Genomic DNA, 281,169 nt, shown 5'->3' with positions numbered 1-281,169 from the left:
GTTCCCAGTCCACACGCCTGTGATGACACTGTGCCCCCGGGGACCAGGCGGGGGGGGGGGGGGGGCGGCGGTGTGTGTATGATGGACCGTCTACGGGCTTACAAAGCTGTGGATGCTGCTAACGGATGGCCCTCCCGGCAGCACGCAGCATATGCTTCACACGCAGGCAGCATCCCTGCGAGCGAGCTTTCCGACAGGGAGACAGCGTCGGGCCGCTTTAATAACTTTCTCTCCCGGACGCTCCCAGCGGCTGGTGCGACTCTCGTGTGGTTCACCTGAGTCCGCCTGCTGCAGAGAGCGCCTTGGTGCTGACAGGGACCAGGGCGTGCGGCCACAAGCCTTTCCGCCACCTGCTGGGGGGCCCCCTTCCCAGGCTGAACGGTACATCTGCAGGCACACCCCCTGCATGGGGGGATAATGCCCCCTCGGGGAACCCTAACAGCGCTAGCCAGGAGACGTGGGGCGATGCCCAATCCTCAGTCCCGAGAGAACTCTGGGAGGCCTGGCGTGTCTCCCCACGTGCCCACGGCAGTGACATTCGTACTGACAACTTGCGATGTGTTGGTCTCCCCCCCCCCTCAGTCCTGCCTCCCGAGAGCACCCCCAAGTCACCACCCCAGGCTCTGCGTTGTGAGGACCTGACTTTAAGGGGGAGCTGTGACTCCTGGAATGGGACGGCCCCGGAAGCCAGCTCGCCGGTCCTGCCGCACGGACAGCTGACGGCCTGGGGACCCGCGGCGTAGTGTGGGCTTAGGGAGGTCAGAGGGCCTCCGTAATTGAAGCTGATCTTCAAGTAACTCCTTGCATTTGACCGAGAACCGTCAAGCAAGTCAATTCACACCATTTCTTCCGGAGCCAGTAAACTGCAGCAGAAAGGTCAGGCTTAGCGTTAGGGGAATCGGCATGGCATCTCCACGTGTCTTACGAAAAGTGGAAGCGAGAGCGCTGAGGCTCCAGGTTGGGAGTATCCCGTTAGACCTGGCAGGTGAAGGGGTTTTAATACATTGCGTACCGCATAGAAATCTCTAAGACATACGCCAGGGTCGAATGACCAAAATACAATGTAACTGCAATGCTTTATGGGTTCGTGCAATTATATAGTTTTTTTGTAGATTGACCTGCACGGTTTCCACCCCTGAGATCACCTCATTCGATGTGGACAAGACAGTGTGTTGACATCTAAAGTCCATAACAGACAGCTTGTGAAAAATGAGAAAACTCGTGAGCGGTCCTTAACAGATGGCGCACGAAGCACTAGAAAACCTGTGAGTGGTACACAAAGTGTTAAGGTGGAAAGACAGGGAACACAGCCCCCCTTCTTCATGCTCGGTGATCTCTTTAGGCAACCGAGTCATTTGTCGCCTTCGCCCTTTCCTGTTTCTTTGCCTTTCTCACCAGCGTTGACACTTCTGCCTCTCTTCTTTGCCCCCCGCCTCCGCCCCGCCAAGTCTGTCTCTTCCACAGACGTTTACCGAACGCCAACTAAGTGCAAGGACCTGCTCCAGGCCCTTGAGATTCTCCAATGAACAAAGCAGATCATTGACCCCATGAAGTTTATAGTCTGAGGACAGCACACACACAAAGAAGGTGGCAAATAATAGAAGTCACGTGAAGAAGGAAGAGGCACAGGGAAGACATTGCTCCGTGCTGCTTTCTCAGCGCACCCTGCACTTGACCACCTCTCGGGAAGTGCCAAGTCTCGAAGGAAGTGAGGAGCCTGGCCAGGTGGGTCGCCGGCCCAGGAAGTGGGTTTCTGGTGGACGCAGCTATCAGCAAGAGCACCTCTGGGGTGTTCGCAGAACAGTGGGGGGCCCAGGGCCAGGCGGAGAGGAAGAGGGCGGGAGGCGGCAAGATGGAGGTGCCCCAGGCCAGGCAGGGCCAGAGGCCTCATGGAGGCCGGAGTCCTCCCTGAGGTGGCCCGAAGCCCGGGGGTCGTCTGGCTGATGTTTGCGGTGACGTCTGTGACTGCCGGGGCGGGGGGCGGGGGCGGGGGCGGGGGCGGGGGGCGGGGGGCGGGGGGCGGGGGGCGGGGGCGGGGGCGGGGGCGGCCCAGAGGCTAGTGTGGCAGGCCAGCTGTGGAACCCGAGCCCCCACCTGTGCCAGGCAGCAGGGTCCCCACCGCACGCTGGGAGCGTCCCCACCCTGGGGGCCCAGAGCTGTGCAAAGCCAGGGGAAGTCAGGCCAGAGTCAGGGGACAGCGCGGCGCGTGTGCTGATGGGCGGCAGGGGGTCTCTGCCCCTTGACCCTGCGCCCTCCCCAGGAGACCGAGGAAAGCGACCCACAGTGTGACTCGGGACCATCGGCAGGGGTGGACACCCCTGCTCCTGGCTCGAGGAGCCTGACCACCAGGGAGGGTGCCCCGAAGTCGGCCTCGTGGGCCACGCAAGCCCTCTGCAGCGGCGGGTCTGGCTCCCCACCCCGGCCCCCGTCACAGACCCGGGGACCGCCTCTGGATCCGCGGTCCCGGTCTTCGACGGAGGTTTGGGCTGCAGTTGGTACCCTCAGCCTTCACGACTGTCCCATTAGACCCCTTTGGTTGCCATGAACCTGGAGGACCCCACACCTCTAAATTTGTGTCTCCCTCAGCACAGGGACAAACACCCATGGGTGTCCTCCTCAGTCACCAAGCCCCTGACCAGACACCCAGCCTGCCGCCTGGGCAGCCCCCTGTTCCTGCGGGGACGAGGCTGCGGGCTAGGCGCCGAGGGCTCAGTCTCAGGGAAGAGCCAGTGAAACGTCACGCAGCCTTCCTGCCTGAGCCATGGGGTGGGGGCCTCTTTCCAAGAGGTGTCCTGAACCCTGGGGCATTTTCCCCTCTCGGTCCTGACTACGTAAGGGGCCCCTCACCCCCGGCTCTCCCCTGAGTTGTGACTTGTCCCTGAGCCTTTCTTAGATCGGGAGCTTGAGAGGGAGTGCCGTGCAACGCCAACTTCACAACGAGCGGCTGGTGGCATCCGTTGCAAGGGAGGAGGGCCCCGTGGGCGTTACGGTGCTCCTCTTTCTCAGGGTCATTTCTTTAGGGAGGCACCTGGCCCCGGCGGGACCGCCTGTAAGAACGCCACCGCTGAGGAGTCACAGGGAGGCACCTTCGCTCAGCCCAGGCCAAGCAGAGGGGCAGGAGGCCCAGCGAGCTCCCCGGTGAGTGCTGTGGGGCACGTACGAGACAAGAAGGTCCTGAACGAAAGCAGCAAAATACCGTACAACCCCAAGCAGGGCCCGAGAACAGGAGCAGACGTCTTTGGCACGTCTTTGGCACGTCTTTGTGTTGGATAGAGCTCCACCTTTTGGAATGGGACACAGATGACTTTTTCCACGATTCCTGGAAGAAAGCCTAGGAGAATGACTGCATACTTTTACAAGAAATAAGTCATGAACGAGCAACTAACACTTTCTGAAAATAGTCTGCAGAGGAGATGAGAGGCACAGGTTAACTTGTCCGCGATCAATCCCCCACCGTCTGGCCTCCGGGAAGGAGCTGGTCCCCTGCCGCGCCTCACGGCAACCATCTGCCCCCTCTGCTCCTAGCCATCGATCCGCATCCGCGTAGAGCTGTCTCCTGTCCCCACAGAAGTCACAGAGGGCCCGAGGCAGCAGCTCGTGCTGTGAGGTCTGTGCTGTTGCCAACAACCAGGGTGGGACCCACGCCTGGTCACCTCAAGGAAAGCGCAAGGGTCCCCAGCTCACGGGTCCTTCCCAGGCAGGGGAGCCCTGGAGCCCACGTTGGTTCTGACCAGAGCAGGCGAGGGCTGGGCCTCCCCGGACACGCAGCTGAAAGCCCCCAAACCACCAGCAACAGGGGCCCTGCCAGACGGCACATGCGGCCCCAGAGCAGGGGCCGCCACCCACATCTGCACTGTCGCTGGGTTTCCCCAGGAACCGTGTTCAGAGCAGCGTCGCCGTCAGTTCTGCTTAGCGGGGGGCCCCGGTGGGACTGAAACTCGGTCATTGCCCCAGCACCCGAGGTTTTCTCAGCGTGGGTCAACGCGTTAGAGCGGGAACCGGAGACGGGGAGGAGACCCCTCACATAGGGGCACTGGAGGGTGTCCCAATCCTGGAGCCCAGAAAGAGGAGGAGCCCAGGGGACCCAGGAGGGAAGTGGTCGGGCCACGGAGGCCCAAAATGTGTCCTCTTCACTTAAAGCCTCGAGTCAGGAGAGAGTGACCCTGGCCTCCGGGAGCCACAGGACGCACACCACCATCTGCCACCAAAATGGGACGAATACATAAGTTCCTAGGTAAAGGGTTCCAAAAGGTTTTGAATAGGAAACTGTCAGGCCTTTGGAACAAAAAGTTTGGAACAAAGCCGTCACGGCCCCCCATGTGGGGGAGGCTCCGCTGGAGACAGACCCGGTCCCCAGGAGGCAGCTGGCGAGGAGCCCCTCCCCCGGAGCCCCGCCAGGCTCCCCAGCGCTTGTCCTGCACCAGCCAGCCGTTGTCCTGGCTCATCCCGCCTGCGTGTCGCCGCACTGGCACCTCCGGTAGCCCTGGCGATGGGAGTTCAGAGGGCTGAGGGCTTTGGGCCCGGGGACCCCGCCCCCCCCAGCCCTTCCACCGCCCCACGTCCTGGTCACAGCAGAGCCACATTCTGGCTGATCTGTTCGACTCAGAAGAAACAGCACTTTCAAGCTCACGGTCGCAGGGGTTGACCAGCCGCCGGGGAGGGCTGTGCCGAGGGCCCCGCTCCCCGGGCCAGCAGAGCCGATGTGTGAAGGCAAGCAGACAGAGGAGGGACAGGCTGAAGCAGCCCTGCGGCCCAGCTCCAGCCAGTGCGGCCTGAAGGCACCCGGTGGCCTGGTCTGGCCTCCGGAGCCGGCCGGTGAGAGGACTCTGGGAACCAGAGGGCCCCCAGGGGAGCCGCCCTGGGCAGCCTTTGGAGGAAGAGCACGGCAGGCCCGTCTACGCGTCACCGCGCCCCAGAGGCCCCGAGGACAGGAGCCGCGTCCTGCCTGTCCCTCGTTGCATCTCTCTCATCCTTGGCCTCCAGGGCAGGGCAGGGCAGGGCAGGGCAGGGCAGGGCAGGGAGTGAGAGGGCCGTCAGAAATTGTGACCAGTGGGAGAGTCACGGTCCCATCAAGATGAATGACAGTCTTCCCCAGATGCTGCTCTGTGCTCGTTCCTGAAGCCACGCTGTGGGGTGACAAGTGTGCAGAGACCCCAAACCCTCCCTGGGCAGCAGCGCTCTGGGCTGGACTCGACCGGAATGGGCGGGGCGGGGCGGGGCGGGGCGCCGGCCAGGTTTGGGGATAAGACGCTGATGGATGAGAGCCTTAAAGCTATGGACTGCAGGTGCAAGAGACAAAGGACTGGATTTAATAGAAACAGCCAGGAGGAAAGAGCTGAGTGTTAAGAAAAGGAAAGCAAACAACAGGAGCAAGCTGTTGTCCTCCCTGCCCTCCCCCCATACCCTGTGTCTCGGTTCGTCACCATAAAGCCCTCCTTGCGGGAGGGCCAAGGACAGAAGGACCTGGTGCCTGCCTGTGGCTCTGCCCTAGGGGCCGAGGGCAGCGGTTAAAGCAGCAGATGCCACATGGACAAAGAGCCGGCGCAGCCCTCGGGCAGTGGCCCGTGAGCGCAGGCGGGCGGCCGGGGCGGTGTGGGCCTGCACTCCCACTTGGGGTGGCTTCTTTCGGGAACTGGGAACCGGGCTTCCAGGCAGAGACCACCCCACTCCCCCCAGCAGTGCCCGCTGTGGCACAGCGGCTCCCGGGGGCTCATGTTCTGGGCAGGAGACCCGACATGGTGAGCAGGTCCACAGAGGGAGGTCCAAGGACGGTGGCCGTGGACTCCCGCATGGCAGGACCTCCCTCCACAGCCCCGCTTTCCTTGGCTCCTCTCCGGGGGCCCGTTTCACAGCCCCTCACCCGTGGTGCCGGCCCTCCGAGTGCAGCAGACCGCCTTGGGGGGCAGGCTCCTGGCCCCCCAGAGCAGCGTCTGCCCTGGTCCCGGCTGGGCCCCAAGCCGGCTGAAGGCCGTAGCCCCGGGAGGAAGGGCCCGCGGCCGTCAGAGCGCAACCGGCAGCAGAGCCTGGGCGGGAGCCCCTCCCAGGGTTTCAGATGCAACGCCAAGTGTCTAGGACACTTGCCTGGGGACCACCACCCAGGCCCCTCGGGCTTTAACTGAGTGAGCAGGAAGCACACAACGTCGTATTAGAAGCACCAGGACCAAGTGCATGTTGGAGACATACACCATGGTGGGGAGGTTGTGACTGAAGGTCCAGGGAGAACCCACACTTCTCCCCGACATCCCCCGCCCCTCGCCCTTCCTGAGCTTGGGCTGCTGGCCAAAGGCACTGGGAGTCACGCGTGCTGAGGAGCCAGGTGAACAAACCAGGGTGGGGACACAGCACAGGGACCGCGGGGACTCCTCCTGCCAGGGGTGCTCTGGAAGGACTGCTCAGTCAGCTGCCTCTGCAGGGCCCGCGGCGGGCCGGGACCTCCCCCTCCCTGGCTCCCTCCAGCCCTCAGCTTTCTCTCTCAGGCCCCCATGGTTCTGGGGGCCCAGCAGCTAATCCTGGTCACCGCCACACCCCCGGGGCCCGCGGCTCCCTGTGACAGCAGGCGGTCCCAGTTGTAAGATAGCAGGGGTCAGGGGAAGTAAAGTTACTCTTTAGTTTTATGTTGTGTCAGATACGCAACATAATGGTTACATGGTTGTGTGGTTTGCAGCGCGGTCCCCAGATAGTTCTACAACCCGTCTGGCACCCTATGTAGTATTACAATATTATTGGATCAGGGATGTATTAAACTGACTGGCCCAGGAAAGCCCCGGTCCACCCTCTCTGGACCCCATGATTCGGGGTTGTCCCAGAGACAAAGCATGTTCAGCCCTGTCTCCAGGTCCCCAAATCATTGTCACATGACAGCACCCTCTCGAGCCCAAAGCTGAGCCCTGCTTCCCACCGGCCCCTCCTGGCCTCTCTCGGGCCAGCAGCAGGTCCCCTGGCTCCCACCCACCGAGGGACGCGAGGTACGGGGCAGCCGCAGCAACGCCCCTCACGCCCACAGGAACCGCAGCCCTCGCCCAAGACGGGGTGGCCCAGACTGCCGTTCACTGTTGGGTCGCTCCCCCAAACCATCGCGCAAGGCTGGTGAGCGTAGCTGAGGCCACGAGCACACAGACACGCTGGCCAGGCCTCAAGTCAGAGTGGAACGAGGGGTGTGACTGCAGCACTTCGGGCCCTGGACTGATCTTAAGCGACAAGTCATTTGCCACTTAATGATTTGTGGGGGATTTTCACCATGAGAGTTTGAGCGCGTAGCGAATCCCCCCGCACGCCCACAGGTGTCCCGTGTAGTTAGTCCCCGCCTCGTGGTTCACGAGCCCTCGCTTCTGAGGCTAAGACCCTGCCTCCTTAACTTCTAGAGTATAACAAAGCCTTGTATTTTATGATATCACTACAAATGCAAATTTGCAGTGCTTGTAAGTGTTTTCCCTGCAACTCAGCACACACTGGCAGTGAACGTCTCTCTCAGATACACGCGGCCTACGCTGCACGTTTTTGGACCGCGACCTCCGCAGCACTGAGTAGGGACCCGAGTTCTCCAACAAGCCTGCAGCTGCGCACCGCAGGCCACTTGGTTTTCACGGCTGACTGGCTGCCACTGACGGCTGAGCCTAAGCTCCCTGGACCTCGTCACTGCAAGGCTTCGCGAAGGGCTAAGCCTGAGAAGGCTCAGTGCCCCGCCATTCACTCCTCAGCGACAACAGGTGTGACGCGGTGAGGAGACACCTGGAGCTTGTTGGTTACTGGGAGGCAGCGCCCCCCGCCTTGCGCGCACGAGGCGAGAGCACACAGTGCAGCTGAGCAGCCCTTACTGTGGTGTTTTTCCCCTTAACACCATGGTTTTCCCTCTGAAGCTACAGGTTTCACAGGGCCAGCCGGGCCAGCCCGCTTCCTCACCAAACGGGGGGAAAGGAGACCCCTCATGCCTGCCGGGACCTCCTGTTGCCCCAGCTCCCTGCCCACGTCCCTCCCCCACAGGCTTGGGCAGCCTGGTGGGGCCCCCCTGCCTCACGACACCCCCAGCCTTGGTTTCCATGGTGAGTCGAAGTCCCTGGGAACCCCATCTGTCATTCTAGGAGGTTAGCAATGAGCTCTCTGCCTTACTCTTTCAAACAAGGTGACCCCAACTTCCCCCAGGCTGTTCCCAGGGTCCTTTTACGGGAGAGAAAGGGGGACTTCAGGAGAAAGGGGGACTTCAGGAGAAAGGGGGACTTCAGGAGAAAGGAGGCTTTCTCTGCAAGGGACCAGAAGCAGGACCTGCAGACAGATGCTTCCCCCCCCCCGCCCCCAGAAGCCGCGGAGAGACCTCCACATCTGCTCCTTTGTGGTCGGAGTGACAGAAAGGAAAAGCCTTCTTGGTAGAGCGGGCTCAGGGAGGAGACAGCCAGAAAGAGCATTAGGAAGGAAGAGCAGCAACTTCGCCCTAATGGAGGCAAAACCCGGCAGGCCCACCCCAAACTGGCCGATGCCTGCAGTGCAGCGACATCCTTCCCACCCGCCCTCAAAGCGCGACCCACCGAAAGGAGAGGGCGGCCTCCTTATGTACCTCTTGCGCCTGCCCCACGCTCCAGAGCAGCAACGCCCACCCGGGCCCGAGTGCCCCAACTGCCCTTGCCGGGCCCGTGGGGTTCAGGTGGGTGTTGCCTTCAGCACGTGGCCACGTGGCCAGGAGAGCCGGGCGCGGTCTCCGCAGCTGGCGGCTCCTTACAGTAAGAACATCATTCATTTGAGAAACCTGGGGCTCGTTTATAGTGCCAATAAAGCGTGGCTCATCCCGCGAGTGTCAGCTGGGGTTAAAAGGACAAAGAATATCACCTCAATTTCACAAGGAAAGCTTGAAGCTTGACCTCATCGAGTGGATGGCATTTGATGGTATTACAGCCATGCCCCGCGCGGGTTACGTTTTCATGGGCTTCCCTAAAATGTCTATTGCCATTGGAGAAGTACCTTTAAAATAAGCTAAAATTCTTCAGAACTGTGAACAAAGTCTAACATCTGTCAACTCGCATCATGTTTACAAAGAAACATTACCCAGGGAATTTAATTTAAATCATCTCCCCCCCCCCCCCCCGAGAACTTAGTTTGGTGTTATTTGTGGTACGCGGTATAAAAGTTGAGCACAGAGTTTATCTTTTCATTCGCTTTTATGAAGGTGTGGAGGGTAACCTTGTTTGGGAAACGGCAGCGGCACTGCCGGGGCGCACGGTCCCCTCGGGTGCCGGTGGGACACCGCGTGCTTTAGAGAACTGCACGTTTATTTTTGAAAGGGGAAGGTCAGAAACCGTCACGGATGGGCAGCTGGCTGGAGGCATGGGTGTTATTTATAGCCATGCCGATTCAAGAGCCCCGAGTGTGACTGAGTGCCCTGTGGTCCTTGGACGTGGTCCATCCTGGCCCCGCCCCCGCCCGGGCTCTCGCTGGGACGGCCACCTTGCCGTGCTCCTGCCATCTGGGTCAGCCTGCCCTCTCGTTTCCTGACTCTCCGCCCCCGCGGTTCCACCCTGCGTCCCCCTGGCTCACGGTTTCTCCGTGTGGCGAGGGAGAGGTGCTTTCCTGCCAAGAGCCTCCGGAGCAATGGCACAGAGACTGGCCAAGGTTCCAATGGAGCCCACGGGGACCTCGCAGCGGAGAGAGAATTCATCGCTGTTCACTGGTGCCGTCCCTCTGATGAGGCTCTAAGTAGTGTGTCTGACGCGGCCCCGGGTGTCGTGCATAGTCCTGCTGATAGCCGAGGACGACCTTCACGGCGGTTAAAGCCAGCAGCTCCGTGGAGCCCTGTGTGGGTCCGCCCGCCCACAGCCTCCCTGGCCCGCCGACCTGGGTCCGATCCGCTGGCCGCCCCCGGCCGCAGCTCCCTCTGCGCCCACCGCGAAGGGTCCCGGTGGGAGCTTGCCCGAAACTGGCTCTTGGCCGGCTCATGCAGGGAAGGCTGCGGAGGCTTCTGAAAAAAAGCTTCATCCCTGCCAGCGGGGCAGCCTCACGTGCGGCGCACTCCCTTGTTCCCCTGGATCCTGCGTGCGGGGGCGACCCAGGAATTGCTGCAGCGGGCTTTCGGCACGGCCGAGGCTGCAGCCCTGGTGCCCACAGCAGTGTGAAGAGAGGGAACACAATGCGCTGGCCCTTGGTGGCAACGTTGCACTGAACACAGCGGCTGCGGAGTGCGCGGGAGCTGTGGGCTCTGTTGCAGGCCACGGTGCATGCCTCTCGCGCTCAGGCCCTGTTGACCCAGCAATTTGCCGACACGGCCTCAGATCGTCCCCCCGGGAAGGCCACTGTCCCCATGTCGGCCCCTGGGGCTCCTGTGAAGAACCCCAGGGCCCCCAAGAAATAAAATTGAAAGCTTCTGAGATGCTCCATATCTTCTTATGAATGTAACAAAATAATCTTTAAAACCTCTGTTACTTCTAAGAATTCATAAATTAGGTGAAGTGACCCTGTACTATCTTAAGTAAGGTTATTTAAAAAAAAAAACTGATTAACTTTCAGTTTCTCTACCCTATGATTAGCACACGTGTGACTATTCATGGAGAACTAAGTCAATTAGTGGTGAGTAGCTTTGCTTTCATTTTATATCTGGGTAGGTTGTAGGTTATTTTGTTTTTGTATTTTTACTACTGGTGTATGACTTCCTTTCATTGTGGTCAGATACTATGGGCTATAGTTTGGTTATTTCAACCTTGTTGAGATTGATTTGTGATCTAGTATCTGGTCGAAATCCCAGTGAACAGAGGGCTGGCGGAGGATGGGGAAGGTGGTGCAGGTGCGGAGGGAGGCGGCAGTAGCTTAGTGAATTACCCCCTCGCTTAGCTGGGGAGCGGCGACCAGAGCACAGGTTTCGTGAGTTGATACACCCCTGTGTCCCCCACTACCTCACCGCAGAGCCCGGGGGGTGCTGGCATCTTTGCTTTCAGGAGGGGATTGAACAAGATGGACTTTCTCTGGATCCCTTGCTCTCAGAAACCTTGTAGCCAAACAGAGTTTGCAGGCAGTTTGGAGGCAGGAGGAGCGTTAGAGAGCTTGGCCCATCTGCGGAAGGTCCCTCAGGGCCACGCCTAGGTCGTGTGCCGACCAGTTACCCCGGTGATGTGGAGGGACCCAGCTACTCAGGGCCTTGGGCCCAGAACAAGTCAGCCTCTCTGAACCTTTGTTTGCCCATCTGTGAACTGAATAAGGATGATCACACACTGCGCGGCACTATCAGCAGGCCGGCTGCTCTTATGGCCACGTGAGAACTGGAAAACACTAAAATAGTGTACGATTGTAAGCGGTTCTTTTTTGTTGCTGCTACCGGATTCTTATATCATGTTCAAGGGTGTGAACAGAAAGACTCTTACAATACCCTCACCTTGGTGACTGTATAAAACATCATCCTATAGAAAAACAAAACAAAAAAGGAAAAAGCATATGCAACAAGAAACCCAGGCGAACGAGACAGCTTGGTGTCACTTCAAACACCAGGACCCAGGCACCGACACCTCCTGGCCTACGGGGGCTGCTTCCGGCTGCTTTTACCGTCACCTGCTTCAGAAGACCCAGGGGACCGTCTCCGGTTGTCTAGACCTAAAGCAGAACCTTCTTTTATGCAGGGCTCCCCTGGAAACTTGCAGCCCCTGGCTTACCCAGTAAATGGCTTCGGGCCGTGTCCCCACATGGGGTGTAAGAGAGCCCCCCGAGTCCACAGAGCCCCACACAGCATTGTCGCCCCCTCTGTGGAGCGGTCGAGGCAAAGCAAGTCCCGCACCTTGAGAAGGGTTACTTAACTGGCCCTCCACTCGGATCCCCAGAAGCTTCCTGAATGTGGCAGAGGGCTTATCCTACCTAGTGACAGACGTCAATCAGACTGCCTGTCCTAGGACCAGCCTGCCCTAACCCCAGACTGAGTGTGTTCAGTGAATTAGGGAGCCTGTGTCCAATAGAATGTCTGGGAATTTCTCTTTTTCCGGCGCGCAGTTCTGATCAATAGCGATAGGTTTCCCCTGGCCATTCTCTGTTAATAAAGTATAATCCTTGTTTTCAGCAATTTTTAATTTCATTTAAAAGTTTGAAAATGTGTTTCTCTATGATTTAAAAATGGATACATTTTAATCTCTGAATCATTATTATCTCCTCCCTTTAGATTGTTAACTTGCCTTAATGCTTTTAACCTCTGTTATTTTCATCTGAGCCCTGGAGGTATTTCTGCATGTTTACGGTCTAAATGATGGATTTGAGTCGAGGCGGTCTTACACCTCCATTTTTTAGCCCCGCCACGTGATTCTCTAGAATCCTTTCCCATCTCATCCTTCTGGCTTTTTGTCTTAGATTTTGCTTACCTTGTGGTTTTCTGCTCCACATTGTAGACACTCTGTCTTCCTGTGTGTTTGGAAAAGCCAAGCAGATTAATTCCCATAGAAATGCAATTACATTTCATGGAGGAAGGAATGTGCTCTCGGGCCGTCACGGAAGGATGTGTTCCCACAGTCAGCGGGGGGGGGGGGGGGGGTGCGGGTGCTGTGCTCGGCCCTGCCCTCAGGTGCTGGGAAGCCCTGCTCAGGCCCGCAGACCCCGGCTCTGAGCGCGGTCCCGGGAGCTGTCTCGGGTGCTGAAGCGCTGCTTCTTTGACAGTTGCATGGCTCTCTGAATAGAGCACTTCGCCTTTGTGGTGTTTAGAAACCAAGATGTAAGGGGTCATGCATGCTAATTGCTACCCTGCTGTTACTCCCTCTCGGTGGAATAGAAGTCTGCACACCCACCCTTTTGCTTCTCGTTGTTCTTAATATCTCTGTCGGTTCATCCATCTTTACACCAAAACACGGTCTCAATACGGCAGGGTCTCCGTCCATCTGTCCCTATCCCTCCTTGTCATTAACAAGCCGGCTTCTGTTCCCAACACAGGTACTCATGTGCTCGAGTTCTTGCGTGCGGGGCCAGGCTAGGCCCCTCGCGCCCTGCCCCGTTGCCGGATCGTTGAGACTGCTGTTTCAGTCGCCGACGGAGTGGCTCAGCAGGCTGGTTTGGCTATCACCCTGTAGGCTCTTACTGCTGATTCACATTGGTCTTAAAGACTTTGGACTAAATTAACTGAGGAAGGGAAGAAGGAAAGGAGAAAGCAGGAGAGGGAGGGTTGGAGGTAGAAAAGGAGGAGAAAAAGGGAAAGTTTGTGTATTTAGGTCTGACCCAGCCTTCAAGGCTCCACTCAGGGAAACAGTCCATAGTCTTGCTGCTTTCAGTAATAGCAGGCTCACTGTGTTCCAAGGTCCCCAAATCTCCCGCCTACTCCACAAAGGTGACTATTAGTGTTGTCTACGTAGTTTATGTTTCTCCATTCACAGTACATGCACTACACTGGGACATTTTCTTCCCATCCCCACTATTCACCCTCTGCACCCTAGGTCTCTGCCCCCTGGGGCTTAGCACCCAGGGTGGAATCTACATAGCTCCTGTGGTCCTCTGGTATCGCCCCCGCCCCTGGCCTTAGCATCGCAAACTCAATGTGGGCGGGCATCTTGCCTATTTTCTCATCACCTTCTTACCACTGAAGGCCAGCACAGTGCCTGTCAGAGCACAGGCTGACGGTGACACTGTGGAATGAACCCGTCACATCCTTGCTGATTGCAGGTGCAAAGACACTGTCTTCTGCCTCTGGCCTCCTGCCGTGGTTACAATGGTTGAGTCCCTACTGCTGGAAAGCAGATAACCGCCTTCCGACGATGCCCATGCCTGGCCCACAGAGCCCACGAAGGGGTTACCTTGCATGCAAAAAGGACCTGCAGGTGAGATTCAATGAAGGATCTCCAATGGGGAGATCATCCTGAGTTATTACAGTGGGTCCAAAGGAACCACGGGGTTCTTGTACGTGAAACAGGGAGGCAGGAGGGTCAAGAAAGATGTGAAGATGCTATTCTGTGGGCCCTGAAGATGGAGGAAGGGGCCTTGAGCCTAGGGATGCAGGGGATCTTCAGAAGGAGGAAAAGGCAAGGAAATGGATTCTGCCCTGGATTCCCCAGAAGAAATATAACCCTGTCGGCACCGTGGTGTTAGCCCAGTGCAGCCCGTTTCTGACTTCTGCCCTTAAGAATTGAACGCGTCTCTCTTGAACGGTATTTACTCAAGGGCTCCTCTTTTGACCCCCCCCAAGGTCCCAACCCCACAAAGACAGGGGCCACACTTTTGGGGCCATCTTTAGAGGCGGTGCACGCTGTGTCCCAGGGGACAGACGCTTCCCGTGGTTTGACTTTGGAAGTTTCCCCCCATGTATTCCGGTGGAGGCCCGTAGACCGTGGTGAGAACTGTGGGCAAGGGGACGTGGCCTTCGCCAAGCCTCTTGAGTTCTGCTTCGTATCAAACCTCTCTACGAACACGATCAACATACTGACGAAAAAGGAATTCGGTCAAGGCCTTGCCGTCTAAACCCACCTCGTGTACTTGCTCCTCCATCCCTGCCCCATGCTAGCTCCTCGCATGACTGTCCCTTCTCGCCTCCCCTGTCACCATGGCCACCCAGGACAAGCATTGGGAATGCATGAGTCACTCGCCTCGGGCGTCAGTGCTCATCAGAGAAAGCTTCCAGGAAACCCCGAGGTTATAGTCAAGGTGACATGTAAACCATTTATCGGTGGCTTCGGGAAGTGAGCTCATCGAAGACGCTGGGGACCAGGAGACACTGGTGTACCTGCCGAGATTCCCTGTCGCTCCTATTTCCTGTCGTGAATGATTGTCTCCTAACAGGGTGGTAAAAATTATAATGGAAACATAAAATGCTTATAACTTGGAGCTAAGAAAAAATATCTGGACTCATTTAGGGTAAAGAGGGACACATTTTTCATCTCTGCTTTTCTACTCATTACATTAAGTCTTATAAATTCAATAATCTTACAGTCAGCATTTTCCATTGCTCTGAGGACCATCAATGAATTACGGCTTTGCATTATTCAAGAGTTTGTTTAATCAAGACTTTCTTGTTAAAAAAAAATAAAGGATGAAGCAGCTTTGACCTTTAAACTCTTCTGGGCGGTTTCAAATCTGGGTTTGCACTCATGAAAAGGGAAGAATGGCGTGGGAATCAATTGAAATTTGAAGTTCGTCTTGCTTAACAGTTCATCCATTTGCTTCTCCCGAAATGCCCGCGCGTCTTCCTTCTGCAGTAATAAATCCTCCTCCGCAGCGGCGGCCTGGACAAAGTGCCACATCCTCAGAGGAAAGCCAGATGGGGACGCAACAAAACAAAAACATTTCCCAGGCAGACTTTCCTGTAATCCTGCAACTCCGCCAGCTGGGACGTACTCCGGGACATGAATGCTCTTTAGGCTTTTTTAACTGTTATGAATTACGCTTCACTTATTCCACTTATGAAATGTATTTTTCATAAATGTTATTTATTCAACATCCCTGCAGAGAAATTGCTGTTTTTTTTTTTTCCTATCATTTTCAAACATGAGAGCTGGAGGTTTATAAAGACCACCCCACAGTAACTGCTGGCTAAGGTCGTGTGGGGTCAAGGTGAAAACTGCCGGTCTAATTCAAGCTCTTCATTTTCCCAACGATGCAAATTTCTGGACTTGGTCATCAGCCTATGTCCCAACACCGAGGCCAAAGAACATAGGCAGGTAGAATACGAATGGGGTCCCATCTACTTAGACAGAACCCCATCCTTACCTTTCACTGTGTACTTGAGACTGCTGAGGATCGATAGGGACACTCAGAAATTTAGATACATTCCCCATAGCTGAGCCCTAATACCAACTGTCAGCTCCAAAATTTGGTTACACTGAGCAAGTAGGAATTCTATCTACTGTCGAAAACACTCTGTCACATATCACTCCACTTTGTTCTTTCCTAATATCTTTTTGGATTTAAAACCTTTATTGTAATAATAAAACCTTAAATTATCTTTCTATCCCATATTCCCAACCCCAGCTCCCTAGCTAGGGAAAATTGCCTTTCCTAACACATTGTATATTCTTCCAGACACTGTTCCTTTAAGTTCATGAACACGCACCGAAGGAATCGGTGTTTCAAAAGACAATCAGTTGCTCTTCCCCATCATGACTGCGTCTGTCAAGCCTACATGTCCATGTCATCTTTTTCCAATATCAGGGCATGATCCAAAAGCACGTCTGTCCCAAAGTGTCTCACTTCTATGGATTTCAGGCCCACATGAAAGAACGTGTGCAGTGAATTTGCGGTGTATCTACTTCTCGCTGTATCTTGGACATACCTACTTACACTTAGGGACAAGAATGAGGATTTGTGAAGTCAGAGCCTGAGGCCTGAACCTTTCCGTACCGGCCACCCCTGTCCAACTGGAAGGCCTCTCACTGCCTTTTCTGTAAGGGGAATAGTGCTACTTAGCCCATGGCCAGTGGTTAAAGGTGTGAATGAAATATTGCACGAAAGTCCCTGGCACAAAGAGGTGCACCCTAAACCCTAAGGAACTCTGCTTCCGTCACAGGCTGGGCCTGCTGCCTCCTGTCAGACCACGGATTACAGGGGGCGAGCGTCGCCCTCTCTTCTGTGGTTGCTGAGATAGCCTGCAATGGGCCTGGGTCCATCCACGGCCACCTGCCGTCTTTCCCAATGATTCCCACCCTCAACAACCCTTCGGACCCTCACAGCTACTGGCCGTTGGTTGGACCAACTTTTCACCGTCCTGCACCCCTATGGAGTCCAGTATGTTCCACGTACCCAGATTCATTTCCATAGACAGTTATAATCACTGTGAACTTCCATTCCCCTTCATCCTTTCCTCATATCACTTGCTACGCAAAGCACCCAACTGCCGTTACATTTAAATCTCTGCTACTTGGCTCTTGTTTACGAGCAGCTGAAAGTGACGGGAGGGGGAAATGTTTGCACCTGTAACCACAGTGATTGGTTACAACTTTAATTCCCGATCGTGAACTTCAAGGGAGCCATAGAACTTTCCAAATACTATCCTTTTCCTTTTTCCCCGCTACCATTTGCATAGACGTTACATGTGACATAATTTCCTCAAGCCACGAACACCCACTGCGCCCATTGCTACCCTTCCGTCCTCTCTCATGAAAGCAAAAGCCGTCGATCAGAAGAGCAATTCGACACGGGCCTGCGGTGGCACCTGTCTCTCTGGCGGAGTCTGTAGCCACATACCCTATGTCTCACTCGTCACCACGTGTCTTCTCTGTTCCTGCGTGACCCACCCATCCTTCCGACTCAAGGGCGCTTCTCTGGCATTTCGGCTCCTTTGGTCTTCCACCATTGCTTTTTATTTCGCTAGAGTACCGTCATCAGTGTATACAAACATGCTCTTACTTTTCACATCTTAAAACGCATTATTGAGACCACTTTTCCCTCCAGCTGCCCTGCTACTTTTTTTCCCCCAGACGTGGAACGATGCTTAAAAGAAGTGTCTCTCCGCTCCTTGTCCCCAGGTTGTCGCGGCCTGTCCTTTCAGCCCAACGGAACAAGGTTTTCACTCTCACTCCACCGAATTCTCGCTGTCAACGCCACCCAGGGTGGCCCTGCTGTGGTAACGGAGGATCAAGGCCCAATCCACCCCTCGTGCACCTTTTTGAAGTGTCCGAGCAGCAGTTTTGCCTTCTCGAACACCTCCTGTTCCTAGCTCCAGGTCGCCACGGGGCCCTGTCTTTGTCCTCACCGCTGCTGCCTACTCCGCTCCTCTGTGCCCGCCTCATTCCTCCGCTCACCAACGCCCGGGAGGCCTTCCGTCTCCCGCTCCCTCCACACCCACCCCCTGTGTGACCTTCCCCAGTCCCAGGGTCCAAACCCTGCGCGACACTGGCAGCTCTCAGATTATTTTATTTCCAGCCAGATCTCTGCCTCGCGTGTCGGGCTTCTCCAGGCAGCGACCCCCTCAAACTTCCAGTCGCCCGTTGCCTGCTTTGCACGTACACCTCACGCCCGATGCGGACGCCGGCTTTCTGCGTGTGCCCCGTCTGGGCTAAGGCCACCTCCAGCTCTCTGGTTGCTTGGACCAATAACCTCGAAGCCATTCTTAGTTATTCTCCGACCCTCACGCCCGTGTCCCGTGTGTCAGCAAATTCCGTTGGCGCTCTCTCCCAAACGCCAGCCGAACCCGACCACTTCCGACCGCACCGATGGCTGCTCGCCTGGCAGGCTCCCTGCACCGCTCCCGGGGCATGGCAGCAGCATCCTGTCTGCTCCCGTTCCCTGGTCCTCACCCCTGTTGTCTGGTCTCAGGAAAGCTGCAAGCGTAACCCTGCTAAAACACGAAACACCGTGTTATCTGTCTGTTCAAACTCGCCCGTGTTCAGAGTAAGGCCTCGGACTCCTTCAGCAGTTTATGACACCCTTGAGAAAGGGTGAGTTTTACACGTCCCGACGAGAAGAACTTCCCGAACTGGGAGCGTTGGAGGAGGGTTTACGTGCACAGCGAGGACCTGGGTTGTCTTTTCGGGCGGTGTGCTTTGGGGCGGGCGTAGGCCCTGGAAAGTAGGAGCATGCAGATGAGGGGGGATGAGCGCCCACAGCGGCCCCAAAGGGCCAGGGTGCTCATGGATGTTTACAGGGAACAACTGTAGACTGGTGGCGGTTTGCCAGGGGACAGGAACGCGAGGGCAGCTGGGGGACAGACACTGAGGGGAACGTAAAATATTCTGGACTGTTTTTGGTGGGCTGTAGCGAACCAGAGAAACTCTATTCCATACAGTGATGATGTGAGGCGCGCTGTGAAGGGCGGGAAACAGAGCCGGAGGGGACCCTGCCTCGGCGGCACAGCGGCGCTGGCGGCCTGGGCGTGGCGGGGGGCGGGACCGGGTAGGGAGCCGAGCCGCGGGGGGCGTGGGGCGGCTGAGGGGCTGCTGCGATATCCCTGGGGACAGACGTGAGCCTTCCAGGCAGAAGCAGGGGGCAGCTGGGTTGTGGAAAAGTGTTAGGTGATTAGATGAAATATCCAGGGATGTTGTCCTCTCTGTGACTCTGCACATAAGTCATCACCAAATCCTTTACATTTTTCTTGCGAGTCCCTTATTTAGAGATACCCTTCCTGGGCACGTGGGTTGGAAGTCTGTTCTTCGGATCTTACTGTCCTGAAGCCACCGTGCCTACAGAGAACAAGGCTCGGTCCCCGTGGCTGGGGGCAGAGTTGGCCCACACGGGGGCCCGGGGAGGGACCCGGCTCACCGTGACGGGGGCACCAGGGGGGACCACTGAGCGTGAGACTCTAACGTTCAAGCCCACCTTTTCAGAACATCCTTCTTTGTATTTGGCTTAGACAACTTTCATCCACAGACGACTCTCCAAAAAACATAACCAGGTATGTACCGAGCTGCTGTCACTTAGAATATCTTTTTAATATGAAACAGATGTGCCACGCAATAAAGCACCCATAGCTTTGCTCACGTCAAGATGGATCACCCCTGGCGCTGTCTTCTCTTCTCTAAGCACCGTCACTCTGTCATGGGAGATTAGATTCATCAGAACAAAACGTCCTCTCGGGAAACCTGTCAGGCTAGCAGCTCTCTGTTCTCTCCTGCGGCGCCACGCTTTTTTCCAGCAAGCCCTCTGTGGCTGTTTCAGGGGTGAGATGCTTGGCTTATAACTACTCTAGTTTCTAATCACCGATGTAAAATTAACTGGGAAATCTGGGAGTCAAAAGAGGTACCTGGTCCACAATCCAGTCGCTACACCCGGACGCCAGCCTTAAATGCCAATGTATTTTCATAAATGACCTGGTGCCTTTTCTTCCCCGTTTGGAAACTCGAGCTGCTCCCAGGGCCCCGAGTCCAGGCCGCACCTTCGAGCTCGTCTGCTGAATCCTCCCGCAATTTCTCACTTGTTCCTTTGCTGACCCGCGCTTGGTCCTTGGCCATAGCCTGTCCTCACGCTCGTTGGCAGGAGACCTGACCGCACGTTGACAATGATCCGGTCTGACCGGGGCTGTGGCAGCGAAGGAAACGCAGCCAGGAAGCGAACAAGGCGATGGCGACGCTGCCGTCTGTCCCTGGCCGGACGTGCCGCGTGATGCCCGCCCCCCGCCCCCGGGAGCCCCAGCGCTGCCCTGCACACAGCCGCCATCTTCCCAGGGTGCCCGCTTCCTTCTGAGGGACGCACTCTCGTACTCGAGGTGCCCCCCGTGGCTGTGGGAGCCAGGCCCACTGTGGCTCTGTGCGGAAGGGCGCTTCCCCCAGGCGACCCTCAGAGGCTCCCTCCCCCAGCAGGTGGCGGTTGGCCCCCAGCTCCCTCCCAGGCCCCTTCCTGGACACGGCTGGCTCAGCAGGGGGCTGCTCACTGGTGTCCAACGCCCTGTGCATGTAGATGGGCTTAAAGAACGTCACATGCATTTCAAGCAGCGCTCATTCATTCTCCAAGGCCGGCGCTAGCTGCACCAGGCCACGTTTGGAGCAGGACCTTGGAATCCTTGCCGTGTGAGTTTTCGGTCACCGCAACGTGGTTCCTTAGCCAGGAGGGGAGGTGGACCGTCGCAGTGGCGACGTCCCCTCTGAGAGTCAGAAAGACTTTCTGATAATTTGGGGAAAATACTTCTTTGATGTCACCTCAAAATTTTGAATTGGGACCAAGAGATTCAAACATTGGAAGTGATATTTCTTTTTATTTTGAAGGATTCATTTATTTATTATTTTTACTCCAGGGAATTTTAAAAATTAAGTTGGCTCCTTGGGAGGCGGTGAGCTGCCCATCCTTCTGGCGGCCGAGCAGGAACGGGACGGTCCCTGTGAACCCTCCGAGGACAGCGTTTGTCTGGGACTCACCCACCCCACTGCCGTGCAGCAGCGGTTATGTAATGTCTCAGCCACTTTAGAAACATCGCAGAAGAGGGTAAGGAAGGGTCACTGAAGTCAGACAACCCTAAATTCAGCCGCCTCTCGTATGTGCACACAGAGCAAACAGCTCATGGAAACAAACGTTCCCCAAACCCCCCTTTGCACCCGCGCCCCGGCCTGGGCTGGTCTGCTGTCTTCATTTCCCTGCTCTCCTTCCGTCACGTGGCCCCAAACACACACGCTAGGCCCTTCTGGGCTCCCTTTCCCTCCAGAGTCCTCACCCCTGGCCCCCGTGGAGAGGATGCGAGTCCACTTCAACGCTGGCGCCCCCAGTCACTGCCTCGGAACGGAGGGGCGACAGATTCACAGGGTCTCCTCCCTGGAAGGCCTGTGGTTCCACTTCTATCCCAGAAGCTCATAAAAATCTGTCTCCTAAGTAAATATAATGCTCTCTTCCGAAGAACCGCTGTGCGGGCCTTGATTCTACGAGCTGCGAGGAAAATGCCTCAGTTGCCTCTTTCCTAAAATGATTCATTATTATGACTGAATGATGTAAAATGGGGGACAGCCCTTCTCCGTGCCGCTGAGGGGGAAGACATTAACATTTAAAAAAGGATGAGGACGATTATACATTTCCGAAGACATTTCTTAATTAACGAGGATCGTTGATGAACACCGCAAGGGAATTTCCAGTTCAACCGAAGTGCTGCCGCCTGGATCGCGCTCCCGCCGCGGTTCACCCGGTGAAGCCCTCATGTGAGGTATCCGGCCCGGGGCCTTTGGGCCGCGAGTGGTCCCGGCAGCCAGAGCCAACCGATGCGTTCTGGGTTCAGAGCCCGCACGCCGGGCCGCCAAGCAACACCGCCCTCAGCTCGGGCGGGCCACGGGCCTCGCCTGCCGGTTACGCTCCGTCTACCCTTCACTGCCATCGCTGTGCCCTGCGAGGCCGAACCCTATCGAGTTCTATCCGCCAGTCCCTGGCCCTCTCGCGTGGCTGGGTTGGCCCTCGGGCATCGCTGGCGGAGGACAGGAGAGCGGCATGAAGGACCGGCTGGGCCGTGGGCCGGCGGGGCCACCGCCCTCCCTGAGCTTAGCCCCGCCTGGCGGCCCCTCCGGCAAGCCCCAGCTCCGTCAGAGATCTGAGCTCGCTGCCACCCCCCACCCCCTGCCCCGGCCCCCCGCCCCGCCGGAGGGCAGCGGCATCCCAGGGGGCTCCTCTCAGGGCGCCACCCCGACCCTTCGGGGCCCGCGGTCCCCTGCCCCCGCCAGCGCCTCGGCCTTTGCAGGCTTTCCCTCGAATCCTCTCTGTGTGTCAGTCTCTAAGGAGACTGCGGGCGCGGCCCGATACCTTGCCGAGAGCACAGGAAGGAGCGATCAGGGCACTCCGCAGACGCTAACATGCAACATGGTGGCGCCTCGGCGCCGGGGAAATCGGTCGTAAGTAAGAGCTGCTTTAGCCTGAGATCCAAGGAGCCCAGTTAGAAAGATATGGAGGATGTCCCTGTGTCCGGTTTTCCCCTCAGCTTCTTAGATCACTGTTAACATATTTTGCATCATCTAGTGGAAACGGACTTGTCTATGGCATCAGGGAGCTCTTGGTTCAAGATGTAGCCCCCGTACTCACCTCCTGATCTCGGGGAAGCTCTCAGGCCCTTCTTGGTCTCAGCTTGATGGACTTGTGAGTTAGTGTAATACATGCAGTTTCAAATTCCGTATCCAAAACCTCTGGGCCAAGCAGTGTGTCAGAAGCCAGAATGTTTTCAGATTTCAGAAGTTTAATATAATGCCATGCGTGCGTGTTTCTAACATTGTGAAATGTCCAGAAAGGATTGAGGCGTGGACTCTAATAAAACTCATTACAGGTTTTTGCAAGGAGTCATGAATATTCATGAAAGAAAGTAAATGAAAACTATAAATAATGTCGTGCCGTTTCCAGCCAGGTTTTTCTACCAAATGATTTACAAAATCTCTGGGTTTTTAACCACTTCCCAGAGTTATTTTGAGATCGTATTAAGTAACACATTTCAAGCCAGTCGCACAACGTCTGGAATGCAGCATGCACTCAATGAACGTCCTGGCTGTCGGTGTCAGGTACAGAGGACTTCCTGTAAACTCGCCTCCGCTGAGGAAGGGGCTTGCCGTGCATCGCCCAGTCCCCACAGGCGCCGGGTGGGGGAAGGAGTCCTTGGTCCCAGAGGGCCTTGTTTTCAAGTTTAGATAGTTGTGAGTGGAGTTAGAAGCTGAGTTCGGACCCTCCATCTCAGACCCTCGGCTCTCTCCCTAAACTGACCCATGCATTCGAAACAATATGCATAGTATCACCCCCTGAGTCCAGAGGGAAAAGCACAGCTCAGGGAAAGTCCAGAGAAAACAGATGGTGCTGCGTGTGTTGGGTGGGGTGGCTCAGGTCAGCCACCGTCGGTGCAGCAGACAGTGGCCACCAGGGGCCTGAAGGGGCCAGCAGGGGCCTGAACGGGCCACCAGCCCTGCCGCGTGGGGGCATCTGCCTGCATGGGGGCATTTCCTTGCTGGGGGAGACACCTTCATGTCTGTCACACTTCCCATAACACAGAGCGGGGCACAGACCCACAGGCATGTCTGCAAATGGGACCTGGTCTGACCCGCCAGGATACGCTTTTTTGACATAGACTCAGCTGTGACGGTTGCAGCTGCTCCAGGGTCGGACGATCAGATTGGTTCCTTAGCCCAAGGCGATATCCCAGGCGTCAAAGGCTGGGCTGGCAGCTGATCAGGGACTGGGTCCTGCCGGGTGCTTACGTGGGTTGGAGAGAGAGCCAGTCACAGCTGGTTGTTGTGCGTTAGATCAGGAACCAGAGGAGGGAGGGAAGGTGCCCCATGCACAAGAGCCTAGAGGAGGACATCAGCCGCACGGGACCTCTGGAGGGTCCTGTTCGGTGCCGGCCAGAGCTGCCGTTAAAGGCAGGAGCCTCAGAATGCTTGGTGTCCAAGAGCCCTTTGAGGAAGTCAAGGAGCTTCCCAACACCAGTCACGTGGTGCACTTGTTTGAAAATATGTGTCCCAGGCCCTGCCCCTGCAAAGTCCGGGTCAGCAGCCTTGGGTTCGAGCCAGGAGTGAGGGTGGGGATCTGCATTTTGAACAGCCTCCTGGCTGACGCCGCGGTACCTACAGTTCAGTGGCCGCGGACCTCGTTCAGTGCTGATGTTCTGAGAGTGGGAAGTTGAAAGGAGGAGACGTGCTGGAGGCCACGGCGATCGCCGCTCCCACGTAGGTTGTGCCTCCGTTCCCCATCCTGCGGTGGTGGCTGCGTTCGTCCAGTTTGACAGGTGAGGGTCCCCGCACGCGGGCCAGCTCAGACCAGCCCTGCCCGGTCTCTGAGCTCCTCCCGAAACTCTCCGCTTCCCTGGCGAGGCCCCGACTCACAGGCCTTCCATTTCCTGCTCGAACTGTGCAGAGCTCTTCTGATCTCAAGGCCTTTTTGCACATACCGTTCCGATTGTCTAGCCAGTTATCTATCCTCCCGGTTCCTCCACGATTAGCCTCTGTCAGCCGCGGAAGAGGCAGAACAATTTGTGTGCCTGGGCGCGCGTGCACGCACACACGGTGCTCGAGGGATAGCAAAAGTCCTTAACATGACCTGGAAGCTTCCGTGCTGCCGGCCCCCACTTGCTGCAGCCTTACCTCGCATCCGGCTTTCCCTCACGCTCTGGGCTTGCAGCCCCTCGGCTTTTCTGCCCTGAAAGCCCCCGGGGGCTGCCGGCGGGACCTTGGCGCACCTCCGCACTGTGGTTTTGCCATGCTCGGGGTCCTGCGGTGCTATCAGAACCCTCATTCGCCCCATCGATTGCTGCCCAGCTGTGACTGTCACCTCCTCAGGGAAGCCTGCCCTGGCCTCTCCCTCTGCACGGAACGCCCCTCCCCGGACTCTCAACGCATCGTGTCCGTCACTGCCATGGCCCTGGCCGTTTCGATGGCCTCTGTCCTCAACACTGTCAGGTATCACCCATCGGGAAGGCGCAGCACGCAGCCCCGTGGCCCGCAGCAAGGCCACGTGAGCGGGGGCCTGAATGACGAGCCGGTGGGGTGTGCGCGTAAAGCTGACCTGTGCTCTGAGCCCTTCCCCCCGCCGTTTCCCTGTTACAATTGTGCTAACTTGTCTCATTCACCATAATGATGACAAGTCACAATTATTTGGTTAATTGTGACTTCCTGTTTTCCCCCAAGCAAAGGAAGCCACGTGAGGGTGGGAAGGACGCCCACCTCGCTCAGGCCTGGAACAGGGCGTGGCGCAGCTGCGCTGCTTGGTGCTCGCCGTGGCGGGAATCGGAAGAAACCAGAGTGGGAGTTCAGTTCCCAAGCTTCCCCTTTTGTGCAGCCTCAGCCCCCCGCGGGGGGACGCGCAGAGCCACGCACACCATCATGCCAGAAGGTGACCCCCGCTCTGTGCGCCTATGTTTCCCACATAAAGGAAGAAGGGGTGAGATCAGGTGAGCGTGGAGCAGCTTTCCAGGGAGGACATGCAGAATTTCTGGGGTCCACCACAGGGAATTTTAAGGAGACATCAAAACGCAGTGAGGTGGAATGTTATAGAGAGGGCTGTGAATCACTCTGAGTTACTTATAAAGTAATAATTTGCAGACATCAGCACTCTAACGGTGTGAGTCTCAAATGGCTGTGGTGCACCTCCCGCCCCTTGTGGTGCGCGGAAGCGCCCTTGCCGTGTGGTGCCGGAACGCCGGAGGAGGCGCCGAGAACCCCTGTAGCTGGGACATGCTCGATGCAATATTACACATTACAACTCTATGGACAGGTAAATACCACCCCAATACATGCACATACACATACGCACATGTGCATGCATCCATGCATCCCATGAACGTATAAAGAACTACCTGCAAATGTGAGTCTTAATCAAGCCAGAGTAGCTTATTTCTTAAGTCCCTGCAGCTGGGCACAAGGCCGCAGCCTGGGAGTCTCCCGCAGGGCTGAAGGTCCGTTTCCAGGAAGGCTCACTCCTGTGCCCGCTGGTCCGCGCTGCCTGCCGGCGGGGCCTCAGCTGGTCGGCAGCTCTCTGCGTGGCCCCTTCGGGGGCTGGCAGACTCCTCAGGGCCTGGCGTCTAGGTTCTGAGAGGAAGCTTCCCAAAAGCGCGTGTTCCCTGCGATGTTTGGTTCCTGAGCCAGAGAAGCGAGTCACATGGCAAGCCCTGTGCCCAGGTGTCACTGTGAGCAGAGATGGCAGAAGGGCACGTGTACCAGGAAGCACCATTCTGTGTGTGTGTGCGTGTGTGTATATTGACGGGCACAGAAAATCTACCAAGGAAGTTAGAATTGGGGGCGGAACCTCTTAGAGGAAAATAAGGACAAAATTATGTGAATCCAAAATTGGATCAGATAGTGCTTTTTTATCTGAGTATTTATATAAATACAAATGACCACGAATAGCCAGGAAAACCTTGAAGAAGCAACATAAACAGGGAAGATTGTTATTACCAGATGTTAAGACTTACATTAAGTTACATAATTAAGACAGGACAATAATAGGTGCAAAAATAAGCAAATAGAGAAATGGAATAGAATGAAATTTCTGCTCAACACACACAAGCACTCATAATGCAATAAATAAACGAATTACTCTGGCTCAATTGGATATCTGTATTTCTAAAATATGCATATTGATTACTTCTTTCATTCCAGAAAGACTACACATCTAAGTGTAAAAGGAAAACTGTTGTACATTCTAAAAGGTAACATTGGAGGATGGCATTATGCCATGGTGTAGGCGAAGATTCTTCAAACAGGAAAAATATGCACTAACCATAAAGTATTTTCTAAAAGGGATAATTTGTCTAGGATATAATTAAGCCTTTCTATTCGTCAAAACATGCTGTAAAGAGAGGAATTGTGCAAGCCACAGGTAGGAGGAGATGATTTTATATGGAGAAGAACTCATATCCAGAATAAAGAAATCTTTTAAATCAGTAAGAAAAACAAAGAAAACTCAATAGAGAAATGAGCCAGAGGTTGGTCAAGCACTTTGCAAAATTTTTATCCAAAGGCCAATATATATATATTTAACCTTTCTTTCGAATGCAAATGTGAACTACAACGAGATCCCAATCCGCGCCCCCACGGCCCCAGAAAGTGAAAACGAAAACGCCGGGCAGTCCCGAGAGCCTGTGAGGACCTGTCAACAGCAATGCGCCCTCCAAGCCGGTTCCAGCATAAACGGCTCCAAGCGTTTTGTAAAACTGGTTGGCAGGACGGACAGGAAGTGAACAAAGGGATGCTTTGTTGCCCAGAAATTCCGTTCCCCGGCACCAGCGAGCACTTGTTTGCCAAGGCCGGCCCAGGAATGTCCGCAGCAGCGCCATGTGTAACAAAGCTGGACGTGGCACAGCGTGTGGTGAACGGGCGGGCGCGCGGCGTGTTCACACCGCGGAGCAGGGACGATGAAAGAGCAGCAACTCCTGCCACACACACAGAGTCGCTCAGATCAGCCTGGGGAGGAGCCTCCCCAGCGAACAGACCGGACACGCGGTGCACGCTGCGTTGTGTGTGTGTGCCTGCATGTGTATTTCAAACACCAGAAGAATCATCTCTGGTGATAGAGCAGGGTTGTGTTTATCTTGGAAGTGGGCGTTGGGCCTGGAAGGGACCCTGTAGGAGCTTGAGGGGACGGTCACTGTTTTTAGTGTCCTCGGACCTGAGTGGTGGGCACACAGGCGATTATTACTTGGTGAGAACGCACCCAGTGGTCCCGGCTGGGTGGCTCAGTTGGTTGGAGCGTCGTCCCGTGCACCGTGCGCCAAGAAGGTTGGGGGTTTGATCCCTGGTCAGGGCGTGTGCAGGAGGAAACTGATGTCTAACACTGATGTCTCTCTCTCCTCCTTCCTCTTCCTCCAAAATCAATAAACATATCCTCAGGTGAGGATTAAGAGAAAAAGAGAAACACTCCCCCAGCTGTACATTTTTGCCCTGATGAAAGAGACCATAGAGAGCACCTTTGCTATTCACTGTCAGATCTCAAATCCCCAATATCTCCACTGTTACCTGGATGGGGGCTCGGGGTGGGGGTAGGTCCTCTCCCCGCAAACCTTCCCCTTCCCACCCCGTGCCTGGTCTGGTGAATGGCCCCGCCCCCACCTCCCCTTACACCCAGCCTCTCACCGCGTCCTGTTTATGAGACCTAAGTGTCTCCATAATCACAGCCAAGGTATTACTAATAGTGAACATTTAAAAACAGGCAAGCGTTTGGCAGACATCACACTGAGCACCTTAGGCGGGTTAATGAATTCACTTCACAACAACCCCCTGAAGTGGTACTATCATTCCTCACCCAGGAGCCTGCAGCCTGGAGGTGGGGCGCCTGCCAGCCTAGCACGGCTACCATGTGCGGTGAGAGGAGAAGACCCTCAAGGACAGCTGCCCCCTCCCCACTCCCCTCGCCAGGACCTGCGCTGCAGCCACGGAGATGAGCTTCCTGAAACACACGACAGCTAGTGCGACCCTCATCCAAGCGGCCTGGGACCCCCCATCTTCGGCAGATGCCAGGCCCGCGTCACCCTTCAGCCTCTGCACCCTGCCTACCCACCAGCCTCGGTTCCGTTCTTGCTGCAGCCCCACTAAGCGATGATTGCAACACACAGAAGCTCTTTGCTGCCCCCTGCTGGCCACTCAGTTGGATCAAAGCACTGAATCACGGGCACAAAGCCGGAGATGGGGGTTGGACTCCTAACGTTACAGAAGAGAAACAAATCGACTAAGGGTAACCTATGAAATGGGACAGTGGCAGGTCTCCAAGACACCTGCTGGAAGGGGCCGATCCCGCCCCCCACTCCGATGTCCACCACCACTCTCATCTCCCTTCTCCCCTTTACTTCCCCTCTTTTGCTTTTCCTTTTGTTTTCCTCTCCTCTCTGTCTCCTTCCTCGCTTTCCCTTCTGCCTCTTTTTAGGGAATACCAACAGGACAGATATAGAACGAGGCCACGTGAGAGCAGGTCCCTCCTGGCGAGAACCTTCCTGTCTCCTCACGTTGGAGAGACACGAAGGGAAATAGCCGTGGAAGGTCACCGCGGGTGATCACCCCTGGAGGTGGCCCAGCCACAGGGAGGCACAAACAGTCCCTTGAATGACCCCCCCCCCCGCGCCACGCTCTACATCAGACCCAGGCAGCCAGAACATAGCACCCATGCGTGTAACACAAAACTTGACGTTTTCCCCCCAAACCATTCTTTAGGTTTTAATGTAACAAGATGCCCTGGCTTATACGGGATCATAACATGTCGAAGATAGGAGACTGCCTTTTAAAAGATGGCCATGAATCCCACGCCCCGAGGGCAGACGTGATTGGCCACTCTTGGGGCAGACTAAACGTGGTCCCGGAAAGGCAGTGCACATGTAAGGAAGTTCTCACCTGTTCTGCGTTGGGGAAAGTTTTTTAACTCAGCAACGCAACCCAAATGAGTTCTCTAGGGCAAAGTGGGAAAGGATGCTCCTGCTTAGTCATCGGCGTTTGTCGGATGTAGAATTTCTGCAGACTTGGTTGCTTTTGCTGGAGACGCGCGCTTCTCTCTGCGTGGGGCTGGACGGCCCAAGGCCCTCGCTTCCTGTTCCTCGGGAGTCGCATGGCCTCCCACAGCAGCTGTTGTGAGCTGAGATCCTGAGCACCCCACCCCCGCCCCCCACCAAATCAAGCTACTTAAGACTCTGGTGCTGCTGGGGGAAGAGTGGACAAGCAACGTGACAGCTCTGGGTAGCACGCCTTCCAGCCGTAAATCAGGCATTTTAAATTAATTTTCAATCACACAGTAAGCATAACTCAGCGATCCTCACCTTAAACCTAACCCAACAGAGGACTTTAGGTCTCCGAACAGGCAACTCAGCGTTTCTAATTACCGGGCCCCAAACAAGCTTCCCAGCTTTGTTTCCCGCCTCAGCCAGAACAAGTTTCAAATTGCCCCAGCTCGGACCACGGCCCCTGGCTGTAGTACTTTCCCGTCCCCCCATTCCCATTTCCCTTGGTCATTCAGAGGTTAACATACGTGCACGCCTCTGTGAAGTTTTTCCAGACTCCCCCTGCCCCGTGGACTCACGCGCCTCCGCGCGTCTGCACATCTCCCACGCTCCTGTGCAAGCGCGGCGCAGCCTGGAGACCAGCGCGCGCCAGGCGAGCGCCGCGGTCCTGAGAGCCCCCGCCGGAGCAAAGGCGCGGGCGTTGCAATCTGGACTTCACAGCTGGCTCGCGGTGCGAGGTTGAGTCATTAATTTCACCTCTGTAAAGCTCGGCGCCCCCTTCCGGAGCGTGACGACAATCACAGCGGCCGCTCTGAGAGCTGCGAAGGTTAAATGCAGCAAAGCACGTAGCGCCCGAAGCGCAGTGCCTGGGGCAGAGCTACGCTCCATTCTTAGCCACCATGATCCCGACGTCGCCGTGACGATCGAGGCCGGTCATCGGCATCGGCGCCATCGCCGTCCCCGTCCGCACGGGTAGCGCCGCCGCCGTCACCGCCACCGCCACTGTCGGCATCGTGAGTCTCCCCGTCGTCCCCACCGCGGTCAGCGTCATCCTGCCATCTTTGTCCCCGTCACCCCTCGTCAACACCTCCACCGTCAACATCAGCATCCCTGTCAACGTCCTTATTGGCCCCGTCGCCGTCCCCTCCACTGCGAGCGCCATCACCCCGCCCCGACCCGCCGTCAGCCCGTCAACCTCGTTACCGCCCTCGTCAGCGCCCTCCTCGTCCTCGTCAGCGCCCTCACCTGCCCCGTCCTCGTCGCCTTCACGGCCGTCGCCGCCGCCACCGCCGTCCTCATTACCATCCCCGTCACCACCGTCGTCCTCTGTGTGATCGTCATCAACAAAGTCCGCAGCCGCCGCCGCGTCTCCACCGTCACCATCAAGAGCCACTTCACTGTTGTCACCATCTGTGTTGCAAGCCTGGTCCCCTCCTTAGACGGGGGACTCCTTTATGAAGCAGGCCTCCGTTGCGTTCACTTTTATGTGTAATAACAGAAAATGTCCAGGCCAGTGGACAAAAATGGGACCTGGTTTGTGGGATGCAGAGCTGCTGTGACTTGGTCCCATTTTACAGATGAAGACAGGGAGGCCCGGAAGGTAACGTGCCTTCCCCAAAGCCCACAGGTTATCTTCCGCAGCGCGGGGCGCAGCCCGAGGGTCCTTCCCATTCACGCGGTTCCCCTTCGGGCCAGGCCCAAGGAAACAGTGGGGAGAAGGCCTGAGGCCCTACAGCTTCCAGCAAGAGATTGTGTTGACCATTGGTTTTCAACATGTCAGTGATAATTAGCTGCAAGAACAAGGTTCTGTTTTCCAGCGGAGAGATGGAATATACCAACAGACAATGGCCAGACCACACGCATGATAACAGAACATGGTCCCACAACCTCTGCAGCACCCAGCTTGGAAGCCGCACCGCCCTGTCGGCAATCCGTCCACGACGGCCGGACTCGGTCAGCAGCGGCCAGCTTTGCCCCTTTCTGCCCCCCTTCTGACTCAGGACTGACCCGAAGCAGCCAAACATGCGCTTACACCAAGCGCGCGAGGCGCCTGTTTGTAGTTCACTGGGCAGCTCCCCGCGCCAGCGCGGCCATTGGGGCACAGAAGGCTTGGCCGCCCCTCTGCCGGCCTGTGGCATCCCACACGCAGCAGGGAGAGTGGCCGAGCCCCCTGCTCTAGCGCGTTCGGGCGGCGGGGGGGGGGGCCTCTGTTTGTTCTCAGCGGGGTTGTCTTCGTCTGTCTCTGCATATCTGAGACTAAGAACATGCTTCACAGGACCAGACTAACGTGAGCGCTAACGTGCCGGAAGTGCTAGGAGTTCACGGAATGAAGCCCGTTAGCAGACACAGCGAGAGCTGAGATGGGGACACCTAGGAGTTCCAGGCCTTAGCGTCAGCGGACACACGGCCGTCACGCGTGCGCTGAAGTGGGTGCTGCTCTCCGTCCCTGGCAGGCTCCCTCCCCCTTCGGCCCGGTCCCCAGGATAAAGACAGGGGTGCGACTCTCCTTCCTCAGGAAGTGGTCACCCCTTTCCAGCATTTGTCTCGTTCTGCGTATGCAGAGATCCGATTTTCAGATCTATGTCATTACTGAGCGTATTTTGTTATTCCTGTTTTTCAGGGTGGCGGGGGCAGTCTCCCAAGGTTCCCTGCGTCCCCGCGGGAGGAAGGCGACTCCAGCGTCACAGCCTTGCCTTCCCCTCTTCGCTTCTCTTGCATCCGGCAGGCATGCCCCAGTCTAACCCCTGACTCGGCCCCTCCCCACAGTCTCGGGCGCCCTTTGAGACATTTTGAAACAGAGAGTTCAGATTCGTCCTGCAGGGCTGGTCATAATGAGTGACCACGGGGAACGTGGGTTGGTGGAGCCGAACAGACTCTTAGAAGTTAGAAGTCAGTGACCAACACCTGCGGGCCCTGCCCCATAGTTCAGGGTGGGAAGGCTGGCCTACGCTCACAGTCACAGAGCCAGAACGCTGACTTACACTCCCTCGTCTCCACCCTTGAAGAGCCTGCCCCTTGGGGCCTCCGTCCCCTCCTTAGTAAAACAAGGGACTTGGGTCAGATGAACGGCCGGTCCCTCCCAACATCATGGGTCTATTCCTTCCCCTCTCCGTGCCTGCTAAGCTTCAAGGATGTCGGCCACGTGATCCGCGTGACGTCATGGGAGGCCCTTTTTATTTACGCTTAGAGGTTTGTCAGGCCACATCTAGATCATGACTCTGGGGAGAAAATGCCGTATTGTTAAAGAAGATATAAAGCCCCAAATGAAACAGTTTTGTATTTATTCTCACCAGATCCAAATGTACTCATAAAATATTTATAAGGTAGCGCCAAGTATAATAAAAGTGCTACAATTTCTTCGTTTTTCCACTTCAGCAATGACCACCATAAAGAGTTTGATATACAGGGCTCATGATTTTTATGGGCTTACGTTATACCTCTGTTTTCCCTCCTTGCACATGTCTTTACTGATCTCCGACCGCGACTGGTATACTCTGCCCTGTCCCGGGGGCAAGACAGGCACGGTCTCTCCTCCAACGGCCCCGCCTTCCAGTGGGGGAGGCGGGCCGAGGCGAAGGAGTAAGCAGGTGAAGAGTGTGCCCCAGGCCGAGAGTGGCTGGGGGAGGGTGAGAGGAGGGTGTCTTTGTAACAGAGGCCCAAGTAATACAAAAGAACCGCGCATTTTAAAGCACGAGGTAAGAGAGAGCTGGGGAGGAAAATGCAAATGCCTGGGAAGGATCAAGTTCAGTGCCGCCAGGGGGTGGGGCTGGGGTGTGCAGGGGGGACGTGGGAGAGAGGCAGTGGAGGGCTGGACCCCACATCCCGTGGAGCCGCGGCAAGTGAATGTGGATAAGGTCCAAAGGCAGTACAAAGTCACCGAAGGTTCAAGCAAAGACTTCAGAGTGTAGCCCACAATTTATTGATAAAATGTGGTTCACTATAGACATGTCTATATAACTAATGCTTATACTAAAATACCTCTGTATTCATACATATACACACATTTATATGTATGACATTCTCACTCGTCGGTTTGCAGGGTCCCCGACATTTTTCCAGCACACTGCACCATTTTTAACCATCTCTTTGAAAAGGAACGCTTGTTTAAGTGGTGACCACATTTGTATCGGTTCCCTTGGTTTCAGTTATTAATGATTCACTTATTCAATTACCCAGCAAACCTGTTGAGCCTCTGCAGTGCCGGAACCCTGGGTGTTCACGGCCCTGTGGATCAGCCAAGGGCCCTTGGGCTCAAGAAGCTGCGGCCTGGAGGAAGGCCACATGGGGCATGACCACGTCCTCGGGGAGAGAAGGCGAGCAGGGTGACAGAGGCGACGTGCGGGGAGGGATCGGCCTCAGGGCATCGGCACAGGGGCGCGTTTGCGGAGGAGGTGGCTCAGGAAGGGGCTCTGCAAGCCAAGGGCTGGACATGGCAGGGGGCGGGGGGCCCAGGGGTGGGAAGCTCAGGTGAGAGTGTAGCCCTGCGTGTGACAGATATTGTCATTAATGCTTTTTACATTTGTTTCTTTTATTGGTTCTGGAGAGAGGGGCAGGGAGGGAGAGAAACGTCGATGTGAGAGAGAAACATCTATCAGTTGCCTCTCGCATGCCCTGACTGGCCCAGGCGTGTGTCCTGATGAGGAATCGAACCAGCGACCCTTCGGTTTGCAGGCCAATGCCTAACCCACCGAGCCACACCAGCCAGGGCGACTGCCATTAATTCTTGAGGAGACTTCACAGTGAAGAGGAAAACGAGCCAGAACATCAGGGCTCCCCACTTCTGTTTCCACCAACTCTCCTTGGCACCATAGGTGAGTCCCTTCCCCTCCCTGTGTCCCGGTCGCCACATCTCAAAGGAGCCCTTTGGTTTTTACATCCTGTGGCTTTAAGAGAATACGCGGACATAAGCAACATTCTCGGGGGTGGGGGGGTGGGGGGAATCCTGCGTTGACTTCTCCTGAGCTCTGAAATGCTGCCAAGTCTTTTTCCCAGCAGACAGTATTGAAACAATTAATGTAATGAGAAATACTGATCTCAGAGAGGGTATCTTCCACAAAATAAGGGGAATGATCAAATAATCCTGTAGTTGTAGATGCAAAGTAACAGGACGGCAGTGCGGTTGGGCCAACGCCCCCGTGATAATTTGGGACTTCTCGGCAGCGCCACCTAGTGGTCATCCACCTGCGGCGTGCTGCTCTCCGAGGGAGGGCGCCCACCTTCTGAGGCGGGAAATGTCTTCTCCCCTGGGAGGGGCAAGGCACTGTATTAAAGACGATCTACTTGTTCTAGGAGCCAGCCACCTCTGAAACGTGTCCTGGGAGCTTCTCAGACTGCAGTCCCTGCCCTGGGGAGGCCGTGTTCTCCACGGCGGGGCCTCCTGCGATCTGAGTGGGGACCCATTGCCCATTAACTCTGCAGGGGATCACCCTGGGCCACTGTCTTCAGCAGCCCCACCTTCTCCGCGGGGCATACGTTCCGGGACCCCTGCTGGATGCCCGGCACCGGGGACGCTTCCGCACCCTATATTTGCTATGATTTTTTTCCTGTACACATACACCTATGGCAATGTTTAATTTCTAACTTAGGCACAGTGAGAGATAACAACAATAGTAATAAACTAGAACAGTTATAACACTATACATAACAATACGTTATGTAAATCTCTCTGTCTCTCTCAGCAAACGAGCATGAATTTCTATTTCCTCCTTTGCAATCTTATGGACCGATGGTAACAACCTCAGCATGCGATTTTTGTCTTTCCTCATGAAGAACTCCCACCATTTTGCTCAAAGACAGCACCGGGCGTCTCTCTCTGGCGTGGCAGACTCGCCAGCCTCGCCCCTCCTGCGCTTCGGGCCGCGGTGACGTGCTTTGGGGCCGTCCCCGTGAAGTAGCCGGAACCCACGCCCCGCGCGCTCCCCACGGTCGAGCAGATACACCGGGGACAGGGCTGCTCAGTGGCTAACGGGCAGGGACGCAGGACAGCGGGATGGTGCCCGTGCCCGGCGGGACCGAGCGGGGGACAATATTCCATCACACTAGCCAGGACAGGATGCAACTAAGAACGCAGGAATCAAACAACTCCTGGGATTTTCCATCGTCTGTTTTCAGGCCATGGTCGACCGTGGCTAAGGGGACCCGTGGAGGCAGGGGCAGGGGGGCCGGGGGCAGAGGCGGATGCTGTGGTTTAGCTCCCGTGCACTGAGGTTAGAGAAGAGCAGAACACGGCGGCTCTGAGGCATCGAAGGGGCTTAGAGGGATCGTTGCCTTTCCCAGAGGCCAGCGGGGGGACATGGCCTCTGCACCCGGCGAGGTGGGGGTGGGGGGAGGTCTGGCCTCCGGCCCAGGGCTGCCCCTCACTCAGGCTGAGTCTTCCAGGAGGTCACATTGCCTCTCTTGGCCTTGGCACTGTCCCCTGCAGGCTGAGAGGGACAGACTGGGCATTCTGAGGACCCCGTTGATGCCGAAGTATCTGCGGTCCAGTGTCCCTGTTGGTCAGAGACCAAGCCGGTAGCTCTCTCCCAAATATCCCTCCCTGGGTGAGGAAATGCTTGAGGGATATTTGGGGATAAATGAGTAGAGAAAAGAGCTTTAAAAAGCATTGTACTAAGTCAGAGAAGCCGGAAGAACACACAGGGCAGGGTTCCGCGGGTATGAAATGTCCAGAGAAGGAAAACCCATAGAGACAGAAAGCTGAGCAGCGGTTGCCGGAGTGACCGCGTCCAAAGCGTTTCAAAGGACGCTCACGTGGGTGGTCTAGTCGCAGCCCTGGAAGGTCGTGCACGAGACAATAATGACCTACCCCGTCTCCCCAAGGCTGGGTCAGAGCCGATGCGCATGTCAGAGGTGACGCCCACACCTCACCAGTGGCGGGAGAGGCAGAGGGGCCCTTCATTGCCCCTCCGAGCCCCTTCCCTGCACCCCCCCAAATCCATGTACCACCCAGTGCTCCAAAATGCTCGATGAATAATTATTCCTGACATAGAATCCAATTTCTGTCATTCTCCTGCCTAAAATTCCTCAGTGAATCCCATTGGCTCAAGCAGTTGCAGTGTGAATATCAGAATCATTGGGTGAAGGTTTTAGAATCTTTTCCCCCTTCCCCCTCACCCCTTTTTAACCAGAATTCCTAGATCCTGACCCAGAGTTACAGACTGAGGCTAGTGGAGGGTGAGGCTTGGGGAGCTCTCGTTACAGTATCTGGTTCACACGCAGGACAAACGCCCCTTCCACCCACTCCAAGGTGCTTGTGGGTACTTTCCGAAACTCAGATCCTGGGGATGGTACGCCTTGCCCTCTCGGAACAAGCACCAGCCCGTCACGCCAGCATCTCCCTCCGCGCCTGGCCTCACGTGCCCTTGAGGGGATGAACGCCGGGACCTTTGTTGTCCCCTGTGCTAAGCTCTCTCTTCCCGTCTCTGCCTCCGCAAGGTCTGTGCTGTGCTCCCAGGCATGCTCTCCCTCGCCTCCCACTTACTTCCATCCCCCAGGCTTCTCCTCGCCTGACCCCTTTGCTCCAGGAGTTTTTCTGGCCGCCCGTCCTCATGCTTGGCGGCCCCGCAGCGTGTCCCGCCACCAACTGCCTTGACCTTCATGTTTCCCAGGTTACTTCCTTGTAATTTGTCTGTGTGTCTGTCCCACCGAACTCTGAGCTTCTTGAGATAGAGGGCTGTTAATTGTCATTGTGCCTGGGCCAACAGGTCTAGCATTTCAGACGTGAGCAGAAGGAAGACTGACAACAGTCTTAAGCAATCTTAGCAATGTCTAAGGGGATGTAAGTAACTGCAAACAAGAGCGTGGCCATCCTAGCGGCACTGATGGCAACTTTCGGAAAAAGTGAAGGAGGCTTCTGAGCCTGGGGTTTAAGGCCCACACGTTCCTTGGGAGACAAACCACCCCAAACTCAGTGCAGTTTGACAAACACAATTATCTATTATTATTATTATTACCATGATTACTATGATTATTATTTCATGTGATCTGGGGTGGACTGGACTCAGCGGGAGGCGTTCGCTCAAGGTCTTCATTTTGCTACAACCAGAAGCAGTGCAGACCGAGCCTTCCAGAGGCTCCCGCCCTCACGTCCACCTGTCGCTGCTGGTTGCGGGCAGGGACTCTGCCTGGGACTCTGCCTGGGACCGTCAGGGACACCTACGTGGCATCCCTGTATAGCGTGGGCTTCCTCACAGCAGGGCACCCAGGTTCCCAGAGTAAGTATCTCAAGAAAGAAAGTGTCAGGAAGAAACTTTATTTCCTTTCGAGTCACGCGGGCCCCCCCTCCCACCACACCGCCTCGGCCAGGGTGGCCGCCATGAGCCAGCGGGTTTCACATGGAGGGACACACCGCTCTTGATGGGGCAGCAGCCAGTCACATCGTCAGGAGAGCGTATGGGCTGTTGATAACCTGCCCCATCAGTTGGCGACGTGACGCCTCGGAGACTCAGCGTTCCCACCTGCGAGGCGTGAACAGCAGTGCACAGGGCGCAGGAACGCGAGTGGCGAGGTGTCAATCGGGTGACACCGGACCTCTGTTCCATGAACGTTAAGCACCTGCTCAGGGAACACAGAGACGGGTAGAAAACGCCTGCCGTGCCTGACCCTCATGCGTCCCCAGCCAGTGTGGCCTCCAAGTCCCCGCAGAGGACAGCGTGCGCCCCTGAAAAGGGGCGTCTCTGGGGGAGGCCTCCGGGGGGCACACCCCCGCCGAGCACACGCACCCTCGGCCCCGCCGCCGCCCCGCCCGCTCGCTGCGCGGCTCGCAGCAGGTCTGGGCCTCCTTCCAGCGTCCAACGCCTTTCAGTGCTTTGTCCTCAGCTATTTCACTTTGGAAAAAATCCTGGTTTAATTAAGTAAACAGTCCAGTCAGTGAAGAAAAAAGCAGCCTATGCCCACTGAAACTAAAAGGTATGTATATCTCTCTTTTTAAAATCTTATTCTGCCTAGAATATTCAAAATTTTCTTCCCATAAATAATGCTGTACAACATGCAAGGTTTTAAGAAAAATATAGGATTGAATTTGTATAGTGTAATAATTTATACTTACATACCTAGACCACTGTCTGATAAAATGCCTGAATTAATGAATGTATACCTGTGTACAAACATACAAGCAATTACTATCCAGCCACGTAATATGAAGAATAGAGACATTTACTGAAGAAGACACAAGGTACAAGAAACGTTGTACACAGGACAATGACACCTCAGTCCCCTTCAAAGGAGGCTCCTTGGGACCTTACACAGTTCTCCCAGTCACCATCAGCCGCCCCATTGTATTTTCCTGAATCTCATCAATGGTCTGAAATCTCTTCCCTTTCAAAGGTGATTTTAGTTTGGGGAAAAACCAGGAGTCACAGGGCAGCAAATTAGGCTGTAGGGGGGCTGAGTCACCTGGGTGATTTGAGGTTTTGCCAAAAACTCTGCACAAAACATGATGCATGAGTGGGTGCGTTGTTGTGAAGCTGCCAATCACCAGCTGGCCACAGCGGCGGCCTCTGGGTCATCCGAACAGTTTCCTTGGCGGAAATAACTGCATGTGTGCATCCGCAACATGTACAAGAATGTTTTACGTAGCTTTACCGATAATGCCGAAACTAGAAGCAGCTCAGAGGCACACGGGGAATCACCAATATAGATTCCATCCATGTGTTTTTCTGAGACGTTGACGCCCCTCCATGGGGATGGGTGGGTTGTTTTATTTCTTCTTCTCGAACCCGGCAGGTTTGGTAGCGGCCGTGACCCGCGGAGGGCAGTGGAAGTGGTGCCGTGTGACTCCCCACTGGGAAGCGAGGCGGTACGAGGAGCCCCAACTCGGCTTTGCTCTCCTACTCTCTCAGCACCTTCAGCCTTGAAACCCAGACGCCAAATCACAAGGAGGCCCAGCCCACGCGGCGGTCCCACAGCCAGGAGCGAACGCCGCAGCGGGCGAGCGGAATCAGCCGCCAGGCCTGAGAAGGTAGGGGACCCTGGAGAACAGACCAGCCCGCCATTCTGTGCGCTGTCCAAAGTCCGAAACCCACAAACGCTCTCCGTGGTTGTGCTATGGGACTGAGCCTTGGGATGACCCCTTCTGCAGCCACAGCCGCTGGAATAATTACACACAAAAGCATGAATAGCTCTCACCAGCAGAAGTAGTTAAAAATATCAGCTAGCCTCTTGCTCCGCTCCCTCTGATTCCACAGCGTTCCGAGAGCTCAAGGTGGTTGGAAAACCTGGTGACTCAGGTTCCTCCTCACGTTCTCTGCGCCATCGTCTTTGTATCTCTAGGACCTGCCATGGCGCCCGACATACAATAGCTGCTTAATCAATGCTGAGCTCAGGAACGAAGGAGCGGGCGAAAGGCAGCCTTTGTCTGTCCGTGGCCCCACACGAGTTCTTCCTGGTGGATGGAGACAGAAGCCCTTTGCACAGCCCCTGGCGCTGCATTACTTCGTCCAGACATTTGGGGAAGGCATTCCAATCACTGGACAATGACTGTCCATGTCACAAATTACTGTCCCCTTCTCAGTTACTGTGTCTTTTTAATTTTTGTGGCTCCCCCGCTGTCTAATGGAAGCTTGGACTGCGGCTGTTTCACCCCATTAAGTCCTAATCGCCATCGACAGATGATGTTTGTACAGCCTCCCCTGAGGACAGCTCCAGGGAGACTCCCGGTGCCTCCAGAGCTCTCAGAGGACGATGGTATTTCACCCGCTCTCTTCTGCTCCCTGAAACTCTTATCTGTTCTCTAAAACTGGAATTAAATATCTTATTCTTCTTTATGTGTTTAGGCAGCATTGGGGGTCCCCATTAAAGGTTAGATGCATATAGGATGGAGTCTCATATATATGTAGTCTCTAATGGGTTCCACTATGTATGTAGATAATATATGTGTATATTCATGCACTCACACACATCGTATATGTGTGTGTATACATATATATAAAATCTTCTTGACTCTGTTAAGAGGAGGGTGAGGCATGTTAAAAGAAATATCTACTGAACACCTCTCATGCTCCAGCCTTATATAAAAATAGAAATACAATTTGCTCAAGTGTGCTTTATTCTAAGAATGAAACTTTGGCTTAATATTAAAATCATAACACTTTAATATTCACATTAACAATACAGGGGGAAAAAACTTCATCTCCATGCTATTCCCAATAGATGTGTAAAAGGCATTTGATGAAATGTGATACCTATCAATGATAAAAATAATCAACAAACTGAGTTAAAGGGGACTTCTGTAATCTGAAAAAAAGTATCAGCTAAAAACTCTTTGCTTCATACTCAACAGTAAAATGTTTAATGTATTGCCTCTGAGAATAGGAGCAGCAAAAGGGTGTCTTCTGTCATCATTTTTAATCAACTTTGTGCTGGAGACATTAACCAGTGCAATTATGCACAAAAAATAAATACAAACTATAAAGATTAGAAGTGGAATTTTAAAAGCTATCTATCTTCATAAACGGCATGATTATGAATGTAGAAATTGCTTAAATCTGCACTGAGAATTAATAAGTGAATTTATCAAGGATGCTGGAAACAAGGTAACATAAGGTCTACATGAAAGGCATTATGTTCATACATTCTAGCAGCAAAGAATAGAAAAATAAAGTTGAAAATACTACTGTTTACAACTGCATAGAAAAATTCTTAAGAACATAGAAATGGTTCCGTGGAAATATGTGCAATATTAAAAATCATCCAATAACTGGTAATTAATCTAAGGAAACACAAACACAAAACTGCTGAGAAAAATTAAGGAACACATAAACAAATGCACGATAATCCATGTTCATGGATTGAGATACTATAAAGATCTCAATTCTCTCCAAATTCATTGATAGACTCCATATAATTCCAATAAAAATCCCAGAAGATCATCCTTTTTATGTTAGCACTATAGATATTGATAAACAAACTCAAAAGTTCTATTGAAATGCTATGGACAGAGAATAATAGACAAGCGAGTATTTAAAAAGAAGCAGTTAGAGGATTTATAGATTCCAAGACTTGGAAGCTGAAATAACTAAGTCAATGTGGGTATTGACATAAAGAGAGATGAGTAGAGCAATCAGTCAAAATAGAGAGTCCAGAAATAGGCCCCTACATAGACAGCCTTTGATTTTCACTGGGAAACGGTCTTTTCAGTAAATTTTGCCCCCCATATTCCAATACACGTATGGGGAAAAATGAACTTTCCTCCCTAGTTCTCAGTGTCATTTGGGGAAAATCATAAGCATTGGTCTGAAAGTTGAAATAATTGAGCTTCAGAATAAAACAGTAGAAGCGCTTCATGATCTTGTCTTTAAGAAAAGATTTCTTAAATAACTATAAACCACTAAACATAAAAAAAAATAAGATAAACGAGAACTTATTAAAATGAGAAAATTGTGCCACCAAAAGCCAACATTCCGCACAGCGAGCAGCGGGCTCTGCCTGGGAGCCAGCACCCGCGAGCCACCCCGCACCTGCACCGCATGGCAGCGCTGTCCTTGTGCCCCCGCCCCCCGCGCAGGCGCGCTGAGGAGAGGCTTGCTTTCTCCGGGCTCCCTCCCCTCCCCCACCTGGTGGTCTCTGGCCATGTCCTTCCGGCATCAGAGTCCGTTGCACTAGCAAAGCGATCAGAGGCCTGCTGTGCCCCCCATGAAGATGTGCTGTCCCGCGACAGTGTTGCCTTTTGCGAATGTCCAGAGGAACCCCTCGAACAGCAAGGATGGCAGACGTGATCCGAGTGGCGCAGTACGCACACAGGCCGAGTGCCGTGTCCAAGCAAGATCCACTCCTCTGGGGACTGCGGACTTTGCCGCCAGGCCGCTGTGCATTCAGATTCCAGGGGTGGAATTTACTCGTTGGCTTTGGACAAATCACCATGTCCCTCTGGGGCTCATTTTTCTTTTCTGTAATGGGATAACTGCTTAGTAGTTTGTTTTTAATGATTAAAATATCAAAACCTCTTCCAGGAAACATTAATTTCCATAATGTTAATAGATATTTCAAATATAAACTATTGCATTATCAAGTATGATTCAACTGTTCTGAATAGAAATTAATTTTTTAACTTCAATGCAATGAACATTATAAATCTCCAAGGAGGAGCTAGAATATTTAGTTTCCTGCCACATCTCTGACCCACGGGGACGTTTCCCGGGCACAGTTCGCGGGCTGCGTGAGCGCGCTTGGAGCAATGGTGATGTAGAACAGGACAGACATTTCACAGTGCTCTCCGATACTAATGTTATTGTTGGTATTGCTAAGAGATATTATTGAGTTATTAATTATTACTTTGCAGCAACAATAATCACATAGGAGGCCCAAACCCGAACAAATCCAAGTTACAGTTAAAAATTCATAAAGCATCATTTTTTTTCCAAACACCATTCTGTGTGTGCATTTTGCTTGGCACATCTCTGAATTTTAGAACAGAGGGTTTGCAAATAGATAGCTCCCTTCTCCCCTTGCTAATTAGCATGATGGATTGTTGAGATGGGGCTGTTCCATCGCGGTAGAGATGATGCCCTCGCTTTTAATTAACCATACAGGGACTTGAATTGATTCAAAAAGAAAGAAGAATCCTGAACATGCCCACTTACTGGGTTAGTGATTAAAGAAGCCCAAGGAGGAACATCGTGATGGGCTCCGATTTTCTCTCCAGGACCTTGTGTGACAGCAGATTTGTACGTACCACATTGCATATTAATAATTGTCTGTGTTTTCTGGACACAGGGCTGCCTAATGAGAACATGGACAGAGAAAGTGGTGAATGCACATAATTCTTCAGTGCCAGCATTTCCTCCCTCTGCCCCCCCGCTATGATTTCCTGAGAAAGTTTGATTCATTGTAGTTGCTAGGTGATGGGCGAGTTTCCATTATTCATGAGCGCATCCTTGTAGGCAGACAGTGACTTCTCCTTGTGCCAGTGTTTGTTTTTCTCGCTGTGGTGGGGCCCCAGACCACAGTGCGCTGGCTCTTGGCCCTTCTCGTGGCCCAAGGTCTCCAGAAAGAACCCAGGTTGGGGGGCAGGCTTGCCCCGGGCCCTTAGCTGGACTTGTCCCCCTGTAGAAATGGGGACGAGACTGTCATCCTTTGTCTTGGCTGGCAGGAGGCCAAGGCGAGTTCCACGCTTTCAATTCCAAGGCAGCCGGACTCCCTGGCTTCAGTCTCATGTTAAAATAAAACCACTGGGCTGGATGGACAATGAGGAAGCGTTTGATTTGTCACTGGCCCCGACCCCTGGACATCTGTCCAGCAGGCATTTACTGAGCATCTAGCGACCCGGCTACGGCCCAAACGCTGGAGGAACTGAGATAAACACATGCCAGTGTCTAACGTGGCATGCAGCCTTCCAGGCTGACAGGAGCGTGTTACCAAAGAGATTACGGGGGCACAGTGACCGCAGCAAGCCCCACGGAAGCGCGATGCTTAAGCTGAGTTCTGGAGCTTGAATGCCAGGTTGGCAGCCGGATAAAGAGCAAGGAACCCCACAGGCACGGCCCGGGTGGTGGGCTGAATGATCGCACGCAGGGACCCGGCCGGGCTGCGTGTGGACTCAGAGCTGACCCACGGCCAGCAGCAGCAGTGCAAGAAGCCACGCTGCCGCCTTTAGCCACCAACCCGGGCGGCCAATCAGCTGCCCCTGGGACAGTCCACCCCACGCAGGGCCAGGCCTGTGCGAATATCTGGCAGCTTCCCCAAGTTTTGCCCCCACTTCTGAATTAGGACACCCTGGAGGAGGCCCGATCTTCCATCCTAACCAATCACCTAGGATGTCCTGCCTGTAGCTTGCTCACCTCCGGCTTCCCCGGGCCAGCGGCGTCCAGTCAGACGCCCCCTCAGCCTTTCCCTTCCCCTCGAAAGCGTCCCCGCCCTGCTGCCTGCCAGGCGTTGCTGCCGAATGCTAGCGCTGGTGGCCAGGTCCCTTGCTAGGAGCCAGGACAGAAGAAGAGCTGTGTTGGTTCTTACTTAGACGCCCTTCATTTATTTTCATGGCACAGAGGCGCAAAACCACGCATTTTGTGTAAAAAACAACGTGCATTCATATTGTGAACAGTAGTGTGTTTATGTGAATGTATGCAGGTGTGACTTCACAACAACTTCACACATAGGTCTTGTCGTTGCCAACTTCCAAACAAGAAGAAAACACAAACCCAAGGGGGGTTGATTCACTAGGCCAGGGTGACAGAGTTGGTGGGGACGGAGCTGAGATCAAAGGCCCGCCTTCAGACACCAGTCCTACCGGCAAGATACTCAGCAACGATTACCTGCTTTTTCCCTGCATCCCGTCCAGAGCGATGCCCAGCTTCCTCAAACCGTTCCCACCCACCTAACACAGATCAAATCCTAGGTAAGCCTCTTCCAGTGCCGCCTTACTGAGACACCCCAGTTCCCTGGAACGGAATACCCCAACCTGCCCATTACAGGGGTGTTCCTGGTGGTCACCAACGGGCCGGAGGGCACTGACCGGGGTCTCTTCAGAGACCAGAGCAACACACTGCGCCTTTGGGTGTTGCTCCTTTGTGAAGCAGCCCTGAACAGCGATGCTCATCACGTACGGCGCATCCCAGCTGGAAGCCCGCGGCCCGCCGGGAGCAGAGGGCGGCCTGCTCCCTGCCACTGGTGGGGAGCGCCAGGAAGAAGGCCCCACCCGGCAGAGGAGCGGGCTGGCTGGCTCCCGTCTCATGCCTGGTCCTGGAAACAGGGCTGAGGGGTGGGCATGCCAGGGGAATAGCATAACTGAAAGGCGGTTAAACTTCACCACGCTTTGTGCCTCGCCAGGCAAGTGACTTAAAAGTGCTAAAACATATGGTTAGGGAAAGAGGTATAAAATTAAAAAAGTTACATACACATATACATGACATACTTTCTCCTCATAGATAACAAATATTTAACATTAGTAAGCTATTAATGAATTAATTTATACTTTTAATAATAGGTGTACTATTTAGAACTACCTATGTTTATAGGACATTATAGATGCAGTGCATAGATTGCATATGAAATGTGGATGTACAAATAACATTGATTTATAATATAAAATAGATATGGATATGTGTTACGCCCATAGATACATCATACTCCATGTAAATCACTCTACGATATACGATGAAGGCACCATGGTCAAGCATTGGCCAGATTTGAGTTTGAAGTCAGACCCCTCCTAACTCTGTCACGTTGAATGAGAGGCCGAGCCACTTATCTGCCAGCTGGGGCCACCCCCAGTAACCACCTCAGGGTCTTTTAGAGCCGTATGAGAAAACAGACAAGCGACTGTACGATGGCCCGTAGCCAGCGTTCAAGAACCAGCTGTCCTTGCTGCATTTATCAAGGTCTTGACTCCTCTGTCGCCACACCTCAATCCCACTGCACAGGCGTTACCTGCCAAACCTGCCCCACCTGGTCAATGAAGGCACAAAGGAGGTGCGTGTGGGCAAGGGACCCAGAGCAGCAGGGCTGTTTGCCTGTCATTATTCTGGGTCAAAGTCACCCCAAGGACAGTAGGAGAAAGGTCCCGAAGCACCGCGGTGGCTCCCAGTTCCCTCCGCTCTGTGAGACCCACGAGGGAAAAGCCCACCAAAGCTGAGGAAGCCTGGCGTCTGGAGAACGGTGGAGCCTTTTGCCCCAGGCGGGGCTGGGCTCTGAAGGTCAGTGCCTTGATATCTGACCCTCAGTCTCCCAGCCCCGCACCGATCAATCTGCTCAGGCAGTCCCCTATTCATTCACATAGCCCATTCACCCAAACAGATACGAACACATCCATTTATCTCTTAATGCACTGAAATATCCTTTTACTTACTCAACCAGTCATTCACTATCGTATCCATTCATGTATACCTATACTAATTATTTCTATGACATAACCATTCATTTTTCCATCCACATATTCTTTCTTTGTGTATGTATTTACATGTCTTTTTAGTTTATTTGTCATTCTAATATTTACCCAACCATCCATGTACAGTAATTCATGTACTTTTTCATTGACTCATTCAATGATTCATAACTCATCCATGTACTCATTTATTCATTTCCATGACGATCTATCCAACTGTTCAGCAATTAATTCCTACATTCATTCAGATATCCTTTCATTCGTTCATCAAGTCACATCACCTCTAGTCCATCCACCTATCCATTCACTCTTCCATTTGCCCGTCTGATCTCTAATCCGCGCTCCCACGCGCCCACGCAACCATCCGCCCTTCCATCATCCCTGTTACTCATAAAGCATTCGGAGACTGTCATCTGTCAGCCCTGGTGATACAGGTATATAAAAACTCAAGGCTAAGTTTCTTCAAATGCTCCTTTTGAGGCAAAATGCTATAACAGAAAATTCAAGAGATTTTGATGCAAAGAGACCTAGTATTTGTAATTAAATGAATTATACTTAATTTTGCCATTTCCCACCAGGGCAATATTTGTCAGCCTTTTTGAGCCTAAATTTTTTCATTTTGCAGAGTGGGAGTCGTATATAAAATTACGTGCCTGAGTTTTTGGGAAAATTTTGGGACACAGTTTCATGCAAGCAATGAAGCCCCTCCTTCTCTCCCCATGGCAAATGGGACTTTGTCTCACCTCTTGGCCTGGTGTCTCTGGCACTGGTTGGTCTGCCCCTCCCTCCCTCTCTGAACCGCCAGCCTGAAAGAGAGCTGAACCCACAGAGGCCTTTCCCAAATGCTCCTTTGTTCATCTGTCCATGCGACTGCTCCCTCCTGGAACCCCTCCTCTGGTTGCCAGCTGTACAAATTGTCACAGAACGTTGACAGAAGGTCATCTTCTGACCTCTGGGTTGGCAAAGGCTGAGACATAAACACGTGATCAAAGTGAACAGTGACACTGTTCTAAATGGAAATACGGAAGAGTCCTGTTTGTGGCTGATAAAGGAACCACTCGCCCTTGGATCAGTGAGGGGAGGGGTACGCTATTCACAGGGACAACGAAATGTGAAACTCATTACTCTTGGTTGTGGTAACCAGAAGAAAGACCACCTGTGGGCCCAGGCATCAGGCTGGTTCAAAACCCACATGTTACCCACGTTGGAGGGTGCCCCTGGCAACCTGCCCAGGGCACCCCAGGTGGGGCCTGGTTCCCCTGAGCTTTGTGCCGGGAGGCATGACAACAGCTGGCTCTGAATGTTGCGTCCTCCAATGCGGGCACAGGGAGGATTCGCTCGCTGCGCTGTGCTCTCTGGACCATCATGCCCGCCTTCTTGCTCTGACGGCCTGAGCGTCCAGCAGGCCAGGAGCCGGGAGGACGGGCTGCCTCAGTAGCTTCTGGGAGAAAAATAATCACAAGTCTAATTAACATCTATTCGCCTACATAGTACAATATTTCCCCTGTGATTAAGACTTTTAAGATCTACTCCCTTAGTAACACTCAGATGTACAGCACAGTATTAACTATAGTCACTACGCTGTACATTACGCATCCATGACTTATTTATTTTACAAGTGAAAGTCTGTATCTAGTATTTCTTATAGTGCATATCTGCTGGATATGAATTCTCTCAGTTTTTACCTGTTTGAAAATGCCTTTGTTTTATCTGTACTTTTAAAGGCTATTTTTGACGAATATAGCTACCTAAACTGGCAGGTTTTAAAATCTTTCAACACTAAAAATATCATTCCGCTTCTATTTTAAAGCATGCCATACTGTAGTTTTTATTTTTTAAATCATTTTTTATTTTTCAATTACAGTTGACAACAGAATTATATTATTTCAGCTATAGGTACTATGCCATATAACAAATCTCTCTGCTCAAAACAATCACATGAACAAAAAACCAACCACCCCCACCAACACCCACGCAGGAGAGTTTGGGAAGTGACAGATGCGGTTCGTGCCTCAGTGGTGATAGTATCAAGGGTGTAGCATATATCCAATACATTAAATGTGCGTAATTGCGTTGTACATCAATAATCTCAATAAAGGTAAAAAAGCAAACCAAAAAAATGCTCTGCAGGACAAATCGGGGGCGGGGAGGGGGAAGTAGCATTCTGTTGTCTTTCGGTTTCCATTGTTTCTAACGAAAGACGTGCATTTATTGGTGTCGTTTTTCCCTTGTAGGAAATGTGTCTTTTTCCTTGGCTTGTTTTAAGCTTGTCTGTTGTCAGCACTTCGGCTCTGAGGTGCCTGGGCGTGTGTTTCCGTGTCGCTGACCCTGTGTGGCGCTATCGTGCTGTGGTGGGAGAGCCCTCAGCGGTTCTACAACCCCTGGGCCACCGTCTCTGCAAGTCGCCCTCACCCTGCGCCCTCTCTGCCGTCTTCTGCTTCCCCAGTTGCGCCCTCGGGTGACGGCTCAGTGTCGCCCTCTGCTCCCCTGGCGCCCCAGGCCTTTGCCCCACGCTGCTGTCCTGCAAGTTTGGGTGTGGTGGTCACAATCTGCCTCGGCTCCCGGTCGCTCTCCCCGTGCTCTGCTCCGCTGCTGTTAAGTCGTTCAGGGTTTTGTTTTGTTTTTTTCCTTCTGATACCGTATTTTTCATTGCTAGTATTTCTATTTTGGTCCCCCACCTTTTTTTTTTTTTTTAAGAGTTTCAATCTCTTCACAGACACTTCCCAGCTGTTCGTTCATGTTATGCCATTTTCACCCCTTTTGACTCTTTGACATAGTTTTCATGTTTGTCTTACAGTCTCTGTCTTATACTTTTAAAAGCCCAGCATCTGGGCTCTCCTGTTTCTATTGATTGTTTCCTCCCTTGGGTCACAGTGGTTTGCTGCTTTGTCTGTTTTATAACGTCTGAGTCTCTGCCGGACACTGTGTGCACACCAGCAGTAGGGATGGAACTAAGTGACATTTATCTCCCGGGAACAGCATGGCGCCCCTGACAGGCTGCGGGTGCGGGAGGAGAAGACGCCAGGCCAGCTTCATCGGCATGCAAACTGGGAGCGCTCTGCACGTTCGCTGAGGTGTGTGTGCAGCTGCCTTTGAAAGAGGTAAGAAGAGACCTCCCTGGCACGTGAACCCTGAAACCACACGGGCGATCTTTGTGCTCCCCAGTCTCGCTGCCGGCTTTTTGACTGCGGTAGGTCTCTCTCTCGCAATCCTTTTCGGGTCTCTAGGAGCCACCTGGGCATCTTGCTGGTCTACGGACCCACCCTCAACCTTCCGAGGGTCTCTGCAGTGCACTCCGGGAAGACTAGTGTGACGCAGGGGGACTTTCCTCAGCTCGCCAGACCTGCGCCGTGTGGCAGAGAAGGCACCAGGCCAGCGGGAGCGGTTGCCGCTGCGGCTCGCTGCAGACCCTGGCACAGGCCCTTCCCTCTTACGTACCCTCGCCACCGCCTCTGCACGGAAAGGCTCAGCTTCGTCCCCCCCAGGGCTGGTGCGCCCACTGGAGAAAGAGCGTATCAGGGGCATTTTGTATCACCTGACACTTCTTTTGACCAATCTCGTGACATTCTGCACATGTATGGCCCGCTTTCTTAGTGGTCTCTTTTGGACCGTAAGCTCTTTCATGACAGGGACCACATCTCTTCCTGTATGCGCCCGGAGTGCCGAGAATCGCGCCCAGCATGTGGTAGGCGTCAGTGCACGCCGCGTTCACATCGCTGGGGGCTGGAGTGACGTGAGGTCTCGGGGCCGTCAGTTTTCCGTGTCTGCGAGCAGCCGAATCGTCCTCCCAAATTTGCTTAATAAATCGGTTACCTTGAGGGTTTGAAGTCAGATTTAATGCCCATTTTTTATTGAGCAAGAAAGGAACTATTATAATAATGACCAAGGAAATTGTGATGAAGTGACATTTAAAGGGCACTGTGAGGGATCCAGGCCCCCAGGCAGAGACGCCTCATGTGACATTATCACATTTGCAGTCACCTGGCTTCAAAGGACTAAGCAGGGCCGTGCAGCTGGTTTTATCTCACATCTTCATTTTAAAGAGGAAGAAGACCACCGCTTAGTCAGGGTGGTTCCCCCGTGCGACCTAAAGAGACACAGCAAGGCAGGTCAGAGAGGACCTCGGGCTGAACCCGGAATCCCATTCCCAGCCTGCAAGACGACGATCCGAACATCTAGTGCAATGAGCACCCCTACCACGCGCCCAACCACCTGGCTGTCCTCCGACACTCACCTGGCTCCTGGAAGGAAAATGTGATCACCCCACGGGCTCGCGGGAGGAAGCAGAGCCAAGAGGGTTTAATTAACTTGCTGGGAGGGCAGGCAGAAGACTAAGATTATTGTGTCTGGATGATGATACATGTCAGCCACAAGCCAAGTATGTATTTATTTATATTATACACACACGCGCACATCTTTGAGTGTGAATATACCAAACCAGAAGTTGCTGCCGCCCTTGTGGTGGCCCCACCCAGTCCCGGTGCCCATCCTGACCAATCGGCTGTGGCTGGGGTGTTGTGGTGGAAACGCTCAGAAAAGAATGGACCGCCAATGGCCAAGGCCGCCCCGCCCCTCCTCCTACGAAAATGGCGTGTCCAGCACCAGGATAGTGTGCCCAGGCTCACGCAAAACAGAGTTGGCCGTGGGCCATCCCCCGGCCCGCCACCTGGGGGCCTGTCGCGGTCCTGAGCCCGTGCACAAGCCTCTCTTCAGCCCCAGAGCCCGGAGCCCCGAGCGGGAGGCAGCAGGGCCTCCGCCTGAGTCCCGGAGCGGGGAGACGGGTGCCCGAGCAGAGGCGGCTTTCTGGGACGAGTCCGCTCAGAGGCCCCTGCTGGGAAGACGTCTGGGTCTTCCAAATGCGGCAAGTTTACACGCTCCCTCCACCCCTGCCTCCCGCACCACAGGCCACAGTCAATCGGTTGAATGTACTTTTTCCCAGTTTCCTAATAATGCACGTGCGTTGGGGTTTCAGACACACATGCCTGGCAGTTGCTGCCAGCGCCGGCCAGGACCAGGCTGGCGCAGAGAGGGGCCATAGCCCTGGGCAGGGGCCATTACCCCCGCGGCCCACCAGAGGGCCCGCTCCTGTCGGGAATCAGCCCTGAGCCGAGTGGCTGGAGCGGCCCCTCCTCCGGCACACGCCAGTATGCAGCTGCCTCTCCGAAGGATCTTTCTCCCGCTGCCCCTCTCTCTGCCCATCTGTCCCCTCTGTACTGGCTTGGCTTCTAGTGTGAGTTGACGGGAGGAGCCCCACTCTGGGGGGCCAGACCAGGGGCCCCAAATTGGCCTCGAGGTTCCAGGGACTGGGAGTCACCTTCCTCACATCTTTTCTGGGGGCTCGTCCAGCTTTGTGGGCCACTCAGCATAGGCAGAGGCAGCGCCTTCACTTGAAAAGTAACAGGGACAGAAGCTGGCTTTTGCTGGGCACCGACCACCTCGTACCAGGCCCTTGCCTTTCAACAGCTTTAACCCTCATGGGACGCGGCCGTTGCAACGTGACCCAGGACGCATGTTCCGGGTTGATGACGGTGGATGAATGGGTGGGCCAAGAGCTTGGTCAGTGACTGCAGCCTTTGGTTTACAGACCAGGACCCGCAGCGCACAGCTGAGTGAGAGGTCGCTGGCCACATGGCCCCGGAAGCCATGGGGCCTGACGGGCACCAGCTTTCCTGGATGGGTCTGCAGTCAGACTGCAGATCCTGAGGCTTCCCAGCCTCCATAATGTTGGGGAGCCGGTTCTTCAACAGACAGATGAATCGATAGATCGATAGGCTGAGATCGGTAGATAGTCTCATTGGCCCTCTTTGTCTGGAGAACCCTGACTAACACAGCCTCAGCTTGGTTGGGGTCTGCTGTCACCGTCTGGAGATTCTCAGCATTTTACGTCCGAACCCGTGTTTCCTGAGTGACATCCGATGGCACCACGGAGCCTGTGTGTGTGCGGAAGGCACGCACTGTCTGCCGCCCCTGCCGTCCCAGGGGCACCCCGCTGTCCGATGCCCCGCGGAGACGGGCGCGCCCCGGGCTGGAGGCCGAGGAGCTCAGCGAGGCCCCAGGGTGCTTGGGAGGCATGTCCCATCTGCGCCTGCGTCAGAGGAGGCGCAGAGCTTGCCGCGGGCACGGAGGCAGGCGCTGGCTCCCTAGCCGTGGACAGATCAGTTCTTTCTTAGTCTGGCCACCTTGTGCCCTGTGTGCGCCCACCATTGATGCCCCAACGATGGCACAGCAGACAAAGACTAAATGGCTCCTTTTCCTCTCAGACCTCTTCCTTCCCCAGTGAGCAGAGGGAGGGCGCTGGGGGACCTGTGCACATCCGCACGCGAAATAAAAGCGGGCGGGGTACTTTTGTGCGGCTTTTCCTTTGTCTGGTAACAGCAAAATACACATGCAGGTAACAGGCCACAAAATACGGGTCCGGCAACGTGGGTCGTTTGGCACGCTGATTAAATTCTCCTGCGTTTGCATTGCAAACAATATAAAGCAGGCAGGTAAGGCTCACGCTAGCAAGGGAAAATCTGGATTCTTCTTTACTTAGAATGACAGACAGCCAATAAACCACAGCGATAACTCGAGAGAGCGATTGGAGAACAAAGGGAAAAACCTCACATCCCAGCACCTCCGACAGCACTTTCCCCTGCGTTGCGAACAAAAGTGTTTTGCATTTTCATTTCGTCCTAGACCTTGAAGATCATGTAGCCAGTCCTGAACAGAATATTTTGAAGTTGAAAGGGAATCTGGAGGATTTTATCTGAACTCTCTCGTTTCACAGATGCGGAAACAGGTGTGGGAGCGGGAAGTTGCATATGCCTCCCGCTCCCTCGCCCCGGGGGGCTGGCCCCACGCGGGCCGCACAGGGCCCCGGCCCAGGCTCCACAGCGCACACAGGCCCCCCCGGGCGGGGCTTCTCTTGGAAGCGGCCGTGGGCCCCGGACGCCATCCCGACTGGCATTCTCCAGGGGCCTGCTCCAAGCGCAGAGGCGGTCTGTTTAACTGGTTTCTGAGAAAGTCCCAGAAACCTCTGCCCCTGCCCCAACAAAGTGCCTTTAGTCACATGAACGCCCATGCTGTGAGGCCCGTGCCCACCAAACCCCCCTCATTATGGCCGACACAATGCAGGAATGTCCTCCTGCCTGGAATCCTGGCCTCATTCACTCAGAGAAAGAAGGGCGCCTTCAACCATGGGGAAAAGAGGGGGCCCGTCTTGCCCTGAGCATGGAAGACGGGGTCCGCCCTGTGGGTCGTGTGGCCCTCACTTTCCCACGGCTCCTCCCTTTGGATTTGGCATTGTCCTATTGGCTTCGAATCTGAAGGTCATTTCCAAGGTTGATGCGTTCGGGGCACCTTGGATCCGTGCAAAGAAAGGTGCTTCTGTTGGAGGGGACAGGGCTGTGGGCCTTGAAAACTGGGCTGGGCCGGGCTTTGGGGAGGCTTTTTGTTGCAGGGGGCCGGGGGGTGGGTCTGGGAGGCAGCAGGCCTGGGCGATATTCCAAGTGGCTGAGGTCTGCCGAAGGGCTGCTGGCTTTCCTTGAGAAAGAGCTTTCCTAGCAGCGCTTTTCCCCCCAGATTGAAGTCTTGTTTGTTCTGCCCCTAATTAAATCTGCCCGTTCGCTCCGTAAAAAGCCCCCTCCTCCTCCCCTCTCTACGTCTGACCAGCCTCCTGCTCCTGGGGGTGTCGGGACAGCGGGGAAGAGTGGTCACTGCCATGCCTGGCTCTGGCCCCAGAACTCTGCTCTCCTGACCCCTGGCCTCCATGTGCAGCTGTGATTGGGTCTTCTTTTATTTTAGATTTTATTTATTTATTTTTAGAGAGAGGGGAAGGGAGGGAAAGAAACATCGATGTGTGGTTGCCTCTTGCGCCCCCTGCTGGTCTTAATGGCTGGGTCTGTGCTGACGTCGGGCCTTCCCTTGCATGCGTGTCTCAGAGACACTTTTTTTCCCAAAGTGAAACCCCTTCCTTGGGCCTCCTGATGTGTAAGAGAGCTCAGATCCGGGTTCACACTCTGGGCCTCACTTCTCAGAGCCTCTAATTTCTCATAATTCCGAGGGTTGTGGTGAGAAGCAACTGAACCAGACTTTCCACATGGAAATTGTCAGGGCTGGAGGCTTAAATCGCCTTTGCATTTTCCAGGTGACTCTGCAGACCTAGGACTTCTGGAACCCCCCCATCAAAGAGAGCCACAGGCAACTAGCAAAGGAGCTCAAGGGAGAGTCCAGGTGGGGACAATTCCTTCCGGTTAGATCTTTGGTTTTCCGAGCCTTCTGAAAAATCATAGCGTGCAGGAAGAGAAGCCATCAGATCCTCTGTGAGCCACTAACAATGTAAGCAAAGAAGAAACCCCAGAGGGCAAATGGCCGTGAGGAAGGACAGGGAGGTGGCCTCAGGGGGGCCCCAGGGCCTGGGAGCTAAGAGAGGGGAGGAGGACCTGGAGATTCTATTTGCACACCCAGAGTCCCAGCTGCCAGTTTCTAGCTTCAGCTTCTGCATCCATTAAGGCAAAGGATAAACCGTACAAGTCCCTCCGAGTGTGGTCCAAAGACTGATGCATCAAAATCATGCAGGGACCTTGTCCAGGAGCCGATGCCTGGGCTCTCCCCCAGTCCTCTGCGCTGCCGTCTCCCTGAGACCCGCTGCAGCTGGAAAGCGAACTGCCTGAAGTTGCCAAGGCCTTTCCTCGCTCCGATGTTACAGAGCAGTGCTCTCTAAAAGACACCCGTCATGGGGAAAAGCAGAGCACAGAGCTCCATGGATGTGTCTGATTTTATAAAGTGTGCTGGCTGTGCCTCTGTTTACTAATGTATTATAAGACATGCCCACAAATAAAACTCTGAAAGCGGTTATAAAAATAAATAGATGTAAAGTTTACATAGGGAGGCAGAAGATCCAGAACAGCCAAGACAATGTCGAAGGAGCAGAACGAAGTTGGAGGACTATCCCCGACTTTGAGACTGACTGTAAGGTTACAGTGAGCAAGACAGGGTGGTGTTGGCCAAAGAACAGGCACACAGATCAGCGGGACAGAGCCAAGTGCCCAGAAATAGATGCACATAAATATACTCCATGGGTCTTTGATGAAGGCACAAAGGCCATACGTTAGAGCAAAGATAGACTTTTCAACAAATGGTGCTCCAACAGCTGGACAGCCACATGCAAGAAAGAAAGAAAGAAAGAAAGAAAGAAAGAAAGAAAGAAAGAAAGAAAGAAAGAAAGAAAGAAAGAAAGAAAGAAAGAGAAAGAAAGAAAGAAGATGAATCTAGACAAAGACCTTACTTCCTCCCTAGGAGTTAACTCCAAATGGATCACAGACCTAAATGTAAAATGTGAGCTCTTCACTGTCCTCAGACCATGGCTTGCTAAGAGGACTGTGACAGGCTTCTCTGAGCGCCCACTAAGTGCAGTACTTGGCTCATTTCATAGGAGGGATGTCATCGACTTCAGGGAACAACGTGGTCGCCACCCTCGAACTACCTCTTTGAACCCGTGTTATGGAGCTCATGACATCGGCTGGGGCGATGAGGGCATAGGGCCCTCGGTCGTGCAGCTGCGTAAGTGGCCGGACAGGGGTTCAGAGTTAGGTCACAACTTCCTGTCCCATGTCCTGTGAGCAGGCGATGCTCTGACGTCAGGGCTTTCCTCTGAGACTATGCGTGGCCCCTCCTACCCCATCGTCTCCTAGGGAGCCCGAGGTCAGTGCTAGTCCGCGGGGCGCAACCCCCGCCCCCCCTTATTTGCACTCAGAATATTCCAGGAGCCTCCCACAAGGTGGGTGAGGGTGCGGGCCGGCGGCCGGGCGTGCGAGCACAGGCATTTGTCAGCGTAATTGGTGCTGCCGCCGCAGGCCAGGGCCGCGGGCGCTCGCCGCGCGGAGGGGGAGGGCTGCCATCCCTATAATACACTCAGAGGCATGTAATTTACGAAAGTGGCTTTGTGTTTCGGGAACAGCAGGGTTGAGGAATGCCACTCCGTGTAGTCAGGACTGTCTCCGGAAAGCTCAGACACTCGTTATGACGGCCCTCTGCCCCGCCTCTCTCGCTCTTGCTCCCAGGCGCCCATCAGAGGCCGGCAGCCCCGGGCCACCCTCGTCGGCCCCAGGCCCATCCCCTCGCCCTCCACGCTGCCCGCGTGTGGACACTCGTGACCTCTGGGCCACAGCGAGCGCTCCCTGGCTGTGCAGCAAGCCTTCCCTTTTCTCATCTGCACAGTGGGGACAGCTCCACACAGTCACCCACTCACTCGCATCCAGCATGTTGGCCCACCTGGCACCTGTCCCCTGCGGGATGGCAGAGCTGCCCGTGCGCTGCGTCCAGCACCGAGGAAAGTGCCAGATGCAGTGGCTGCTCCCCACCTGTGAGTCCTTCACCTCCCGTCTCCCCTGAAACTCGTTAAAACTCAGCTCAGGTCTCCAGAGCTTCCTGTGGCTTTCGACCAGCACAGGCTAAAGTTCACATTTCTTGGTTAGGCTCTACTGTTTAAGATACCCAAGAAAAATGTATCTGTCCAAATTTAAATGGTGTACATCCTTTGACCGCAGACGGCTACTTCTAGGACTGCACTCCCCGCCCCCCGCTATTCCTAAACCCAGGCACAGAGCAGAGGGAGACAGGCACACAGAGGTATTTATTGCGGCACGTGGTAATTGAGAAAAGAAGGGGAAATAACCGCCTATCACCTGAGGAGTCAGGAAGCAGCTTGCAGCCTCACCGCACACCACGCCCCGGGGTGCTCTTCCCCGCACGCGCGGTGTCTGTGGGTGGCGGGTGGCGAGCAGCTACCAACGACGGAGTTAGAGCACCAACAAGCAGATGGAGGGCACGGGGCCCTTCGCTGCGTGGGCGGAGCTGAAGGGACTGATGGAGACAGGCGCCCGGCATACATCGTGCAGCGAGGAACCAGGCTGCGGAAGAGGCTTTTCTCGTCTCCCCGCACCGGGCACATCTGGGTCTGCGGCAGACGAAGCACCTGTGAGGGAGCAGGAGCTGTTGAGAAAGCTAGCAAGGATCTCTTCAACAGATATTTTTGGAAAGAGACATGGAGACCCTGCTTTTCTAATCCGCTTTATTGTCCTCCCCACTGAACGCGCCAGCGTGGACGGATGTACAGAGGAATACGTGTGGCCCCCCGGGGAGGGACGTGCAGACAACTGCCGGAGCTTCACGCGCCCCAGCAATGCTCATTTGAAGATCCGTGGGAGTATATCTTTGCTGATGAATAACACACTTCAGGAAGCATAATTGCTGTCATTTTCACTGATGCCAGCTCTGTTGTCTTTGATCTCTGTACCCCATTCGGCGGCTTTCCCAAGCAGGGCATGGCTCGGCCTCACGCTGCCTCTGAGACAGAACCCATGAAGCTCTAAAGCTCGCTTTCCTCACCTGGAAACGGGAAGTATGTGACCTGAGGTGCCTCTAAGAAAACAAGGACTGACAGGGAAGTTCCCTGGGGGGGCGGCAGGGTGGCAGTCACACCCCTCGGGGCGTTCAGGGTCTTGGGACAGGACTCCGCAGAGAGAAGGAGTCATTGACTTGACTTCTGAAACAGGAAGCCCAGGGCATGGGGTTCACACAGGACAAGAAAATGGCTCAGGAACTGGCTAAGTGGCTTGAACAGGGCCACACGGACCAGGAGCTAGTGACACAGTCTGTCTGCTTGAATCATTCTGATTGGACTACGGGGCAGCAAGGCAGAGGAGGAAGGGGATTCTGCGTTGCCAGGAAACCAGAATCTGATTTCTCAGCAGACAATTGCTGCTAACTTTTCAGAAATCAGAGAACCTTGGCGATGAGGAGGGAACTTTTAAAGTCATGTAGAAGAATATGCAAGCTTCTAGAAGAAGACAGCGATAGATTTGAGGTCAGGTGAGCAACTCTGGCGGGTTCCTTAACAATGCCAAGCCTCCGCTTCTGTATTCGTGGAGGGAGGGTGCTGTCACCACCGCCACGTGGAAGATGCATGGGCGCCTGGTGGTATGTCTGGCACACAGGTCCCTAACCAATGCCCTCCTGGATCCGGCTCCGGCTGGGGAGACAGAGAGTAAACACGTGAATAGAAAATGCGCAGGCAGACCGCACTAGCCCAGCAGGGAGCACGGAGATAGATGTGGGGCTGGTTTCCACGGGGTGATTTTTAACAGTTTTATTTTATTGAGGAGAACACGTAATAAGAGATCAACCCTCTTAACCAATTTTCAAGTGTGTGACTCCACACGGTTACCTGTAAGTGCGTTGTTACGCAGCAGATTGCTAGAACGAGCCCAGCCCGCATCAGGAAACATTTATTCCCATTGAACAGTGCCTCCCCACCCCCCTGCCCCCCGCCCCTCACCCAGGTCTTGGCAACACCATTCCGAGCCTCTGCTTCTGTGAGTTTGAATTTGAGATTCCTCCTGTAAGTAGAATCACACAGGACTTGTCCTTCAGTGACTGGCTTATTGCGCAATGATGTCACCATGTGCTCCAGGTTCATCCACGTTGTTGCATGCTGGGAAACGTCCTGCTTGTTGAAGGCCGAGCGATGTTGCCCTGGACGCATAGACCACGTTTTCTTTGCTCGCCTGTCAGTGGACATTTATGCCGATTCCCCTTCTTGGCTCCTGTGCCGAATGCTGCAGTGGACGCAGGCGGGGTGGCTGTGAGGCACGGGACACACCATGAGGGGCCTCTCCTCGCGGAGCCGACCACCAGAAAGCCCTGGGCCGGACGTGGGGCTCCGGGTTTGAGGAAGGGCAACGAGGCCCCTGGGGCTGCCGCGCCGGGGAGGGCCCTGTGGCAGGCCTCTGCGCGGCCTGCGGTGGAAGATGGTGGCCTGGGGGTCCGCTGCGATTCCAGGCTGGAGGAGGGGCCTCAGGAGGTGCCCAGCGGGGGTGGGGCTTGGGCGACTCCCCAGAGGACACCCTCCCTCTGGTGGCTGGCGGGAGAACAGCGGGAGGGGTCAGGACTGGCTGGAGGGAGGAGGTGGACCCGCGCCTCTGTGGGGGTCACCATTCCAGACACCACGCCCTCCTGACCACGTCGGCCTCCTCCGCTCATTTTCCCGGGACTCCCGCTTTTTTAACCTCTTCATGGGTGCGCCCCAACGTGCCAAGGAGATCCGATTTAAAACCCGCGGATGGCCACGCGCAGCCCAGGCGGGGTGGGGCTTTCTCCCACTCTCTTTCACTCTTCCCTCATTTAGTCACACAGGTCGGAGACATTACGGACACCCGCTATGTGCCAAGCACCACACTCGGGGTACCGCAGCGACCGAAGAGGTGGTGCGTATGTCCCATCCTCACAGAGATGAAAGTCAAATCGAAATGCAAGAAATAAATACTTTTTTTAAAAAGAAAAATAACGGCACATTTCAGTACGTGCAGAATTTTAAAAAACGGGGATGGGGGGGCGTGGTATGTCAGAATTACAACCCTCAGGAAAATGTCCCGCCCCGACCCCCAGGATGAACGGGAAGCCACCGCTCCCCAGCTATGTGAGGAGGCGCGGCCCCACTGACCGTCCCGGAGGGAGGCCTCCGGCCCAGCCGACTCCAGTCACAGGAGCCCAAGAGATCAGGGCACGTTCTCTGTGGCGGCCCCGGGAGGCAGGAAAAGACAGGGCAAGGCATCGACCCGCCGGCCTGGACGAGGAAGAAGCCGCCGCCGCCGGTGAGGGGGCGGTCGGGAAGCTGCGAGCCTTCTCAGATGCCAGCAGGTAGGGAGAGGACAGGGCTCCTAGGCTGCAACCACAGGAATGAACGAAGCCAGCCAAGCCCCCAGCGGAGCCGGGAGCAGGCTCTTCCCTGGGGACTTCGGAAGGAAATGCAGTCCTGCCAGGCCCTGACCTCAGCTCTGTGAAGCCCTGAGCAGACCGCCCGGGATGGAGAAGACAGACTTCATTCCCACGCGGGCTTATCCGTCAGGTTATCCCTGCGTGGACCCATGGCATCAGTTGTCGTCCGTGATAGGACGGGTGACAGGGATGGGAAGAAATGAAGTCCTAGGGGGACGTTTTTGTCTCCTTTGGTTCATGCAGAGCCATACATTTTTGGTGCATGGTGCTGTATGCCATGTTTTCTGTCTCTGTTTAATACATCTGAACAGTGTGTCATCCTGGCAGAAAAACAGTCCAGCAGGGGAAGGAAGCAAGCCAGAGAACACTCCGGAATCATCTTTGCAGAGCCCTCTGCTCCCGGCCTCATGGGCAGACAGGGAAGAACAAAGTGGCCTCTAGCGCCCCCCTGCTTTGGGGCGGAGCCTGGCCCATGTGCGAGACGGGGTCTGGTCGGGAGAAGCCGGGGCAGGGGTGTCGGGGGGCGGCCTGGAAGCACCGCGCACGCCGGCCTGTCCTAGGGGCCTGGGAGCACTCAGGTGGCAGGGGGGCCCAGGAGGGGGCCTGGGTCTGCGGGGCACGCCCACGTTCCCCTGTAGCGGGGTGGGGGGCTGGGCGACCAGAGAGCCGCAGGACGGGGCTCCAGAGGGGGCACCTGGAGCTGGAGGTGGGTCCTGTCCGCCGAGCCCGGCCTCCATGTTGGACCTCCAGGGTCATGGCAGGGGAGAGGCTGTGCGGGGACCTCTGTGCTTCCACTGCGGGCCTTTGCATGTGCGGTTTCCCTCCCAGGCTCGCCCTTTCTCAGCCTTCCTGTGTCTCCTCCCCGCATTTCCTTACTGTCTCTCACAGCACCTGGGACAACCAGCATTTCACGGTGGGCGCCTGCTCCCCTGGGTTCTGTCTCTCCCCTGCCCCGCCGCCCAGGATGCCTGGAGGCAGACCCCCGCTCGGCACCCAGCCCAGCTCCAGGACGCCCTGGCACCCCCGGGCTCCTGCCCGCCCTTGTTGGCTGAGTGAGCGAGCCGTGCAGCCTTCTCACGCACCTGTGACCCGCTCTCCTCGGCCTCGGCCCTCCCTGCGGCTCTGCTGCACCGGGGCGCCACCCCAGGCCATGGCCTGCGCGCTCAGCACCGCGCCTGCTCCGCGCAGCCGGCTCCCCATGCGTGGCCCCGATGGGCACTTGTGGAACGGGCGCGGGGGACACTGGCACAGACTGGAGAGTGAGGCAGAGAGGAAGGAACGGGTGAATTGTGGAGTTGTTGGTCCGCCGCTGGGGCCCGTGCCACCTGTTTAGGAAGGCCTGCTCCCCAGCAGCAGCCACGTGGAGGTGCCCCCCCAGCTCAGGGGCCACGTGGGCAAGGCTGTGAGGGCGGGGTGGGCGCAGGCACGAAGCCCTGTCCTCACCTAGTTCCGAACACCTCTGCCCAGGCACTTTTAGGACGAGAGGTCAGGACAGAAACGTGGAGGAGCCCCCGGGGCCAGCAGCTGCTCACCCTCTGCTCACGCGGGGCCGGGTGCGGGGCGCAGAGCGTGAGGCAGCACTTGAGGGAGGAGAGTGTGCTCCCCGCCGCCCCGCTCCCCTGAGTAACACCGAGGTGCTCTGCCCACCTTCCTCGGGGGGAGTGAGAGCCGAGAGGCCATAGGTGCTGGGCCAGGAGGGGGACTCGAAAAGCCGAGCTGTCCCTGTCCTCAAAACTGCCCAGACTCGCCCCAGTTGCTGCCTGGGATGGGGCTATTTCAGACCGGGTGGTAAAAGGGACCAAAATATCCCGGGAAGTCTATAATTGGGCAGAGTTGTCAGCCTGTGTCCTGGGCTTCCCAGGGACGCCACTGGGCTGCCTGGAACCCAACGCTGCCCCTGCCCCCCCCCGCCCCCCAGCTCCGGCCCTGCTTTCTTCTGGGGGCCTCCCCTGCCCGCTGCCTCTCCCGCCCTGAGGGAACCGAGCTCCCGCGGGAATCGCCGCCCCTCCTGCCCGCCTGGCCCTCTGCTGCCTCCGGCCCGCCCACCGCCGGCTCCTCCCTCCGCGGCTCTGGGCTGGGGAACCCACCACTCTGGCCACTTTGCCCCCTTGAGGGGATCCAACAACAGCTTTGTTCTGGGGCGGCAGCTGGGCCAGCTGCCCCTGCTGCCTCCTCCCCCAGGACGGGGGCCCCTTTCTCCATTTTTTTCTGTTTCTCCCACACTTTATTTTATTGCCTCAGTTCCTAGCCTTACCTTTTTACTGTATTTATTTAGTTGCTGTAAAACGAGCTCTGTCTCATGACCTCTGGCCTGGGGGAGACCCCCAGGCTTGTTACAAGTCTGGTCTAGAGACTGAGTTTGCCTGACGTGGGGGCAGGGCGGGGGGTGTTGCCGGCAGGCGACCCCAGAGGGGGCTGCCTGGGCTGGCATCTTCTCCAGCTCGCTGCTTCCAGAGGACCGGCCCGGACTGGGGCCCCACTGGCCCTCCCTGCCAGGTAAGGCTGGCTCTCTTCGCTGCTGCTGCTGGGGCTCAGGGTCTCCAGCTGCCGCCCTCTCCGGGGACAGGCGGGCAGAGCCGGGAGCGCACGAGGGAGGGAGGGGGCCCTTTGCAAGCTCAGCTGTTTCCGTCTGGAGCCCGAACACCCCGAGCTCATCAGGGACTGAGCCCAGCCCTGGGCTGAGGGCTCTGGGATTCGCCCAAACTTCCGAGCGAAGTGGATCGAGTCTGTGAGGACCCACCTGTCTGATGCCCGCGGGGCATCCTGGGAGGCAGGGGTGACCGCAGCGTGTGAGATGCAGGCTTCTTTCTGAGCTGCTGCTGTCAAAGTCGCTGGGGTAGCCCAGCCTCTTTCAACTTTCCAGGGAGAGATCTGGAGTAAGAGCCAGAAAAACAGGAGGCAGGGAGAGTGGGGGTGGGGACGTGGGAGAATCCCCTGTCTTTAGTTTGTATTTATTGTCAAAAGAACCTCTGTCTTTTGGGTCTAAATTTAGGTCTCTTGCCTGTCGGAGCGGCCGCGTATTCCTGCGTTCGTTTTCTCTAGCCCGGGGAAGTGTTTTGGTCCTTCTTCTGCATATCGTCCTCTGGGGCTGGATAGAGTTCATGTTCATGTCCAGGTTATAAAGCATAGCCGGGGTTAGTCATGGTATTGGAAAATGTGTCACTTCTCCCGGCTGACGCTGACTGAGACTCAGAGATGACAGGGCCACGGTGACCAGGCATCCCCTGGAAAAGATGGCCGTCCGCTGTCCCGGAGCCCCGTGCCGGGGGCCCGTGCAGAACCTCACACTGGCCCCCTCCCAGAGGCTTGGGCCAGCCGCTCTGTGTCTGCGCAGCTCAGCCCAGCCCCCAGCCTGCCTGCCCATCCCTCCTCGACTGCATGCGCCCTGCAGAACCCTGCAAAGCCAGACCGCCGCCTGGGAGAGCCACCTCTCCAGACCCCTTCTAGTGCACCCGCGGAGCTGTCCGGGGAACGCTTGAAATTCCAGGACTTGCCCGTGGCGAGAGGCTCGCCGACAGGTGCGCTGCCGGCCGTGCAGGAAGGGCGGGCGAAGGGCGGAGATTGCCGCGTTTCCTGTCCTAACTCCGTCACTCCACCCGGGTGCCCGGAGCTAGAGGTCTGTGTCCAGTGCGCCTCAGTGTCCTCCTCTGCCGAGGGGAGGCGCTAGAAACAAGGCAAAGCCAGGTAACCCGGGAGCGCCTGGTACGCGGTCAGTGCGTGACTGACCTTAGTTTGCTTCTGCTCCCCAGACCGGGGTGGGGCCGGCAGTGTTTTTTCTGTGGGAGGAAGTTGCCCCCGCCAGCCTCCCCTGCCATCCTGGGTCTCCTGGTCGCTCGGCAGCTCAGGGGCCGCCTGGGTGACTTTGGGAAGTAGTCACCTTGCTGCTGGGCCTTCCTGTGAGGCGAGGGGCGGGAAGACACGAGCGTGTCCTTTAGCGGGGATCCAGGATGGCTCCAGGGAACCCACAGGCCTTTGGAAATGTTTGGAGAAGAAATCTGTTAGTAACTCTTTTTCTGGGCGGTCTTCAAACTTTCCTCAGATTCTCAGAAGTTTTTCCACACCTGTAAAACGGTCAAGGAGGAGGCCTCAGGCTGGCCCGGCCGGCAGGCAGCTGTAAAGCTTCCGTGGGGATTGTGACTTTGTTTTAACGGCTTGCCAGCACAGAATGTGTGGGAGAGTTCCTCACAAATCTTAACTTCTGGCTTCTCAGAAAAACGGGAAGATGGGAAACTTCTGGCTTGATTTCCTGGAAGACCGTTGGAGTAGCGGCCCACTTGCGCCAGGCGTGTGCCCTCCGGTCGTCCAGGGTCGTCTGGGGGAACCACAGGGTCCCCCCGGACACGGGTGTTCGCGGGCTCAGGGCTGGGTGACCGGGTTCTCTTCCTCCCTCTGGTCCCGCTGTCAGACGGCTGCAGGCGGGGAAGCCGTGGCCCACGTGGAAAGATAAATGCCACATGACAAAGGTCCTTGGGTGTGGAGGAAGGAAGTCGTGTGGCCACGGTGGCCTGGAGGGCTTCCATGGCCAAGAGGCAGCTGATCTGCCCTCTGGTCCCCAGAGGGTGGACGTAGGCGAACCAGTGGGGGAAATGCCACCGGGCACAGGAGTCCAGTCCAGGGCCCGTGGCCCCCGCTGGCAGGGCTTGGCTGGCCGATTCCCAGGGCTGGCGGAGGGCTGATCCGAGCCCGGACCACTTGGACCAGGGGAGCAGTTAAGGCCCTTTCTCAGCGGGGGGCCCTGCCCTGGGAACTGCGTCCTCTGCAGCCCACACGCCCCACTGGCCGGCCGACTCCTTCTCCTCTGTCAGCGCCGCGGCGGCGGCCGGGGCTCAGGGAGGCCAGCCCAGGCTGGGGGCGCGGCAGGCCGGGCCGGCCAACGGTGTGCTGCTCGTATCTTGGTTTTGGAAACAAGGAAGGAAAAAGATCAGGGGTCTGAATGACTGACGGGAGGACAGGGGGAGAGAGTATAAGGAGGGAGGGTCCCGAGTCCCGCCTGGGGCATCAAAGCCCGATTGTATGTTGACAAAGACCTTCTCCCTCCAGCTGGGGGAACTTCTCCTCAAAAGGGAACATTGCACTTGAGGCCGGCCTTCCGAGGGCATCCAGGACATGAGAAAGGCACACGGGAGCTGTTTTAGGGAGGGACAGGTCCCTGAGGGTTTTTCGGCCGATCCCTGACTCAGGAATGGAAGACACGCCGGGCTGCCCAACAAATACAACTACCAAGTCAAGGGAGCCCGCGCCTGGAAGATGGAGACGGCAAGGCCCCACATCACAGAGGAGGAGCCGCATCCTTCCCCCGCCCAGCTCCCGGGGCCGAGGAGCCACCGCCCCCCCCGCCCGCCCCCCCCCAGGGCAGCGGTCGGTACCCTTCAATGTCTGGCGGACCGTCTTCCTCTTACTGAAAGCTCCCTCCCGGCCCCTCCCATCTGTCAGTCCTCCTGTCGTCTTTTCGGGAGTCCTCAGGATAAAATGAGTTAAATCCCTTTCCCCATGTCACCGTTTGAGCTGTGCAAAAACAAAACCAACGTGCCGCTGAGCCCATCTGAGACTGAGCACCGGGGCGGCCGGGCTGTGTGCTAGACCCTCTCACGTGCACCGTTCGCCCCTGTGAGCTGGCTACACTGCAACCCCTCCCCCCTCCCCCGTACAGGGGGCAAACGGAGGCTTATGGACGTGCAATCCCACAACTAGTAAGTGACGGTGACGGAACTGGGATTCGAACCCATGTCTTTAGGGCAAAGCCCTCGGCCTGAACCAAAATTCCAGACTTCCTTAAGGTAAATGCATAGAATTCACACAAAAAGGCAAATATACCATTAGGAATATCTTTTTCTTTTAAAAACTATTTCTCATTACAATGTTTTAAATTATCAAAGTAACAAAAGCATATTGCTACATGTGACAATAGGGCAACCCCCTGAGTTCTTATCCCCCAAACTCAGCCAAGAGTTACATTCTGGCAAGCATCCTTCCGCAACTTTGTATGCAAACGCACACGGCCATCAAATCCCGCGTGTGAACAATGGAGGGATGGGAACGGCGCAGACTAGACCAGGTTTGACTAGCACAGTAGCTGGCTCGTGGGAGGCGCTCCGTCAGTAGCTGCGGGGCGGACTTGCTGTGAGTGCTTGGTTTTGCTGTGAGTCCCAGGGCGGCGCTGTGATGGTCCCCACTTGTCTTCAGCAAAACCGAGGGCAGAACGTTTCCCGGCTCCCGGAGAACCCCCTCGCCCCGATCCTCAGTCCCAGGCTGCTGTGGGCAGGTCAGCGTGGGCTTTTCCTGGCATCTAGACTCTTGAGCTGCTGAGCCCCCGGCGCCCCATGCTGCTGACGGTGCCATGTGCCCACCTGCCGTCACCCGCCGTGGGCTTGCCTGTTTTTGCCATGAGGTGTTGAGTTCCTCAAGCCCTCGGGCTTTGCATCACTTTTGTGTAAACTGCCGGTGTGTACACAATGCAGGACACAGCAGGAACTCAACAAATCTTTGTGGGGCACAGTCATTTCAAAATGGTGATAATCAAGTGCTGGACACATAGATTTTGAGGGAGTGAAATGATGATTTAATTTAAATCCCAGTTCAATAAGTGACGGAAGTCCCAGAATCGGATAAGTCCTCCTGGCCTGCACCGTGCCCCGCTCAGTGTCCCCCAAGCGCCGTGTGGGCCAGGCGCCGTCCCTCCCCACCGACAGCTCCAGCGCGTCGGGGACGGCTCTGCCTGGCGACCTCGCTGAGGCCCCACCGAGCCCGGGGCCTGGACCCACGGCCTGGGCTGTGCTGGTGGGTGGAGGTCTGGGTCAGCTCTGAAGGCGGCCCTTCTGTTTCTAGCCGTGCGGGTTCTGGCACCTTCCTGCGCCTCTCTGGGCTGAGCCCTTCCGCTCAGAAAACACGAAGAGTGTCGTGTCTTGGGACCTGTGTAGGGCCGTGGGCCGTCCAGTCAGCGAGCAGGCCTGATACCCTCAGCTCCTGGTAGGTCAACTTTCTATGTCCGCGCCAAGGCCGCACGGGCCCCCGCTGCCTTTTGACTGCACTCGCGTGTTCCTGCAGCGAGAAGGGAAGTGCCTCGGCCCCTTGGGGTGCTCCCTCCTCCGTGTGACTTGGTGGACATCTGCCACATATTGCACATAGATAGAAACTTCAATAATCCCTGGTGTCTTCCATTGGCCCTTTCACGACAGCTCTTCCCAGAGGGGCCTGACCACCCACTGAACACCCTCCAAATGCCTGCCCCATGGCGGGTGCCAGGGAACAAGGGGGCGCAGCCCGACACCGAGGTGCTCGTGGTGCATCGTGGGTGAGGGCGAGGTCAGGTGCGTGCGCTATGGAGGACAGACCAGAGCACCCCCGCCCCCGACAACTGACCACTCCACCTGCGTTGGATACGTACCAGAACACAGACCCTGGCCCCGCGCGTTCCTACCCGCCCCTGTGTAACTCTGCAACAGTCTGAGGGGTTTTTAGCAATCGCTTTATGTGTGAGGAGAGACCCCGGGAGGTTAAATGACCTGACCAAGGACACGTGGCCGGGCGAGAAGAGCCTCTCTGCTCTGCGCCGCTCAGCTGTCCTCCGCTCCCCTCTCCTCGTCCGCCCTGTGTCCCGTGTCCACGTTGCCTGCTGGGGCTGACCTTCCCCGGAAGGACTCCCGCAGATGTTGGGGGGAAGAGGAGGATTCGCCTCCCTATCTGTCGCGTGTTTGTTCCTCCTCCGGACTGCCCCCCTACAATGCAGTCCCAGAGGCAGAAGCCCTTCCTTGTTCGGCTCCATCGCTGCAGCTCTGGTGCAGCCGTGGATGGGAGGCGAGCGGGCACAGTGTTGGTGGCCTGAGCACACATTCGTGCGGGGGCGTGGGTGGGTCAGTGGCGAGTGCGAGAGGTGGGAAATGCAGAAATGGGTGGCTGAGTGGGGGGACGGGCCAGCAAGCAGGCTCACGGAACAACGAATGAGGGAGCAAGTACGCGGCTGGGTGTGTGAATGCGCCAGGGAGTGAGCTCATTCACGCCGCCAGGTGCTGATCACTGCGATGGGTTTTCAGGTGGAGAGGGGAGAGGATGGGCTGTGGGTCCTTAGCTCAGACAAAACTTTTTGAGAAGCTTTTCTGCCCTTCCTGCTGAGTTCTCCCATCAATAAATGCACAGGCTGCATTTAAAAAGCCGACTTTGCTGGACACAGCGGCACACGCGGTCAGGAGCACAGTTCCCCCCCACAGGCTCCCCGGGAAGGACAAACGCCAGGACCTTCCGCTCAGCCCTGGGGCCCCTGCACAGCGGTGCCAAAGCTGCGGGCTCCCTTAGGAGATGAGCCAGGGACCCCCTGTTGTGATGGCTCAGAGCCCCCCCCGCCCTGGCCCACTGTGTTGGGCACATTTGTGAACTCACTCCCCAGGACAGATGCTCATTTTGAGGACCCTGCCTTGCTGGCCCCTCCCAGGGGCGCCCCGACCCTGCGCCCACGCCTGCAGAACCACGGGCCTGGGGGGCAATAGAGGTGATTTCTTGGAAGAAAAGAAACACCCTCGGTGACGAGGCCAAAACAGTGACTTCTGTGCTAGTCCGTAGGCTCACTCTGCTCCCAAGAGGCGGAAGTTGCAAGATGGTTTAAGAAATTTCTTTAGGAAAAATAAAAGAGAACTCCCTCTGACCATCTAAGTTAATATACAATCAGCATTAATTAGTGTTCAGACACGCGACATGTCAGTTCATTTCCCTCTGTGACGCTGACACGTGTGTGCCTGCTGCGTGCCCATCCCTGTCCCAGGCCCGGAGGAAGGGCCCTGAGACAGAGTCCCTGCGCCTCAGGAGCTCCGCGGGAAATGCGGCGCAACAAGGAGGGCGATCTTAATGCCACTTCCGGGGCGAGGGAGACCAGGGGTCTGTGGGGGCCTAGAGAGCGCAGTGGCCCACGCCCTGCTGGGCACTCAGCGGAGGCTTCACAGGGGGCAGGCACACCGGCTGGGCTCCGAGGGCTGAGCAGGAGTCGGCCTGGCAAGGAGAAGGCATCAGCCCAGAGGTGGCAGCAGAGGCAGCGCCGGAGAGTCAGGGAGAGGAAGGGCGGCGGGCGAGGGAGAGCCGTGGGACCGGACGCGCTGGGGCAGGGGAGTGAGGCCGGGGGCGGGGGGACGTGAACCTGGGCGAGGAGGCTGGGGTGAGCCTGAGGAGGGCTGTGTGCGGGAACAGACTTGTGTCACCCGGCGATACCCGTGCTTGGGGAGAGCAAGGCCCTTTGCGAACTGACAGAGGATGACAAACGGGCTTGACGAGGGACTGGACCACCCGGCGCAGATGCAGGGGGCTCACTCTGCAGAGGGAAGCCGCCCCCCACCCGGGTTGTGTGAGCGTGTGGTCTCCATCAGAGGTCTCTGAGCTGGGTTCCACCCGGGTGCAGGGCAGTTGGTATGGAAGACGTGCCGTAAAGGGCCCTCTGCTGATAACAGCCTCCTCTAACTGAGTGCTTGCAGCCTTTTTAAAAAATTTTTTATGACTGCCACTGGCGGGCAACAGGGCACTGTGCTGGGGACTGCGGTCCTTCCAGGGCCGGCGACGCAGCTGCAGTTTGGAGAGAGAGGCTGGCTGGGCCCATGCAGCGGGGGGGGCCAGGCAGACAGGAACGCAAGTGGGGCCCGTGTGGGCCCACGGGCCACGGCTCTCCCATCCCCCACACTGCTCCTGTCTCCCAGGGAACGTGGCCCCCCGGTGGCTGCCTCTTATTGTCCCCCAGGAAAGGGGGAGCCTCCTGGGATGGCGCCTCCAGAGCCAGTGTGGATGCTGCGGGCCTATTTATGCGCATTGCTTCACCAGACCAGACGCTGCTCAAAATAAGTTCAACAGAAATGTCTCTGTGTCCTCAGGACCCTGAAATCTGAGACAGTCTGTTGTGCAACTAACGGAGAGCCGTCGTCAGGAGGGGAAAAAAAGAAAGAAGAAAATCGGGGGGGATTCTGCACTGAAAGCAGGAAAGGACTGAGGATGGGTTATGACCATTCTCAGGTGTCTGACCGGACTAATAAAACGTGGAGAGCGGCTGGGTTCCTTGTGCTGCTGGGGGGCGGCGGGGCACGAGGCTGGCTGAGGGGAGGCGACCAGGGAGGATGTTAGAGGGGCGCCAGCGGGGGCTTGGAAGTCAGTCCTTGGAGGTGAGCTTGCACAGGGCCATTTGGGGAAAGCCGATCTCAACTGAGCTGCCACTCAGAGGTGCGAGGAGAGGGAGAGGGACCAGGCTCAGAGGGAGGAAGGGGTCTCAGAAGCCAGGGTCACGGCGGGGGGGCGCGGGGGGGAGGCTGGGCAAGCCCCGGGATGAGGCGCCCCGCCTGCCGGGCTGTCCGGTGGCTGGCGGGGGAAGGAGCGTGGCGCACCCGGGCTGAAGTTTAACAACTGGGCGTGGTTATCCATCCTCACCAGAGGGAATGTGTTACAGAGTCGCTGCGAATGAAGAGAAAACTTTCGTGTCTACAGCTGAAAATTTAGAGATGCTATGGCAGGAGTCAGCCTGTCCAAGACATTTCTCTGGGTTTTTTGATGTCGGTGACATCTGTCAGCTCTTTGCATTTTGTCATTTGTTGTCATTCCTTTTTTCATCCTCGGTAAATATTTACTTTGGTTTTTAAAGCAAGCAAACAAAACAAACCAACCAGCAAACACTGGGTGGGGACTGTTGGCCTTGCACAGCACAAGCGCTCTGGCCCCTGGGAGACACCTGTCCCCTCTGTGTCATGCCAGGTGGCCTTCAGCATCTCTAGCGACTCCCCTTCATGGCTTCTCTTGCTCGGGCACCGACCCAGTAGCCGCCTGCGGGGCTCACTGAACTCACGGGCCACCCACTCACCCTCGCCACGTGGCCTTCCAGGCTTGTGGCTGCCCCTCCAGGCGCGCATGGCCCGCGCCCCCTTCTCTCCTCCTTTGTTTGCACCGGGCCACCTGACCTGCGATCTAGTGACAGAGCGGAGGCTGGAGAGGTGGCGTGTACAAACCAGCCCATGAAGGTCCGCAAGGGGCTCTCTGAGCTCTCTCTGGAGTCAGGATCCCTGTGTGAGTCTCAGGGTCCTGTCTGTGCACAGGAAACCTCATTGGGTCCTTGCGAGGGTGTGCGGACGGCAGGGCAGGGGCCGGTCGGTCAGAGGGCTGGAGGCCGCCTCCGACATCGCTGGCTGTGCGAATCGAGAACCCACGGAGGCCTTTCACCCCTCGCCCCGCCCCTCCTCAGGGGCGGCCGGCTCCTGCCACTCGTCAGATCTTAGTTCTGCTGTCCCCAATCAGAGGAGACTTCCCTTTTACAACGTGTAAAAATTGTCCTACCCAAGTCACCTCTTATCACATGACACTGTTGTGCTCAAATCAGTTGTCACTCTTGGAAACCATACTGTTGTTTGTTTCCTTCTTTAGTATTTCCCTTCCCTCCCCAGGATGGAAGCTGGAGGGAGGATGTTGCTATACTCGGTGGCGAACATGATGCCCGGCACCTGGTCTGGGACTTGGGCAGTGTTTACCTAATCACTGATCAATGACTCCAAAAGATTGTGCAGAATGCTGAAGGAGTGGGTCGCGGCTTCAGGATAAGGATGCGCCTTTCAAACTCTCTGGGACTCGGTTTAAGGATCTTCATTGTTTCAAGAACAGACAGGCATGGCTTGAGTTCCAGCCACGGTTTTTAGCCAACTGGGGAACACAGTTGGCATCTGGCCTCTTCTGAGGGCAAAAATCAGTGATGGGAAATACTTTTGAATTCCACAGCACAAAGAAGGAGGGTAGGAAAACACGCGTCTCCTCCCATTTCCACCCCCTTCAATCAAATTAACCCTGCACTTTGGCCACGTAGGGCTTCAGTGGATTCCATGAAAATCCTGACGTGTCTGAGCAGAGAGGACACGGGACGGAATGGATGTTCTTGCTCATTGGCGGGACCAAAGCCCCTGAAGGCCGCCATCCTTTCCTTCCTGCATAATGATCCCCCCGAGTCCTGTCTTCTGTCCCCTCTGCACTTCCCCAACATCTCCTCTGAACTCCGGGCTCCAACGCCCGCCAGTCTCTGACTTCTCTACTTGGCTGCGTTCCGAGTGCCCCAAACCCTCTGTGTGCAGCCCACACTTGCCCTGTCTGACCCCCTCCGTGACTGGCTCCTGGATGCTTAAACTGTCGCCCTGGGCTTCCCTCAGGCCTCTCTTTCCCCTGTCCCTCTGACCTCTGCCGGTCACCTGGCGGCGTGGAATCTGCAGCTGGACCACTCGACCTGCTGCATCCTGGGAAAGGCCACCAACGTCTCCCCTTACATACTGCCCTGGTGTCTGCATCAGCCCCTGCGGTAAACCCGCCCTTCTCGGTAGCGGTTCCTGAAACAGCTGCGGGCGCGTGAGAACGGCCACGGGCACCAGGGCTGAAGCCGGACCCTCGTCTCCGGGTCGGTGCACGAGCCCCTAGGCTGCCTCTTTTAACACCCTTCCCTCAGGCTTGAATGGCTCCCTCGCCACGAACTCCTACCGCCTGCTCTGGCCTGAGCCCTCCCTGTCCCTTTCCTCCCTCCTCCAAAGCGCTGTGCCTCCGGCTCATGCCGTGAAAGACACTGGCAGGGAAGTGGCTGTTCCCGGTGCAGGCGACCTTGTCTCCCTGCCTACCCCTCACCCCTCTTTCCAGGCTCAGCTCAGGCTTCACCTCCTCCAGGAAGCCTTCCCTGACCCGCAGGCCTGCATTAGGTGCTTGCCCTTCCCTCTACCAGAGCACTGACAACAAAGAAAAACAGGCATCTACTTGCTTGTCTGTCCCCGCCACTAGGTTGCCAGCCCCCCGCACAGCACCTGGCACTCAGCATTTCACACGCATTTAGGGCGTGGCGGAACTAGAGACAGAAACAATGAAGCTCCCAGGCCCCCGATGCAGCGGACTTCTCTCAACAGCTCCGACTGGCGAGTCTCCCCTTCACACCTATTATAGCAATAATGGTCAACGTTGTACTTTGTGAAGAAGTAGCCCATCTGTTGACCTGCGTCAGCTCCTCTACAGACCTGCTACGTAGGGGATATTGTTCCCATTTTATTGGCGAGGACACAACGAATTGGGAAATGACAACGCCGTGTGCCCTGCGCGCTCCCCGTGGTCAGGCGCGGCTCTAAGCTTTCCGCCTGCAGTGGCTCACTTAGCTCTCCGGCGGCCTGTGGGGCAGGCGCTGTTCTCCTCACTGTGTGTGGGACGGGCCCAGGGCCAGAGAGGGTTGTGACTGCCGCCGGTGTGCGCACTGCTGGTGAGAGGTGGGGCTGGAGTTTGAATATGGAGATTGACAAGCTTCACCACGGTGTCGACTGTCCTGGAGACGTCAGTGCCTAGGACAGTGCCTAGGATACAGAGGGGGCCCCGCATGCATTTGGTGACCGAGGCAGGTCGCATAGAGCTGAACGTTGAGTCCAGGCCTCGAGCCTGCAGCTCTTCCCGGCAGCTGGGCTCTCGGGCAGCTCTGCGCAGAGAGCAACCACCCAGCTCCCTCGTCCCCTCCCTGACCGGCGAGTGCAGCTGCCGCACACACAGCTCCACAGACACGCACCAGAGGCCTGGCGGTTGGCCGGTAGGAGAAGGACCTGGCTCAGTGCTCTGGACACAGTCACTCTGTGCGTTCAAGCCTCATCCAGATTCCTGCCCCGAGCCTCTCCCGTCAGCCGGCAACACATCAGCGGGGCCGCACCTGCCCCCACCGCCGCCCCAGGCGGGCAGCGGCCAGGCCGTCCGAATCGGACTGCGCCCACCCCCTGCCCAGGCTGCCCTAGCAGTGTGCCAAATCTCATTTTCTCCCTCTAAATTGCTTTCTGCTCGGTATCTTTCCTTCCCCACCTCTGGGTCCCTGAAGAGGGAATGCTGGTTACTATGGTGATGGGAGGCTTGTGGAAGGCACTCAGCTTAGTAAATTAATTGCTGGACTTTTGGAGACTAATGGCAGTGCACTGCCTCCCAGGGACAGGGTGCGGCCTCCATCACACCAGCTGGGCAGCCAAGCCCCAGAAAACGCTCAGGGTCTGGTGAGGAAGCGAGAGCATCAGCATGTGTGCTGTGGCTCGCGGGGGCTGCGGCCTCCGATGGGCTGGACCGGGGGCGGGGGGTGGGGAGAGGCTGCCAAAAATCTCCCATTTCCTGTGCTTCTAGTCTGTGCCAGGATCTGTGCTGCATGCTTTACAGAAATTATTTTTTTTTCCCCCTCACTGCACCTCCTGATGGAGTAGAGACCATCCTCATTTTATGGAGAGGACATGCTCTCTGATGCCACAAAGGAGCACAAAGATTCCGTACCAGGCCTGCCACACTCTGGGGGCACTTACTATGATCACTCCGTCATCCCTGGGTTGAAGGCCACTTTCTTCTTTACAATCTTTTCTAGAATATAGAAGCACAGGGAACATTTCTGAACTCAGTCTACGAAGCCAGTGTTACCCTGATCCCCAAAGGCATTGCAAGAAAAAGAAAATGGTGGAGCAAAATCTCTCATGAACATAGATGCAGAAATCCTCAAAAAATATTAGCAAAACAAATATTATAATATATGAAAAAATTGCACACTGTGGCTAAGAGATTGTAGCCAGAGCAATTAGGCAAGAAAAAGAAGTAAAGGCATCCAACTTGGAAAGCAGGAAGTAAAATTATCTCCTGCATGACCTTATATGTAGGAAACCCTAAAGAATTCACAAAAAGCTATTAAAATAAACAGAATCAGCAAAGCTTCACGATACAAAATCAATACTGAAAAATCTGTTGCATTTCTATACACTAGCAGCAAATAGGGACATTTAAAAAATAAGTCTATTTACAATAGCCTCAAAGAATAGCATAAAATACACAGGCATAAATTTAATCAAAGAGGCACAAGACTTATACACTGAAAACTACGAACCATCAAGAGAAGTTAAAGAAGCCTAAATAAATGGAAAGATATTTCCTGGTATTGCTTAATGGTCACAGCGTTTCAGTCTGGGGTGATCACAAAGCCCTGCATGTAGGTAGCGATGATGGTTGCACAACATGTGAACAGAATGAGTGCCGCTGAATTGCACGCTTAAAATGGTTAAAATGGCGAAATGTATGTGATATGTTTGTCATCACACACAGAAAAAGACTTTCATGCCCCATCCTCTGTGAATATGTTATGTCCCATGGCAGTTAAAGGGGGAATTAAGGTTATAGGCGGAATTAAGGTCGCCGCCAATCTGACTTAAAACTGCGGCGATGAACCTGGAGTATCTGGGCTGGCGGTGGGGGGGTGGGGCGCGCGCTCTTGCAACCAGAAGGGTCCCTACAAGTCAGAGTCAGAGAGGCAGCGACCTGAGAAAGACGTGATCGGCCACTGCTGGCTTTGCAGGTGAAGAAAGGGGCCATGAACTAAGAAATGCCTTCCAAACTCGGCTTGGCTGCTGCTAGTTCAGGCAGCCAGGCCGGCCCCCGAAATGATCACGTGACACCCCTCCACCACGCGCCCTGCTCTCATAAGCCCTTGCGCGCCCCCTACCTGCGCACTCGGCTTATCTTGTCGTCCTGTGGCCCGAGGCTAACCTGTCTCCCAGCGCCGGTAGCTTTGGGGTCATTCATCTGCCTGCTCTCAGCACCTGATACATGAGAGCCACTGGTAAATATCTGTTAAGTGGATACATCAGTTGTGAAATCTATAAACTGTTTTTTTTTTCTTCCTCGGATCTTGCATTAATAATGATAACTACTTTTTGAAATGGACATGAGAATAAAATACAGAGAAAGGGAAATACACTTAACTAATAAACCTCATGAATCAAAGAGCCACCTCGAAAGCAAGCACCGACGTCTCTCCTAAGGCACCGGCAAAGCCTGAAGGAACGATGCAGCGCATGCTGCCAGGTGTGGGGCGAGAGGGGCCGCCGCGCCCACTCCTCGTGGCCAGAGGCAGCGTGACTTTCTGGTAAAGCGGTTTGACCACTAGTGTCTGGATCCTTTCAAAACTTGTGTGATATCCTAAGCATTTTCCACAAATCTGCCCTGAGACAATAACTCAATATGCACAAAGACAGGTGCAAAGATGACTTATTTATTAAACACATAAAATAGCTTATTAAATGTTCAAAAGTAGAAAATGTGACCAAAGCAATGGTGTGGGTGCCCCAGGTAGAGCCTCAGGTAGACAGTCATGATGGGGCGTGGCAGTCCTCGGTACACGTTCACCAAGGGGTGGAGGCGGGACAGATGGAGTCAGCGAAGGGTCACGCTGTTGGCTGTGAGGGGTGTCAGGTCTGAGGAGTGAAGTCCAGCCAGCCCCCGGGGTCTGGGGGAATTCCTCCCACCTGGGGTCCAGAGGTTGAATCTTGGGGCTTCTTGGCTCCAGGACCTGCTCTAAAAGAGTGTCTTTCTTCAGGCAGGAAATGCTCCAGTAGAACCTGACGCTGTTTCTTCCTGGCCAAGAAATGCGTGTCCTCAAGCACAAGAGAGCCATGGCCTGCCTCCGAGGGTACGCGGCGCCCTGCCTCCTGTGGATGCTGCTGCTGCTGCTGCTGTGGAGCGGGCCCCGCGGCTGTCAGGCCCAGAGGGCAGGTGGGGCTGCACCCAGCTGTCCGTGTGCGTGGGAGTGTGTGGCCGCCAGTGCGCCCGTGCGCGCGCCGGTGACTGTGCGCGCGCCAGCTGCCCAGCAAGGGCGCGTGTCTGTGGGAGGGAGTGAGTCTGAGCCTGTGAGTGTGCGTTTGAGAGGAGCTGTCGGAAGCCGTGATGACTCCACCCCGGAATGTGCCCTGAGCTTGTGCCCTGAGCTTGTCCCTCTCAAGCGCCCGTCGGTTTTGGGGGCAGCAGGCAGAGACTAGGGCACTGCCGTGTTGTGCCATCCTGTGTGAAGGCTCTGGGGCCATCCCAAGAGAAATGGACACACTGGGCTCAGCCAGGAAAGGTGGCCAGAGCAGGTTTGCAGGCAACGGAGGAAGCAGGGAAATCCACCCGAGAAGAGGAGGCCCGGGGCGGGTGGGGAGCCCTGACCTGACAGGGTGGCTCTGCGCACCTGTCCAAGGGCCTCCTGGAGGAAGGCGCTGCCTGTACGGAGACCCGCAAGGCCAGCAGGAGCATTGGGCACCTGTGACTCGATCGCTGTACTTAACGCCGCCCCAGGTGGAGCACCACCTCCATGGCAACCTCAACCCAACTTAAAGCTCTACCCCACGTAAAGCCCCCGTCCCACATAAAGCTCCACCCACATAAACTCCGCCCCATATAAACTTCACCCCACGTAAAGCTCCACCCCTACATGAAGCTCCTCCCCACTTAAAGCGCAAGCCCACAGGACTGACTGCCCATTTCAGCCATGGGAAGGCCAGGGACGGCTTTTCCAAGCCCTCATTTCTTAGAGAAGAAAAAGGGGCTCGAAGAAAACGGGCAACAGAGGGGGTCACATGGCCTTCACCTGTGGCCAAGCAGAGGCCAGAAGCCAGGGCACCCGCCCCAGGGCCAGGGCCCTTCCTCCGACCCCTCCCTTAGCTGTCACGTGCCTACAGTCCAGCCTGTTTCCTGGGCGCCAGGAGAAAGTGCACGCGGAGCTCCCGAGGGCCCTGTGGTGAGGCCTTTTGAACAAATGAACTTTCGGCAGCATTAAAACCAATTTGCTCAAGGATGACAGCCCAAAGCCCGGGCCCTGCCTGACCCACAGCAGCAATTGTCATGAACAGACTGGGATGGTATTGTCCCGAAGACAAAAGGATGCCCTTTTGTGTCAAGGAGAAAAACTCCCCAGGAATTATCTCTGAGTCCACACATCTGGGCAAACACACCCCAGAAGCTCTCATCCTGTTAGGGATCAACCCTGGGAAGCCAGGGATTCACCTTAGCCCCCGGCGGGCGGGCGGTGACTTGCATCGCAGAACGAGAGGGGAGGGCGGGTGTGGAAATATCCACAGTGGCACCGATTGAGGCCGGGGCAGGGCAGTGTCTGTGCGCGCGCGCGTGTGTAGCTTTAGTGTTGTTCTGGTTTTTGAACTTAATTCATTGCTTATAAATATAAAATCAGCCCTATAAAATAATGAAATCCACTCGTGGTTCTGCTTGCCAGAGATAAAGAACATCTCTTTTTGCAGGGCCTCTCAGGCGTGCAGACACAATGCCCCACGTAGACCCACACAGCTTTTCACCCCCGACAACATAGTGGGAGCGGGTGCCCACGTCGGCAATAAGGGCCCCTTTCCAGCCCTCCCTGTCGTGACCGCCGGGCCTTCCGCTGTGCGAATACGGACGACTTTGACCTAAGTAGTGCCGTGCGGGGAGCACGCAGCTCGTCCCCAGGGTCTTGCTTGGCGCAGCTGCCTTGAGCTCCTTTATACACCATTTCCCCCTTCTATTTATCTAACTATTTTCTTGGGGTAAATCACTAGATTTGGAACTGGTGGGTCAAAAGATTCAGAGGGTTTTAAGACTCTGAAAAGGAGTGCGGCAAACCCCAAAGCCACTCGTTCCCGGCACAAACGTCTTCTCCTCGCCTTCTCCTTGCTGCCTCGTCTGTGAGACTTTTGCCAATCTGATAGCTTAGCGAAATGGGCTTTTTGGGTGTGTGTTTTTATTTTGTGGCTACTGGCCCAATATTTGTGCCCAGTGTTCCCAGAGGCCCAGTCAGCTCTGCCCTTGGCACCACCAAGACGCAGATTCTGGGAGAGTGGAGACCAGGGCTTCTTGGTAGGTCCCTGGTATGTTTGCACAGCCCTTTGGAGTTGAGAAAACACTTGTCCTCATTACCTAATTGTGAAATGGGGATGAGCCAGCTCTCTGCGCTCACTGCTGTGAAGACCAGAGAGAAATTGTGTAACACTGTTTCTTGTTTAATCAAAAGCATTGTACTGCTAATATAGAATTTGTATTTGTATAGTTATTATAAAATATAAGCGTAGTTTATAAAGCATTATAGAATTCTTCAAATTTGTATTTAAAATATGGGAAAGCAATATATTTCCTATGGTTTCTAAGAGCGAAGTACAGTAAACTGTTTAATATCCAACAAGAGAGCACTGGTTAAATAAATTATGTTCATCCTTGCAGTGGACTCTCTGTAGTCATGGAAACCAGCATTATCACACTGAAAATGGGTTCCCAGCACATTGCAGGGAAAACAGCTTATCCATCAGCGTGTCTGGTACAATCCCGCTCCCATCAATAACTATGTGGAAATAAATGGAAAATGATCAACTCTACGCACCGTGGTTAACCATGGTTATCTCTGTGTAGACGGGACTATGAGCGTTTCAAACATTTTCGGGTTGCGTTCTCTGACTCTTCTGCAATGGACCTGCATTTTTTTCTTTTTGTGGCAGGTTTAAAAAATAATGAAGTCACTTGTAACCCTGTAGTTATAGAAATTGACACAGTGTCATTCCATGCGTGTCCATCACTTTCACGTAAGGTTATATAGTGTCAGCTGAACCTCGCCGCCGCCGCGGGGACACTCATCATCGTGTGACAGTTAGGAAAGGAGGGTTTGAGCTTGAAGGCAGCTGGACAAGGCCGCCAGCCAGAGGGAGCCAGCGGGGTGGGTGTTGGAGGCAAGCGGTGTGACCCGGTGACCACGCCTCCCGGTCCCCCCGGGACAGCGCTCTTTCCACTCACCCCCCTTACCCCTTCTCTCGCCCTTGCAGGCTGCAAAAGTGTCCACTACGATCTGGTGTTCCTGCTGGACACCTCCTCCAGTGTGGGCAAGGACGACTTCGAGAAGGTCCAGCAGTGGATGGCCAACCTGGTGGACACCTTTGAGGTGGGCCCCGACCACACGCGCGTGGGGGTCGTGCACTACAGCGACCAGCCCACCACCGCCTTTGAGCTGGGCCGCTTTGACTCCAGGGAGGCGGTCAAGGCGGCCACGCAGTCCCTGGCCTACCAAGGCGGCCACACCAACACGGGGGACGCCCTGCGCTACATCACGCGCCACAGCTTCTCCCCGCTGGCCGGTGGCCGCCCGGGGAACCGCGCCTTCAAGCAGGTGGCCATCCTGCTGACCGACGGCCGCAGCCAGGACCTGGTGCTGGAGGCGGCGACCGCGGCCCACCGGGCGGGCATCCGCATCTTCGCGGTGGGCGTCGGCGAGGCTCTGAAGGAGGAGCTGGAGGAGATCGCCTCGGAGCCCAAGTCCGCCCATGTCTTCCACGTGTCGGACTTCGACGCCATCGACAGGATCCGGGGCAAGCTGCGGCGTCGCCTGTGCGAGAGTGAGTCTCCGCGCTGCGGGGGGCGGGGACGGGGAGGGGACAGGGGTGTGCGCAGGGCCGGGGTCTCCAGCAGGGAGGGGCCGTATAGCCAGGTCAAGGGAGGCCTCAGCTGCACGGCCGGGGGTCACGGTGGTGGCCTGAGTCCGCCATTCCCCGGCTGTGTAACAGAAGAAACCCAGCTGTACCTCCGCACAGCACGTGCCTGTCGCCAGGGCCCTGTCCTCTCCTCTCGCTTCCAGGGCTGTAGAAGCAGCAAGGCATTACACAGGGCTGCTGGGGTCCAGCCCCACGCCCCACGCTGGGATGCGCAGAGACAGGTTAAATGTTGCCCTCGGAGCCAGGGCGCCCAGCGGGTGACGACAGGGCTCCCTGAGCTGATGAGAGGTCCTGTAAGAAGGTGGGCCCAGACAGGCTTGGGGGCTGACCTGGAGACCCCGAGTCAGCCGCTCGATGTGGTCGGGCGCGGCCGGCCCAGAGGCCTCGGCTGCTGACCTGGCGCCCTCCGGGACAGCCCCAGGTCGCCCAGCTGTCTGTCTGGAAACGACTGTGGCTGGCGGTGAGGCCAAGGGAGAGGGCCTGGAGGGCCGGCAGTGCGCCCGTGGCCCCCAGGGCTCCGGCCTCCGGTAAGGGCATCCTGAGGTCTGCCCTTCCCTAGGATAGGAAGGTTGAACTGGGTTTCTCCCAGGCCCGCCTGCCTCTGTCTCTTCGTTAGGGTGACATGTCCGCCTTGGAAGTTACCCATTGCCAGGCCCGTGCTGGGGGGCTTCCCGTCCGGGGCCAGCGGGCGGCTGGGAGCAGTCTCAGCCTCCGTCCCCCGACTTCTCCTGGGGACTGAGGCTCCCCAGGTGGGGGAAGCCCCGAGGGTGCCATCTCATCAGGGCCAGGGGGGCTGGGGGCTGGGGCAGCGGAGGAGGGGCTGGGGGAGGGAGCCGCCGGGTGTGACTCCTGGTCGCAGGGGTGGGCCTGGCTGGCAGCATGGTGGCACTCTGAGACCGGGCACCCGTGGCTTCTGGACCCCTCTGTGGCCCTTTCCCCCGTGCTGGCTCGCCCAGTCTCCGGTTATTCACACGCACTGAGGGGGGTCTGTGGGCGTGGGCCCTTGCGCTGCTTCTGGGCCTGTAGACAAAGGTAAAGCTCAGCCCCTGCCCTCACGACGTTCGCAGTCCAGATGGCAAAGGAAACAAACAGCGAGGAGGGGCGTAATACTGCCTGGGAACAGGCCCCACGGAAGGGAGGGGTGAGGTTGAGGGGGTCCTGAGGCTCCGGGGCCTGGCATGGGGGGAAGCCAGCTGAGAGAAGGGACGGAGGGTAGCTGGAGGCCCGTGGGAGCGGGGAGGGGGCGGTCCTGGAGGGAGCAGGAAGACACCCCTGCTTTCTCTCCCCTCCTCTCTGGCTGCCGGGCGCCTCCCATTGGCCTGACCCTGTCCAATAGAGGCCAGCAAAGGGGGCCACCCGCAGCCAGCCTCCCAGGACTTGGAGCAGGGCGGCGGCGGAAAGAGGAGGCACAGGTGGGCAAAGTGGGGCTGCCCACGCAAGACAGCTCTCGGCGAATCTCAGAGCTGCGTGAGCCTTCGGACCCGGGGCAGGGGACTGCGGCCAGCGGCCTGGGTTTGTCAGACATGAGTGGGCCCTGTGGCCCTGCAGGCCGTCACGGCAGCCGGGGAGTCGGGGCAGGCGCCCCATGTGGGGCCCGAAGCCCAGGGCACCGCCTAGCACTTGGGAGTTGAGTTAGATGGCACCCCCAGGCCCCCAAGGAAAGGAAAACTGGGGGGGGCGGGGAGGGGGCGTAACCAAGAGAAAGGGAAACAGGCAAGCCAGCCCAGCCCAGCCGGCACCCACTAACGCGTCGTTGGAGAAACTCACGTTTCGCTCCAGCCGGCCCTCTGCCGCTGCTGGCGGAGATGTGACATTTAAGTCGCATCCCATCGTCCGGAGGGAATCTGTTTTGGTAAATACAGCTGTAAGCTGACGAGGGCCTGCTCTATTCTGGTGACAGATGAAGCAAAAATCCCCTCACCAACGGGTCAATTAGAAACAAAGCACAACACCGTAAATAGCTGACAGTCCCGTACTGAAATGCACGCAGCAGGACTGAATCACGAAGTGTCACAAGACCCCGGGCGGCCCGGCACCCCTTGGCACGTAGAGGAGACCGGCGGGCGATGTCACGGCCCGAACAGGAGCCACTCTCGGTGGGGCCTCCTGGGCTTTGTCCGCCCGGGGCCTGTCTTCTGCTCGAGAGTGTAAGCTTCTCCAGGGCGCGGTGTCCTGGCGCCTGGAGCAGGGCTTGCTGTGCGGGAAGGGCTGCCACACGCTGTTTAAAGACGTCACGGCAGTGGCAGGCGACCAGGTCCGTGCCTGCTGTCGTCCCGGTTCTCAGAAGGACGCGCGTCACGAGCTACCTCCTCCCAGGTGCACAGACAGGGAGAGGCAGCGAGCCTGCAACCACGGCCGGCGTAGCTGAACTTCGGGACGTGCGCGTGGTGGTGCGCAGACAGGCGGTCAGGCTTGGACGGGCAGTGAGGTCTGGGAAAGGCGGGCTGGGTGCCGTAGGCTGAATCACGTGGGAGGCGTCACCCTGCTTCCTAGGGTGGGACAGATGCAGCGGCGAGGGCCCCGACCGACTCCGCTGGAAGTGTCTAGAACTGAGGGCCCGCCGGCGCTGTCACCAGGTCCAGACAGCGCTTTGCATCGCGTGGCGTCGCGTCATGTCGCGCTCTCTCCCAGCCCCTGCACTGGCACACGTGGGCGGGGAAACCAGCACTGTGAACTGGTGCTGCGAACACGCGTGACCACTGACCATACGGGGCTGGTCCAGGCTGAGACGTGCCCGGGGCAGCTTACACGCTGAATTTTGTACATTGGGTAGGAAAAAGAGTGTCAAGCATTTCATCCGTATTTTTATATTAGTTCCATATTTACATGATAATTTTTGGAAATTTAGGGTTAAATGCAACATATTCATAATTAATCTCCCCTGATGCTTTTTCCTTTTTTTAAAAATGTGGCTACTAGATAATTTAACATTTCTTGTGAAGCCCACAGAGGAGGGACCTCCTCCCCCTTTTGCTCTTCCTTCTCCTCCTCCCTCTCCTTCATGGTGCTGATGCTGGCAACGGGGACCCAGGCCCCGCTGCTCCCCGAGCCTGTGCTTCCCATCAGCTTGGCTGCAAGAAGGGGGAAAGGGCGGCTCTGAGGGACAGTGGGCTCCCGGCAAAGCTCGGGTCCAGGTCAGGGCCCAGGAAGTGAGGGGCCAGTGTCTGCGGTGGGTGCAGCGGCTCCCGGCCCTCGGCGCCCAGGTTTGGGCTGTGAGCGGCGGCTCCTCTGGCCTGGAAGCCCAGCTGAAAGCGGCGCTGTGAGCCGGGGAGGGGACGGGGCTGGGGCTGGGCAGGACTTTTTGGGGTGGCCACTGCAGGAGCCGCCCTTTGTGCCAACGCTCCTGGGCCCCCCGAGGCCGGCCCTGTCCTTCTGCCCCTCAGGACCTGGCGGCGCCGCCGTGCAGCACCCTCCTGCGGGCTTTCGTGCGAATTCCAGCTGCCTACCTGCCCCACCTCAGTCCGAGCTGCACATGGCATAGCAGTTCTACTAACGTATTGTTTCTAACACATGCACGCACTGCCCTGTGCTTCCAGCCGTCATCAGAGTTCCTGTGCGCGCCCGTATTGGAGTTTGCGCTGTGATTGTTAGCGAGTGAGCGACCAGCGAGGTGATACCGTCAGTCCCCCGCTGACTGGCGAGGAGCAGACAGGGAATGTCCCTGCCCGGTTCGCCCTTGGTCCCGAGTGAGCCCCTGTTAGTGAGTTCCGATACCTAGGAAGCGCGTTCGCTCCACCGCGTCACTGATGTCTCCCCACAGTCCCCCGATGTCGTCTGGGGCTTGCTGTTCTGTCGTCGATGGTGATGAGGCACAAGGAGCTGAACAGCTCATCCAGGGTCCCAGGGCACCAGGTGTTCAACCCTCACTCGGTCCAGAGTCCCCTTCTGGGGCGGAGTCCTTCCTGGCCGCCCTTCCGCAATCCTGTCTGAAATCGAAGCAGCGGACTTGCCGTTGCCTCCCACCAGCACTGGTGGCACTTGAAGGAATCATTATCCCCGTGTTACAAATAATAACACGTCTGCAAACTCATAAGTAGAATAACATCAGCAACAGCAGCTCGAGGCCGAGGGTATTGGAGATGGGTTTGTGGTGCCATGCGCTGGGGGCGGGGGGCCTCTCCCAGCGGCACCCCCCGCGGTCTGCTCAGGAGCGTGGCCCACTGTCCCCCTGACCTTGGACTCACCCGGGGAGGCAGCGCGGAGTCACAGCCTCAAGCCCTGCCTCTCCGTGGCCTGACCAGCTCCCCAGGGGACACAATCTCGGCCTGGTTTCCTGCAGTGTGTGGGGCGGATGCTGCAGATGGGCCCAGCCCCAGAACACTGGCTGTAATTAAGAGCTTCCTCCACCCTGGGCTCTGTCGTGGCCACAGAACAACTTTATATAGCTTATCGGCTCGCCGTGAGCAAGCCTGTGGAATGCCAGCCACCGCTGAGAGCGCCTCCGCCTATTTCTATTTTGGGGGCGCTGTGGTGGTCCTCTCTCCCCTCTCCCACGGGCAAGGACCGCTTTCCTGGACCCTGTCTTTTAGCTCTTAGACAATTGGGCTGAGATGGGAGCGTGGACTAGGGCCAAGAAGGGGCCTCTCCCATGGTCCTGGTGCTTTGCCTCATGGCATGTGGCCGCCCTCTCGGGCCCTCTTGCTGGTGTGGTCATGACCAGCTGCATCGCTGTTCTGGCGAGAGCTATGCCCACTGGATGTTACACTTACTATCATGACTGGCCGGGGCGGGGGAAGAGAGACAGACAGACAGACACGGACACAGAATGTGGAGGTAAAGACATTGTTTGCCTACAACTCTCACTGGGGAACTGGGTGTCCGCACCCCAGCTCTGCATTTGGATGAGGGCCAGCCTCAGTCCCAGCTCCGGCGGGCGCTCAGCCCCTCCTCACGGGCTCAGTCGTAAGGAGAAGGGGCACTGGTGGGGGGGGTGGGCGCGGATATCCATTGAGAGCTTCAGCCTAGTTTTGCTCTGGGGCCAGGGACTGAGCACGTCACCTTCTGAGTGAGGGGTTGTTAGGTTCACTGGGAGGTCTGTCTTATGCCTTCTTTTTGTGGAGGACAACATGTCCGGTAAATAACAGAACTTATTTAGGTGACTGGGAACGGACTACAGAGGCCTTATAGAGGTTGTCTCCCAACAGCGGGTGTTTGAAGGTTCCTGCTTTTTCAGTGATATTGTCCAGAAAGGAAGGAAGGTAGACAGTAAAAATCAATGGATTAGGTTATTTCCAATAGTGATGAGTGTCTTGAAGAAAAGAAAGCAGGGTCACGTGACGAAGTGTGCTGGGCCAGAATGCAGGAAGGCCTCTTTGAGAAGAAAAAAATTGAGTTGAGCTCAGAAGGATGTGACAAGGACGTCCATGCCGAGACATGTGGGCCCAGAGCGCCTTGTAGAGGCAACAGCAAAAGCCCAGGGCCTGGGGCAGGCCTGGGGCTGACTATAGGCGCCTGGAGGGCAGAGCTGGGGCCGAGGGGCCGCGGCTGCTGGTCCTCGGGAGAAGGCGCACTGTCCCCCATTTTGGGAGGCAGAAATCACTCCGTGGCGCAGCTTCCCCCAGTCCCCAAGCTGGCAGGAGGCCGGCCCAGGGGTTGGCCGCCGCCATCCTTGGCCAGAAGCGGAGTCCACCTCAAAGCCCTGCGCTCACCTGCCCCCGGGAGACCCAGCGGTCATGCCCAAGGGAAGGGCTGTGGGGCCAGCTGTGGGCAGGTCCGGGTGGCACCTCCAGCCTGGGCATTTCTTTGGGCCCAGAGTCCCTCTAAACCTGACTCCTGTAGTCGTCAAAGAGGGCACAGCCCTGCTGGGTCATTGTCCCCAACCCCAGTGGGCACCCTGTGTTCTTCCTGACCACACTCCTGCCTCTGTCCCCGTGTCCTTCTGCCTGGCCTGGACACTCCACAGTAAACTCAGGACACACACACACACACACACCCCTCCAAACCCATACACACACCACATGCGTACACCACACACACACAACACCCACCACACACTCATCTGGGAACATGCATGTGCCCATGAGGTGACCCGCCACCCGGCCAGAGCCCTGGGCGGGTGCCGGCCTGGAGGAGTCGGCGGCAGCTCCAGCTGTGGGTTTGGAGCCGCCACGTGGCTGTCCGTGGCCTGGCCGCCGGGCCTGTGCCGGCCTCAAGGCACAGTTCAGGCCGGGGCCCGCCCTGTCCCTGCAGGTCACTGGGAGTTCCTCCTGGCAAAGCTTGTCCCGGTCGAGGTCACCCTAGAAATAGTAATTGGGCTGCTTAATTCTGATGACGTGCTGAGCAATTTTATTAGAAAATGACTGAAACTGACGGAACACCAAAAACCACCCAAATTACTTTTAATTTGTTTACACCGCAGAAGGCCCTGACCCGCCAGGCAGGAGCTGGAGCTGACCCCAGGGAGCATGTGGGCGCGTGTCCCTGCCTCGCCCTGTCTGCACCTGACGCCACCACCCACGTATCAGAGCCTCACGGCTCCCCCCGCGGCCCCTGTTGGGCCAGGGATGGCGGCCTGGCTCACCCTTGTAACGAGCGGGTCCCACTCCGCTGTGTGAGCAGGTGCCCTTATTTCCCCAGCCCCCCCCAGACCTTGGCCCGACACCATCTGTCACTTGGCAGCTGGGACGGCGTCAGGCCAAGCGTTCCGGCTCACGGAGGTTTGATGGTGTGTTTCACATGGTGGCGTCAGTTCTGAGTCAATAAAGGGACAAAATGCAGTGGCCACCACTAAATTGGTACTTGCAAAACACATGTGTACATACACACAGTCTATGTATAACCGAAGCCTCTCCATAGATATGCTTCTGTGTAATTAAATACAAAGAGGAGCTCTGCGTGTCTGCGTGCCTCTCACGCCCTGACTGAACTTGCCTCACACTTTCCGGGGGCAAGTGGGACGCGGGGGTCACACAGTACTCGGGGGCTTTCTGAGACATGTGGCTGATTGATTATAGCGTTTCTGACGTGGAACAACACGGGCTCACCCTTCCTGGAAGGCTGCAGGAATGCAGCTGGCAAAGCAGTAGTATGTTCTAGGCGACTTGTTTAGCTATGACACGTATCAGTCTTTGTCCTCTTCGTTGGAGACTCGGGTTTCTTCAAGGGTGCACCCAAACACGGGCACCAACACACACACAGTCACACTCACACTAAGAGACGTACATACGCTCAAACACACAGCGGCACAGGCACATACACGCCCACCTGTGCGCACACTCCGATGCATGCACGCCCTCACACATGCACGCCCACACACACGCACGCACACAGGGACCGAGACGTGGGGGGCTCAGGCCCCTTCCTGCTGCCCCTTGCCCTGGGCAGCCTGCACGCAGCTGCCCAGAACGCTACGGCTTTATAAAACATCAGTGCGTTTAGAGTGCCGGTCGAACTTGTGAAATCCTTACGTGCATTTTCTGGAAACCCGACCAGCTGATTTTGGTTGCAGCTCTAACAGACGCGTAGGCGGAGTGTTTGTTTGTTTGTTTGTTTTTAATAAAGAATCTTATTTACCTCAGTTTAACGAGCAGGTGGGAGAAGGAGTGGAGGAGTGGGCACGGCGGGCGGGGGGGTGGTGGTTCTGTGCCAATAGGGTTCCGGGCGGCCCTGAGGGAGCCCGGCAGGCAGCAGACGGTGCTCCCTGGCAGGGAAGGGTCTGGAAGCCCTCAGCATCCCCTCAGCCCGAGTCCTCTCCTGCAGCCCCCTTCCGGCCCGGACCCCGGATCCCACCTGCGCTCCCGTGGGGCTGCTCGCGAGGCACTCATGGGTGGGCGGCTGGGCGGGGCTGTGCACTCATGGGTGGGCGGGTGGGCGGGCTGTGAGTGAGCCCCGGGGCTACAGCGAGGCCAGAAGGCAGAGCCCAACCCCTCCCTTGGCTGCTCCGCTCGCCTGAGCCGAGTGCACCGGGCCGGACCCTGCTCCACACTCGGGCGACCCTGACCCGCGAGAGGCCTGGGCAAGAGAGCAAGTGATGCCCGCTTTGCGTTTATGCAAAGAAACGCAAAGAAAGCCGACTGCCCGCTTTGAGTTTACAAGTGACAGGTGGAGATTAGAAGGTGACCCAGAGACGATGCTCACTATCCTCACCTGGGAGGCAGGCCCGTGCTTGGAACCCTTGGACCCTCTACATGGCGTGCAGGGATGCAGTGTCGGGGGGTCGCAGCCTGGCCCCAGCCCCAGCCCCAGCCCCCGGCCACGCTCCCTTCTTTTACACCTCCTGTGCCATTGGTCTTGCACCATGGGAGCCTTGGGGGCACGTGGGAGGACCCCCTGAGACGAGATGCAGGACTAAGCTCCATCCACGATCCCCAGACAGTTGCCCTCCCACCTTCAAAGCTGCAGGGACTACGGACGGGCTAAGCTTCTGGGCCAGAGAGGCCTCTTCTTGTCTTCCTTTCATCTTGAGCCCCGAGTCCCAGCCACTTCTATCCTGGCTCGTCGCCTGGAGGGTTGGGCTGGGGGGCCTGGGTTTGAAGTCCCGTCTTTTGCCCTCGATCGTCTCTCATTCCTTGACCCCGTGCGTGCGTTCCTCATGTGTGAATCAGGTGTGCCGGTGCCACCCGCCTCTGTGAAGTTAGAAGGTACGAAGGGAGAGATGGAGAGGCCCCAGGGCGAGGCGCGGGGTCGGGGGAGTTCCCAGAGGGTTGCGTTTGGAGGAACAGCTTGGGGGTGCAGGCCGAGGGCAGGGATTCGGAGCTCACTCCCGGGCGTGTTCGAGAGCAACACTTCGGAGTGTGGGAGCCTGAGGGACCAGTGGGTGGCAGGAGCAAGTGTGTCCTTGGTTTGAACTCAGTGTGTTTCGAGTGGTTTCAAGGTCATGCGGGTGGAAAATTCAAAGAAGACACTGGAGACCCAGAGAAGCCGGGTGGGACAAAGGTGAGGCCGTGGCGGCACCTGATGACATGAGATGTTCCCTCCTGGGGACCCGCAATGTCAAGCTGGGCACCGGGGCTGAGGACTCTTAGACGGGAGCCCTGGGCCCTCGGTGGCCGCCCCTGGTCCTGCACAGAGGGGATAGAAACGTGAAGCCTTACCCCACACAGCTGGACGGAAGCAGCCAGGAGACCACGTCAGAGAGCAGTGAGCTGGAGCGTGGCGGGGAGGGGGGTGCAAGGAAGGCGGCCGGAAGGCAGCAGATGCGGGCAGAGACTTGAACCCATAGCCAGCGCGCAAAATGCTCTCCCAAAGACACCGAGGCTGGAAAAAGCAGGTCACTGGTTCGCGGTCAGCTGAAAGAGAGGGGGTGGGAGCCGCTTGCAGCTGAGGGGGAGGCCTGGCCCCCCGCAGCGTCACTCCCCAGGTGGGGGGGCCAGCCAGTGCCCCAGAGCCGGGCTGCAGCGAGGGGCAGGCGCCGGTGACCCCTCCCTCTCAGCCCAGGCTGTCCCCTTGGCTACAGGTCCTCAGAGAAGGTGGCAGATGGCCGTTTTCAGGAGCAGGCCAGGTGGCAGGTGCTCTGGGTAGAGGCAGCTCTCCTGGGCTGCGCCCCGCACTCCAAGCGTGCGCACCCCCTCCCCCCACCCTCAGCCCTTCTCCCGTTGCAGCCCTGCCTTCACCGCTGCGTGGGTCTGAGGAGGGAGGAGGTCGAACAGCTGTTCCTCATTCACATCTGGCTGAGAGTCCCAGCAGCCCCACCAAAGTCCCCGCAGGAATGCAGCCAGGGGCCAGTGCAAGGACCCACCCCCACCATCCCGCGGGGCAGGAGAGCGCACGGGGACAGGCCTGGCCAGCTCTACCCCTGCCTGGCGCCTGGGACCCGGCTGTCAGCTCCTGCAGGGCATTAGGGGGCTGAGCCCGACCCCTGCGCGGTCCCGGGGGTCTCTGGCCGTCCTGCCCCCGGGGCCTGCCTTTGCCACTGGTGTCCTGAGTCCGGGGACGTGACCTGATCCTGGACACAGTGAGGGCTGATCCCAGGCCACATGCTAATGAGGAGAATGTGGCCGACTAGAAAAAGTAAATGGTGCCTTATCGTGTTTGTCCATCGCCCTGGGAAGGAAGCACAGACCCACGGCGGCTGCTGAGGAGGCAGGAAGGGCCCCTCAGGGAGGTGTCTGGGGCTTTTTCAGTCAGCCCTGTTTTTCTGAGCCGGAGGGGCAGGTGGTTTGGCCCGGTGGCAGTGTGACTTAGGCTGCAGAAAGCGCCGTCTCCAGAGGCCCCGGGTGGGGCGCCTCGTCAGCCTCCCCGGCCACAGGACACACCCGCACTCGCCACTCGTTGCCGCGGTGTCCGCCGTGGGGCGGGGGGGAGGGCGGTCCTGCCCCTTGCCCATGGGTCCGCCCTGCAGTCCTCTCGGCCAGGACACTGCCCCTCAGGCTGAAGCCCCTGGGGTGCCCCCGCCCCGCCGACCCTCTGAGGCTCAGGGTGTGTGGGCAACAGGCGACAGACTGGGTTCCGGCGATGTTTCACGCAGCGCCCCGGGTCCCACGGCGAGAATGCACCGGGGAGGAAGGAGGACGGCTGTGAGGTCAGGGTGGCCCTGGGCCTGGAGCTGGCCCTTCCCGCCCTTTCTCTTGGCGGACCCCTGCCTGAGGTAAGGGTGGGTCCTGGCGCAGACCTGAGCAGCCAGCCCCGGGGGGCCTGACGACACAGAGGGTGCCACCCGCCAAGAGCACAGGCTCACCCCCAGGACAGAGCGCACAGAGCAGAGGCCGAGGGCGACGCTTAAGGAGCTGTTCCTTCTCACTGCGCTGATGGAGTCACCACCCGCAGCAGCGACCTGGGGCCAGAGGGTCCGTATTGGAGGCAGAGGCCAGCTTCGGGGGGAAGGTCGGCACTGGGAGACGCGGCCCTCACCCCAGCACCGGCATGCCTGTGACAGACACACCAGACGAGGGCGCACGACAGTACCCCCAGCGGTGCTGTTTCCTGGCCCTGCCGCTGGCCGGGGACCTTCGCGGGCACAGCAGAAGCTGCAGGCGACGGGCCGGTGTGGACGTGGCCCTGGGTCTGGTGGGGATTGCGCCCTGCGGCACCTTCTCTTTGTGGGATCAGACTCCTGTCTGTGAACGAGAGGGCTGGCCTGGGGGTTGGTCAGGCTTTGCCCTGATCCTGCAGCCTGGCGTGCCGTTGTCAGAATATTAATTCCACTGAGAAGTGCCTTTCCCATTCGTTCCCTCCCAGCCTAAGTCAGCCACTAACCTTTCTGGTGGGAAGACCTGCCAGATGTTAGGGTGCACTGGGCGGGCTGTGGGGGGCTGTGTATTTCAACCAGACCGGGGTGCACGTCCTACCCCTGACACTTCCTACCAGAGGGATCGGGAATGGGCCACCCAGCCTGTGTGAGCCTCCACAGGCCTACCTCAGTATTCGTCGGCTTCAGAACGCGTCAAACTCTGCATTTGTTGCATTTTGACAAGAAAAAAAAAATGTTTCAGCACTTGGTGCTTGCTGGGGACTTAGCGCTTGCTGGGGACTCGTCGCCCTTGCTAGAGCTCGTATGCGTCATGACGCTGCCCGGCAAGAGAAAATGCTTCGTTGTCCAGGACTCGTCCGTGTCAGCACTGCTCACACGTTCCAGAACGCGTCGACGACGAGGACTGAGGTTCCACTGTCTGTGTTCATCTGTAAACTGGGAATGTAACCCCCCGCCCCGCCCCCACCCCCGAAGGCCACTGAGAGACTTCAGTGCAACCCGCTGGAATGGGGGCTCCAGGCGAGCAGGGACTTTCGCCTTTCTCTTCCCTGTGGCCTTTTTAGCATCCGGTCTGCAACCCTGTCCCAGCGGAGGGTGGACGCTCAGGACACGTCGGCTTGTGTCTTGCGCCCACACTCCTCAGTGAGGCCAGCAGCCTGAAGCCGGTACCATCTCAGCAGAACACGAGTGTCCGGCAGTCCTGAGGCACCGGACTGCCATCCTGCCCGCCCCTGGCCTCTGACGCCCCATGCTGGGTCCCCTGCCCCTCCTCCTCACAGGTTCTGCTCATTGAAGGGGCTCTGGAGGGTCCCCAGAACCCTTGTTCTACAGATGGATCATTAGCCCCACCCTGGTCTTGCCTCTCCTGCTGGCCGTCCACACAGCACGCACCGTGGGATCGGACACCGGTGCACCAGTGGATGGGAGACAGGGGCTACCAGATTCGATAAAGCTGGGCTGGGGTTCTGGATCCCCGAACATGGGTTCTGCCGCTTGGGGACCAGTCACCGAATCTTGTGAGCCTCTGTTCTCTCTCCTGAAAGTCCCACTTGGAGTTGTTGGAGGTAACAGCATGTGAACGTGCTCAGGGCAAGGGATTCAGTAACTGGTCTTGCTTTTTCCTTTCCCCTCTGAGCTCCACCTTACGCTGAAATACTTGGAGGTATTTTCGGCACTGCCGAGTCCCTTGGAATAATGAGCTTGTTGGTTTCAAGAGGAACCAGGTGACATTCAGTCCACATACCTGCTTGTGGAACCCCAACTTGGAAACAGAGTAATTAGCATCTTTCTGGAGAGGGAGACTTTTGTCGAGAGAAGAGACGTGCTTTGGAAACCTTGGGAGCAGGTGTGTTTACTGGAGAGCCCTTGTGAATCGCTGCGAGAGGCGGTGTGGATGGGTAATTACAACCTCCCCGAGCGGGAAGGCAGGCAAGGAAGCGTCTGGCTCTGGCAGCCGCTTGCCCTGCCCCGCTCCCTGTCTCTTGCACCCTCCCACTCAGGCGGCCGCCCCGCCACCCCGAGCACCCCGGGTCTGTGCCCCAGTGTTCGGTCCCATGGTGCATGCTGCCCTGTTCTTGCGACTGCGTGCCGGGCTGCCTGAGCGCCCCCTCCCTGTGACCTCCGGGCCTCTCTCCCTCTGCCCCCCACCTCACCAGCCTCCCTCCTCTGCCATTTCCTCTTCACCCCCAACATTTTAATGGTGGAGGCCGGGGACCTAGTTTGGAGACTCCTTTCTCTCTCTCTCCTCCCCCCCGCCGCCCCGCCCTTCTCCAATCTCATCCACTCCCAAGGCTTTAAACGCTGTCTGTGTACTTGTGCACTAGCAGCCCTCCAGGGAGAAGCCGGGAGCCCCTCCTACGGGAGGTCCTTGCAGTCTCTGGTGACACCTGCTGGTGCTTGGTCCATGGACGTTCTCCTGGAGAGAACGGAGGTTCAAGGGACCTGGGACGTTTGAAATCCCACAATAACGACCGCTGCCTCTACTGGTGTGCCATCTCCTCGCTGCCCTGAATTCCAGACCCTGCCTGGGGCTGAGAAGAGGCTGCCCCGACCCAGTATCCACCCCCTCGTTCCACTTGAGCTGCAGGGGAGCTTCCCTCCCAGCCCCTGGGCAAGCGGGCCCCTTCCTCCCCAGGGCTCTGCGCCGGCTGGAACCTTCTACCTGTTTGCTCTTCCCCTGGCTGGTTCACCCCGCTGTTAGCGCTGGGTTCCAGCGTTGCTCAGCAGAGATATTTGACCAGACCAGCATGTCTGGTGTACGGCCTGGCCCCCGCAACCAGGGCCCCATCACGTCGCCCGCGGATCTCACTCACTGCACCGATCGCGTGGGGACCAGCTCACAGCTCCCTCTCTGCCTCTTCGTGTGCTCTCTGTCTCTGGCACATGGATGCCAAGAGGACAGGGCCACCTTTCCTGTGTGTTTCCATGTTTGTTCCTTGCGCCAGGATGCGTGGGCTGGGCCCTTGGCAAACGTGTGTCGGCCGAACGAATGAAGGAGCTTGTATTAGATGCCAGGTGTCCTGCCAACAAATTCCCACCCGCTGTCCCATCTAACCTTCAGGATGACCTTGGAGGGGAATAAACCCCCACAGGCTTTTACACCTGTTTCTGGGCCTGGACACAGACACAGAAGGAGACACTGATGGGCTCCAGGTGAGGTCTGCAGACTCGAGACCTTCCCCACCTGCCTAGGAGACCACGCCCCCCGCGGGCCCTGCTTCAGCCGCACTTCACGCCGGGGACCGGGCGCGTGCAGGTGCTCAGACAGGGGAGATGGCCCTGGCGGGGCCTCTCTTGTCACTGTGTCCTTTGCCTCTCGAGGCTCCTAACAAGTGAGCACACTTTCCGACCCAAATCTGTGCCCGCACGCCTCACATGTGCCAGCTCCTCCTGGGACGGAGGACCTGTGGCCCTGATCTCGTGGACCCGGCGCTGGCAGCTGGCAGCTGTCAGCAGGTCCAGGGGTGTTTCTTTCTGGCAATGTGCTGTCACTTTCCATCGCTGGCTTTTATGAGAGAGAGCGGGGACCTGTGTTGGGTTGGCACCGCAGAGGGCAGGCCGGGGCGTTTGTGGTCTGCCTACCCTGGGTTCCCAGTCCCAGCTGCATGTACGTGGGCACCGGTGGGCCACCCTCAGAGCACCCCCTGTTCCCTGGGCTCGGAGCACGCGGGCCCCTTCTGCAAGTCGGGGCCAGACAGAGGCAGCGGGGCGCCTCAGGCGGGCTGGCTGTCCGTGCGGGCTTTGGAGACAGACAGACTTGGGGCCCGATGGGCTGAATGGCCTTGGGCAGGTGACCTTGGAGAGACTGCTGGGGGCAGCGGTCAAGAGCCTGTGCTGGGGCCAGCGTGCTGCCACTTACTCGTCCGTGGCCGCGGGCACTCGGTTTCCTAACTTTTCTACCCTTTCTTTCCACTTCTGTAACAGTAGCAGCTACCCGATAAGGCTGTCGCAAGGATTTGATTAAATGTGTGAATGTATTCAACACCCGGTGCAGAGCAAGCTTTTTTCTGTCTGCTGGTCACGGCGGTGACTCTGTCCCCCAGCAGGGCGGCCGCAGTCCCGCACAGGGCCTGCGCCTGCTGCACTCAGCTCCCGGGAGGGAGCCCTTAGGGTGTAATCATTATTCACAGTGTCCCTGAGCCCTGGGGCCGGCTCGGAGTCTGCTGGCTCCGCAAAGTGGGAATGTGTGGACGATTTCCCGGCGGGCCCGGGAGCCGCGGTGGAGCCGGGCCCTGCGCCTGCTGCCGGCTGACTCATCTCCCCCCTCCGCCTCCTCCCTGCCCACTTGGAATGCCATCACCTCGCCTGTGGTGAGCCGTCCTCGGCAGCGGCTGCCGGGAGGTGATGGATGGCCAGGGACTGCTTCCTCTCTCTGCTCGCTGGGCTCCACTCCCGCTGTACTCCGGTCCCGCCGAACTCCTGCGCTGGGGCCCCCACGCTTGTCGGGGCAGGGAAACAGGGTGTAAATTCAGACACTCCTATCTCATGAGCGTCTTAACCTCAGTTTTTACATCTGTGTGATGGGAACAAGTTGACCTCCTCGCCGATGGTTGTGGGTAACACCCCCACCTGGACAGTGGGCGCGTAGTAGGGGCTCAGTAGTTACCAGAACCCTCTCCTGACTGGAGATACCCGTGGCTGAGAGCCACGGGACGGCTTGGCTGTGTGTTCTCCAGACAGAACCGCAGGGTGTCCGTGCAAAGCGGAGGAACACCAGAGACCATCCTGTGCAACCCCCCTTCTCCCAGACGCGCAGATCCACTCTCCTCTTTGCCATTTGGGAAACCGAGGAGGAGCTGAAGTGTTTTTCCAGAGAAACTGCAGTGAATTCCTGCGTGTCCCCTGGGGCGGCAGCTTTGACCAGCCGGAGTCTGGCCTCCGTGGAAGGCTTCTTGGTGAAATGGAGCCCATCCTGTGGGAGGAGAGATCTTTCTTCTCTGCGGAAGTCTAGGATGTTCTACTTACCCAGAGACCGAGGGGAAGCGAGCGGCAGTGGGTGGCGAGGCATGAACTCCAGGAGAGTGGCGGGGTCTTTGTAGTCAGCCATGTTCTTTTCAGTCCCTTTCAGTGTTCTTGGGCTTTTGAGGAGGACAATCAATGAACTGGGCAGGAACTGACTGCGTGCACATTTTGGTTCCTGAGAACTTTCCCCTGTTCTTCATCCCAGAACTGCTGCTTCTGTTCATCCTGTGTGGTTGCCCAATACATCCATGTTTCTTGGGGTAGTGAAAGTAATGCAGTCTGTCAGCGGCCCCGTAACCAGAAAAGGAACGGGCCTGTTCTCACCTCCCTCGTGAATTATCCTCGGCATAATAATGAGGAGAAGCTGGCCCCCAAATCCTTCAGCCTGGCTTAACCCTGCCGCTCAGAAAAGACATGCCTGCAGGTCTGGAATACATGCAGCCACAAATAAAGAAAACCTACCTACAGTGGCTTGGACAAGCAGAAGTTCACTTTTCCTGTGCTCTTCACCTTGGCCAGGGGTTGGAGTCCTCTCCTCCATTCTCCTAGGCAGCCCCCTGCTCAGACATTGTGTGCAACATTTGAAGGAGGGAGAAGGGAAAATCAACTTGCCCAAACCATCTGCCTATCTATCCTCTTACATCGGGAAAAGCAAAAGTTTCTTAAGAAACCACCCCTCTCCCAATCAAAGCAAATCTCTGTTGTTGGTTTCCTTGTTCAGAACTGGGTCACGTGTTGCAAGGGAGGCTCCTAATTGGCTTAGACCAACCAGCCACAGCTTCTCTCCTTGGGCAGGAAACGCAGCCATTCTGAGCAAAGGTGATGCTCTTTTAGCCAGGAAGGCATGGGGAAATGATGTTTGGTTGACAACTGAAGGTGTCTATGGCCCCTCCACGGCAGGAAGCCGGGAGTTGGTGAGCTCTCCTCACTGGCTCATCAACGTGGTGGTGAGCCCATGCCTGGAAGGTCATCCAGTCCACCGTTCAGCACTTACTTCTCATTCAGGTGCCCCTGGCCATTTCTCTTCTGCATGAGCTCAAGACCTGCCCATGGCTGGGGTGTGAGGACAGTGTAGCTATAGGGTGGGACCGACATCCGGCCAGGTCTGCAGACATCCACGCACTGGGGAAACAGACGGGGCCTCAGCGTCTTCAGCGTGGCACCCTCAGCTCTATGACATGGGCGGGGAGGAGGGCCTCCCTACCCAGGGTGGGTGACTGAGAGCAAGGCCCTGGGTGGGGGGGTGGCACGAGGCTAAGAAGACTCTGAAAAGTTGCGAAAGGGAGCCGTGGAGCGAGGAGACGCGGAGATGTCCTGCAGCTCTGACCCTGTCCTGTGTTTACATGTTCCGAGTCTGCCACCACAGTCAGCCCGCCAGTGCCCTGAAGGCAGGGACAGTGACTTACCTTTTATCCCTTTTGCGTGTCCCCAGGACTCACTAGCTCAGTGCCTGGAACCTATCTGGAGGTCTATAAATATTTTTCTTTGAATAAAGGTGCTAATGCAGAAATAAATAGATCATCACCCTGACATGGACACATCTTGGCTGAAGGCTATACTTACGGGCTGAGAGGGGCTTTGGATGCTAACCTACCTCCCTGCCAAGCAGGTGCACCCAGGGCCCCCGCAGCTCTGGGGAGCTGGCTGGATAGGGTATTTTGGGAGCCACTTGTCCCGACTTAACTAAGTCAGCTATAAATTGCCCCTTAAACCTCTGTGAGCCTTAGTGATGTGCCCAAAAGGGACTGGCAGCTGGTTTGGGGAGGGATTCCTTAAAGCTGCCTGGGCAGGCTCTGACGTCTTTGAAGAGAGTCTCTATCTTTTCTGGGCCTGGGGTCTTCGGACTGCCCTTGCCCGTTGGGCTCAGGAATCAGGCAGCTCCCCCGGGATGTTGGCAGAGACCAGCCGGTGGCTCTGCCTGCCCTGAGCTCCAGCCGCCAGCCTCCCGGGGTTCGCTCACAATCAAGGCTAGAACCTCTGAGTCAACTCATTTTAAATGACGCACAATCCCCAGCCAGTCCCTCTGGCCAGCTGCCCGAGTCACAGTGATCGATGGTCACCCTGCAGCTGCTGCTGTCCCGGGAGGAGCCATCCAAATACCGCACAGTGCCTGCGCCCTCTCCAGTTGCTGGCCCTAGACAGGCAGCTCAGGGTTCCTTCCAAAATAGCCGCTTCCGTGGGCCTTGTCGGACCTCCTGGTGCCTTTCAGGATAAACATCAAAAATAGCACCTCCCACATTAGGAAGGGTCTCTTCTCACCCATTGCCCTCACGGCTGATGGCGAGGGGGCCCCACACCTGCCCCGCACTTGAACATTCACGCCCCAGGTTATCAAAAGAGGCCGTGGCACGCGGAGCTGGGGGGGCGGGTGTGCCCAGTGGCGTGCGGTTCTGGTATAATGCGGGTGGGCGGGTGCACGCTAGGTCGCCTCAGGTGTTGAGGGGCCTCCTCTCCTGTCCCAGTCCTGGCATGGGCGTGGTCTTGCCTGGTGCTCCCGGCAGCCCTGGGACCGCCCGGCGTGCGCTTCAGGAAGACGCCCACACCCAGACGCTCACCGCAGACCCGGAGATGCGGGGACTTGCTGCGCGACCCGCACGGGGCGCGGGACTTCCACGTTCAACGCGGGCGTTTGTTCTGGGGTGTTTAGGGCAACTGAGAGAGTCCTTTTTCCTGCCAACTTCTTTTTTTTTTCTTTAGAGTGAGTAATTGCCAGGCTGGTTAGGTAGATATTTATGGAATATCCTATAACGGAGCAAATATTTTTTCCGGCATGACTGACTGGTCCGCGTATGACCCGGCAGGGTGTGCGTTCTTCTGGCATTGTCCCTGATGCTCTTAGGCGGCCTAAGGGATACCTTCCTGGTGGGGCCCGTTTCGCTGATGTCCTGCTGACTTGGGACTTTCACGTATAAGTGTAGGCCTTTGTTCTGAGGCCCCCCCCGCCCCGCCGCCCCGTGTCTCTGTGTGTCTGGCTAAGCCTGACCGCTCCTTTCCACGGGGCCCCAAGCGTCACCTTTCCATGGGAGCCCCCCCCCCCACCGGCCTCCGCCAGCTGTGCCCTGAATCCCCCAGCGACCGTGCCCTCTTCTGTCACTTGTTACCCTGTTGACCACATGGGTTTGGTGTCTGGCTCCCTGTCACGGAGGACACCGAGCGCCTCCTGCTAGGGACAAGGCCTCGTTCCTATTTGCATTTGCTCTGGGCCCTGGCCACCCTACCAGCTATGAGACGGGGGGGCCCCTCTGAGGTCTTGCTCCGCAGGGTGACTGGGGGCCCCGTTGGCTCACCGGCCTCTCTCTCCCCTCTCGCTCTCCTCAGACGTGCTCTGCCCCAGCGTCCGCGTGGAAGGAGACCGCTTCAAGCACACCAACGGCGGGACCAGCGAGATCACAGGTGAGAGGGCGGCCCCCGCGGGCCTTCCGCAGCACTCGCTGGGCCGGAGCATGTCCTGCGTCCACCTTTGGGGCTCGGTGGTGACCCCGTAGGACTCACTGCAGGCTGCGCGGGCGTGAGGGAGGGGGCGAGGGGCTGGTGAACAGTAAGCGAATGATCGGCAGGACAAGCAAGAGGGTGAATCAGCAAAGGCGTCGGGAGTGAAGGAGAGAGTGAGTCAGCCATATAAATACACGGGTGAATCAACGGCTGAGCGAACAAAGGGACATGTGACTGCAGCTGCCCCTCAGAGGCTGCCTCTGTATGTGACGGGATGTACTGGGGCCACATGGGGGCGTGGCCCAGGTGGCTTCGCCATCATCAACCTGATAAGGACGAGCGTGGGTTTACTCCTCCCTGTGGCCTGGAGTCCTGCAAATCACTTCGGTGCCCGATCTCAGGGACGGTTCCTTCCACGGAATCCACGGTGTCGATCTGGATCCCTGAAGTGTCCCCTCCCCTCAGTGGGCTCTGAGTTCCCAGGATTCCTCACAGGGCCAGGTGGGAGGTGACCGGCCTGCCGGGCACCCACGCTGTGTGTGCAGCTCCGAGGCACAGAGCGCCCACGGGGCCCGACGCCTCCTGCCATCCCCCCCGGCCCGGGAAGGAGCCCTGGCCAGGAGGAGGCTGAAACAGGAGTTTCAGAGACACAGAGCCTCAGACCTGCCAACTGCAGCGCGGCCGGGTAACTGGAGAAGCTTTTCGGCTCTGGAAACACGCGGCTCCCCAAGCCTCACCTCCGGGTTTTTCCTTAAATGACTCTGGCTATTTTTAGACCTTATCTGGGCTGGAACAGCGAGGATGTGGAGAACAGATGAGGCCGTTTGGAGGCGGAGATCTTGCTTGGACTGGCCTGTGGCTCACCATCCGGGGGCCTGGGGTCAATCTCCTGACACCTCGGAGGCTCTGTTTCTCCGCCTGCGTAACTGTGGCCTGGACCCAGTGTCTCTGAAGACCGCTCTTGGCACTGATGGTGAACACGAGCCACTAAAGGTGTCCTACAGCTTTCCTGGGAAGTTAGCCATTTGGTGCTTGAAGACATGACAGGGACAGTGCGGCTCTGGAGCTTGGCCACAGGCCTCCCGGTTTCTCTCTCCCTCCACTCAGGCCGCCCTGTCCAGATAGCCCCCCGATCCCCCATAGTCAGCAGTCCCACGGCTTCTGCCCTCCCGCTCCCCGCCCAGCCCCGCCCTGCCAGGTCTTGTCCTCATGGGCTCCTGGGTCCTCCGTGCCCGGCTGCCAGAGTCACCTGCGCGGGTGGAAGCCAGGTTGCGTTTTGCCCTTGCTGTGAAGCCCTTCCACGGCTCCCCGGTGCCCACAGAAAGAAATTCAAATCCTCCCTCGTGGCTGGCAGGACCCAGCCTGACCTTCGAGCCAGTGTCCCCTCACCTAGTCAGAGCTGGCGTTCCCAGAAGGAACGTGGCCGACTCGGGTCCAGGGACCCTTGCACACGCAGCGACCGTGCAAGGCCTTTCCTCCTCCTCTGTCTTCCCGGATTTCATTTGTTCTTCAAATTCAGGCTGAGCCTTGCCTCTTCTGGGAAGCCCCCCACCCTGATTGCCCCTCGGGTTGGCAAGGAAAATATTCCCCGTGCTCCTCTGCAAGCCCAGCCGTGCCCCCTCCTTAGCGTGTAGCGCCTCTGCTCGTCCGTGTGTCTGTTTCCTGTCAGCCTCCGAACTTTGGGGGCTGGGATTTTGTCCCGTTCATTGTTGGAATGTGAGCAGCCGGGGAGCCCCGACTGTAGAGAAGGCCTCTGTGGCCTGGTCCATTCCTCCCTTCTCGCCTCGCCTCTCCACAAACAGCGCCACAGACAGGAACAGTGACAAAAGCGCCTGACTTTCTTTAGGATGGAACCCTGAACAAGACCAGGTCCCCTCCTCAAAGTGCTCACTGCCCTGTGGGGACAGCAGTTGTGTGTGCCTCGGCCGGGCCCCGCAGGGCCCTCATGCCTTAGGTGTCCGGCACAGCCTCGCCCGGTGCAGACCTCGGAGGGCGAGGAGAGAGCAGGCGCGGCTGGTGGACTCTGGGCTCACGGTGTCCCGCGACGCAGGCTGCGTCCGCTGTCTGACCTCAGGGAGCTGTGCCTCTCAAGTTTGGCACTAAACGATGGCTTTTTTATCTCACAGTGCCTTGCACCCGGTCCATTTACCTTGAGAACATTTTTCACTTTCCTTCCTGGCCTTTATTTATTTCAGGCAATTCATCTTTTCTCTCCGTGTCCTTTGCTGCCACCTAGTTAATTGCCTGTTGTTCAGAGTTTTTGATGTTTAAGTCTTTGTTTTTGTCCGTTGAAACCAATGAAAGGGGACCCAGAAAGTAGAGCGCACGTTTGCTTTTATAAAACTCCTGTTTCTGATTCTCCCACATATATAACTGCTGGAGGGAAACCCAGCTTAGGGTGGCGATTTCCGGGGACAGTTGACAAAGCTGTGAAGCGGAGGAACAGGCCTGCTGTTCTCGCCCCCGGTGAGCGCGGGGCGGCATCAGGGGAGCGTCCACCAGATGCTGAGCACAAGCCGACCCTCCGTGGGAGCCTCCGGGGACTGGGCCTCCGTGCACAAGGCTGCGACAGCCCCATGCAGCCGTTGCCTGCTCCGCACGGACTAGACACAGAGTTTGAGGGGCTGCGTCACCGCACCAGAGTCGTGGAGCTGCAGGGCCTAAGGAGAGGGACAGGACCGGGCCCCAGGCGTGTCTGGGTGACACACTCTCTCTCCTCCCTAAGTGAAATGCCCAGCTTCTCTGGAGCAGCCCTCAGGCCGCCCTCTCAGGCGGCGGCTGCTCCGAGCGTCACCCACCTGCGCCGGGCCGGTGGCGATGACAGGGCAGGCGCCTGTGAAGCACGGCTCCGCCCGTGGAGCGCGCCGCGTCCTCGAGGTGGCCAGCCTGCATGGCGCGCCCCGGTCTCTGTCATGGAGGAGCAAGGCCCGGGCGTGCCCACCGTGCCCCTCACCAGAGCCAAACGGCTCTCAGCCCCAGGACACACTGGCTCCCACACCTGCTCCCAGCAACTCCGCCGATTCCGGAACAGGATCCGAGCCCTAAGCAGCCTCTGCGCCCTTTACCGCTTGGCGTCCCTCCCGTGGAGCCTGGAACTGCGGGGCCCTGCGGGGCCCTCTCGGCCGGTCACCCCATTCCCGCCCGGGGCCACTTGCAGGTGCAGGGCCCTGGTGCACTCCGCAGCCCTCCGGTCTTCCTGCTTGCGGGTGGCCGCGTCAGCGCCCCCCGCGGGTCCTGGCTGGGGCCTTCTGTCTCCAGACGATGCTGCGAGGGCAGCCCGTGTGAGGAAAGGGTCCACTGGAGGCTCCCAGACACCCAGGCTCCCTGCCTCCATGTTGCCGCCAGGACAGCTTCCACTTGGCCAGCAGCCAGGACCTTCCCAGCGCCCACATTTCGGCGGGAAGCCCAGTGCCTGCATTTCCCAGCGCCCGTTTCCCGGGAGAGGAATTGGAAATGGAAGCTGAACCTCTCCTCACTTACTGGGGCTTAGATTTGCTCCTGAATATGCATTTGCACAGCACCGCCTGCTGACGCGCCCCCTCGGCTCCCCCAGGGCAGGTGGGGGGCCGCCTCTGCACAGAGGGGTGGGCTTCTCCTTTGTCCCCCTGCCCCCTCCCCACTCTCACTGCAGCTCTCGTCTTTGCCCAGGTTTTGACCTGATGGATCTGTTCAGCGTGCAGGAGACCTTGGGGAAGCGAGAGAACGGGGCGCAGAGCTCCTACGTCCGGATGGGCTCCTTCCCGGTGGTGCAGAGGACCGAGTGAGTGGCCGCCCCTCCTTCCAGACGTGGCCAGGACGCCTGGGGAGTCAGCCGCAGCTGCGCACTGAGCGCTCAGCAGGGCTCTCGCCTCCTCAGTGCCCGGGAAGGCCACCTGGGGATGACACCACGCAGCTGCTGACCTGGAACCTCAACCTGTTTCTTAGTAGACCTGTTACCATTGCCCTTAGTGGCTCCCTGGTCCTTCTGCAAATCTCTCCGTACGAGCTGGGCTCTAGTCCCTCATCCACGCATGCGGTTGTCTGTCGCACGTTAAATAGTGGACATTCGTGGTTATAGGTCCATAGCTGCGTTGCACCTGTGCAACGCAGGCAGGCAGAGCACCGCCCAGAGTCAGGCAGTTGCTTTGGCCAATAAGGACCTGGCTTCAACATGTGCTAGGTGCCTGGCCCTGCACGAGCTATCAGGAGGCCCGTGCCGCCGTGCTGTCACGTGGTTCGCCGGGGATGAGCGTCCCCGCCTGGCCACGCCGTTGGGAGGACCATGCTGTAGAGGCTTCTTCAGGGTCTCCAGCCAGCGGCCCATGGTGTTGCCGAAACGCGTTTGGACCGGCTCATCCTTCTCCACCTGAAACTCTTCCATTGTTTCCAGGTGTACAGGGCAGGGTAAAAGTAGGCTCACCGCAGTGCACGAAATGCAGTTTATTCTTGTATGTTAATCACTGTGTTATCTTCCAGGTTAACAATGGTGAACCTACTTTTGCCCACCCCTGCATTTAAGCGAAAGGCCTGCAAAAGCCTGTGTGTGACTAGGCCCCGTCCTACTGTTCTGGCCCCCAGCTTGTCCCCGCGCCCGCCCTTGGAGGGAGCCTGTCATGCACCCTCCTCACACCATTGTTCATGCGTGTCCCTTCACCTGGGACACCTGCTTGTCCTCCAGAGAGTGGCTCGACCCTGGTGCTTTCAGGTGCACCTTCCCCGGACCCCCGCGTCTCCTCTCCTCCCGGCCTGCTGTGTGGGCTGCGCACGCCACGCGGACCGGACCCTGTAGTCAGCGGTGCAGGTCGTCGTCCGCAGCCCGCGTCCCTGCGCGGCGAGAGGCTCCGCAGGGGGCACGGGAAGGGGGCCGAGGCGGGTCTCTGCCGTAGCCCTGCCCAGCTCTGCCCAGAGCAGGGGGCTGGTCAGCGCCGGTTGCATGGATGAGTGAATCGACCCGTCCACAGTCGGTGGAAACACTGTTAGATCCTAGCTGGGCAGAGGAGGGCTGGGAACAGCAGGCCCCAGGGCTATGCATGGTGCCGGGGTTCTGCGTGCACGCGATGGTTTTTCTGGTTCAGTGAGCAGTCTGCGTGCCGGCCGTGGACCTGGCGTGCGTCAGGCTCTGACGGGTGTCATCCAGGGCTCACGCCACCTGCACCCCCGAGAGGGATTGTGTGGAAGAGGAAATGCAACAAGCCACGTCCCCTCTCTGAATCTCCTCGGTCACCCATGGCTTGGGGACCAGGGCGCTCTCTGCCAGCTCGTGAGGGGGGTGTGCCTCCCCGATCCTGAGCATTGCTCTCGCGGTCCAGATGCTGTTGTGAGATGCTGGGACATGTCGCTCTCTGACCCCTGGTCCACGCTCACAAGGAGGAGCAGAGACTAAGCTCTGTTTCCCACTTCTCTCCCCTCTCCTCTTTGGCCTGATTCCTCCAACTCACCATCCTTCCTGCTTAGAACAGAAAATCACAGGCAGCTTCCCTTTAAAGCAAAAGTAGAGTAAGCACATGCCATGCGAGTGCGTGGAGAGGCCCCCCGCCCCACCGCCCCGTTTGCTGACGGCGTCGTCTTTCTGAGGAGGCTTTGGAGCAGGGGGCGAGGCGCGCCCCTCCGGCCGCTGCGTGCACGCGGGCTGTGTTCCGGGTGCTGGGTTTTGGCTGTTATCCTGAGTCATTCTGAGGAGGAATTTCTATGAGGTGTCAAATGTGTTTTAATGGCAAAACACCAAAAACAAAAATCAAACCAGCGAAGCCCTGACATTTCGAAAAGGAATAGTATCCCTTTAATTTCTTATGCTTTGAAATTTATGCACAGATACATACGCAGATGCAATTTTAATTTCAGGTTCATTTTGTTCATCATGAAAAGGGGTGTTGCTTTCAATATTTATGTTTTTCTCACTCATTTGACCTTTAAAGGGCGCTTTACTCCCCTGATCTAGTTTACTTCTCAGCGCAATAGAATGAGCTGAGCAAGGCAGGTGTGTGCTTCTCATTCACCTGGCGTGACATTCAAGACTCAAAATGGACAGGATCGTGTTCAGGCGTTCAGTTTGTAGGAAGCAGACGTTGGCCCCAGACTCAGGTCCTTCAATTCCAAACCCCTCACCTTTTCCACCATAGCCTCCTCATTAGCTACATTACTTGTGGGAAGGATTAGATTAGGCCATTCTGTTTCCTGTAGATGTTCTCTGTTAATGAGCTTTTTCCCCATCCTGATTGTAATAACTTTTTGTTTCCTCTTCTACACGCATACACACACACACACACACACACACACACACACACACACATATATACGCCTAAGCAAAAGTCTTAGTCCTCCTCTCTCTCTCTATAGATAAAAATATATAGATACAGACACATAGATGTAGTGTAGATACCAATAGGCATAAAAATATAGATGCAATAATATAGAGCACCTATCTTTATGTGTCTGTCTCTATATTTATACACATGTGTGTTATTTCAAGAGTATAAGAGGGAAGTGTGTTTAGAAAAAGCAATAGACTAGCTGGACTCCCGGATGAAAGCAGAGAGGAGGAAAGTGACCTGAAGCATCTGTGTGGCCACGGAGCCTGAGTCCGTGCAGACAGGAGGGCAGGTCCTGGGGTGGAAACCTAGGGCGCCGGGGGTCTGAGGCGGGCCGAGCTCCGCGCGACAGCTGTGCTGCCGGGGCAGGGTCCTGGATGAAATCCAGCCCGGACAACGACCTGGAACGAGGCAGCCAACCCCCAGCTTAGGTCTGTGAGCCGAGAACCAGAGAGGGAGGAGCAGACTTTGCCAAAGGCAGGGTCCCCGAGGGTCCGTGAGTCTGAGAATCAGGAACCCAGCCGCCCCCGCGTTTCCCTTCCTGGCGCTCTGGCCAGCCAGATGGCTGATGGAAGCCACAGCCGTGCGCATTCTGGCAGCTCCCTGCCCCCAGGTCGGCTGGGGGGAGGGGCAGAGCTGGGGGTCAGGAGCGCACTGGAGGCTAGGCCTCTCAGCGCGAGCCACGCCTGCCACTCACCGGCCCGGCTGCCTCAGCCGCAAAGAGATCAGAACCCCTCTTCACAGCTCCTTAGGAGGAACAACCTCCCTTCTGAATTTGGAGGGGAGCGGCAGGGAGCTGGGGAACTGCCCTGGGGTGGGGGGCTGGCTGCCATGCTCACGGGAACCCCGGGCTCTGTGGAGACAGAGGGAGGGTGTCCCGGTGCAGCGACAGGGGACCAGGCAGGACAGGGATGTCACAGGTGGGCCTTGCTACTGAGAAACAGCAGGGAGAGGCGAAGGCTTCACTACCTTTGACCCCGGGGAGTGGCAGTGTGGCATTTCTCATGGGTCCTGTCAGGGACAGAGATGCTGGAGAGATGGAAGCGACTGTGGGTGGATTTGCAGGGGCTGAGGGCAGGGCAAGGGGCCCCAGGGAGGTCGCCGAGGCCGCCTAGAGGCCCTGGAGGAAGGAGGGGCAGTGCAGGCAGGCGCGAAGGTGGGTTTGGGGATGCTTCAGGGGTGCTGTGGGTGGGTCTCAGGGACCCAGGTATGTGGGCTTCCATTTGCAGCTCTGCCGTCCTCACTGAGCCTGGTGTCCCCTGTCTGTCTCTGTCTCCCTCTAGGGACGTGTTCCCCCAAGGTCTGCCCGATGAGTATGCCTTCGTCACAACCTTCCGCTTACGGAAAGGCTCTCGGAAGGAAGACTGGTATATCTGGCAGGTCATCGACCAGTACGGCATCCCGCAGGTACGAGCCGGCCCCGGCCTTGTGGGCCCGCAGCTCCCTGCGTCCTCCTGGGAGGGCTGCCCGCGTCCCCCACATCCTCCCCGGGGCCTCAGGCCAGGCCCCGGAGCTCGAGAGGCAGGAGCCTGGGCCAGGGCGCCGGGGGGAGGGGGCGTCACACCGGCAGAGAGGGGTCAGGTGCTGGCGCTCTGGTGGGGCACAGACCTGTTCCTGTGTCAGGGACGCCGTGCCTGACCGGGGGTGGCAGCCCGCTGTGCTGGCTTATGGCACATGCCCTGCCGGCCGTGGGAGCGAGCTTCCTGGTGTAGTAGAAGAAGGTGCTCGAGGCCACCGAGATCAGGCGGTGTTCTCAGCTGTTAACCACAACGCAGGTTCTGCCAGGAATGGCTGGCGGAAGCACCTAGAACAGTGCCTGAGAGCCAATGGAGTTGTCACAGGTAGTGCCGCTCTTACGAGAGACCCTTCGGTCTCCCCCCACGGGGAGCCCTGAAGCCCCACCTCAGCCTGCGGAGCAGCGCGCGGCCGAGGGAGGGCCGACCTGCCTCAGCGCCAAAGCTCTTGGCGCGGGACGTTGGTTTGAGATGCTGGCGACCCCGCCTTTGTGCCGCCAAATCCCCGCGCCCCGTCTCCAGCATTCGGGGGCCAGCTATCTCTCTGTCTATGGTTTACCCTTGTTCTTCCTTGGAAAAGGAGCCACGTGAAGATGTGACTCACTGCGGCTGGGGGCGTAACTAACTCGGCAGCGCGCTCAGGCCCCTGCACGCGGCTGCTCTCGGGAGAACATGTTCTCCGGAGCTGGTTGGAGCTGGGCCCTGAGGCGGCGTGCGCGGGCTTGTGCACATGTGCGTGCACTTGCTGGGGCCTTGGTCCTGGGCGCTTCACGAATCTCAGCTCATGCAGCATCCTCACAGTCCTGTGAGCAGGCCTGGTGCTCCCCCCTCACCGAGGGGGGAGTGGAGCCACAGCGAGGTCTGGCTACAGGCCCGCGTTGTCGTAGGTGCGAAGGAGGGGCGGTGGGATCGGAACCCAGGCAGTCAAGCCCCAGTCCGGCTTCTGTCTGCCGAGGGCCGCTGGCTCCCGTCTCTGTCACTTAGTCCTGACGGACGCGTTTTCGGTCGCAGCCCTGGTCAGGACGAGTGACCTGGTTTCTGCAGTGTGGGAGGCTGCGTGGAGGACTTGCGACTCCTCCGGAGGCATTTCTGCAGAGCCGGCAGCTGGCTGTGGCCTCGCCCCCTCCGGCTGCGGGTCTGGCCGCTCTGTTTCCCAGGCCTGTAGGCCTGGGGCTGGGCGCCTGCCATGGCATTCTTGGGGGCCGGCCCGCGCCACCCCCCTCAGTCTGGCTCCTCGTCCTCCATGCTGCTGGCCGAGCTGGGCGGGCGCCCGTCCGCGGGCTGCGATGCTGCTGAGCCGCACAGAGGCTCGCTGGCCTTCGGGGACCTCGGGCTCGTTTTCAAAGAGGCACCTGGCAGGTCAACTCCATGACACAGGCCTTGGTGGCGTGCCCGTCCCTGGCGGTGAGGATGGGGCGTTAACCTCCACGCCCTGGGGACAACCTGGCCAGACGCAGGGAAAACGGAGCTGGATGGTGGTAACAGCTGTCCCATGCCCTGCGTCACGCCAGAGCTGTCCTCGGAGGGTTTCAGAGGGGTGACCTCATGTACTGTTTATGGTCACCCTTGAAAGCTGGCTTTTTCCTCGTTATCACTTGGAGAAACGAAGAGACGTTCGCTCATTCCTGACATCATTCAGGGACAGGAAGGAGGCTGGGTTGCCGGATGGCGTGCGGGGGCAGTTACAGGTGTGGCGTGCGTGTGGGAGGCCAGGTTTCAGGGCCTTGCGGCTGCGTGGAGGGACTTGTGCCTGAGAGCAGTCTCTGGGCGGGGGGCCGGCCCTGGAAGGGGGAGACCCTTACAGCCACCGAGGCCGGAGGTGACATCGCCTCCGACCAGGCAGTGCGAGCAGCTGTGGAGACGTAACGAGGTTCCAGGTGTATGTGGAACATAAAATTCCTGACTATGAATCCATTCAATCTCAGAATGACTCCGTGGTGCAGGCACTATGTCAGCTCTGTTTTTCAAAACGAGGAGCACGGACAGAGCAGTAGACAGCTTGCCCAGGCTCACACAGCCCCTCCGTACCTGGATTTTTGAAGACTGTTATCATAAAGTGGCTAGGCTTTCAGGACCTGAGGAGGTCAAGGGGCAGGGTTCAGGACAGCAACAGAGGACTTTGGGAGCAGAGGTGGCCTGGGCGGGGGGCGGGGGCAGGTGGCCGTGGAGAGGGTGATGCTGGGGTTGCGGAGGGCGGACGGGACAGGGGGAACACCGCCGTGGGGAACCACAGCCAGCCGGGCGGGTGGGGAGAAGCGGTACCCAGCCCCGTCTCAGCCCTCTCGCTCCCGGCTCTTTGATCTCCACTCCAGGGGGATTCCTGCCACATGAGCCAGAAGCCAAGGGGCAGGGGAGCCCAGGTGCGGGAGCCCTGAAGGCCAGACTCGGGGAGTCGGAGGCCAGCAGAGGAAGGTGGAGCGTGGGAATCAGGGCAAATGAAGGCTCGCCCGGGGAGACGGACCACGCACAGGCTCCTTCGTCCATTCGCCCAGGGAATCCTAACTTCCTGTGCGCTATGCCCCCGCCTTCACGTGCGGGCCGTGTTCCGATCTTACCCGCAGTTGCGTTTCTGACGCCTGGCACTCTGCTTGTGCGTCACAGGGGATGCTTGGTGAACATTGTGCGAGGAAGGAAAAATGAGCACATTGTTCCTTATAAGGACGACAAAAGTGAAGCTTGCTCCCAGAGTTTTCCAGGCGTTCTGCAAAGGGCAGGGAGCGCCAGTGAACAAAGCAGGCAAGGTCCCTGCCACTGAGGGGCTTGATTCTGCTGGACCTTCCACTTTATCCCCAAGGTGAGAGACTTGTCACTAAAGATCTGAGACTTGAGGATAAAGTCTCTCACCTGTGGGTGGATGGGTGGGTTTCAGACGTGGTCCTGGCCTCCAGCCGGAGAGGTTCTGTTTTGTCAGCGGGGGTTTTAAGCGACACTGGAACCAGTCGGGGTTTCCGGTGGGTCTTACCACCCAAGCCCCTCTGCACCAATTGTCTCATAGTCTCACGAAAATGCTTTTACCTGCCCTGGTCGGGTGGCTTTGTTGATTGGAAGCTGCGGGTTCGAATCCCGGTCTGGGTGCATACAGGAGGCATCCAATCCATTCTTCCCTCTCACAGCGATGTTTCTCCCTCTCCCTTCCTCGCTCTCTAAAAGCAATAAAGAAAATGTCCTTGAGTCAGGATTAAAAAAATTCAAAAACTAAAAAAGAAAGAAAAGAAAAGAAAGTGCTCTTACCTGCGGGTCCCCCCAGGCAGCTGGGCTGGGCTGGGAGGCCTGGGGTTGACGAGCGTGTGCAGTCTGTCCACGTAGCGCAGGGCTTGCACAGCCTGCCCGGGAGGCGTTATCAACGCGGTCGCCCGGGCGAGGAAGAGCGGCTGAGGCGCGCGAGGGGGCCTGCCCGCAGGCGGCCAGCCGGCGCGGGCCACAGCCAGGAGCCGCCCCGGTTTATCGGGTCCGACTCTGCAGCGCCCCTCCCCCTCCATGCCGCGCGGCTCAGGGGGCCCCCGGTCCTGCCCTCCCCAGGTCTCCATCCGGCTGGACGGCGAGAACAAGGCGGTCGAGTACAACGCCGTGGGGGCCGTGGAAGACGCCGTCAGGGTGGTCTTCCGCGGGGCCCGGGTCCACGACCTCTTTGACCGCGACTGGCACAAGATGGCCCTGAGCATCCAGGCCCAGAACGTGTCCCTGTACGTCGACTGTGCGCTGGTGCAGACGCTGCCCATCGAGGGGAGGGAGAACATCGACATCCAGGGCAAGACCGTGATCGGCAAGCGCCTCTACGACAGCGTGCCCATCGACGTGAGTACCACGGTCCCGGCCCCCCGGCCCCCCCCCCATATCGTTTACCGAGGCATCGCCTTGGACTGTCTTCGGAGAGAGGACCCCGACTCAGAGGACTGCCATACTGGAACCCAGAGTCACCCCCTCTCACTTACCCACCCACTCACCCCCACCCCCCCCACTCAGTTACTCAGCCATTCAGTCATCACCACACGCACAGTCATTGAGCACCTACTATGTGCCAGGCACTGTGCTCAGCCCTGGGTACACGGTACGTTCGCCTATGTATCTAGATATCTATGTCTACATCTGTATCTATATATTGATATCTATATATATCTCATTAAAAATACAGGACACTTTGTAGCCCTATTTATCTATCTATACATATAGCCCATGTGCATGCTAAGTACTTAATACTAGCAGATAGCACTGTTATCCTTTAGGCATACCGATACGGACTCAGATCATATACAGTTAACATGGCTGTTCATTTTCCTGATTCTTTGTGCACCTATGTTGGTTCAGGTACTAAAAATATAACCTAATTTGATGCTCGTAATGCCTTTGAAATTTCTAGACCATTTCTATGTTTTAAATAAGGAAGCCTTGTCTCTCTAAGGCTAAGTTAACTCACACAGTTAATACAGATTTTGTTTTTTTCTTTATCGAGGGGTAATCATAGAAGTAAAATGAACAGATTTTAAGCATATACTTTGATGAGTTGTGTCAAATGCATACACCTGTGTAAGCAAATATATATATATATATATATATATATTTATATACACACACATATATAGTTTTCAAAGTTGCCCAAAAGCACCCAGGAAGTGAGGGAGGAGAGGGGTTGCCACCCACCGCAGCGCCTCAGACCTGCACTCTCTGCATCCCCACCTGGTCCCTTGGGGGCACATCCCCAGTGTGGGGGGCTCTGTGTGGCGAGGCAGCCACTGTCGTCTGCCTCGGGAAGACAGGAGCCTGTGCTGGTGGCCGCTGTTTCTGGCTTGACCCTCACGTGGTCTGACGCATGGTAGGCTCTCCCCGACTTTAAGGTGCTTTCGGTCCCAGAGAGGAGAGGGGCCCACGCCGAGGTCATTTCAGCCTGTTGAATAAATGCCATGGCGGCAGGAAGCATCAGCCCCTGCCAGACCTGGGGGAGACGCCCGCCTTGGGTGAACAGGGCAGGTGACGGGGGGAGGGAGGAGGGGTGGGCAGGGATGGCTCCCTGGAGGAGGTGACTCCTGGGGTGAGTCTTGAAGGGTGGACAGACTGTGCCTGAGCAGAGGAGCCTGAGGCCTCGCGGCGTGGTGCGCGAGCCGGGTGAGGCGGCAGGAGCGTGGAGCGCAGCGTGCGGTGAGGCCGGGCGGACGGCAGGGGCAGGCCCACCCGCCCGCAGGCCTCGGGACGTGCATTCATTCCGCCTGGATGCTGAGGCTGTGGACATGAGCCAGGGCTCAGAGTGCTGTGTGGCCCGAGGGAGGTCAGGAGGTGGACTCCCAGCCTGGCCAGGGTGTCAGGCCATGGCTCGCAAGCCCTCTCACCCCACCTGGGAGCGCCTCTGCCCAGCCCCCGGCCCCTGCGCTCCTTGTCCTGGACCCTGAGCCTCTGCTGCTTTCTCCTCGTCCCTGCGTCCTGGAGATGGGCACAGCCACCGAGCGTGTGCGCTTGCTAACGCAGAGAGCAGGCCCTCTCTGCAGACAGGCCTTGTTCGGAAGCACGATTTTCCGTTCTGCCCTTGCTTCCGTCTGTGGGCGGGCATCTCCGCAGGGGATGAGACAGACAGCTGCTGGAATTGCTATGTGTCGGCCGAGCCGAATCAGTGGAGTTGCACCTGCAGGGGAGTCTCGTGACGCCGGAGGGATGAGCTGGGGCTGACCCCTGTCATGTCAGTTTGCCGAGCGACTCCTGAGTGCAGAGAGGGGGGAGGGGAGAGCGCAGGGCAGGGCAAGGCCAGGGCACTGCGGGTCAGCGGGCGCCGACAGAGGCTCCGGTTCCATCGCTAAACACTTGGCCGTGTGTGCGTCCATCCGTCCACCCAACCGCCGTTCCTGGGCTTGTATGGGTCCGGATGGCCCCAGTGCTGGGGACGCAGTGAGGGACAGAGCGAGGGCGAGGTAAGAGGGGTCAGCCTTGTGAAGAGCTGGCGGCGGGGAGCCTGCGGAAGCAGGGCTCAGCGCGTGGGAGGCCCGGGGGTCGGCTTGCAAGCCCCGAGGGAAGACGGACTCACGCACAGAGAATTAGCAGCATGTATAGGTGCTGGCGAGGATGCAGTGATCCCTCTTGGCAGTGGGAGGCACCTCAGTTCTCTGTCGCTGTGTCACCCGCAGCCCCTACTCCGAGAAAGAACGGATGGCCACAAGCACTTCCTGTCTCCTAGTTTCTATGGCCGGAACCTGGGAGGGGCTGTGCCTGGGGTTCCTGCTTGGCTCTCTCCTGAGGTCTCCCTCAAGCAGTTGGCTGTTTGAATGGGCAACTCTCAGCCCGAATGGGGCTGAAAGACCCAGCTCCCAGCTCACTCGGGGGCGGGGGACAGGGGGCAGCCTCCTCTGGGGCGTTGAACCGAGGGCCGCAGCTCCTGGCAGGTGGGCGCTGGAAGCAGCCCTGGCAAAGGCGTGGATGTGGGGATCTGTGTGGTCACACGTTGTGGAGTTGACAGGGCACAGTGAGGAGACCGACGCCCGGAGAGGCAGGTGGAGCCAGGTCCTACGAAGACCCGGGCCTTCCCTGTAGGCTCCGTGTGGTGTGTGTGCACGTGCGCGCATGTGTGTGTTTAACACCATGGCCCCTTTAAATAACATGAAGGGGTTGTGGTGTGAAAAGAGATGAGAGAAGCCAATTTTTATCTTAAGAAGTTCACCTAGACAACCGCAGGGGGCGCCCTGCCTTTCAGAGACTGCTGCGCGGCACAGGGCAGGGCCTTGAATCCGCGCTGCGCCCGCGCACCTCCTGCACCTGGGGGGCCCTGCAACTAGAGGGGACGTGCTCGTTCAGCTCGGTGGCCGGAGCGACGGGGCCGGACCGGGACGGCCTGAGGAGGAAGGGACCTGAGAGCGGCGCAGGGCCCGCCGGGAGCTGCGGAGGGTCCTGGGCCCCAGAGAGTCCCCCTCTGACCTGCTTCTCCCTTCAGTTCGACCTACAGCGGATTGTGATTTACTGCGACTCCCGCCACGCAGAGCTGGAGACCTGCTGTGACATCCCCACGGGTCCGGTGAGCGACGTTTCTCGCCCAGAGAGGCTGGGAGGAGACAGGTCCTTGGTCTCCAGAAGGGCAGGGGTGTCCAGGGCCCGGAGGGGCCGTGGGGCTCCGGGCATACCCGCCATCCCGAATGGCCCTGGGAGGGAGCCCGGTGATCGGTTCGGGGCCCGTTCCTGGTCCCGTAGGTGAGCAGCGACAGGCAGGTGCCCCAGGGCACACTGAGGCCACGAGCCCGTGAGGAGGCCCCGGCCCTGGGGGGCGGGAGGCAGAAGCCGGCAGCGTGTCCCCAGGAGGGGCCGACTGTCCTTGCCCTGGGTGGGAGCTCCAAGGAAGGGAGGCTGCCGTGCCCTGGGCTGGGTGGCCAGACAGGGACGGGGCAGGGCTTGGAAGTGGGGTACAGACCAGAGAGGGCCCTGGACCCCCCGGGTGGCCAGCCTCTCCCTGGGACCTGTCCCCTCCACCCCTCTTCAGGTGTCTCCCTCTCCCACCACTTTGCCAAACCGCAGCGCCAAGGCCGTGTGGAGGGTGGGAATAGGGGAGTCGGCTTCCCGGGGTCGCAGGGCCAACCCTCCGTGCCATGCTCGGATGGCCTGTCCCCAGGACGCAGCAAGTGCTGGGATTATGGTGTCCAGCACATGGCGCGAGGGCTGCCAGGCGGGGGCTGGAGCAGGCGGGCCTGAAGGTCGGGGGGAAGGGAGGAGGGGAGGGTAAGGAGTACATCTTTGGGAGCACCTACCCGGTGTGAGGCACTGAGCCATCCTGTTCAGTTCTCGTGATCGCAATGCCCTGCCCCTCCTGCAGAGGGCAGCACCAAGGCTCGGGGGGTCAGCGGTTCCTGGGTGCTGAGAGGCCAGGGAGGGGGCTGATGCCCAGGCCCCTCGGTCTCCAAGGCCTTGGAGCACCGGGACCCGCGGTCAAACATGCCTCGCCTGCCCCGCTCACGCCCAGGGCTCCTGGGGACCCCCGTTCCCCTGTGCCTGCTGGGTTCTGAGGATGCTGCCGACAGAGCCCCAGGACTGAAGGGGAGCGGTGCTGGGTGAGCTCCCGGGGCTGACCCGCTGGGCTTCCTTCCCTTCCAGTGCCAGGTGACCGTGCTGACAGAGCCCCCGTCCCCGCCGCTGCCGCCGCCCACCTCCGGCAGTGAGCACATCGGGTTCCTGAAGACCATCAACTGCTCCTGCCCAGCTGGAGAAAAGGTACCTCCGGCAGCCCACTCTCCACGCTCAGCCGGAGCCCAGAGCTGAGCGGGGCCGGCAGTGGAGGTGGGAATTTCCCATCATGCACTGCCCTTCCCCGGGACCGGATGCTCCCAGGCTCCCATGATACTCAGCTTGGGGAGGCGTTCTCGCTCCATGGACCTCTAATTTCTTGATTTTGTGGGCACTGGAAGGGGAGCTTTTCAGACCCAGCTCCAGTGTGCATCTCCCTGAGATAAGGCGGTCCTTCTGAGGTTTTTCTGGCCCCAACCTACATCCACTCCGCTCGCGTGCAAGGACCTCAAACAGGATTTGGCTTGGGAATGAGGTGCAGTGTGGCTCTGGATGGGCTTGCGCAGTGCTCTGTGGGACATGCCCCTCCTTCTTCCCAGTGCTGCCTTTAATGAGCCGTGCCCCATGACCTCAGCACAGCTGTGAGCAGATTTTTATGCATCTCGCTCTAATTTTAAGGACGAGTGTGTTTCCGCGCACAGCGCCATCGTCCATTACGCAGATGGAGTGTGGCGTCGAGTGCCCGAGCCCTCTGGCTGTTCCCTCCTCTGTGGACCAGCGGGCCTTTGATAAGGAAAACAAGTGTCCGCTGTTTGGGCAGAACAGACACAGATGAGTTCACTAGGATGAGCAAAGCAGAATTGTGCTGGAGAGGGTCTCCATGAAGGTCCCTGGACCCACAGCCCAGGGCCTTGACCTGCGTCCTGTGGTCAAGGCCACGGCTGAGCCAGCACCTCCTGGCTCCAGGCCAGCATGTGGCAGGGGCTCCGTCGCTTTGCGAGGGATGAGGGAGATGCAGGCAAAAGTATGAAATCGTGGATGAAGCTCCCTGGAGTGCACGTCCCTGATGGGTTTCAGTAACAGTCTTCTCTCCCTAAGCCCGTCCTGGCCGCAGCCCCTTCCCCCTTCTTCCCACCCAGAGAGCCAGATCCCGGGGCACAGGGAGCCCCCGGGAGCGCTGAGTCCGGCGGGGCTGATGACGGCCTGTCGGCTGCGAGCGGAGGCTTTCTCCGGGCCGCAGGTGAAGAGGAGGAGCCTGGGTCCGGGTGCCGCTGGTGCCTGGCGGGTGGGGAATGACGATGCACGGCAGGGAAGGGCGGGGGCACACGCTCCGTGCTGGGCGGTGGCCCCCAGCTCAGGGCGGCCGCAGACCACCTGGGGATCCGGCCCCACCTGCTCAGTGAACTGACAAAAGCAGCCGTGCGGACGGCCATCCTCTGGCCTCCTTGTTTGTGCCGAGAACCCGGGGCGGGGCGGCGGGGGGCAGGTGTTGTGAGGTTCAGGTCACCCGCCACTGTGTGTGCAGGCAGCCTGCGCCAAGGAGGGCGGCCAAACCCAGCTCCGCCCAGCACCGGGCTGTTCCCAGCGCCAGGCCTATGCGCTTGTGTGTCCTGCTGAGGCCCCGGTGGCCCCGGACATGGGCCCCAGGAGAGGAGTCTGGGGCCCAGCAGGCCCCCACCCTCGCTTTTCCACCCCCCCACTCCCAGCGCTCGGGCCCTCCCGGCCCCCACCCCCTCCTGGGTGTGGCTGATGGACACCCCGCTTCTCCCACCCTGCGTGGCCCGCGGTGGTCCCCAGCCGCCTTCCCAGCCTCAGCTCCTCCGCGTCCCCTCCCCGCCCCGTGCCAGGCAGGAGCTTCTCGTTCCTGGAGGGCCACGGTCCTTCTTGCCTCCTGCGCTTGCATTTGCAGCTGCTTCTGCCCGGAGCCTCTCCCCGCACGTCCCCTGCCTCCCTCCGGCTGACGCTGCTCGTCTTCCAGGAGGTCCCCAAGGCACTCCTCCCGAGCACGTGCCCTCTGTGTGGTCCCCCCGCCCTCTCCCTCCCTCCGGTCATTCACCACTCACCCGCTCAGTAACTCGTTATTAAGCACCTGCTGTTTCCAAGACCCCGTGGCCCTTTTCCCTGCCTGTGCTTCCATCTATCACGGCAATGGTCACGTCGCGTTAAAATGTCTGCTTGTCTTAACTGCCACAGAAGAGGTCCGGGCGGCGGGGATTGGATGTTGGCATGTCTGGACTTTGAGCTGGTGATAGACAGCTGGCACTAACTCATGGCTGAATGGCTGGATATGTGGACCAGAGTATGAAGGATGGATGGACGGACAGGCAGATGGACAGACGGATGGTTATGGATGGACAGACGGATGGGTGGGCGGGAAGGATAAAAGAACATACCCTCTCCTTCTCGCTGGAGGACAAGGTCTGGCTCTCCAAGATTATCGATCAGTTTACAGATCCTGAGCCTTGGCTGCTGGGAGGCCTCCCCCAACCAGCCATTCCTGTGTTCAGTTAACAGCACACTGTTTTTGACAGTACACAGCAGGCACTCACTGTGTGCCAAGTGCTGAGGTTTTAAGATACGTACGGACGTGGTCCTCAAAAGTCCTGCCGTCTCCTCTCGGCCTGGGGCACCGGCCGTGGGCGCTCTCCAGCTGGTGTGCGGCACAGCCTCCCGAGCGCAGGCCCGTGGGAAGGGGGTCTGCTCTCCCTCCCCCCGGAAGAGGCCCCGGGGAAGGGCTCCGACAGCCACCTCAGTGAATGGGTTCCCTCATCCCTGCGCCCTCATCTCCATTGAAAACCCAACGTGCGGGGAGGCAGCCTGCGCACTGTTTCCTGGGAGGCAGAGCTCCGGTCCCAGGCGGACTTGGTTTCCTATGGCGTAAATCTGCCTCTCGGTTTAGAGCAGATTTCCTTACTCACCGAGGTCCCCCTTTTTCCCATCCCCACGCCAGTCATCACGGTGAGCGTGGACCGCGTACAGGCCTTCCGGTGGGTTCCGCGTGAGGTTGAGCGCGCCACACCGCTCGGCTCCACCTGACCTGGGAATGGCGCCCGCGAGTGCGCGGCTGATGCACCCCTGAGGTAGTCGAGGGCAGGACGGTGACGAGAGTGCAGTCGTCTGTGCTGGCGGTGCGCGTGGGTCCGCGCTGCCGCGTCGCCGGGTGGCGTTTGCACACGCGCAGGGCTGTGCAGTGGGCCGCGTGCGCGGCTCGCTCACCCGCACCCACGCCCCACAGACCCCACCTGGCATCCAGCCGTGAGGCTTTCACACGCGTAGCACTTGCTTCAACAAGTGGCTAGTGCTTCCTGTTAGCAGGAGCCTCATGGAGAGGTCTGTTTTGTATTCCAGTGCATAAGTATGTGAACCTTCTGTAGGCCACGGGTTTTTGTTGAATAGAACAGGGGCACGTTTAGGCCGAAATCCCCCCGAGGGCGCCCTCTTGTCTGTCTCTGACGTGGTCCACTGACGTCTGCGATTGGAGGCCATGTTCAAGTTCCCCGGGTCACTCTGCAGTTCAAGGGCAGGGGCTGTGGCTCCAAGCAGCCTGCCCAGCCTGCTGGTCTGCAGGCTGCTCACAAAGGGGCTGGCCGATAGCGCACGGGCGGGGGAGCAGCTGGTGAAGGGAGACGGGGCGAAGGGAAACTGAGCCTCACTGGTTCCTTTGTCTTTTTTCCTTTAGGGTGAAAAGGGCGCTGGTGGCCCCGTGGGACTCCCCGGCCCGAAGGTCAGTCCTGGAGCTGGCAGGGGGGCTGGGGGAGCTGAGCAGCCCTCGGCGTCACTCCCTGTGTGAGAAAAAAAACGGGGTGGCTAGACCGCTGTCCTGTGGGACTTTGCCCCCGAGCTTGTGGGGACAGAAGGAGAAAGCCAAGCGACCAAAGTCAGCAGCTCGGGCACACTGTGCTCAGAACCTCCATCTCTCAGTCTGCAAATGTGAGCCAGGCAGGGTTAGGGACACAGCCCAGGCCTGGAGCCCATTTGGTCCACCGTCGGAGGGAAGGAGAGAGCACCGCCTCCGGGGTCCGTGGGCCCATGTGTGCAGCGCACTCATCTGAGGCGGTGGTCGGCCGACTGGCCGTCGGCTATGGTGGAGCAGGCCCAGGGGTGCGTGGGCGTAGAGCCTGACCCCTGACCCCGGGAGAGAGGGCAGGGGGGCAGGGGAGAAGGCGTTCCAAGCGGGGGCACTGCTGTAGCCCCTGCAGACATGCCTGCTCCCACAGCGCTGACCTGCAGCCCAGCCCTCTGCGTCCCCCACCAGGCCGTCCCAGCAGCTGCGGTGCAGACGCTGAGCGTGCAGCTGTGGTTCCCAGGGGCTCCGTGCACCTGGAGACGCGCGGGCCCCATCCACAGCCCTGGCCTGGTGTCTCCTGGGTGCCCAGGCCTGCTCTGGCCGTGGGAGCCTAGCAGTGAATGCGAGGGCCCTGTCCTCAGGGACAAGCCTGACAAACCTCCATGCGTACACTTTCTCACGACGTCCCCAGTATCTGCAATGACGAGGTCGGGAGACTGGTCGGACCTGTGCTCCTCGGGCGGGAAGTGTGGCCTCGCGTGCCGCTGACAGTGACAGAATCAGCGGCCCCCAGGGAGCTGGGGGAGGCGGGCGGTGGGTGGCCCACGTGGGGCACCCTGTCGGAGCACCTGCGTGATGTTCACCTCTGGCTTCAACTCCCCAGGGAGACGTGGGAGCCCCTGGGCCCTTTGGAACTCCTGGACCCAAGGGAGAGAAAGGCGACTCGGTGAGCAAAGGGCCCCTCTGCGCGGCTGGCGGGTGCTGGCCCCCAGCCCCACACCCTCACGGTGCGGGGCCGGCTCCTCTCCGGGGCCATGGGGCACATGGCCGTGGCCCCAGCCGGCTGCCTTGCCCCCGCCCTGCCGCACCGCACCCTGGCCCCCGGCATTCTGCCGTCCCAGGCCGGCCATCCCGGCTCTGTCTGCTGCGGGGCTCTCTCCTCTCCTGGGGGTGCCTGTCCTCCACCCGCCCACTGTTTCCCTCCCCGCCTGCCTCTGTCTGGCTCCTGCTTCCTCGTCGCTCCAGCCAGCCGCGTGCCATCCTCTGGGATGACTCCTGGCCCGGGGCTGGGCCGCCCCTGCCCCTGTGCTCCCGCATCGCCCCCACTTCTGTGGTCCCAGCTTCCGCTGACTCCCTGCTGCCCTGCCCCGTGGTTCGTCATCACGGCGTCCCCCCCGGCCTGGCCCAGCGCGGACTGTGTTCACCAACGCTCGGCCGACGAGTGAATGACATCAATGGTCGGGGGGAGTCACAGGGACCAGTAGGTCATGGTTCAGAGCAGGGTCTCAGGAGCCAAACGTCTGGGGGCGGGGATCCTGGCTCCACCAAGAGGCCTAGCGCCTCTGTCCTCAGTTGCCTTGTCTGTAGAGCGGGGACAGTAATGTTAGCTGTCTGGCGGCTAACTCTTGCTGCTGACGGGGGTGGTAACTGCTCGCTGTTCCATGGCTCCGCACGGGTCAAGGATGGAGGAGGGCGCGGAGGTCAAGCACAGGCTGCTGCGGCCGCTCTTCCCCGCCCGGCCCAGCTGGCACCATAGTATCAACGGCACAAGTTGGGTGTCAGAGGGACCCCGCTGTTGCCCCTGGCTCTGGCCTTACTTGCTCTGTGCTTGTCAGCAGGCCTCGTAACCTCTGAGTCATCTGTCCCCCGATGAATGACTAGGGAGAATGTGTGTTCCATGCACGCAGTGACAATTTCCTTCAATGAAGTGAAGTATCGCCGTGTGCTGCAACGCAGAAGAACCTTGAACACATTTTGCTAAGAACACACGGGTTCTGCCGCCAGCCCTAAAAGCCCACGTGTTCTGAGTCCATTGACGTGACACGTCTGGAATAGGGACGTCTGTAGAGGCAGAAAATCGATCAGCGTTTCCCTGGGGCAGGGGGATGGAATGTGACCGCTAAGCAGTGGAGAGTTCTTCTGGAGGCGGCGAGAACTTTCCGGAGTTAACTGTGGTGGTGGGGGTCGCACAACTCCGCGAATACTCCACTTGAAGTGGGTGAATTGCAGGGCATGTGGGTTATATCTGGATAAAGCTGGTAGGGAGGAAAAGACGAGTACCAGCGATTGGGCTGCTGGAAAATTTGAACCAGCTGGTGCTCACGAGAATCCGCACTCGGTGCATAATAGCGATCATGTTTTGGAGGCTCCGGGACAGAGCTGGCGAGAAGGCACCCACCCTTTCACAACCCCCCCACGCTGCCACCATGATGTCATGTCCTGGGGTGCCCTACCGCCAACCTTTGCTTCTTTCCGTTTCAGGGCCGAGGACCTTTTGTCTATGGGGAAAAGGGGGAAAAGGTAAGCCCCTCCCTTGTTGTCCTACCCTCAGGGCTGGGGAGCTGGGAGGGGCTAGAGGTCTCGGGCATGGGGGAGGTGCGCACCCTTGCCTTGCAGGTAAGTCTGAGTGAGGGGGCGGGGGCTCCTGGTCTGAGCAGGGGCCTCACTGTCCGGAAGCTGGGGACAAGGGGCGAGGCATGCCTGGAGGCAGTCAGTGTCAGGAGAGAGTGCGGAGCTGGGTCCCGAGCAGCGGGGAGGCGGAGGGCGCGCTCCCTCAGGAGGGCGCTGGGTCACGGTATCCAGGGCAGGGCCGCGAAGCGCGCTCCTGGGGTGTGGGATTCAGAGCAGCAGAGAGAGCGGGGCGGCAAGGAGGGCATTCGTCTGCGGTGGGCAGGGGCGGTGAAGGGTCGGTGCGCGGCCAGACACGCGGAGACTGCCTGACTAGCAGGCGCTGCCTAAGTGGGAGCGGGGCGGGGGAGACCGCAGGGATCTGGGGGCAGGCGGCGTTGGGGCAGAAGATTAAAAGGGAGGTGACGAGGGACAGAGCTGTGGCGGTGGCAGGGCTGGACAGGCAGAGGAGTGGAGGGGGCTCAGAGGGAGGCCTGCGAATGTTCTCCCCAGATAGGGGCGTTGTACCTTCTTTATCTTTATCATAATGCGTGCAGGCTCCACAGAGCCTGGGACGTAGGGGGTTCCTTCTGAAGAGGAAAGCTTCCTGAATGTGTTGCCTCTCAGGAGAAATGAAAAGCCATTTTCCACTCACACCAGCAATGAAAAATACACCTCTCACGTCCCTGCAGAGACAGCCGCAAAGCCTGCGATGCGTGTTTACGTTGACGGGGTCCCCGAGTCCAGGCGCCTGCCGGCCCTGGCTGCCGGGCCCTGAGGAGGTGCCGCGGCTCAGAGGGGCTCGCGTCAGCCCCTCGGAGAGGGACGCTGGTGTGAACCAGGGCCCTCCGTTACGTTACTGGGGAAGCAGCCTTTGCACGGCGGACCCATCCTCTCCCTGTAGGTTCCCTTTTATTCAGTGTGTTCACGTCCAGAGATTTCTTCTAAGGAGATAAACCAAGAGTAAGCATGAGCTCCTATCGGTGTGATTCCGTGGGCTTTGTAAGCAAGACTGGCAACAACTGTGATGCTCTGCAGAGGGCAAAGGGGAAAATAAGTTATTGTGAGCCAAACAGCACATGCCATTAGGGGACGCAAGACCACAGAAGGATCATGGAGGGCGTAGAAGATACCCACTGTGAAACGTCTATACAGCATGCCGCCAGTTGTGTGCGCGCGCGCACGTGTGTGCGAATGAGACAGAGAGAGAGAGAGAGAGAGAGAGAGAGAGAGAGAGAGACTGGAGGCAAAATCCCTTCATTAACCGCCAGTTTCCGTGGGTGGCGAAGCAGTGAGTGCATTCACGTTTTCTGTTGTTTTTCTTCCTGTCTTCGCTTACTCCACAAGAACTTCTCTTTATTCCGCCCCCGTGAAGAGCACCAGCCCCACCGCGACCACTGCACGAGAGTGCAGGGCGGTTGGAGAGAGCGGGACGCACTGCACCGTGTGGCCTTTCCTCCCGGCCAGCCTGGTCCCGTGACTCTGCCATGAGCTTGAGGGCCTGGGTCCCCGGATTCCTGGCGCAGGGCTGATGGCAGGCACCCTGGGCCTCCTGTGTGGTTCTGAAGCACAGCAGCTGGAACCTCGTGTTCACATTTGGCACCCGCCTTTATGGTGTCTGGCACCCTTGGTCCCTGGGGGCGCAGCGCCAGAGCACAGGTGTTAGCAGGGGCCCCCGAGGACCCTCGGTGTCAGGACTGGGGCAGCTGGAGCCCTTGAGGTCAGGCGCCCGGCCAGCACAGTGCTTGCTGGGCAGGGCCAGCCTGTCCTTTGATTGACAGGCTGGTGCCACCGGGCAGAAACGGACAGGCTTCTTGCCTCCTGTGAGCTACGGGCACGTCCCTGCCTCTCTGTCCCGACTCAACTTGGGCCGCGCAGCCCAGCGGCACCGCAGCCCTGCCCGTGGGGCTGAACCCGAGACCTGAAGCCACTGGGACGCGGCTGTAGCCAGGGGACCGCATGTCCAGTGCTGGCCGGGGAGGCGCAGCGGCCGGGCGGGCCCGGGTCCTCCTGCTCTGTCCTGGGTTGACATTCTCTGCAGTTGCTCATTTTTAGCCCAGTCTGAGTCTCGGTTCTGCCACACACGAGCTGTGTGATCCGGGGTGAGTCACCGCCCTCTCCGAGCCTCTGCCTTCTCATGTGTGAAAACGGGGGGAGGGACGAGGAGATGCGTCAGGGCTCAGGCTTCACCTGCCAAGGCGGGTCAGGGGGACCGGTCAGGCCCACGGAGGGGCAAAGGCCACTGGTGACGGAGGCGCATGAGTGGGGCTTAACGAGCTGGCCTCTTGGCTGGAATATTCTCTCCAAAGGGATTTGCAGAGCGGTGGGGGTGGGAGACTCAGTGACTGGAGGTCTGGCACCGAAGGGTCCGCACATCCTATGACTCCGATCCTGGCTGTGATCTTTTTTGTAATCGGTGTTGTAATTAACCATCGTGCATTGGCCCGTGCGAGGACCGGGCGCTGGGCGAGGTGTGACCTCCATCTTATGTCTCATCGCGGAGACAATGCTTTGGGGAAGGCGCTGCTACGCCCCCTTCGCCGATGAGGGGAACGTAGCTTAGGGGTCAAGTGGCCTGCCCAGGCCCTGCGGTTACTCAGATGGCTAGGAAACGCATCGCCGGTTATCACCGACATGGAGTTGTTCCTGAAATAAACTGATGGAGTCACCCTTCCCCGCAGCCGAGCAAACTGAGGCTCCGACGAGGTGACGGGGGACTTGGCCCCTGGCTCTGCCGCCCTGGGTGCTGCGCCGCCTGGGGCCGCCGCTCTCCTGCGGGGAAGATGGCCTCCGCTTGGTGCCTGCTCTGCCCCACATTCACCGCGGGGGTTGTGGGCCGCCCTCTCTCGTGCCTTCCCCTGTGTGAACTTAGGATCAGGAAGAGCTGCTCTCAGCCCTGGGACGGGGATGGGGCGAGGGGAGGGCATGGGAGGGGAGGGAGGGATGGAGGGAGGGAGGTCCCTCCTTCCAGGTGCCAGGGAGCCTCAGTTGGGCTTGTCAGATGAGCGAGGGGGTGGGTGTGCAGCCCTCCCTCACCCAGGACCGGGACTGGCTGGATTCAGTAGAGGGACCGCAGGCGTCCAGACACTGCTCCGGCTGGTTTGGAGTCATGCGAAGGGGCACGGTGTGGGGAGCGGGGAGCAGGCGGGGTGTGGGTGACCTCCGTGCCCTTCCTGCTCTTGACTATCCCATGATGAGATACTGCATGCACACAGTAAGGACATAGCTGGAGGTCTTTTGGGTGGGCGCTCGGTCGGTGATACTCCATGGACATGTGGTCTGCAGAGTCCACTGGTCTGTGAGCCCCACGGGTAGAAAAGGGTTTAGTAACAACAAAAACAAGGCCAAGGAGTGCAGCCTCCTTGTGGTGCAGCCCCAGGCTCTGTCTGCTCTGGGGGACCAGAGCCTTCCAGGGAGGAGCCGGCGGCCGCTGGACCCACAGCGCCCTCTGGTGTCGGGAAGCCAGAGTGCCGGCTCCCGTTCTCCAGGGCAGGCCCCCTGCGGGGGGCGGGGGGGGGGGGGCGGGGGGGGGGTGGGGGGTGGGGAGATCTCTGCCTATGCCCCTGGGGTCGGCCTCCTTTCCTGGCCTGGGGAGGAAGGAGGAAAATGTGGCCTTGGCTTTGTGTTCAGACGGGGCTTGGGTGATGGGGCCAGAGCAGGTTTGGGGAGTGCGGTGGACCTGGCTCGGATCACAGCTCCGCAGTGGCCAGACGAGCCTTGGTTTTGTCTCTCTGGGCCCCAGCGTCCTCTTCTGTGAAGCAGGGCCATGATGCCCACCCCTCGGGCCGTGGGGGGACAAATAGGGGGCTGATAATGCCCATGAAAGCACCTGTCCCTGCTGGCACAGGGTGGGCGCCCATAGAAACCCCTCCCTTGCCTTTGTCCCTGTCCTTTTCCTGCTAGAAGCTCTTGCCAAAATCCCTAAGAGTGACATGTGTTTCTTCGATACGTAGCATTTACAGGCCTAGTACCTGGGAGAGGGTGGCTGGCTCACAGAACTCTCTAGAACCTGAGTGGGGTCCCTCCAGGGCTCATTCACCAAGTCAGTGGAGGAGATAGGTGTGCAAATTCCGGGCATGTGGCCATCTTGTGAGAGTGTGATCCTTCTGACTGGTCCTCGAGCCACTCAGCTTGTGCTGCCTCTGTCTCCTGCGCTGTTACCCATCCAGAGGGTGACGCCTGCCAGGAGACCCTGCCTGGGCCACACGGTGTCAGGGACAGAGGAGCAGGCGGTGGTCTACCAGCAGAGCACTCGAAGGGTCCCCTAGGACCCTCGGCATTTACTGCTGGAGGCACTTAGAAAATGAGTCCCAGACATGCCAAGGGAACTGTCACAAGTCAGGTGAAGAGGAAAACGGAGGCAGAGCAACTGCAGCGGACTCCGTTCTGCGTGAGTCTCTTAGCCAATGCAGCACAGCAAGAAATGGGGCAACCCCGTGGGAGATCGCGTTGTGCCAGCCAGACAGACGCAGGTGGAAACGGGGAAGACTTTGTACCCTGGAGACGTGCACGCCGCGTCACGCGGACGGAGCAGCGGACCAGGAGCCGGGTGCGCTGGCTTGCAAAGGGATGTGTGCGCAGTGAAGACACCTGCACATCAGGCTAGTGGGATGGGGGATATTTTTGTACGCCGTTCATTGCTCCGCATGGTGCTGCTGCGTTAGTACGTCTTAATATTCCACCAGAGAACAGTTCTTAATATAATGAAAATCCTTTTAAATATAGTACACTCATAATTGTTCATGGGTGAGATCCGAAAGCAGTGTGGCTTTGGAGCGAGGAGTCCTCTCTCGCAGCGTGGGGCTTTGCCGGACGGTGTGACGGCTGGTGGGTCCCGGGACAGACCGTGGCAGTGGCTGAGGGCCGGGCTCTGGGAACCTGGCGTCGCCTGTCCTGCCACGTAACCTCGGAGAGGTCATGTCAACACCCAGGCCTCTGTTTCCTGCTGGTGCACTGAAGATAGAAATGACGAGGTGCTCTTCTTGTGAGGTTGCTGTGAGGGGCAAATGGGTGTGTCCGTGGGTGGGAATTAGCAGGGCGCCTGGTAAATAGCGACTTCAGAAAGTGCCAGCGAGTGCCCGCCTTGAGCCATCCGGGCGCTGGATTCCCTAGCACCCGGACTCAGGCCTGTTTTCTAAGTGAACTCCCGCCCGGCGACCTCGGGACCTCCGCCTGGAAGTGTGGAGCTGGAGGCTCCTTCCCCGGCCCGAGGCTGGGGGGGCCGTGCGGGGGACCCCCGCTCCACGCTGCAGGGGCTGAGACAGCTCGCGCAGGGGGACGGCGGCGCTCAGAAGTCACCCGAGACGGATCCATGTGCGTGCCGTGGGTGGGCGGGGTCGCGGCCCTCCTGGGCCCGCGTCTCCAGCGGCTCAGGTACAGGAAGCAGGTGTCTCCTGCTGTCTTGGTTTTCTTTAAGAAAGCAGCTACTCTTCCCATGGCATTAAGAACTGGGTTGGGATGTAGCAGGCTGCCCTCGGGCAGGGACTGGCCGGGACCAGGGCATGGAGACTCAGTTTCCCTGGAGTGGAAAGGAAGAGAGCACAGAGCGGGGAGGGCCCGCAGGCCCTCATGGAGCCTGGCTCACGCCCCGTAGACACCAAAGGCCCTTGAGACCCAGAGCGATGAAATGGGGGCACGGTGTCCCGTAGAGCCACGCTGGGTCAGCAGCTCATTACTCAGCGCTGGCCGGAGGGGGAGAAGCCCAAAAACAACAGCAACCCAAAAGTCCTTCCTCAAGCACTTTCACGGAAACCCATATGGCAATAAATAAAACTTCCTGTGGCTTCTGTGCTCAGATTTCACAGCAAGGTGCACCAGAAAAAGGACGCAAGCAAATAAAAGAAACTCAGCTTAACTGTACTGGGCTGTCGACGCAGTTGCAGCCAGGATTTTAGGTCACACAGACACCGGTTCCTTATGGCTTTCTTCCATTTTTACCGGGGCCGTAAACCTGACAGGGGATGCGCTGGTGATAGTGGAGTCTGAACCGGACACGTAGCCCAGGCTGTTCTGACAGCCAGGATGCTGCCTTCTGGAAACTTCCCTGGGTCTCCTGGAGAGACTGCCTGAGCCTCCGGCAGGCGCCCGAGTGTTATAAAGTCCTCGCGTAGGAGGGTCTTTGTGGTCGGCTCACCGTGGAAGTAAAGAAATAAGATGCCAGTTGAGAAACTGAGGAAAGAGAGACCAAGGCCCCCGTAATGAAAGGAAGGAGGGTGGTTAAGGAACTGGATCCCCTGGCCTGAGAAGAGAGAGGATTCTGCCCCGGTTTGTTCCAAACTTCCTGGGTGGGGGACGGGGAAACAGCGCTTCGTTTTCTGGTTTGGAGTTGGGCAGAGCGGGACCCTCGCCACCGCTGTGGGCCAGGGAGCCTCCAGCTTTTTGGGCCAGACAGCTGGCTTGAGGGATGTTGGGGACCCACCTGCCAAAAGCGACTCCCAGCGGTGGGTCAGGGGGCCTGAAATGCTTCAGCTGCAAATGTCTTCCCGTGGCTTCAACACGCCATCCCGCTTGAAACATGTGAGTTTTGTTTTATTTAAAAACGCTGCTACCGTCACGCCATTCTCTGCCAGCCACCACTCAGCCTCCTCGTGTCAGTTGGCCAATGAACTTGGGGTTGTTTGGAGTGCACTTCCCATCTGCCCTGAGGGGACCCCAAGTGACCCTGCCCTGTGTCTGTCCCCTGCCGATTCCGGATTCACCTTCCCTGGGCCCTCTGTGGACGTCCCCATGTCCCCACGTCCCCACGTCCCCGTCATTGGCTCCTCCGGCACGTCCACCATCCCGCTGCCTGTTGAAATCCTAGGGCTGCTTCCTGCCCTCCCGCCTTCCGGGCGCCACCCCGGAGCAGGCGGTTCCGTGGGTGCTTCGTCGTTCCCCCGAGGAGCGCAGGCGGGAGCACTGCCTGCTGCCCATTTAGGGCCAGGTGCCGTGCTAGAGGCCTGAGCGGGACAGCAAGGTGAGGGGCGTGGAGGACGATGCACTCAGCCACCTGCACCGAGAGTAAGGTGGGGGTGGGGGGTGAGGAAGAGTCTAGAAAAAAGTCACTCTGGCCACTGTGTAGCTCATGCGGCAGAGCGGTCGGCAGCCAGAAATGAGGATCCCACTCAACCTGCTCCTGGCGGCCCCGTCTGAGCTCACGGCAGGCCCTCCCCGTGCAGCTGCCACGGCAGCGCCTGGCTCCTACCGCAGGGGACAGGCAGACCTGCTCGCATGGTGACACCGCTCTGATGCCAGCACGGCAGGCACTCCTGTACTGCCCACCTGAGCTGGGTCCTTCAGCGTCCTCTCCGGGGGCTGTAGCTGAAACTGAGGTGAGGAGACCTCGTGGAGGGGTCAGAATGGACGGCGGAGGTGTCCGGAGTGGGGACAGGACTTGCTGCAGACCGATGGTCCTCCTGGAGCCCACTCTCCAGGGCAGTGACAGGAGAGGCCCCGGGGCCTGTGAGACGCTTCTGCCTCTCAGGCGTCTCCGGTCGATGTGAAATGCGTGTAAGCGCCCCCGTGAGGTGGAGCGGGCACACTGCATCCCGCCGATTCTCTCGGGAAGGGCCGGCTGGGAACACCAGCGATGGCCGCTGCCCGGCCCCAGTGGTCAGCCCTGGGTGATTTTCTCTAGAACAGCGGAGCGACTTTGTCTCAGGGAAGGTGGTGTGCAGAGAAAAGGACCGTGACGTCGCCTGTCACTGACCTCTAGATATGAGCCAGGCCGTTGTTCAGTTCCTGAGTATCAGCCAATCGCAGCCCCTTCCAGGAGCCTGGGGCAGGTCCAAGGTCACAGAACTGGTTGGTGAGAGGCCGTGCCTGCCTGTCTGACTCTATGTCCCCACGCTCAACAAGTGGACCCACAGTGACGCTCATAGTGGAGAACCCCGGGACCCTCAGACACCACCTCCCTGTGGGAACCAACTCACTTTATCTAAGGACTGCTTGGCGGAGCGTCTCAGCCATAAGACACACAGCGCGTGTGTGCGTGTGTGCGCGTGGAACTTCCGAGGCCTGTTCACGCCCTTTGCCTCCAGCTCCGGGTCCCCTTCCCTTCCTTCACGGCTCAGCACCCCAGCTCCTATTCTTAGCCTGTGCGTTAATGCACATTGTTCATGGTTTTCGCGTTGGATAACTGTGGTGGAGAGCCTTCTATTTTTACAATAATTAAAGGGTTTCAGATCAAATAAGTTAGCCTCCCCTGTGCCCTCAGATAGCCTTGTAGGTTGGGGGCAAAATGCTGAGAGTTGGAAGTAGTAAAGGTGCCGCAGCCCTGTTCGCGGTGCTGAAGGCCATGTTGGGCAAGTTTCAAGTTCACGGCTGGGATCGGGAAACTGCCCGTTTCCCCGGCTCGGTCGGACACGCAGGCGTCTGCCAAGTCTCACGGTCTGATCCCAGGACCGAGGGCTGTGCCCAGGAGGGTGAGAGTCTTGAAGGGGGTCGTCAATGCTGGACCCCTGGACTGGGAGGGCGCGGACCCCAGACGCAGCCTGGCTGCCCCAGACCCCGCCCCCCGGGCCGCTTCACAGCTGTGTGACCCCGCCACGCTGCTCCGCCCGCCTGACCCTTGCCTCTCTCACCTATAAAACGGCGCCTGTCACTGTGCCTGCTTCACGGGGCCGCCGCAAGGATAGAATGAGCTAATGAAAATAAATGAGTCCTATTTGTAAAAAGTGCTCCTACGTGTTAAGTATAATTGCCGTTATGGCAGCATGGGCTCCATTTTTTATTCTGCAAACGACGTTGTCTGCGTCCCCCGCATCTGCGAGGCCGCCTCCCCAGCCGCCGCCGCCAGCTCTGAGGTGCCCGGGCTCCGTGTCCCTGGGGAGGACTTTAACTCCTGAAGCCTCAGGGAGCCCGGGGAGGGGGTGTTAGAGGGCATGCTCTGGGGGGGCTCCCCTGCAGGTAGGGGGGGTCCTTCCCTCCCTTCAGTTCATCCAGAGTAGGTCACAGAGCAGCGAGGAAGAGCGGCAGCACCTGGCACCGTAAGCGCCCCGTCTGCCAGGACTCATGCTCCTGCTCTTCAGTTTGGGGGGTGAGTGTTATTGCCCTGGTTTTACAAGCTTATTCACCATGGGGCCAAGAGCAAGTGAGTTTACTCTCCAGGTGGCCAAGCCTGGGACTGGGCCCCGCTGCTGGACCTGCAGCCCGCGCTAATCAGCGCTGAGACATGGGGCTCAGACTGCGGCCCAGCGTCGGAACCACCTGGGATGCTTGCGAAACCAGCTTGCTGGCCCCGCGCCCTGCGCCCGGTTCAGCGGGGCGGGCCTCTGGTCAGCTGGCTGGAACGCGCGGCTAGGGGAACCTGCCCCCCAGCGAAGCAGAAGAGGCCAGTGCTACAGCCCCAGTCATTGGAAACCGGTTTGCGCAGCTGCCCAGGTCCTCGGGAGGCACAGAGCCAGCACCTGGGTCCCTGTGCCATTTGCAGGTGCAGACAGACTCGCAGCCTGTCCCTGCCCTGGTGAGGCCGTCCGCACGGTGCGGCGGAGGCGGGATTGGGAGCAGCAGCGTGTGGGTTCCAGGGAGCCCCGTGTCCCTGGGGCTTTGTTCCTGGGGGTTCATATCCCCAAAGCTCATGGTGCCTCGGAGGGTCTCCCCGTTGTGCCCCTGCAAGCCCACAGGGCTCAGGAAGGGATGGAGTGCTTGGGGCACGGTGGGCAGGGGACACGGGGTGGGTGAGCCCTGACTGCTCGCCTCGAGTGCTGACCGCCAGCACCTGGACGTCTGACTGCTGTGGGCAGAGGAAGGTTCCAGAACCCTCTGGGGTTCCCCCGGCATTGCCTCGGGGCTCCTGCCGGCTCCCTTTGTGAGACGGACATGGGAGGCCCAGTGCCCTGCCCCCAGACACCCCTGAGGCTGCGGGACGTCCCCAATCACAGCCACTGGAGGATAGACTGGCCTTCCAAAGACCTGCCGTCTTCACTGGGTGACCCGCACTGGGGCGAGCGCTGTGTTTCCTCTGAGCAGTCCTTGTTCTCCTGTGACAGTCCCTTGCAGGGAGCTCTCGAATCTGGCGCTAGAGGGTGGAGACGTGGCGGTAAGCAGGTGGTGCCCCTGCCATGCCACCCGCTCAGACCAGCGCAGGTGGGGCTGGGGTCGACATGGGCCTCGGACACACACAGGGCGGCGGGGAGCCTCGCCCCCCGCTCCTGAGCCTCGGTGTCCAGGCTTCATGCCCAGCCCCGCCTCCTGTGGGGCAGGAAGAGATGCTCCAGAACCTTCCCAGGGACGTGGGGCCGCTGAGCCTGCAGGAGAGGAGCCCCTGGAGAGGGTGAGCAGGGCCAGGTGCTCAGACATCTGTCACCCCAGCCTGCCTCACCGGCCACGCGGGCCACCGGGGGCCGCGAGAGAGGCCCGGCCCCTGGGCCGTGGGCTCCGCGTGACGTGGGGATGGGAATGCAGGCTGAGGGACTGCCGAGCGCCCCGTGCATGACTGCGCAGGCCCGCTGCCCCGGGCCGTGGGGGGGCAGGCTCCGGGGCCCGGGGTCCCCTCTCACGTGCAAACGCCGTGCCTCTGCGGGAACTGTAGAGTTCAGTGCGCCCACTTCCTACCCTGGGAAGGGCGGGTAACAGTTGGCCCCTTATAGAGTCGTCGTGGGGTGAGTGAAACGCACTGATTTAAGGGGGTCCACGGAGGCAGACACGCAGCGGCTGGCAGCGGCAGCTCCAGGATCGCGTCCCTGCCGTGTTTCACGGCACGAGTGCGACATTACTCTCGTCGGCCACTATTAGTGCGGATGCTGCGCTGGTTAGTGATTTGTTGGCGCGGGACCTCGGAAGTCACTCCCGTCTGTCCTGGTTACCTCTCTCACTCTCCGGATGGCCGAGCTTAGAAACAGCCAGGTGCGGGGGGTGGGGGGGGGCGGGCGGGGACGGGGCTCATCCCTATGCTGATAGGAATGGAGGCAGAGAAGTCGCCTGCCCCAGCCGCCCCCTCTCAAAAGGGCACCGATGGCGGTTTGACTCCAGGAAGCACCCACGGACTCCCACGTGTCCCAGGGACAAGCCGCCACAGAAAGCCCTGGGCCCCTAACCTGGAACAGCCCTTCCTGCTGTGGAGTGTCCCGCAGTGGACGGACCGGAACTGGCGAGACCGTCCCCGGCCAAACGCCCCGCCTGAGTGCGGTGCTGCCAGTCGGCCCTCCTTCTCCTCACTCTGCAGGCAGGGCTGGCCCTCCTCCTTGGCCCCCCGGGACCCCTGCCTACGGCAGCCTGGCCCCCCACACGCGCGTTGCTCTGCTCGGTGTTGCGTGGGAAAGCGACAGGGAGGCGGGAAGCTGGGCGGGAGGCCTGGGTGGGAGCCTCCATTGACCCAGACGGAGCGGAGCCCGGCCTGGGAACCTGGGTTGCCCCTGATCGCTCTCAGGGAAGGGCGTGTGGGCGGGGAGGCGAGCATCCGGGCACACGTCCCCTGTGCCCCCACAGCCGCCCCATGGCGTGCTTGTCTCAAGCTCTTGCGTGTGACTCATTCCAATGGAGTTTGCCTCAGCTTTAAAAAAACCTAAATGCCCCCATTGGTTCCCGACTGGGGGCGGCTTTGCCTTCTGGGGCAGTGGCAGCACCTGGACATGGTTCTGGTCACCCCAACTAGGGGTGCTGCTGGCCGCCCTGCAACCCCGGGCAGCCCCCGGCAAAGAACCGCCCAGCCCGGCGGCCACGGCGCCCGGTTCTGCCATCCGCGTGCGGCCCTGAGCTGGCAGTGCGGTGGCCCCGCTGGGTGCGGGGCAGGGACGGGGGCGGGGCCCCGCACCACGCTGCCTGCCGGGTGCTATGGAGACGGACGCTGGGGGTCTCGTTAGGACCTGGGCCCGCACAGCAGGTCTCCAGTGCGGCCTGAGAGCCTGTATTCCTCTCACACTCCCGGGCGGAGCCCGGGCACAGCTGGCCGGGCCGCCCTCTGAGCAGCAGAATCCGGGCCACAGGCGGCCTGTCTCCGGCGTCGTCCTCGTCCTGGACCAACGGCTGTTCTCGTTCTCTCACCCTAGGGTTCCCTGGGCCCGCCTGGCCTCCCCGGGAGAGACGGCAGCAAAGGCGTGCGGGTACGTGTGCTCCCTCCGCCCTTCCCACACGGCAACGCCGGGTCTCGGGGCGCGGCCAGAGCCCCAGCCCTCTGCGGGCGGGGGCGGGGGGGTCTTCGCCAGGGCCAGGCCCGACCGGGGCTCGTTTGTGCCAGCGCCTTCCCAGGTCCCTGAGGTTGGCCCCACGGTGACAACACTGCCAGCAGCCGATGCCGCTGAGCATCGCTTGCATGTCCTCGGAAGCAGTTTCTTAGTTGACACCAGTTCAGTATGGGAGGCCTCATTGTCCCCAAGGCCCAGACTTGGAACCAAGTTGCGGTCCAAGGTTAAGGAGTCACCCCCAACACCAGTGTGTTGGTGGAGGAGTTGGGGTGGGACGCGAGGGGTCCCCGTACCCTGCAGGGCCAGCCACCCCTTCTTGCTGACACCCCGCTGCCCCCTGCGTGCTCCAGAACCCAGGCCAGGCAATCTCTGCTCCAGGGAGAAGGGACTGCAATGATCAGCTCCTTTGCTCATAGAAAGGGGCTCTGAGGGCCCTCGGGGTCTGGCCGCGGGGGGTTGCTGTATTGGCGGTGCGGGCTGCCCGGGCTTTGGGCTGCCCAGGGTGCCGGGCCCGCTGGGCGGTGACCGTGTGCCGCTCTGTGTGCAGGGGGAGCCTGGGGAGCCGGGGCTGCCTGGCGAGGTGGGCCTGCGGGTAAGTGTCGCCTCCAGCTGTCTTCTCCTCGCGTCCCCGGGGCGGGGGGGGCGGGGGTGGACGCAGAGCAGGTGGCGTTCGGTGTGGGGGGCAGTGCCCCAGTGCTTCCCTCCCGAACCTCCTCTCCGCCCCACATGCCGCGTGGCTGTGTCTGTATCATTTCCCTAAATTCTCACAAGGATGAACCCTGCCCCACACTGCCGTGTACGCTTTCCATGTACAGGGAGCGAGGGACCCCTTTCCAGCCCAGCCCCGACAGACCCCGCCCCCCACTTTCCTGGGGGGCGCGTGGTGTTCCATGAGGCACTGCTTCCTGACGTACCTAGCTCTCCTGCTCAGGGCCCCGAGCTTGTGTCTGATTTCATTTGTTTTCTGCTAAAACGAGGGAAGCGGGAAGTGCATGCGCCTGTGTGTGCTTCTCCTTCGCGGCGGCTGTGTTTTCATTTCAGCAGGACAGATAACAAAAACCGTCTACCCTTGGCTGAGGAGGTGCAGGGTTTAATTTTAATAGCTTTTAATACCTGCTGCCAAATAAACCGCTTAAAAGCTGTCACGGTTCACGGTCCAGGCAATGGACGCTCTGTGGACGCCTGCCGGGCGTGGTCAGGGCCTGTGCGGGCCTGTACCCCGGCCCGGGGCAGGTGTGCGTGCTGGGCCGCAGGCACTACCTCGCTGGTCAGCAGCTGTGCAGCTGTCCCGGTCGGTCAGAGCACCAGGGGCCTGGGTCCGGGGCCCGTGGAAATGAGATCGTTGCCCTGGCCTCCTCCAAACTCAGAGCCAGCCCGCTGCTAGCCCTCGAAGTTGAGCGGGTGGGTGAGACAGGGGCGGTCCTGGCTCCGCCGGGCAGGGGAGGAGGGTGTGGGGTCTGAGCTGAGGCGGCAGTGGCGTGGGGCCTCTGGGTGCGACCTCATGGGGCAGCGTGGCAGCCCGTGGCAGGTGACAGGCAGCGGGCGTCACCCCGTGCATGGTGCTGACGCAGCGTTGCCTCTGCTCCTGCCCCTCCTTGTGCACACGGCTCTGCAGGGACCGCACGGCCTGCCTGGACTGCCCGGGCCTCCCGGCCCCGTCGGAGCTCCCGTGAGTACGGCTGCTTCCCTGGAGGGGTTCTGGGCCCTTGTCCCGGGGTGGGGCCCAGGCTCTCTGGCCAGCTCCCCTCCTGCGTCCATCCACGGAGGACCCGGCGTCTGGCACATGTCGATGTGCCAGTGGAGTGGTGGCGATGGAACCGCGGGCTCTGGCCAGCAGTGGGGACTGACTGAAGCCACCCTCCTGCCCTTGGACAAATGAGCTCAGGGGTGGGGGGTCTTCCCAGCTGGCTTGGAAGCCCGGGGTCACCCAGACCAGGGGGCCGGCCCGGAGAGCTCGCCTCCACCCTGGCAGGGCCAAGCTCGGTAGCCAGACCCCAGGGAGGAGAGCGGTCGCCGTGCGCAGGGAGGTTTCACAGGGTTGGGGGTACCCATCCCCAGCGTCCCAGGCAGCCTGTGCGTGGCCCCCAGCAGCGAGGACAGAGAAGCTGACTGAGATGTTGCGTCTGATCTTTGTTCTCCCCAGGGTCTCCAAGGAGAGCGAGGGGAGCGGGGAGCCCGAGGAGAGAAGGCAAGTACAGCCAGCTTCCTGTAGAAAAGAGGCCGCGGGGGCCTCGGCCCGGCTGCTCTGTGCTGGTTTGTGTGGGCACGTGTGTGTGTGTGTGTGTGTGTGTGTGTACGTGCCCATGCCCGCCTGTGTGTGCGGTGAGTGCAGGTGCGGCGAGCATGTGTGCTTGTGCATGTGCACCCCGGTGAGGTCCAAGAGAGGAGGCTCAGCCGGTGTCCCGTTGGCCTCCGGCCCCCCAGGCACACGGGGCGGCATCGCTGGCAGAGCGGCGCCCGCCCAGAGACCCTGGGCCCACTGCCTGCGCTCAGGCCCCAGAGCTGGGCTTTGCAGGCAGCAGGGCTGTGGGGGTGCTGCTTAGCCTCCGGGTTTCAAACTTCCGCCACACGAAGAGGGACTGTGTCTGTTACAGGGGGCCACAACGAGCATTAAATGAGTTAATATTTGTCAAGTCCTTAGAACAGTGCTGAGCAGCATATGCCATCTCTTTAGAAGGTGGGAAGACAGAGAGAGGGGCAGAGAGACAGAGAGAGGGGGAGACGGAGCGGGAAGCATGAGCCCCGGCTCTGCTAGCTCAGCTCGGGTGTGATTTCTGACTCCGGCGCTAACTTTCTGGGTGACTCCGGGCCAGCTGGTCGCTTCTCTGCACCTCCGATTTCCCATCTGTCAGAGAGAAACCTGGGCTGTATGATCCCTTAGGCTCCTTTCCAGTTCTTGTATCTGATGGCCTTAAAACAGTCTTTTATCACGAACCTGCTTTCTTCCATCAGCAAGAAGGAAGTTTCCATCGCCCCCTGAGGCGGGCCCTTCCAGCTGCCTGGCCCCGGCTGGCCGGCGGGCCGGCGTGGAGCTGGGCCAGAGCGAGCTGCCGCCGCCCTTCAGTGAGGCTGGCGCCGACCGCTGTGTGGCCGCCGGGCTTTCTCTGCTGGGGGCGGCCCTTGCTCTGGGCGTTCTCTGGCAGGTGTCCTGGGGATGCGGCGAGGTGTGCAGGCTCTGTGGGCCCAGGGACCGCCTGGTGGGGAGGGTGGTGAGACCCAAGTGGGCTGTGCAGGGGCTGCTGAACGTGGGACAGCGGTATGCTGTAGGGGTCTAGTCAGTCACGCAGAGGAGTCCCCTCATGGAGGGGCCGCAGTGGGGCGCAGTGGGCCCCGGCTCCATCCGGGAGCCGGGCTCCCCTGACACCTTGAGGGGCTGCGACAGACAAGCTCCTGCAGCCCCAGGAGGTTTTCCAGGGGTCCCGCCCTGGGCGGCCCTAACCACATGGCAAGAGCACCGGCGTCAGAATCAGGAGCAGCAGATTTTCACCCCGGCTCTGCCTCTTGCTGCCCTGGGAGCTCGCACAAGCTTCCAGCCTCTCCGACATTTAGGGTGACATTGGCTGTCCCCGGAAGTGGCTGTGAGGATCCAGCAAAGCCAGCTGTGAATGCAGACCCAGGGCCGTCTCCCTCTGTGCACGCTGTTCTAGGAGGGTGGGGGGAGGCGCCCACCAGGCCTGACTGTGTGTGGTCCAGTGCTGGTGTGGATTCCCGCCCTGTGCTGGGCGCACAGAGGCACATCGCGCCTGCACCTGGCACACCTCGGAGCACGCGGCGTGGAAGAAACACGCCACCCAGCCTCCCACGTGAAATGTGTCCACCCACGCCCAGGGCTCAGAACTGCCAAGGCATTCGCCCAGGAGACAGGCTGTAAGCGGGGTGTGCGCGCCCTCTGCTGTTGAGACGCGGGGCCGCAGCAGGGACCTAGCGCGGAGGGATTGATGCGGCGAGTACCGTGGAGGACGCCCTCGATCTCTGGGACGCGGCCCCCTTTCCTGAAACCGGGGCCCTCGGTCATAGGGCTAATGCGAAGTTTAAAGATCATGCCTCCTTCTGTGCCTGACTCTGGAAGGTGCTCTGGACAAGGAGTGTGCTTCCTTGGGTTTGCACCCACTTCCCGGCAGCGGAGGCACGTGACGGTCAGGGGAAGCCTTAGGGGTCGGCACTGCGGCCGCCTGTTTTCTCTTGTTTTTTATTATTTTCACACAACGAAGAAACGAGTACCAGAGGGGTCTTGACTCTCTCCGGGCAGCAGCCAGGGCTGACTGGGCAGGGATGCGGACTCGGGCCTCCTGACGCTGGCTCATGGCTCTGCTCTCCGGTCCCTTGTGTCCCCAGCTCACACCCCTCCGCTCCCATGATGATCTTCCCCCGCTGGCCCCTCTCAGCTGATGCGTTGCTCTCTCCTTTCCCGTGTTCCACTCAGTCACTCTTGGTTCTGCATAATCCGTTTTTAATGTATACCTTCCACATGTCAGGCACTGTCGGAGCATCGCACACGTATTAGCTACCGAGTCACAGCGGTGCCCAGACATTGGCCCAGGGTCACACAGCGTGAGGGGGCGGAGCCAGGCTTTGAGTCTGTGTTGTGGGGGTGACCAATGGTCCCTGCCCCCCGCCACCCCCGAGAGCCCCGCTGCGCCTCCGCCGGTGCCAGGAGCCTGGCTGGTGGCCTGCCAGTCGCCCAAGCTTTGTCCTCTGTCACGCTCGTGTGGTCAGTGCAGGGTGACAACACCTGACAAAGACAGACAGCAGCTGAAGAAAACGGAGCGTCAAGCCTTCAGGTGGGACACGCACTCTCTAGCCTGAGCCTGACCCATTTCTCCCTGTTCCTCCACTCACGTCCCTGCCGCGCTCCTGAAGCGGGTCAGCCAGCCACCCGGCTGTGTGGACCGCTGTCCCCCTTCTTCTGTCCCTGTCCCTGGGTCCATCTCTGTCTGACTGCTCTCTCTCTCTCTCTGTGGCCCGCCCTCTCCTGCCCATCTGCTGCTCTCTCATCCCCGCTGCTCGTGAAAAGCCACATCTGTCAGGGCCCAGCGGTGCCCCTGGCCCCGCTCTCTGTGTGCCCACCAGCCCTGCAGGCTGCTGACGCCACGCCTGCCGGGCCCTTGCCACGCGCCTGCAGCTGTGCCGCGGCAGCGGGGAGGGATCCTGGCCCTGGTCCCGCTGGCCTGGAAGTGCCAAGGCAGGAAGTGAGACGCGGGGCTCGGGTGCCCGCTGGCCCCCTGCTTCAGGCAGAATGGGGTCCGGGGCACAGGGCCAGGCTGTGACCCTGCTGAGCCCCGTGTAGGAGAGCTCAGCACCGGGGATCGGGAGCCTGACTTTGGTCCTGGCTCTGTCGCTAGGTGTCCCTGGGACTCTGGATGAGATACACCCCTGCCCGTTGTCCGTTTTCTCGCCTGTCCTGTGAGCCGGCTGGGTGCCGTGGGCTCAGAGGCAGCGCCAGCTCAGCCACTCCAGGAGCCGTGGGACGACCAGCCTGCTCCCCCAGGGCCTCTGCCCAGACCCAGGGTTGGGGAGGGGGCTTGAAATGAGGACCGAGGGTCAAGGGCTCCAGGTTTCGGTTCCGGTGCAAACACACCTCGCAGGAGGTGCGTGGCTGTACGTCCGGGCCTCAGTCTCCTCACCCGTCATTGGCCTTCAAACCCGCCAACCTCACAGCACTCAGACGAAGAGAAGGTGAAGTAACAGGCGTGGAATCAGCTGGCAGAGAACACAGGCAGCTCTCATTCACTCCAGAACTCATGGAAGGAAGAGATTTTTTAAAGCATCAAATGTAATGGTGCTTGCAAATGGAAATGTGTACATCCTGGTTCTAGGATTTGGAAATCATTCCAGGCAGATAATATGTACAATGAGGTTGGTGTAGGTGCCAGACGGAGAGGAACTGCAGACCAAACTGCTGAGCTGGGACTGGCTCTGCCAGTCCGGGAGGGGCGAGGTGGGAGCCCCTCCCACCTTGGCTTCTGCTTAAAGTGGCCAGGGGCAGCTTTACTTTTTGTCCCCAGACAGGGAGGAGACCATTCCCCCAGGGCGTCTACGCAGAGGCAGCCTGCTAGTGCCTCCCTGCTGTCTGCCTGGACGCCCCGCCTTACCCTGCGGCCCCAGGGCTGGGCCAGAGGGCCTGCCCGGCCTCCCAGGGCAGGAAGCCCACGGCCCACACTGCAAAGGAGCCGAAAGCCAGGCATCCTCCGTCATTCAAAGAACAACAACATCCCGAAAGAGACGTTGTAAAAAAAAATAGAAACAAACACAAAAATAACTTAAGCAATGAAGTCGTGGAAAAATGAAAGGAGAGTTCAGAACAATTTTCATGGGAAGTCCAGCCTTCCAGTCATTCGACGTGTGTCACGTGGGGGCCACGCTGCACACGTCTGGACCGGGCCCTGGGGACCTGCTCACGTGTCCTGTCCTCCTGCGAGGACAAGGAGAGAAACATGGGCGGTCACGGCAAACTGAATCAAGAGCTGGAGGGAGACGACCAGGAGACCGCGCCGGAGGGGAAGAGGGCTGGTAACGCGGATGAAGAGGGAGGAGAGGCGACTCTGGAGTGGGCCCTGCCGGGCGCCGTGGAGCCGGGGAGGGGGGGTGGGGGGTGAGCGAGGGCAGCGGGCGGAAATAAGAGGACGTCGCTGTGTTCCAGGAGCCTCGTGATGCAAGCCAGGGCGCTGAACCCACCCGAGCTCGAGCCCACCTGGTCGGGTCCCCTTCCTTCAGCCACGGCTCCCAGGGCCCACGGGGAGCGGGACCCAGGCGGGGACCGGGGGACACGGGAGTTGCTGTGCGTGGGACGCAGTGGCCTCCGTGGGCTTTGGCTCAGACAGCCAGTGTGGGGCTGGGAGGCATCACCCGCTGGTGTTGTAGGCAGGGTGTCCCGTCCCCCAGCCAGGTGCCTTCGAGGACAGGATCGTCATCATCCCGGGAAACCCAGCCCTTGGCCAGGACCAGCCAGGCGACGAGAGAGTCCCACGCAGCTCCGTCTGGGTGCAAGCAGACGGGTGGGCTTCGGGGGGCTGTGGGGAGGGCGGCCTAGTGTTGGCCGACAGTGAGCTCTTAGGTCTACTCCCAGCGCTGATAAGGTAGAGGGTGCTCACACCTGCTCACCAGGTGAACGGGGGGCGGGGGGTGTGTGCACAGGTGTGGGAGCTGCCTTACAGACCCATGCAGCCTTTACTTTGACCCCCCTGAAGACCAGGGACATGAGGAGGCTGTGCTTTGGGGAGGCTCCGTGGCCTTTCCTTGGTCACTGATTTGGAAAATGAGAAACAGAGCGCGGCCTCTTGTTTCTCTGACCTTTGACCTATGCTCCTTGACCCCCCAGGACACTTAACCACTAGACTGGTGTGTGTGCCCGTGTGTGTGGCTGCCCCGTACCTGAGGGAGCCGGTGGGGAGTGGAGTTGAGCGTGGCCGGGCACGGAGGGCCTTTGCTTGCCTTTCTTCTTCGTGACGTTGACCCCGGGGACGCCCCTCTGTCTCTCATGCCTTCCTTTTCCTCCTTTTGCCAGGGGGAGCGAGGCCTGGACGGGTTCCCCGGGAAGCCTGGGGAGCTGGGAGAGCAGGTAGGTGGGCGCTGGATGGGGGGAGGCACTGGGTCTTGTTGGAGGAGAGGGTGGGCGGTCCTGCCATGGGCGGGGGGCTCTGTAGGCCCGGGGGCCTCGGCCTCCGCCTCCCTCCCCACCCCCGTGGCTGCGGGAAGCCTGGCCACCGACCAGCCCCAGCTCAGGCCCACGGGCAGGCCCTTCCTCCGCCAGAGCCCAGGGCCACAGAGGCACAGCACGTCACACCCCGCCTGCCCTCGGCCATGGGACGTGTGTCCGTGGCCGGACGGTCACGAGGGAGGTGCGCCTGTGCACAGTGGCGCATCCACTGACCTCACGTCCACGAGCGCGGATCCCGAGCAGCCTGCAGGCGCGCGAGTAAGGAGCCCGCTGGACACGTGCAGGGGACCGCGGGGAGGGGCGCACGCCCCGGCACGCTGACAGGGCCGCTGTGCAGCACGGGCGTGGCGGGGACAGTAAAGGCGGGCGCGGCGTGGCGTGGGGCAGGCCTCTCCCACGTGCACGGCGTGGGCGGTCTTCACGGGAGGTCAGTCGGGAAGCTGGTAACCGGCGCTCCTGGGTGTCCTTGCAAGAGGACGCCGGTGGCTGGCCGACGGGACAGGAAGGAGATTTTTATGCATTTCCTTCTTGAACCATGGGAACATGTTCTCCCAAAAGTAACTCTATTTAAATATTTGGTTAAAACTAAATGGAACCTAATATCCTACATCGGCTTGAAGAGAATTAGGAAAACGCGCATTTGCTGAGCCGAATTTAACACATCGATACAGCAGTTAATTCATACATTTATATTATTGGCTTAGAGACGAAGTAAATACATAAGTGAATTATTGTTGATACGTAAGTTTATTTTAATAAATGTCAATTTTGATACGCTACATGAATATAAATGACAGTATAGTTAGTCTCATGGCTGGAAATGGCGTGATGACTTGCAGTTATTGCTGCTCACCAAGCAGGGGCCATGCCTCTTTACATCTTGCCCTCCCCCCTCACATTGGGTCACTAACGTGTGACCGTTTCCTAGATGTCCACTGAGGGCATGACTCACGTGGCCGCCTGGCCTTCTGCCGTGTGACTGTGCCATTGTGGGTCGCGTTTCCTGCCTAACAGCTGTCGCGGCGCCGCCTCCCAGGCCAGGCCCGGCTCTGACCATGGAAGTGCCCACGTGGTGGTGGCCACGGAGCAGGGCCACTGCCCCCGGGAGGGTGGCAGGCAGTGAAGGAACAGATGGGGCGCGATGGCACGGAGGGGCGTGTGAGGGGTCCGAGGGGCAGGGACGCCAGGGAGCGTCTGCTCCCATGGAGGGAGGCTGGGCTCTGTCCGGACCTTGCTGTTCATGGTCCAAGAGGAAGCGAGAGTGCATTTCTAATCACACAGTTCGGATGAATTCCTGCGAAGATCTCTCAGGGGGATGAGCACCGGGCGTAACTGCCTCCCAGCCCCTTCCTCCTTGCTGTGAGCGGGGGGCTCCTGGACCCCTCCTCCCTTCCTGCCCCGGGCTCCGCTGGCTGCTCTGGGAAGGTTCGTCCTGGGAACGCGGCGGAGGAGGAAGGCTCACCTTCATCACATCCTACGCGAGCCCCCCAGGACCCTGGCTTTCCCTGTCGCATTGATGAACCCGGGCGCAGAGTTCAGGTGGCCCTTTCCCTGGTCCCTGGGCCTGGAGACCCCGCCAGCCCTCAGCACCTCGGGACTCCCCCTCAGACCACCCGACTCAGCCCCCCGGCCCAGGGCCAGGACAGGCGCTACAGCGCCAGCCTGGATCCAGAGCGGCCCTGTACAGGGGGTAGCTGAAGGAGAGTTTTCTGGAAGTCTGCCTAGGGGCCTGTGCCTTGGGGGGGGAAGCAAATCACAGCCTGGGGCTGCATCGCATCCACCGGCTTCTCTGCTCACCTACGCTGACAGCCCCTTCTCTCTCTTCCCTAGGGGAGGCCTGGCCCTCCCGGCGTGGCCGGGCCCCGGGGAGAGAAGGTAAGCCCGGCCCCGAGGCGGGCAGGGGGTGGCTCTGGGCTCTGGACAGGCAGGTGTGTGACCTGCCCCCGGGACAGAGCAGGGCCCGGCGGGAGGGGGGCGGGTGGGGGGCCGGGCTGCAGCCGTGGGAACAGAGTACAGGTAGCCCTGGTGCGTCAGCGTCAGGGACTCAGCTAACAAGCAATTTGTGGTTGCTGTTTACCTTTTTTCTACTTTTAGGAATAAAAATTCACTTAATAAACAAATCCCTGTAATGCCGTATTCAGGCATAGTAAACAATTACGCTGCTTAAATTGCCCTGGACTCGGGCGGGCTGGGAATAGCACGGAAGCCCCACAGACCCTCCTCCTCTCCCCGCGCCTCCGTGTGGCCTGCAGGGTGGCTGCTTTCCACCTGAGTAACAGTTCCGAGAGCGTCCTGGGTCATGAGCAGAGGACAGAGTGTCCCTTGTCATACTGGTCCCCTGTTTCAGCACCTTTTCTGACAAGGCTTAGCTCAGGCAACGTGCTGCATGGCCCTGCTGTGTCTCAGCTGGACAAGCTCCCTGTAAGACTTCTTTGCAGGTCGCAAGGGGCTATGAAAATGACCGTGAAGATAACAGCCTTCCCAAGGGTCCGGGTCACGGGGTGGGCGGCGGGTTCTGAGCTACAGCCGGAGGGGCGGCCAGGGAGAGCACCAGGCCCTCGGACGGGCCCCCGGGAAGGACACGGGACACGGGAGGCGACCGGAGGTGGGGAGAGGGAAGGGAGCGCAGGAGGAACCAGGGACCCTCAGGTGGCCAGGGGCACATCATGTCCACTCAGTGTCCCTGAGCGCAGGAGAAGGTCACTGGCTGGCGCAGGCTCGTTCCCGGCACATGCTGATAACACAGGAAGAGGGAGCGGCTGCTCGGACTCTGGAGGCAGGCAGGGGGGATGTTCTAAATAAGCAAACAGGCCCACAGGCTGCGCGACCGCCGCGGGGCCCGGCGCTGCGCGGGTTGGTGTCTGCTGAACTCCCTGCCTCGGGCTGCCCCTCTGGCTGAGTTAACTATTCTCTCCGTCTAAGTATTTTTAGAGCTGGGATTTACATTGTTATACTGTCCTGGTGTCAGGATTTTAAAATGTTCTTGCAGTCCTTGACACAATGCTAAATCCTAAAATAAGTAAGTAGTTTATTTCATGTCCCTAGGAAGAAAGGACCATTGAAGTTCAGGCCTAGCAATGACTTCCTGCTACTGCGAGGGGGTAGGGGCGGAGAGAGGAAGCAGGGAGAAAGGGGGGGAGAGAGAGGGAGGGAGAGGACTCGATTATTATAAATTCTAACCTGCGGCCACGTGTATAGATTTCTTGGCCCCTCCTGTTTGGGAAGCAGCTGAGTTGTTATTGGCTATCATGATGAATGCCGCAGAGGTAGGGGACAAGGCGGGGTCATGGCATTATTTGGGGCAATCAGTGGAATAATCCAGAAACCCAGGGGCTCAGGCGATGGTGCTTCTCAGCTCAGTCTGGGAGGACATCATTGTCGAGAGGAATCCTGGGTGTTTACAGCTTGAGAGAGTCATGGGGGCCACAGAGCTGAGCTCTTTAGCCCCTCGCTTTACAGGTGAGCGCACAGGGGCCGGGGAGAGTTGGGCGTCTTGTCCAAAGTTAAAGCCCTTACAAAACAGTATCAACTGAGATTTTTAGAAACACATCGGATGCTATGGAAAGAGGGGTGACTTTTCCACAGGTGGGAACAGTGGAGTGGGGACCGTGTCAGTTTTGGTATCAGAGAAAACCGGTGCGGCCCATGTGATAGAACCTCTCAGGCAGCGAAGGAGGACAGATGTGCCTTAAGTCACTCATTCTTACTTCTTAGCCTCAGAGTTTGATAGATGCTTTCTTATTCATTCAGCGACTCATTCATTCTTTGCCATCTTCCTCAACGGTAGTTTCCGAAACCTTCCCCTGCTCCCTGAGCTAGCCCCTTGGAGAAAATGAAAAGCTAGTTCCCCAGGCTATAGACGAGGATGTTGGTTATAGGTAGTGTCCGTGTTCCAGCCATAGGGCAGCAGAATGATAGCAGTTAGGGCTTTTCTATCGCTACAGTGGACACACAGGCCACGTGTAGAACCAGGTGGTGGCCCACAGCCTGGCGAGTCTGATCGGCCATGGTCGTCTCTGCTCGCGTCCTGGAGGGAATGGAGGAGACAGGACAGGTGTTATTTGTCATGACTTGTTGAGATGGAGGAGGGTCATCACAGTGCTGGTGTTAGCTCTTTCTCAGCAAATAGTTACTGCGCGCCAACCGTGTGCTGAGCCACAGACTTGCCAGGAGAGACGCGCCGTAAGGGGTCGTTGCTGCTCTTGGTGCATCTGGTACAGGGAGTTGCTCCTGGGACAGTGCACAGGGGCCGCTCCCAAGCAGCTGTGGTCGTGAGAGGACCGACCTGGGCCCTGGACCAACGTGACAACAGAGGGAACCAGTCTCCTCCAGCAGAACCCTTGCGTGCACAGCGGGAGGAGCACGGCCAGGCACGGTGGCCACGTGTGGTGGCGTGCAGAGGAGGAGGCGGCCCTGTGGACGTGCACACAGGGTCCTCAGAGCGGTGGGGGGCAGTGGGGGAAGGTGGCAGAACATGACCTCTGTTGATAGGTCTGTTGCTCTCCGCAGGGTGACGTGGGGCCTGCAGGACCACCGGGTACCCCGGGCTCTGTGGTAAGTGGGGCTGTCCTCAGTGGCGTGAACCTTGGACTCGGGCTGGCGGCACTGAAGGGGTAGAAGAGTCCCCGTCTCTGAGTATGAGGCACAGCTCTGCCGACACTAAAAATGGGGTAAAGTCAGAGAGCGGTCGGAGATGGCTGGGCTGCAACAGGCCATGCAGGCGCCCTAACGGGGCCGGACGAGCTGGACTATTGAGCGAATGCCACCGCCTTTGCTGATGCTGTTTTGTCCCTCAGGTGCAGAGAGAGGGCCTGAAGGGCGAGCAGGTAAGGCAAACGTGGGCCCTCCCGCTGCGGGGCTTGAGGTAGAAGCAGGAATGGAAAGGCCACAGCCATGGGGTCGAAACCGCTTGCTGAGCTCAGACGGAGCCCGGCAGAGAGGCGTCCGTGCACTTCCTGCCAGGAAGGCCGGGGCCCGCCCTGCGTCTCCCTGACCGCAGGGTCCCTGCTGGGGACATGGGAAGTGGCCTCGGAGTCTGCGAAGGGTCATGGGCGGGGGTGGCCCCTTCCTATGGGAGGGAGTTGTGGCTAATGCCTATCTGTCTTGTGTCACCAGGGGGCTCCAGGACCACGGGGTCACCAGGGCCCACCCGGGCCTCCCGGAGCTCCGGTAAGTGCCCCTTCGCAGCCTAGGGTCTGCGCTGAGCACCTGCAGGCGTGGGAAAGAGCAGTCTGCTCGTGACCCGGCACGGTGCTGTTTCAGAAGCTTGTGGCACCGCCCCGAGTGGTCGGTGGTGGCGTCACTATCCCACATGTCTTCCAGGGGAAACTGAGCCCTGGAAGAGGGATGAGACCGGCCGCCAGCCGCACTGTCCCCAGGTGTGAAGCCCGGGTGCCTGCCCTCAGAGCCCCCGGTCCCGAACAGGCCAGACCAGGCCACCGTCGGGGTTTCAGGGGTCCGCTCTGGGTTTTCAGTGTCTGTTCCGACACCACGGACGGGTATATCGGACACTTCACTGCCAGCTGAATCGTGTCCAATGCACGTTGGCTCATCCCACATTCTGATCGATGCTGACTTTGAAGCGGCCTCAGCCTTTGGTTTCTCCTCTATTAGGAGTTTAATGATGTGTAAATAACCATTTGGGAAGAGGCCATGGGCAGGGCCTGGGCGACCATTCTGGGCTGTGAGCTCAGACACTCGGGATAATTAATGAGAACACGGTGACTCCACGGGTCGGCGGCTTCACCGCGCCCCTCGGCAGCATACTGCTGTCTCTTTCAGGTGACGGGATTTTATTGCAGGAAATGAGACAGTTCTTTGTTTGAAATGCCCATAAATCACTTTTCTATTTCACCAGCCAGGCCCATTCCTCATTAGGATAAATGGGTGGTGCTTTGCTGGGGTCATGCGAGACGAAACCTAGAAGATGTTTAATTCCAGTGTAAGCATAACAATTCTGTGTCGGAGAGTTCGGGTCTGAAAAGCTACCTTCTGTGGCCATGACCTTAGACACGTTCCTTAACCACGGGGGGCGGGGGGGGGCGGTTTCCAGGGCTCCTCGCCTTTGTAAGCACTGTCGTGAGATTGTAAGCAGGTACTGCAGTATCTCCTCAATATTTATCTCTCCATACTTATATATTTCAGGCCCGTAATGGGCCAGCACTGAACGTCTATACTATAGTGTATTTTTGTAGGCAGACACATGCATATTAGGTCTGTAGGAAGGTGTTTTCCTCTCTCACCAAAGAAGACACCGGAGTGGAGAGGCCGAGTGGCTCGCACAGAGTCACGCAGCTACTGAGAAGCAGCACTGGGCTTTGAACCCAGAGCTGTCTGCCAAGCCTGCTCTCTGTCAGCCCTGAGTGCCCCGTGCCCTGTCGCTTCCTCCGAGACGTGTAAGGGGAATCCCTTCGCTCCCCCGCGCCCGCCACGGACTAACGAGCGGGCGGCGCTCGGCCAGCTCACTCACCGGGCAGCCGCCTCTCACTCTGGGATCCGGGGGGTAACAGTCGGTGCCTCTCCCCCGTAGGTGAATTTTATTGTGATAAATGAGCGCAGGAGAAAAGGAAGAAGCTTCAAACATTTTTGGCCACCTACCTTATGTCAACCACAATATTGAAGGCTGTGATAGAGAGGTGAAAGCAAAGGGACGGATCTCACGGTGTGATGAAGGAGATAGGAGAGAAGTCAGTTGTGAGCACACCGGGCAGTCTCGAGGGGATGGACGAGAATTCCCTGCACGTGCGAGTCCTGCAGACCATTTACAGAGAGCAAGGAGGGCGCCCTCGCCTTTGGTCTCTGCCGCCTGCTGCTCTGCGGGGCTGTCCGGGGTCTTGAAGGGGGCCCCAGGCTGGATGCTCTTCAGGGACTGGATTTAGTACAACCGGTGGTGCTGGCGAGGGAACCCCCTTGGGAGGAGTTAAAGGAAACGCCCAGCAGCCTCCACCGGAAGCCCTAGTTAAAGCAGAGAGCAGAGAGAGAGCAGGGCTGCGAGATTGTCAACGTGAGGCCGGGGCCAAGATCCCTCCCGGCCCCAAACCCGGAGTGTGTCACGTGGCGCGGACTTAGACACACGCGTAGAGGAGGGGGCCCACAACACGGAGTCAGGTGGGATCTGACTGCAGTGCGGTCTCATGAGGAGTGACGTGGCCGTGGAAGACACTTGGCATCAGAAGCCAGGATGTCGGGTTTCATGTCGCACCTCTTCCACCACATGGTCTTTGGTGGCATGACATGACCGCTCTGGTCCTTCTTCGCTTCGTTCCCTATTTGGAAACCATCTTCTTCTTCATCATCATCATCTTGTCGTCCGTCAGTGTGCTGCGAGGGTTCCGGGAGCAAACGCACAAAGCGGCGCTCTGTGAAACCTCGTTGTTGCCCCGGCCCGAGACCCGTGGCCACACCCGCCCCTTTGGGATGCGCAGCGCCGGCCAGAGCCTTCCGCACATCACCCGCTCCCCAACCGTTCACTGGGTGGAGCCAAACCGGGGAGCTGGCGTCAGTGCCTTCTGTTGGGAATGGAAAACGGGGAGTGTGTGTTGGGCAACCCCGGTGAGAGGACAGCGTCTCCCATTCTCGGAGGGGAACGGCGCACCCCCTCCTGCACCAAGCGTTGGGGCTGTCGAGGAGGCCTGCCCCCCACACGCTTCCCCAAGACGAGGCTGGCTCGGGCAGTGTGGCGGTGTCTGGCTGAGTCGAGAAGGAGGGCCAGCTGGCATTGCTTGATGCGGACACAAACGTCACCTCTGCGGGGTCTTGCCTCGCCGCATGCCCTGAGTGCAACAGAATAGCCCTGCGAGGAAGGGAGACCGAAACCTTTGATCGCTGCGGTTTGTCCGTTTAACTGTTCATTTCCATGGCGTGATTAAGAGCAAAGGCCTTGGGCCTAAACATGGTCACGTAATAGTTATGCAGAACTTGGCAGTGGCGGATATTTGTGTGGTGATAATATTTATCGGAGAGGAGGATGTTGGGATGCAGAGTGTTCTGGCCAAAATTGGCCCGGCACCGCGTTGGTGAGAGAGGCACAGCCGACACCGAGGGTCTCACTCGCCCGCTCACATGCCGCGCCTCCTCCTATGTGCCCTACCTGGGCGTACGCCACACACTGTCCGGAGGTCTGGGCGCTGCGTCAGGAGTTTTGTACCCGTTCTTCTTGTGGCTGGCGCAGCTGCTCGGCAGGCAGGTATGATGCATTATCCTCACTTCAGAGATGAGCTCACGGAGGTCAGGGATGCCAGGGGACCTGTCTGAGGTCCTGGTGCAGGGGCACGTGTGGGGACTGGGGACAGGACTGGAATTAGGTGAGTGTGACGTCTGCCTGCACTGATGGATGTTCCTTGCTCACTTGAAATGATCTTCCTTGGACAATTCCATTTATTTGGGCCGACTGTCCTGTTCTGCATGTTACCGTTGACCCAGTGTCTGATAACCCTGCCAGCTCTCGCTGAGCCGGGAGAAGGGTAGGGGGCTCAGCGCTGAGGCACGTGGGCTCCAGACACTGCTTTTCTGTGCAGTTCACGCAAAGCACTAATGCAAGGCATTGGATCCTCACTCCTCATCTTTAAAGTGGGCGCAGTGTTCCCTGCATCTTGGATGCAGTCAGATGGATGCCCATGGTTTAAAGTTTTATAGGTTGGAGGGAATGGGATGTGTTTTCCCACCTGACCTTCTAGCCTCCCCATTGGAATGGGCCAGCGTTTCCTTACCCAGGGAGAGCGGGGGCCGAGCGGAGCCTGGGGTGTCGAACCCTGGATTTACCAGTGTCTCTTTCTGTTCTCTCTCCCCTCCGGAAGGGTCTTATGGGTCCAGAAGGCAAGGACGGACCTCCCGGTTTGCACGGGCTCCGGGTAAGTAAACTGTCATCCCTTCTACGCCCGGCTCACCCATTCTGGCCCCATTTCAGCAGCTCAGACAGGACGAGAAGCCAGCCGGTGCGTGGAAATGAGTAGACTGAAGGTTAGATTGCGTCCGTCAGACGTGTGTGGGTGGCTTCGGGCCTCCCGTGTGTTCAGCTGTGCCTCGGGTCCTGGGGAGAGTGGAGTGACTTTGTTGTCTGCCCGCATGTGAGCAGAGCCCCCGCAGAAGGGAGCCCGATGCCGAGAGAGCACGGACGAGGGGCGCCTGACCGACCCAACCAGGCAGCAGCCAGGGCTCCTGGGAGAGGTGACGCTGGAGCTAAGTTTTGAGGAAAGAATGAGAAAACTGGGTGGCAAAAGGGTAGAAGGCTGCCAGCAGGCTATTAGCGACTTTATTCTAAACACCCGCGTGATTACGGAGCATCACATGGTCTCACGGTCCCCCGTGTAACTGAATCGTATTTCCCCCCATCTTATCTAGACTGTGTGCACCTCCTGTACCTGACTCGTGAGCACAGCCCCTGACATGAGGTCACGTGTTGTGTGGGGTGTTGTGCTTTAAGGTCATGTGACAGACGGGCGTAGAAGCACCCCTGGGTTAGGCGTCCCCTTTGGCGTCCCCGCCGCAGACGGGGACCGGGCCCCAGCTCTGCGTCCCCAGCCCTCAGCAGGGTGCCTGGCGCAGGGGGGGACTCAAGTCCCCATCGGCTGGCCTTCCGCGCGCAGCACCTTTTCCTAGGTCATGTGGAGAACTGCCCAGGGCACAGCCACGCGAGGATGACGGGCAGCCCTGGGCAGCGAGCTCCCTGCCCTGGAAGGTTAGGTTCGGGGGCCAGGTGACCGCCGGCCGGCGGGTGGAAACGGGGGTCCAAGTTTCTAACAGAGGCTGGCCAGCCCCATGCACGGCCTCTCTTGGCCTGGGGATCCATGGATGGTGTCACGGATTAGCTCTGGATTATTCTAAGGCAACTGGATCCTCTCTCTGGTCACATTTTACATCCTCGGCTCTGAAAGGGGTGCCCTGCCTCGTGGCTCAGCATGGAGTCCGCCTGCCCTGACCCACCAGTGAACTGTCCTTGGGTCCCAAACACCTCTGCCTCCCAGAACCACCTTGATCCTGAGAGGGCTTTGAAGCGAGCTGGGGCGGGAACGGTGTCGCAAAGGAGGGCTGGGAGGGAGGGCGGAAGCCACGTGACCCACCAGGAGACCTTGACTGCGTCGCCTCCCATTCAGCGTCCCCAGCCCTGGCCTCCGTTTCCCTGCCAGGCAGATGGGTCAAGGCCAGGTTGCCCCCTCTTCAGGGTAGTGCAGGGGCCGTGGGCTTTGCAGGGACACGCCGCTGTCCACTTCTCAGCCGCTGTGTCACCCGGGAAGTCCCCGGGTCTCTGTGAGCCAGCTGACTTTGTTGCAACGGAAAGCTCATTCCCCCCACCCTCCGTGGGGCCTGACGGGGGGAGGGAGCAGCGAGATGGGGCAGCTGGGGCAGCTCCCGTTCTCCCAGCATGCTCAGGCGCCGGCGGCGGGGAGAATGGGCGGTATGCTGATGCGGGGGTGACTGGGAGGGGCTCTTTGATCGATGTCTGTACCCAGGTGAGTCTCATCTGTGGGGGGGACCCGTCTTGCTTGGAGCTGGCTTGTCGAGGCCCACGCCTCCTTGCTCGTGACTTCTCGCCCCCGCAAAAGTGCTCATGGGTTCCGCAGGGGTGGCTGTTGTCACCCCCAGCAACACCCTTTATTCCTGGGAGTGGTTCCAGCCGCCGTGCAGTGTCCGACCCTGACCCTCGCCAGGGCCCCAGGGAAACGCACGGAGGCTGGGGACCTGGGGGGCAGGCAGACCCGGAGGAGCCACCAGGGCCAGGGGACAGCGGGAGGACAGAGAGGGGCTGTGTTTACTGAGCTGCTGGCTCCCAGGAGAGCGCTGGCCATCCTCCTCCCACCGGGGAAGGGCAGGCCCGCGGAGAGGACCCGGCGGCCGCCGGGGTGGCGACTCAGGGCTGTCTCCGCAGCCTGGCCTCTTCCCTCCCCGACTCCTTCCACGTGTCTGTCGGTCAACAAAGCCCGGTGGTGCTCACGAGGCGCCGGCACTTGGGAAGTGCTTCCGGGGTCTCCGAGGACGTGAAGGTCTCAGCCTGCACAGGCTCACAGCCTTGGGGACAGTGGGTGCCCAGAGGAGACAGGGGTCTCGCCTGAGGGGACGGCACTGAGAGAGGGAGCGGGGCTGGGAAGAGGGGGCGTCAGGGGTGGTCTTGGGAAGTGACAGGCACCTGTGGGAACCGCTGGGGGTGCTGCAGGGAGGACCTCGGATGCAGGAAGCGCCCCGGAGGGGGGGCGGCGTCCCGCCTTAGGGCCCTCAGTGCTTGTCTGGACCCTCAGTTCGCAAATGCAAGGCGTGGACACAGCTTTGGTGCAGCTCTGCCCACTTCACACGGGGGCCCCGGGTGACCCCGTCCTTCTCTTTTTTGTCTCTCTCTCCTGTCTTTGCCATTTTTCTTCTCCCAGCCCTTGTCCCTCCCCTGCCCGCTCTCTTCTCCCCTTTCCTTCCTTCCACAATTTCATCCATTCAGCACATGTGTCTTTGGCGTTTGCTGGGCCCCAGGCATTGTTCTGTGGAAGAGGGACCCTCCGGGGAGAATAAAGGTCCCTGCCTCGCGGTGTTTGCACCTGGCAGGCAAGGTGTGACCGTACCCATTGGCGTTTGGACAGCGTGCGATGCCCCCGCTGAGAAAGTCACATCTGAGCAGGTTCTCGGGAGGCGAGGGAGCCGGACAAGCCGCGCTGGGGAGCAGCTCCGCGGGCCTGGGGTCGGGGGAGGGCAGCGCGAGCGGAGGTCCGGGGCAGCGCGTGCCGGGCGTGTCTGCGCTCAGAGGCCTCACGGCCGCAGTGAGTGAGGGGCCCACAGGAGGAGCCGGTGTCAGGGAGACGGGGAGCCCGCTCATGTGGGGCCTCGCGGGCCCCGCAGAGGACTGGGGCTTCTGCTGGGGGTGACTCGGGGGGCTAGTGAGTGTTATGAAAGAACTAAACACACACAGAATCAGGGAAAATAGTGAAACGAGCCCCCATAGACCCCAAACCCATTTCAACGCTATCAAGTCACCGGCCAGGCTGCGTCATTTACACCGGCGCCGACGTCCGCCCTGCACGGGGTTCGGCTGGAGCATCGCACCCCTGTCTCTGGACGTTTCCTCACGTGTCTCTCAGAGAAAAGGAGATGGAAAAGAAACGAAACCCCGGTACCGTCATCTCCCTTAAACCTATGAAGACGTTTTATCGTATGTCCATCCTGTGTCCCGACTTCCCCTGGCTGCCGCACGCACTTCTGGGGGCAGCCGGGTTGCGGCAGGATCTGGGGCGCGGGAGCGGCCTGGCTCACACGCTCAGTGCCTCTCTGTGGTCGCCGTGCTGAGAATGGACTCCGTTCGGAGATGACCGCTGTGGCCAAACGGGGAGGGTGGTGGCCCCGAGCAGCGCTGGCTGGGTCAGGAGGTGGGACCCGCGACAGAGGCAGAGCTCGCGGCCTGAAGGACCCAGTGAGCCCGGAGTCACCGGGCAGGGCGATGACAGGGGTACCCCCGGGGCACAGGGGCATCTTCTCTCCTCCTGCCTCCCCCAGCGAATGGAGGACGATGACCGAGTGTGTGTGCAGGGACCCCGGCTCTCCAGGTGTCACTGCGGGTGCCCTGACTTGGGCGTTGCTTTACCCCGTGGCATTCGCTGGTTCAGTGGCCGCACCGGTGGGGCAGCCGAGCTGGGGCGGGGAGGCCGGGCTGACCGCCGTTCCTGTGGGCCCAGGGCCACTGCGTCCCAGGCCCTGAGCCTCCAGCAGAGTCGGGGAGCTGAGAGAGAGCGTCCAACTGAAGAAGCGCCTCTCTCCTTCCTTCCCTCACGCGACCTGCCTTTTCCTCCCCATCGCTTCAGTTGAAACAGAGCTCCTTCCTGTCGCTGCACGCGCTCGGGCTGTAGCAACGGCAGAGGCCAGGCTACCGCAAGTGGTGGTGGGGACCCGGGAGTTGCGAGTTGAGGCTGAAACACCGGGTTGGGGGAGGGGTGTGGGCCCTTTGTGTTCAAGGTTAGCTGCAGGCAGACAGGGTGACCCCTGGCCAGGTCAACGCATGCAGTGGGACAAGCTGGTGTTCTTCTGCCGCAACGCGGTGAACGGGGAGGGTCAGAGCCAGCCCCCTCGGGGCCTGTGGCGGAGCCTTGGGAGCTGCATGCCGCCCCCTGCTGGACGGTGTCAGGCAGTGGTGCCAGGAGGGGAAGGGAAGGCGCTGCCCTTCTCCTTGGGAGGCTCCCCTGCCCTCCTGCTGGTCTGAGCAGGAGGCGCAGCTGAGGTGGGCGGTGCTGTGGTGGCATCTAAACACGCCTGTTCCAAAGTGGAACCAGCCTGGCTCAGGCCACTGAGCACTGGACGTCTCACCAGCTTCCGGGAGGTTGATCTTTCACCCCAAATCCAGTCACGCCCTACTCATCCTCCCCAAAACCACGCGTCCTGTCGCTCTCATGGCAGCCCGTTTCAACTTCCTGCCGAGGGCTCGCCTGGTGGGCTGCCTGTCTGGGAATGTGTTTCGTTTAGTTGTTTTCTCCGCGAGACCGTGAGTCCGTGAGAACCCAGAAGAGGGCCTCACGCTCACCACACGTACATATTTTATATAGGCACACAGCATATAAACATAAAATACATAAATATGCGTAACTTTATAGTCTCTATATGTAGCACCTGGCACAGGTAGCTGCGAGTGTGCGCGAGGCACGTGCGAAGGCTGCTCCCCGGGCGGCCGACCCACTGGGCGGTGGAGAGGCTCGGACCAGGCCTGGCATCGGGCGCCCGGGCTCTGGCCTCCGACACGGAGTGTCCAGTTTTAAAGATGAGAACTTGGTCTCTTCTGCACCTTTGCTTTCGCTCTGCCTTGACCTTGCTCCGTGGTGCTGAGTCCCACCTCAGTCGGCCCAGACATCATCTTTCCTCCTCTTGAGACAAGAAAGAAAAAATATTTTTGTTTAAGAGAATTCTATGTTGTCAGGCACTTAAACTCAATGTACGGTTTGGAATAGCTACACTATGGGACCGCCGCAGCGGAAGGGGTGCCTGACCCCGGCAGTGAGCAACGTAATGTCCAGAAGGACGAGCTGACCTGCCTGCTGACAGCCCGCCGGGCCTCTGCCACTGCCCTTCCCACAAGCCAATGACAGTCTTTCTGGTTCCTTTGATCATTTTCTCCGTGTCTTCTGGTTTTCCTTCTCTCTTCAATAGGTGAGAACTGTTGTCGTCTCTATCAGATATGATGTTCCCCTTCTTTCTAAAAACAGCGTGACCCCCAAGTGCCTCCTCGTGCAGCTGACCGTGTTAGCCACTTTAAACATATTTTAAAGAATGAATTCTCCCTGCATCGGTGTAGAGCTCACAGGAGGCTGAGAGGAAATACAAGGACGGTCAGCAGGCTCTCAGCTAGGAGCTGTTGGCGCTCGTGTTTCTCACTTTGCGCCAGGGTCTCAGGAGGGATGCGGTGTTAAGCTCTTCTGCAAGGGAGAAAACCAAGGCTTAAAGGTATAAGTTGAGTCGCCCTCTTCACACAGGTTATAAATGGTGGGCCAAGGCCTGGCTCTCAGGTCTGCCCGGCTCCAAACCTTTACTGTTTTTGCGGCAGGATGACGTGTGTGTGTGTGTGTGTGTGTGTGTGTGTGTGTCCACATAACGCCAGAATCCTGAACTGGACGCTAAAAGTCAGTGTTGTGGATGCCTGGGAGGGACCGGGACCCCTTGGTGGTGGCGGTGCCTGTTCTGTGGGGTGGGTTGAACACCCGTGGCTTTCATCTTGGACTGCTGCTGTTGGAGCTGAGGGTCTCACCTTGCCGAAAGCCTCCAGGCCCCTCGGTGCTGACTTCTCGTACATTCAGCGAGAGGAACACGGGCGGTCTTTTGTCAGTGGCAGCCTGGGTTGAATTTGTTTCACTTTACAATTTTTGAAGCCTTTTTCCTTGCCTTTTCCTGTGCTGCCAGATGGTAACAGCATCGTTTGGATCGCAGGCTACTGTTTGATTCATTCCGTGGCCGGAGGCCAGGGTTCATGCGAGGATAGCGCCTGGTTCTGGCTCTGACTGGTAGAATGTAATCACGTTTGACATTTGGAGGCATGGAGGACCGGAACTGAGCGAAAGACCATACGGCACACATTAGAATCCCTTGCACAAGCAATCTTTTTCATCTGTTAGCGGCCCTCACGTGGCCGTGTTTGCCCGCGCTGGCTGGGAAGGAGCTACTGTTCTGGGTTTGCGGGCCCTCTCCGCTGTGGCAGACGGTCTGTGCGGGAAATGTTGGCCCGCTCCGCATCCGGGCTTTCAGAGCGGCTTGAATGATCTGCCCTCAGGATAAAAGACAAACACTCCCTCAGTTACGGTGTTGGGTAGCAAGAAAAATGACAAGGAGTAGGCTTATTGTTCGTAAATTAGTCTTTGTTGCTGCAAAACTTGCTCTGGTCAGCACTTCTCAAATCCCCACAGCCAGTCATACATCCAAAATGCAGAGGTTACATGGCCGCCGCTACATCCACTACTACAGCTACCTTCTTCACCACCACCATCACCATCACCACCATCACCACCACCACCACTTTCACCATCACCAGCCCCATCACCTTCACCATCACCATCCCCATCACCACCATCACCACCACCACCTTCATCACCACCATCACCTTCATCACCACCACCACCACCACCATCACCACCACCATCACCACCACCACCATCACCATCATCACCATCACCACCATCACCACCACCATCACCACCACCACCATCACCATCATCACCATCACCACCATCACCACCACCATCACCACCACCATCACCACCACCACCATCATCTCCATCACCACCATCACCACCATCACCACCACCATCACCACCACCACCACCACCACCATCACCATCATCACCATCACCACCATCACCACCACCATCACCACCACCACCACCAACACCACCACCATCATCACCATCACCACCATCACCACCACCATCACCACCATCACCACCACCATCACCACCATCACCACCACCATCACCACCATCACCACCACCATCACCATCACCACCACCATCACCACCATCACCACCACCATCACCATCACCACCACCACCACCACCACCACCATCACCACCATCACCACCACCATCACCATCACCACCACCACCATCACCACCATCACCACCACCATCACCACCATCACCACCACCATCACCATCACCACCACCACCACCACCACCATCACCCCCACCATCACCACCACCATCACCACCACCACCATCACCACCATCACCACCACCATCACCATCACCACCACCACCACCATCACCACCACCACCATCACCACCACCACCATCACCACCATCACCACCATCACCACCATCACCATCACCACCACCACCACCACCATCACCACCACCACCACCACCATCACCACCACCACCATCACCATCACCACCACCATCACCATCACCACCACCACCACCACCACCACCACCATCACCATCACCACCACCATCACCACCACCATCACCACCATCACCACCATCACCACCACCACCACCATCACTACCATCACCACCATCACCACCACCATCACCACCATCACCACCATCACCACCACCATCACCACCATCACCACCACCACCACCACCATCACCACCATCACCACCATCACCACCACCATCACCACCATCACCATCACCACCACCACCACCACCACCACCATCACCACCATCACCACCACCACCACCACCATCACCACCACCACCACCACCACCACCACCACCATCACCACCACCACCACCTTCACCATCACCACCACCACCACCACCACCACCACCACCACCACCACCACCATCACCATCATCACCATCACCACCATCACCACCACCATCACCACCACCACCATCACCATCACCACCACCATCACCACCACCATCACCACCATCACCACCATCACCACCATCACCACCACCATCACCACCATCACCACCATCACCACCACCACCACCACCATCACCACCACCACCACCATCACCATCACCACCACCATCACCACCACCATCACCACCATCACCACCATCACCACCATCACCACCACCATCACCACCATCACCACCACCACCACCATCACCACCACCACCACCACCATCACCACCATCACCACCACCATCACCACCACCACCACCACCACCACCATCACCACCATCACCACCACCATCACCACCATCACCACCATCACCACCATCACCACCACCACCACCATCACCACCACCATCACCACCATCACCACCACCACCACCATCACCACCACCACCACCACCATCACCACCATCACCACCACCATCACCACCATCACCACCATCACCACCACCACCACCATCACCACCATCACCACCACCATCACCACCATCACCATCACCACCACCATCACCACCACCACCACCACCACCACCACCATCACCACCATCACCACCACCACCACCACCATCACCACCACCATCACCACCACCACCACCATCACCACCATCACCACCATCACCACCACCACCACCACCATCACCACCACCATCACCACCACCACCATCACCATCACCACCATCACCACCACCATCACCACCACCATCACCACCACCACCATCACCACCACCATCACCACCACCATCACCACCATCACCATCACCACCACCACCACCACCACCACCATCACCACCATCACCACCACCATCACCACCATCACCATCACCACCACCACCACCACCACCACCATCACCACCATCACCACCACCATCACCACCATCACCATCACCACCACCACCACCACCATCACCACCACCACCACCACCATCACCACCACCACCACCACCATCACCACCACCATCACCATCACCACCATCACCATCACCACCATCACCACCACCACCACCACCATCACCACCATCACCACCGTCATCGCCACCATCTCCACCATCATCACTGCCACCTCCGTATTACATTCCTTAGTGTCCGATCCTGTGCTAAGGGCTCTGTGAGCATTATCTCCTTTGGCCTCCACAGCATTGCTAGGAGGTAGCAGTTGTGAAACCAGATCTGTTTGACACGTGGTCTCTCACTGACGTTGGAAATTCGAAGGAGCTAGAATCCTGCTGTTTTCATTTCTTCATTATCACCACCACCATCTTCCTCCTCATCCTCATAATTACCTGTTGTTACATTTGCATGATACTTTATTATGCTTTATAAATCCCTTTCTCAAATGCTGAATTATTTCCTCCACAGCTCTCTTTTCAGATAATTACAATGATTATAATTTTCCACATGAGGAGACTAAGACTCAGCAAGTTGCGCGGCGCCCCTCCCCACCTACCTTCGTTTGGGGCTCCCTTCTTCCTCCCGAGCTGCAGAGGACAGGGCTGGGGAGAGAGCCCTGTGAACGCCTTCGATCGCAGCCAGTGGCCAAGCCCTTGGGACCGCTCACTCAGAGCCCCCACCCCACCCCGGGCAGGTCCAACTCTTTCGCTCTCAGAAACACCAGGGAATTTACGTCTCGGGTGTGTGTTTGCCATATTGTGCGGTTATCCCTCCTGAGAACTGGGGCTTCCTGCAGAGGAGGCACTGGCCCGAGGGGTGACGGTGACGCGCTGAGCTGGGGGGAGGGTTCCAGACGGGGGCAGCAGTGTGGGCGGAGCCGCAGAGGCCGGGATCCTGGCGGCCGGTCCAGGCAGCGCCCTGGGGTGGCTGCTTCGGGGAGGACGGCATGGGCCGGGCTCCGGAGTCCTGCCAGAACAGCTCAGAGGGCACGTCTGCTACATGAGGACCGCCCCTGACTCTGAGCGGTGGACAGGGACGTGGACGGTTGCTTTCGCCCTTCCGGGAGGATAGCCTGCTGGCACAGGTTGGCCCAGAAAAGTCCAAAGGGGAAGACCTGGGCGCGCAGGCGGGGCACGCTCCCGCGGCTGTGGCCGCAGGCCGGCCAGAGGTGCTACGCCGCTCCCTCTCTGGGGGACGCCGAGCCGGCTGATGCTTCTCCTGGGGACGGGGCTGCCTCACGACATCACTGCGGTCACAGAGGACTGAGTCTTTTCTCTCTCTGTGCTCTGGCCATCTCGTCATCGAAACACTGAAGCTAGGGGTGTCCGCTCCTCTGGGTGCTGTTCCTGGCATGTCCGCCTTTCCCCCCGCCTCTCCTCCGACGCCGCGCCTTCCACAGCTTTGCTTACCATCTGCGGGCTCGGGGAGTGTCGGTACTGTCATTACATAAGATCCCGCACCAGCCCGCGAAGCAGGGAGCCGCTGAGGCCCCACAGGACCCTCCGAAGGTAGCTGGATCACGTGAGAGAGGGAAGCCCATATGTCCCCAATCCAGGTGACATTTAATGAGTAGTTCTGCTCCGTCACAGCTCTGACCTTCGCACCCCTTCTTCCTCCTTCTGATCCTTTCCTACCTCCCGCTCCGTGTCCTGGCCGCCCGCTTCACTCAGCCTTCCCCCAGATGGTCACCTTGCGGCCCGGGTTCTGGATCCTGATGCTTCACCAGCCTGTTCCCCTGACCTTGAGGGAGAAGGGTTTCGTTATTGTGTACATAGCTGGTGACGCTCTGTGGAGTGTCCTAGAAGCCTGGGGTGGGGGTCTGTCTAGATAGGACGTTGACGATGTCCAGCTTCCTTTCCTGGGGAGAGGGTGGCGGGAGCTCTCAGCTCTCTGTGGTCAGCTCCCCAGTGTTGGCGCTAATCAGAGCGGCTGGGGGTGGAGCAGGGATGGAACACCCCCAGGGCTGGGCCTGCGACGGAAGGTGTGTGTGACACCATGTTTTGAGTTTTCCCTGACACCTCAGGAAACTCCTTCTGGCCTGGACCTCACTGCGCTGTCCAGGCTGACGTGTTACTCGGCTCGGACTGTGGAGCGAGACCGTTCTAGATCAGACCACATGGTCTCTCCGCAAGTCAGGAGATAGACGGCCATGGTGTGTCTTTTCTTCCTTACCTCGCTCCTGTCTAACCTCTCCCTGCTGTCCCTCCCTGTCGTCATGGCTCGGGAGCCCACTGCGTGGGTGTATGTGTGTGGTGCGTGTGTGTGTGGGGGGCATGCGGGGGTATGTATATGTGGTGGCATGTGGTGTGTGGGGGTGTGTGTGTGGGTACATGTGTGTAGCTCACCTACGCAGAAAATGCCTCTGGGAAGGTGCACTACCTGGTAGCATTAGTCGCCTTCAAGGAAAGGAGCTGAGTGGCTGAGGATAGGACAAAAAGGACGTCTCCTCAGGTATCTGTTTCTGGTCCCTTTGAATTTGGGGCTGTGTGTGACCAAAATCACCTGAGAAGCAGGGCTGGGATCCAGAGTTGGACTCCTGACCCCACGGCCGAGCCTGGACCCGATCCCACGCTGCCTCGCTGCAGGGCCTCCCAGGGGACCGTCTGGTCATCGAGATGGAGAAATGAAGTCCGCCATTTCCTGCCTGCTAACTCTGTCTTTTTCTGCACTCAGGGGAAGAAGGGCGAAGCGGGCCCGCCCGGAACGCCTGGATCGCCGGGGCCACAGGTAACCGCTGCCTCCCGCAGAAGCGCGGTTCTCTCTGTCTCAGTGAATGCGCGGGTAGCAGTCCCTGGCTGGTAACCAGAATCTCCTGTGGCCACCTCCTCAGAGCATTGAGAAGAATGCGCGCAAGGCCATTCATACTCCCGTCATCCCACGCCCCCTGTCTGTCCGCTCCTGTGCAGGGAGGACGCCCACTGTGGGCCTCCTGGAGGAAGGCAGGGCCAGGGCAGGGCAGATGGGTGGTCGCCGGGGGCGTGAGAGAGAGAGATGGCAGGGACGCGGGGCGGGGCGCCAGGACCGGCGTCCAGGGACGCACAGCGCGCAGCGAGCCAGGCTGAGCCGGTACCTGGCAGGGCCAGTTAGCAGCTTGTGTGCAGGTGTGGACAGGCCCGCGGTGAGGCTGGGGCTCACAGCACCAAGGTGCGGGGGTTGTGGCTGGGCAAAGATTTCAGAGTTGGGAGGGGCTCGGCCACGGGGGCCGGAACGCTCAGAAGGGCAGCCATGATAGTAGAGCCAAGGGACTTGTGTTCTGGTCTCAGTCTGACCTCGGACACACTGTGACTTGGGACCCCCCAGTGTCCCCATGTGTACAATGATGGAGGTGGGGCTCCGATTGCAAAGGCCTCCCTTCCCAGGCAGGTGCTGTCTCCCGCTTTCTTCCTCTGACGGGCACCCCTCTTTCAGGCTGAGCTCCGGTGTAAATCCTTGGACCCCGTGCTTTGCCCTGCTCCCTGCGCCCCACCCTCCTACATGTGCTGTCGGCAGTGGTCCCCTGTGAGCCCCCGGCCACCCCGCCAGGCTCAGGATCACCATCCCCATTCCACAGATGAAGGGCAAGACCCCATAGATGCAAAATTGGATGCAGATTTGCTGCTCTATTCGCTCAGTCATTTTGAATGCGACAGCCACACAGTACACAGGCTCATTCAACAGCATCTACAGCCCCCACTGACTAGTACAGTGAAGTCGTCATTGTTCACACACGTGCATCCCAGTCCACTCTCCTTGGCTTCCACCAGGTTCTGTCTATATTGTGCAAACAGTTCTCGTTATATTAACAATGGCTGGACTTTTTTTTCCAGACAGACCTCGTATATTCCTTTCTTTCAGTTTGACTTTTGAGGTCATTCCCATTCAGCAAATGCTTGCGGAGCGCCAGGCACAGAGCTGGACGCTGTAGTTATAATATGGTCAGGCTTTTGTCGGCAGGGACTTTGCCAGGAATAGGGCACCCCGTTATCTACAGGGATCTCAGTGGTTCAGAACCAGGCGATAGACAGTTTGTAGAGTGTCCCACTTGGCGCCCTGAACCAGATCCCTTCCCGATGGCCCGAAGCTGTGTCCCAGCTGACCACGCCTGAGCTGACAGGCATGCGCTAGTATGGTGGGTGTCTGTCCATCTCTAATTTGCTCTTCCCGACTCGCCTGCACCCCCACCCTTCCTGGGCCTGGCCAAGGATTTCCCCACTGGCCATCCATGCGTTTCATTGATTCACTGATTGAACAAGTATTTAGTAAGTACCATCAGCCCTGGGATGTAGCATGTGAGAGCGCTACCCATGCCTGGGGAGCTGTACGTCCGTGGGGAAGGAGGGGATGGAGGTGGAGCCGGATGGTCCAAAGACTGCAGCGCTGGGGGAGGGGTGCCCGGCCTCCCTCGGGGGCCCAGAGGCGACCCGGGTGCTTCTGTTGCCTCAGGATCTAAGGGACGAGAGGAGGGAAGGGAGATATGCATCTTTTGTTTCCGCTGCCGCCACTTTATTGTTCATACATAATCACGTCTCCTCTTTGTAACCACCTGTGAGAAAGGTGTGCTTGTCCCATTTAAAGTCTAAAGAAGCGCGTTCAGGGCTGCGTTAGCCGCACGTGCAGGAAGCCCCAGGGCTGCTGGCGGCCTGGGAGGCGGTTTGGGCGCCGCTTCTTGAAGTTGAGAACTCTCGCAGCCAGGATGTTTTAGAGTAAAATGTGCATGTTCACGATGTTGTAGGTGGTGGCGCCCGCTCCTGGTGGCCCTTCAGGAAAAACGGACGTCTGTGTCACGTCTGGCCGAGCATTTGCCAAGGCAGAGCTGCTGGGCGCTGCTGTCTGGACAGATGGACAGAAGTCCCTTGAAGGGGTGGCAGCCCCGCCCAGCGAGGGACCAGCCCTGGAGGGCGGGGTGGGCGCGCAGGCCTGGAGCACCGCGGAGCAGCCCGCTGGGGGTGGGGGGCAGTGAGGGTCACGCTCAGGGGGCCGCGGTGTGAGGGGGGGCTCACAGGATGAGCGGCTTCCCCCGAAAGCAACTGTTTCCCAAGCACCCGGGGAGTGTGGCCGCCACGCTCATTCGTGTGTTGGTTCGTGCATCTTCACGTTCTCCGGCCTCATGCTAATCTGTTCCGATTAGAACCAGGTGGCTGTTAGGAATAACTATTTGCCATTCATTTATTGATGATAATTAGGTTAATTGGTCATTTATGCATCATCATTATAATTCCTAATCACATTAAATAGCTGTTGGGTCACTATCGCATTAGGAAGATCAAATATTGTTTCATTAGTGATTCCAGAGATTGGTTAATTAATACGTAGAGTCATTCATTACTTAGCTGTCGTCATTAGTAATAATTAAAACAGTCATTTTGTTGTTGACATTCAGGTCTATTGGCAAATTTGTCACTCTCATTAATAAATAGGTTGATTGGCAATTTAACTTTGTTATAAGAGAGGAGAGTGCAGTCACGTTCGGGAAAGCCTCCTGCACGCTGGGCCGGCTCCCACCCCTTCGTTAGTCCCCGCCACAGTGATGAGGGGTGCGCCCCAACTTTCGGGGGGACTGAGGAGCTGGGAGGAGACGCCCCTTCTGATAGCATGGGGTGACCCAGCATCTGGCCCAGACCACCTTAAACCAGATGTTTTCATCTCCTCATGCCATCATTGCTAGCACTAATAATGATATTACTAGTCCCTCACTTTTAGTTTAAAATACCTTTCTAATTTATCTTCTTTCCTTCGAACGCTGGACTAGCATCTTGGCATTTTGTCCTTGGTCAGGGACCGGCGCAGGTCGCCCTCTGAGTGGGCCCGTCTCCTGCACCCGCCGGCAGTTTGCCCATTTCAGCGAGCGACTGAAAGCTCTCGCCCGTGGGCTGCAAACGGGAGCCCCTTTGTCGGCCCACATGGGTCCTTTATGTGGTTGGTGCAGCTGCTTTTGCTGCTGTTTTTAAATGTTCAAAATAGTTGCCAAAATGGATTTTTTTCAAAAAAAAATAAAAGAATATGCCTCGAAGCCTAGATTTCCGTTACCTCCAGGAAATGCCAGTCGCCCGCACTCGCCCACGCGTCGGGGCTCCTGTGTGAGGGCTGCGGGGGCTGGGCCAGAGCCGAGGTCCGCCCGGCACGGGGTGGCGGGCTCTGCGTGGCCGTCAGGAGGCAGGGGCGGCCGAGGGCCCCAGGGGGCCGGCTGGCTGAAATCGTGTCCTGATTGCTGTTGGCTCTCCCCCTACACAGTTCCAAGCTTCCCACCTGGACTTGCGAGAAGCTCTCCCCTCCCTGCCCCTAGCCCGCGACCCCTGCGGGGGGCGGCTTCCACGGGGACAGCGTCAGCACCTGCTGCCAGTGGCTCCCCGCTCTGTCAGTGGCTGCCGCACTTGTCAGGCTAGTCGCTGTGTGGGACTTTGCACCTGTTCCTGAGCTCGCGGCTTCACACAGGCAGACGGTCCTCAGCGCCCTGCTGGGCGCGGAGCAGCGAGCCGGGGGCTGCGGGAGACACGAGGCTGCTCTGCCTCCCAGCCCGCGTTCCCCCCCGCTGCCTGTTCCTCCCCTTGTGTGTGCGGTCTCCCCGGAGGGTGCCGTGCTCAGGGGTGGGGCAGGCCGTGACCTGTGGGGTGAGACCAGGTCCCCAGGCTGCAGTGCAGACGTCACGTGGCAGAGGACGGGGAGGGGAGGGGGAAGGGGCCAGAGCCACCACCTCCAACTGGCAGCTTTGTCCACTGTCTGTTCATTTTCCTCCAAGTTCCAGCTCTTCCTCAGCACAAAGACTAACATGAGCTACGTGCCCAGCAGACGCTAAATGCCGGGTGGTGAGGAGCTCTGTTTCCCTTCAGGCGTCCCTACTGGCACCCTGTGCTTGTAGAATTGCCAGCGGTTGGGGCAGAAGGTAGAGTGGGTCAGGCCAGGTAACTCCGGACCTGGTGGCTCCCCACGGTTCCCAGGGAGTGTCTCCCAAGCCCTCGTCCCCTTGGACGTGTCCCAGACCCATGTCTCAGGGACCAGACGGGACCGTGCACCTGTGCCTGTGCTGATGACCAGCTCTCCAGGTGCCTCCTCAGGAGCCCGACCCCTCGGGACCCGCAGCAGAGGATGGCTGTGTGACCTCACCCTCTCTGGGCCTCAGTCCGCATTACTGTCACACAGGGAGCTTCATTTCCAGGAGATGATGACTAGAGACCCGTGCCCTCCGACCTGCAGTGGAGCCCTGGAGCCAGCGGGCAGCAGCCCGCAGGAGAGGGAGGAGGAGGCACGTGAGGCCGGTGCGCTGAGCTGCCCGGGCGGCCACCGCCTGGACCAGCCTCTGTGGAGCAGACAGGACGCCCCAGGGCCAGCAGCCACCCTGGAGGTGCGAGGAGGGCGGAACCACCTGCCGAAGCAAGAGCCTCACAGGCCAGCTTGCCATACAACAGTGCCTGGAACATCCTTCTGGAAGGGGGGCTTGGTGCGGGGCTGCTACTTGGCCAGGAGGGGAGAGCAGAGCCGTGGGCAGCGTGCAGTGGAATGACAACAGGGGTGAGGTCGGGGGCCTTCTTTGGTGTCCCTGTCCCCCTTATCCACTGTGGGGACCCTGCGTTTGTACCTGCCCAGGCCACCCACTGTCCAGCTCTGCCTGGATCCTCAGGGGCCCCAGCACAAAGCAGATGTGTTCAGACAAAAATAGATGCCGCCCCCAGAGACCCTCCAGGACTGAGTGAGCTACAGAGAAACAGGTTCAGAGCCACCAAAAAGTTCCGGTCCTTTTCTGCGCCTAGCGTGGGCTCGCATGCCCCCGCAGAGGGAGAGAAAGGGAACTGTCTGCAGAAGCTGCAGCTGTTGCCATTTTTAAGTATTTACCGCCCTCTGGTGGCGATGTGATATTGTTCTCTCTGAAGATACAGCCCTCTGGCTCGCGGTTGAATTCCTTTGACTTTGTGCAAACATTGAGGGAACCCCCGCTCTGTGCCGGGCCCTGGGGTGGTCACTGTGTGAAGTGAGGTGCAGAGGGAGCATAAGGGGCCCCGGCCTTCGCGGGCACGTGGGTCAGATGAGCGCAGTCGTGCTGGCCTGGAGTATGGAGGGGGGCGTGGTTTGTTGCCCCGCCTGGGGGACTGGGCTGCAGAGACTGGGGCGCTGGAAAAGGGGGGCGAGGGAGGAGGACCTATCAGGGGAGGGGGCTGAGCGACTAAGGCCAGAGCTACGTCTCCTGGAACCTGCTTAGGGCCTGCGACCTCAGGTCCCGGCCATTCACCCTGGGGACTCGATGCTGGTCGTGTTTGGGAACTGCCCATCTAGAAGATCTTTGTCAGGGGATTAATCTGCTGTGGGTGTGTGAGCATACATGCACATACATACGTATTTATTTTAAGCGCCCAAACAGTTAAAATATAAAGCAGACTAGATAATGTAACAATTACATTCCCATCACCCCGACGTGATACGTTAGCATTGTGTAAACTTTACTTTAGGTCTTCTCTGTTTGCCTGTTCTTTTATTGCTTAAAAATAACACATGACAAATAACGCTGACGCCCCACCCTGTCCCTGTGTCCCCTCCCCTCCTCCTTTCTCAGAGGACAGTGCCGCCAGGAGGCTGCTGCACGTAACACACCCTGTGCTCTTTCTTTACAGGGCCCCCCAGGACCCCCTGGCGTCCCCGGTCCCCCAGGCCCTGGAGGCCCCCCGGTAAGACTGGCTCTGCTTTTTCTCCTCCTGGGCACGTAGATGGAGGTCCTGTGGCCCATGGGGCCCGGAAAAGGTCTTCCTCTGCACATGCACGCACGCACGCACGCACACATGAGGCCGCCGAGCGGCCGCCCCAGCCTCTCGCCCTCCAGCCCTTGCACCTGAGGGATGGGAAACACAGCTTGAGCTCATGCGGCACGTCTTCGGGCTGCTTTGAGGGCCTGGTCAGAGGAGGCGCATTCGTCCGGGGTTGTCCACGGGAGTGTCTGCTGGCAGCGTGGGGCTGGGCTCCCGGACACAAGGCGGCCAGTGCAGGGGTTGACTGCCGCTCCCCCCAACTTCAGCTACAGTTGGGGAGGCGCTGCTGTGGGGAGGGCCAGGGGGGCGCGCTTGGCAGTCACTGTGCCAGGTGCCACCTGTGCCACCAGCTGCCCCAACGCAGGCCAGACGAGCCCTAGGCTTGTCCACTCGAGCGGTGTGACAGCTCCGCCTTCCACAGTGGCTTGCACTAGGGATGGCCAGAGGCCCCCGGGGTACAGCCAGCCCCCGGCGTCCTCGTCACTGCCAGGGGCCGGGCCGGGCCTCGAAGGGTGGCGGGCAGGACCTTGGAAGTGGCCGGACTGACAGCCGCGTATGGTTCCCTTCCCAGGGCTTACCTGGAGAGATCGGCCTCCCCGGAAAGACTGGGCACCCCGGGCAGGCGGTGAGTGCCCCCCACCTCTGTCCCTGACCCCTTGCTTCCTGTCAGGAGCGCGGCCCTTCCAGCGAGGGCCACCTCCGGGACTGGGACTCCCACGCCCTTTCCTCCCCGGCAACGGTGTCCAGCGCGGACGGCAGGTGTGGCCTGGGGGCCTGGCGCTCGTGGTCCTGACCTGAACTGCCCTAGGCCCCTCGGTGGCCTCGGGGAGGCCTGGCTGCCCTCGAAGTGTTTTCTGACAGCGGCTTCTCTCTGGTCTGCCGGTGGGGGGAAGGCCAGGCCAGGGGCCGCCTGCGGGACCCGGGCCCTGGAAAGGGGAGGGGGAGGAGGCGAGTTCGGTAGGGCGGCACATGGCGGTTGGGCCCCCGGTCATGGACCACAGAGCACTGGTGGCTGCGGCACCAGCGCCCAGGCAGCTCCGGGCTGCAAACTGCCCAGGCCCAGGCTCCCCGCCGCACCTCTCACTGCCGTCTGTTTTCCCCTCCTGGCTCAGGGGCCGCCCGGCAAGGATGGGCTGAACGGACCCCCAGGCCCGCCAGGACCCAAGGTAGGTGTTCTCAGGGCGGCGCGAGGTTGGAAGCCCAAAATGCAGAGGAAAAGAGATCTTGACTGTGGAGGAATTCTAAATTCAGCTGATTGCAAAGCCCCGGATCAGAACTCAGGAGCGTTTGGACTTCCGAGGTCGGGTGCGGGCAGGTTCTTTGTCTCCCCTCAGGTAACTGGGGGAGGGTTTGGAAGCCGTGGGCTTTCGAACTGTCATTAGAAATATGTGTTTATTTTATATGCAAGGAGGAAAAACTTTCAGAGACTCTTGCTAACATAATAAGAGACTTTCATTTTAAAAACATTCTGGTGGGAATCATTATAGTAGGCTCATTAAGGAAAGACTCAGAGGTTAAAAATCAAAAAATTGGGCAGCAAGTTCAGCTTTCAGACTGTGAATAAGCACAGCAACGATGCAACACATATTTTTAAGAAATGAACTTAATTACTTTAATAACAAACGTAAGCCCAGTATGCAGGTCAACAGTCTTTGAAAGGCAGCTCGTGAATATTATGAGAAAACTTGCCATCCTTTTCAATAAACAGACGTAGAAACTCAACTTCTGATGGCAAAATAAGTATGGATTTAACTTAATTTTACAGGCACATACACTTTCTTCACCCTTCTTATATTTTAAGACAAACGATAAGGTCGACTCTGCGTTTTGTATTTTAAAAATGTGAGTGGAACGTCTTCCTTACTCTGCACTTCTCAGCAGGGGAAACACTCGATTGTGTTTTTATGAAATAAACCAGAAGTAGAGCCAGGGAACGGGGGCCTGGGGTGGTCAGCGGCTACTGCCGGTCACCGAGGCCCCGCGGGGTGATGGGGCTGAACGTGCCGGTTCTCCCCGTCCCGGCCCGCACGGCGGCCTGGGCCCGCCCCGCCGGCCCCGGTGACCGGCGGCCGTGGCTTTGCTTTCCTTGCAGGGGCCGCCCGGAGACAGAGGAGAGGACGGTCTGCCCGGGAAGCCCGGCCTGCGGGTAGGGACTCGGCTCCTCGGCCCCTCTCGGTGGTTTCTTCGGGGCTGGGTGGGAACCTCAGCCGGGGAGCAGGGGCATCAGGGTCAGCCGGGGTCTGGCCAGAAACAGGGCCCTTGAAAAGGGGCGCCAGCCAGGACGGTGACGCATGCACTGTGCGGATGGCAATGACAGGGAGTCGGCACCTCGAGGACAGAGGCGCAAGGGGCCCCTGTGGCTGGCGGAGGGGCCTCTCCGTCCCTCGGGATCCCGGCCCCCTGCCCTCGGCCTTGGCTGTCCCCCCGCGGCCCCTGGCTGGCTGAGTCTGGCCGAGAGCTGAGGTCAGGACTGGCCGCTGCTGCTGGGGGCATCTGCCTCGGGGCTCCAGCAGCGGGAGTGTGGCCGGGCCCCGGGGGGCCGGGGCCAGTCCCCATGCCCTGTGGAGAGGGTTCCTCCTGGGGGTGCGAGGGCGCCGAGCGCTGGGTTTCGGCGGCCGTCCTGGGTGCTCTGGCTCCTTCCAGGACCCTCTGCTTCCCGGCAGGCTTTCCCCAGGGGCTGCAGGGCCACCTATTGCCTGGAGACTCTCAGCTCTGCAGCTGAGGCTCGACTCGGGCTCAGGACGCAGTGAGAGGGGAGAGACGGCTGACCGTGTGTGGTGTGTGCAGTGTGTGCGGCTTGTGCAGTGTGTGCGGTGTGTGTGGCGTGTGCTGTGTGTGCGGTGTGTGGTGTGCGGTGTGTGCGGTGTGTGCTGTGCGGTATGTGATATGTGTGTGGTGTGTGCGGTGTGTGATGTGTGGGTGGTGTGTGGTGTGTGTGGCATGTGTGGCGTGTGCACCGGGGGCGGTACGGTGCGTGCGTGCACCTGGGCCTCTCTGGGAGCCCGTCCCGGACAGGAGTCTGCATGGGGCACGCCCCCATCCACAGGGCTCCCCACTCTCCTGGGTTGGGAGGTAGGTAAGGGCCGTGACCGGGCCGGGCCCTTACTGGGCCCCCAGTGAGGGTCCCCAGCTGGAGGGTGGGTGCTGCTCTCCAGCTAGAGCACGGGGCGGGGGGCTTGGACTCCCCCAGTGGGGACCCCGCCCCGGGGAGGCAGGACTCAGACCCCGGTGCGGGCGGAGGGCAGGTCCGCGGCCCATCGGTCGCTTCTGTGTGGAGCCGTCCTTCTGCAGAAGGCCCGGCAACACAGAACAGAAAAGCACAGGTTAGGGTGCGCCTCACGCCTGCCCGGGCGGCCTCTGAGCTGAGGAGAGCGCCCCGGATGCCCTGTCTCCCGGTTTAGATGCTGCGGGCTCAGCCCGCAGGCTCCCCTTGGTGTCCAGCAAGCCCCCCAAGTGCGGCTGACCAGCCCCGCGGCTGTCCGTGTTTTAAGAATCACCGTGCCTGTTTTTAAAAAGTACTGATTAGGATCCCCAAGCCATTGAAATGTGATAGTGGGGAATTTCCTGTGTTCTGTGTGCCCGGGTGGCTGTGTGGGGCTGAAGCTTGAGGTCTCAGGGGCACCCAGCACCCATCGGTGTTCAACTGGTGGACAAGTGGAAAAGCTGTCATTTCCGGGAAGGGTTTCTGTTCTTTACGCCCTCGGCGTCATTGGTTGTATGAAGCCCACCATGCCTTACACGTGTTTTCTCTGATTTGCAAGTCAGGAAACGCCGGGGCTTGCCCCATGTCCCTGTCGACACTGTAGTCGGTGGTCTTCAGGGGCAATCGGCCCCCGTCGAGGTCCCGGACTGTGGCTCTGCAGGTGGAGGCTATTGATTAGGAGGCGAATTGGGAGGGAATTACAGGTGCCCTTGGGGGTTTCTTTAGTTTTCCAGTCGATGGGCTTTTTACTTCAGATCATCGCTCACGGCTGAAAGATTCAGACAGAATCTGTTGCTACAGCTCACACGCCGCTCTTGTGCGCTCTCTAGTGCTGCTTGTTTAAAACACTTCTCCTGAAACAGCAGAACTATGGGTTACTGCAGTCCTGTTGCTTTTGCAACATATTCTAGCCTCCGAGGAGACCTGGCCTGGAGTCTTGTTACTTTATTTTGACAAAATGCCCACGGAAGATGCACGTCCCCCAGGGAGAGGGCGACTCTGTCGGGACGGCAGGGTCGGGACTGCGGGGTCGGGATGGCGGGGTCGGGAGCGCACTCGGCGGGGCTGGTCTGCAGGGCGGGCGATGCCCGGCCTCCCAGGCTCAGGGCGGGAACCCCAGGCCGCCTAGGGCGGTGTCCAGTGCGCCTCTGGCTCGGGGCTCACAGCACCGATGCGGGAGGCCCTGCCCATCGTCCCGGAAGTGCTTTCCAGCCGCACCTTCCTCCGCGTTTGTGGGGCAGTTCCCGCTGTGAAGGTGTCGCCACTCAAGCAGATTTGAAGCGACCGTTTGCGTGGCAAGTGTTTACACAGTTCCGGTTCGAGCAGCTCTGACTAATTGTGCTTGCAAACACTGGGGACTGATGGGCGCGTTGGAGCGCGTCTGGGATTTCTGTAGGTGCTAACGCCAGAGCTGCAGGTACCAGGAGATGAAGCTTCTGGTTCCTTTTTTCTTTCCCTTTCTCTTTTTTCTTTCGCTTTCCTCCCAGGCGCGTGGTGGTGGAGCTGGCCCTCCCTGCCAATGGCCGCTCACCCATTCGTTCACCCGTTCACTCATTCACTCACCCATTCATTCACTCTCTTGCGCAAGCATTCACTCACCAGGAAGCCATATTTCCTTAGGGAAATCTTCAACAAGGCTTTTATCACATGGCTTATTGGATGATAGTTGGAAATTGTCATTGGAGAAGTTAGTGATTCTCAAGACATGTTGTTCGTTAGAAACTCCCGCCTCCCCTCCCGCCCCCCTCTTTGCATCAGTGATGTCTGGGGACCTGGCAAGCCCAGCAGCCCGGCGCCCCGGGATCACACACGAGGCCCTCTGGTCCCACGTCCCCACTTCAGCCTGAGGCAGAACGCTCGTCCGCAGCCTGCTGGCCCAGGACCACACTCCACCCCGCCCCCTCGAGCCAGCGCATACCCGAGGGGGCTGGCTTCCCAGATCAGTGTGGGTGCTTAACAGAACATCGGCCCCTGCTGGCCTTCGTTGCCACACACCGCGGGTGAGGGGGCGTGAAGCCCTTCGCGGCCTGCCCGCGGGCTGCCTGTGTTTGCCAGAGTCTGCACGACCCCCAGGGAGGCTGGCCAGCGTGGACCTGTCCCCCCCGGCAGCGTCTCCGTCCCGGCGCCCGGGGCGGGACCTGGGTTTCCCAGATGGGTGACGGACTCGTCAGGATGAGGTTGTAGGTTTTGGCCCGCCACCGTTTTGAACTGTTAGCATGTAGGCTCAGGACGAGTGGATTCAACCCGTTCGGACTCCGAGGGGACTCTCCAGGTGTCGTGTCCTTTGGGGGAAGCAAGAAACAACACGAGGGCGTGTGGAAGCCACCCCGCCTCCAGAAATGCGGAATGTCCGGGTTCCGCCACCTGTGACCCTGGGCTGTCCCCGGGCGGGTGGACAACAGGGTTGAGAAGGAGGGGTGGGGGCCGGAGGAGCTGTGGGTGTGGGGCCAGCTGGGGTGACAGTCAGCTCCGGAAGTGTGACAGGAAAATAACGGTGCCTGTCCCTCTCCCCGCAGGGCGACGTGGGAGAGCAGGGCCTGGCGGGCCGGCCCGGCGAGAAGGTCTGTGTCCACGCTGTGGCTCGCGCGTGCTCACTCGCCCGTTCACGCTTCTCTCCGTTCTTCCTTCGCGGCGTCCGTTCATTAGCGTGCGAGGCCTGCCTGCGGTGTCTCCCCGGGCTCACACCATTCATTTCTCACATTCCCTCACTGGCCTGATAGTTCCCAGCGTGTCCTCTGCCTCCGCCACGGTGGGCCTGGGGCCGCATGCGTGAACGGAGAGAGGCTGACCGGGCGCAGTGAGAGGGGACATGCGGCTGAGGGTGGCAGGGGCAGAGAGGCTCCTCGCTGAGCCCCGGGGACTATGAGCGCGGATGGTGAGGAGGGGACATGGTGTCTGAGTGCTAAAGGACGAGGAGTTAGCCACCAAGAGAGGCCAAACAGGGTTCCCGGGAGAGGGAACAGCCAAAGAGAGGAAGCATGCGGACACCCCAGTGAACAAGGTCCCTGGAACCCCATTCCTCCATGCATATCCGTGTCGCCCCACAAGCCAGAGACCTCTGGGGGCCAACGTGCAGTTGGGTCCCCACTGGGAGCCTGAGGACAGGGTGTGTCGTTTCCACAGGGCGAAGCGGGGCTCCCAGGTGACCCAGGATTCCCGGGCCTGCGGGGAGAGAAAGGACAACAGGTAAGGGTCAGCAGCTTCTGTCCCCCGAGAACTGTGCCCGCGGCCCACAGAAGGCAGCCCTTTGGGAGTTTTGGGCCACTGGGGGATGGGCGGTGACTGGCTGGGGTTAGGGGGCTTTCCCTGGTGCTTATGGGACAGGAAGGGATCCGGCCGCTCCACTTCATGAGCGGGAACCGAGGACCGTGGCCGAGAGACCGCTCTGGAAGGAGGGCAGCGTCCTCAGACGACATTGATGGGAATGGGTGGGGGGCGTGGTCTGTCAGGGGACCGTCGGAGAGTGAGGTGCTTTGCACTTACTGACCGGCCGCCCCTGAGCCCGGTGCCACCTGCACGGGCTGAGGAGGCAGAGGCAGGTCGCGGAGGAAGAAGGGTCTGTCCAGGGTCCCGTGGTCTCGCCTGGGCCAGGCAGTGTTGCCCGCAGTTGAGCTCTGATGCTTCCTCCCTTTACCTTTGCCGCAGGGAGAGAGAGGTGAACGGGGCCTCCCGGGACCGAAAGGGGACCGCGGTGACAAGGTAGGAAAGGCTGTCGTCCTGCCATCAGTGACCAGAGTGGCCAGGCCCCTCCTGGGCTGGGGAGCTCCCCGCAGCCGTGGAGAGCCCGTCCCGAGGCGGCGTGCTGGCCCGGGGCCCGACCGGCCCGCTCCGCCCGCCCTCGGCCGTGGCTGGCACCAGGATGGTGGCCAGGGAGAGGTGTTCGCCCATCCTGCACAGCACCCGCACCGGCCCCTCCGGCTCCCCAGGCGCACCCCCTTCCCCGCCAGCTTCCCGCGCTCCTCCGCCTTCGTCTTTCTCAGCTCCAGGGGGCCTCCCGCCCCTTCTTGCTCTGGGGCCCGGAGACCTGCGGCCCATCGACGGAGAGTCTGGAATGGCAAGGGTTTGCGCGGAAGCCGTCCAGGCTGCTGCTCTCGGGATGTCTCAGCAACGCAGGTTTTAGCTGAGAAGCTCATTTCCAGAATGCAAAGGACTCAGAGAGGCCATAAAACCCGCTTTATTGCTTCGGCAGAATTGCCGAGGTCAGAGCAAAATCACATTCGTTCTTTTCCAAAGAACCTGGCCTGCTTTTCCACCAGAGGAATACGTAATACTAGACAATTCTGGTTAAAATATCCCAAATAAGGCGTTAAAGCAACTTAGCCCCCCTTGTGACTGCGCCTTGCTGTCCACGTCATCCACGCTGCCCATGTGAGCGGGGAAGCCCCAGGTGAACGGGGAAGCCCCACGTGAGCGGGAAGCCACAGGTGAGCTGGGAGGCCCCAGGTGAACGGGGAAGCCCCACGTGAGCGGGGAGGCCCCAGGTGTCTTGGGAAGTTGGTCTGACCCTGCTTCCTAGATCGGCTCCTGGGGGTCCTGGGACCGGAACCCAGGCCGGTCACACCAACTCCCTGACACACAGGCCCTTTTGCAGCCAGGTCTCCTCCGAGTCAGAGAGCCACCGGGCACCCCCACCCTGCCCACCGTGCCTTCCCGTGCCTCGCAGCGCCGACGAGAAGGCGGCTCTGCTCCAAAAGGCAGTCTCTGGGCTCTGGGGGGGAGACGCGCCCCTCCTCCGGCCCTCTCTCATGTGTGCCCGTCCTGCGGCAGCATCAGGTCCACAGTGTGGGGAGGAGATTGTGCAAATCGCATGGTGGGAATGTTTATTTTTCCTGCAGCCACTAGAAGCTTATGCAGGGCAGTGCCACGTGGGAGTGAAGGGCTTGGGTTCTGAGACTGGGGGACCAGGCACAGCCGTTTGGGGGCTCTGTGGCTCTGGGCAGGTGGATGATGCCACTGCCCCAGTGTCCTCACCTGTGAGATGGGCACCGAGGCCTCTGTGCCACAGGCCCTCGTATGAGAGCAGCTGAGTTAGTACATGTACCCGCGGGAGCCAGTACCGGAGTTAAGTCCTATATGGCAATGGAATAGTGAGAGAAAACAATAGAGTAACCGCTTTTTACTGTTGTGTAATTGTGTGCTAAGGGTGGCCTTGCCCCTCTCGAAGGCCACTTCGGTGGCTCGTCTGTTCACTGATTATTACCACGTGCAAGGCTCCGCAATAGGTCAAACCTGGCCGGAGACACCTGTGTCCTGACACCTTCGTCACACGGGCGAAATGCCAGGTTTGGGGCACCGTGTTGTGCAGTGGCCCAGGGTCCTCGTCTTCTCAGGGCCAGCGTGCCAGCGGTTTCCTCTCTCCTGGGCCCTGCTGGTAGATGGTCTCAGCCCCCAGGTGCTGCTGGGAGTTGCGTGCACTGTTATCATTCTTTTGCAAAGAGGAAAACAAGCCCAAAGAGGTAAAATAATGCAGTCAACGGTAGAGCTCGGTTTCAAGCTCATGAGGTTCAAGCCTCTGTTATTTTCAGGAATTTCATTATTGTCCTTCGGACCCTGAGAACAGCCTGTCCCCTTTGAGGGGGGTGGGGCGGGGCCCAGGGGGCTTCTACGGGAGCTGCGGGGCAGGGTGCCAGGGTGCGGCTGCCGTGCGGGGTGTGGGTGACGGCGATGTAAGCAATCAATCGCGGGTCGTATCGGCGTGGATGCTTCTCAGTGCGGAAGGCTCTTACATGTCTGAATGCTTTATAACTAGGTACCCATCCATCCATCCATCCATCCACCCAGGTGGATGCAGAGTGGGGGGTTCTGCTGTCCAGGGACAGGTGCCCCAGGGCAGGCGGAGTCGGCAGAACTGCTGGTCATGCGTTTTTCGTTTCTTCATCCAGGGCGAAGCTGGTCCAGCAGGCCCCCCGGGATCGCCCAGCGCTGTAAGTTCCTCCGCTTCCAACCCTCCGTCCTTGCGACTCCTCGGGCATCGGGACGCCCCCTTGCCACACTCACCGCACTTAGTTGTCAACATGTATTTCATAGAGCGTGTCAACAGGTTTCATAATCCAAAATACTGTCTGTAAGCTTCTCTGAGAACCGCCCTGTGCTTATTGATTTCTCGAACCCACCAAGCTCCTTGCTGTGTGTTGGAACATTGGCCAGTCCCTGAGAACACAGGCCCAGCTGTTGTTGCCCTGGGGAAACTGAGGTGCAGGGACAGGAAGCAATGCGCAGTGGGTCCAGGGTAAGGCCGCCGCGTGGCCACACCACCACGAGCCCCGGTCCCGACCCCTGCCCGCCGTCTGCAGGTGCGAGGGCAGGCGTGTGAGCTGGCGTTGAGCAGCGTGTGGGAACACGGGCGTCAGAGCCGGAGAGAAAGTGGGCTTCAGTCACAGCCGCTCCTTCACCGGCACAGTGGTGGTAGATCTGTCATTTCCGAGGACCCAGCGTTCTCCAGCGTTAACACTGCGTGTATTAGGCCGAGCCATTGTGTACGCTGGCAGCGGAAAGGGGCTGAAGTCATTCCAGGACAGGGTGCCGCTCCCGTACATTAACACGCACTGAGAATCGACTGCTGCCGAAGCGTGGGAACGCATCGTGCCTTTTTGTCATCTTAATATTTCTCCCCAGCCTGGGTGTCTGGTTCTGCGATCAGCCCATTTCAGGAGAGCGGAGCGTCGTGGCGGTAGTGGTGGGGGAGCAGGGACTGGCCGGGTGCCGGCCAGATGGGGAGTTGCCTCCGCGCGGAGGCCAGGAGACGGGGCGCTGGACACGCGGTGTGCCCGAGAGCCTCGCTCTGTGGGTGTATGGACGTAGGGTCACTATGCCACAGCCCAGCCACCTCCCCCTCACACACACGCCCACCTGAACGAGGCTCAGCCATCCCACAAGGAGGTCGGAAGAATCTCAGAGGCAAAGTTGGAGTCGGAACTGGCCATGTCAATTTTGTCCGAGACTGATGACGTCTAATGCTGCCAAGCGCAGAGGGAAGGGAGTGCGGCGTTTGGTGGGAAGGAAGCTTGTGCTTGTCTGAGAAGTGACTCAGCACCAACCCACGGAAAAGGGCCCCCTGTTAGCATAGAGGTTCCACGTCTCGATTTGGTTTGAATGCACTTAAACAGCTCCACAGAGCGTGCGCTGTGCTGCTGCTGCTCACGAGACGTTGCAGGCAGGCTGCGTGACCAGAAGCTTGGAACTGGGGAAACCACAGATGATCTCCCGGTCACGGGACTGTGTCATATACAGATAAGCACACACATGCCTGCGCGCTACGTGTACAGCCCCGAGGAGACACCAGTACTCAAGGAAATTGAAGTGGGAAAACCCGTTTGCAAGTTGTGTGTGTGTGACAGAGAAGGCAGACCTGTAGCCGGTCCCCGTGGCGGAGCCCCTGAGCTGCGTGGACGCCGCTGAGGGGCTGCTTCTCCGGTCTCAGATTTACTTCCCGTGAAGCAGGGCAGAAACCAGCTCTTCTGGTGAAGAGCACAGGAGCTGATCCGCGCAAGCAGCCGCACACAGCCGTGCATTTGCTCTTCCTCGCCGTCCAACCCTCGTGGAAGGCGACGTCTTTCTGCGCATTCGTAACTGTGTGGGAATATACAGAAAATGGTCCAAAAATTTGTTAAGCTCAACGCAGTGGCTTTTCCTGGAGAAGAGACAGGGACTGGGGGCACGGAGGGCAGGGGATAGGGACGCTTTTCTTCCCCTTGCGTTACGCGTTCGTGGTGTTTTTGGATTGGGACCCGCCGTGCCCTTTGCTCCATCCACTTGGGCTGGTTGGCTGGTTTTCCGAGCACCTGCTGTGAGCCAGGCGTTGGCAACTTCTGGACCCGATGGAATTGACAGCCAAGTCAGAGAGGGACTCTGGTCACCTGGCGGGTCAGAGAAGCCCACATTGCAAATGATAGCGAGTGCTATCACAAAAAAGGACAGGGCGCGTCAGGGATCGACAGGGGACCCAGCGGAGGGGGAGGGGGTCTTTGAAGACAGGGCTTTCACAAGAGCCCCGAAGGCCGGGCCCTAGTTAGTTAGATAAAGGGCGGGGGAGGGTGTTCTCGGGGAGGCCGTGCAGAAACCTCGAGGCTGGAGGAAACGTGACCGGCAACCTGGATGGGGTGCAGCGGAGGGGCCTGCAGGGGCTTCCTCTGCCCAGGTAAAGAGTTTGCACGGGCTGGCTGTCGTGCCCAGAGGCTGAGCCACTCACCCTGGAGTCCTTGTCCCCTGCGTCACTGATGCTGATAGTGAAAGGACACGGTGGGGGGGACCCTGCTGTAATGACAGGCAGGGATTTCGGCCCCTCCCACCCTGAGGGGAGACTGCTTGACCCACGTTATGGGTAAGGATGGAGAGGCTGACAGATGTCCGGGGTCACGTGGTTTTTAGGTGAGGGTGACAGGGCTGGAGTCGCCTGGGGGTGGCGGGGGACTGCGCCCGGGGAGCCCTCCGGCAGCCCGGTGGGGGCCACTGGATGGCGCGTAGGTCTGCAGATGTAGAGAGGTGACGGACCCCATCCCTTAGCTGCAGGGACAGGCAGCCCCGGACTTGGAGAAATTACAGCTGAGGATCCAGAGGGGCTTTGTCACCGGCGGGCCAGTCGGTGGCTCAGCAGCAGCCCCCTGGGAGGCTCTGGGTAGCCTGGCTCCACCCCCGGTGCCCGCGAAGCGTCTGCCAGGACTGCAGGCCAACGCTGCGTCTGCAGCATGGCCCTGAGCCCGAGGGGGACGGGCCCTCGGCTGACATCCCCGGGGGCAGGGGCGCGGAGCGGGGCCAGGCCCGCTCAGACATCCGCAGCCATTGAGCTGCGTGCCCCGTGCGCCTGGCGCTGACGGCCCGCCCAGGGCAGACGTCGTTGAACTGAGTCCTGGCTCCTGAACCTCTGAGTCCCCAGGGTCCCTCCTCTGGCCTGGCTTCTCACGGGCCCTGAGCCTGTCTTCCTGCCACCTCCGGTCCCTTGCAGACTTTTCTCCCTTCATCAGCTGAAATGGTCCTGTAAATACGTGTCCTTATGGATTGTTTTGCGAATGGCTTGGGAACCAAAGAGTATGGCAGATCCCTGCCGGGGAGACCGTCCAGCAGGGGAGCACGCGAGACACGAAGGCGGCGGCGAACCTGGTGAACGGAGCCCGAGTGTGTTTTTCTGAGCTGGTTGGAAGCGGAGTCGCGAGAAGAAGGACTGAGCTCGGATCTGTGGAGAAGCTGCCCTGTGCCCGCGCCGTGACGCGCTCTGCAGGAAGGAGCCATCTCGTGTCACGCCGCCCCACTCTGCGTGGTTGGCCCCAGCCGAGGGCAGCCACCAGAAGATGCACAGAGGGAGGGAAGCAGCCCAGGCCCCAGCGACGGCACTGGGGTCAGCGAGGAGCTCGGGGAGGGAGCGGCAGGGTGTCCGGGGCTGGGTCTCCAGACCTGCCCGTGCGAGGAGACGCACAGGGCCTGCCCGCCTGGGCTGCCTCTCCGCCCACGAACGCATGACCAGACACCCCGGGCTCCCGAAGTCAGATGTTAGACTCTGTCTTCCAGATGCTTCCCAGGTCCCTTCTGCCTTCTTCGCATCGTTTTTCATCGAGGATCTGCTTGCCAGGCTCTGGGCTGGAGGGGGCCGCACAAACACATGTAAATGTGCTGCCGTAGCTGGTGCCGCAGAGGAGGAAGACACGCTATGCGTGTCCATGGCAGGAGGGCTCGGCCCCGCGTGGGGCTCAGTTGGCCTGAAGCGGCGACGCCGGGCTTCAGATCTGAAGGATGAGTCAGGGTAGACGTGAGTCTAAGTGCGGCGGGAGGGAGCCGCCTTCCATGGGTGGCGTGTCGGGTGCATCCACAGGGCTGGAGGGCCCGGTGGCCAGGCCTGTGGCCGGCAGGGCGGGTCCGCTGTACCCGGTGCTTCTCCACCCACAGGGAGAACAAGGACTGAGAGGAGAGAAGGGGGACAGCGGCGTGCCCGGGCAGCCGGTGAGTGCCCCGCGCCTCCCCGAGACAGGGCGTCCGCGGGCTGTGGGGGGGCCGAACCGCACAGTGCGCCCCCGCGGGCCCAGCTGAACCCAGTGTGGCCGCTTCCTCCTCCCTCAGGGCCCCGAGGATGACCCCTCCCTGGGGGTCTTGTCTCCCACCCACAGCGCACGCCCACGCCCCGCACCGTCCGTGCAGGACGGGGGTGGCGACCTTGCTCACGGACGGCCTGTCTCATTGCAGGGACCACAGGGCCATCCTGGAGAGCCGGGGCCTCCGGGCCTCATGGGACCACCGGTAAGGAAGCCCTCGCTCTGCCATCTGGCCCTGGTTGCAGACATGACCACACACCCTTCTGTCCCTCTGTCCCGGCGGGCCCACTGGCCCTGCCGGCCTGCCATTTCAGGAGTGCCCACCAGAGGGCGCTGGCCCGGGTGCTGCTGGGACTTGCGCCTCGCACCCGGCGGTGAAGAGGCCCATGCAGAGCGCCCCAAAACACAGCCCCCCACCCGGGGCGGGCCCTGGCCCCGGGCCCCTGGTGTCTTTGCTCTGCCACTAACGTGCAGGTCACACTTGTGAATGACTTGCTGTCCTTCCCCGGCCCTGTGCCCTCAGGCTTGCGTGCTCGGTCAGGTCCCAGGGGCCCCTGGCTCCTTGAGGCTTTTCAGGGGCAGGGACGCCACCTCCTTCCCAGCCCAGACTGGTGACACCCCATCTCTAGCAGCATTTTTATGCTGTTGTCCTTGTCCTTGGCTTTGGTGTCTCAGCTGCCTCTCTCTCAGGCAGGCGTTCAGGTTTTCTGGAGAGTTCTGGGGGGAGCGGCCTGCCGGGGCTCCAACCCCGGGCCCCTGGCTGGCCGCCTACGAGGGCCGGGCGTCCCTCTGAGCCTCTCTCCCCTGAAGACAAGGCACCCGGCTGATGCCTGTGTCCCAGACGGGGAGGGTGGAAGGAGGCTCAGGCTCCGCGGCCGGCCGTGAGGAGCAGCGCCTGCGGACCCGCTCCTGGGGTTCCCGACTGGCTCGCCTGACTCTGATGGGCAGGGTGTCCCCGGGAGTCCTGCGTGGGGACGAGGGCAGCGTGGCCTCCGATGTCATACCCCCGCTTTGTTTCCCACGCAGGGTGCCAAGGGACAAGAAGGCGCGCACGGGGCGCCCGGGGCAGCTGGAAACCCTGTGAGTTCTGCCCTGCCTGCCCCCTTGGGGTAGGGGTGTGGGGGTCACACCGAAGGGACCTTGGCTCCCAGCTCTGGGGAACCAGGGAGAGGGACCGCAGGAAGTGCAGGCCACACATGAGGTGAGGGGCCGGCCAGGCCTGGGGACGTGTGAGCAGCAAAGGGCGGCTGCGCGACCGGCTCTCAGACGTTGTCTGTGGGCCCAGCCCCCTCCCCGCCCAGGGATGCTCACAGACGCACACGCCCCTCGCAGACGGTTGTGACCCAGGAACGTGCGCACGAGCACATCGTACATGCACTCGGATGCACGTGTGTGTGTAAACTCCCGACACGCGGACATGGCCATGAGCACACGCAGACGCACCTTCACGCCCACGCCTCTGATGCTCTGGCTGTTGCCCCCCCTCCCACCGCCCCCTGGGGACCAGAGTCTCGGGGACTGGCACCTGTTCCCCCAGGACCAACTGGAGTTCTGCCTCCTGATGCCAAGCTGGGCTCCCCCGTGGGAAAGGCCGCCTCCCGCCGGGTCTCCTGGGCACGCGGTGGTAGCGGGGCAGCGGGCAGGCGTCCACTCCCTCCTGGGGGCCGCCGGCTCAGTGTCTGGCTGTAACGTGCTTGCAGGACCAGCCCGTCCGTGCCCGTGGCTGAGTGGGCAAGGGGTCAGCCAAGGGCAGTGGGCAGTGGAGACATCACAGAGAAGGGGCAGAGGGCAGGCACGCCCTGCGGCGGGGACAGCCCTGGCCAGGGAGACCCACGAGTACCACCAGTGGTCAGGAGCTCCCTGTGTCACCACCTCCAAGGGGCCGGCCCTCCCAGAACGTCCTCCCACGTCTCCCTCTGCGGCACTTGTGCCCAGCCTTCAGTGGCCCGTGCAAGTCACTTCCTTCAGGAAGCATTCCCCGATTCGCTGGTCACAGCCAGCACACACCTACACACAGACGCACACGCACACTGCGTACACACGCACACCTCTGTGCCCTAAGGACCCTTCTGGAGTCCTCCGCCCTCCTGCCTCCCGCCTCCGAGCCAGGGCCCCGCTCCTCGAGGTGGGACTGGGTGGGGCGCCACACACTCAGGAGGAGGTTCATCTCGCCTGGGGCTGGGGCGGGGGACGATTTCAGGTTAGACCCAGTCCCGGCAAGCTGCGGGACTTGAGTCCGAGGCACGTTTGGTGAGAGACCCGGGGGCACTCCTGTCCTCAGGCCATCGGGCCTGTCTAAACTTCTGCTTCTGAACAGGGTGCTCCTGGACCTGTTGGTGCCCCCGGGCCCAGTGGCCCCCCAGGAAGTGTGGTGAGTAAATGGAGGCAGGGCCGGGGGTGGGGTCCCTCCTTGAGGCCTCGGCTTTTTTAACCTGTTGGCCTGGCTCACCTCCCGCGCCCAAGGCTCTGCCCCTCTGTACGGCCCCGAGGGGTCCGCTGACGGACTAGCCTGAGGCTCCGCCGCAGACATCGACTGCGACTTCTGTGCCGTAAAACACTCGTTGGCACCTTCTCACAGGCAATGGCGAACTGTGCTCCTCAGGTAGACGGAGGCCGGTCCCGTTTGGCCACCAGCCTGTGCAGAGAATCATCATAGCTGTTTGGGGATGGATCCTGGGCGTTTGCACGCGCCCGGCCCTGTTCTGAGCTCTTTGCACATGCGGACTCACGGAACCCTCACCGCCCTGGGAGGGGGCTGCCATCACTGTCCCCTGTACAGAGGAGGACACTGAGGCACGGCGTTAGTGGCTGCTGTCGGTGATGCTGGGACAGTGCTGGGTCGTGTCCTGCCTACCCTGCCCCCGACTTCCGCGGAGCCACTGACTCCCAGGAGCAAGCATGCCTTTGCCTGAGGGTTTCCCCTGGTTTCTGGAGACCACGCTGTCCAGCCATGCGACATGTGGCCGCTAGCTCCAGCAGGAACAGCCCTGACCGATGGGCGATGATGCCTGCCCCTCGCCCGCCAGGGCCCCTCTGGGGGTGTGTCCCTCACTGGCTCGCTCCCTCCTGGCTTCCCTGTGTGTGTCCCTGGGACCCGTGTCCTGGAGCCTTGTCTCAGGGTCAACCTCTGGGCGAATGCACACGGCGGGAGCAGGTCGCTGCCAAGCCTGTGTTCTCAGCCACCCTCGTCCTCGCTGGGTCCCCGCTGAGCCAGGCCCTGCCCCGCCCTCTGAGAGCCACAGTGGGGGCTGAGCCTCAGGCGGTCCGTGCGTGTAGGATGTGCGCCACCCAGGGCAAGCAGCAGTGGTAGCAGAGAGGGCACAGCCCCCGGCTTCTGGGGAAGTTCAGTCAGGGACGGGGACTAGAGGGGTCAGAGTTGGAGTCATCGACCAAAAGGGACCTGGACGCCCCTCTCTGGCGACCACTGTGCCGATAACCTTTCTTTCTTTAGGGCCCCCCAGGGATCAGAGGCTCCCCTGGGAGAGACGGGGCGCGAGGCGAGAAGGTAAGACACAGCGCGGCCCCCGAGCTCGCAGCTGCGGGCCTCCATTTCTGGGGAACATGGATGGAGAGCCGCGCTGCTCAGGCCTGGCTGGGGCCCGGGGCCCTGGGCCTCGCTGAGGACAGGCACCAGGAGGCCCTGCAGCCGTCTCTGTCACCCTCACATCAGACCTGGAGTCCGCGGCCCCGCCTCACAGATGTGGAGACGGAGGCCCTGAGGCTCACCGGCTGGCCCTCCGCCGCCTCGCCTGCCGGCCAGGGCTGCCTGGCTCTGGCTTCCGCTCCTCTCAGCCCGCATGCCCCGTAGCCACCATGCCCCGGCCAGCAGTGAGCGCGCCCACGCCTCGCGCACGGGCTTTACTTATCAGGAGGAAGAGAGACGCAGCGCCCCCCAAACACCAGCACCCGGGGGCCAAAGAGGACAACCCACGGCTTTGGCAATTCCACTTCCTGTTTCTCTCTGAGCTCCGTTTTAGGGGGTGTTTCTGAGCCCTGCTGGTGGGAGACTGGGCCTGTGCTGGCGGCTGGAGGGACAGGCCAGGGACGCTGCCGGGAGTCTCGCCAGCACGCGACAGGGCCCCTCCCCCGCAACACAGGCCACCCTCCATGTCTGGGACCTGCGTGGAGACACCCGGACCCCAGGTGCCCTCTGTGCACTTGAACTGCCTCGCCTGCCCTGTGGGGCATCAGCATGCTGACCACAGGCTGCAGGGACTCCCCCGGGGGCTGCCAGCCCAGAGGGCTCGGCCCAGCAGGGGAAGCGGGCAGTGCAGGTCCGCCGCCCTCATCCCCCGGGTGAGCGGGTTTCACACTCTCCGACGGGTGTCCCAGGGGCCCCCAGCTTCCGAGGGATCATTGAAAGCCCCCCTGCCTCCCACCCCTGCCAGCACACAGGCGTCTGTGCTTTCGAGTGTGCTTCCTTCCGCTCCACTTCTCCTGGAACCTCTTACAGGAGTGATCGCCTTATCTTTTCTGTTTTGGTAAAATGTAACAAAAACAGAGGTAAATGTTTGCAGTGTGGCCAGGAGGCCCGGCTATGGAACACTTAGAGAAGGAAGTGATGAATTGCGGAGGTAATGATCAGCCAGCCTGTGGGGAGCGTCCTGGGACTTGGGAGTGTCGGCTGACTATACACTCAGTCATAGCCCTTAAGTGCGTGGGTGTTGGCGTCCAGCAAGGCAGGTGCTAATTCATCGGGACGGGGATATATATATATATATATATATATATATATATATATATATATATATATATATATATATATATATATATTTTTTTTTTTTTTTTTTTTTTTGACAAAAAGATGTACTGTCTTAGACTGCAGTAGCGAGCCTGGGGCGCCCAGGTTAAGTGAGGGGAAAATATCCCAACCACCTGTGCTGCCTTGGTCATAGCACCTGAGTTTGCAGGACTGTGCTCCGTTCCGGACGTATTATAAGTGGGGCGCTGACATCAGAGAACCAACATGTAGGGAGTTTTTTTAACTAGTTGAGCAGATGAGGAACTCGGTGCACAGTTAGCACATTTCACCTCTAGAGGGAGCCAAACACCTGTGCTTGGCCTAGAAGAAGCCCAGCTGTGGGCCAAGGCCAGGCTGCGCAGAGCAGGGCACGTCCCTGCCAGGAGGCAGGCCTCTCCCCCTGTGTGTCCAGCGGCTGGCCTGGGGCCCGGGGAAGCGGTTCCCGCCCTAGGTTTCGAGTCACTCTCCACCCCTTCCCCCGTGGCCTGCTTTGCCTCTGCTCACCCCCTCCCACCTCACCCCCTCTTCATTGGGGACTGTTGGAGACATTCAGGTTGCAACTCAGGCCCACAGCGGGGAGCCCTGCCGGGGAGAAGCAGCAGCCCCTGCGGCTCATGCCGTCCTGCCCAGCATTCCGCGGCCAGAGCTGCCACTTGGGGTCACGGCTCTGCCGTCAGAAAGTGTGGGCATTTGCCTGGGGCGAGCAAAAAGCCCGGCTCCCCCATCAGAACACAAACAGCCTGGGGGAGAGTGAGCCCTCTGTTCCAGCAGGGGTCCCAGCAGACATGGAGGGCTGCCTGGAGGAAGCACACCTGCAGGGTCCCACCCTTTCCCCCAGGAGGAAGGCGGGACTAGAAAGCACAATGTCCTTCCCCTTCCCGGGCCCCCGGTGGGGTGAGTTTGCTAAGGCAGCTCTGCCAGAGGACGGCTCCCGGGCTGCCTTCAACAGCACAGACAAACCGCCTTGGCTTCTCTCCGTGTCTGGGCGTCCTATGTCAGGGCGTTGGCGCGGCTGGTTCTCAGCGGGCAGGCTCTCCTCCCGGCCTCTCTCCTCGGCTAGTGGTCCCTCTGTCCTCACAGTGTCTTCTTCTATGCATGTCTGTGTCCAAATGTCCCCTTCTTACGGGGACACCAGTTCATACCGGGTTAGGGGCCGCCTACTCCACTCCGACCTCACCCTAACTTAAATTTAACTGAAAGACCTATTTTGCAGTCGGGGTGTTGGGATTGGGACTCCAGCCTGTGAATCTGGGAGGACACAGGACAACCTATTGCACGCCATCAGCAAGCGCACGAGCCCCCTTCCGAATGGTTCGCTGTTGAAAGGCTGGAAACGTCGCATCCCTCCTGCGTGTCACTGACGCTGGAAACTGTCCTCGTTCCTTTCCAGGGAGAGGCTGGGGAAGGAGGGAGCCCAGGGCCAGCCGGCCCCCGCGGGGATCCTGGTGCCCCTGGGCCCCCGGGGCCTCCTGGGTCGGGGAAAGACGGTGAGCCGGTAAGTCAGGGCTCAGAGGGGCCTGGGCCCCCGACAACCACGTTAGATGGTGGAAAGGGAAAGGGGAGGAAAGACGCACTGGTCAAACTCTGCCGGAAGTGGGATGCGGCCGGCGAAATTGGGCTGGTTGGGGAAGGGCGTGTGTGGGGAGCGGGGAATGGCGGGCTCTGTGCACTGCAGGCCAGCGGGGCAGGTGCCGTGTGTCCGGCGCTGGGGACGCTGAGCCAGACCGGAGTCTGACGTCAGGCAGGCTTGCACGCAGCATGGGCTGGCCACGGCAAGCGCGTAGAGAACGCATCCATGGTCCGTGTGCGAGGTGGCATCTGTGAAACCCTTCGGGCTCCCCGGGTCTCAGCAGCGCGGGCGACGAGAGGGAGGTCGGGCGTGGAGTCAGAGGAGCCCCGCTCTGGGCGCAGGCCCGGCCTGGGCTGGCGGGGGCCTGTGGAATAAGGATCGTGTGTGGGAAAGCGAAGCCGGAGACCAAGGGGTTCGCCCAGGGGCGCGCAGGAGCGGTCGCGGCAGAGTCAGGATTTCCACCCGGGGGCCTCGTGGCTCAAAACCAGTGGTTACCTCTGCGCAGCGCGGCCGTGGGAGACTCCTGGCCGCCCGCCCTCACCTCTGTCCTCACAGAGTCTTCCTCTGTGTCCTCACAGGGTGCGGCCAGCGGGCGCGTGGTGGGTGGGGGCGCTCGCTCGGGGTCCCCTAACCATCCGTGTGTCTGTCACCCCCCAGGGCCTCCGTGGACCACCTGGATTACCTGGGCCTCTCGGAGCCAAGGTGCGTGTCTGTGCAAACACATTGTGGGTGCCATGGGTCGCACTTAGGGGTTGCGACCGTATATTGCGACCGTGTATTGGGTTGGCCAAAATGTTCATTCGGCTTTAAAGTAAAACTAAGCCACCTTTTTCATGTTCACCAATGCCTTTACCGAACGCTGTATTTACTGTTATGTCCCACCGACGTCTGCCATCTTCCAGGCAACTTCGGAATTCCATCTTCCCAAAACTCTTTCTCTTTTTGAGCAAAGAACCGTGCCAGCTGCCCTTCGCCATCTCCCAGGGAACTGACATTTCTCCATTGGGAGCACTGCACGGTGGATGCCTGTGGTCAGCTCCGTGCGCCCCGCGTTGCTCAGTGTGCCACACGCCTCCTGATGAAAGCCTCTGTGACTCTGAGCTGCGATCCCGAAGGCGCTGCCAGGCAGGGGGAGCTTTATAAATATTTGAGGATTGAGCGGAGCTGCAAAGACTTTCAACAAACAGCAGTAGATCCAAGCAGTCTTGTGTGACTAGCCGAACTGCAGTAGAAGACGATCCCCAGGTTTCAGATGCTTACTTTGTAAGTGGGAGGAGGCAGCTCTGAAGCGTAGAGGGGTAGCCCTGGGGCGTGGGGTGCCAAGAGCCATGGCCGGGTGTCCCCATCTGCAGGGGACCCAGGGCAGGTCGTGCTGTTTCTTCAGCCAGACGATTCCCGTTATGCGGAGATGCGTGAGCAGAGGACCTGTTGCCTTTGTGTGCTGGAAGGTAGCTGGGAGGCAAAGGTCTCCGAAGTTGACTCGGGGCGGGGGGGCACACTGGAATCCAGAGGGTCTTCAGCTGGAGAGCAGGGATGCAAAGGGGAGGCCAGAGGAGGAGTCGGGGAGGGGATGGAGAGAGAGGCAGGAGAGAGGGCCTGCCGTGCGGCCCTGGTGCCCACCGAAGCGCCTGGAAGATCCGGGCGGGGTCCCTGAAGGTTTCCAGCCGTCCTAACGACCTCCTGCGGCGGGGAGACCTACCGATGCCTGCCTTCTCCACGATGCTTGATTCCAGAAAATAAACTGGCTCTGCCTTCATCGGGAACCGGGTTAGGACCCGGCTCGGCGAGAGAGGTGACTGCTGCAGTGGCTCCTGTCCGAGACTCTGTCCTTTCTCTGTGTAAAGGGGGGACCCCAGAGCGCTGCCCGGGAGAGAAAGGCTCTTACGGCGCAGCCGTTGCTCCCTAGATGACTCTCTCCTTCCACAACCCGCATGGCTCCTGCCTCCTCCCAGACGCTGCTGGACGGCCCCCGAGGGCTGCAGCCAGAGCCCGCGCTGAAGTCGGCATCGCCGATTCTGGCTCCTGTGCCCCTTTCTTCTGCGTCACGGACCTTTTGCTAACAGAGCATTGCAGTCCCTTGCTCTTCTCTTGGGGCCGTGCGCTAACCGTTCCGGCCCCCTCAACTGTGACGTGTCGCTGCCTGGGGGACAGGCGAGCCTCCCAAAGGGCCGTGAGCGTGCAGCCGGCCCAGGCCACCCGCAGAAGAGAGCTGTCACTCAGGGGGCAACCTCAGGCTAGGCCGTCTGTCACATCCCCTCCTCTGTAAGAAGCGGGTTCTGGTCAAAGGCAGGACTTGGCACCGGGCACGAGATGAGCGACGGTGGGGTCATTCATTCTGACACCCCAGGAACCGCCACTGAAGGCTGCCGCTGTGCCCGGCCTGGCTCCGGGCCCTGTGGATGCAGACGTGTGTGTGTAGATGGCACGCCTGCCCCCGCGCAGGGGCTGACTCATGCCAGGTAGCTGATGCGTGTTTGGTGAATGAGCGGGTACGGGAGGGAACGGACAGCTTCCACCTCTAAGATGCGTACACTGAAGCAAAGGGCCAGACGGACAACGTGGGAGGGCGGTGTGGTGAGAATAGTGAAGGCACGGACAGAGGCCAGGTCCCAGTGGCCGGCCAAGGGTTCGGGGGCTCAGCCAGGGCGGGAGGCCGTTCCCGCAGGGTCGGCACGGGCCGGGCGCGGGGTAGGTGCCCGGAAGGATGCATGTTCGGTGGCTGGTGTGGTTTAGCCTGTACAGAGGATCTAGGGTGGCCCATGGGCACGGAGCAGCCGGGGGAAGAAGAACGAGCCAAACAGAATCATGAATCACAGTGAGAAAACCTCCGTTAAATCTTTCCAGAGGGAGCGGAGGTGCGGAGGGATACGGATTTCTCTGACGCGCGTGTATGGGTAGTTTATTTTGTCTTCCAATGCTGTTGAAATAATGATACTACCACCCCTGTAATACCCAATGTTACACAGTCTCTTGTTTTTTAAATGAGTATTTATGAGATTCGTGGAAATCCGGGAGAACGTTCTTTAGTTTTCTCATGGACGAGGGTCCTAGGGCGCAGACAGGTGATGGGACTTACCCAAGGCCATAGAACTGGTAGGACATTGTCCTAACTGGGCCGAGAGTCACCGACTGCCTGCCGGCTGGAGCTCTGCCCGACCTTCCCACTGCGGCCTGCGGGCCGGGGGTTGGGGTGGGCGCAGGGGGGGGCGGGGACCACGCCGAGCACCTCCATCCCGGGTTCACTGCGCTCCCCTCGCGTTTGCCTCAGCTCCTGACTTCCCCTCCCCCGCCTGCCCTCTGCATAGAAATGAGATTTTCCAGCACCCCCAGGCATCTTGTATTTCCCAGAATCAGTCATGCCATATTATTCTAAAGACACAGCACGTACCATCTGGGACTGGGAAGAGAATTTCAAGAGGGGACTTGGCAGAGGCTAGGGAGGCTGTCATTCTCAGGAGGCGCACCCCTCCCCCGCCAGGGGCCCGAAGGATACACTGATTACTAACGGAGTTTTGTAATGCTTAAAACCCACACAACGTAACAAAGCAATGTGTTGCCTAGCAGTGTCAGGGCCTGCCCGAATCGGTTAGTAGCTGCATGTTATTTCCCTGGCTCTTCGTAACAGCCCCCCTGAGGCCCTGTCATTTGTCACCCAGATGGACTCATCCCGGAGATAGGAAGGGGCTTGAACAAGGCCGCCTGCCATTTCGGTGTTAGGCTCGGCCGCAGGTCAGCTGACCGGACACAGGGTCTCGGTCCCATCCACAGAACTGCTGGGGCCCGGCGTGTTTGGGGTTCAGTTTTGTCTGCAGTTTGAAAAGGCCGCAGCGTGCATGCTCTCTGTGCGTGTCACAGTCCCCGGCCCCTGAGGCAGCGCCCGCCAGCAAACGCGTCCACAACGGGGCACCGGAAATGGGAGTCCACCCATAAGAAAATGGGGCAGCGGAAGCCCCCGTGTAGCCTGTGTCAGAGCAGCCGGGGTTCGCGGCCCGCTGGGGCCTTTGAAATTGTGGACACGAAGCTATGGCTGTCTCAGTGTCCTTCTCCTGGGCATGGCAAACGCAGTCTCTCCCCTTCCCTCTCCTCCTGCCCAAGTCCCGAATGACAGGTACGGGAGGGAAGCCGCGCCCAGAGCCGCCCGCCTGCGCTGTAGGCGGGTGCTGGGCCAGGCCCTCCGTGGGCCCGGCCTCGTGGACTGAGCGGGACAGCTGCTGACGCAGCAGCTCTGTGATAAAGCACCTGAGGCTCCCAAGACTTGTCACATCCTTAGGCTGACAGTTAATCAGTGTGGACGCCGAGCTGGAACCCACACTCCATTAACCACTAAGCTTGAAGGCAAAGGCCCCACTAACACACCTGGCCTTTCCCACCCCCTGGAAGTGTGACCCACAGGCGATCGGCTCTTGGGAGGTTACGGCTGGACAGAGGAATTGATTCATTGGTGATACGGGAACTGAGCTAGGATGGGGGTGGGGGGGTCCCATCTGGGGTGCAGGCAGGGTGGGACACCGTGAGCTCTGGCGGAAGCCCAGGAAACTGGCGCTGTGGTCGCGTGGCGGGGGTTACGGTGCCATAATCACCTTTGGTGTCGTGGGCGAGATCAGCCGGCCTGGAGGGTGCAGGATGACCCTCGGTGGCTGAGGGCCGGGCAGGCTGCTTGGTGAACCATCCGGACGCCAGGAGAGGCCCGTGGGGAGCGCCGTTGGGACGTGAGAAGGGTGTGCTTCCCGAGAACCCTCGCCCCTCCTTCTGGGAGCTGACCTCTGATGTTATTTTTCCTTTTCTAGGGGGACCGAGGTGCGCCTGGGATCCCTGGCTCTCCTGGCAGCCGCGGCGACCCGGGCTTTGGGGTTGCTGGCCCCCCTGTGAGTCCTTATTCCTCCAGCACTTCCTTGCCCCAGAGCCCCCCAGCCCATCCCTGCTGGCCCCAGGGAGTACCTGGGCTTACTTTTGGGGACACTCCTTTCCCAGTGAGCCCGACAGGGGGTCACTGGTCCCCAGATCTGTCCACTGTGGCTGTCGTTGTGACTAAAGGTAGGGGTTAGGCCTGTGGGGAGACCACGGCCTGTCTGTTTCAAAGAGGAGAGAACAAAACTCATTTCAAACAAAGACTCTGGACCAACTTTGCCAACACTGAGCGCCAGCCAGTGGCCCTGGATTGGCTGGGGAAGGGCTGTGGGGTGGGAGAGAGCACGCTTTCTTGTGTCTCCCACAAAAGTGGGCTCATGACCCGCCTCCCCCAGCTAGTGTACGGGGTGAACCTACGTGCAATCAAGAACAGTGTGAATATGGCCTCGAAATTGGTGCTTTTGATGAAGAAGTCACATCAGTTGGCTAGTGTACGTTCGCAGAGCACCTACAGGTGGCGACTTGAGCGATGGTAAAACCTCTGAGTCATGAGGGATCATAAAGGTCAATCCAGACCCCCGTCCACGTGGAAGGTTGCTGTCGGTGGCCACTGGGGCTTGTCCCCTTACCTCCCCGCCTCCCCCCGGGACTGTGCGGGCCGCAGGGACTTGCTCTGTGAAAGGGGCGGCAGAGCTGGGCGTGTGCGGCCCCGTGGGTCCTTGGTTGAAGGCTGCTCCCGGGGCGCTGACTCCCAGGGCCCAGGTTCACACGGAAAGAGGACAGGCGGCCGTTCCCCAGCACCTGTCAGTCTGGCTTGAAGGTGGGATGAAGTGCGCTTCTCCTTTCGGACAAGTAAAGACCTGGCTTGGAAACACCTGCTGCCGTGTGCTCCACTGAACGTCTCATTGCTGCTTTGCTTACGTGCTCTTTGCCTGTTTCTTAGGGCCCTGCTGGACCCCCGGGAGACAAAGGACCCCCGGTACAGTATGCTTTCAATAAAGGGCCGGGTTTCAGTGGGAAGGATTCCGCTCTGATCAGAGCAGGTTTACATCGGAGGCGCCAGGGTTAAAGAGCGCAGAGTGTCCACTCGTGAGCGCCGACTGTGGAAGGCAGGGCGAGCAGGCAGGCTCTCTCTAGCCTTTCCGGTGGGTGTGGTTAGAGCCAGAGCCCATCTGGGGCCCACTGAGCACACGAAGCCACAGGGGGGCTCTCAGCAAACATGTTCTCAGAACGAGCAGAGCAGCCCTTGCTGATCGGCACATGTGCGTGTTCACTGCCCTCCAAGGGCTGGGCGCTGTGCTGGGCCTTCGACAAGTTAACCTCCCCCGGGGCCCGTTCTCCAGGACGCGGAGGGCCAGCCAGGGCTCGGGCTCAGGCCTGTGTCCCCGTGTCCCTGTCTCTCCACTCGAGGCTCCCGGGGAAGGCTCCCAGCGTGTCCTCCGAGCGCACGTCCACGTCCCCCCACAAGCGCAGGGAAAGGAGGACGCTCCAAGCAGGGAGGAGAAGGCTTCCTCGTAGCCGCAGGCCGTCTGCAGAGGGAGAAACAGCTGTGGTCAAAGGCCGGCGCTCCCAGGCTCAGCTGTAGGGGGCGTCTCCTCTGCTTTCTCCGCAGGGACCCCGAGGCTTACCTGGATTCCCCGGCCCCCAGGGACCAGCGGGCCAGGACGTGAGTAGAGGGGGTCGGTGTGGGCTGGGCCGGCTCCCCAGAAGCTCCCTAGAAGAGCTGGTCTCCGCACGGGCCCCAGCCCTTCTCTGTGAACTTGCCCTTGCCCTTCGGTGGACTGTCCCTGTCATTCTGTGTCATCCAGTCATTTGCTTTTGTCTTGCGCTTTCAGAACCTTGTAAGCTCCTGGCCATCCCACACACGGCCTCCTGTTTTCGGTCAATCCTCTTTCACGTCTAGACGGTCTGTCCGAATCGGGTCCAGCCTCTCCCTGGACTCGCCCCTGACCCTCCCTGGAGCACTTTCTCCCTTTGCGGGAATTCACAGACTTGTCTAATGTCCAGTGGGGCGTGTCCCTTCTCCTCTTGTCTCCACGGCCTGGCCTTTGCTCAGACAGACCTGAGCGGCAAGGAGCTGGCGGCCCTGGTGCGTCTGTGGGCCCTTGAGGCCTAGCAGCGAGCCGGGCACACACCGGCGACTCGGCGCCTGCTCACTGACCAGCTGGGCGGGTGCCCGCGATGAGTTCCTATCGGTCAGCCAGGCCTGGCTCGTGGCAGTCACAGTGATTGATTGCTTAGGCACGTGTCCGCTCTCCATGTCTGCTGTCCCAGTTCCCTATAAGCTGGAATAACAGCCCCCTCTTGCTCCTTTCCTTGGGGTCACTCTCAGAAGAGAAAACGGCCTTCTAGTGCCTGCCCCCACACGCCCAGGTGACCTGGCCCACCCTCTGTGGCACGTGCCCACGGCCCATCCCACCAAAGAGCCCCGGCTCCGCGAAGCTGGGCCGGCCACCCGTGTTTGGAGAAGGGTGGCAGAAGTGTGTGTGCGCACACTTGTGAGCGCATGCGTGTGTACACACTCCATGTGTACGCGTTGTCTGCAGTTTTATGTCTTGGGCAGGAAGTCGAGGAGGGGTAGCCTTCTGTCCCCAACATTTCCCACGTGTGAATGTTTTCTAGGAAGCCCCTGTGCTCCGCGGAGATGGGGAAACCCTACGTTTTCGCTGGGGCCAGTCTTCCCGGCCAGGGGTTCTTTTCCCACCGAGTCCCCCTGGGCAGATGCGAAGGCCGGGGGAGGGTGCGGGTTGAGCGGGGCCGGTTGGCTAACATTGTCTGTCTGCTTCTCTTAGGGCGCCCCAGGAAACCCAGGAGAGAGGGGGCCTCCCGGCAAACCAGTACGTTCTCTCGCTGCTCCGCATGAATATTGACGGTCGGTCGGCCAGGGCTCCAGTGTGATTAAAGGCAACTCAGATGGTTCAAGAAACTTTGAAGGGACTTTTTCTAAGGCTGTGGGCAGAGATGCCGAGACGCCCAGAGGCAAAGCTCAGGGGGTCCCGGTGCCCTCACTGGGCCCATTTTCAGAGTCACGTGGGAGGGACTGAGAGGAGCTGGAGTCCCGGGTTCAAAGCCAAGGCCAGACAGGAAAGCGTGGCCCGAGGTCAGTGGTCAGGGCCAGAGGGGCCCAAAGGCCCAGCATACTAACTGGCCATGGAGGGCGCCCCAGGGAAGGCACGGTGTCCGGAGCAGGTCTGGACGAGTGGGGCGGCTGTGCCGAGACGGGCACAGGAGGCCGCTGGAAGACGCTCCCTAAGAAGGAAGAGACGGTGGCCATGTCTGGGGAGTCTCAGACCTCAGGCCTGAGACTGAGAACCCTGGTTTCAGGCACCAACCGCTGCCCTGGGCAGGAGCTCCCTGGACGTGGCCCTGGAGGCCCCAGGCCTCCTTTGCCAGCCTGGCGGCTGCGTTTCACACAGGGACCGAAGGCCCCGAGGCCCCGGGGGGCTTGAGCCACTCTCCCTTCCTCACCCAGGCTGCTGGGCACAGCAGAGACCTGGGCGGGGCTGGCCCTGGCCACTGCCCACCTGCCGGCGGGCTGAGTGAAACCCCCTCACCCCGCCTCCTCTGCGGGGCCCACTCTGCTGCCCGTGTGCCGGGCCCTGGGGACGTGGGTGGGAGAGTCAGGTTCAGGCCTGAGAGGCTCCGCCGACCTCCGCCTGCCCTCGGCCCGGACACCGCTCTGCGAGGAAAGCGGAGCCGCAGGGTCCGGCTGACGATGGGGACACCGGGGCTGTGTCAAACGGTGACAGAGAGAGAGCGCGCGAGAGCGAGAGAGTGGGAACATGGGTTATGTTAACTACCTTTCAAGTCACTGAACACACTATCAGGTGCCCAGTAACTGTCAGGTGCCTCTGATGTCGATAATCAGTCAAGTCCTTTTTCAGGGGTCCCCAAGACCACCCTCAGTCAGTGAATCGCTAGAAGGACCCCCAGAACCCAGGAAAGCCACTAAACTCATGGTTTGTGACAGTGAACGGATACGGACGAAAATCGGGGAAGGCGTGGGGTGCAGGGCGGCATCCAGGAGGTCACCCCCCCACCGCAGAGCTTCTGGGTGTCCTCTCCCCGTGACCCTGGCAGGTGGCACGTTGTTCTCCTGGCAGCTGTGTGTCATCGAGCGGCCTGTGAGATGACAGGGAAAGTGGGGAGGGTGGCCACCACGGGAAGCTGAACCCAGCCTTGGTGCCTGGGATCTCTCGGGGGTGACCGTAGAGGCGTGGAGCACCGGCGTGGCTGGGCTTGGTGACTCAGTCTGCAGGCTGCCAGAGGCCAAACCAACACGCTGCCCAAGGCCCCACCGTGGGTGCCAGTGTTGGCACTGACGCTCTGCGTGGCCCGGAGCAGGTGACCAAGACACTCACCGGGCAGGGCGCTGAGGCTGCCCCCCAGGAGCTGGCGGGGCGGGACCTGTCCTTGGAACAGGTGGGGCTCGGACAGCCCAGGTCGCTGAGTTCACCCCTCAGGGCGCTGCGCTCACCCCTGGGGGCAGGGGAGGTAGAGAGAGCTCAGAGTTCCTGTACCAGGGTGCCCACCTAGGGTGGCTTCCCTAGAAGCAGAGCCTCTGGTGGGCATTGCTGGGCAGGTGACGGGGTGAGGGGGTGTCCTCAGGAGACGCCTGCAGGACAGGCAGGTGATAAGCCAGTCAAAGCTGTGGGTTTACCTGGGGTCCCGTCTCAGGCCCCTCCGCAGGCAGGTCTGGGGCGGGGACAGGGCTGGTCCTCTATCCCTCACCGCAGTCAGTCACTGGCTCTGGAACCCCTGGCATCTCCAGGTGGGGTTCCGGCCCCTGGACGACAGGCAGAGCATAGCAGGTCGGAGATCAGGCAGGACATACCCTCAACACCGCCCCTGTTTGTTCCCTGTCCTTCCTCCACGTGTGGCCGACCCTCGGAGGTCTTCTGCGTCCCGTGTGCCTTCGGGAGGCCACCCTCCCCCCTTCCTGTTCCTGTGGTTCTCCCTGAGGCCTGTCTTCTCAGGTTTGCCAAAATGGGTCAGAACAAAGTCATTAACTAAATCACCCCAAGGCGATGCTGCACCTGGGATGGAAACTCATGCCTTGTTCTTGCTGCCTTCGTCACTAATGCCCGGCTGCGGGCCTGCGAGAGCTCACTCTAATTACAGCCGGGCTGCAGGACGCCTGCCGAAGGACGCGGCGCCGGCAGCGTGAGGGCGCCCCCCGTCCCCACAGCGAGGACCTGAGCGTTACGAGCTCCCCAGGGCAGGATGGGAGCCTCCCCAGGAAAGCCCCCGCTCCCCTTTTAAATGAAAGCTTCAGGAAGGCAAGGGTTGGCCTGGCTCCACAGGGTCCCTGCAGATGGCCAGGGAAGGCCTCAGCTTGGTCGGAAGCAGCCGCGACCTCAGGGGGCTGTCCCCATGGGGCCGGTCATTTCTCTAGCACCTGCCACCCCCCCGTCGGTCCTGCCTGGCTCTCTCCGGCGCCCTCCAGTCGCCGTGGCCCTGAGGGCCCGCCGGACACTTGACCATATGAACACAGAGAACAATGCGCACACGTCCCGGCCACTACCAAGGTCGTGGTGTCCTGGGCAAACGTGTGTGATGCCACTGTCACATGGTGGTGTCTGCCACAGTGTGTGGCAGAAGCCCCGTGGGGTCAGAACGAGAGGAGTGGCCGGAAAGATTGTCTCGTGGGCAGCCTCTCCGAGATGCCAGGCTAGGTTTACAATTCATTCACCTAAACTCCAATTTAATGGGGGGAAATCAGCGCCCCCCCCCCAGTTGGCTTGCGGCCCTGGGTTCCTACACCTGGGGCAGGGCACCACCTCCCCACCCCCGTGCAGAGCGGCGCTCTGACTCTGCTTCCCCACGGCAAGGCTGAGAGGCTGGCAGAGGCGCGCGCCAGCCTCCAGCTCCTGCCGAGGTCCGTCTTCCCCTGCTGTCTGCCTCTCCCTCGCCCTTTTCCTTCCCGGCCTGGGCTCCTGGCCCCCTAGTGTGAACCCAGCTTCCGGCCACCATCATAGCGCCACATCCAGACACACCGTGGGTGGGAAGGTGACATCGGTGGCCTGCCAACTCCTACATCCTTCAGAGACTTTGTAATTGCTCCTGACTCCTGAAATCCCCTATCCCGAGTTAGAGACGATCAACCTGTAATGACAGAGGGGGTTTAAAGTGCCATTTCACCTGGGAGAGCTGAAGGGCTTGCTTTAAATTCACACCAGCCTGTGGATGATTGGTTGCAGCTGCTCCTACTTGCCTGGGGAATCCCTGAGAGCCTACGCTCCATCTTCCCCAGCACCCGTATGACCTCACGGTGTTGATGCGGGGGGGGAGGGGAGGACCACCAAGAGAAGAGAAGCCAGTAGGAAGACACAAGGGGCCAGAAAGGCTGATGTCAGCCAGACTCGGTGAGGGCCGGCCTGTGCGGTCCCTGCCCCGGGAGAGCCTTCGGTCTGCGCTCCCAGGTCTGGGGCGTTGCCGGGCTGCGTGCACCCTGCGCGAGGCCCAGGTGCACCCACTGGTGCACCACGAGGTACAGCCTGCAGGCCTTTCGCCGCCTGAGGCTGCGTGGGCTGTGCTGTCCGTGCACACGCGCCTCCACGTTCACGCATCTCTCCTTCGGCAGGGTCCCCCTTCGGTGCTGTCTCCGGAGGATGTCCGTCTCCTGGTTAAGGTAGAAGCATGGAATGATGTGCATGCGCTTTGACAAGGGTGGCGGGGGACTGGCGGTCTCGATAATGTGGGTGTTACTGTCTCAACAGCCGTGTTGCATTAATAAGAGGAACATGTGTTGAGAATGCACAATGCCTGGTGACATGCTAACCCTGCCATCCAACAGGGCAGTGACCGGCCACGTGTGTCCATTTAAATTTAAGTTAACTTAAATAAACCAATAAAAATTCAAGTCCGTGGTCCTCCAAGCCACATCCCAAGGACGTAACAGCCACTCGTGGCTGCTGGCCGCCTGACGGGGCGACGCAGGTGCAGGGCGTCCCCGTCCTCACAGGAGGGGCGCACGGGCCGTGCCGCACGACATGCCTTCTATCCATCTCTGGCTGTGTCTGCGCAAGGACCCTGGGAGGCCATGCTGTTCGTGTGCTCGTTTTGCACATAGATACCTGTGAGGGTCCGCGGCTTCCTGGGAATCGAACCCTTACCTCACTGAGCCCAGAGACTGACCTTTAACCCTGCCAGGGTTGCCGCCCCTGCCCTGGGAAGAGCCAGGTTGGATGTGGGTCATGCTGGTGTCCAGGCAGCAGCTCAGGGGTGGGAGGTGGAGGCAGCAGCCAGGCCCGGGTGCCAGGGGGAGTCCAGGTCTGGGTGAGACTCGGCACCACGCGTGCGCTCTCCGTGAGTGGCTGAGATCCCTGGGAGCTGAGCATGACGCAGCTGATGCTGACGCGGGGCAGTGCGCGCTGGGTGGCCACACGCCTCGGGGCCGGGATGGCGGGGAGCGGGATGGAGACGGGGCACGGTTTACTGGTTTCAGAGCGGGCGGCCTTGCTGCCATGGGGGCGGAGGCCGCCTCTCTACCTCCACGTGAAGCTTTTGTCTGGGCTTTCGGAGGAGCCGGGGCCCGGATTTGGGGCGAGGAGCCCCTCCTTTCGTCTAGTGCTGAGACAGCCCTTGGGCGATGTCGGCGAACAGGTGAACACCTGCTTCGTGCGTGGGAGCACGGGGGTGGGGGGAGACAGGAGAGACAGCGCCGTCTCGGAAGTCGGGACTTCTCATCTCTCTACACGTGGGGATGCCTTGACGGCAAAGTCTACATTTTATTAAAAATTAAGCACTGGTAAACACAGTCCTTCCTGATTTTATTGACAAGAGAGAGCGTTTTTTCCGCAGTCCAGGACATGACAAGAAATCATTATCTATCGATTCGGTCCCGTGTTCACACCGGCTCCCATTGGCCTGGGTCATTTTTCAAAACGTCATCGCTCTGGAGGGGGCTGGGTTTGCATCGGCCCCTGGATCCAACTGGCAGACGCCCTGGTCTTCAGGCCGACGATCACAGGAGTGGGCGCCGTGAGGCCTGCGTGCTGTGCTTCATGACTATGGCACTGGGAGGTGTGTTTACGGAGATCAGTGTTCCCGAACTGCTGTGTTCATCAGAGCGGCGAGGACGCGCGGGGCCTGCAGGCTGGCACCCGAGACGCCCTGTCCCGTGGAGCTGCGCTGTGCCCTAACGCCCAGCAGACAAGAGCCAGGTCCATGGGGTTTGCCTGGGTCTGTGGAGCCGACTGTCCTAGCTCCCTGCTTCTTAGCGACCTGCTGCGGATGAATGCCTGTTGGTTGGGTCCAGGTGACTCGTGGCAGGGTCTGCCCTTGCTGAGGAGGCCTATTTCATTACAGAACATTGACTGCTGCCAAAGAATTGTGTCACGTAATGACCTCATTGTGCTGGCTGCAAAAGGGCCTGGGTAGAAAGTCCATCTCCTGAGAGTTCCTGTCAAATGGAGGTTCACGGCCGGATCTGTGCCGGGGGAGACCATCCCCTGGATGCGGGTGAATGTGACCCCACCCGGTCCTCACCAGCACCCCTGTGGGTGGGGCTGTAGCTCTCACAGAGCAGGACCTTGAGCACAGGTGAGCAAGTCACAGTGTTTCTGCCCTTTGTAGGCATTTTCCTGAGCATTTACTTGTACACTGTGCCCCACCGAACACACTGCCGCAGGGAGCGGGTGTGTTGAAAGTATCTCCCAACGAAGGAGGGAGGGAGACAGAGACGGGGGGAACCAACATCTATAGGCCACGCCCAAGGAACGCAGCAAGGTCGTGGGTGCTCTTCTGCATTACGTCTTTTAAATTCTGCAACAGTCTCCCCAAGCAGGAGATGAGCCTTGTTAATAGATACAGCAATAGACGCGGGGATGAAATCCCTTACCTGAGGTGACTCAGGTGGAGGAGTTGGGAGCCTGGACTGATGATCAGGGGCGTCCGATCGGTGAATGCGGTGAGGCAACGGACGTGGGGAGGGGACTAATGACATGCCACGGCGGAAGTCCCCTGCGCGGTCACCGTGTGCCAGGCACGGCGTCAGTTTTCCGTTCGCTGTCTCGTTCACCTCTCGCCAGACTTTGAGGCCCCATCTCACAGAGGAGGGGGCTGAGTCTCGGAGAGGCGGGCAGAGGGGTCGGTATGGTCTGGTTGGAAGCAGAAGTCGGCCTGGTCTCGCGACCCTGGGGGCCTGGGGGCACAGGAGCCAAAGTGAGCCGGGGAGGTCGGGGGGGCACTGCTTGGAGGCTGGGCCCCGGGCTCCCTGCTCTCAGCTCTGGTGTTCAGGGCACAGCCTTTCTCGGTGTCTGGGATGAGGCTCAGCCCTGCCAGGAACTGGAAGGAGACAGGAAGTGTGAGGTTTTGTGTCGCTTGGATACTGTGGATGCCACCACACTCCCTGGCTCCTAATCGCCACTGCGCCCTCCGAGTCTAGCAACATTCCACTGGCCAGAGTCCCTGCCGCCACCAGGCTGGCTCCAGCCGCCTGCCCCATGTGTCCCTTACAGTGTTTCAGGGACACGTCTCGCTTTGACGAACTCTGGGGAAGGTCCAGGAGCAGGCCAGTTCCTCCCAGCCCCGCTACCCCCAGCCAAAACTCAGCGACTGGAAACAGCGTCACCCAGCTTACGTCACTCATGCGCCGCACCATGGGGCGCCCGCCCCTCCCCCCAAGTTCAGCTAGCCTCTCAGACCAGCCATGGAGGAAGGCAGCTCGGGAGTGCAAAGGTTGCACCGCGGGTCTGTTCCCTGAACTGATACTGCATGGAAGGCTGTTTGCTATGTGCTGGACACACGGAGGTAAAGCAGCCCTACCTCTGTCTTCGGAGAGGCCATACTTTTGGAGTTGGGGTGGGGGCATGGAGCTATGAACAGACCACTTCACCAGCGAGACAAGGGCCCAGTCGGAAGCCATGAGGAGGGCTTCTTGGAGTGGGAGGCTTCTAAAGAGCCTTCAAGGATTGAGCTCGAGTAAAGCAGATGAAAAGAAGATGGACCATTCGGAGTGGCTTTGGTGGGAAGAGCCCTCCCCCCCTGAATTAGAGACCAATGTAAGTGCTCAGTCACCAGAAACACGACCTCACTGAGCACAGCACAGGCAGCCCCCCACGCAGCCCTGGGAGCACTCTGGAGGCCGCGGTTCCTGCATCGGCTTTCTCTGAGTTGACACCATTTAGCCATGAACTCCTCAGGCCCAGCCTCCCTGTGGGCCCTGAGCCGAAGGGCCCTGAGCCTCAGAGAGCGGCTGCGTTGCGAGAGGCGCGGAGGGAGTCCCTGAGTAGGTGCCTGAGTCAGTCCCGCTGGCTGGCTGGGCAGGCAGCTGTCTGACTCTCTTCCAAGTGCCTTCCTGGGATTTCCTCACTTAACCCTTGTCCCGGCAGACGAGAAGGGTGGGGAGGGTGGGCTGGGGAGAGGGCGTGGCAGGGGCGTGGCAGGTGCCCGCCACGCCCTGGATGGCATGTCCCATGGATGGCACGTGGGCTGCGGCGTGGTCAGCCGGCGGGTACATGAGGCACGTGCTGTGTCCCAAACCTGAGGATCGGGGACGACACATACAAGCCGGAAAGTGTGTGCCTGGGCTGAGAGGAGTTGGTGTTCACCCCAGGGGCCGCGCTTACCTGCCTCAGAGACGCTGCGCCAGGCCGGCCCCGGGCACTGTCACTCGGCGCCCGCGCTGGACGAGGAAGGAGGCCGGCCCGGTCAGGGTGGGCTGTGGACCCGGCAAGAGAGCCCCGAGGGCCTTGCCTCCCTCCGTCCGCTTCTTTGGAAACTAGTCCAGCAAACCCGCGGGCAGAGGCCTCCGCTTCCAACACTGTTTTGTCCGAAGCCTTAGGGACAGAGCCAGCTATTGCTCATACTAAAGATTTGCATTAAATCTGGGCTGTTAGTTTTCTGAGGTGCTCGCAGATACCTGTTTGTGCACCTTTGACATCGTTGTCCTGTGTTACCGCCCCAACAGCCTGGCTGGCCAGAAGTAGGGGAAATGAGGTAGTAATTCAGATACATCAGTGCTTCAGTCTAACTTAAGAGTAAGACAGAGAAAAGTGCAGTGTGGCACACAGCGGGCGTGCGAGGGAGGACCGGGTGCCCTGCTTGCCTCGCGGTCACAAGGGCTGGCTGCCTCCTTGGGGGCGGGGGGGGCGCCCCTGCTTCTCCAGTAACTGTGTTGTTGACTCTCTCCCAGGACATCTGCAGCGACTGCCCCCCAGGCCCCCCGGGCCTCCCTGGGCTGCCGGGTTTTAAAGGAGACAAAGGTCTCCCAGGACGGCCAGGAAGAGATGGCACAGACGGGAAGAAGGTGAGGAGGAGGGAACGGTGTTTTCGACGCGCTCTATGTAACGCATCATCCTGGGAGCGTCTCGGATACCAGCAGGGGGCGCCTAGTCAAGGGCGTGACTCTGGGGGGCAGGGTCCCTTGGGCCGTCTTAGTGACGGGCTGCCACGCCAGCCGACCCCGTTCGTTGTGGGCCATGCCTGCGGACGCACAGCCAACACCCTCTGCTCAGACTCCCGGGAGGGCATGCGGAAGGGGGTGGCATCCCAGTGGAAAGCCGGCAAGTCGTTGTGTCAGGGTGGTGGCTTGCTGGTGACTCAGCACGGGCTCCAGACCCTCGTTCCTATTTTTTTCTCTTGTTTGCTACAGGGAGACGCTGGCCCCCGAGGCCCTCCCGGGCCCCCGGGAACTGCTGGAGCACAGGTCAGTGGCCTTCCCGAGGGGCGCGTGTCCGTTCCGTTCATCTCGCTGGTTGATCTGGGTGTGAGGAGGAGAGGCGTCCGGCGTAAAGGAGTAGTGGCGCTGAGATCGGAGGCCCACATTCAAGGTCGAGCCTCGGCGCTGGCGACCTGGGGCAGCAGGCCCTTTCAGCTTGTCGAGTGTCAGGCTGTTCCTTTACAGATGCCCGAGCGGTCGCACGTGTGTAACGAGCTATGGGACTAGAGCGCGTGGTACTGACTGGTTAGAACAGGGGCCTTTGGAGCTGTGTGGTTGTAGGCAAAACCCACGCCCTCTCTGGGCCTCAATGTCAGCGCCCACGGATGGGAACGAAAAGCCCTCAGAGCTGGGTGGCAGCTGGACGATGGGATGGCGGAGACGAAACGGCGATGGCTGCTGGGAAGCTGCCGTGCCACGCGGAGAGCGTCACTAACCGCCCCGTGAATGGCCAGGCGCCCTTCCAGAACGGCAGGACGCTCTGCGGTTCCCCAGAGCTGGGGGGAGCCCCAGCTGCCGGAATCAGCGTCAGGCTGTGGCTGTTGGTGGTCCCACTGGGGACAGTGTTTACCTCTGTGAGAGCTGGCATGGGGGCTGACCTCCCTCCTCCCTCCCCTCCCCCAACACTGGGGCTCCTTGGGGGCTCCCCAGTCCCCTGTGGCCTCTGCTGCTATGAGTGCACGTCACCCACCCCATATCCCAAAGTGCCACTGTTAAAAGGTCAGCAAACAAACACACAGAAATACTGGAGCAGCAGGGTATTATCATGGAAAACATCGAGGTCTCCCAGGCCCTGGCCAGCAGGTGAAGATGCCTGGCGTTTGTCCCCCGTGGATGTGGGGGAGCCTCAGAGGGTTTTGACGTGCCCCAGGCTGTGGCTTTGGGCACTGCAACGCCAGCCTCAGCGGAGATGGAAAAGCTTTCTCCTGGGCTGTGTTAGGCTGAGAGGCACCAGGAAGGCGTAGCATCGTCTGCGCTATTTCCTGGGTATTACCCTCCCTTTTTGAGGTTTCCCTCGGGGCTAAGCTGCTTGCCAGGGGAATTCTGCACCTGATAGTCCCAGCGGGTCCCTGCGGAATCTCTGCTGTCAGTTTGCTGGCTGCGGGCTTTGGCCTCTGCTGAGGCATGGCCTTTATTCAGAGAAACAGAAGCCAATCAATTACACAGTGAAGGAGCTTTCTCACTCAATAGGAAACGTTTTCTCTACCGGCCCAACCTTGCTTGAAGTTCTGGTGTCTTGGGATAATGGCTTTGCCTTTGTTCTTTAATAATTTGATTGAAGAGAGACTTCGTTCCTTCACATACACAGAGAACGCCAAAGAAAGTTTCCATCTGGAAAAAGAACAAAAATTAACTAGTGCTCCATTGGAACGAGAGTCCTAACTTCTCTGCTTGGGACTTGATCGTGAACTTGAGCATTCTCCAGCTCGAGGTCCACCCCCCCCCCCCCCACGCCCTGCAACGTGAGCCCCAGGCAGTTACAGCCACGGCCAGGCTACCTGCATTGCAATGTGGTCTCCTACAGTGTTCAGCATAGCCCGGGGAGGTAGATACTGTCCCACTTCACAGATGAGGAAGCTGAGGCCTAGCAAGAATAAAATGCCAGTATGAGAAAACCGGTAGATGATACAATCAAGGTGAGTCCCTGTGGGTCCAACACCTGGATCCCCTCGTATTGGTATCCTGTTACAATGGAACCGGACACAGGCGTCAGCACCAAGGACAGCTCCCCGTGCCCCTTGCTTCTGTCTACCCCACCCACTGCCTGTGATGGTCCTGGGACAGAGTCACTCACAGTGGGGAAATGAGCCCTGGAGAAGTTAAGTGTCCCGCCTGAGGACTCACAAGCCTGCCTGGCTTCTTGACTTCAAACCCAAACCGGGCTCCGCGCTCTGCGTCCGTCCCAACCCCTTCTCCAGGCAGCAGGTGAGAGGGCTGTCCCTGTCCCCTGTTGAGCTTCCCTTGTCAAATGAGAGCTCTGCAAGGCGTGAGGATGTGAAGGTGGATTTGTAAACTGAAATGCTGCCGGTGGCGAAGCACTTAGGAGCGTTGACTGCTTCTGCGTCCTCTTGCAGCCTGAGGCCCTGGGTGCGCTCTGGCCATGGTTTGCTTCTCTGTTTGCTGGTAGCTGTGGCCCAGCGCTGGGCAGGTCACCTCCCCAGGATTTGTCCTGCAGGTTTGCGCCTGCCCTCGCTGGCGGCCGGGCCCGGGGAGGTTAATGCTGCAGCTAGTCCCGGAGCTCTGTTCTAGGCCTTCGGGCTGCGGGATAAGGTCTGAGAGAGCGGCTGCTGTCAGGATTGTGGTTCCGGTGGAGGAGGCGGGAGCGGGGTGGCCATCAGAGCGACGGCCCTGGGAACGTGGATTTGCGTGGGGGAGGACGTGCAAACCTCCCCCGTGCGGGAAGTGCTGGTTACTTCATCCTCCATGAAAAGCATTTGGTTTCCTTCTCATCCACGTATCCCCGGCCGGGGGATGGGACATGTAGGGATTGGAACACCGTGTGAGCAGGAGGCCCTTGCTCTGCAGACGTTCTGGATGATTCTGGGAGGCAGACCTAACCCCTCCTCTGCTGCTCTTGGAGCTGCCAGGGGAGGCCCTGGAATCCCATCGTGCCCAGAAGGTGACCCAGAGCCGTGACCCGCATGCCCTCTCCCAGAGAAGATGTCGCTTTTCACCCCCAGCTGCCTCAGTCCTGAAAGATCCTCACCAAGTGTCCCCCTAACCATCCCCTTCCACAGTTGGGAGGGGCAGAGGCGGGTCAGATACGGGCCGTGACTGCCCGGGCCCGATGCTCTGTTGGAGAAGAAAGGCCTGCAAGCTGGCGACTCTCAGGAAAGCCAGGCTGGGGCTGGAGGCCACCGAGAGCGGTGGGCACAGCCTGGGCCTTGGAGGTCAGTCGGCTCCCCAGCCTGGCTCTGCCCCCTATGAGCTGAGTGAAGTGTGCTTACTCCTTACCAGATCTGGGCAGTTCGTTCGGCTCCTCTGAACCTCCAGTCTCTCACCTGGTTGACCTCGCGAGGAGGATGGGAGGGTCAGACGGGGAACGTTCGCCGAGCACCAGGACTGGTCTGGGCACGTAGGCAATGCCCGGATGCCTGGCGCTGCGAGGGGTGCCCATAGCAGCTGCTGTCTGAGTTAACAATGACTATGACAAGTGGCTTCAGATTTCTTATCTATACACTCTGTCAATAATTCTATCTCATGGAGCAGACTTACCAGCTAAATTTGATAATACAGTTATATGAAGTGTATATATATTTTTTTCTGTCAGCTCAGGCCGTTCGTTGTAAGTACGTGAAATGGGGTCTCATTTGGAGAGGCCCGGAAGAGCGCCTGGCAACGTAGGGACTGCGTGTCAGTCCTCTCTGCTGGCAGGACGCGAGTCAGGCTCGGAGGTGGCCCTGCTGGCTCTGGTCCCCACCTGCAGGGGTGAAGGAGACGGACACCCGTGGAGATCCTTGAGCTGCTGACATTTTCATTGTTAAGAGATGAGAATTGAAACCACTCCTGCCCGAACTGAAGGCTGGAATTTGAAAGAAAACCATTTACTTTTAAGACAAAGGTCCCAAATGTCAGAGAACCAGCGAGCTATTCTACGTCATTCTTTTCATTGAGATTATAGCGCGGCCTGGAGGCAGGGTGCTGGCTTTGTAGATTTAAAAGCAGGGGACGTGATTGCATGCAGAAATGTTGGAACCAACATTCTTCCCTCTGAGCCTATTTTTCCTGCTCTACACAATGGCATTTGGCACTTCTTGGGCCTCAGCTCACCTAGTTCTCCCAGCATGCTCAGGGGGGCAGGCAGGAGTGCCGTTCTCAGGTGGTCGGCGTCGCTGATGAGCTGCGGACGCGGGGCAACCTGGACGGAAAGAAGGCAGGGCTCGAGGCTTCAGGGAGAGACTCGTGGGCCTCCGGACCGGGAAGCGCCCTCCTAGATGGACCTCCCTCCCTCCTTCATTTACTGGAGGAACAAACTGAAAGCAAAGAGGGAGCCCTGGTCTGCTGAAGGATGCGAAGATTAGACATGACAGGCTTGGAACCGGGGCCAGGGTTGACTTCCTGCCAAAGACTTAATTCACTGCATAATGCGTTCTTTCAGAGGGACCGAAGTGGTTTGTTTTTTTAAAGAGCATTTTACTGAAATACATTTGATAACGCGGCAAATGCAGAACCAAAACAGGTGACAGCTGAGAGAGAGTGGAACCTTCGGACGTTATTTTCAGGGTTAGTCCGTGAAAAATACTTCTGGTAGTGGCATGTTATGGGTGTTTGTATGAACCACAATAAAATGACCGTGAGGATGATGAGGATGGTGACGGTGATGGTGGCGACGGCTGAAGAAGGTGGCGATGGTGGTGACGGTGGTGGTGACGATGACGAGGAGGATGAAGGCTAGTGTTTATTGAGAGCTAACCATGAACTCATCACTAGCTTAAGCACAGCGTAGATTTGAGGTCATTTAATCTTCACAACTTCATGTCAAAGATACTATTACTCTCACTTTAAACAGAGTTGAAGTACCTTGCCCAGTGACACATAGGTAGTGAATGGCAATGCCAAGATTCACATGCAACACGACATAAAATAATCATGATAACCAGTGTTTATTGAGCTCTGGCAGTGTGCGGAGCTCTATGCTACGTGTTTTCCACGCACCGTCTGATTTTATTTTCCTAACGTTTCACGGGCTAGGCCATGTTATTTTCTCTATTTTGTATTTAAAAATGGCCCTTAGAGTTCAAGTGACCAGCCCCAGGTCCCACAGGCACTAAGAGAGGGAGCAAGGCCCACGTGTCCAGAGACTGCCTTCCTCCTCAGCCCCCGGCCTGGGGCTGCCCGTCCACCGCCGCCTCAGCCTCCCCCCGACCCCCACTCCCACGCGTGACACCCCCGGACACCGTGCCGGCCTGCGCCTTTCCCTGCCGCACCTGCAGGGTCCCCCCTCTCCCGTGGCTGGCCCTCCCCTCCTCACCCGGAGCCGGCCAGCCTCCCCACGCCGAGGCCAGCGGGCCCTTCTGGTATCTAGGGTAGCCGCACGCCCTCCTGATGGTTTCCAGTGCCCGAGTCACATTCAAGGGCGGGCGTGCATGGCTGTCCGTGAAGTGGGCTCCGCCCGTCCCCTTGGCCCCGGTTCCATGCCCCCCGCCCACCGGCACCCCACAGCCCAGTTGCGTCATTCCACCGGCAGACACGCAGCCAGGCTTCACCTCGGTCCGCTGGCACCGCGCCTGGCCCGCGGGCTGAACCTGATAGGAGACTGGGAAGAATGGGGGAGGGCGCGGATCAGGACGCGAGCAGGCGCGCGGACGCAGGCAGCCGCTCGTCTCCTGAGTGCGGCCCCAGCAGAGCACCCACTAACTGGTTGTTTTCGTCCTCCCTAGGGGAGCAAAGGGGAGCGTGGGGCAGATGGAGAAGCTGGACAGAAGGGCAGTCAGGTAAAGACTTTATAATGAACTACTCGCCTGCAGAAGTGCTGCTGTGTCTCCTCAACACCTGTTGCCATTTCTGACATCATCCCTTGTCTCTTCTTCGTGTGCAGTCGGACTTTTTTAAATCACATTTTCCTGGTTCCCCCCTGAATCCTCTGGCTTATTGTCACCTTCCCCATCCGCCATTATCTGAGGAGCCTGCCTTTTATTTTATTTTTTCCATTCTTTTGGACTCTTGCTTTCAGTGCTTCTTATTCACTGAAAAGGCAGCCATTTGTTACAAAGTGTCCCTTGCTTTCTCCCACCATTGTTTCTCAAGTACCCATTGCATGATGCACGGTGCTGCTGAAGTGCCTGGCAGATGCTCCTGCTGGGCTCCCTGGGTCCAGCCCGGCTGGACCACTTCTCCGAAGGCGCCGCGAGGGGGCGCCCGTGGTGACAGGCTGCTCTTGCTGTGGCTCTCAACGTCCCAACACCTTCATCCAGAGCCACCAACCGATGCTGTCCCCTCTGCCTCAGCTCCTCAGCCTCCAGCAGCCTCTCTGCTGCTTGGCTGCTGACATTTCCCCCGGGCTTTCCTGTTCTCTCTCCCACCTGCCCTGGCCCTTCGCTTCTCACTCTCGGTGCCTCGCTCAGACTGTGCTCCTGGTAAACCAGCTCTGTGCCGGGCACAGCACAGGCTCAGAGGTGCAGAGGGGTGACGGGCAAATCCCTGCCCCTACAAGGCGTTCGTCCCGTGAGGGGGTGAGGCACACGAGGCCGGGAGGCCGAGCCGGGATCAAGGTCTGCGTGATGGACTCAGCTGGAATCCCACTGTTTCCGGAAACCAGCACGTGTGTGGGTTAGGCTTGTAAGGATGAGTTGTTGAAGGTGAGGGATCCATAGTGAATGTCACAGCTTGTGTTTCCGGTGGCAGGAGATGGCAGTGGGGGGTTGGGGGGGTTGGGGAGTCCTTTATTTTAGGGTGGTTTGTTCAGTTGCATAGATTATTATATGAAATTAACTGTTGTTTCAATACTCTTTTCACTATTGCTTGTTTAGCTCCTTCTATGATACACACAGGCCCCTCTCCCTGTGGAGACATGAATCTCTTCCTTAAAACAACTGCATTAGATTGTCACAGTGCGGGTATCATAATTTAGTTCCGTGTGGGCTTGTGTTGTGTCCGTATGCATCTACTTGCTCGGAAGCTTGTGCGCCGGGGCACCCGCGCCCTGGGCCTGTCACCCAGCCTCAGCGGTTTCGGCTGTCACGGCCGCTCTCGGTTCCCTCTGTGTCTTCACGCACTTCCCCCGCTTCTTTCTTCACACTGCTTTGAAGCACATCCACTGTCAGGATAGATTTGCTTTTGCAACTGTCGTCAGATCCTTTGTCAGCCTGTTGAAGCCCCAGCAGGATACAAAACAGGTCTTTTGCTCGCCGGGCCCCCACCCACATTGCCACCGGCGTGAGAGGGGAGACGCCGCGTCGCTGTCTGAAATGTGGCAGGTGCACACTGCTTTTCATGCGCCACGGTAAAGAACTGCCTCTCTGTTCCCTAGGGTCACCCCGGAGTTCCAGGCTTCACGGGGCCCCCCGGGAACCCCGGACCGCCGGTAAGTCATTACCCGTAGTCCCCTCCCCCTTTGGCCTTGTCATTTGAATACACTCCCATTCTCACTGGAGCGGGTGCCGCACTGGACGGACCTCCTATGTTAAGGTACAAACGGACACTTCCAGGTCCCAGGCGACATCTGGGGGTGAGAGCAGGGGACCTGGGGGACATGAACCGACGGGGAATCAGAATGCTATTGGGGCTGGGGGACATGGGTGGGGACGGAGGCTTCATTTGTTTGTTTTTATCCAGTGGGGGGTGGGGTGGGAGGCCTGGGGTACCTGCAGGGTTAGGTCCTAAGTAAGGAATGTAGAAGCGACCGGCTGGCCCCATGGGAACCTGGCCTGTGGCGAGAGGCTCTGGGAGTCACACAGTGTCATGTGAGCCCCGGCTTTCTTGGATTTACGACAGCCAATAACAGGGGCAGTAACTACACGTTGCTGCCACTGGCCGTTACTGTATTTAACCATCATCCCTGGTTATTCTGGGTGCGTGTTATTATTGTAACAGTAACAACGGCATTAACAGCATCCCGTTTGTCTCCACGGGCTCCTGCTTTTGTCGCATCTGCGGCTTGGACACCGGCCGACGCCCTTCGTAGCCAACCTGCCTCCCTGTGGCCTGGGCTTTCCGTGCATTAGTCTTATTGCTCCTCTGTTCCGAGTTCCCCGTGGTTGTGACCGGTCGTAGCCATGGTAACAGGTGGCGGGACTCAGTTTCCTCGCCAAGCCCAGGGCCAGTCCCGTGGGAGTCCCACGTGTTCCCTAGGAGCCCTGGTCCCCCAGACCTTCCAGAAAGTGGGCCACTGCTAGTGGGTGGAAGGCCGCTCAAAGGGACCCCGCTCCACATCGGGGTCAACCTGTCACAACAAGGAGCGAAAAAGAGGTTCGGTTAGGGTCGCGCAATTGAAATGAGCTTGCTTTATCTTGCTTCTAGTTGACCCCTAATTCTAACTATGCATTAATTCTTAGATTAAATCAGTTGTTTTAAACGTATTTTTATAAAATAAATGACAGCCTGAAAGGGCATCTTTACAGCAAACTCATAACAGGTGAGTCACCTACAAGGCGTGGACGCCGTGCCCGTTCTCCAGGACGCCTCTGAAACCTTCGCCGCGCGCCTGCCCGTCCCCTCACCTGCCCACCTCAGTTCCTGGCTGTCTCCACGCTGCCCCCTGCGCTTTCATGAGGGGCCTTGTGGGGGGTTCATCCGTGTGCTGTCATTTAACCGGTTACCCGGCAGGCCTGGTCCGTGGTCCCACGAGATACGGACGCCGAGCAGACAAGCTGCCCTTCACCCTCACTTCCTGGGGCTCAGTCAGCGTTCTTCTGGGCAGAGAGAATGTAGCCCCACTTTGGCTGGGTCCCGGGGTCTGGGATGCCAGGCGCTCTGGGCAGGGCACTGTAGGAGAGCCCAGGTTTGCGGCAGGAGCTGCTCATTCGGCGAGGTGTGGACTAGGTGTGTAACTCCCCCCGCCCCCACCCCGGCCCCTGCTGCGGTAGCAGCCCGGGTGCAGGGAGGCTCAGACCCAGGCTGTTTGCCTTAAATATATTATCGCTGTCCCTTTATTTCATGAACACGGGCTGGGTCCCTTCCTACTGGAACAGATGGGGCCAGACCAGACTGCACCTCGTTCCCGGATTGTCTGACACGGGGCCTCAGACACATCTTCCGCCGCCGCACCCAGTTCCCCTGTGGCCACTTATGTGTCCCTAAAACTCTTCCGGACCCTGGCACCACATCAGCCCTCAGTGTACGCACGTGAGACGTGCGAACCCAGGCCGCCAGGACGGCATCGGCAGCGCCCTGTGGGAGCGTGCGCACTGTTGTCCCAGAGTTAGTCCCTGTCTACCGTCCCCTGCTCTTGGACCGGCCAGTGATCACACACCCAAGACCACTGTCATCAGCAGGTGGCAACGGGAACTCCCAGTGGAGGCCCCGCGCACATGCCTGGTGCTGGCTACCTCGTCACAGGCACCCACTGCCTTCCCTTGGTGACTCAGAGGGAAGAGGGGCACCTTTCTGTCCATTTACAAAGGGCCTGCGAGGCAGGGGAGTGAGAGTTGCCTGAGCCTGACCAGCTCGTCACGGGAGAACCAGGCCGGCCCGGAGCTGCGGCTCTGGGCGGGGTGCTCCTAGCAGCGCTGTCTCTTCTGAGCGTTGCCGCCTGCAGCGCCCACCACCTGGCTGTCTCTCTCTCCCCTTTCCCGGTCGGGGGGCTGGGGCGTAGAGCTCTCGCACCACAGACCAAAGCCTGGAAGAGGCCATGGATTAGCCTAAAGAGCCTTCGCCTTTACCACCCAGCCTGCTCAGCTCCTAAACCTCTTACTTATTTACAAAACATTTCCTATCCACTATCTACGAGGCACAGCTTTGGTTCCCAGTAAATGAGTCAATAAGCACTAGGATGTCAGAGGGTGCAAGGGCTGCGGAGAAAAGTGAAAATCAGGGGTTGTGAGGCGGCAGAGACTTGCCGCTCTGGATCCGGCAGGCAGACGGTGTCTCACGGAGAAGCCGAGACCCGCGGCAAGATGCAGACAGAGGCGGGCAGGGCGTGAACGCTGACGCGTGGGGACCGGGTCGCGGCAGACGGAACAGCACGTGCGAGAGCCCTGAGGCTCGCCTGCACCGCTTCCCTGTCACAGCTTCTGTCCTGGTCACCCGTCTCCGCGCCCCCCCACCCCCGGGCTGACACAGGGGCCCCTCCCGGTCTCCCTGGAAGACACATCCAACTGCTCGTTTCTTGCCTTCCATCCCGAAATGTCCCCTGATAGGACTGAAGATGTCCCCTGTGACATGAGACGGTTTGCGGCTGTCCTAGGGATGACGGGCTGGCGGAAGCTGCGGCCCTCCCGGAGTGTGGCTGCGGTCTTCCCGGCGTCTTTGTGTCCCGGAGCCCAGCCCAGCCCCTCGGGGAGGGCAGAGGCCGCGCGGTTCAGGCTGTGGGGCGGGCTCAGGCTGCGGGAGCCGTGCAGCCGGTGCACGCGGGGGGCTCGTGACCTCTGGGCAGGTGCGCGCCAGCCTCACTCTTGGCCTCATCACCCGTAGGGCGCGGACGGAGTTGCGGGAGCCGCTGGACCCCCAGGCATCCAAGGCCCCCCGGTAAGTTCCTCAACGGACAGTCTGCCCTCCGCCTGTGCTCTCCTTCCCCAAGCTGCCCCGGTCCTCCTGCCTCTGGGGCTCACGGGTCCCGAGGGTCTCGTCCCTACCAGTCAGCTGCAGGGGGTCACGTTCTGGTAGGGCCCCGGGGGGAGGCGGGGGGAAGGGCCTGGGGATCAGCTTCCAGCCAGCACGGACGGGCACCCGGTCCAGCCCTGGCCCTAAAGTGGGGAGGCTGGGAGCGCGCCCGCCCGGAGCATCCCGCACGGGCAGGAGGCCTGCCCGCTGGAGGCAGCTGCCGGTGCCCAGCGTTCCAAAGGCCGAGCGTGGCGAAGAAAGGGGCGTCATGAGCCGGGTCACGAAACCACCACCACGGGTCTCGCTGCCCCCGAACCTAGGCCATTTATCTCAAAAGCCACAGTTGTATTCATGGCCCGAAGCTGCGAGGCCCTCTGTTGGTTTCAGGGCCCCAGGCGAAGGGTGACCTCCGGGTAGTGGCACCAGGACGGGGGCCCCCCGCACACACCTTCGCTGGGAGGACCACCCAGCGAGCAGCTGGCCCTCACCTGACCCCACGGCCCTGCCTGTCAGGACGGTCTGGAATCACTGTCTCACTTTTTAAATGAGGAAAGTGGGGATCAGTGGAGTGAAACTACCAGTTCAGGGTTGCACGGTGAGGAAGGGGCAGCGCCAGGCACAAACCTCGCTTCCGGGCACCTCGGGGTCAAGGTGCAAGTCTGGCCCGAAGCTGGCCAAGGCCCTGGCCTCTGGACTCTGGTGCCAAGAGCACCTTAGGAACCACCCCGGACAACTTCCCCTCGTCAGACGAGGAGTAAAGAGCCACAAGGGGTTAGGCTGCTTGTCCGAGGTTGCATAAAGTCATATCCACGCTGGCAGTTTTTAGTTAAATCACCGTTCTCGCCACTCCACACTGACCCACTGGGTGGGGTGGCCGGGGCCGGGGCTGGGGCTGGGGGGCTGTGGACATTGAAGGACAGCAGCCACCACGGTCCTTTTCCTGACCATCGTCTGGCCAGGCCTTTGGAAAGAGCCCACCCGGAAGTCCTCGTATGAACAACACACAGAACAGACTGCAGGCAGCTGCTCGCTAATTCGCGGCAGCGGAAGATGTCCCCCGTAAAAACGAGCGGACCGTTTGCCCGAGGAGGATAACATGTGGGACCCGATGGAGGTCATCCCTTTTCTAGGCTTTAAGGTGCGCTGAGTAAGATGCCGATTCTGTCGTGGGCCCAGCGGCAGGTCGTGGCTGTGCCGGAAGCTGCCCGCGGTCCTGATGTTTTCCCATAAACATCAAACCGGAAAATATTTGAAAGTTTTCTTAGTGCTAATAATGAGTGTTGGTAGTTCAGAAATAGCAATAAAAAAAAAAAAAGTAAAATGGGACATAGTTAAAGAAGGCACACAGACATAAAACATTTCCAGTATATTTCAAATTACATAATATAAATCATTTGCCAATCTTTTTAGCATAAAGCGAAGGCTCTAAATTTGATTTTGGGTCCCAAGGAGCCCTTTGTCATTGTTGCAAAGAGAACATCCACCTGCCTGCTGTTAGTCGCTTTTTAAATAAATTGTTTGAGAATCCAGGAACGTCTGTTGTCAGTCTCTTAGGATCCCTGAGGACGGTGGGATATTCATCCCAAGTTGTTTTTATTCCATTGATGATGTTGTTTTGCATTGGCCTAAGAGGCATTGTGTCTGGACGTGTCAGATCTCTGGACGGGAATATGTCAAGTGTAAATCCTTTTGAGAAAAGATTTCTCAAACCAATACAAACCTACAACACTGTCCATCCTTCATCGGTCCCCAAGGGTCTTTACAAAAAATTCTCACTATCTTAGCGATGCATGACTGGCATCTTTCATTGTCTTCAGGTCTAAAATAAGGCTCAGTGACTGGGTTTTGGCTGAGTTGAACTAGTACTTAGTAAAGTGTGTTTTGGATCCCTTGATTAGACTTTTAAAAAATATGACAATATATAAAATCTGTATACATTTGAAATAAATGTTAAATATTTTTGCTTTTCTTCAAGAGGCTAGAATCACAGCCCTGACTAAGCGCACATGGCGTTGTGTGGCACAGGGTTGGGGCGTGAGGCCTGGCATCAGCAGCCGCCCTGCCAGGAGCCCCGGCAGGAGGTGTGACGTTGTCCAGGCCGCTCCGGGCCCACAGCAGGGACCCAGGGTGACACCCAGTGTCCACCAGCTGGAAGTGATGAGCTGATGGCCTCCCGCAGATTTAGAAAGCTGTGGTTGACAACAGTGGGTGTCTTTGATGAATAAAATGAGACATGAAGAATTAATGTGACAATTAATATAATCAGTCTTTTGAAACATGAGGCCTGTCTCATGGGGGAAGATACCAACGGTGACCATTGGTGGCAGGAGGGTTGGGGACCTCTGGACAAGAGGATGGACCGGACCACCTGGCACGTGTGCCCGGTCAGCTGCTCGCCCTGCGTCCTGTACCCACACAGCCCCAGGCGCTGTGCTCAGTGCTCTATGGCAGGGCCGTGGGCCACGGGCAGTTTGTGGACAAGGGCGGAGTTTGATCTGGGCCCGGTGTATGGACTCCAAGCCCCAACGTCTTTTTCCCAACCAGGCTTCTGATTTCAAAATCCCGAGTCTGGGTCATGGGGCCAGGAGGAGTCCGGCCCCACACCTCAGCCTGCCCGCCTCTGCTGCGCCCCAGGCACCCCTGCCGGGGTGGGGAGCCGTGCCCAGAAAGGCAGGGGGTGGGGCAGAGCACCCCTCTCTCTCAGCGGAGACCCCTCCCTCCTGCGTGACACCCTGTCCTTGCAGAAAGCCACACTACAGGTATAATGGTGTTTTTCTGTCCCCAATCCTTTAGGGGAAAGAAGGACCCCCCGGCCCCGAAGGCCCCCCTGGGTTCCCTGGAGCCCCGGTAAGTGCCAATGAAGGAGAGCCTGATTTCTCTGCTGCACAGGCCAGCAAGCAAAAGCACGTGTTGCTGTCACGAAAGCAGATATGTTCACCAGGGGGGTTTTGGGTGCTCTAGAACATGAGGAAGAAAATAACCATTAGATTAAATTAAATTTGCGGTGGAGTTCATCTTAGTATTATTCTTTTATGTACATATTTGTTGTTGTTTACTTATTTAAATGGTATCTTCATCGCTACACATATATGTGTATGCATGTGTACATATGTGTATATGTGTATAAATAGGGTCTCTATATACCTGTACGGGGGAAACAATCCAAGCATACACATATATATGCATACATACTTGAGATAATTAATTATTGTGACACTATGAACATTTTCTATTTTCCACATGGGTATTAAATGTCCATAAATTTTACCTGCACTCTATCTAATAAATGTCCTATAATATATATGGCCATTCTTCTGTTGCCTCATAAATCTTAGTTATCTTTAAAATATACAACAGCCTAGTGTGCACGCACAGCACTTTCCTAATTTCCATGTGACGGTCCCTAGAAGTGCAGCTCACTTGTCAGAGTTTCAGGACGTTAAGGCTCTGGATACGAGCTGCGTAATCGCTTCCACCCGCGTTGTCCTGGACTCGCTAGCTCAGCAGCCTCTGCCTTGGCAGCGATAAGGCCGGTCCAGAGCAGCCGGGGGCTGCCCCCTCCCCTGCCATTGAGAACGAGCCCTCACGCGTGGCTCCGGCCTGGCCGGGGCCTGCGTCAGGGCCTCCAGGCCACAGCCCCCAGCCCTGCGTCCACGGCGCGTTCTCCAGTTCCAGCCACACTGGCTCGCTTCTGGCTCCTTGGACCCCCTGCTTCCCCTCCTCTCCCGGCCACAGGGCCTTTGCACAGGCATTTCTGCCTGCCCAGAAAGACCGCTCGTCACCCCTGTGAACAGTGGATGCCTTTGACCTTTCCCAGCCCCTTGTGGGATCCGGGGGCTGTGCTGAGGGCCGTCTTGTGTGCCATTCCGCAGTGCCCTCCTCCTCTTCCCAGCGCCCCCATCTCCCCTCCCACCGCCAGGGTCAGTCCAGGGCCGATACGGGGCCCCATCACCCCACGCACAACCTCACGAGCGTGTCCTGGAGGGTCATTTTAGAACGACAGCAGTAATAAAGGAACCACGGTGATGTCTTGCTTTTTTATTCTGTGCCAGACACGGCGGGCTGGACACCCAAGCCAGAAGCTGGGTGTCAGGGAAAAACAGGCCACCCAACTGTTCCGCCGGGCAAGCCGCTTCCTCGGCGGCTGTGCGCGGGTCTCTGGACAGATAACCCATTTGAGTTTCTCTTGCAGGGAGCAGAAGGCAAAGAGGGCAGAGATGGGAAGCCGGGCCCCCCTGGAGAGCCGGTGAGAGCCTCTAAAGTCCTACAGTGACAGGCCGGGTTAGTGCGTCCTCGGGAACAGCTGCTCTGTGTCCAGGGGCTGCTCTGAACTGGGCGCCACGAGAGGCGTTTCCCGTGCGGACGGCCCTGCTGGGTAAACTCTGCCGAGGAAGCTGTGTCCCGGGGACAGGAAATGATGGGCCCAGAGTCACGGGACAGGCTGTGGGCAGAATCAGAACCTGGGCCCTGGACCCTGTCTGTCCTCTGCATTGTTTTAACTGCCCCAGGCAGCCTCCGTCCTGATGATGTGGGAGGGGAAACTGAGGCCGGTGAGCGCTGGCCGGGATGGAGATCTGACATTCGAAAAGCCGGTTATACGCACCAAACACCCAAGAACGGCACCCGTTGGGCCTGGGGACAAGAGTTGGCCTGCTCTTTGACTTGCCCATCAAGCTATGTGTGTGTGTTCGTTTTCTTTAATGTCATCTGTCCGGGGACACAGGGTGAGCTGGGCCGAGTCTCTGGCCCTGGTGGCCGCTGGTCGGACGTGTGCGGGGATGTGCACACCCGAATCTGTGGCGGCCCTGGTGCCCTTCCTCTGGCAGGGGGTTCCTCCGGGCTGCGTCAGAGCTCCTGGTGGCCGCGGCCCTCCTAGCAGCCCCGCCGTCTTCACAGGCCCCGTCACAGGCCCCATCGCGGGGCAGATGGAAAGTGGCACCTGGGGCTGAGAGACCTGGGGTGACCCAATGCCCAGCCGTGAGAGACGGGCTGATGGGGGGCCCCGAGGGCCCCCCGCAGCCTTGAGGAAGACGTTCTCTAGACACTGACACGTGACTTCTTGAAGCTGTATGAGGTGACCTGTCTTGCGCACGTAGCCTGCCCTGTTTTGTACAAACGGGGTCGGTGTGAACTCTGGGAGACTCTGAAACCACAGAGAAGAGCAGGTGCCGTTCGCAGGCGGGCGACGCTGAGCAGAGGGGCATGCGTCGGCTCCGTGGCATGTTATGTCATTGCCTCGTGTGACTTTCTGGAGCAATGGGCACGCATTCCTTACAGATAAAGTAAAATTAAATGAGCATGATTTATACCGGACTCACAACCACAGCCATACAAGGAAACTGGCGTTGGATGCTGGCTCTGCGGCCTGGGAGACGTCGAGCACAACTCCGAGCCCCAGTTTCTTTTCACATAGAGTGAGGGTGGCCGTAGCAGTGCTCCGGGGTCGCCGGGCAATCCGAGGAGGCGAGACACGTGTGGACGCGGGGCTCGCCTGTCTGTTAACTGCTTTGGTCAGTCGCTGTCCCACGGCCCTCCTTTTCACCCTGGCCCGTCGGGGCTGCGGCGCCGTGGGAACCACTAAGTGAGAGCACACAGGAGTCCGCACAGCCAGGTGTGTGGCCCATTTGCTTTGGCCGCAAACTACTGTGACTCGCTCCGCGCCGTCCGCGGCTTGCCGAAGCCCCTTCTTCATCGTTTCCCCCGCTTGCCAGATGCTGAGCCGGACTCACTGCTGGGGGAAGGGAAAGAGCTTACGGCAGCGAGCGACGTGAAATGCCCTTGCTGAGCTGCTGAAGGCTGATGCCCAGGGGTGGGCACACGGCTGTGAGGCGGGGTGACAGTGTGCGGAGGGACGGAGGAGGCCGAGCAGCACCCCCGTGGCCGATGGCGGGTGCCCACCTAGGACCGCAGCAGTGAGGGCTTCCGTCCATTTTCCACAGGCACCCCCGGGCCCCCTCCTGGGGTGCGGCTGTCAGTGCTGCCCCGGAAGAGGAGACGGAGGCACAGAAAGGTGACGCAGGCTGGCCAAGGTCCCCCGGCCGGGGAGTGAAGGCCCCCGAGCGCACTCTCACCCCAGCGTTCACTAGTCAGTTCATTCTGGAATGTCAGTGTGTGGCTGCCCTGGCAGTTGCCACCCTGAGCTGCTTGCGAGGATATGGGCCCAGGAACAGGGGCCTTGGGGATCCCCTAAGAGCGGACAGGAGATGAGGGTTTGGAGGCCAGCGGAGAGCTGGGAGGTGACCCCAGGATGGAGGGCAGGGGGAAAGGGAGCAAGGAAGGGAAAGGCCCCACACAGCAGGCTGGGGAGCGAGTCCTTCCAGCAGGCCGCCGTCCCAGCCTTGCTGGGGACCTGAGAGGATGCGTGAGGACAGGCCCGCAGCCGGGCTCCCGCGGCCCAGGAGGCTGCACTGTTCACCGGAGAGCCTCAGCCTGATTTGAAGGAGGGTTTCTCCTGGAGTCATTCGTTCTGTGCACGTGGCTTTCACACCTCGAAGTCAGGCACCCCCGAAGGCCGTCTGGGCTCAGTGGTGAGCCTGGGCAGGAGCTGCGTTTTCCACAAAGGACAGGTGCCCTCCCGTGTGGGCAGGGACAGGGGCTGGGGCGGCAGCATGTGACAAAGGTGGCAGGTGGTCGCTCTGCAGTTTGACTTATTCCTTCAGGTTTCTGTAGTTTAGGGACATGGATGGATAGGTAGACAGTGGATGGATGATGGCTGGCTGGCTGGATGGATGCACAGAGAGATGGGCAGGGCGGCCGCCTTTTTGAGCTGCCTGCTGTGCAACTTTAATGAGGAGTCATTTGAACAACGGTTATAATACAGAATGAGGTATAGAGACTCCGGAGCCAAAGCGCCTGGCCCAGCGCCCCCGCTGGCTGACCGGGAGCAGGTCAGCTGCCCCCTCTGTGCCTCCAGGATAGTGACAGCGCCTCCCCAGCTGGGCCACCGTGAGGAGTTGGTGATGTGGCCGCTCCAAGTGTCCACCTGAGCCTGGTGTACTGAGAAGCCTCCCCAGTGGCCGGCAGCATTTTTCTGCTGGTAACTTGGGCCAGTGATGGGGTGGCCGCCACAGCTGACTAGGGGCCAGGGGCCAGGCTGGGCCCCTCTCCCCTGGATCCCAGGCACCCGCGAGGTAGGATTGTCCTGAATGTGCGCCCGAGAGGCAGGCCCAGGAAAGGGCACCCTGAGACCACGCAGCCAGGCTCAGACAAGCTGGGACAGAAGAAACTGCCCGACCGACTGAGCGACCTGGAAACCGAGTTTCCTACCCACCCTCATTCTCTACCTATTTCTCCGAATCCAACAACACTTTTTTCTCTCTCCTCTCTCTGCTAATGGAGCCCATCCGATCCTCATGGTTTACGAGCTGGGCCAATGCTGGGACGCTCTGGGGGAACGGGCACGCCCGCAGCAGCTATGCCGGAGGCAGGGCCGGCCCCCGGCTGCAGCCCGGATCGGACGTGCCCGTTCACTGCGGCTCCGCTCCTCCGCGCCCCAGCACCGCTGACCGCTTTGTCTGCACGTTAGCCCCGTCGCTCTCTGGCTTCTATTTGAGGCTTGGTTCCATCCAGGGCGTGCCGAGCTGCTGCTGGCGAAGAACCTAGAATAGCAAAGGTGTCCCCGCAGCTTCCGTGTAGTGAAGAGGAGGTGGAATGGGGAAGGGTGAGGAGCTACAGGCCCCGTCAGGCGGGCGCTGCCGGGGAGAGCAGAGCAGCCTTTGGGGTCGCCCGCAGCTGGGGTCCAGGCTGGCCTGCCGTGTATCGGCTCGGTCAGGTTTCTTGGAGTCTCAGGGCCCCGTGTGTACCGTGCAGTGGTTAACGGCTGCTGTGAGTGGTTTTGTGGGTAGCAATGTGGTCATTTAAAAGGAGGGCACGTACGTAATTTCTTGGCTACACCAGGCCACCTCTGAGAATGCAAAGGGACCCAAGGACTGTCGGTCACCGTGGAGGTGAAGTTCTATAACCAGCCCCACCCCAGGAAGACCAGGACGTAGCCTGCCAGGAACCAGGGTGGGGGCTCGTGGGGATGAAAGTGGACCACAGAGCCAGGGGAAGGATACAGGGAGCCTGGGCGGGCAAGGATAGACGCAGGAAGAGCCTCAAAATGCCGGCCTCACACCCTCCTTTTCCTCTTCCCTCCCAGGGCAAAGCAGGAGAGCCGGGGCTACCGGGACCAGAGGGCGCCCGAGGCCCCCCCGTAAGTGATGCGTGTGCGTGTGCATGTGCGGTCCCTGCTGGAATGAAGCCGTCGGCCACATGGCTGACACGGGCATACGGGCGTTCCCCACGGCCCACCCCCGGGGTCCAGAGTCCCCGTCCTTCAAGACACGGGGGCTCCGATGTGACAAATTGAGCTCTGTCACACACTGTGGCTATAAAACTTGTTTTCAAAATTGCAACCGTTGTGATTAGGTCATTGTTCTAAGTTTTCCTTTGTCCTTAGCCTATTGTGATTTTAATGGCTTTCTCTGGATGATAGAACTTAAAAATGAGTTAGTTCTAGTTTTGAACATTTTCATAGCTAAGGTTTTGTTTTTTTTTAACCAACTGTAAAAGTAACCCTTTCTCATTGTAAAGCAATAACAATGATGATGGCAATACCTAGAAAGATAATAAAAATAATGTAATAGAGAAGAAAATAGTGTTGTAAGTCTACAACATACAGAGGCAAAGCTCTGTTAACACTCTAGTATATTTTTCCTGGCCTTTTTTCCTAAGCATGAATTCCAACATTTATATATCCAAATCTGGTTGTCAGGCTATTATAGATGTGAATATTCACAGGTATTTTCTATGAAAATGAACTCAATCTAGTTTAGGGTTGTTGGGGGTTTTTTGTTTTTTCCTAAATGCTTTTTTCCTTCATAATTTTAAAATTGTTTACATGATTCCTTACATTTATTTTAGGGGAAAAGTATGATTTTTTAATGAAAATTTTAATATTTTAAAATCCACTCTCTGGCAAGGACATCAAAATGCTAGATCTCTTTCCTTCATGTGTTTTTCTGTTAAAAACAAAACAACGATAAGTCACCTGGCTTGTATTTCAATATGGAGGAAGTAATACACAAAATCAATTTCCTTTTGGCCAAATTGCTTTTCACCTGATTACACCAGGAGAAGAAGCCTAAGAATGAAGAATACCACCTTCCATGGGGGATTAAAATACAGAATCAGTGATTCCTGGTTAAAGCGGCTACGGGCTTACTGGGTGGGAGGGGCCTCCTTTCTGCCTTGGAGACCCATTTGCTGGGGCCTGTGTGGGGGCGGGGCTGCCTATGGGCGGAGCCTGCCAGGAAAGAGAGCCCAGGGCAGGGGCAGAGGCTAGAGACCCTGCTGGCGGAGCAAGTCCCTCCTCCTTTGGCTGGGAGGGCGTGGGTTGGGGCAAAGCGTTCAGGGATGAAACCAGCTCTGAGGCAGACAAACTCCGGTTCCCCTTTCACGTTTCCACGTAGTAACGTTGCGGCCGTGGTCAGCGGACTTCTCTGAACCTCTGTTTCTTCTTCTTTGCACTGGGGGTCAACAGAGCACCTTCTTCCGTAGGGCAGTTGCGAACACCAAAGGAGAAGAGTAAATAGGAAAATTCCCAGCCCGGTGTCCTGCAGGTGGTGTGCGCGTCCCTCAGTTGGTCCTCTCGTCCTTGGTTACATGAGAGGGCCCCTCCCCCTGAGCCGGCTGGGTTTGGGATTCCAGTGTCTTCGAGGAAGATGCCAGAACCCAGGCAGGACAGGAGAGAGAGCTGGCCTGCTTCGAGCAGCAGAGAGCTCAGTCCACCTTTTATTCAGGCCCTTCAGCGTCTCTGCAGAAGTAGGCTCGAGCCCCGTTTTACAGATGTGGAAACTGAGTCAGGAGGAGGGACGTGGGACGCCTGAGATTGACAGCTCGGAAGCGGGAACTGTGGTTCAGGTCCAGATCCGACTCCGAAGTCACCCCGGCTCCATCACACCTGGCAGCGCGTGAAGCCCCTTTCCTCGGATTATGAGTCCCAGAGCTCAGCCGGGTGGGCGTTTTCCTGACTCTCACGTTGTGGAAGGTGGCGGCAGGGTGCCCAGGAGTAAGCCGTCTTTTCCAAGGTCACAGCAGGCGAATCTGCGATCAAACCTGAGATGACTTCATCTCCCTCGCCGCCTCCTCATCGGTCACTGATACTTTGTGTCACCGCACCAGGCGACAGGCCTGTGTGAGGTTGCACCAGCTCATCTGACAGTCACCACCACCCAGCAGGGCAGGAATCAGCCCCGGGAGACAGAGAGAGACAGGCGGCGCGGCCGCTCAGCGCAGGGCTTCGCAGGGATCTGAGGCCACCTGGCGAGGCCCTGGCCCCTTTGTGCCCTGCCTCCCCCAGGGGCCACGCAGCAGGTGCCCCGGCCGAGCGGTGTGACGTCGGGAAGGTGAGAAAGAAGAACATGGCCAGGAGGTGCGGAGGCCAATGCCCCAGCACCGGACATCGGTGGGCCCAGCCCCTGCAACCCTGCCTGTGATGCAGACTGAGCCGGGAGGAAGGGCCTGGCCACCCGGTCAGCAGGCTTCAAGGACACTTCCAGGACGTGGCCAGTGCTGGGCCCAGAGCAGGCCCCGCCCCTCACAGCTGGTCCGGGGTGAGGGGAGTCAGGATGGGCCGGACCACCGCACTGGGCGCCTGCCCCGCCCCTGCGCCGGCCTGCTCTTGCTGGGATAACTCCATTCTCTTCCCTCTAGGGCTTCAAGGGACACACAGGTGACTCGGGCGCGCCTGGGCCCCGGGTAAGTGGCTGTCACCCTGGGGGTCGTCCCAGGTGGACCTGAGCTGGCCCCTCCAGACGCTGGGCTCTGGGCCCTGCAGGCCAGTGTGGTGCCTGGTCACCTGAGAGAAGCCGAAAGCACCATTGTTCTCCTGGTCTAGTTTTCCCAGGCATTTCGCGGGGGGTGGGGGTGGCGTGGGGGGAGGGGAGAGGCGTGGGGAAGGGCAGGGGGTGCAGACCTGATCGGACCAAATCAACCTGGAGTCGGGTGCGGTCAGTGGGCCGCACTGCCCATGAGCTGAGCTGTGTGTCTCAGGCTGGAGGGTGCGGGCCATTCGCCCAGGCCCCAGAGCTGGCGTGTGGAGGGCGCTGGGCCTGCCCTCCTGTCCCCTCTCCCAAATGCCCTGAAGGGCCGGAAGCTCGGGTCCCCTGGGGGTGCCCTGCGTGCCCTGGATAAGGTGAGGGAGCGGGCGTGGAAGGGCCGCGTGCATCCACGGGTGAGGAGGCAGACCTCCAGGCGGGTTTGCAGGCCCCTTCAGCTGGCGGTCCCTGCCGCTCAGAGAGGCGCATGTGGCCCGGCGCTCGCGCTGGCCTTGGGCCCTGCAGACCCAGCGCGGGGCCCCGACTCAGTGGACGCTTTCTGGGGCGCCTGCTCCTGGGTCCGTCCCCCTCTCTGATGCTCAGAGACGCCGGCTGAGGCAGCTCCCATTCTGCGTCTTTCCTTCTAACAGCAATTATTTTGTTTTTGCTTTTCCCATCTAGGGAGAGCCTGGTGCCATGGGGCCCCCTGGCCGGGAAGGGTCACCAGGAAAAGATGTAAGCGCGGGGCTGGGGAGTGTCTTAGAAGAAACCCGATCTATTTCCACGTTATTCCTTAGCAGCAGGATCCATGTTACAGAACTGGGCTACTGTGTGGGGCCCCCCTGTATGCAGCTGAGAGCGGCCGCGTGGGCCGGGAGGGGCTTCCCTCCAGCCCCAACCCCCGGCGGCACCGCAGACCCTTGTGAGCCGTTTGAAAACCCTGGCCTAGTCAAGCCCACCCACCGCATGTATGGAAAGGAGCTGCCAGGCCGGAGTGTGCCCGGGTGCAGCCCAGCCGTCAGGCCGGGGCAGGCTGCTGCTGGGGCAGGAGCTGGGGCGTGGGCCGGGGGCAGGGGGGCGGCGGCAGCGCTCCCTTCCCTCCTGGTCAGCGGCCTGACCCCTTCCATTTAAGACCCCATCTCTAGAGCGTCCTAGAGTCCGCTTTGTGAGGGAGCGTGGCCCAGCTTCTGTTCTACCCATAGAAGTCCACGCGAGGTGGCGGTGGTAAATGGCCACTCCTTTGTCCCTTAAAGGTGCTGCACACATGGGTGTCATTGTTCTTGCTGTGGGGACGGCAGCAGGGACATCCAGGTGAACAGGAGCGCTTGCCTTCCCTGGTGGCTTTCCCGCATCGAGGTGGCTCTCCATGCCACCCCCGGGGCCCGGGAGGGAGCTCTGAGCTAGCAGATCAACGCCGGTGCTTACATGTCCACTCAGCCACGTGAGATGAGCTGGCCGTGTTCACGATGGCAGTTAACGAGGAAATGTGTTGGACACAATGTGAGGTCCCTTTAAGGGGTAACGCGGTAACTTTGGTCCACATTCACCTGAGCCACCACGATCTTCACACAGTGATCCTATGACAACGCAGCTCTGTCTCTGTTCCAGGGCGACGCTGGACCCACAGGGCCACAGGGCCCTCAGGGACCGAGGGGCCCACCGGTGAGTTCTGCTGGGAGCCCAGTCTGTGCCGTGTTGGGGCGGGGCCTGTGACTATGGTGACGTGTGGTTGGTTCATCCCGGCAGCCCTCTGTGTTGTAAAAGCGTCATCAGGACTCAGCAGTTAGAAAGCAGTTGCTGCCTGAAGCCCCCCGTGCCCGCCCCCCACATACACTGGGCTCTTTCCTGAACCCTCCTACCCAGCCGGCTCCACCTGGCCCGGCAGGCACCTAGGCCTCTGGGGCATGGATTCCCGGGGGTGCTGCTGCCCCCAAGGGGCACATGTTGGTTCTTGGGGTGCCCAAGACTCTTCATAGATAAAACACAGATGTGCATACAGACCAGAGACACACGTGTGGTGTAGCTGTGACATTGACGGTCCCCAGGGGCCGTTTGGGAGGGACTGCAATGGCTCCACGGGGACCCCAGGCCCATGGGGGCACCCCTGCATCCCTCCGTCCTGCCGTCGGGCTTCCACACCCAGGGTCCGGAGTGATGTTATCTGGGCTCGGCCCCTACCCCGCTCCCCGACCTCACGTGAGCTCAGTAAGGTTTTTCCACTCTCCTGGGGCTCGGTTTCCTCACCTGTCCCCTTGGGGAAGTGGTGACAATCCAGTGAATTCACCCAGGGCCGTGATAGGACAGTGGCCAGTGCCCACGGTGATGGCCCGTGAGCCCCACGCGGTCTCTGTTCTGGGAGAAGGTGGCTCTCTCGCTCTGTTCCCCGCCCCCGATGGCAGAGTGGCGCTCAGCGCTCCCCGATGCTTGCAGATGCCTTCGAGGGCACAGGCGAGGCCGAGGGGAGCGGTCATTTTGGGAACAGTGGGTGCCCTGGGATGGGTGGCAGGCCCGGGTGGGGCTGGGACGGGCCTCACGTGCCCCATGCAGGAGGCGGGGCTTGGCCCTGAGGCCCCAGGTCCCCGGAGGCAGTCTTGTGGTTTTCTAACGGGTCCCCATCCACTCTAAGGGGCATCATAAAGGATTTGTAACCAATGATCGACGGCTGACGTTCGCTGAATGTGTGTGTTTTCCCACTCATTCAAGCGAGTTCCAGTTTTGCCCTGCGTCCTCAGCCTCGCCAGCTGGGAGGGATACATGGGCTTCCCTGACCAAAGAGAAGGTTCATCCCCACCTCAGAGGGTGCGCACAACCTGCAACCAGGCGCTGAGTGTTTATGGACACTGGCAGGGCCCAGGGCCGGGCTGGCCGGGCATTTACGTGACTCATTCGCTGAGTCTGCCCTGAACCGTGGGAGGCGAGTGCCATTACTCTCCCCGCTCACAGAGGAGACACGGGGGTGCAGAGAGGGCAGGGGCCTCGCCGAAGGTCACACAGCTACTGAGGGCAGAGCTGGGCTCCTGCAGTTCGGCCCAGGTCTGCAGCATAGTCCAGCACCTTCTTGGGCCCACGTTTGCGTGACTCCCTCCTCAGAACGATTGCCTGGCAGGGGGGCCTTGGAGCAGGGGTCTGGAGCTCAGAGCCATCGGGGCGGGGGGCCATGGCCTCCGCCCCTGACAGTTGCAGATCCTCAGGGGCTTCCTGAGACCTGAGCTCCAGGGACCTGAGGAGTGGCCGGAGGCCCAGCAGGCAGCCCAGTCTCAGCCCCAGTCAGGCCCCAGCGCACAGGTGACAGGTGGCTGCCCAGAGCCACCCCTCCGGGGCACGTCGCTGTGTTGGCCGTGAGCTAGCACACCCTGGCCCTTACCCCCCCCTGCAGATGGGCAGGACCAGAGGGAGGGGCAGGGGAGATATAATTAGCACAGGGAAGCGCTGGAGCCTGTATTTTTAGAGATGCACAGGTGGGCTGGTGGGTGGGTGGGCGGAGGCAGTGGGGGTGGAGGGACAGGCAGCTTTCCCTGGAAGGGGTGAGTGAGGGCAGTCGCCCCCACAGGCTGGCCCTGCGCTTCCCGTGCCTCGGTTTCCTCATCTGTGCCACAGGGGCAGAGATAGCTATGAGACGAGATTCCGACAGGGTCTGGTGAGATGAGGCGAGTGAACTGCCTGCGATCGCACGTGCCCTCGCTCGGCACAGGCGGAGGCCCTGTTTCTGGCCATGAACTGACAAGCCGTGTCCTTCCTGAGGACGGGGTAGCATGGGGTGGGCTCCCTGTGAGCTGGGTTCGAAATGCCCCATCCCTTTCAGGTGGGCTGCTTCGCATTTCTGTGCATGAGGGTGTTGGCCTCTGCTGTGAGCAGCGGGTCAACACGTGTGGAGCCTGGCATGGAGGAAGGGCCCAGGCAGGGCTGGCTGCTTTTCCCCGTGCAGGTTTCTAGGGAGCCATCCCGCCTGATCGCATGCCTCTCAGATCGTAGGTATCGGCACCGCTGCATGAAAGGGCCCGTGCAGAGTGGGCTCCCATAGGTTCCAGTCGCCCTCCTGGCAGACCGCCCCCTGGCGGCCTGGCTCTGTGCTCCATGCTGGGTGCGGGGAGAGCCTGGGCCCTCGCCCTGCCTGTGGGCTGCTCCTGGCGGAAGGAGGGCCAGGGACACTGGGCAGCTGGCCCGGCAGTGGGCAGAGCCCGAGGGGGAGGGAAGTGGTGAGCAGAGGACAGGACCCATGTCGCCAGGCGAGGCTGAGCTTCTAGCTTCACAGGAATTCGTCTGATCCTCAAGGGGTGGACGCGGGTGGAGCCAAGAGCCTTGTTGAACTTCCTGATTTGTATGCGACTGGGAATCTCATTGGTTAAACGTCTTTATCAAAATTACAAACAGGCACAGAACACCCGCCCAGTTAGAAAATTCAGGATTGTAAGAGTCGGTCCTAGAACCTTGAGTGAGCGGACCTTCCGCTGAGCGGCTGCGTGAGCCTGAACAAGCCACGCGCCCCGCTCTCTGTCTCAGTGTCCGCATTTGCTACGGGGGCCGCGGGGGGGGGGGGCCGGGCGGCGGGCAGCCAGGCGCCCCTGGGGGGGAGCGCACTGAAGCCAGCCTGCAGCGGACTCCCCGAGCAGCCGGGGGCGGCTTGGCTGGGAGGCGAGCGGTGTGCGTCAGACGGTCGGTCTGTCCCTTGAGGCGGCACCTGAGCTGAAGTACGCGTGGGTGAACGTGGCCATGCCCGTTCACCGGGCGCTGCTGTGGACACGCCCCGCTGAGGGAGGCTTCTGAGTGGCCGTGCTCTGACCCATTTAATGCTGCGGCAGCGTTGTGAGTTCACTGTTGGGAGCTCCTTCGCAAGCCCCTGTGGGTAATGAAGTGGCGTTCAGAGGGCTCTGGGGGGCCGAGTCACAGCTCTGGCCTGGAAGTCAGCTCCCCGGCCCCACCCAGCAGCCTCTGTTCTGTCGTCCTGCACTCTGGCGTCTGGGCAGAGCGGCCCTGCAGAGTTACCACTTCTGTCTCTTCCCCCAGGGTAAGAGTGGACCACCCGGATCTGCCGGGGAGCCTGGCCCTCCAGGGAACCCCGTGAGTACTCGCCCCCCCATTGCGGGATGGGTCAGGGCATGCGGCTCGCGTCACAGAGGGCGGGGTCTCCGTCCCTAGAAGCAGCGATGGAAAAACAGGGGGTTCGAAGGGCAGAGGTGGATTGTGGAGGCGAGAGGATGCAGGAAGGACCCTTTTTAAAGTTTAAAATAAATGCAGTTATGCAATTGGCTCTCTGTGGGCTACGACCCCATGCACCCAAAGGGACAAAACTATTCAAGACTTTTTAAAAACATGTAATAACATTGCACAGTAGTTGTTGGACGTCTTCAGAAGACAGGGTCAGGCTGACCAACCGTGACCGTCTCAGACAGTAGGGTCAGCAGGCAGCATGGGAGTGGCTGTCACATAGATCGGGCTGAAGTGTTCTCCTGCTGGCTGGGAGTGGGCGTGGGAGGGCAAGAAGGAGAGACGGACGTGGGGGAGGAAGGTGGACTGTGTAGTCAGCGACGTCCCGGTCACTGGATGGAGCATCTGGGATTTGGGGGTCAGGTCTGGCGGGTAGCAGGCGTGCTGGGGAAGACGGGTCTTACATGGACTCTGGGCTTGGAGAACGCCAAGCCTGCCTGCGGGTCTCCGCCCAGCCCTGCCCCTTGCACGTGTATTTGCTCGCGCCAGCAGCCCTGTTCAGAAGACCGCCCTCGGGGTGTGGTGAGCCGCACAGCAATTTCACTGGGCGATGCGCAGACCAGTGGGGTCATCTAACCGTGCCACCCTGGAAATTGAGGTGACCAGTCCATCCTGGTTTGCCAGGGAGCTCCCTGGCTTCAGCACTGAAAATCCCGCACCCTGGGAGGTCCGCCATTCCCAGGCAGCCCGGGTGCCTGGTCCCCCGAGCAGAGCCCCTGTCCTGTTGGCCTAGGGACGCTGCCCTTAAGGAGCCCAGCTCCTCAGCGAATGCAGGGGCCTCCCGCGGGAGCTGCGGCACGGGGCTTGTTGCTGCCGGGGCAACAGAGCAGGTGGGGTGGGGGTCATGAGGCTGGACTCACCCCCTGGGCAGTTGGCCCCAGAAGAGCTGAGTCACATGTGGTGGCTTCCCAGAAAGGTTGGACCTGAAAGATCCCCAAAAACTTTTCCTGAGAACTGATCCTTCCAGTGCATGCGCCTTGGCGTCCTGCTGGGAAGAAGTATAGGGCACACGGCAGGGCGTTTTGCCAAATGTGGGTCCAGCTGAAGTAACGCCCATTTGAGTGTGGGTGGTAGAGTGATAATATGGGTGTAATAGTTTATGGTTTTAATTTCACCTAAAATGCATACGGTGTGCTCAAGTGTGATAGTGTTATGTTACAGAATGATGTGCTTATGATTTTGTAATAGAAGTTTTTATAATAAATCAGGGGCGTTATTTGTGCTGCACCCGGTTTTTTTTTTTTTTTTTTCCTATTTTGTTTCTGTCACTTTGAAGGGAAAGGCCATTGACTGTTGACAGAGACACAGCTCCTCCGGGTCCCCAGCTGGTGACCGTGGGGGCCCACTGTGCCCCATGTCTCTCCCTGACCCCTTCCCCTCCATCCCAGGAAAGCATCTTGTCCTCTCTTTTGTTGCTGTCTCAAGCCTCCAGAGAGCAGAGGGGTCGCCAGCTTTCTGAGTCTGCCTGAGCTGGCCCCGACCTTGAAGAATTAATCCAGGTTTCCCCCTGCAGGGCCCGAAGGGGAACAAAGGAGAGAGCGGCAGCCCGGGACTCCCTGGCTTCCTGGGTCCCCGCGGGCCTCCGGTAAGCAGAGAACCGCGGTAGGGGCCGCGGTGCCCGGCTCTTGCGGTTAGGTTCACGTTCAGGCCGTGCCCCACCCCCGCAGCCCGGTCAGTTCCGAGCGCACTGCGAGCGTTCACGCATTTAGCTCTTGAGGTAACCTGATGAGGCAGGCACGGCTACTCTTCCTGCTTCACAGGTGAAGAAGCGGAGGCACAGGCCGTTTAAGGGTGGTATAAGGAGGTTGTCCAAGGTCATAGGCCCAGGAAATGGAGGCGGCGAGGCGTGACCTTGGGAAGGCGGCTCCAGAGCACCATGTCTTGTTGGCGTCTCAGTTCACTCGCTGAGGTTGCTCCTCGGAGGGGGTCTCCCGGTCACAGCCAAAGGGCTTATTTATTTATTTTTTTAAATTTATTTTTAGACAGAGGTGAAGGGAGGGAGAAAGGGGAGAGAAACATCAATGCATGGCTGCCTCTCATGCGCCACCTACTGGGGACCTGACGAGCCTCCCAGGCAGGTGCCTCTACAGGGAATCAAACCAGCGACCCTTTGCTTCACAGGCCGGTGCTCAGTCCACTGAGCCACACCAGCCAGAGCCAGCCGGAAGGTTTCTGCAGTGGGCACCGGGAGGCCCAGACCCGGGGGCCCCTCCCCTGCCGGAACATCTCCTTTGTCTGCTCTGCACAGGCCGACCAGACAGCCCTGCCTGGGGGGGTCCTTGGTGGGCCGGGCCGTGGTGGCTGCCTTTGCTGGAACACGACTTGAGCGGAGCTGTGCTGTGAAGATGCCCTGTTGCTTGCGACGCGCTGACGCTGTGAGCTAACTGATGTCGTGTTCTGTCCTACAGGGAGAGCCCGGAGAGAAGGGAGTCCCAGGCAAGGAGGCAAGTGTCATGTCACCGCCTCTCCTCCCCTGGGCAGCCCTGTCCTGTGGGAGACGCAGGGCCAGCTGTGCGGCCGGGGTGGGGCGTGACAGTGGATTCCCGTGGGGCCCTGGGCTTTGCTGGCTCCCAGATGTGCTTAAATGCTTTCTGAACAAGGGTCCACATTTCAGATTTGCAAGGGGCCCACAGATGCGACAGCCAGTCCAGGGCTGCCATCTTGATGTGTCTCTTGCACTCACCTCTCTCTCTGGACCCAGTCCAGCGACGAGTCATTCCCGACTGCGTGGCCCAGCTCAGCCCTGGCCAGCGCTCTCCACCTCTGCCCCTGGGGCCCTCTTCCTGTCTGTCGCCTCTCTCACCTGAACAGTCACACTGGTTTCCTTGCGTCCAGCCCTGCCCTCTGCTGTCCCCTCCACCCAGTGGCCAGGCGGGTTCTTTGGTTGCAGAACAGACGTGAGATCGCGTCGCTCTCCAGCTTGCGCCTGAGCTCGGCCCCCCGGGGCGCTCACGAGGGAGCCCAGGAGGCCCCAGCCCTGTCCGCTCCGCCTCCAGCCCCTCGGGCCTTGTAGTTCCGAAACACACCGGTTTCTCTCCTGACGGTGTCCGCATGCCGGGCCCCCTTTCCCAAAGCCCTGGCCGGGCCCCTTGGCCGGCTTCCTGGGCCACACTGAGCACAGCAGACGCCCCACCCCACGGTGTCCTGTCGCCCCACTCTGTCTGCCACAGCCCAGGTTCAAAACATCTGGTAGAATGTGAGTGAAAGAATGAACAAATGCCGTGGAAAGAACCCGGGGCCGTGCTGGGGAGCTCTGCGGAAACCGGCCCGGCCGTTCCGGGGCCTGCGCACTGCCTTTGAATGAGCGAGGCTGTCACTCCGCACCTTGGGGTTGCTTTCTTAACCGGGAGAGGACGCAGTGACTCCTCGCAGCCGGATCAAGGGGCCCCAAGTGTGGGGGGTGTTTGCCCCTCCTCAGTCGTGTTTTCTGCTCATGGGCCCATCGCTCACTCACTGATCCAGCCCTGCTCACCGCCCCCTCCCCACTGCCAGCTCACCACCAGCGCCTCGGCCCGACGGCCCTCTGTCTGCGGTAACTTCTCCGGCTCCCTGTGCCGTTCGGCGGAAGGCAGACCCGGAGCAGGCACCCCGCTCTCCCCCAGCCTGACTGCCCTCTCTAAGGGGAGCTCCTGCCTCCTGCCACTTGTCACTGCGTGTCCCCCGTTCCCACCTCCCAGATCCAGGGGCAGTGTCCTTGCTTGGCTGCTATAAAATTGCAGAGACTTGGTGGCTGAGACAACAGACATTTATTTCTCGGAGTCCTGGGGACTGAGAAGAGCGCTGGCAGATTGGTTCCCTCCCCGCCAATTACACAAGCCGGTCCCTGAGTCTCCAGGCCCACTCCCCTAATCCCATTACGGGGGACCCACCCCATGACCTCACGTACCCCAATCACCCCGAAAGACCCCCTCCTCCTAACACCATCACATAGGAACTGGGGGACACAAACGTGTCCACAACAGGGGGGAGGGTGCCACAGGCAGAGGGCACATGGCCGGCAGAGGCCGCCGGACAGCAGAGCCCGTGCTCCCCAATGTCACCCGCAGCCGTGGGGAGGGGGTGGAGTCAGACAGTGCAGCAGGGCAGGGACAGCTAGAGAGGAGCAACCCATGCAGGGTCCCCGGGTGTGCTAAGGAAAGGAGCTTCTGCTAGAGAGGGGGCAGGAGGGCTCGGCAGGGGGCCTGGCGCGGGCTGGGGCCGTGGGCTGGGAGGAAAGGAGAGCGGAGGAGGTGGACCCAGGGTGCAAACAGGAGCCCCCAGAGGGCCGATGTCTGAGGCCCCCGGTCCTCAGCACACAGGATCGGGCGGCACTGAGAGGCAACGTTGCCTGGGCAGATGGGATGGCCCGTGGAATTGACTGTCCTGCCTTGCATTTTATTGCAGGGCGCTCCTGGGAAGCCCGGAGAAGCAGGACCCAGAGGAGAAAGGGTGAGTGGGGGTGGAGTCGTGTGAGTAGGACCTTCTCAGGGTAGCGGGGGACCTCGGCCGAGACGCTTTGTGCACAGCCCAGCCTGGAAGTCCGACTTCGCCCTTCATGGGCCCGGGAAACCTCAGGCTGCAGGAAGGCGGTCCTCCCCTCTGGTGGTGTCCTCTGCGCTGTTGCTGGTTCTCTCCCCTCCCCCTTTCACTGGTGGTTATTTGGAGAAGTAATATCGCAGCCAAGGTGGGTGCCCTGGGGCTGTGACAGAGCCTCCCCCCAGCCCCCGCCACTGTGCACCGATGCCTGTGTGCACCGATGCCTGTGTGCGCCGATGCCTGTGTGCGCCACGCCTGGCTCCCCCTGCCAGTTTGCCCAGAGCAGGTTTGTCGCTGGAGGTGACAAGGGAACAGATTTTTCCATAATGAATTGCTTTGGCGTTATGCTCAGAAAGCCTTTCGTTACATTTCATTCCTCCAAAAAGAAACAACAGAGGGGAATCATTTATTTTCGCAGCAATGCCAGTGGGGAACGGAGCGCAGTCTCCCGCTTGCGACAGCTGTCCCTCCATTAGTGGAATTAAACACCTCATGTGCCCACAGGCCTCCGTTTGGTCGGCTGGCCCCCTGCCACCCTGTTGCGCCACATGGGTGTCACGGCCACTCCCCCACCCCCAGCCCCCACATCTTCCCCCTGGTCCTGCAGCGATTTCTCTCAGCTTTTCTTCCGTGGTGGGGGGGGGAGGGGTGAGGAGCGGCCGTCTGCCAGCAGAGGCGGCAGCGAAGGAGACCCGGTGTGTCAGCTATTCCTGTGCCCTCTGGACCTCTGTCCCCTCCCTTCCCCTGTCCTGTGGCTGTGGCTCCCTGAGGGTGGGGCCAGGGAAGGGGGCTGTGGCTGAGAAGAGGTTGGGGCCCCGCCCCCCAGGCCAGTGTCCCACCGGTGCCCCAGGGGGCTCTTGCTGCAGGTGTGGCTTGAATTTCTTAGGTCGGGAGCCAGGGCATCCAGACCACGAGTGTGAGTCGTCCCGAATATCTGATCATTAAGCGGAGAGGGGCCCTCCAGCGCTCAGTGGTTCCATGGCCCATTGCCAAGGAGTGGCCAGGCTCCCGGCCTTGCACTCCCCGGATCGCGAGAAATAGGGGATGAGTCCGCAGCCGCCCAGTGGCACTGAGACGGCTCACGGATAGGAGATGCTGAATGGCGGAGCCGGGATGGCCCGGGCGCCCGGGCGCGCAGAGCACCATCACATCCACGGACCCTGAACTAGGATCCCCGACAGACGACAGCCTCCCTGCGGCACGATCTCACCTGAGACATTGGAGTGACCTCTTCAGATCTTGGCTCCATTTGTGTTTGAATTCGCTGCTCTTATTTTTGAAAATACTTATACAGACAATGTAGTTAAACAATGGAAATGTAAAAATAAGCAAATGCAATGCAAAAGGAGCCCCGCCCCCGGGCCTTGTGTCCCTGTCCACTGGCCGGAGCTGCCACAGCACAGAGACGGTGCAGATGGACCCACATGGGTCTGAAGGGGATGCACTCGCCGGTCCTGCCGCTGAACCCCGGGGACAGATCAGACCCACCCACGAGTCTGTCTCTCCTCTCCTTCCTGGACCCACACCCGCCGGCGATGGCCCCTGACTGACCGTTCAGCCTTCCTTCTCCGGGGCCCTGGGGCGTGCGCGTGGCCAGCCACCCCCCTGTCCAGTGGCCGTCTCCCCCTCTTCTTTCCCCCACTTCTCCTCCTCTCTGTCACCGCCCAACCGTGGCACCCTGGTGACCCTGAGGCCGATCATGTGACCACCACATTTTCAGACCCACCGACAACTGAGTCTTGTTGGTCAGCCACACCGGGCAGAGGACTGGAGTGTCCCCTGGTTGCCATGGTTTCCAAATCAGTGACCCAGGTCTCCCAGGCAGTGTCATCCTCTGTGGGCCCAGAAGAGCTGAGAGGCAGGAGGTTACCTGTCCCGCGTGCCACTGTCCCCGCACTGACGGAGGACAGTGGGGTCGGAGGTGGGCGGCCACCGGGCACTCAGTCTCAGCAGCCGGCCGTCTCCCCACAGGCAGATGGAGGGAGCCCGGGATGGGGATTGTAAATCTGAGCTCCCGTCTTGTCCCCTGCAGGCTCCCTGTGTGACGGTGGCAGGTGGCTTTGTCTCTCTGGGCCTCATGTCCTCGTCTGTGCCCGGACTGAGGTCTCCTCTCCAGTGCTCCGGGAGGCAGAGGATTGGGGTCCCCTGCTGCTGACCAGTCCTGTGCCGCTGATGCCTTTCTTTCCTCCTCCAGGGAGACCCAGGGATCAAAGGTGACAAAGGAGCTCCCGGCGGGAATGGCAAGCCTGGGGACCCTGGAATCCCAGGCCACAAAGGCCACACCGGCCTGATGGGCCCCGAAGGCCCGCCAGGGGAGAGCGGGCCGGCCGGGCCCCCGGGGCCTCCGGGCCAGCCAGGATTTCCCGGACTGAGGGTGAGGATGCAGGCGCTGCGTGCAGCCTGGGCTCCTCGGGGCCTCAGGGGGGCCAGGGAGGGTGGTGGCCTCAGCAGGACCATGCTCTGGGCTCCCGTAACCCGTGTCCCCTGGGGCGGGTGACCCCCACCCCAGCCCACCTGTCCATGTCTGACCCCCGGACGGGCTTGTCATGACGGTGAAGGGACGCACTGAGCTGAGCGAAGGCCTGGCCCTCCTGTCCCGCCTGCTGCCTCAGCGTCAGACCCTCCAGACTTCGCGCCTCGCGCTGTGGCGCTCTTCAGCCCCGCCACCCAGGACGAAGGTGACGCGGAGACGCAGCCACGCGGTGGCCCGGCTGTCACCTCGGGGGCTTGCCCTCCGTCCGTGCCAGGCAGAGTCCCTCTCTGCCCGCCCCGAGGCCCTTGCTGTGGCCTGGGGGTCTCACTTTCTCTGAAGGCAAAAGGAAAGGCCTGTTGGGAGCAGTTTCTTTGTCCTTTGACTGTGTCTCACTCCGGTGACAGGTCTCCCATGTTACGCACCCTTGTCGCAGGGCCACGCTGGCTACGGAGAGGCGAAAGCGGAGCTGCCCGGGGCAGTGTGGGTGGGCGCTGGCTGCCCAGCTCACGGGGACCCCTTCTTCCCCTCGCAGATGCCCCCGGGGGCCCCGCGTCCCTGCCAGCCCTGCGCCTGTCCCGCCCAGTGGCTGTGGTTGGCCTGGGCTTCAGCCACCCGGAATGAGGCCAGGCAGCCAGAACCTGTGTCGCAGTGTGGGGTGGGGAGAGGGGGAGACAGCTGGGGGCCTCAGTGGGCTCCCAAGGCCCCTCGGGTCCCAGCCGAGCTCCCCCAGTCCTGCTGCTGAGGGGAGCGAAGGACCTTCTGGGACTGTCATAGACGGTTGTTGACCAGAGAAGGAAGAAGGAATGAGGAAATGGAGGCCACCGAGCCCCGGGCCAGGGGCTGAGGGTGCGGAGATGGGCTTAGAAAGACCCGCCCCCTGGAGGGGTGGACGCTATCCCGAGGGACTCGGGTGACAAGGGAGAAGCCCGATGGGGCATGGGGACTCCTCTCGTAGAGTCTCCAGAGAATCACACGTCACTGCGTGGGCCTGGGGGCTGCGCTGCGCTTCTCTGACTCACACACTCAGCGGCCACGAGCCAAGCTCCTGGGCTGCGGGGACACCTGTGTGGGGCCACAGAGACCAGGGCAGGGACAACAGACCCGGGGAGCCAGGGAGGCCGAGTGGCCCGCTGGTCCGAGGAAATCGACACGGATTCATGCAGGCGGCGGGCCGTGTGCTGGTCACGGAGGCCGACAGGCAGTCGTCCGGGGAGACTCGGAGCCAGATCCCAGGGTCCAGGGCTGGGGTGCTGCCTGCGCAAGATGGAGGCGCAGGAGGGACAGGCAGCAGGGGTCCCCGCGAGCCCGCGGCCCAGGCCACACGTAGGATGGAGCCGCTGCAGTGTCCTGAGCGCCAGGGTTCTGGGCGGCAGCGGGAGTCCCTGGGGCGGTAATAACCCCGCCCCTCCCTCCCAGGGCGAGTCTCCCTCCCTGGACACCCTGCGGCGGCTCATCCAGGAGGAGCTCGGGAAGCAGCTGGAAGGTGAGTGGCTGGCGTCGGGCGCAGCCGGGCAGACAAGGACCCGGATGCTCCTAAGGGCCCCGGGAAGCGGTCCTTTCATTCCACCTTCGGTGCTTTTGCAGCCTGGTTTGGCCAAGGCCCCTAAGAGGGGCTGGCATAGAAATCGGGGTTGTGGGCACCCGGCAGGCTTCCCTGACACTGATCCTGTCCAGAGCTCCCTCCAGTGAGGCTCGGATGACCTCTGCTTGATTGCCTCTCATCTGGGGAGCTCACCACCTACAGTACCAGCTGGCCGAGACAGTTCATTTTCTATGCACTCCATTATTTACCTCATCAAAGAAATGCTGCCGCGCTTGCAGTGGGCTTTACGGAATGCCCAGCCCAGGGGAAGGGATGGGTTGGAAAACAGACAAGGTGATTTCAGGACAACAGGGGAAGTTCTGTGGCTTCATTTGGCACAGAGGGCATTGACTGAGGACAGGTGAAAGTGCCGAAGTGAGCTCAGAGGGCGGGAACAGATCAGGGAGGGCTTCCTGGAGGAGGTGCTGTGCATGCTGAAAGAGGGAATGAGACCCAGGCCCCACAAGTGTGAAGACTCCTAAGGGAACAGGGACACAGTATTTTCAAGGATCTAGAATCTTTTTAACCCTACTTTGCTGGGTTGGCTGTTAACCCCCAGTCTTGCGTGAATCAGGCACATAGCAGGCGCTCAGGGAAGGAGAGAGGTAGGAAGGTAACAGCAGTAACGCCAGCAGGTAGGTTTGCCGCCTTGGTTTTAACACCGAACTGCCAGGGGCCGGGCAGCCTCCCCGCCTCTGGGGGCCACTCGCTCCATCTGTAAGAGGAGGGGCTTGGCCTGATCACCTGTGACCATACGTCAAACAAAGGCGGCTCTTGGTAGCCATCACATGGAACATCAGATGTTCCCAGTACAATAGAAGGATGCAGTGGCCAACAATTAGACAACTGATTTAAAAAACACACAAGTTTTCAATTAGCTCTATAGTCTTTACAACTAGGGAGTATTCACATCGCCCGGCTCAGCCCTGCCTCCGTCAATGTGGAAGTCGATGCTCAGATTAGCCATCGAACCTCTTGGTGTAAAAGCCGCTTAGAGCTCACCCCGGCCTCGGTGTCCCCAACTGCCATCGCTGTACCAACGACATTTCCGCCGTGGCCGCGGCTGATGCGGTGGCTGCTGGGAGCCGTGGCCCGAGTCCCATGTGCCAGGCCCGGTTTTCATGCCTTGTCCTATTTCAGCCTCCTCAAGGGTTGGTGTGCCTTCATGGCCTCCGTGCTGCAGACAAGGCGGCGAGGGCTGAGGGCGGTCAGGGGGCTGGTCCGAGGCCACATGCGGCAGCCTGGCCCCAGAGGCAGTGATCGCACTGACCGCGTCAGCCCAGGCAGCAGGGGCACGCCCAGGCCGCCCCTGCCCCAGGCAGCGGCCCTCGGTGCGGTTCCGTGACTGTCATACTGTGCTCGTCACCGTGTCCGCAGACCCCAGGCTCTGCCGTGAGCCACCATCCTGTCCTTTGTCCTTTATCCCTGCTTCGTGACATCTCTCTGTTTTTCCTGCTCCACAGCCAGACTCACCTACCTCCTGGCGCAGGTGCCCCCGGCGCATGTGAAGGCGCCTCAAGGCAGACCTGGGCCCCCCGGGCCCCCCGGGAAAGATGGGCTTCCAGGCCGGGCAGGCCCCATGGGGGAGCCGGGGCGGCCGGGGCAGGGGGGCCTGGAAGGACCAGCTGGGCCAATGGGCCCCAAAGGTGAGTGAGGACTGGAGGGGGTGTGCGCCGTAGCCCCCCAGGACCCCCCAGGAGGGCCTCAGGGAGGCGTCCCCGGCGTCACTGACGCATCGCTTATCCCGTCCTCCTCCCTGCAGCTTGGTGGCAGCCAGAGCGCTGGCACCGTGCGCTTCTTCCCTGTGCGTGAGCATTTTTCAGACTTGACAGTTCTGTAAAATTATGCTTCTGCCAGGAGGATGGGATCGGTTCCCTTCCACTCCCTTGTTCTCCCTGCACCTCCGCGGCTCAGGTTTCAGGGGCTCACACAGAATGCCCCCCTGCCCGCTGCGGGTAGAACTAACAGGAATAAGACGTGTGCTGTCCGGACAAACGGGTGCTCCCGCCAGCTTTGCAGTGGGATGGAGGGGCTCGGAGCGGCAGCCACAACGCCTGCGGACTGCCCCGCGCTCAGGCGCGGCACTCCCCGCACGCCTGCGCTGGGTGGGACCCAGGGCTGTCCTGCCTCCGAGCGCGGGCGAGCCAGCGGCCAAGGACGCTCCCTCTGTGCGCAGGCGCCCAGCCCTGAGAGCTGCAGGGGGCCTGGGGCCGCCCTCACCAACTGGGTCCCTGGCTCCTGCTCTCCGGGGAGGGTAGTGGAGTGGGGGCGACCTGCGTCGTGCGATTCCAGCTGCCACCGCGTGACCCGGGCCAGGGCAGTGGGTGCCCAAGCCCCTGCCCCCTCCCCGGCCCATTTCCTCACGAATCCTCCCTCCCTTCTTCCCTCCCCTCTTCCCTTCCTCCCTTCCTCCCATGCAATGTTTCTCCTCCTGAAAAGGCTTTCTGCTACATTTGTGTCCAAATTCCACCTCCTGTGGTTCATAAAACAAAATGCATGAAGTAGATGGTACTAAGGAAGCATAAAACATAGGAAGCGTCAGGCTGTGGGAGAAGATGGACCAAATGTTGTGAAAACAACAGTACAGAATGCGCTCCAGTCCCCAAGAATTAGCACAAGTTCCCCTGGGATCAGAAAAGAAAACACGTTGTCTGCAGGAAACAGTAGGGAAACAACATAAAAAGGCGAATGATGAAAAAAGAAATGGAGAGAGGTTAATCAGATGTGTGCGGTATTGACTCACACGCAACCTCGAACATCCTCGCGGGGGACGGGCCCTCTCCCCTGCGCATCTGTGTGGTTTTGAATTCCTGTGACGGCGCATCCCCTTTCTGCTTCGCATTAGCACGTCGTTGTGCCATTTCATCAGTCCGATGAGATTTCAGGCCCCTCGCAAGGAGAGCTGTGTCTTGTGTGTGTGCCCATGTGGCGTGGGGTGTGCAGTTTGTTCGTTCATTGCCCGGCTCCCTCTTGGGGGTTCCGTCGTCCCTCTGAGGACGTGCGGTGGAGACCCACATGAGTGGACGCGTGTGAACACGTGTGTCTGCAGGCGAGTGTGTGGGCACGTACCTGTGTTTGTGTGAGTCTCTGTGTGTGTATGAGCGTGTGTGCACATTTGCTAATGTGTGCGAATGTGCGTATGTGCACGTGGAATCGGCAGTTGTGTGCTCGAGTCCCCGTGTAAATGTGTGTATTTGAGCCCGCGTGTAGGAGGGTGTCCAGTTACTTCAGAGCCCCATGCGCATGTGTCCGAATGTGAGTGTCGCTTGAATGTGCGTGTGCGAACAGCAGTCGGGGGCGCAGCTGTGGGCACCTGTGAGCGAGGGTGGTGCTGCGTGGGGGCTGCGGCTCAAGGTGGGCCCCGCACCTCCTGCAGCGGGGGGCGGGGCACTCTGTCTCTGCCCTTATCATGGGACTCCCTCACAGGTGAGCGAGGAGCCAAAGGTGACCCAGGCGCGCCAGGTGTTGGCCTCCGAGGCGAGATGGGCCCCCCCGGGATCCCAGGTAGGCAGGGTGCCCGGAGTCAGGCCGCGTCACCGCCGGCCCCGGGGGAGGCGGGGGAGGGAGGATGAGGCTAGCCACAAGGCGCCCGCGACACACGGGTTTTTATGCCAGCTCCTGGGCTTGCTAGGACAACGGCGGTGCGTCCCGTGAGTCCTTGAGGTGTGGCCCATGAATTAAAAATCCTAGGAAATGGTCCTGAAGGAAACCGATTTGGGGCCAAGCCCAGGCAGTGCTGGGACCCGCGTGTCCCTTTCGGTCATTCCCAGGGCATGTTAGCTCCTTATACGTGCTGAGGAAGCATGCGTGAAAAACCAGTTCGTTTTATTTAAGCGACCCTCTCCCAAACGCACGTGGACGTGGAACTCGTTTTCTCTCTCTCTGCCCTTGTTAGCGGCCCCGTGGCCGGGGACCAGCAGTCCCGGCCTGTCCTGGGCTGGCCTGTTCCCGGAACCAGGGACTTGCTGTTCTGAACCCTGGACCAGCCGGCCACCTGCCTTGCGGCTGCAGGGAAAGGCCGCCGGGCACGTCCTGAGATGCGGGACGGAAAGGGGAAGCGGGGCAAATTGTACCAAGTGGTTATCGAATGGCACATCCCTGAGAGTTCTAGGTTTATGTAATTTCAGTTTATATGATTACCTGCAGTCACTTCTGAATATTAGGCCTGTAGGTCGTTTACATAACTGCTACCAACGCAGTCACGAATTTTAGTGTTCGTGACATGTCAGAAGATCTTTTTAAGGCAAAGACCTAGTTTTAATTTACTTTATGGGGAACCCCGATTTTCTAACATGGCTATTAAGATGTAAGAAGGGATCTCGTTGCTGGGGTTCACTGCAGCCCTTAGCACTGAGCGTCCCAGCTGCCGAAGCACAAAGGGGGACGGATTGATTATGAATGTTCCTGTGCCCACCTGGTCCCCCTGTCAGTTGTTTACGTCCCATTGACATCGCCTTTGGCCACGATGTGCAGAGTAGGCTAGGGCAGTTCAACGTTCAGAGAAAGCTGAGAGATTACGGACTGTTTGGGACAAGTTGGATACTGGATAACGGCACGTCGCCAGGCATCCCTAAGGAGGCGTGAACTGGGGCCGACGGCTAAGGACAGGGGCATGGGGTCCCATGCCCAGTTCACAGGCATCTCCCAGAGGCGTGTGACAGCACAGAGGGCCGGCGTCCTGCCCGCCCCGCGGCCGAGTGCCCGGCCGCCGGCCGCCTTTGCTTGCCCCTCCCCGGTAGCACAGGGATCGCTGTCGTCGTCTAGACGGTTTAGGCCACCCCTTGTCCTGCAGGTCACAGGGCCCCTGCTCCCTGGCGTCCCCGTGGACCGTTCTGACCCCTCGGGCACAGTGCCAGGCCATAGGCTGTCCCCTGCGGGCGTTTCCAGCACTTGGTGCATCCCAGATGGAAGCAGGGAGACCTAGGGCCCGGTGGTGTGGGGAGGAAGCTGAAGACTTTTCTGTTTCTTTTGCTCCTCGGCCAGGTCAACCTGGGCAGCCCGGCTACGCTAAAGATGGGCTCCCCGGGGGGCCCGGCCCTCAAGGGGAGACCGGACCAGCTGGACGCCCCGGCCCCCCCGGCCCGCCCGGCCCCCCGGGCCAGTGCGACCCCTCCCAGTGTGCCTACTTCGCCAGCCTGGCCGCCCGCCCGGGCAATGTGAAGGGCCCCTAGAAGATTCTGGAATGCCAGGAGACTGGTGGATTTCTGAAACTTGAACTCAGAGCCCGAGGAGGTCAGAGGTCTTGAAACATTTCAGCCACCTGTTTTCTTTCTTCCCTTTTTTATTTCTTTTACTGTTTGGTTTTGTTTTTATTTCCTTGAGAGACCTCTATGTTATTAAAACCAACAGATGCTGGCGGTCAGCCCGATTATCACTAATAATATTATTAATTATTATGAATTCACTTGTTAATGATGCCTGCGAGTTCTGCCCTCGCCTCTGAAGTTGGGAAGCACGACCTGCGCGGCGGTGGCTTGCTTCTCGGCCCCTCAGACGGCCCCTCGGACCTGCGCGGCCTGTTTGAAGGAAGCTCTTGGTGCTCCGACGGGCCGACCAGACACTTGCCAACGTTACCTCTTTCCTCCGAAGGACACTTGAAAAGAATGAGTCGGTGCACTTCCGTTCTCAGTTGCGCCCGACGTCACCCGGGAGACACTGCACAGGAGAGACAGTGACGAGGGGGAGGGGTGTGCAGATGAGAAGAATGCGCCCACCTCCTGACCGGAGGTGCAGAGGGCGCGGAATCTGTCTGGGGTCGCAGACCCGCTTCCCTGGCATTTGCTGAACTCAAGTGCTGTCCCCCGGGTTGGCAGTGGCCCAGGGGATCCTGTGTCTGACCACCAATGGGGAGGTGGAGGGGGGGGTCAGCCCCTGCCCGTTGATGTGGCTTCTAAGCCATGGCAGGACCCGTGTGAGCGCCTTGCTGTGGACTCTGCCCACTCTCATCGTCGATAAGGGGTCCCACAGCCACTTCCGGGCTCTCCCGAGGGCAGGCGGGCAGCCAGCCAGCCGGGCACTGGCCAGGGCTGGGGGGCGCGAGCCTCCCGTTCTGCCTCGGAACTAGGCTGCACTGGGTACAGGTGTGTCTGCGATGCACTGGCACGAGCAGGTGCTCAATAAACCCGCTGCCCTTCTCCTCTGCTCCGCGTGGCCTTTCCTTTCTCACCTCCGTGCCTCTGCCAGGTTTGTTAGGGGAGGGGGAGAACGTGGGGTGAAGGGCATTTCTGTCAACAAGGCACTTGAGGCCTGAAAAGGTACAGGAAACAAGGCCATACCTATGTGGACCACGTCCAGGCCGATCCCCACCCCCTGAATTCTGGTAGCCATTCCTCCTAAGGACTCGCCCCTTATGGTCTGCACCCCTCATAACCCGGAGTCGGGAACCAGCCCTGTTCTGAGAGGGGCATGTGCGCGAGGCCTCCCCGACAGCTTGGCCTGCGACTGCGGAATTAACCAGGACCCCTGCGTGAGAGGACCGGCTGTTGCCAGGGAGACGTGGGCGGGGTGCTCAGGGCCGGTCTCAGCGAGGCCTCCTCCCTCCCACGGTGCTCCCTGTGGTCAGGGAGGGATGGAGAGCGGGCAGGTGCTGCTGAGCCAGCCGTCCCTCGGAGCGGCCTCATTCTGCAGTGTGGGCAGCGGGACACAGCGAGCGGGGACGTCACAGGGACGGGGCTGAGGACGCGGGGCCATTCCCAGATGGGCGCGCACATGTCTAAGCTCAGCAGACAGGGCGCCAGGTGCGGGGGTGGCCAGGTGACTGGGACACATGGAGGTCACAGTCTGGAGAGAGTGGAACGTAATGAACTCCAAGCACTGTTTCTGGGCAGCGCTGAGGGAGACAGACACGGTGGGACAGTGCCTTGCAGTTTAATTCCATTATGGCCATGAAAGACAAAATCTGTGGGTAGCGTGGAAGGTGCTCCAATAACAATAAAAAACAATAGCACCTGCCAGGCATTGTGCCGCTTTATCTCAGCCGTCACGGGGCGGATATGTTCAGCCTCACTTTTGGAGGTAGGACCATGGCGTCTGGACGGTGCAGCAAGTCTCTCCGGGTCACGCAGCGGTGGACAGCAGGTCCCGACGGCAGGAGGGCGTCTGGGCCGCCCGGCCTCTCCTCCCAGCCCATCACCCGAATAACCCGTGGGTGGGGTGGGGGGCTGGGCTCTGTGGGCAACAGCTCTTCGTTGTCCCTCGCTCAGCGAACCCAACACTTTGTCTGCACGAGACACGGCATGGGGGATGCGGTGGTTCCGTTCCACGGCTAGGGAGTCCCCGGAGGCCCCTTCTCTTGAGACGCACAGCAGGGAACAGCCCACCTGCCGGGCTGTGGGGGCTGAGGACACACCCCTGGATGTCAGGAAGACGGGATCCCAGCCCTGAGTCTGCCGTGGACACGGGGGCTCATTTCTCCGCGCCTCCGTTGCTTCATCGGGAAATGACCTGCAGATTTGTATCTCGGAGGATGTGGCGGAGCATGAAGTCAGTGCACCCAAGTTCAAGTGTCCAGCTGTGCCCCTGGCAGCTAGTGCTCACTGGCTGTGAACAGGCGCTCTGGCTGGAGGGCTGTGTTGGGCACCAGCGGGGAGCTTTTATGGGGGTTAATGAGAGGAACATCTTGAAACAGAATTTGGAAGCCTGGTCATTGCTGACCTTTCTAAGTGACCGCACTGTGTGACTGCTGCAACCTTTGCCTTGGCATCCCTCAGGGCCACAGCCCTGCCGGGTGGAAAGGAAGAATATTAAGAACGACTGACCATCAGACCTTAATGGGCTTATTTTGCAAAGCCTTCAGGTTACTAGCAACCACTAAAGTTTCTATCCCTGTTTTCCCTTCAAATGTTATCCAGGCAGTAAAGCACATCCTCTCACGTTTGAAGGGACAGAAGACTTTAGTGGCCCATGAGCCTGGTCACCATCCCTCTGTCCACTGTCCCTTGCGGGAGCAGGTCCTGCTGCAGTGACAGTTCTTGATAGGCATGTCTCTCTCTGAATGAATCTGTTCCTTCTCTGAAAACACACGTGTCCTTCCCGTATTGACTATTCTGCCCCGGGGGCGACCACGGAGCAGCCCTGGGTGGGCGGTGGGGGGAATGGCTAGGACCTCAGGCAGAAAGTAGAGGACACCCCGCCCCCCTCCATAATGTCTCTGCCTCCCTCCAGGCCCTGCATGCAGCCCAGGCAGAGGGGCCTCCTGGGGTATTTGCTTACCGCACCCACACTGAGCCCCAGAGAGAGCGGGCACCCTGACTGGGCACACTCAGGGCGGCAGGGCCCAAGCTGGGGTCAACGTCAGGCCTTGCCTTTCAATTCAGTGATGTTTCTGTGACCTGTGCCGCCCCTTGCGACGTGCACAGCATTGGGAAGAGCTCCGTCTTGGAGACACTTGACCATGAAAACTTGGTGTGCGCATAAGGGCCGGCTGGGACCATTACTTCTTCGAGGTCAGGAATCCTGTCTTTCCCCTTTATGTTACCCAGCTATGGACAGAGCCTCTCTGCAGATTTCCAGGGGAAGCTGACGTGGGTCTGGAATTCCACAGCCTGGGGAGTCCCCAAAGCCCCCCATATTTATACGCAGGTATGAAAGGCATCCATTTCTTTCATCTCCTCTTCCCCTTGGGCTCTACTTCCTTGCGTTCACTTGTGGTTCTCTACCGTATTGATTCAGATTTAACGTCAATCCCGCCCCCTGTCTCCTCCAGCAAACACACGCACACAAACTAAACTTTATCAGAGGCACCGACTCTGCTGATGACCGGGGGTGGGGAGGTTGAGACTGACGGCAGGAAGGGCTGGTGTGCCCCGATAGAGCGGGAGACACTAGATATTCCCGTTCTAAAGCACCACCTTTGGGGGGTCTTCCCTCCGGACGCTCCTCTTCGGTCCATCCTTCCCCAGTGCACACAATTCTGGGAGCCACCGCAGGCCAGACGCTGCGCTAGAAGCTGAGTATCCAGGAAAGACCAAAATAGGCAAGTTTCCTGTTCTCAAGATAAAATCTACATAACAAAATAATCACAACCGATTACTGAAGGGCTGGGGAGAATTCCAAGAGTGAGCAAGAGAGCCCGCAGCCTCTTAGGATCCATGGTCCGTGCTCACAGGTTAAGACAGCACTTCCACCTCATTCTGCTGCTCAAAGCAAGGGGCAAGGTCTGCGCATGTTCAAGGGGCAAGAGAGCAGGCGCACTGCCCGGCGGGAGGGGCAGGCTGCAGGACGGAAGCCCGAGGGGAGCTCTCGCCCACTAACCCCAAAGGTGGAGGCCGCTGAGGAGCCTCTCGTAAAACTGGGGACGCATTTGGGGGTCTAGAAGAGGGGCGGCTCCGTTGCTGCCCAGCCAGACGCCCCTCACCCGCCGGGCTTGCTGACCGGGCCGGTCTTCCTGGAGCAGGCAACAGAGCTTTGAGAAGATTGCCTGGTAACAGGGTCGTGCAGAAAAAGGAGAGATGGCCGCTTTCCTCAAGTGTCCATTCCTAATAGTAACTGAAGTCAACCCTAACTGCACGAAGACCCCAGGATGGTGAGGGGTTGGGGGTTCGGGCCGGCCGAGGACCCCCACACGTGGAGCTGAGAAGTCCTTGCAGCAGAAGAGCAGGGCCCATCCCGGAACTTGAGCAGGAGGGCTGCAGGAGCTGAACATGACAAAAAAACAAACAAACAAAAAAAAAACCCAAAAACGAAAAAAAAAACCCAAATCTGATTCTGACCTATAGGTGAAACAGAACCACTTTTCAGTGGGAAGGGTGGTCCTAGCAGATTGCAGGGGGTAATCATTACTGGAAAAGTAAAATGTTCCATGTTTCTGCCTCTGGCATCTTTTGTTACCTCCCTAAAACAAAGACGTAATGAGTATAATAGTGATTATTATAATAATGGCGTTATCAAGAGGCTGTTGTATAGTGTCGGTCTCATTTTTTTTCCCTTGTGAAAGTATATCTAAGTTTATTCTCTCCAAATGTCTACAGTTGGGGACCTGGGGGATGGGGGAGGGCTTTCGAGGTGAAGTTTTATTCTTTTTCTTGTAGTTTTGCTATTGGTTGGACGTTAACACAAAGTCCTAGCCTTAAGACGTCTTTTCTTTTGCTTGTTGGCATTATCGTTAAACGCCAGACCCTCTTGTCTTCTTTCCGGAGAGGAGAGGGAGGAAGACATTAATTTCCTAGCAGAAGCAGAAATGAATGGAAAAACGCTAATGAATATCAAGAGAAAGCTTAGTTCTCCTGGAAACAAACAAACAAGCAAAACAAAGAAACAAACAAACATTTGGAACGCAGACACAGATAAAAGGCAACCAGGCCTTGGAATCTGCCATCTGATTATCACAAAAGGAGCAAAACCAAAGGAAGGCGAAGAGCGAGGACACTCTTAATGAATCCATCACTTTTCCTTCATTAAAAATTTAGAGTTGATAAATACCAGATAAAGTAATAAGTGAAATCCATCATATATAATAAACCAACACTTGAATGCTTGATGTGTAATGAATCTGGCTGGTGCTGATTTTCTATAAATACCCAAATTTAATGATTGTCCCTGAGCTATTCATTAAATTTCAAAAGCCAATGAATAATGAATAGGAAATCCATTTGTTCATTAACTTGAGAAATGAAAAATACCTCCCTCCCCTGTTACACCTCTGATTAACTTGGCTCTGACCCAAGTTAGCATGTCTCTAAACATGCCCTGGGCCCTTTCTGAAAGATGCAGGTCTGTCTGCTCAGCCCATTAGAATCGGAGTGGGTCTGCTGCCTGGGGTGTCCCTCAGGTGCTACAGTGAGGGATCGGGATCACTTTATAACACGGTCCCAGACCGTGTCCCTCAGCACATTGATGACCAGTACCCATTTGGCACAGCTGGAGCCTGATTTAATAGCACAGATTTTTGTTGAGTGACAGCTGATAGACCATGAATAAGACATTTAATTTTTTTGATTCTCAGCTCCCTCATCACTTGTAAACAGAAAGAAAAGGAAAAATAACTGTATATCATTTTCAATGACATCCCTAACAAATGGCCTCACATTTAGTGGCTTAAAACCACGCATGTTGATTGCCTTACATTTCTGTAGGTCAGAAGTCATACCTGGGTCTCCAGGGGCTACAGACAAGGAGTCAGCAGGCTGCATTTTTTTTTTGGAAGCTCTAGAGGAAAATTAATTTCCTGGCCCTTTCCATCTTTTAGAGTCGGCCAACATTCCTTGGCTCACGGCCCCTTCCAACATCATCAAAGCCCGCAACCTCAGTGGGAGTCCACATCACTCCAACCTGACTCCCACGATGGCATCTCTGACCCTGGCCCCTCCCCTGTGCGCACCTGGGGCCAGCTTGAGTTCTCTCTCTGTGCTAAGGCCAGCTCACAAACAGCCACCATTCCATCGGCTACATTCATCCTCCATCTGCCGTGCAATCTTAGGGTAGCCATGGGTGCCAGGCAGCAGGGCGCAGCCCTCTCTGGGGGCTAACATTCCACCTGCCACATCTCCCCTGCAATGAGGGCCGAATGAGATATGGAGGGCCAAGTGCCTTGTGCAGTGTCCGGGGCACGTGAAGGGATTAACACATCATAGCGGTCCTTGCTGTTTATTGTTTCAAAATCCGGTCTTCACAATGGACTTGGGGAGCGGACTGGGCAGATGTGATCACCCCCTTTTTACAGAACACTTTGGCGCTCAGAGAGGTGAGGAATTGCCCAAGGCCTCCAGCTACCCAGCAAATGGAGAGATGGGCTCTTTTTCAACTTTGTCTCCATCAGCCTTGGCCTAGAATTGCGGGGCAGGGCCAAGGGAAAGTTTGCAATGACGAAGCAGTTTTTGGCTCTGAAGCAATCACAGCAAAGCCCCTGATTGCGTCTCTCCGCTGGGCTGTGCCAACGCGCTAATGGAAGGCATTAGTCAAATTGGAAACAGGCTGCTGTCATTAGCCACAGAGAAAACCCTATTTCACGGCCGGATGGCAAGTGTCCCCTGTTCTCACGGAACCCTGCCCCTCCCTGCGGTCTCCCCAGGACTCACCCCCACACTGAACCCCGGATGTTCACCGCTGACCCCGCCCCGGGCAGGCAGCTTGACTGTGGGAGGCCCCTAGTGAGTGCCAGTGCCCCCTGCCCTAGCCCTTGGTGACAGCAGGTCCTTGGGTGGCTTGGGCCCGTTGGTGACAGGTCACAGCTGGGCTGCAGAAACTGGTTTGCTGACAGTAGGGTGGAGGGAGGCAGCCCTCCTAGAACAGACCCTGGAAGGAGAAAAAGAGACAACATCGTTGACTTTCTGTTGAACACCATCTTGGGAGCTGAGCCCTGGGGACGTGGGGCTGTTAGGACAGTGTGGTGGCCTGTAAGGAGCTCCCAGGGCAGAGGGAGGACAGCTGTGGACACAGAAACCCGTGGAAGGGCACGCGGCCCCGCACAAAGGCACAGGACAGCCCGCCGTTCTGCCTGGGTCCGGGATGGAGGGGGGGCGGTGGGCAGGGCTGCACACGGGGCCGATATCCAGAATGCCCCGTTGTGGAGTCCTTCTGCCCCGGCCAGCTTCCACCACCCGAACCTGCAGGCCCCTCGTGCCTGACCTGGTGGGGCAGCGAGTGCCTGCGGCCCCAGTGACTGGCATGGCCCATGAGATCTTGCCTACAAACTTCTAGAATTTACTACCACCCAGGAGAGCGGGGACCTTCTCCGTCTTGTTCTGCTTGACTCCCTAGGACAAGGGCAGTGCCCGGCACGCAGCAGACGACACCCCACAAATTGTCCTCCGTGGCGGGTACACGGAGCCGACTTTGCAAACAATAAAGTGCTGATCTACTGCGCAAGATTGTCTTAGCTTTGAAGAAACAACAAGCCTTCCTGTGCAAAGATAGTCCCTCCATCATCACAGAGACCAGCAAAAAGGAGGAACAAGCCAACGGTGACGATGAAGTGAAACAGGCGTAGCACCGGAGGGACTTTGCAGGCGATGACAATTATGCTCACACACCTGAGCAAAGAAAGAGAAAACGTTTATCTTATAAAAGATGGACAAAATATAAAATGCTAAGTCTTACACATCAAATTTTCACTGCTGAGTAAAAAAATAAATCCTGCGGTTTCTCGTTAAAACCTCTAACAGAAAGAGGAAATCAACGCAGGAAAGGAAACATATTACAATATTAACAGAGCGTGTCTCTGGCTGGTAGGTGAGTAATTTCATTTTCTTCTCCCTGCTTCGATATCATTTCCGAGTCCTTTTAAATGAGTACATAAGACTTTTGGAATGGAACACATCATAAACCCATTAGGGTCCCTGCGATGTGTCCCAGGATGATGTGAGCCGGGACTATTTTCTTCGCGGCCCCCTACCTTGGTTTTCCCCGAGCTGACTCATTGAAATTCGTGCCTCCTTCTCCAAGAAAATCAATCCGCTTCCTGCCGCTGACTCCCTGCCCGCAGAGGGAGGGTTCTAATCACCGACGTTTGTCACCGCATAATTCACACTCTGCATGTCGCCTCACTTGAATCGCTTGATTCCTCTGGGGTAAGCTTTCTTTTAATACCATAGTAACTAACTTATCGGGGGCCTTTCTCGTGTCCATGTCCGAGGGTCTGTCCAGGCATGATTTCTAAAGATCCCTGCCCCAGCTGCGTATACAGATGACGGACCGACCGATGATCCCAGAAGTCACAGGACCGCTAAGCTAGTTAGAGGGACAAGGATTTGGATCTAAACTTTGCCATTTTCAATTTTCCATTCCTTCCTTCATTTGCTTACCTTTTCTTCCCCTGTATGACCCATGCTTTTCGCCCTGTTTTAAGGGGTTGCGTCCTTAGCATGTGGCCGCAGCGAGGTCTGACACACTCCTACGCAAGGAAGTGCCCAGTGAAGCGGGACCTGCCGGGGATGTGAGCCTGTCACGCTGGCTCCGCTCAGACACCTGTCAGGACACAGGTGGAGCGTCCACCTCCCCTGAGTAGCGGAGTGGTCCCCACCTTTAGAGACTGTCACTGTTGAAAGACGCCTTCAGTCAATGGCAAGGTCACACGATGGAGTGGCTTTGGAAGTGTGTCACTGGAGTCTCAGGGAGGTTGGAGGTCCGGGGACTGGGTCCCTTGGGAATCCTGGATCCCCTCAGAACAGGGGACTAGGCACACTCAGCAGAGCCCTCACGAGCGTGCTCCGTAGCCAGGCCCTGCCCTTGCCCGCCTTGGGCTAGGCGCTGGGCGACGCTTTTACCCACTCTTACTGATTTCAACAGCCCTGCCCACGAGGCGCCCCCCCAGGTTGCGGAGGAGGCATTGCGGCTGAGGGAACGCAAAGGTCCCTGGGCCGGCTCACGGGCCCTGCCGGGGCGGGCGTGGTACTGGAGTCAAACCTGCGGGCTGCCAAGCCTCCGCTCTCGTGCTGCTGCAGGCGGCCCCACCCCCTCCCTGCTCCGGGTCCTGTGACCACGGAGGGGCCTCAGCGGGCTCGGGATGTCGGGATGTCTCTCCGGAGGGCCCGGGATAGTCTTCTCTCTGATTCCGCCGTTCTGAGCTCTCGGAGGTTCAACCCTGGCCCAGCGTCCAGAGCTGTGTCTCTCTCCGCTCCGTTCCCGTTGCTGTGGCCTCCATTGTTGTTGTTGGTCTGCTTTTCGAGGGGAGGTGACCACAGGTCTTCATGTGAAGTTTTTACATGGAATCTTGGCCGTTTGTTGCTGGGTTTCATGTCTCTGTCAGGCCTGGGCTCAGTTATGCGGCCCACGAGCATAGAGCCCCCGACGCGGGCATCTGTCCCCAGCGTAGTCCTGGACACAGGCCATGGCAGGTTCTAGGCACTGAAAAAACCAGGCCTCACATAGCATTAAAATAGAAACAGTAATAAACCATCAAGGGAGTGGCGAGAAGTCCTATGTGTTCTAATTCTGCTGCTATTTTAGAGTGTTCAAAGATAAAATTGTTCCAGAAGAGCTTTTTTTAAAAATTATGTTTAATGTCTCTGCTGGGGCCCCGAGCGTGAGGCTAGTGCTATTATAATGCTGACTATCTCAACACAGATCGAGCTAAAAGTTTTCAGTATAATTACTCTGTTAATTCTTGTTGCAGAAACTAGCTCGCCCCCCCCACCTCACACGCACACACTCTCTCTCACACACACGTGCGGCCTGGCCAGGCCCCGCCGAGGCCCAGGGCGGAAGGTCAGAGCCGAGGCCCAGGGTATAAGGTCACCGCTTGTGCCCGCCGCTCTAAGATGCTAGAGAAGAAGGAATGGGGAGAGTCAGCGAAGGCTCCTTCGTGACCCTCACAGCGCCCCTTCTTTGGCCATCGCGCCCAGTCCTCGTACCAGGAACATCCCGCTGCTCAGCTCACAGGACCCCCAGCCGGGTTAAGAGATCCTTTTATTACAGGAACCCTTGTGAGTCCATCCCCACCCCCAGCTCCCCCAGAGCCATCTCCCGCCCTTCATTTTGATCACGTTGGCGATGTCCCTTGTGCCACAGCTGGTCCCCTAGTCACAGGTTTGGGGAATCAGGGCACGGACCCTTTGTGAGGGGGGTGTTAGTGTGTCTATCACAACACGCGTACCCCCCAAAACGCCCGCGCAGCCTCTGGCTCACACCGGTGGACCCACGTTTCCTGTTTCTCCTGTTCCGCCTCCCAGGCCGACTCGTTTGGGGAAACAGCCTGCGAAGGGAACCGAGAAGCTGGTTTGCAGCGTCGTTATCCAGGCGACCCACAGCTCTGAGGCCCGAGACGGCGGCTCTCTGGTCCCTGAAGCCTTCTGTGGGCTGAGCGCGCCCTCAGCCCCTGGCCCGTCCTCCGCGGACCCTGACTCAGTGGGTCTTGGTGGGGCACGCCCACTCACATTTTGGCAAGTACTCAGAGGGTTTCTCAGCTCTGGGGGATCCCCTACCCCGCCCCACCCCCCAGCATGCAACCTCCTGGACGCGGACGGGACAGGGCGTAGGGATGGCTTCGCTGGGCACCCGCTGCGTGCTGGACGCCACGCTCCAACAACAGCCTCATCTCGCCCTCCTGTGGATGGATGTCAGCACGGGCTTCTGCATTTGATGAGCAGGGACGGGGGCACTCAGAGGCCTGTTCTCGTGTCACAGCGGGTCCAGGGACCTGGGATTGCAGCTGGGTCCGTCCAGCTTGTCACACTCTCTCCTGTGCCACCGCAAATGGGGCAAAGGTCTCCCGCAAGCTATTCCTGCGCAAAGAGCCATCAGACTGACTCATGACGTGCCACGCACCATTGCGTCTCCGACTAGAACCCACCCAAGAGAGTCCATGAAGTGGGTCATTAGCAGGAGTTTGTTTAATGAAGGCAGCTCATTTGTAAAGTCGGCCGACACACGCCTATTTTCCACTCAATTATTGTTTTCCTTGTAGCCCCAATTATTGGGCTAATCGCGTCCATTTTCCACTTCAGTCGTCGTGTTTACGCGCGGCCAGGCCTCGCTGTTGTTCTCAAAGGAAAATTGAACAGCCAACCACCGAGCAGAGACTGGACCAGTCATTATTCAGAGAAACAGAGGCGCTGGCTGGCAACTGATGTAATTTCAGCCAGACCCAGGGCCTCAATTTTCATCCACCGAGTGAGGCAACGTAATCGAAAAGCATTACTTGCAAAGGGACGAAGAGGGAGTAATAGATGGGGACAAGACTGGGAATAGCGGTGGGCGCTGAGGTCCCTAACCGTGTGTTCAACATTTACATGCGTTTTTCTCAGAAAACTAGGGCAGCAAATGGCAGGATAACGGAGCTGGAAAGCCAGCAGTTACAACCTCCTTCTAGAAGCCCTGGCCTCGCACAGCCCCGCCGACAGAAGCTGCTCCAAGTCAGGAGCGTAGTAAGAATGCACTTTTCCAATACTTAAAAGCAAGCAAAGATTTATCTGCGGATGTTTTATTCTTTCTGATGCAATTTTAAATGGGATTCTTTTCTTCGTTTCTCTTTCCGATAGTTTGTTGTTTGTGTATAGAAATGTAACCAATTTCTGTACATTAATTTTGTATCCTGCAACTTTACTGAATTCATTTATTAATTCGAAGAGATTTGTGGTGGATTCTCTCTGTATGATTCCAAAATTTAATTTTAAAATTATCTTCAGATCTATGGACACACATTTTACACTATAAGAATTTATTTTATGAAACCAGAGTTGTAGAATTCTTCCTGTAGAGAATTTAAGCTATAACTATCAAAAAGTTAAACTGGCCATTCATCCCTGTGATGCTTACCCTGCACCCTAAACTCACTCATGTTATAAAATAGTATGCAATATAGATAGACGAATTGTTCATTTACAGGAGCATATGGACACGAACAATTTTTGAAAACATTCTTTGTAGTGTTAGAACTGGTTAGTAAAAAGTGAATAAAGGTCACTAGTAGATTAGTATAGAATCATATTCAGTGCTGAATTTTCCTCTATTGTTACCTTTCATTGTTATTAGACTTCTCTGTTGTGACGTTATATTTGATTAAAGAAATCCCCCAAACTTGAAAATAAGGCTAAGAAAGTGCAGCAAACCCTTGCGATGTCACGATGGGACCGTGTTTAACAAGTGCACCCCAAAAGGATACAAAACTAAGACAGGCTCTGGGAGTTGGGGATACAGACGAGTTTAATTCTCTTCACTGTGTTTTGCTCTATCCTCTAAATACCTGTAAGAAATCATTCTTTAGGCAGCTAAGGGAGAGGTGAAGGTTTCCCTGAGTCTGCAGGGTCTTGATTGCCTTCAGCTCCAAGTAAACCACATGCCCAGGGGGCATAGTTTGAGGTCACAGATTCTGCTCCCTGTCATCTCCTTGTCGGGGGAATTTACCTCTGTTTCATTTTGCAATTTGACATTTCTGTGTGACATTTTATGTCTACTTGCCAATTTTGTCTAGTTATAATGCAAATAATTTCTGTCCAGTAGAAAAGATAACCCCAAAGGCTGTGGTAGCATTACCCTGCAGAACGCCAACGTTTGGTTGCCAATGTGGATGCTTGATCTCAGGCGGGACTTCCTGGGGACCGTTCTGCCACCATGTGGGGACAGCCTCTCTGGTGAGAGCGGTGAGGTTGGGAAAAGCAGAACGAGGCAGGACTAAGTCTCGCCTGAAACGGGCTTCACCTGGGGACTTCCCGCTCACATGGGCCAATGCCTTCCAGTGTGTGATTCGCATTATTATTTTTAAGTTACCTCCCATGACTTTAGGTTGGGCACCTGTAATGATGACATCGACTATTACGGAGGATGCCAAGTACGGCAGGAAGTTTTATTGGTTTGCCTTTTAAGCAAGACAAGCCATCAGCGACCCTGAATCAGCTCCGAGCTGGTCGGCAGAATCACCTGCACATTCTTTCTTGGTCGCAGAAATGCGCGTGGATGGCCCGTTTGGTGCAGGAGGAGGGGTATGCGAGGCTGACCCCTGACCGGGAAGGGGCGGGCACCCCCGTGGCAGGAGCTCAGGTAAATGGGGCCGATCGACGGAGGGCGAGCAGGGAAGGGCCGAGGGATCCCAGAGAAAGGCCGATGCAGAGAAAGGGGCTGGCCGGCTGGCCAGCTGCTCTTGAGACAGCCTTTTATTGCGGAGATGGCCATGAATCAGAGCCTCCCAGAGACAAGTGGACTCTCAGTTTCTCAATACTTCACCTGACCTCGTGGAATTTAACACGCCAATGCCAGGCTCTCACGGACTTGTTTACTACGTACTGAGAGCGTGAAGAGGCACCTCCTTGGGACCTTATGCTGACCCACCCACACTCGCCCCCACACTCACCCCCACACACTTGCGCACACTCGCCCCCCATACAGTTACACAGACGCGCGTACTTGGCTTCCCCAGGACATGAGAGCCATCATATTCTTAGTACAGGGAGTGCGTAAAGCCACGCCACCTCCCATGTGCGGGACAGACGGCACCCAGTCAAGTGACTCTTCATCAGTGTACCATCTGAGTACATGTCAAGGGTAAAACAATTAATAGGACCAATAATAACATATTACTGGTGTGCTCACTGTTAATAAACCGCATAAAATAGTTGACATATGCCTGCAGGTTCCCTTTGTAAAAGAATATCCTTGTTCAGTTGGGAGAATCACCCATGAGCTGTACCCTGAGGTTACCGGGCTGAGCCAGGTAAACAGTGTTTCCAGAAAGAGCGTCCTTGGTCCAGGTGCATCTTTGCGCGGCTTTGCAGAGGGTCGTTCCGAAGCAGGAGAACGTGGCAAGCCAGGCCCTTTCTTATATAATTGTCCTCTCTTCTACGCATGTGTGCTTGTCTCTGTTCACTGACGGCTGGTGACATGACTCCCTGCCGGTGGCAGCATGACTGGGCATTTGGTGTGGGGACTTGACCTCTGGATGGAGAGCAGAGCGCTGTTCTCTGTTGGATGAGGGATGACGGAGAATCCCGTCTCTAGCCTTTTTGTTCCTGTGCGCGCCTGTGCCTATTTGTTTACGTGGGCTCAGATCAGATGAAGACTTCTGTGCCTCGGGGAAGAAGGGATGTGTGAGGTTCCCTGTCTCCCGGTCTCTTGTGTTCCTTGGCCTGAGGCTGAAATGAAAGCTCCGTGCTCTCCTGCCTGCACGGTCTGTGATTCGGAAACGCCTTTGATGGCCGGTGTGAGTGGGGGATGCATCCTTAGTCCGGAGGCTATTGATAAGGTAGATGGCAAAGTCGCTTAAGTTCAAGGGGCTCTGTTCTGATTGGTTTGTTAAGGTGAAAATATTGAAGTATAAATACAAATACCGAGTATTCCTGAAATTCCCAGAAAAAATAAGAAAGTTGAACTCATTCTTTGTGTGTTAAAATTTTAAAGACATCTTACTGATGTTAGCCCAGGAATGTTTTAAGAATACAAGGAAAAGATACTGTTTACCATGAATTGCAATCTGCACCATGAGCTCAGCTTGAAACTCCAAATATTTCGTCAGGCAAGGATATCTCCTTAGGATTTTGCCACAATCTAGAGCTCACTGATTATCTGCAGGAATATCAACTATTTTTAAAGGAAATTCATGGGAACAGGTCTGTGTTTTAGGCAACAATGGTGCTGGCTGTTTTATTGTTGTCCAAGACCCACTTTCAAAGGTTCTGCTTTCAAAGTCAGACTCAAATGTAAATGCCTCATTTGAGATGCAGATCCCAACAGAGAGCTCACAACTTCTTCAGGAAAGGGCCACTTAAATTTTAATGGGAATCGATTTATACATTCCACCAAATGGTATCTTTTATTTATCAGGTAGTAACACTGAGGGTTAGAGAAATTAATGCCAAATGCCACCTAGCACAGGAGCTGCGTAATTAGTAACGACAAAGCCCAGAACCAAACTAGCTTAAGCGAAAACAGCCGTTATTGGTCACGTGCTGGGTAAACTCAGACACAGTTCCCAGGCAGAGCTGGGTTGCTACGTGTGCCTCTTCGTTCTCAGGTGTGAGTTCTCTGGGCGGCTGCACACGCCTGCCTTCCTGGGGGCTTTCGGGAACTCACGGGCGGACTGGGATCACCGAGGGTGGAGGGGGTGGCTTCAGGAAGTCACCCGGGCAGGTCGCCTTTTTAAGCCCATGTCTGGCACACCTTACTCCTCCTGCATCGCACAGCAAGGTGGCCTCTTCTGCAGAGAGCTCCCTCTTCCCTCTGGGCTCCCGGAACTGTATCCCTGCTCGGCGCTTGGCGATTACAAGTTCATCTTTCTCCACGAGCGGGAAACGCAGTGGGGGCCAGAGAGGGCAACTTGCTTCCCACGAGCATTGTTTTGTGCTCCCCTCACTCAGATGAGCCCTGAAACCCATTTTGCAGGGAGACACTGTTACCCCCATTTTCCAGATGAGAGTCCGGGGAAGGTCAGGCCGCTCGTAAGCGGCAAAGCCAGGCTTTGGAAGCCGGCACACCAGGCCGCCGCGTGGGGCCCCTCACCGGCACAGCTGCAGGTCCCTGGGCCCTGTGCATCCTAGGAGGTCAGCCCACGTCTGCCGGACGGGAGGAAGGGAGGGAAACGCCAGGCTAAGAGGGAGTGGGCTTCCCTTTCCGGAGCCCTCGCATCTGAGCCCTTCTCCGAACACAAGTCAAGTAGTCCCACGGCGCCTGTGTCCCTCACGTGGTCCCGCCTCTCGTAGGCACCCGTCCTGGGTCCCTGACAGCCCCTCGGTTAGGGACGGGCCGGTATTTAGTATGCAAACCGGGTCTGAGCTGCTCCTGTCGCCCCCGAGGCAGACAAATGCCAGCTGCTGAGGGCGTGGGTCACGGTCCCCAGGGCTCAGAGTCTCTTCTGTCAAGAAATCACGGGGACACTTAGATCTGTGTCCCTTCAGATGGGATCACCAGATAAAACACGGGACACCCGGTTAAATCCGAATTTCATTGACCTTTTTAGCTTAAGGGTTTCCGTGCACTATTTGAGGCACACTTATGCTAAAAATGACTTGTTCACCTGAAATGCAAATGTTCCTGGGTTATTTCTTTGCTATTCCTGGCAACCTCCCTCCCCTGAGGAGGCTGGATCCTGGAGTTTCTGCGGAGTCTCTGACTCACCCCTTGCTTTGAACTCCATCCCCACGGCCAGCCACCTGGTGGGCCCTGCCACTTCTCCTGAGACAAGTACACGCCACCCCTCTGTCCGCCAGAGGCGAGGGGCCCCAATTAGATCTTGCGCCCTAGGCCGAAGCCCCCCGCACAAGGCCAGAGCGGGCATGTGCTCCGCGTCTCTCTCAGGGGCCCAAGGTTCCCTGCAGAAAAGGTGCGTGGGGGGGCCCCCTCTGCATCCGCTCCCACCCACCTGTCAGGCAAAGACCTGCACAGCCAGCCCCGCCCACCTGCGTCGGGGACGCCCCCTGCCTCGTGGGCGCCCTTGGCTGAGGCCCAAGCCCTGCCCACTGCCGGTTCCCCAGACCACTCCTGCTCCCTGGGCCGCGGTCAGCGCTCGGGCGCTCGTGCGCTCTTGGTGGCTCTGGCTTGGCACCTTGCGAGAGCATTTCTTCTTGGTAGCGTGGTCACTTCTTGCGAGAGGCAGCACGACGGCACCAAGGAGGCGACGTCTGAACCCGGGTGAGTCTTTTCTTGAAACTCTACGGTGGGCCCGCCTGGCCGGGTCTTCGTTTCTCCTGTCGGAGATGGAGCTTCTGTGCGCAGAAAGAAAGCGCATAAACTTTAAGCGCTGTCTGGCCTCAATGCCTGAAACGGGTACTTTTTTTCTTTTCTCATCCCGTAAACAGTCTTTCTCCTAGAGATTTTAATGTAGGTTGTAGTATAAAAAAGGGGCATTAATCTCAGGAATTGGGAGCTTCATAGTGGAGGGATATCTCCCTGAAGATTGCAAACCCTTCAACAATCTCCCTTTGCGTGCAGCAGGTGCTTAATAAGTAACGGAGGGTTTGAATTTGGTATTTCTTATCCCCTCAGCCGAAAAGCAGGCCTGTTGTTTTCCAAAAGAAGCATTGGAACAGCCTGCCACGTGGCTTTAAATCTGTCCACACTCTCCTCAGGAGAAGCAGTGATGTGTCAATTAAATGGTTGATTATGCAATGAATATATAATTTTCATATTCATAAAGCAATCATCTATTATTAAGATTTCTTCTCCATTTCAGTGAAAAGAACCCTTTCTATGGGAAGTTAGTAAATTACTTTTACATCGGCAGAGATGGCATGCATTTTATTTGGACAGCAAACTCTTCATTGGAGCCTTTACGCCTTCCAGAGAAGCAGAGTTTACGTGAAAATGGTGGTTTGTGGGGGTGGTTTGGGTCCCCGCAGCGTGAAGCGGGCAGACACAAAACCTGTGGGGACCAGGCAGGCCACAGGTCACCCGCGAGGGAGTGGGCGCTTTCTCCAGTGGTTTCCACACCTGTAGGTTCTTTTGTTGCTTAAAAGACCCTAAAAGGCCGGCGGTGCTAACGAAAGTCACAGTCGCCACTTGTAGATGCGGCACCCAGGGACAGGGAGGGAGCCCTTGCCTGGAAGCCAGTGTCAGTGGGGTCATGGGAGAGAAGCAGGGAGGGCGGTCCTTGTTGGGCCCCTGCCTCCCAGCTTGCGAGGGGCACGGTGTCCCCGGGGGCGGCTCCTTTTCTTAGGGTCAGCGCAGGGCCGCACAGGACCCGGGAGCACAGGGGCTGGGACCAGGCTAGTTATCACCGTCACTACCAGCCCTGCTTCTGACACCCTCGTCTGGCGAGCTTTCCATGGACGCCACGGTCTTCTGAACCTCGGCCCGGAGTCTGACTCAGATGCCGTCTCGGACGCCGTCCACGGGGCCCCTGGCCCGGAGCTCCCTCCGCCCGTTGCTCTGGGTCTGCTCACGGCTGCTGCCGCCCAGTGGAGCCGCCCCTGCTCTCTGTTTACTTTGTGATGTGCATTCAGGTCTCGATGAGAAGCAGAGCTGCTGCAAAGGAAGGGCCACACCAGAGTCCCCGCCCCTCCTCCCTGATGGAGGGATGGGAGGAAGGAAGGATGGGAGGAAGGATGATGGGTGGAGGGAGGGATGGATGGATGGGTGGGTGGCAGGAAGGATGGATGGATGGATGGATGGATGGGTGGATGGGAGGATGGATGGATGGATGGATGGGAGGATGGCAGGAAGGAAGGAGAGATGGAGGGAGGCAGAGAAGGAGAGAACAAGGGATGGATGACATTCAAATACACAGAAGCCATGAATTCAAAATTTTGGGTTATTTGAATGAAGGCAATTTAAAAAAATTTAAACATTTCTTTTTGCCTGATGACATAAAGAATGATTTCTTATAGGTATTTAGAGGATGTAGCAAAACACAGTGAAGATAATTAAACTTGTCTGTATCCCCGACTCCCAGAGCCTTAGTTTTGTATCCTTTTGGGGTGCTATATCTTTTCTATTAATTTTGTAGCAATATGGATCATACCATAAAACTCATAAAATCTATGTGTTCACTTACTAGAACACTTTTCTCTATTTTAAAACACGTTTAGAGCACAACTTTAATAGTTGAATAACAACCTGTCGCCTTCCCTTTCCCTTGGCCAGTCCCCGCAGGAGGCTAGCTCCCCGGAGCCTGCGTGGCCGAGAGCGGGGCAGGCTGGACATCCGCGTGGGGGAGGAAAGGCTGACTGAGGATTTGCGGGCTGGCTCAGGAACACAAAACCTCAGCTAAGGCTCCTTCACACCTGCTGGGTGATCCGAGCCAGGGGACAGCCTGAGAAGGTGACCAAGGGCTGTCGAACGAATCTGGACTGGGCTGACGTATCTTGAAATCCAACGTTTTGCCAGGGAGGGAAGAGCTGGGGAGGCCTCGTTTGAGTCTTTGGGTGGGCATGCGTGTGTGCCCTGAGATGTCGGTCCTGATGAACACTCTCTGATCAGTGGAAGCAGTTCTGATGAGGAATGGAGTGAAATGAAAAATGGATGAAATGAATTGCGTTCTGATAAGGGAACGTAGGACGGGAGCGCGGGGGCCTGGAGGGGCGGCAGGGGCGGCAGGGGCGGCAGGGGCGGCAGGGGCGGCAGGGGCGGCAGGGGCGGCAGGCTGAGCCAGGCAGACGCCGTGATCCGAGTGCAGGCTGCACTGCGGAGCTGGCGGCGGGGCTCAGGGCCTCAGCTGCCACGGTGGCTGCTGCGCTGAGCAGGCGGCACCTTAGCATGTCCCAAGCGGTTGCCTTCCTAAGGATGATGAGCGTTCGTCATGCCGTTCACACTTCAGAGACAGCCTCCTGAGCCCTCGCGCCTCTCCGGGCCGTGCCGTGGGAAGGCCCTACCTGGGGCCGCACGGCCAATAAATGACAAAAGCCTCGTCCACTGAAGCCTCCGTGGTTTTTCTGGCCCAGGGAGCGGTTCTCTGGTGGGTGGCCTGTAGTCTTCGGTGACCTGTTCCCGATCGTGACCCGTCTGAGACGCCGCTGAGCTGTCTGTCCTGTGTTCTCTGAGCCTACCGCAGGACGGGGGCCACAGAGCACTCGGCGTGACGCAGGAATAACGCACACACGGGCGTGGTCTGTCCTCCAGTCTTCTTTAGGCTGAAGGATGCTGACGCCAAGCACCCGCCCCTCCCAGCCTGTCTGCAGCAGCTGCCTTCTGAGGCTCGGGCTCTGCTGGAGTGTGAGGAAGGAGGGCCGGCCCGGGGTGCCTGCACCCCGGGTGCGGGGACCACATCGCAGACCCTCCCAGCCGGGATGGACCTTAACACACATTTTATGTGACCCTCTCCTTCATAGGGGCGCCCAGTGTCACACGGCCCTGGGTGCTGGAAGGGGAGCATTCCGGCTCCGCACACCCCGCCCATTCTCCCAGGACCGGACTGGGGTTTGGTTTTGTCTTCACCCTTTGCCTATAGATAAGTGGGTGTTCGTGGAGAAGAATGTGGTTGGCCCTGGGAGGAGCAAGCGGAGAAAAGTTTTGTAAAGTGGTGGAGGGGTTAAAAGGACCGTGGAGCTAAGCATTGTGCATTATAAACTCAAGGGAAGACACAAAAGGAAGACTGCTTCACAGCATATAGAAATATATATATATATTTTCATTTTCACCAATAACCTTATTGAGTTGGATATTTTGAGGATGTCAGCTATCTCCTGTGTGGTATAATGTTGATTTTCTCAAATAATGTCTGGATTTGATTGCTATGAACTTCAACTGGTCTACCTGACCGTGGAGCATCATTCAGTGAGAAATCTCCAGCATGAAACTTCGTAAACCACTTTTGACACATTTAATCCATCGCAGCACCTTCTCCATATACTGCACAAATATTTTTTTGCATTTCAGTTGTGTTTTTACCTTCCTTGAAATAATAAAGCATAATATGCCGAAAATGTTGCATTTTTTCTGAAAATGTTGCATTTTTTCCATCTTCGATATTAAAATGGCTACCCCCAAATCACCAATTTTAATAAGCTTTTTAAAAATGCATGTGGATATGACAGCTGTCACAATACAATCTAACAAAATTGTTTCAAATGAAGTTAAAGACCACGAAGTGCTCCTAGAGCCATTGTATGGAAAAAACATGAACGAACTTCTTGGCCAACCCAATACCTACTATAGATGAGATTAACTGGTTTTGTTTGTCCCCCAAAGAAGGTGCCTGGCCACCCAGCTATACTATTCGCCATTGGCCGGGGCACCAGCCCCCACCACAGATCAGGGTTGGGGCCTACAGGCCTGCCCCTGGTGGCATTTGAACCTATGCTTATGGCCCAAGTCCTGTGACCTTGACTGGGCCTAGTCCATTCACCGTTCGTGGCTTGAGCCAAAGCTCCTCCGTGCTGCGCCGTCGCCCCGGGGCTCTTCCTCAGAGGAGCCCTGTGACCATCTCTTCGGGCGCACACGGGGGCCGAGGTTGAGGGGCTTCTGCCGGGGACGTCACCCGTTTCCAATGCAGGCCTTCCCTCACCCTCCAGACAGATTAGGCTCAACAGCGACCGAGCTGTGCCCACCGTAGTCGCTGTTTTCTGAGCACCTTCTCTGTGCGCCTCCCAACCCCAAACGCCGCCGTCCTGACAGCCGAAGCCTCCGTGGGTGACTTGGTGCCGATGGGGCCTTGGAAGAGATCGCTAAGGTAAAATGACACCCCTGGGACAAGCCCCGATCCGGCCTGGCTCGCGTGCCCGCAACGAGGGAAGACCACGTAAAGACAGTGAGAGGCCAGCCACCTGCGAGCCAAGGGCAGGGCCCGATCAGAAGCCAACCCCGCCGACGCCTTGAGCTCAGACTTGCTCCCAGAACTGAGAGAAAAGACATTTCTGCTGGTCCAGCCCCCGGCCTGTGGCACTATTTTACGGCAGCCTGAGCGGGACAGAGCGGCTCCGCTGGCCTGCCTGTCCCGACTCACCTCTTCTTGACCCTCAGGGACCCCCACTGCGCCCTTCCCTTTTCCTCCTTTACCTCCGCGTCCCCCTTTGCGGTCCTCTCTGTTTATCAACGGGCTCGGTCCTGAGCGAGCCATCCCGCTCTGTCGCCACGGCTCCTCCAGGGGCTCCTCCATTCAGCACTCGAGCCAATGGTTGAACTCTTCCCACAGGGAAACTGCTAGCCACTCCCCCCAAAGACGTGACAGTTAAATATTTTAAAAGCAGACATTGTCAATGGTATACAGAATATGTCCAAGAAGTGAAAAATGGGAGAAGGCACAATGTCTTTTCGGAGAGTGGTTTATGACCAAGCAAGGTTGGTAAAGAAAATCTCTATTTCAATCTCTTTGGTGAACGTAATGAAATAATCGTGAGTAAAACATTGGCAGTCTGAAGAGAACACTATATACAAAAAGATGGTACATTGTGACCAACTGGCATTTATTCCAGGAATGCAAATTTATATCAACTTTATGTAATGCATTAATGTTACTTATTCCGGGAGCAGCCGTGAAGAGCAAAGTCACTCATCTTAATAGAAAAATATTCAATAAAATTTCAACAACCATTTATTATTTAAAAACTTTTGTGCTATGAGTATAAAAGAAAACTTCCTTACACATGTAATCCGTAAATATTTACAGATGAAGTAATGGAATGTCGCAGCCATTACTGAACGGCTCGCAGCACTGTCCCTAAAATGCAGGCTGGGGGCATGGCTCACCCCGTGCCCTCCGTTCCCTGTCCCGCAGGGGGGCTCGGCCAGAAACCTGTGGCATTCGGGGGAGAGGTCATTGGGACAAAACATGTGAAGGAGGAGCTTCAGTGGCTGTTGTTTTCAGATAGTACAACTTTCTGTGTAAGAAACCGAAAGACTTTACGGAGAGATTATTTGAATTATTAAGAGATTCTTGGGATGTGGGCAAAAATAAAAAAGAATGTTGTTGCCTTTCTACCTACAAGAGTTGGAAAATGGGATTTCCAAAAGGATACATTTAAACCAGTCACAGATATATAAATAGTACCTAGGTCAAAACCTAACATGATAGTTGCAAGTAATTTAAATTAAAAATGATAAAATGGCTCTGACCGGTGCGAGCCGGATGGGTGGGCGTCATCCCACAGAGGGAGGGGTTGCCGGTTCAATTCCCAGTCAGGGCACGTGCCTGGAACGCAGGTTTGGTCCCTGGGCAGGGCCCCTCCAGGAGGCAACAAATCGATGTTTCTCTCACATCGGTGTTTCTCTCTGTCTCCTTCTCTCTTCCTCTCTAAAATTAAATAAGTAAAGCCTTTAAGAAAAGATAGAAAAATGATACAATTCTATTATAGTGGAAGACTGAAATAAATGTGTAGCCATTTCCCTAAATGTGTCAGTTTCCACAGGGTTCCACGGATTCAATGTGGTCCCAGGAAAGACCGAGAGTAACATTTAAATGTGGAAGGAAACCTTGGTCCCATTCCTTGCAGCCGCCTGCCGTCTCGTGTTGTCAGGACCGGCTGATGTACCTGAGGAAGAACCAGGTATGGGACATTATCCTCGTAGATGGCAGTTTTCTGTAAAGCTAGAGTGGCATAAACAGTGGCCTGTTGCTGATAAGAAGGAGAAAAACCATATCAATGAGCAAATTGGGAGCACAGAGCCAGCCCCTGCCGCCGTGTGCGACCCCTTGTCCACAGCGGAGCCGGCGGGGCGGATTCCTGGGGGAGCGTGGCCGGGACAGTGGGCGCCGCCAGGGAATTGGACGGGCGACTTACAGGGGGAAAGCAAAGGCAGCTTAAGGGATAATAACGCAGGAGAGGATCTTAACGGCCTCAAGAGAGAGAAGTGTCCTCAATGGCATCCCCCCGCCTCAAAAAAAAAAAAAAAAAAAAGAAAAGAAAAAGAGCAAAGGGCATTGTAAGTCAACTGTCATTGAAAAATTAGAAAATGATTTAAAAGAAGAAAGAAAAAATAGGTAAACTTGGCATCAATGCAAAGAAGACATCATGTGAGTGTGGAAAAGCAAGTGCCACACGTTGGGGGCTGTTTGAGCACACAAAACCTAAGAAATGCTATAAACATGTAAAGAACGCATGCAAACCTACAAGGAAAAGAGAAGTGATCCAATAATAAAAATCAGCAAAATCACAGGCATTTCTGGGAACAGGAAACACGAATGGCCAGTAAGTATATACAGAGGTCTGAACATGCTTAGTCATCAGAAAAGTATCGACTTAAACCAGCTCTGAGAGAGATGTGTTTTCAGGCCATCGGATTGGCAACAGCTAAGCCTGACCCTACCAGCCATTAGAAAGATACGGCGCCGCGAGGCCTGGTGTCCTTTGCTGATGTGAGTGTGCAGTGATGCATTTCAAAAGATAACAGGCTACTACGCAGTCAGTTTGAGCACGTGTGTGTTCTGTATGTCAGCAATTGCCCTGCTGCACAGGGAGAAAAACCGGCACAGGTGTACCCTGTGAGGACGCACGGGTATCATGAATATTCATAAGTTTATGAATATTCATAATTGCCTTATGGGAAATAGGGCGCAGGTGCGCACGCAGAGGAAACGACTCACATACAATATACCTCAAAAGCAGAATTTCTTAATGAGTCCCACTTTATTCTTTTGGAATTTTTCAATTATAGTTTACCTTTAACATTATTCTGTATTTGTTTTAGAGGCACAGCAAAGTGGTTCGACAACCACGTACTTGGCAGGGTGGCCCCGCTGCGTCCAGGCCTCGCCAGGCCCCAGGCAAGGCTGTGGCGACGTTGTCGACTCCGTTCCCTGCGCAGCCATCCGCGCCGCTCCGGCTCTCCGGCAGCTCCCGATTTGTGCCGCTTAATAATCCCTTCACCCTTCCCGTCCAGCCCCCAACCCCTCCCCCCTTTATTCTCAAGTGAAATACTACGCAGCAATGACGGAGAATGAATTTATAGCTACCTGCATCAAGGTGACTGGCTCAAACACGCGATGAGGAAAAATACACCGGTCTCAGGAGAACGCACATCAGTTAGTTCCTATCACTAAAGTAACAAATGCATTTCAAGAGATGTGTGTGTGTGCTGAACGAGGAGAAGGCGTGGGACTCAGTGACACTGAAGTCAGAGTAATGTCAGCCAGCGGGGGGAAGCCAAGGGCAGCGGAGCAGCAAGGGCCCGCCCGACCCCTGCGAGGTCCGGACAGCGGGCTTTGCCTTCGACGGTGCGTGCAGGTGTGCCCGCTTCAGTTTTGTGTTATTCTTATTTACTATGAACACGTGTGTTTATTCTATGTGTGCAGTATTTACGCATATCTCACGTAATTTTATCTGTTTGGTTTATTTCATAATAAAACCTTAAGACAATAAAAAATACATTCAATTAAGAGAGAAAGCATTGATACCAAATAAGAGAAATACGCACACTTGAGCTATGTTTTGTGTCGGATGTGTGGTTTTTCATGCAAGGCACAGGGGTGTGGAGGGAACGGCGTGCGGGTCTGGTGGCCCAGAACTGCCCCGATTAGAAGGCGCTGCCTTGCTCTTCTTATCCTTCCCACTTTGGAGATGCAGAACTGAGGCTTCGAGGGTCAAAGTGACAACCCCAGGTCACTGCGCTCCGTGCACGCGGAGTCGCTTCTAGAGGCAAGGCCCCTGCGTGGCTCCCCGGCCGCGTTATTCTCGGGGGTAATCGCACGGTCACTGAGCCCTCTGCATCCCTTCCGAGGACCGTGAGGATGAAGGCGAGCTGTAGGGGGCTTGTGTCCACGGGGACAGTGCAAGACTGCGGGAGCCCGGGGGCGAGGCCAGGCCCCTGCACCCCCGGGGGTCCTTGTGCTCCCCGCCCATCCCACCAGGGCGGCGGTCGCACCCTCTCACTCAGAGAGAAAATGAATCTCCAAGAAAAGGGCCCCGGAACGTGGTCCAGGCCATTTCTTCCCGTCTAGAAGTGGCCGAGGGGAGGCCCTGGAACAAGGCCTGGGGAGCCTGTAGGCAGCAGCGACGCTGACGTCCCCAGCACTTCAATTAGGAGCTGTGAGAACACCCTGGCCGACTCCCAAGGCGGCGCCCTTTATAAAAGGAAGAAATTGTCCCCAAAGTACTACTGTCGTCATTTAATTTAATGATTCACAAACTTAAAACGATGGAGATAAATTTTATATACATATAACCTTTCTTGAACTGAGAAATGGTATCCTTATTTTGCAGCTTAGAGCAGATATTTGTTACTGTCATCTTACAATCAACTCCAGAGTCCTTTTTTTTCCCCCCAAAGTTGCTGACACTCTAAAAGACACAAATGATTTATTGGTTACCAGCGACTTTTTTCTTCAGCAGTAAATCTAGCGTTTCTCAGCAGCAAAGTAATGAACATCATTACGTGTGATAAGTAAACACAAATCCTGTGCCCAAAAGTTCGTTAGTCATTTGTCACACAAACCTGTCTGGATACTCCTCAGAGTATGTTGGAGGAGGCCGAAGGAGAGGATGTGGCCACCGTGACCTGTGGGCTGGACCCTGGCGGCTGGAGGCTCTGCGCCGCCCCCCTGTGCTCAGGGTGTGGGCTCCTCCAACTGCTCCACCGCGGAGGCCATGGCTGAGGACGCAGCCTTGAGAGAGAGTCATGTGGTATAGTGACCATTGGGCTGGGACCCGGCGGAGCCCGTTAAAGCCTCTACATAAATTTGCAAGATTTTGGAGGGTGGGTGCAGGGATCTACTCATCTTGCGCAGCCCAAGACAAGCCTTGCACATTCTCTTCCTTCTTAAATCTCCACACACCAAACTGGAGCGGCCGGCCTCTGTTCGACTGCTCCCTGCCCTCCGTGTGTGGCCGGTTTGGGATTTCACCCTGGAAGCTCCCGTGTTTGCCAATCAGCCGAGGGGAAGCCCACCGGCACACGCCGGGACCACTGCTACTGTCGGGTAGCGGCTCTGCCCCTTTCTAGCCTGGAGGAGTCCTGTGACCCAGCTGTGCCTCCATGTTCCCCCGCTGGGACAGTCTGACAGGGACAGCACCTATCTCCTGGTGCGGTCACGTGAAGTCTTGCTGTGGTTTGGGGGTGATCCCCTAGCGGTGTGTGAACCTGTCTCTCTGCTTACATTAGTCAGAATCAGGCTACTCAGTGCTTTGTAAACAGATAAATTCTGAAATCCAGTGACATCAGTCAGAACGATTTCCCCCCCCATCCCCGGCTGCCCTGGGTCAGGAAGTTACCATCAGGAGCTTCAGAAGCAACTTGGATAGAAAATATTATTGATAAAAACACAGCATCCCAACCACCTTTTCTCTTTCTCCAGCTCATTCCAACATTTAAAAAATAACAATAGCCACACGAAAGGACCCCTCACTCCGTGCGAAGCCCGGGCCTGAGCAGGAATCCATTTAAATCCACACAAGTTTGAATTCACTTAAACGTCACCATAAACGCATGCGATGCATTTTATTTTTGTCCCTATTTTACAGAAAGGGGACTTGAGCTACAATTCGGTCAAGCTGTATCACGCAAGACACACAGTAAGAGGAGCAAAGCCAGGCCTCACGGCCAGGCAAGCTGCCAAGTGAGTGTTCTGTTGGCAGGAAGTGGGGTTTCTCTCTCTTGGGGACCTGGCTCCTCCCAGTTGTCCCAAAACAACGGGGGCGTCCGCAGTCCTCCTGGTCATGTGCAACACGTGGAGGCTGCTAAGCATTTCCATGACAGTTACTTCTTGTTGCCACAGGATGTCACCATTGAAGGCCTGCCTTCTACAGGATGCGGGAAAATGCCAGGGCACTCAGCGGTGATCCGTCCCCACCTTGAACCCACCTGGTCCCCGTGGGCCCGGCGGGGCGGGCGAGCTCAGCCCCCAGGACTACACTCGGCCAGAAGTGTGCCGTGGTTTGCTGCATTGCTCAAGTCCTTAAAACGGGGTGTCACCTTCCAGCTGCACCAGAACCCTGTCCCGGAGGCTCACCTCGAACCCTAAGGGCACGATGACACCTATTTCCAGAGACACCGTTGCTCCTGCCTCTCTTGCGGGACCCCCGTGACGGGTGACTTTGCCGACGCTAGTTGCGTGGCGGGATTGGCAGAAGGCGGTGTTTAAATGAATGCGTGGGAGAGGAGGGTGGTAGAGAGAACGAGGCAGAGGGACCAGGGAGCCTCAGAGGACGCCAGGTTTCTGACTTGTGTGATTCAATGGCTGCTGGGTCATTTTCCAGGCGGGCAGGTGACAGCGGGGCGGGGGGAGGGTGTGCACCTGCCCTGGGCAGTGGTAAGGCCCCTCCCCTCCAGACCTCCGGCAGCGCCTGCCTGTTCAGAGCCTTCGCCCGTGGGGCTGAGGCCACCAGTTCGGAGCGGGGCATGGCGTAAAGCCTGGCCGTGAGGAGCGCACAGGTGTGGAATTCCAGGCCCTCAGGATATTGCCCCAGCTGGATGACTGCTGGGTGCCCCGTGGGCCACTGCAGACTGGTGACTGTCGCCATGGTGAAGACCCCTGGGTCCTGACAGAGAAACCGTGTCTGCATGGCTCCCTAGTGCTGCCATCGGTGCTCCTGGACCCTGCTGGCCTCAGTTCGTCTCTCTGTCCTCCCTCCTTGCCTGGTCTCCTCCAGTCCACGGGCACAGCAGGGCCCCCCCCGTAATGCTGACCCAGGTTTTCCCCTGCTTAAACTCCGCCAGCGGTTCCCTGTTGCGAGCAAGGTCAAGTTCCCACCCCCTCACTGGCTCTGATGCCCTGGATGGGCACTGCCCTGGAGCCTCACACTGTGCCCGGCTGTGCTGGACTCCAGGTGTGGACCAAGCCCAGTCCTGGCTCCGCAGCCCCCAGGCCCTCGCAGGCCTGGCCCTCTCCTTCTGGAAGGAACCTCCCCACCGGGCCTTCCCCGCCCCCTGTTCTCCCAGCCTCTTTCAGGTGTCTTTCCCGATCACCTCCCCATCCCCTCCCCAATTAGATTAGGGCTAGTCACAGGATTGCAATTGCTTGGTTAAAATCCACATCTCTTACTGGGCTGTGAGCGCCACCCGGTCTACTGGACGGGGCTCTGGTTGGTCCCCAAGCCCCACCTCTGAGGCTGTTTTCTCTTCTGTAACCCCAGTGCCCCAGGCCTTCTTCGAAACTAACAGAGCGCGAGAACTGGAGAACTCTCTGCGTGCCAAGTCCGGTGGCGGAGGCTCGGTAGCTGTTTGCTGTTTGAACCCTGCTCAATCTTGCATCTCTGAACCCCCACCCAGCGGGAAGTAGGTGGTCTGTGAACGCTCGATTTGTTGGTTGACTGACGGCACAGCTGCTGTACTGGACTTGTAGGTCGCTTGGGGCTTCCACCCTTTCTCAGGTATCTGCTGCCTTGCCCCTGGGCGCCTCTTCAAAGTTTAACACCCCTCCCCCAGCCACAGGGTGGAGGGTTAGCTTCCCTTCCCTCGGGGGCCTGGAGGGACCTTTTGCATTTGGCTGTACCCAGTCTCTTAGCTCAGGAGGGCAACTGCCGACCCCCACGCGGAGACTGAGCATGCTCGAGGCCCGGCGGGGCGGCGAGGCGCGTGGGCGTCGGGCGGGCCGCGGGCGCCCCGCACAGGCCGAGCGGGCGCGCGGGCGGGGTTTGGCCGTGGGGCGGCCTGCGGGCACACGCGCTGCGCGGGCGGCGCGCGGGCTGGGGAGCGGGCGGTGGCGGCGGCGGCGGCGGCGGCGGCGGCGGGGCGCGCTCTCCAGGCCGCGAGGGCGCGCTGCGCGCTGCGCCGGGGTCTGGCGCGTCCCGGCGTGGGAAGGAGACGAGCAAGGGCGCTGAGGTGAGCAGAGCCCGCAGGCAGGCGCGAGCGCAGACACCGGCAGTTTCTCTCGGGCTGTGGCGCCGGCGGCTCCCCTCCCGTCCCCGCGTCCACTGCGCTGCCTCCGGGCCGGTTGGCCGGGGCTGCCCGGAGGCCGCGGCCGGGCAGCTGTTGCGCCGAGAGGGGGCAGCTGCGGAGTTCCATAACCATAGCAACGGCATCAGCACCACGGCGGCGGCCGCGGCGAGGGCAGCATCCTCTCCGCTCCCCCTCCAGGCAGCCTCGCCGCCCGCCCGGGGACCTGAGACCCAGCTCACAGGTGCCTGGACTCCGCGGTCCGCCCACCGCGCCTGCAAGTGTTGGCGGCTGGCGAAGGTGACAAGAGGAGCAAGAGGGACCCAGGAGTGGTGACCAAGGAGGTGACAGAGAGGAGCCCTGCGGTGGGAGACAGGTAGGTGAGAGCGCGCCGGGGTGGGCAGCTGCAAAACTCTTCTCGGTGGCAGTGACGTTTCTGGAAGCGCGGCTGCTAGTTGGATGGCTTTCTATTACTTAACAGGGATTCCGCCGCGAAATGTGGCTTATCTCCTTGTGTCTCCCCTAACCTCTCCGTCGTCTGGTGTTGGGGCGCATCTGGGCAGGTCTTGAGAGGGCAAAGGGGAGATCTGATGTGATCGGTGGGAGACGCGGGGCTAATGAGGTGGTCCCCGCAGAAGTCCCGCGTGGAGGCGGAGGGCGCCGGTCCAGAGCCTGAGCAAGCAGGTCCTGGGAGCCCTTGAACCTGAGGCAGGTTCGCGAGACCATGTCGGGGCGGAGGGGCAGTGGCAGCGGTTCTCCGTGACGCGGGCTGACCCGGAGACCCATTCTTGCTGGGACTTGACTGGGGACAGGAGCGGGGGCGGTTACTGCAGCTGGGCTCTGACACGGACTGGGACCGCAGCTCTCAGCAGCGCTCCGTCTGTCAAGTCAGCTTCAAACCCGCGACTGGCGCGGCTCCTTAGACAGGGAAGTAGTAACAATTGCCATTTCGGGACCCAGGGGTGTCTCTGCAGTTTATCCTGTTATTGCCATTGGCTGTTGGGGGTGGGTGGGACTGGGAATAACATTATAAACTAGCTGTCAGGCCGCCCCCTCCCTCTCTCCTCACCTTGTTTCTAGCCACCCCCACCCCACTGTTGCCAGCAAAACAAGGCTACAGGAGCTCTAGTGACACCCTTTATCTCTTTGGCCACCCCAGGACTCCGGCCGCGGGCAAACTCTTCCACTTTCAGACAGCTGGAGAGCCCTGCTTCCGCTTAATGGGGCAGGTCTGCTTCCCATCGAGGCCTGAGGCTCTCGACGTTCAGAGATGTGCCAGCGCTGAGAGGCACCTGGGCCGCCCATGCGGAGGGATGGGCTCTCACCCTTGGCTGTGGGCCAGAGCCCGGGGCCGAGGGCCGGGCAGGATCCCAGGCCAGCTCAGCGGGGGGCCAGAGCCCCAGAAGGCGATGGAGAAGGGGGATCAAGTGAGGTGACGAATTCGGGCCTGAAGGCCATTGCCTGCGGCTAAGCAGGTCTCTGGGTGGTTTCCAGGATGGGCAGCCGTTGATTTTTATAGGGCTCTTTTTTTATACTCTGGCCTCCAGGGAGGGTGATGCGTCCCAGTTAAAAGGCCACGTTCTTTAATTGGGCTTTTAATTTATGCTGCTGTTAGGTTGCCGGAGGGGCTGCGAGTTGACCAGCCTTTCCTCTGGGTCTCGCGTCGTGATGAGGAGGATGTCACTGTGTTCCAGGCAGATGGCGAGGTGCAGGGAAAGGACGTGAAAGTGTGGGTTTGAGTTCTGGTCCTGTCATGCACCTGCCGTGTGACCTTGAGCTTCCCTGCCTCACTGAGACTCCTCCTCCTCATCTGTGGAATGGGGATACTAACAGCGCTTGCAGCTTGCCTGCTCCTGTGGCAATCCGGGGGGGGGGGGCGGGGGGGATGGGGAAAGGCTTTTCAAAACCTAACGTGCCATTCAGATAAAAGGGGTTATATCCTTTTTAAAGAAACTCCTTTCCGCGGGTCAGCGAATCATCCAACAGACGTCAGCTACGAAAAGGGCGCAGAAATACTGGTCAGTGACCCGCAGCGGAAACACTGTGATCTGGTCCAAGATACCCTCAGGGAAATGCACAGGGGTCTCTGTCAGGGGAGACACAGCGCCTCATCATCCTTACTTACCCGCGTTGAAGGTCAAGGGCTTTGCCCTCAAAGGCAGTTCTCCTCTGGTTCGGGAGCACCGGCGTCTGCCCAGCACAGGGCTGGGCTAAGCATTCAGTAATAGTGTCAACAGGATTTGCACGTGATGGGGACTCACGGAGATGTTGGTGAGGTGGACACATTGGACGCCCTGTGACCTCCTTGTGGGCAAGATTCACATTCCTCCAATTCTGCTCTGTAATGCCAGATGCGCGCCAGCTGTTGGCCTGGCTGGACCAAATGCTTTCTGCCTGATGCGCTCACCAAGGGGACCACAATTTTGGAAGGAGTCAGGACCAGCCTGCCGTGCGTGCTGCCCTTTCACAGCCCTGCTCTTGTTCATGCCGGTCCCTCCCCACGATGGCCAACTCTCACCTCCCTTCATGACCCAAATGCAAATGCCCTTTCCTCCAGGAAGCCTTCCTCGCTCTCTCCCCTCTGCTCCCAGAGCTCTTGGACCTGCCCTGGGACAGCCTGTGCTGTGTCACGTTGCCATTGCTTGCACACAAGCCTGTCCCCTGTCGAGGTCATGCTTCCTGAGGGCAGGAACCTCCCCCTGTTCCGCCGTGGCTGTGACCCCAGCAGCGGGTGCCTGCCCACTTGTGCAGGGACAGGCGTGCACGGGGCTGGCCCGGCCACCGTCCCCACCTCAGAGCGCCCAGCAAGCCTGGAGGACGCTCGCGGGGCTGGTTGCATGATTGGGGCCAGCCCTCTGAAGCAGAGGGAAAACAAAAATACATGCGTTGCCTTAAAATGCTTGCTTATTTTTCACGTGGGTGCTTTAGAATAACTGTAATTCAACGTTGAATGGCCTTCACATAACATTCACTGAAAGCATCTGGTGGAAGATTTTTAAACTTAAAATTGCATTTCCCTCCCTTCCTCACCTTGAGTTCAGCTCCAGCACAATGGAAAAGCGCACAGGGTGGACCCAGAAAACCTCGATCTGAATCCCAGCTCCGAGGGGGCCTGGGTGCAGGACACCTGATTTCCTTGTGCCTCAGCTTCCTCCCTTGTGGAATGTGGAGGATGACGCCCACCTCCCAGAGAGGCTGAGGGCTGGAGCGAGCGGAGAGCTGGGCAGTCCACGCAGTTTCACAAACTGCAAAATACTCTAGCCAATAAATTCTTACTTCTTTTTATCATCCTGAAAAAATAAGCAAAATCTCCCTGTCTAATGAACACAGCATCAGACAAGATGGGCTGTGAATCCTGGCTCCTCCCCTCCCCAGCTCCGAGGGACCGTCAGTCGGTCATTCTGTCCCCTCAGCAGCCACGTGCCCCGTTTGGATTCCATGATGGTGACCTCTTAAGATAGGCTGGGAAGATGCACATTAGGAAAAGTGCCACGCCTGGCACTTAACACATGACATGTGTGAATTCCGAACGATAGAGTAGATATAATTGCCAGTGATAGAAGATGCAGGAATTTTTGAAATGCCCCACATGCATTTATGCATTTTCTCTCTTTATGTTATCTATCTCTGCGAGAGAGAGAGAGAGAGAGAGAGAGAGAGAAAGTTGAGAATCCTAAGAAGGTAACAGTAAACCTCTTAGCAGCAGCCCCTTCTGTGAGGTACCGCAGGGGGTAGAAGAAGCTAAAGATTTCGCGCCAGGAACTGAGTCCTCCCTTCAGCTCCGACGGTTCTTGCTCGCAGGCCTGTGGACCTGGCCTCCTCACCTCTCCGGGTCTCCATTTCTCCGTCCCTAACTGTCCTGGAGGCGGTCGGCGGCCCCGGCTGTCTCCGTTTTCCTGTGTCCGCACACGGATCGATGTTTCCCCTCACCAAGGTTCCACCTGCAGCCCTCAGGCTGTCCTTGCGCTCGGTCCTCATCTCTTGTCCAGACGCTGCTCTTGGATGCATCTGAGACCCATATCCCTACCACCATAGTTCTCTTTTATTTGGAATGGCCCCCAGCCTGGGAGGCCAGCATGTCCAGGTGACCCTGGGACTGAGGGGGGTGTTGAGTACCCCGTGCCACCTCTGCTTGTCCCAGCGCTGTTCTCCCCTGATCCCCTGTCCGCCGCTCTGTCCGTCCTGGAAGAGCACCTTTGTTAGATCACACGACACTGGAGGGTGAGGCCTGACCTCGCCTGGGAGAGCTGGAGGGAGTTCACGGACATGTCGACTGTTCACTGGGCTTCCCGGACTCTGGGCGCCCCTGCTGGCAAGCGTTTCTGCTCAACTACAAGTTGCTTTGAGGCGCCTGCACACAGGTCCCAGGAGTGATTGGGAAGGGCGTTTCAGCATCCCTGCGGAAATGGGCACCAGGGCCTGGGGCTCTGCCCAGGGCCCTCCACCTCTGGTGTGCATGGGAGGCATGGTGGTGTGCCCACACGGGGACTCTGAACTGGCAGCCTGGCATGTGTCACTCATCCTGCCAGACCCTGAAGGTCAACTGTGAATAGGCCCATTCATTTCCCTTGTCACAAATGGCAGGACTTTATTTCTGAAGATTTAGTAATATTCCATTATATGCGCAGAGCACATTTTAGCCCATCCATCCATTGAAGGGCACTTAGGTTGTTTCCATAGCTTGACCATTGAGACGGATGCTGCACCGAAAGCCCGTATGGGTGTCTCTTTGAGATCCGGACTTCATCCACTTCCTTTGGATAAATACCCAGAAGTGGGATTGCCAAGTTATATGGTAGCTGTATTTTTAATTTTTTGAGAAACCTTCATACTGTTTTCCATAATGGCTGTACCAATTTACACTTCCACCAGCAATGTACAAGAGATCTCTGTTTTCTACATCCTCACCAATTTTTTTCTTTTTTACTTAAAAAATAATTAATACTAAGCATCCTGACAGGCGTGAAGTGACATCTCAATGTGGTTTGGCATTTCTCTGATGATTAGTGATGTTGAGCATCCTTCCAGGCACCTGGTGGCTGTTTGTATGTTTGCTTTGCAAATATGTCTGTTCAAAGATTTTGCCCAGTTTTTAAATGAGTTATTTTTATATTTGTATGGGGTTATATGAGTGTCTTATATATTTTGCATATTAACCCTTTATCAGATAGAGGATTTGCAAACATTTCCTCCCATTTCATAGGTGCCTTTCTGCTCTGTTGATTGCTTCCTTTGCCGTGTACGACCTTTTTAGCTTGATGTAGTACTGTTTGCTTTTTGTTTTTGTTTCCTGTGCTTTTGGTGTTATATATATAAAAAAAAAATCATTGCCAAGACCAATGGGAAGGAGCATTTCCCTGTTTTTCTAGTTTTTCAGTTTCAGGCCTTATGTTTAAGCCTTTAATCCATTTTGAGTGGATTTTTGTTTATAGTTTAAGCTCACAGTTCAATTTTACCTCTTTGCCTGTGGAATCCATTTTTTCCCCAATACTGTTTATTGATGAGACTGTCTTTTCTTCATTGCATAGTCTTGACATCTTTGTTCAAGATTAGTTGACTGAATGTGGGTGCGTCTATTCATAGGCTTTCTATTCTACTACACTGGCCTATGTGTCTGTTTTCACATCAGTACCATACCCTTTTGATGACTATATCTTTGTAGTATAATTTGATATCAAGAAATGTGATGCCTCCAACTTTGTCCACCGGTGGAAGGATTTCAAACTGGGAAATGATGGATACAGATATGCACTTTGGATTCTGGCAGCAGCACGGAGCCCGGAATGGCTCGGAGGGAAGTAAGAGGAGAGGCAGAGAGCTCGGCGAGGGGCTGTTATGGGAAACCCAGGTAGATGGAGGCGACGAGGGCTCCCCACCAAGGCGAGGGTGGTGGGGATGAAGGCAGGAGAACGGGCCTGAGGAATGTAAAAAGGCAGCAGAGTGTGGGGAAGTCCTGGTTGCCCCAACGTTCAACGTCGAAGAATGAGGGGGTATCAAGGATGACTCTGAGTTTGGTGACTTGATCGGATGGATTGCCCTTGTTCTTGTTCATTGGCCTGGGGACACAGGGGACAGAGCAGATTCCCAGGGGGAACCGATGGGTTCTGTTTTGAATAAGAAGATGTTTCACTCACTGAGGGCGTCCGTGTACATTTTAGGGAACGAGAGGTATCAGTCAAGCTCAGAAGAGAGTTCTTGGCTGAATGTGTGGACTTAGGAAACCCAGGCACATAGATGCTCACTGAGAGCGTGGAGAAGACCTGACCACCTGAGGAAGGGATGCAGAGTGAGGACGTAAACGCTTCTTTTTAGACGCACATGGCCTATGTCACTGCCTATCCGAAAAATAACAAAAATAAGACAAAAAGCACACACTCTGTAGCTCGCTCTTGCCTTAAGGACTTTTTGCTTGTCTCTACACCTTGGGCCAGGATGAGTCGCCCCTGGTGTTTCCAGGCTCCCTCCCTCCAAGAATTTTCTTCATAGCGACCCCCCTGGCCTCCCGGACTCCCGGAGCTCCTTCCAGCCTCCAGCCACGGAGTCTGCTTGCTTTTCTTCGCAGCGCTCCTCGCTGCATCAGTGTCTGGAATATTATGACAGAGTGCTTGCTTCCTTTTTTATTGACTGTCTCCTCCACAGGCCAGGAGCTCCCTGGTGCAGGGACCTTGCCTGTTAACAGCTGCCCCAAACACTGAGAGCAGTCCCCGGCCCTCAGTGAGCGCGCAAGCGGTATTTCTCCAAGTACGTATGGAAGAATTAATGCCAGAGATCTTCAGTAGCGGGATACACGCTTTCAATTAATTAGCTAAGCACAGGCCTGTGCAAGTGCATTGGGAGCTCCTGGTCAGAAGGGACAGCTCCAGCTCAGGGACAGACGCACTGAGGCCTTGGCCGCCACCGCGCCTTCTCCCGGAACAGTCTGTCCGTCCTCTCTTTCCAGCCAACCCTGACAAATGTCTTTCAATTAAATGAAAGAGACATTCCCCTCCGGGGACTGGGCTGGGGACAGCCTGAGGAAGGCAGTGGCCGGCTCCCACCTGTGTGTCTGGCGAATGCAGAGAGGGGCGCTCAGCTGCTTGCTGGGAAACAGCTCTGCGCGAAGCGGCCAGCGGGGCACGTAGGCGCGGCGCCTTGCTCTTCTGTTTGATCCAGAGACAAAAACAGTGTTTGGGGGCAGGTATTCTCAACCTTAATTATTTCAAGGATCGCTTGAAGCATCTAATGAAATCTATAATCATTCTTTAAAAGAAAATACCAGCGTATCAGAGGGGTCTGGATGCCCTGAAGTCCTGTCCTGGCCCCTGCCTGAGAATACCTGCTCTTGGGGTGGGGCGGCGCCTGCACACCCCCACCCCCGCCACAGGGCGGTGCAGTCTCTGCTGAGGCCCAAGGTAGCAGGTGTGCAGCTCTACATGAGGCAACTCTCGTGGACATGAAAGAGCACTGGCTAGACGGGGACAGACGTGGGGTCGAGTCCCAGGTCTGGGAGGAGTGAGCAACATTTCGGGGGATGGGGGGCTGTTCCAGTTTGAAAACTGAAAGTCTTGCATCCAGGGAACTTCCTCACCCGGACACACAAGGTTGGTGGGTCACCCTCGCCTGACCCTTGTTAGCCGAGTGACGGGAGGGGTACCTGGCCTCCGAGGAGTGGCCCTACCTGTTCCCCGTCTGAGGTCCTGAGAGAGAGGCCTGTGCCCCCTGCCCTGAGACATAGACTCTGAAGGGGCCCTTGTGTAAGTGGCCGAGGGGGTGCTGCTCGCAGTGAAGGTCTCCGAGCGGCCGAGGAAGGCGGAGCTCACCGGGGAGGAGACAGGCGTAGAGGGCACTGCCTCACGCCGTCCCGGCCTGACCACACAGGGCCCTGGGCACACAAGGCCCCGCCCGTTCTCCCCCCGAGGCCAGGTCTTGGCCTTGAACATGGCCCCGGGAGGCATACCCGCGCAGGCATGTCTGGGCAGGGCAGCTCCTTGCAGCCGAGGAGAATCTTCAGGAAGCCTGAGCGATGACGGGTCATCAGCCGACACAGCGGCAGAGATATGCAGCGGAGTGGCCCGCACGCCAGCCTGGTGGGGGTATTCGGCCCGGACACCAATAGCGTCTACTGCACTTCCCTTGGTATTTCCATCCGGGCCCCCAAGTCTCTCTTTAAGGCAAAGGCATTCCCCCACAGCTGCTTCCTTGGGGCTGACATTCAGGCGTGCCACCCTCTGAATGTCTGTGCCCCAAGGGAGTCACAAAAATATACTATACAAAGGTCGCCCTACGCTTCCTAATGCTTGGAGTCCAAGGGGCGCTACTGCCGATTCCTGTCTCGATTTAGCCACACCTTCTCCTGCTCATCTCTGAGCAGCACCAGCGGCACCTAGCAGCCTGGCCTGCCTGCGCTGGCCTCCTGTTCTTCGGTCACTGACGCACAAACTATTGCTCATTGCCGATCATGC

At 58.5% G+C, this 281,169-nt stretch overlaps 1 protein-coding gene across 1 annotated transcript; it reads left to right on the top strand.

Annotated features, from left to right (window-relative positions):
• Nucleotides 1-76,201: 76,201 nt before the first annotated feature.
• Nucleotides 76,202-243,360, top strand: COL22A1 (collagen type XXII alpha 1 chain). The gene is made up of 63 exons (XM_054590689.1): nucleotides 76,202-76,301; nucleotides 79,367-79,933; nucleotides 98,937-99,011; nucleotides 102,699-102,810; nucleotides 106,621-106,744; nucleotides 110,371-110,646; nucleotides 113,759-113,839; nucleotides 114,907-115,023; nucleotides 118,496-118,540; nucleotides 119,487-119,549; nucleotides 121,085-121,123; nucleotides 133,177-133,230; nucleotides 133,859-133,903; nucleotides 134,927-134,980; nucleotides 135,455-135,499; nucleotides 140,816-140,869; nucleotides 142,799-142,843; nucleotides 145,478-145,522; nucleotides 145,765-145,794; nucleotides 146,084-146,137; nucleotides 149,764-149,817; nucleotides 161,336-161,389; nucleotides 167,242-167,295; nucleotides 167,945-167,998; nucleotides 168,486-168,539; nucleotides 169,466-169,519; nucleotides 173,092-173,136; nucleotides 173,699-173,761; nucleotides 174,221-174,274; nucleotides 176,458-176,499; nucleotides 180,452-180,505; nucleotides 180,746-180,799; nucleotides 181,621-181,674; nucleotides 182,912-182,965; nucleotides 184,046-184,099; nucleotides 186,726-186,830; nucleotides 187,563-187,607; nucleotides 188,858-188,929; nucleotides 191,693-191,770; nucleotides 192,697-192,732; nucleotides 193,366-193,419; nucleotides 194,546-194,590; nucleotides 198,337-198,384; nucleotides 202,891-203,004; nucleotides 203,350-203,403; nucleotides 208,797-208,850; nucleotides 210,386-210,439; nucleotides 213,487-213,540; nucleotides 216,409-216,462; nucleotides 217,808-217,861; nucleotides 221,756-221,809; nucleotides 224,311-224,355; nucleotides 225,096-225,149; nucleotides 226,023-226,076; nucleotides 229,419-229,472; nucleotides 231,133-231,204; nucleotides 232,028-232,063; nucleotides 234,003-234,047; nucleotides 236,329-236,508; nucleotides 238,024-238,090; nucleotides 239,653-239,835; nucleotides 241,616-241,693; nucleotides 243,173-243,360. Exons 1-63 carry the CDS (start codon nucleotides 76,202-76,204, stop codon nucleotides 243,358-243,360), a joined length of 4,854 nt encoding a protein of 1,617 aa, XP_054446664.1.
• Nucleotides 243,361-281,169: the final 37,809 nt, after the last annotated feature.

The sequence above is a fragment of the Pteronotus mesoamericanus genome, unplaced genomic scaffold, assembly GCF_021234165.1.
Source record: "Pteronotus mesoamericanus isolate MK-2021 breed Mesoamerican mustached bat unplaced genomic scaffold, CSHL_Meso_final scaffold_174, whole genome shotgun sequence".
In the NCBI taxonomy this organism is placed as follows: Eukaryota; Metazoa; Chordata; class Mammalia; order Chiroptera; family Mormoopidae; genus Pteronotus; species Pteronotus mesoamericanus.
Note: the sequence above shows the minus strand (reverse complement) of the source record. Positions and strands in the feature narration are given on the sequence as shown.

Excerpts from the sequence above, each read along its gene's own strand:
- COL22A1 (XM_054590689.1), top strand. The coding sequence starts at position 76,202 with ATGGCCTGCCTCCGAGGGTACGCGGCGCCCTGCCTCCTGTGGATGCTG. Across the intron at positions 119,550-121,084 it reads AGGGAGAGAAAGGCGACTCG|GGCCGAGGACCTTTTGTCTA; the intron begins GTGAGCAAAGGG and ends TTTCCGTTTCAG. Across the intron at positions 203,404-208,796 it reads CGGGAACTGCTGGAGCACAG|GGGAGCAAAGGGGAGCGTGG; the intron begins GTCAGTGGCCTT and ends CGTCCTCCCTAG.